Source organism: Melozone crissalis, unplaced genomic scaffold (assembly GCF_028551555.1).
Source record: "Melozone crissalis strain CALT ecotype California unplaced genomic scaffold, PUWL_Pcris_2 ptg000114l_1, whole genome shotgun sequence".
Lineage (NCBI taxonomy): Eukaryota > Metazoa > Chordata > Aves > Passeriformes > Passerellidae > Melozone > Melozone crissalis.
Window position 1 is genome coordinate 1 of NW_026535891.1, and position 275,024 is coordinate 275,024.

The 275,024-nt window shown below is 51.3% G+C and overlaps 17 protein-coding genes and 1 long non-coding RNA gene across 23 annotated transcripts in view; 10 read left to right on the forward strand and 8 right to left on the reverse strand.

The window, feature by feature from the left end:
• Positions 1-218: 218 nt before the first annotated feature.
• Positions 219-48,156, forward strand: LOC128948197 (GON-4-like protein). Its single transcript, XM_054292809.1, has 22 exons — positions 219-408; positions 2,335-2,436; positions 3,615-3,655; positions 6,245-6,348; positions 11,076-11,274; positions 14,316-14,402; positions 17,632-17,800; positions 20,147-20,291; positions 20,426-20,576; positions 24,424-24,540; positions 26,043-27,674; positions 29,290-29,536; positions 31,279-31,460; positions 36,025-36,222; positions 37,382-37,525; positions 38,199-38,342; positions 38,573-38,692; positions 40,538-40,657; positions 43,169-43,376; positions 44,989-45,592; positions 46,093-46,195; positions 47,513-48,156. The coding sequence occupies exons 1-22, from the start codon at positions 327-329 to the stop codon at positions 47,660-47,662; spliced, it is 5,049 nt and encodes a 1,682-aa protein (XP_054148784.1). The 5' UTR covers positions 219-326; the 3' UTR covers positions 47,663-48,156.
• On the reverse strand, positions 20,784-21,965 carry LOC128948167 (uncharacterized). Its single transcript, XR_008484093.1, has 3 exons — positions 21,729-21,965; positions 21,317-21,384; positions 20,784-20,884 (listed from the first exon to the last, which is right to left on the reverse strand). It is a non-coding gene; the product is annotated as an uncharacterized LOC128948167 (long non-coding RNA).
• Positions 48,157-48,240: 84 nt separating the features above from the next.
• On the reverse strand, positions 48,241-54,884 carry MSTO1 (misato mitochondrial distribution and morphology regulator 1). The gene is given in 14 exon segments (XM_054292773.1): positions 48,241-48,518; positions 51,077-51,195; positions 51,278-51,335; positions 51,420-51,660; positions 51,752-51,883; positions 52,408-52,560; positions 52,640-52,774; positions 52,863-52,980; positions 53,084-53,198; positions 53,828-53,876; positions 53,954-54,017; positions 54,219-54,273; positions 54,566-54,689; positions 54,777-54,884. Coding segments are annotated over 14 exon segments (1,668 nt in total). The 5' UTR covers positions 54,852-54,884; the 3' UTR covers positions 48,241-48,288.
• A 74-nt stretch (positions 54,885-54,958) lies between these two features.
• Positions 54,959-82,706, reverse strand: DAP3 (death associated protein 3). The gene is made up of 14 exons (XM_054292772.1): positions 82,654-82,706; positions 81,681-81,744; positions 80,586-80,631; positions 72,256-72,369; positions 67,777-67,878; positions 63,949-64,057; positions 63,003-63,095; positions 61,893-62,023; positions 61,677-61,757; positions 58,881-59,039; positions 57,317-57,376; positions 56,014-56,103; positions 55,160-55,277; positions 54,959-55,069 (listed from the first exon to the last, which is right to left on the reverse strand). Exons 3-14 carry the CDS (start codon positions 80,625-80,627, stop codon positions 54,984-54,986), a joined length of 1,185 nt encoding a protein of 394 aa, XP_054148747.1. The 5' UTR covers positions 80,628-80,631; positions 81,681-81,744; positions 82,654-82,706; the 3' UTR covers positions 54,959-54,983.
• Positions 82,707-85,370: 2,664 nt separating this feature from the next.
• On the forward strand, positions 85,371-160,544 carry ASH1L (ASH1 like histone lysine methyltransferase). 3 transcript variants are annotated; one of them, XM_054292769.1, is made up of 28 exons: positions 85,371-85,446; positions 98,991-99,519; positions 109,449-114,210; positions 121,416-121,517; positions 125,287-126,010; positions 127,735-127,914; positions 130,177-130,271; positions 133,699-133,772; positions 135,306-135,351; positions 135,586-135,694; positions 137,145-137,351; positions 138,975-139,121; positions 140,811-140,919; positions 141,091-141,252; positions 141,476-141,570; positions 142,046-142,200; positions 142,924-143,082; positions 143,502-143,556; positions 143,651-143,783; positions 146,379-146,627; positions 146,914-147,000; positions 147,790-147,880; positions 152,694-152,832; positions 153,982-154,154; positions 155,529-155,695; positions 156,725-156,765; positions 157,334-157,635; positions 158,409-160,544. In XM_054292769.1, exons 2-28 carry the CDS (start codon positions 99,100-99,102, stop codon positions 158,498-158,500), a joined length of 9,075 nt encoding a protein of 3,024 aa, XP_054148744.1. In that variant the 5' UTR covers positions 85,371-85,446; positions 98,991-99,099; the 3' UTR covers positions 158,501-160,544. The 3 variants fall into 3 exon arrangements, with proteins under 3 accessions (XP_054148744.1, XP_054148745.1, XP_054148746.1); XM_054292770.1 differs by having other exon boundaries at positions 142,924-143,076; XM_054292771.1 differs by lacking the exons at positions 146,379-146,627; positions 146,914-147,000; positions 147,790-147,880; ... (4 more) ...; positions 157,334-157,635; positions 158,409-160,544 and adding an exon at positions 145,049-145,113.
• A 3,782-nt stretch (positions 160,545-164,326) lies between these two features.
• On the reverse strand, positions 164,327-173,581 carry RUSC1 (RUN and SH3 domain containing 1). 2 transcript variants are annotated; one of them, XM_054292718.1, is made up of 10 exons: positions 173,524-173,581; positions 170,566-172,233; positions 169,909-170,013; positions 169,349-169,425; positions 169,066-169,240; positions 167,891-167,996; positions 167,758-167,804; positions 166,556-167,525; positions 165,907-166,038; positions 164,327-164,861 (listed from the first exon to the last, which is right to left on the reverse strand). In XM_054292718.1, the coding sequence occupies exons 2-10, from the start codon at positions 172,157-172,159 to the stop codon at positions 164,693-164,695; spliced, it is 3,375 nt and encodes a 1,124-aa protein (XP_054148693.1). In that variant the 5' UTR covers positions 172,160-172,233; positions 173,524-173,581; the 3' UTR covers positions 164,327-164,692. The 2 variants fall into 2 exon arrangements, with proteins under 2 accessions (XP_054148693.1, XP_054148694.1); XM_054292719.1 differs by lacking the exon at positions 173,524-173,581 and having other exon boundaries at positions 170,566-172,697.
• Positions 173,582-173,764: 183 nt separating this feature from the next.
• On the reverse strand, positions 173,765-181,768 carry FDPS (farnesyl diphosphate synthase). The gene is made up of 9 exons (XM_054292768.1): positions 181,562-181,768; positions 181,320-181,460; positions 180,397-180,477; positions 180,178-180,300; positions 177,897-177,985; positions 176,500-176,572; positions 175,596-175,673; positions 175,385-175,519; positions 173,765-174,035 (listed from the first exon to the last, which is right to left on the reverse strand). Exons 1-9 carry the CDS (start codon positions 181,700-181,702, stop codon positions 173,835-173,837), a joined length of 1,062 nt encoding a protein of 353 aa, XP_054148743.1. The 5' UTR covers positions 181,703-181,768; the 3' UTR covers positions 173,765-173,834.
• A 4,944-nt stretch (positions 181,769-186,712) lies between these two features.
• HCN3 (hyperpolarization activated cyclic nucleotide gated potassium channel 3) lies at positions 186,713-196,998 on the reverse strand. Its single transcript, XM_054292791.1, has 8 exons — positions 196,688-196,998; positions 193,895-194,324; positions 192,995-193,156; positions 192,178-192,396; positions 191,648-191,794; positions 190,526-190,766; positions 188,989-189,153; positions 186,713-188,458 (listed from the first exon to the last, which is right to left on the reverse strand). The coding sequence occupies exons 1-8, from the start codon at positions 196,996-196,998 to the stop codon at positions 187,350-187,352; spliced, it is 2,784 nt and encodes a 927-aa protein (XP_054148766.1). The 3' UTR covers positions 186,713-187,349.
• Positions 196,999-197,835: 837 nt separating this feature from the next.
• CLK2 (CDC like kinase 2) lies at positions 197,836-213,439 on the forward strand. 2 transcript variants are annotated; one of them, XM_054292733.1, is made up of 13 exons: positions 197,836-197,949; positions 201,462-201,631; positions 206,323-206,560; positions 208,166-208,262; positions 208,610-208,676; positions 209,245-209,361; positions 209,552-209,718; positions 210,109-210,203; positions 210,459-210,588; positions 211,211-211,293; positions 211,505-211,584; positions 211,727-211,817; positions 212,618-213,439. In XM_054292733.1, the coding sequence occupies exons 2-13, from the start codon at positions 201,462-201,464 to the stop codon at positions 212,798-212,800; spliced, it is 1,518 nt and encodes a 505-aa protein (XP_054148708.1). In that variant the 5' UTR covers positions 197,836-197,949; the 3' UTR covers positions 212,801-213,439. The 2 variants fall into 2 exon arrangements, with proteins under 2 accessions (XP_054148708.1, XP_054148709.1); XM_054292734.1 differs by having other exon boundaries at positions 208,169-208,262.
• Positions 213,440-215,185: 1,746 nt separating this feature from the next.
• On the forward strand, positions 215,186-217,847 carry SCAMP3 (secretory carrier membrane protein 3). Its single transcript, XM_054292735.1, has 8 exons — positions 215,186-215,340; positions 215,458-215,577; positions 215,654-215,774; positions 215,851-215,979; positions 216,116-216,275; positions 216,391-216,492; positions 216,574-216,691; positions 217,647-217,847. Exons 1-8 carry the CDS (start codon positions 215,224-215,226, stop codon positions 217,791-217,793), a joined length of 1,014 nt encoding a protein of 337 aa, XP_054148710.1. The 5' UTR covers positions 215,186-215,223; the 3' UTR covers positions 217,794-217,847.
• A 1,845-nt stretch (positions 217,848-219,692) lies between these two features.
• On the forward strand, positions 219,693-225,342 carry ENTREP3 (endosomal transmembrane epsin interactor 3). Of its 2 annotated transcripts, none has more exons than XM_054292741.1 (12): positions 219,693-219,912; positions 220,475-220,531; positions 220,651-220,761; positions 220,896-221,021; positions 221,117-221,224; positions 221,368-221,528; positions 221,626-221,725; positions 221,809-221,893; positions 221,970-222,551; positions 222,755-222,823; positions 223,566-223,816; positions 224,734-225,342. In XM_054292741.1, the coding sequence occupies exons 1-12, from the start codon at positions 219,694-219,696 to the stop codon at positions 224,902-224,904; spliced, it is 2,040 nt and encodes a 679-aa protein (XP_054148716.1). In that variant the 5' UTR covers position 219,693; the 3' UTR covers positions 224,905-225,342. The 2 variants fall into 2 exon arrangements, with proteins under 2 accessions (XP_054148716.1, XP_054148717.1); XM_054292742.1 differs by having other exon boundaries at positions 222,758-222,823.
• A 1,101-nt stretch (positions 225,343-226,443) lies between these two features.
• On the forward strand, positions 226,444-230,187 carry GBA1 (glucosylceramidase beta 1). The gene is made up of 9 exons (XM_054292740.1): positions 226,444-226,814; positions 226,889-227,035; positions 227,116-227,249; positions 227,330-227,502; positions 227,587-227,824; positions 227,929-228,153; positions 228,226-228,389; positions 228,509-228,634; positions 229,330-230,187. The coding sequence occupies exons 1-9, from the start codon at positions 226,664-226,666 to the stop codon at positions 229,430-229,432; spliced, it is 1,461 nt and encodes a 486-aa protein (XP_054148715.1). The 5' UTR covers positions 226,444-226,663; the 3' UTR covers positions 229,433-230,187.
• Positions 230,188-233,805: 3,618 nt separating this feature from the next.
• LOC128948161 (lysosomal acid glucosylceramidase-like) lies at positions 233,806-238,044 on the forward strand. The gene is made up of 9 exons (XM_054292764.1): positions 233,806-233,852; positions 234,029-234,220; positions 234,574-234,707; positions 235,044-235,216; positions 235,431-235,665; positions 236,316-236,540; positions 237,324-237,487; positions 237,565-237,690; positions 237,763-238,044. The coding sequence occupies exons 2-9, from the start codon at positions 234,043-234,045 to the stop codon at positions 237,866-237,868; spliced, it is 1,341 nt and encodes a 446-aa protein (XP_054148739.1). The 5' UTR covers positions 233,806-233,852; positions 234,029-234,042; the 3' UTR covers positions 237,869-238,044.
• Positions 238,045-242,009: 3,965 nt separating this feature from the next.
• On the forward strand, positions 242,010-244,682 carry LOC128948086 (lysosomal acid glucosylceramidase-like). Its single transcript, XM_054292681.1, has 10 exons — positions 242,010-242,076; positions 242,202-242,393; positions 242,467-242,613; positions 242,735-242,868; positions 243,235-243,407; positions 243,502-243,739; positions 243,811-244,035; positions 244,125-244,288; positions 244,368-244,493; positions 244,574-244,682. Exons 1-10 carry the CDS (start codon positions 242,010-242,012, stop codon positions 244,680-244,682), a joined length of 1,575 nt encoding a protein of 524 aa, XP_054148656.1.
• A 1,661-nt stretch (positions 244,683-246,343) lies between these two features.
• On the reverse strand, positions 246,344-249,792 carry MTX1 (metaxin 1). The gene is made up of 8 exons (XM_054292720.1): positions 249,641-249,792; positions 249,489-249,558; positions 248,327-248,406; positions 248,106-248,198; positions 247,651-247,833; positions 247,338-247,414; positions 246,935-247,089; positions 246,344-246,734 (listed from the first exon to the last, which is right to left on the reverse strand). Exons 1-8 carry the CDS (start codon positions 249,719-249,721, stop codon positions 246,508-246,510), a joined length of 966 nt encoding a protein of 321 aa, XP_054148695.1. The 5' UTR covers positions 249,722-249,792; the 3' UTR covers positions 246,344-246,507.
• Positions 249,793-251,019: 1,227 nt separating this feature from the next.
• THBS3 (thrombospondin 3) lies at positions 251,020-258,618 on the forward strand. The gene is made up of 23 exons (XM_054292721.1): positions 251,020-251,103; positions 251,806-252,012; positions 252,139-252,395; positions 252,487-252,589; positions 252,801-252,827; positions 253,080-253,162; positions 253,245-253,296; positions 253,381-253,529; positions 253,669-253,809; positions 253,967-254,044; positions 254,126-254,278; positions 254,380-254,490; positions 254,591-254,698; positions 254,922-255,081; positions 255,168-255,286; positions 255,395-255,447; positions 255,599-255,792; positions 255,866-256,044; positions 256,150-256,198; positions 256,359-256,555; positions 256,938-257,110; positions 258,244-258,383; positions 258,533-258,618. The coding sequence occupies exons 1-23, from the start codon at positions 251,025-251,027 to the stop codon at positions 258,589-258,591; spliced, it is 2,871 nt and encodes a 956-aa protein (XP_054148696.1). The 5' UTR covers positions 251,020-251,024; the 3' UTR covers positions 258,592-258,618.
• Positions 258,619-262,321: 3,703 nt separating this feature from the next.
• On the forward strand, positions 262,322-267,227 carry MUC1 (mucin 1, cell surface associated). Its single transcript, XM_054292783.1, has 7 exons — positions 262,322-262,367; positions 263,008-263,612; positions 263,867-263,940; positions 264,040-264,182; positions 264,438-264,556; positions 264,638-264,784; positions 266,960-267,227. The coding sequence occupies exons 1-7, from the start codon at positions 262,325-262,327 to the stop codon at positions 267,032-267,034; spliced, it is 1,206 nt and encodes a 401-aa protein (XP_054148758.1). The 5' UTR covers positions 262,322-262,324; the 3' UTR covers positions 267,035-267,227.
• Positions 267,228-270,271: 3,044 nt separating this feature from the next.
• Positions 270,272-275,024, reverse strand: part of TRIM46 (tripartite motif containing 46) — a 10,043-nt gene continuing 5,290 nt past the window's right edge. Inside the window, exons 7-10 of the mRNA XM_054292722.1 lie at positions 274,924-275,024; positions 272,456-272,755; positions 271,277-271,574; positions 270,272-270,943 (exon numbers count right to left, since the gene is read on the reverse strand). The exon at positions 274,924-275,024 is cut by the window's right edge and continues 21 nt beyond it. Coding sequence (XP_054148697.1) covers positions 270,568-270,943; positions 271,277-271,574; positions 272,456-272,755; positions 274,924-275,024 — 1,075 coding nt within the window. The 3' untranslated portion in view covers positions 270,272-270,567. The remainder of the gene's footprint in view (positions 270,944-271,276; positions 271,575-272,455; positions 272,756-274,923) is intronic.

Consider the following 275,024-nt stretch of genomic DNA (forward strand, 5'->3'; position numbering starts at 1 on the left):
TCTTTTTCCTGGGCTTTTCCTGGGACGTTCTGGGTTTTTTCCTGGGACGTTCTGGGTTTTTTCTAAGGAAGTTCTGGGGGGACTTTGTGGGCTTTTTCCTGGGACTTTGGGGTTTCTTTGGGGGAGAGTTTGTGTATTTTTTCTGGGACGTTCTGAGTTTTCTCTGGGACGTTCTGGGACATTAAACCCCAGGGATGTTTCGTCTGTGCCCGCAGCCCCTGGAGGACAGCCTGATTGCCTTCAGGACGCGCTCCAAGCGGCCGCTGAAGGACGTGCCCCTGGGGCAGCTGGAGGCCGAGCTGCGCGCGCCCGACATCACCCCCGACATGTACGAGCCCAGCACGGGCGACGACGAGGAGTGGGAGAGGTGGCTCAGGGGGCTCATGAACGACGACGTGGAGAACGAAGGTACCTGGGAGAGCTTGGGAGGGTCGCCGGTGTGACAAACGGCGTTAATTTGTGTTGAAATTGCCGCATCAGTCGTGTTTAAACACATTCTGAGATGGTGAAACCACCACTTCCCTGGGCAGGCAATTGCAGAACTTGGAACTTGGTGAGAGAGCTTGGTGAGAGAACTTGCTCAGAACTTGGCCAGAACTTGGCCAGAACTTGGCCAGAACTTGCCCAGAACTTGCTCAGAACTTGGGCAGAACTTGCCCAGAACTTGCTCAGAACTTGGGCAGAACTTGGCCAGAACTTGCTCATGAATGATGACATGGAGAACGAAGGTACCTGGGAGAGCTTGGGAGCGTCACTGGTGTGACAAACACCACGAATTTGTGTTAAAATCGCCACATCCAGGCTTAAATGCATTCAGGGTTGGTGGCTCTACCACCTCCAGTGGGCAGGCCATGGCAGAACTTGGAACTTGAGCAGAGCTTGAGTAGAGGTTGGTCAGAGCTTGGTCAAAACTTGAGCAGAGCATGAGCAGAACTTGGTGAGAACTTGGTGGGAACTTGGCGAGAATGTGGTGAGAACGTGGTGAGAACCACTTGGGCAGAACTGGGGCAGAACTTGGGCAGAACGTGAGCAGAACTTGGCCAGAACTTGGCCAGAACTTGAGCAGAACTTGCTCATGAATGATGACGTGGAGAATGAAGGTACCTGGGAGAGGTGGAGCTGGAGGGGTCACTGGTGTGAAAAGCACGATGAATTTGTGTTAAAATCGCCACACCCAGGCTTAAATACATTCAGGGATGGTGGCTCCACCACCTCCAGTGGGCAGGCCATTGCAGAAGTTGGTCGGAGCTTGATCAGAACTTGAGCAGAACTTGAGCAGAGCATGAGCAGAACTTGGTGGGAACTTGGTGGGAACTTGGTGCAAACTTATTTGGTGAGGACTTGGTGAGGACTTACTTGCTCAGAACTTGCTCAGAACTTGCTCAGAACTCGCTCAGGAACGGTGGCATGGAGAACGAAGGTACCTGGTAGAGGTGGACCTTGGGAGGGTCACTGGTGTGTAAAACACCATGAATGGCCATTGCAGAACTTGGAACTTGAGCAGAGCTTGAGTAGAGGTTGGTCAGAGCTTGGTCAGAGCTTGGTTGGAACTTGAGCAGAGCATGAGCAGAACTTCGTGAGAACTTGGGAAGGACTTGGTGAGAACTTGGTGAGAACTTACTTGGTCAGAACTTGGTCAGAACTTGGCCAGAACTTGGCCAGAATTTGGCCAGAACTTGAGCCGAACTTGCTCATGAATGATGACGTGGAGAACGAAGGTACCTGGGAGAGGTGGAGCTGGAGGGGTCACTGGTGTGACAAACACCATGAATTTGTGTTAAAATCGCCACATCCAGGCTTGTTTAAAAACATCAGGGATGGTGGCTCCACCACCTCCCTGGGCAGAGCTTGGTAGGAGCTTGGTTGGAGCTTGAGCAGAGCTTGGTGAGAACTTGGTCAGAACTTGAGCAGAACTCAGTTTGAGCTGTCAGGTTTGTTCTTGTTTCCATAAATACAAAATTCCTCTTTGTGACAGTGAATAAATAAAACTCCTGGCTTGGTGCTGGGGCAGGATGATGACAAAACCTGTTCAGAACCTGCTCAAAACCTGCTCAAAACCTGATTAAAACCTGCTCAAAACCTGATTAAAACCTGCTCAAAACCTGCACAAAACCTGATTAAATCTGTGTAAAACCTGTGTAAAACCTGCTCAAAACCTGCTCAAAACCTGATTAAAACCTGCTCAAAACCTGTTCAAAACCTGATTAAATCTGTGTAAAACCTGATTAAAACCTGCTCAAAACCTGTTCAAAACCTGCTCAAAACCTGCTCAAAACCTGCTCAAAACCTGATTAAAACCTGATTAAACCCTGATTAAAACCTGCTTTGTTGCAGATGAAGCTGATGATGATGATGACCCCGAGTACAATTTCCTGGAAGATCTGGATGAACCAGACACAGAGGATTTCAGGAATGACCGTGCTGTGAGAATCACCAGTGAGTTCCTCAGGAATTCCTTGGGAATTGTTTTGTGGCAAGGAATTTTTGTGGTGCAGGATATTAAATAAGGATTTATTTAATTAAAGAGCTTTTGGCTCTCTGGGATAGTGCTATGGGGGGGATCTGGGCTGAGCTGCTGTGCTCAGCACAACCTGAAAAACAAAATTTAGGTGAAGAACAAAATTTAGATGAAAAACAATATTTAGGTGACAATAAAACCTGAAATTAAGTGATAATAAATTCTGAAAGCTTCAGGCAGTTCAGATTTGAATGTTTGCCTTGTGTTTAAATTTAATTAGATTTTAAAGTCCTCGCAGACTTTAGTTTTATAAACATATCATTTTCTGGCTTTGCAAAAAGCCACACTTGCTTTAGGTCTTACTGCAGATTTACATAACTTTAAATGTAATAATGAATTATAAATATGCAATTGTATAAATATAAAATATATTTAGATGAGATGAAATATATAATATATAAAATATATAAAAATGTATAAAATATATAAAAATATATAATATATGTTATATATTATACATTATATATGGTATATTATACATTATATATTATATGTTATGTATTATATATTATATTATATATTATATATTATATATTGTATGTTATATATTATACATTATATATTGTATATTGTATATTGTATATTATACAATATATATTGTATATAATACCTTATATATTATATATTATGTATTATGTATTATATGTTATGTATTATGTATTACATATTATATATTACATATTATATATTATATATTATACATTATGTGTTATATATTATACGTTATATATTGTATATTATTGTATAATATTGGATATTATACATTATATATTGTATATTATGTATTATATATTATATATTATGTTTTATATATATATATATATATATATATATATATATATATAATATTATGAATATAAAATATGAGTTTTTATGTGATATTTTAAAATCCAGACAATCTCAGCTCAAGATTTTTTTAGGGCCCAGCATTAAAAAAGGAATTATCAGGGGCCTTTCTTTTTTTGGTCCTCTGTTTGTAGGAGGAGGATTTCCCTTTGTGAGAGCAATTCCTTTAATTTTGCTGATATTATGACAGGATTTGCTGAGTGTTTCTTGGAAAAGGCATCCTGATAATCCCTTTTCATTTTCCTTGCAGAAAAGGAGGTGAACGAGCTGATGGAGGAGCTGTTTGAGACAGTAAGTGACAATAAAGTGGCACAAATCAGGGCTGGCAGCTGGCACGTGGCACTGGAGGGTGCTGGGGCGTGCCAGGGGCTCTGCCCCTGCTGGGGCACGTTTGGCCTTGGCAAGGGAAGGTCTGCAGGGATTGCCACGAGTGAGGATGTGCAGGGATTTCCTGACGTGAAAGTCTGTAGGGATTTCCTAAATTGAAGATTTGTAGGGATTTCCTGAAGGGAAGATCTGCAGGGATTTCCTGGAGTGAAGATCTGTGAAGTGGAAATCTGCAGGGAATTCCTGAAGTGAAAGTCTGTGAAATGAAGGTCTGCGGGGATTTCCTGAAGATCTGCAAGGATTTCCTGAAGTGAAGATCTGGGGGGATTTCCTGAAGGGAAGATTTGCAGGGATTTCCTGGAGTGAAGGAAAGTCTACAGGGATTTCCTGGAGTGAAGATCTCTAGGGATTTCCTGAAGATCTGCAGGGATTTCCTGAAGGGAAGATCTGCAGGGATTTCGTGGAATGAAGATCTGTGAAGTGAAGATTTGTAGGAATTTCCTGAAGGGAAGATTTGCAGGGATTTTCTGAAGATCTGTAGGGATTTCCTGAAGTAAAGATCTGCAGGGATTTCCTAAAGGGAAGATCTGCAGGAATTTCCTGACGGTCTGTAGGGATTTCCTGGAGTGAAGATTTACAGGGATTTCCTGAAGTGAAAATTTGCAGGGATTTCCTGAAGTGAAGCTCTGTGAAATGAAGATCTGTAGGGATTTCCTGAAGTGAAAATCTGTAGGGATTCCCTAAAGTGAAGATTTGCAGGGATTTCCTGAGGGTCTGTAAGGATTTCCTGAAGGGAAGATTTGCAGGGATTTCCTGGAGGGAAGATCTGTGAAGTGAAAATCTGCAGGGATTTTCTGAAATGAAGATTTGCAGGGATTTCCTAAATTGAAGATTTGCAGGGGTTTCCTGAAGGGAAGATTTGCAGGGATTTCCTGAAGATCTGCAGGGATTTCCGAAAGTGAAGCTTTGTAGGGATTTCCTGGAGTGAAGGTCTGCGGAATGAAAATCTGCAGGGATTTCCTGAAGTGAAGATTTGTAGGGATTTCCTGGAGTGAAGGTCTGTAGGGATTTCCTGAAATGAAAATCTGCAGGGATTTCCTGAAGATCTGCAGGGATTTCCTGGAGTGAAGATCTGCAAGGATTTCCTAAAGTGAAAGTCTGTGAAATGAAAATCTGCAGGGATTTCCTGAAGTGAAGATTTGTAGGGATTTCCCGAAATGAAGTCTGTGGGGATTTCCTGAAGATCTGTAGGGATTTCCTAAAGTGAAGATTTGTAGGGATTTCCTGAAGGGAAGATTTGTGGGGATTTCCTGAAGGGAAGATTTACAGGGATTTCGTAAAGTGAAGATCTGCAGGGATTTCCTGGATTGAGGGTCTGTGAAGTGAAGATTTGTGGGGATTTCCTGAAGATCTGCAGGGATTTCCTAAAGTGAAGATTTGTAGAAATTTCCTGAAGGGAAGATCTGCAGGGATTTCCTGAAGTGAAGCTCTGTGAAATGAAGATTTGTAGGGATTTCCTGAAGGGGGAAGATCTGCAGGGATTTCCTGAAGGGAGAGTCTGTGAAGTGAAGATTTGCAGGGATTTCCTGAACTGAGGATCTGTAGTGATTTTCTAAAGTGAAGATCTCCAGAGATTTCCTGAAGGGAAGGTCTGCAGAGATTTCCTAAAGTGAAGATTTGTAGGGATTTCCTAAAGTGAAGCTCTGTGAAATGAAGATCTGCAGGGATTTCTTAAAGTGAGGATCTGCAGGGATTTCCTAAAGTGAAGATCTGTAGGGATTTCCTAAAGTGAAGATCTGTAGGGATTTCCTAAAGTGAAGATCTGTAGGGATTTCCTGAAGTGAAGATCTGTAAAGTGAAGGCCTTTAGGGATTTCCTGAAGTGAAGATCTGTAAAGTGAAGGCCCTTAGGGATTTCCTGAAGTGAAGATCTGTAAAATGAAGGCCCTTAGGGATTTCCTGAAGTGAAGATCTGTAAAATGAAGGCCTTTAGGGATTTCCTGAAGTGAAGATCTGTAAAGTGAAGGCCTTTAGGGATTTCCTGAAGTGAAGATCTGTAAAATGAAGGCCTTTAGGGATTTCCTGAAGTGAAGATCTGTAAAGTGAAGGCCTTTAGGGATTTCCTGAAGTGAAGATCTGTAAAATGAAGGCCTTTAGGGATTTCCTGAAGTGAAGATCTGTAAAATGAAGGCCCTTAGGGATTTCCTGAAGTGAAGATCTGTAAAATGAAGGCCCTTAGGGATTTCCTGAAGTGAAGATCTGTAAAATGAAGGCCTTTAGGGATTTCCTGAAGTGAAGATCTGTAAAGTGAAGGCCTTTAGGGATTTCCTGAAGTGAAGATCTGTAAAGTGAAGGCCTTTAGGGATTTCCTGAAGTGAAGATCTGTAAAATGAAGGCCTTTAGGGATTTCCTGAAGTGAAGATCTGTAAAGTGAAGGCCTTTAGGGATTTCCTGAAGGGAGGCTCTGTGCTGAGCAGACCATCATAAGCTTGATTATCCAAAGTTAAATCCCTTCCTTGAGCTCCCTCCTCTGAGCTGCTGCGTGTCTCTGCAGTTCCAGGGGGAGATGGGCTTCTCCAGCATGAAAGATGAGAGGCCAGAAGATGGAGATGCTGTTACAGAGTCCAGGCCAAATTTCAACACCCCCCAGGCCCTCAGGTAGGAGAATTTATTTATTTATTTCTGTCCCGATTTCCTCTGAGGGAAAGCCTCTGTGGCAGCCACCAAAGAGGAAAAGTGTCCTGGCAGCTCAGGGCGCTGTTCTGAAAGCTCTGAGCCGTTTTTCTTCATGGCAGTGTCCAGGCCCAGGCTGGACAAGGCTTGGATCAACGTGGGATGGTGGAAAATATCCTTGCTTTTGTGACTGGATGAGTTTTTGGGTCTGTTTTAACCCAAACCATTCCATTGCCCAAAAATCCCCTTGCGCCTAAACTGAGGGGGTGAGGAGCTGAAACTCCTGAGCTCCCCAATCTTTGGACATTTGGGATTAAATTCATTAAAACAAATTTCCCAGAGAAGCTGTGGCTGCCCCTGGATCCCTGGCAGTGTTGGACAGGGCTTGGAGCACCTGGGATGGTGGAAAATGTCCTTGCTCTTGGCACTGGATGAGTTTTTGGGTCTGTTTTAACCCAAACCATTCCATTGCCCAAAAATCCTCTTGTACCTAAACTGAGGAGGTGAGAAGCTGTAAACGGAGCTGGAACTCCTGAGCTAACTATGGATACTTGGATTAAACACATTAAATCAGATTTTCCAGGGAATCTATGGCTGTTTCTGGGAGTGCCCAAGGCCAGGTTGGACACTTTGGAGCACCCTGGGATGGTGGAAAATGTCCCTGCTCTTGGCACTGGATGAGTTTTAAATTCTGTTTTAACCCAAACCATTCCATGATCCTATGAGAACATTGCCCAAAAATCCCCTTGCACCTAAACTGGAGAGTGAGGAACTGAAACTCCTGAGCTCACCAATATTTGGACATTTGGGATTAAATCCATGAAATCAGATTTCCCAGAGAAGTTGTGGCTGCCCCTGGATCCCTGAAGTGCCCAGGGCCAGATTGGACAGGGCTGGGATGGTGGGAGGTGTCCCTGCCCATGGCACTGGATGAGTTTTAAGATTTATTTCAACCCAAACCATTCCATGGTTCAATGAGAACATTGCTCCCACCAAAAACCCTCTTGCACCCAAACTTGAGGAGATGAGGATCTAACTCCTGAACTCAGAAATCTTTGGGCATTTGGGATTAAATTCATTAACCAGATTTCCAGAGAAGCTGTTTTGTTCCTTTGGACACTTTGGGGCACCCTGGCACGGTGGAAAGTTTCCCTGCCACGGCAATGGGGGTGAAATGAGATGAAATTTCAGCTCCCTCCAACCCAAAGCACGGAATATTTCTGTGATTTCTCTCCAGATAACAATTCCATGTTGCAGCAGCTCAGGAGGAGCTGCGGGGTGGGGGCGGCTCCTCACGCATGGGGCAGAGCAGCTCGAGGCGCGGCTGGCTCTGTTTGGGAAAGGAGCCAGAGCGAAGGCTGGGGGGGCCGAGTGCCGGCCCTGGGCTGGGCAGTGCCACAGGGCCGGGCAGGGCAGAGCCAGCGACAGACTGCCAGGCACGGCCGGCTGCAAAGGGGAGGTTAGCCAGAGAAATGCAGAAACTCGATCTGTAGCATATGTGTTTGGAGTTATATCTAGATTTATATTTTATATTTATATTTTTATATTTATATTTATATTTATATTTTTATATTTATTTATACTTATATTTATACATTTATATATTAATATTTATATTTTAATAATTTTATATTTTATATTTATATTTATTTATATTTATATATTTATATATATTTATTTTTATAATTTTATATTTTATATTTATTTATATTTATATATTTATATATTTATATTTTTATATTTCTATATTTATATATTTATATTTATTTATACTTATATATTTATATATTTATATTTATATTTTTATAATTTTATATATTTATATTTATATTTATTTATATTTATATTTATATATTTTTATATATTAATTTTTATAATTTTATATTTTTATATTTATATATATTTATTTATATTTATATATATTTATATTTATATTTATATTTATATAATTTTATTTTTATTTATTTATATTTATTTATACTTATATTTATATATTTATATTTTTATAATTTTATAATTTTATATTTTTATACTTATATTTATTTATATTTATATTTATATATTTATATATTTATATATTTATATTTATATTTATATATTTTCATAATTTTATATTTATTTATATTTATATTTATATTTTATATTTATATATTTATATTTATATTTTAATAATTTTATATTTATATACTTATATATTTATATTTATATAATATATAAATATATTATTTAAATATATAAATATATATTTATATATTTTTATATTTACTATATATATATATATATATTTATATATATTTATATATACAATTTATATAATATATATTTATATATATAATTTATATAATATATATTATATTTATTTATAATGTATATATATATTTATATATAATATATGCACATTTTATACAATAATTTATGTATGTAAATATATAAATACTTATATATATTTTATATATATGCATAAATTATTTCTATCATATATAATATATATAAATATATTATTTTTGTATATACTTATATATATAATATATAAATATATATTTATATATATTCATATTTGTAATATATATATTTATATATACTTATAGATATAATTTATATAAAATACATTTCATATAATAATTTACATATGTAAATATATAAAAGTTTTTATATATTTGTTTATATAAATTATATATTATATATATAATATATAACAATATTTTATTTTATATATATTTATATATATTTATAATATATAAATATATATTTTTTGTATTTATATTTACAATATATAAATATATATTTTTTATATATCTATATATAATCTATATAAAATACATTCTATATAATAATTTATACATGAATATATAAATATATATATATTTATATATTATACATAAATTTTATATATATAATTTATATATTTATAATACATTAAATATTAATAGATATTATAATTAAATATATATTATATAATATTATAATGAAATATTAAATATTACTATAATAATGTTATAAATAATATAATGTTCTTTTAATAAATAGAAATAACAAAAATATAATAGCATCATTAAAATATTACCAAAATTGTTATAAAATATTTTTGAATATAGAATTATAACTAAATATTTAAAATACATAAATATTTAAATTTTTTAGTATTTTTGAATATTTTAAATTAATTTTTTAATCAAGTAGCAGGGTTTGCATCAGTTTTGGTCTTTCCGGACTCCTTCCAGCTGAAGTTATTGATTAGCACAGGGATGGCAAAACCGAACCCAGATAGAATAAAATATATCAACAATATTCTCAGTAAATAATATATTTAAATTTTTTAAAGTATGAATATTAAATATTTATATAAGTATTTAATATTTATATAAATATTCAATATAAAAAATTAAATATTCTTTAAAAATTAAGTACACTTATAAATAAGTATTTAACTTACATAAATAAATATATAACTTATATAAATAAATATAAACCTAAATTATAAATTCAATATACTTATAAAAAGTTAAATATACCTAACTAGTTTAAAGTTAATTCTATATTAAATATTATTATAATAATATTATGAAATATTATTATGGTGTTTTAATAAATATAAATAACAAAATATAATATTATTAGAATATTATGAGAATTGAGATAAAATATTTTTAATATAGAATTATGAGTAAATATTCAAAATACATAAATATTTAAATTTTTTAGTATTTTTGAATATTTTAAATTAATTTTTTAATCAAGTAGCAGGGTTTGAATCAGTTTTGGTCTTTCCGGAGTCCTTCCAGCTGAAGTTATTGATTAGCACAGGGATGGCAAAACCGAACCCAGATAGAATAAAATATATCAACAATATTCTCAGTAAATAATATTTTTAAATTTTTTAAAGTAAAAATATTAAATATTTATATAAGTATTTAATATTTATATAAATATTCAATATAAAAAATTAAATATTCTTTAAAAATTAAGTACACTTATAAATAAGTATTTAACTTACATAAATAAATATATAACTTATATAAATAAATATAAACCTAAATTATAAATTAAATATACTTATTAAAAAGTTAAACATACTTAACTATTTTAAAGTTAATTATATGTTAAATATTATAATAATATAAAATATTATTATGGTATTTTAATAAATATTAATAATAAAATATTTTAATATTATTAGCATATTATGAAAATTGATATAAAATATTTTAATATAGAATTATAAGTAAATATTCAATATACCTAAATATTTTAAATTTTTTAGTATTTTTGAATATTTTAAATTAATTTTTTAATCAATTAGCAGGGTTTGCATCAGTTTTGGTCTTTGTGGAGACCTTCCAGCTGGACTTCGTATAGAGATGGTAAAACCGAACCCAGATAGAATAAAATATATAATCAGTGATTATATATTTTAATTATATTTAATATATAATTTTATTTTTATATATATATATCTCTATATATATGTATATTTATATTTATATTTAATATATATTATATTTATATATATGAAATATCTATTTAAATATATATTTAATATTTAATTATATTTAATATATAATCAGTATATTTCTAAATAAATAAAAAAAAATCTATATATATATATTTTGTTTTATATATATATATAAATAAAATTCTAAGTAAACGTGAAGCATTATTGAATTAGGGATTTATTCCATTTAATTCCAGATTTCAATTTTGATTTCCATCAGATTTGAGGAGCCTCTGGCCAATCTGCTGAACAAGCAGCACCAGACGGTGAAGGAGCAGCTGGAGCAGCTGAGAATTAAAAAATCCTCAATCAAAGCCCCCCAAGAAAGCGAAAAATCCAAAAATCCAAATGAGAAACCCCAGCTCAGCCTGGTCCTGGACACTGCCCAGAGGAAGAGGCTGCAGCAGCAAATGCAGCAGGTACGAAATGTAACGGTTCTATTCTGGAAAAATCCCATTTTTCTCCATTTTTTACTATTTAACGGTATTATCGCAGCAGGTAAGAAATGTAACGGTTCTATTCTGGAAAAATCCCATTTTTATCCATTTTTTACTATTTAACGGTATTATTGCAGCAGGTAAGAAATGTAATGATTATATTCTGGAAAAATCCCATTTTTATCCATTTTTTTACTATTTAACGGTATTATTGCAGCAGGTAAGAAATGTAACGATTCTATTCTGGAAAAATCCCATTTTTATCCATTTTTTTACTATTTAACGGTATTATCGCAGCAGGTAAGAAATGTAACGATTCTATTCTGGAAAAATCCCATTTTTATCCATTTTTTACTATTTAACGGTATTATCGCAGCAGGTACGAAATGTAACGGTTCTATTCTGGAAAAATCCCATTTTTATCCATTTTTTACTATTTAACGGTATTATCGCAGCAGGTACGAAATGTAACGGTTCTATTCTGGAAAAATCCCATTTTTATCCATTTTTTACTATTTAACGGTATTATTGCAGCAGGTACGAAATGTAACGATTCTATTCTGGAAAAATCCCATTTTTATCCATTTTTTACTATTTAACGGTATTATTGCAGCAGGTAAGAAATGTAACGGTTCTATTCTGGAAAAATCCCATTTTTATCCATTTTTTTACTATTTAACGGTATTATCGCAGCAGGTACGAAATGTAACGATTCTATTCTGGAAAAATCCATTTTTATCCATTTTTTACTATTTAACGGTATTATTGCAGCAGGTACGAAATGTAACGGTTCTATTCTGGAAAAATCCCATTTTTATCCATTTTTTACTATTTAACGGTATTATTGCAGCAGGTACGAAATGTAACGGTTATATTCTGGAAAAATCCCATTTTTATCCATTTTTTACTATTTAACGGTATTATCGCAGCAGGTACGAAATGTAACGATTCTATTCTGGAAAAATCCCATTTTTATCCATTTTTTTACTATTTAACGGTATTATCGCAGCAGGTAAGAAATGTAACGGTTCTATTCTGGAAAAATCCCATTTTTATCCATTTTTTTACTATTTAACGGTATTATCGCAGCAGGTACGAAATGTAACGATTCTATTCTGGAAAAATCCCATTTTTATCCATTTTTTACTATTTAACGGTATTATTGCAGCAGGTACGAAATGTAACGGTTCTATTCTGGAAAAATCCCATTTTTATCCATTTTTTACTATTTAACGGTATTGCAGCAGGTACGAAATGTAACGATTCTATTCTGGAAAAATCCCATTTTTATCCATTTTTTACTATTTAACGGTATTATCGCAGCAGGTAAGAAATGTAACGGTTCTATTCTGGAAAAATCCCATTTTTATCCATTTTTTTACTATTTAACGGTATTATCGCAGCAGGTACGAAATGTAACGATTCTATTCTGGAAAAATCCCATTTTTATCCATTTTTTACTATTTAACGGTATTATTGCAGCAGGTACGAAATGTAACGGTTCTATTCTGGAAAAATCCCATTTTTATCCATTTTTTACTATTTAACGGTATTGCAGCAGGTACGAAATGTAACGATTCTATTCTGGAAAAATCCCATTTTTATCCATTTTTTACTATTTAACGGTATTATCGCAGCAGGTAAGAAATGTAACGATTCTATTCTGGAAAAATCCCATTTTTATCCATTTTTTACTATTTAACGGTATTATCGCAGCAGGTACGAAATGTAACGATTCTATTCTGGAAAAATCCCATTTTTATCCATTTTTTACTATTTAACGGTATTATTGCAGCAGGTACGAAATGTAACGGTTCTATTCTGGAAAAATCCCATTTTTATCCATTTTTTTACTATTTAACGGTATTATTGCAGCAGGTACGAAATGTAACGATTCTATTCTGGAAAAATCCCATTTTTATCCATTTTTTACTATTTAACGGTATTATCGCAGCAGGTAAGAAATGTAACGATTATGTTCTGGAAAAATCCCATTTTTATCCATTTTTTACTATTTAACGGTATTATCGCAGCAGGTACGAAATGTAACGATTCTATTCTGGAAAAATCCCATTTTTATCCATTTTTTACTATTTAACGGTATTATCGCAGCAGGTACGAAATGTAACGATTCTATTCTGGAAAAATCCCATTTTTATCCATTTTTTACTATTTAACGGTATTATCGCAGCAGGTACGAAATGTAACGATTCTATTCTGGAAAAATCCCATTTTTATCCATTTTTTACTATTTAACGGTATTATTGCAGCAGGTACGAAATGTAACGGTTCTATTCTGGAAAAATCCCATTTTTATCCATTTTTTTACTATTTAACGGTATTATTGCAGCAGGTACGAAATGTAACGATTCTATTCTGGAAAAATCCCATTTTTATCCATTTTTTACTATTTAACGGTATTATCGCAGCAGGTAAGAAATGTAACGATTATGTTCTGGAAAAATCCCATTTTTATCCATTTTTTACTATTTAACGGTATTATCGCAGCAGGTACGAAATGTAACGATTCTATTCTGGAAAAATCCCATTTTTATCCATTTTTTACTATTTAACGGTATTATCGCAGCAGGTACGAAATGTAACGATTCTATTCTGGAAAAATCCCATTTTTATCCATTTTTTTACTATTTAACGGTATTATTCTCGATCTAGTTTGGGTTATTTTTTGTGTCCTCCTGCCACCACACCAAATTCAGAAATGGGCAGTTCTAAAAGCTGAAATCTTTGCTGTTCAAGAAATAATTATGTGTTTTTATAGGAAAAAATTTAATTTCTGTATTGGCTGTGATGAGAATTTGGCACCAAAGCTGCGAAACGGCCCAAAAATTTCTGATATCTTCAAAATTTCTGTAATAAACTTTTAACATTTCCCCTCAGTTCTCTGTTGATTTTAAGGTTTTTTTGCAGAGATTTTTGCTGTGCTCAGGGGATATTTCTTGTGCCTTTGGGTTTGTGATAAAATTTTAAAAAAAAATCCAATTTTTCTGATTTTATTCCTCAAGCACGTTCAGCTCCTGACTCAAATCCATCTCCTGGCAAGTTTCAACCCTGCCCTGAGTTCAGAGGCCAGCACCACCCAGATGTTTTTGGTAAGAAATGTCCTAAAATCAGATTTCCAGAAATTCAAATTGTTCCTGGTCTCTGGGCAAACTTAGAAATATTAATTTATTTGTAATTAATTTACTTAGAAAGGTGAATTGTTTTATTTATCCCGTTAAACTGAGAATTAAGGGTTTGGATAGGAATCTTAATTTTCACTTTATTGGGATAAATATTGGGATGGATAATGGGATAAATATGGGAGTGGATAATCAATTTAATGGGATAAATACTGGAATGGATAATGGGATAAATATTGGAATGGATAATGGGTTTAATGGGATAAATATTGGAAAGGATAATCAATTTAATGGGATAAATATTGGAATGGATAATGGATTTAATGGAATAAATATTGGAATGGATAATGGGATAAATATTGGAATGGATAATCAATTTAATGGGATAAATATTGGAATGGATAATGGGATAAATATTGGATTGGATAATCAATTTAATGGGATAAATATTGGAATGTATAATGGGATAAATATTGGAATGGATAATGGGATAAATATTGGAATGGATAATCAATTTAATGGGATAAATATTGGAAAGGATAATCAATTTAATGGGATAAATATTGGAAAGGATAATGGATTTAATGGAATAAATATTGGAATGGATAATGGGATAAATATTGGAATGGATAATCAATTTAATGGGATAAATATTGGAATGGATAATCAATTTAATGGGATAAATATTGGTATTGATAATGGATTTATTGGGATAAATATTGGAATGAATAATCAATTTAATGGGATAAATATTGGAATGGATAATGGGATAAATATTGGAATGGATAATCAATTAAATGGGATAAATATTGGTATGGATAATCAATTTAATGGGATAAATATTGGTATTGATAATGGATTTAGTGGGATAAATATTGGAATGGATAATCAATTAAATGGGATAAATATTGGAATGGATAATGGATTTAGTGGGATAAATACTGGAATGAATAATAAATTTATGGATAATCAATGGATAATCAATTTATTGTTATTATTATTTCCCTGGATTTGTGATGCCCCAAATGAAGATTTATAATCAGATAGTAATACTACTACCACTACTACTACTACTACTACTACTACTACTACTACTACTAAATGTCATCATAATATCATGATAATATTGTAATATAATGTAATGTAATATAATGTAATGTAATGTAATGTAATGTGATATAATGTGATATAATATAATATAATAAATATAATATAATAATGTAAAATTAATAATAGTAATAATAATTTATATTATTATTATTATAGCACCAAATATTATTATTTCTATAAATAGTAGTATTATTATAATTACAACATCAATAATAATGTGATGTAATTTGATTTATAATCTGATTATTTATATCACATTTTTAATCTGATCATTTATAATTTACAGTCTGATTTTTTGCATGTTAATAATAATAATAATAACAATAACAATAATAATATCATAATAATATCATTATAATATCCGAATATAATATAATATAATATAATATAATATAATATAATATAATATAATATAACAATGTAAAATAATAATATTAATAGATAATAATGGTAATAATAATAATAATAATAATATAATAATGATAATAGACAATATGATTATTTATGGCACCAAATATTATTATTTATATAAATAATAGCATTATTATAATTGCAACATCAATAATATTGTAATGTAATTTGATTTGTAATCTGATTATTTATATCACATGTATAATCTGATAATTTATAATTTCCAGTCTGATTTTTTGCATGTTAATAATAACAACAACAACAACAACAACAACAACAACAATAATAATAATAATAATGATAATAATAATAATAATAATAACTTAATCATATCATTATATAATTATAATATTGAAATATAATATGATATGATATAATATAATATAATATTAATATAATATAATGTTATGTAATACAATATAATATTAATATAATATTATATAATGTGATATAATAATGTATAATAATAATAATAGATAATAATAGATAATAATAGAAAATAGATAATAATAGATAATAATGATAATAGACAACATGATTATTTATAGCACCAAATATTATTATTTTTATAAATAATAGTATTATTAATGTAACATAAATAATAATATAATGTAATTTGATTTATAATCTGAGTATTTGTCACATTTTTAATGTGATCATTTATAATTTAAAGTCTGATTTTTTGCATGTTAATAATAATAACAATAATAATGTCATTATAATATCATTATATCAATATAATATAATGTAGTATAGTATAGTATAATATAATATAATATAATATAATATAATATAATATAATATAATATATAATATGATGTAATGTGATATAATAACGTATAATAATAATGATAATAATAACAATAGATAATAATAGATAATAATAATAGATAATAATAGATAATAATGATAATAGAGAATATGATTATTTATAGCACCAAATATTATTATTTATCTAAATAATAGTATTATTATAATTACAACATGAATAATAATATAATGTAATTTGATTTATAATTTGAATATTTATATCCCATTTTATAATCTGATCATTTATAATTTCCAATCTGATTTTTTGCATGTTAATAATAACAATAACAATAATAATAATAATAATAATATATCATTATATTATTATATCATTATAACATCATAATATAATATAATATAATATAATATAATATAATATAATATAATATAATATTGTATAATGATAATAATGATAATAATAATAAATGATAATAGTGAATAATAATAATAATAGATAATAATAGATAATAATGATAATCGACAATATGATTATTTATAGCACCAAATATTATTTATATAAATAATCATATTAGTATAAATACAACATTAATAATAATATAATGTAATTTGATTTATAATCTGAATATTTATATCCCATTTTATAATCTGATCATTTATAATTTCCAATCTGTTTTTTGCATAATAATAATAATAATAATAATAATAATGATAATAACAACAATAATTTGTTTTATAATCTGTTTATTTAGAACCATAAATATTATTATTTCTGTAAATAATGGTATTATTATTATAATAGCAATAACGATATAATTGGATTTATAATCTGACCGTTTGTCTCCCATTTTGTGATGGGATCATTTCTAATTTCCGCTCCGCTTTGTGCCTGTGCGCGCCGCCCCCGCAGAGCGAGCTGGGCAGCTTTGCCTGCAGCTCCCGCCTGCACCGGGCGCCGCAGAACCCCCGCTTCCAGAGCGTGTTCCAGCCCTGCAACCTGCAGGGGGCGCTGCAGCTCCTGCACGACTTCCACGCGCGGGTGCCCGTGGAGTGCAGCCCCAGGAAGGCGGGCAAGAGCGGTAAGGGTGGGCTGTGCCCTCTGCTGAGCCACGGTTGGGGCAATTTAGAGTTCTTTTAAACAATTTTTGTTCTATTTTCAGTCTCAGGTGAAGGGTGAGACAATACAGATATCGTAACTCACAGCATCACGATCAGAAGTTAATTATTTCTTAATTACAATATACTAAAAGTGTTTATTTGTCTCTCGGCTTTAGCCACACCAAGTACCAGGTTATGAAGAAATATAAGTGAGGGGACAGGATTATGCCCTTTGCTGACCCTGATCTGGGGCAACTGAGGGGTGGTTTAAACAATTTTTATTCAATTTTCAGTCTTATATGAAGGGTGAGACAATACAGATATCTTAACTCACACCATCACAATCAGAAGTTCATTATTTCTTAATGACACCACCAATTTTCCACACCAATTTCCTATAAATCCATTTTCCACAGGGACAGGGTGAGGAAAGCCTGAGCAGGCTGTGAGGAAATAGAAGTGAGGGGGCACGGTGGGTTATTCCTTTTTCTGACCCTGATTTGAGGCAATTTAGAGTTCTTTTAAACAATTTTTATTCTATTTTCAGTCTCATGTGAAGGGTGAGACAATCCAGATATCATAACTCACAGCATCACAATCAGAAGTTAATTATTTCTTAATCATAATATACTAAAAGTGTTTCTTGATCTCTCAGCTTTAGCCACACCAAGTACCAGATTATGAAGAAATATAAGTGAGGGGACAGGATTATTCCCTTTTCTGACCCAGATTTGGGGCAATTTAGTGGTGTTTTAAACAGTTTTTATTCCATTTTCAGTCTCATGTAAAGAGTGAGATAATACAAATGTCATAACTCACAGCATCACAATCAGAAGTTAATTATTTCTTAATTACAATATACTAAAAGTGTTTATTTGTCTCTCAGCTTTAGCCACACTAAGTACCAGTTTATGAAGAAATATAAGTGAGGGGACAGGATTATGCCCTTTGCTGACCCCGATTTGGGGCAATTTAGCGGTGTTTTAAACAGTTTTTATTCTATTTTCAGTCTCAGGCTAAGAGTGAGACAATCCGGATATCATAACTCACACCATCACGATCAGAAGTTAGTTATTTCTTAATTACAATATACTAAAAGTGTTTATTTGTCTCTCGGCTTTAGCCACACCAAGTACCAGGTTATGAAGAAATATAAGTGAGGGGACAGGATTATGCCCTTTGCTGACCCCGATTTGGGGCAACTGAGGGGTGGTTTAAACTATTTTTGTTCTATTTTCAGTCTCATGTGAAGGGTGAGACAGTACTGATATCATAACTCACACCATCACAATCAGAAGTTAGTTATTTCTTAATGACACCACCAATTTTCCACACCAATTTCCTATAAGTCCATTTCCCTCAGGGACAGGGTGAGGAAAGCATGAGCAGGATGTGAGGAAATATAAGTGAGGGGACAGGATTATTCCCTTTTCTGACGCTGATTTGGGGCAATTTAGAGGTGTTTTAAACAGTTTTTATTCTATTTTCAGTCTCATGTGAAGAGTGAGATAATACAAATGTCATAACTCACACCATCACAGTCAGAAGTTAATTATTTCTTAATTACAATATATTAAAACTGTTTATTTATCTCTCAGCTTTAGCCACACCAAGTACCAGTTTATGAAGAAATATAAGTGAAGGGACAGGATTATGCCCTTTGCTGACACTGATTTGGGGCAATTTAGAGGTGTTTTAAACAGTTTTTATTCCATTTTCAGTCTCATGTAAAGAGTGAGATAATACAAATGTCATAACTCACAGCATTACAATCAGAAGTTAATTATTTCTTAATTACAATATTCTAAAAGTGTTTTTTGGCCTCCACACCAATTTCCTATAAATCCATTTTCCACAAGGACAGGGTTGGCAAAGCATGAGCAGGCTGTGAGGAAATATAAGTGAGGGGCAGGGTGGATTATTCCCTTTTCTGACCCAGATTTGGGGCAATTTAGAGTTCTTTTAAACAATTTTTATTCTATTTTCAGTCTCATGTGAAGGGTGAGACAATCTAGATATCATAAGTCACACCATCACAATCAGAAGTTAATTATTTCTTAATTACAATATACTAAAAGTGTTTCAGAGTGGCCACTTGGTCTTTGCCTTGCTACAGAGCAAAAGAAAAGATGGAAAGGGAAACAAATTTTACATTTTGCTGGTGTAAACATAAAGGGGAAAACTAGGAAATCTGCGAATTCTAAAAACCAAAAGGAATTATTTTTGCAGTGAAAGGAGTAAAAGAAACAGATTTTTCAAGGAGTGAGCAGTGAAAAACACCCATCCACACACCCCAAACTGCCCTTCCCTGTTCATTCTTTTCCCAGCAAACGAATTCTCGTGTTTGCCCAAGCAAGTGGCCTGGATTTTGGCAACCAGGAAAGTTTTCATGTACCCGGAGCTGCTGCCCATCTGTGCCTTGAGGGCAAACCCTCCCCGGGACAAGATCGTGTTCACCAAGGCAGAGGACAAGTGAGTGATTATCGCACAATTATTGCACAATTCTTGCACAAAACGGGTGGAAATGGGTTTGTTAAAGAGGATTTCAATCCTCGGGGAGAGCTGAGAGGTTTCTCATCCCTTCCCTTCCCTCTTTCCCTGTGCAGCCTGTTGGCTTTAGGGCTGAAACATTTCGAAGGGACGGATTTCCCCAAGCCTCTGATCAGCAAATACCTGCTGCCCACCAAAACTGCCCACCAGCTGGCAGTGAGGATCAAGAACCTGAACATGAACAGAGCCCCTGACAACATCATCAGGGTAAGGGCCACCTCCTGGGCTCTGTGCTCCAGGGGCTTCTTATTTAAAATGAATTATCATGTTTGGGGTAGCAGTGAGGATTTTACCTTTTGTTTCCATTAGATACTGATTGGACTCTTTAGAGAGTTTTAGTTTTAGAGACTCTTTAGTTTTACCAGGACTATCCAATCAGATAGTCCTGGTAAAACTCAGTGATCCTGGTTAAAAATTCATCCAGGTGAATTATTTCAAGAAAAAGTCATTCTTGTGGTGGCAGTGAGGATTTAATCTTTTATTTCCCTTAGCCACAAAATTAGATTAAACAACACCTGCATAAAACACCTGGGAACAAAACCAGATTAAACAACTCCTGCACAAAACCAGATTAAACAACACCTGCACAAAACAAAACCAGTTAAAACAAAATCTGCACAAAACCAGACAAAACAACACCTGCACAAAACCAAACCAGATAAAACACCCTTCCAGCAGCTGCTCTGTGCTCCAGGGGCTTCTTATTTCAAATAAAATGTCATCCTTGGGGTGGCAGTGAGGATTTAAACTTCTATTTCCCTTAGATACTGATTGGACTCTTTAGAGCTCAGATAGTCCTGGTAGAACTCAATAAATCTTGATGAAAAGTTGATCCAAGTGAGCTTTTGAGTAGCAAAATTGAAATAAAAGTGGTTTTTGCAGCCAACTGGGCAGTAATGCCGTGCCATAAACTAGTGGGGACAAAACCAGATAAAACAAAACAACACCTGCATAAAACAAAACCAGATAAAACAAAATCTGCACAAAACCAGATAAAACAGCTCCTGCCCACCAGCTGGCAGTGAGGATCAAGAACCTGAACATGAACAGAGCCCCTGACAACATCATCAGGGTAAGGGCACCTCCTGGGCTCCTTATTGCAAATAAAATGTCATCCTTGGGGCAGATGTGAGGATTTAACTTTTAAAATTGAGGATTATTTCCATTAGAATACTGATTGGACTCTTTAGAGCTCAGATAGTCCTGGTAAAACTCAGTGATCCTGGTTAAAAATTCATCCAGGTGAATTATTTCTAGGGCCTCTTATTTAACCAAAAGTCATCCTTGTGGTGGCAGTGAGTATTTAACCTTTTATTTCCCTTACCTACAAAACCAGATTTAACAACTCCTGCATAAAACCAGATTAAACAACTCCTGCACAAAACCAGATTAAAAAACACCTGCACAAAACCAAACCAGATAAAACACCCTTCCAGCAGCTGCTCTGTGCTCCAGGGGCTTCTTATTTCAAATAAAATGTCATCCTTGGGGTGGCAGTGAGGATTTAACCTTTTATTTCCCTTAGTCACAAAATCAGATTAAACAACTCCTGCACAAAACCAGATTAAACAACACCTGCACAAAACAAAAACACATAAACCAACACCTGTATAAAACAAAACCAAACCAGATAAAACAATACCTGCAGAAAACAAAAACACATAAAACAACACCTGCATAAAATCACATAAAACAACAGCTGCATAGAACAAAATCAGATAAAACAACACCTATATAAAACAACACATTCATAAAACAAAACCACATAAATCAACACCTGTATTAAACAGAAACAAGATAAACCAACACCTGCACAAAACCACATAAAACAAAAATGCATAAAACAACACCTGCATAAAAACACATAAAACAACACAAGATAAAACAGCACCTGCATAAAACAAAACCAGGTAAAACAACAGCTGCATAAAATGACATAAAACAACACCTGCATGAAACAAAACCACATAAAACACCTGTAAAACAAACAGATAAAACAAAACCAGATAAAACAAAACAACACCTGCATAAAACCACATAAAACAACACCAGATAAAACAACACCTGCATGAAACAAAAGCAGATAAAACAGAACAACACCTGCACAGCTGCCTGAATCTGTGAGAGCAGCCAGCACGGCACTGAGCTCCTGGTTATTATTTTTAATATTCCTGTGGGTAAAACCTTATTAAAAAATCCCTTCATTGACATGAACACCTGCAGAGAGCCCAGTCCTTCACCCCAGCAGTGTCACCTGAGCAGTGTCACCTGTGGCTGCAGTGTCACCTGAGCAGTGTCACCCGAGCAGTGTCACCTGTGTGGCAGCAGTGTCACCCGAGCAGTGTCACCTGTGTGCCTTTGTCACCCATGTGCCTTTGTCACATGTGTGGCTGCTGTGTCACCTGAGCAGTGTCACCTGAGCAGTGTCACCCATGTGGCTGCAGTGTCACCTGTGTGGCAGCAGTGTCACCTGTGTGCCTTTGTCACCTGTGGCTCAGTGTCACCTGTGTGCCTTTGTCACCTGTGTGGCTGCAGTGTCACCCCAGCAGTGTCACCCCAGCAGTGTCCCTGTGTGGCTGCAGTGTCACCTGTGTGGCTGCAGTGTCACCTGTGTGGCTGCAGTGTCACCCCAGCAGTGTCCCTGTGTGGCTGTGGCTGCAGTGCCACCTGTGGCTCAGTGTCACCTCTGTGGCTGCAGTGTCACCCCAGCAGTGTCACCTGTGGCTCAGTGTCACCTGTGTCCCTTTGTCACCTCTGTCCGTGTCCCCTCAGCACTACAAGAGGACCAAGCAGCTGCCGGTGCTGCTGCGGTGCTGTGAGGAGCTGCAGTGTCACCTGTGTGCCTTTGTCACCTGTGTGGCTGCAGCGTCACCCCAGCAGTGTCACCCCAGCAGTGTCCCTGTGTGGCTCAGTGTCACCCCAGCAGTGTCACCTGTGTGGCTGTGGCTGCAGTGTCACCTGTGGCTCAGTGTCACCTCTGTGGCTGCAGTGTCACCCCAGCAGTGTCACCTGGGCAGTGTCTCCTGTGTGGCAGCAGTGTCACCTGTGTGCCTTTGTCACCTGTGTGGCTGCAGTGTCACCCCAGCAGTGTCACCTGAGCAGTGTCACCCCAGCAGTGTCACCTGTGTGGCTGTGGCTGCAGTGTCACCTGTGGCTCAGTGTCACCTGTGTCCCTTTGTCTCCTGTGTGGCTGCAGTGTCACCTGAGCAGTGTCACCTGTGTGCCTTTGTCACCTGTGTGGCTGCAGTGTCACCCCAGCAGTGTCACCTGTGGCTCAGTGTCACCTGTGTCATCTGTGTCCCTTTGTTGCCTGTGTGGCTGCAGTGTCACCTGTGTCCCTTTGTCACCTGTGGCTCAGTGTCACCTGTGTCCCTTTGTCACCTGTGTGGCTCAGTGTCACCTGTGGCTCAGTGTCACCTGTGTCCCTTTGTCACCTGTGTCCGTGTCCCCTCAGCACTACAAGAGGACCAAGCAGCTGCCGGTGCTGCTGCGGTGCTGTGAGGAGCTGCAGTGTCACCTGTGTCCCTTTGTCACCTGTGTCCGTGTCCCCTCAGCACTACAAGAGGACCAAGCAGCTGCCGGTGCTGCTGCGGTGCTGTGAGGAGCTGCAGTGTCACCTGTGTCCCTTTGTCACCTGTGTCCGTGTCCCCTCAGCACTACAAGAGGACCAAGCAGCTGCCGGTGCTGCTGCGGTGCTGTGAGGAGCTGCAGTGTCACCTGTGTCCCTTTGTCACCTGTGTCCGTGTCCCCTCAGCACTACAAGAGGACCAAGCAGCTGCCGGTGCTGCTGCGGTGCTGTGAGGAGCTGCAGTGTCACCTGTGTCCCTTTGTCACCTGTGTCCGTGTCCCCTCAGCACTACAAGAGGACCAAGCAGCTGCCGGTGCTGCTGCGGTGCTGTGAGGAGCTGCAGTGTCACCTGTGTCCCTTTGTCACCTGTGTCCGTGTCCCCTCAGCACTACAAGAGGACCAAGCAGCTGCCGGTGCTGCTGCGGTGCTGTGAGGAGCTGCAGTGTCACCTGTGTCCCTTTGTCACCTGTGTCCGTGTCCCCTCAGCACTACAAGAGGACCAAGCAGCTGCCGGTGCTGCTGCGGTGCTGTGAGGAGCTGCCGCCGCACGAGTGGAAGGCGCCTGTGGAGCGGGAGGAGCAGCGCCTGCCCTTCTGGCTGAAGGTATTTCCTCGGGGGAGCTGGGCTTTGGGTCGGTTTTGGGGTTTTATTGGGTTTTGTGGGGATTTTTTGGGTTTTGTGGGGATTTTTTGGGTTTTGTGGGGATTTTTTTTCCCCTTGTGGATTCTCCTTTTGGATTTTTTCCTCATGGATTTTCCCCTTGTAGATTTTTCCCCTTGTGGATTTTCTCCTTTTGTGGATTTTTCCCCTTGTGGATTTTTTTCCTTGTGGTTTTTTTCCTTCTGTTTTTTTTTTTTTTCCCCTTGTGGATATTTTCCCTTGTGGATTTTCCTTTTGTGGATTTTTTCCTTGTGGATTTTCCGTTTGGATTTTCTCCTCTTGTGGATTTTCCTTTTGGATTTTTTCCTCATGGATTTTCCCCTTGTGGGTTTTCCCCTTTTGGATTTTTTCCTTCTGGATTTTCCTTTTGAGTTTTTTCCTTTTGTGGAATTTTCCGCTTGTGGATTTTTTTCCTTTTGGATTTTTCCCTTTTGTGGATTTTGCCCTTTTGTGGATTTTTTTCCTTTTGGATTTTTTCCTTTTATGGATTTTTTCCCTTTTCTGGATTTTTCCCTTGTGGATTTTCCCCTTATGGATTTTCCCCTTGTGGATTTCTTTTCCTTGTGGATTTTATTTTTTCCTTGTGGATTTTCCTTTTGGATTTTTTCCTTGTGGATTTTTTCCTTTTGTGGATTTTTTCCTTGTGGATTTTTCCCCTTGTGGATTTTCTCCTTATGGATTTTTTCCTTGTGGATTTTTTCCTTTTGTGGATTTTTTCCTTTTGTGGATTTTTTCCTCATGGATTTTCCCCTTGTGGATTTTTTCCTTGTGGATTTTTCCCCTTGTGGATTTTCTCCTTATGGATTTTTTCCTTTTGTGGAGTTTTTCCTTTTGTGGAGTTTTTCCTTCTGTTTTTTTCCCTTCTGTTTTTTTTCCTTATGGATTTTTTCCTTTTGAATTTTTTCCTTTTGTGGATTTTTTTTTCTGGTTTTCTTCCTTCTGGATTTTTTCCTTTTGTGGATTTTTTCCTTTTGGATTTTTCCTGGAGCCACAGACACCATTCCTATGAGTCAGGCAGTCAGGGAGCCCTGTCCCCAAGGCAACAACTGCACTCGAATGCCATAAAATCCATTTCTCTTCATCACCGCCTGTTCCACAGGGAACTTTCCTTCCCACAAAATCTGATTTTTACTAAAGCAACCTTTATAAAGCCAAAAAAAACTTCGTTTTTCCTCAGGATCTCAGTCTCCTAAAGGCTTTGCAGTGCAACTCATGAATTTAAAGTACTATTATGTCCTATTATGTTACTATTAAGTAACATGGAGTACTATTATGTTACTATTAAGTAACATGGAGTAGTAGAAAGGAAATAAATCCCGCTTGTAGAAGCAGGCAGAGGAAGCTCTGCCAGCTCGCAGAGTTGCCTTCTGTGCTGCTGTGTGAAGGTGAAAATACAGAAATAAATAATAAATAAAATAATTAAAATAAATCCTTGCTCCTTTCAGGCAAGCTTGCCCTCCATCCAGAGGGAACTGAAGCAGCTGGCAGAAGATGCCAAGGAGACGCCAGCTTCACCTGCTGGAGAATCTGCCCTGGTGGGGGCAGAGAAGGAAACTCCAGGCAGGGAATGTGATGAAAAATATCCTTTGCTGATGCCCAAGGGGCTCGTGCTCACCCTGAAACCTCTGGGAAACCGCTTCTCCAGGAGGCCCTGGAGGAGGCAGAGATGTGCAGCTCTGAAACCCGTGCTGATCCGGCCCAGCCCCTGCCTGCAGCCCAGCTCCAGCCCCCCGGGCCTGCAGAAAAACCAGAAATCGCCTCAGGCCGAGGCCGCCCCCAGCAGGGTCCGCGGCCGCGTCCCTCGGCCCATCCAGCCGGCCCCGCCACCCCTGAGGGTCCCGGCAGTGCTGGCGGCTGGGGATGCCTTGGAATTCCAGAATGTTCTGCCCGCTGGGCAGCCGAGCTCCAGGCAAGCCTTCCCAGGCGCTGTGGTGGCCTCGGAGCCGGGGGGTTCCCAGGCCAAGGTGATGCTGCCGGCCCCGGGCGCCGCGAGGGCGCGCAGGCCGTGCGTGAGGAAGGGCTACCAGAGGAAAAAAGGGCCCAAATCATCCCCGGCGATCAAAGCTCCCCCTGTGCTCCAGCCCTCCCCTGTCATCCTCACCGTCCCTGCCACCACGGTGAAGGTGCTCAACATTGGCAACGGCTGCAACGTCATCCAGCCCCTGAGCACGGCCGTGGGCCGCGCCGCGCAGGCCATCCCTGTCACCACCCTGCTGGTGAACCCCTCCACCTTCCCCTGCCCCCTCAACCAGCCCCTGGTGACCTCGTCCATCCCGTCCCTGATTGTGTCCCCCAGCCCTGTTGGGAGAGAAGGGGAGGAGAAGCTGACCCTGCTCCCTGCTCCAGGAGCTTTCCCTGCGGTGGAGCCCAAGGTGGAGCCCTCAGAGCTCTTTGTCCCTTGCTCCACTTTGTCCCCAAAGAAGGAGTGCGGCGCCAACCCTGCCCGTGGGGACACTCAGGACAAGGGGAAGAGCTGGGCAGTGGCAGAGGGAGATGGGAACACATCAGAGCCTTTGCCCGTGGTGGAGCTTTTGCCTCGCTTGGAAAATCCCGACGCACCGGCGGAAATCAAGTCTGAAGATTTAAGTGATGCTCCCAAAGAAGCCAGCCTGGCCCAAAAGAGGGAAATTTTATGTGCTGAAAGGAAGGAGGAGTTCATGCTGGGCCTTGGCCAGGAGCTGAGCATGGAGGCCGCCTGCTCCTGTGGGGACGAGCCCGAGAAGGAGCAGATCCCCTGTGAGGAGAAGGGAGAGGAGCCAGGCCAGGCTGGGCCCTGCCCTGCCCAGGGGGAGCAGCAGGGGGAGCCTGGGGGGGCTGCAGGGCCCCCGGGCACCGGGGACTCCCCGAGGAACCCCCAGTGCCCGGCTGAGAGGGAGGCAGGCTTCAGCAGCCCCCCAGGGGACTCCTCCAGCGTCGATGGGCTCTCCGTGGGGACACCGGCCGGCCCCGAGGCCGCAGGGGACAGGGAAGGGCAGGAGGAGGAGGAGGAAGATGATTTTGATGATTTTACGCAAGATGAGGATGAGGAAATGTCATCAGCCTCGGAGGAGTCGATTCTGTCGGTGCCGGAGCTGCAGGTAAAGATAAAACTTGAAAAGATAAAAGTTGAAAAGATAAAAGTTGGAAAGATAAAACTTGAAAGTCCCTAAAAAGGGGCAGTTGTGAGTGTCCTAAAACAGCCTGTGGAGTCAGGGATCCCACTGGGAACCCCGTTGGGAACCCCACTGGGGATCCCACTGGGAATTCCACTGAAATCCCAATTGAAATCCTACTGGGGATCCCACTGGAAATCCCATTGGAAATCCCACTGGGAATCCCACTGGGGATCTGGAAATCCCACGGGAAATCCTACTGGAGATCCCACTGGAAATTCTACTGGAAATCCCATTGAGGATCCCACTGGGGATCCCATTGGAAATCCCACTGAAAATCCCATTGGGGACCCCACTGAAATCCCAATGGAAACTCCGCTGGGAATCCCAGTGGGAATCTCACTGGAGATCTGGAAATCCCACTGAGGATCCCACTGGGAATCCTGCTGGGGATCCCACTGGGGATCTAGAAATCCAGCTGGGATCCCATTGGAAATCCCACTGGGGATCCCACTGGAGATCCCACTGGAAATCCTACTGGGGATCTGAGAATCCCACAGGGGATCCCACTGGGGATCTGGAAATCCCACTGGGAACCCAATGGAAATCCCAATGGAAATCCCACTGGGGATATAGAAATCCCACTGGGAATCCCACTGAGAATCCCTCTGAAATCCCACTGGAGATCCCACTGGAAATCCTACTGGGAATCCCACTGGGGATCTGGAAATCCCACTGGGATCCCATTAAAAATCCCACTGGGAACCCCAATGAAATCCCACTGGAAATCCTACTGGGGATCCCACTGATAATCCCACTGAAATCCCAATGGAGATCCCACTGGAAATCCCACTGGGGATTATTTCTAAGGAAATAATAATTTAAAAAATTATATTTTTTAACCAAATAAAATTTTAAAAATTATATTTTTGAGCCAAATGAAATTTTAAAAAATGGGATTTTTAAAATTATTATTTCTAAGGAAACAGTGAAAAAACTGATGTGGCTGGCAACAGAGAGATGTTTAAACCAAATAAAATTTTAAAATGGGATTTCTTAATTATTATTTCTAAGGAAATAATAATTTTAAAAATTCTATTTTTGAGCCAAATAACATTTTAAAAATTATATTATATTATGTTATGTTATGTTACGTTATGTTATATGTTATGTTACATTACGTTACATTACATTATATTATATTTTATTATATAATATCATATTATATTATATTATATTATATTATATTATATTGTATTGTATTATATTATATTATATTATATTATATTATATTATATCTGGCTGCAACAGAGAGACGTTTGAACCAAATAAAATTTTAAAATGGGATTTTTTTTATTATTATTTCTAAGGAAATAATAATTTAAAAAATTATATTTTTGAGCCAAATAAAATTTAAAAAATTATATTTTAAAAAATATTTTTAAATATCTATTTTAAAAATTATATATTTTTCTATTTTTTTAGTTTTAAAAAATGGGATTTTTAAATTATTATTCCTAAGGAAATAATGATTTAAAAAAATTATATTTTTAGGCCAAATAAAATTTAAAAATGGGATTTTTAAATTATTATTTCCAAGGAAACAATGGAAAAGCTGACCTGGCTGGCCACAGAGAGACGTCTGAGCCAAGAGGGAGATTCTGAAGAGGAGAATTCCCAGGAGGAGAACTCGGAGCCTGAGGAGGAGGAGGAGGAGGAAGGGGAGGGGATGGAGAGCTCCCACAAGGAGGATGAAACGTGTGGGGACCCCTCGGAGGAGCCCAAATCTGCTGCCACCACGGCCAAGGCGGCGTCCCCACAGGTGGAGACCCTCAGGAGGCCAGCAGGTGGGTGTGGGGACACAGGGGACTTTGGGGACAGCAGGTGGGTGTGGGGACACAGGGGACTTTGGGGACAGCAGGTGGGTGTGGGGACAGCAGGTGGGTGTGGGGACACAGGGGACTTTGGGGACAGCAGGTGGGTGTGGGGACACAGGGGACTTTGGGGACACAGGGGACTTTGGGGACAGCAGGTGGGTGTGGGGACACAGGGGACTTTGGGGACACAGGGGACTTTGGGGACAGCAGGTGGGTGTGGGGACACAGGGGACTTTGGGGACAGCAGGTGGGTGTGGGGACAGCAGGTGGGTGTGGGGACACAGGGGAGTTTGGGGACACAGGGGACTTTGGGGACACGGGGCAGTTTGGGGACAGCAGGGGAGTTTGGGGACACAGGGGAGTTTGGCACACAGGGGACTTTGGGGACACAGGGGAGTTTGGGGACACAGGGGAGTTTGGGGACAGCAGGTGGGTGTGGGGACACAGGGCAGTTTGGGGACACGGGGCAGTTTGGGGACAGCAGGGGAGTTTGGGGACAGCAGGGGGTGTGGGGACAGCAGGGGAGTTTGGGGACAGCAGGTGGGTGTGGGACACAGGGGAGTTTGGGGACACAGGGCAGTTTGGGGACACAGGGCAGTTTGGGGACACAGGGGACTTTGGGGACACAGGGGACTTTGGGGACAGCAGGGGAATTTGGGGACACAGGGGACTTTGGGGAAACGGGGCAGTTTGGGGACACAGGGGACTTTGGGGACAGCAGGTGGGTTGGGGACACAGGGCAGTTTGGGGACACAGGGGACTTTGGGGACACAGGGCAGTTTGGGGACAGCAGGTGGGTTTGGGGACACAGGGGAGTTTGGGGACACAGGGCAGTTTGGGGACAGCAGGTGGGTTTGGGGACACAGGGGACTTTGGGGACACAGGGGACTTTGGGGACACAGGGGAGTTTGGGGACAGCAGGTGGGTGTGGGGACACAGGGGACTTTGGGGACACGGGGCAGTTTGGGGACAGCAGGTGGGTTTGGGGACACGGGGCAGTTTGGGGACAGCAGGTGAGTTTTTTGGGGTTATTTTGGACAGCAGGTGAGGTCTGTGGGTATTTTCTTTTGGATACCAGCCGGTGACGTCTTGGGTGTTTTTTGGATGCCATCAGGTGGGTTATTTTGGGATTATTTGGATGCCAGCAGTGATTTCTTTGGGGTTTTGGGCTACCAGATGAGTGCTGTGGGGTTTGGGGACAGCAGTTGAGTTCTTTGGGGTTTTTTTGGATACCAGGTGAGTTCTGTGGGGTTTTATGGACAGCGGGTGAGTTCTTTGGGATTTTTGGATGCCAGCAGGTGAGTTTTGGACACCAGGTGAGTTTTTTGGGGTTTTTGGATGCCAACAGGTGAATCCCTTGGGGTTTGTTAGATGCCATCAGGTGGGTTATTTTGGGATTATTTGGATGCCAGCAGTGAGTTCTTTGGGGTTTTGGGACACCAGGTGAGTTCTGTGGGGTTTTATGGACAGCAGGTGAGTTCTGTGGGGTTTTATGGACAGCAGGTGAATTTTTTGGGTTATTTTGGACAGCAGGTGAGGTCTGCGGGTATTTTTTTTTTTTTTCGGATACCAGCAGGTGAGTTCTTTGGGGATACCAGCAGTGATTATACCCACACTTCCACTTGGGAAGTATATCTCTCCTCCCCTTCCAGGCAGCACAGAAAACGTATATTTTGCACAAATTTGACCATTTCTGTTGGAATCCTCCCCAGGAGAGGCCCTGAAGGCCCCGGGGAGGAGCAGGAGCTCCCTGAGGAGCAGGAGCAGGAGGGGCCGAGCTCGGGGCAGCAAGGACACGGCCAAGCTGCTGCTGCTCTACGACGAGGACATCCTGGACAGGGACCCCCTGAGGGAGCAGAAGGACCTGGCCTTCGCCCAGGCCTACCTCACCAGGGTAAGGCAGCCCAAAAACATCAGCAATTTGGGGTTTTCTGCCACAAAACGCCAAAAATTTGGGGTTTTTTACCACAAAATATCCCAAATTCGGGGTGTTCTGCCACAGAATATCAAAAGTTTGCCACAAAACGTCAGAAATTTGGGGTTTTTTTACCACAGAACGTCAGAAATTTGGAGTTTTTTATCACAAAATATCCCAAATTCGGGGTGTTCTGCCACAGAATATCAAAAATTTGCCATAAAACGTCAGAAATTTGGGATTTTTTACCACAGAACGTCAAAAATTTGGGGTTTTTTTACCACAGAACGTCAGAAATTTGCCACAGAACGTCAGAAATTTGGGATTTTTTACCACAGAACGTCAGGAATTTGGGGTGTTCTGTTGCAGTACATCAGGAATTTGGGGTTTTCTGCCACAAAACGCCAAAAATTTGGAGTTTTTTACCACAAAATATCCCAAATTCGGGGTGTTCTGCCACAGAATATCAAAAGTTTGCCACAAAACGTCAGAAATTTGGGGGTTTTTACCACAGAACGTCAGAAATTTGGAGTTTTTTATCACAAAATGTCCCAAATTCGGGGTGTTCTGCCACAGAATATCAAAAATTTGCCACAAAACGTCAGAAATTTGGGGTTTTTTACCACAAAATGCCAAAAATTTGGAGTTTTTTACCACAAAATATCCCAAATTCGGGATGTTCTGCCACAGAATATCAAAAATTTGCCACAAAACGTCAGAAATTTGGGGTTTTTTACCACAAAATGCCAAAAATTTGGAGTTTTTTACCACAAAATATCCCAAATTCGGGGTGTTCTGCCACAGAATATCAAAAGTTTGCCACAAAACGTCAGAAATTTGGGGTTTTTTTACCACAGAACGTCAGAAATTTGGAGTTTTTTATCACAAAATATCCCAAATTCGGGATGTTCTGCCACAGAATATCAAAAGTTTGCCACAAAACATCAGAAATTTGGGGTTTTTTACCACAGAACGTCAAAAATTTGGGGTTTTTTACCACAGAATGTCAGAAATTTGCCACAGAATGTCAGAAATTTGGGGTTTTCTGCCACAAAACATCAAAAATTTGGGTTTTTTTACCACAAAACGTCAGTAATTTGGGGTGTTCTGATGCAGAACATCAGCAATTTGGGGTTTTCTGATGCAGAATGTCAAAAATTTGGGGTTTTTTACCACAAAATATCCCAAATTTGGGGTGTTCTGCCACAGAATATCAAAAGTTTGCCACAAAACGTCAGAAATTTGGGGTTTTTTACCACAGAACGTCAGAAATTTGGAGTTTTTTATCACAAAATATCCCAAATTCGGGATGTTCTGCCACAGAATATCAAAAATTTGCCACAAAACGTCAGAAATTTGGGGTTTTTTACCACAGAACGTCAGAAATTTGCCACAGAACGTCAGAAATTTGGGATTTTTTACCACAGAACGTCAGGAATTTGGGTTTTTTTACCACAAAATATCCCAAATTTGGGGTTTTTCTGCCACAGAACGTCAGAAATTTGGGGGTTTCTGCCACAAAACGTCAAAGATTTGGGGTTTTTTACCACAAAACATCAGTAATTTGGGGTGTTCTGATGCAGTACATCAGGAATTTGGGGTTTTCTGCCACAAAACGTAAAAAATTTGGGGTTTTTTACCACAAAATATCCCAAATTCGGGGTGTTCTGCCACAGAATATCAAAAGTTTGCCACAAAACGTCAGAAATTTGGGGTTTTTTTACCACAGAACGTCAGAAATTTGGAGTTTTTTACCACAAAATATCCCAAATTCGGGGTGTTCTGCCACAGAATATCAAAAGTTTGCCACAAAACGTCAGAAATTTGGGGTTTTTTTACCACAGAACGTCAGAAATTTGGAGTTTTTTACCACAAAATATCCCAAATTCGGGGTGTTCTGCCACAGAATATCAAAAATTTGCCACAAAACGTCAGAAATTTGGGGTTTTTTACCACAGAACGTCAGAAATTTGCCACAGAACGTCAGAAATTTGGGATTTTTTACCACAGAACGTCAGAAATTTGGGATTTTTTACCACAGAACGTCAGGAATTTGGGTTTTTTTACCACAAAATATCCCAAATTTGGGGTTTTTCTGCCACAGAACGTCAGAAATTTGGGGGTTTCTGCCACAAAACGTCAAAGATTTGGGGTTTTTTACCACAAAACATCAGTAATTTGGGGTGTTCTGATGCAGTACATCAGGAATTTGGGGTTTTCTGCCACAAAACGTAAAAAATTTGGGGTTTTTTACCACAAAATATCCCAAATTCGGGATGTTCTGCCACAGAATATCAAAAGTTTGCCACAAAACGTCAGAAATTTGGGGTTTTTTTACCACAGAACATCAGAAATTTGGAGTTTTTTACCACAAAATATCCCAAATTCGGGGTGTTCTGCCACAGAATATCAAAAATTTGCCACAAAACGTCAGAAATTTGGGGTTTTTTACCACAGAACGTCAAAAATTTGGGGTTTTTTACCACAGAATATCCCAAATTCGGGGTGTTCTGCCACAGAATATCAAAAATTTGCCACAAAACATCAGAAATTTGGGGTTTTTTACCACAGAACGTCAAAAATTTGGGGTTTTTTACCACAGAATGTCAGAAATTTGCCACAGAATGTCAGAAATTTGGGGTTTTCTGCCACAAAACATCAAAAATTTGGGTTTTTTTACCACAAAACGTCAGTAACTTGGGGTGTTCTGATGCAGAACATCAGAAATTTGGGGTTTTCTGATGCAGAATGTCAAAAATTTGGGGTTTTTTACCACAAAATATCCCAAATTTGGGGTGTTCTGCCACAGAATATCAAAAGTTTGCCACAAAACATCAGAAATTTGGGGTTTTTTACCACAGAACGTCAGAAATTTGGGGTGTTCTGCCACAGAACATCAGAAATTTGGGGTTTTTTACCACAGAATGTCAGAAATTTGCCACAGGACATCAGAAATTTGGGGTTTTCTGCCACAAAACATCAAAAATTTGGGGTTTTTTACCACAAAACATCAGTAATTTGGGGCATTCTTATGCAGAACATCAGCAATTTGGGGTTTTCTGCCACAAAACGTCAAAAATTTGGGGTTTTTACCACAAAATATCCCAAATTCGGGGTGTTCTGCCACAGAATATCAAAAGTTTGCCACAAAACGTCAGAAATTTGGGGTTTTTTAACAAAGAATATCAGAAATTTGCCACAGAACATCAGAAATTTGGGGTTTTCTACAACAAAATGTCAGAAATTTGGGGTTTTTCTGATGCAGAACTTCAGAAATTTGGGGTTTTCTGCCACAGAATGTCAGAAATTTGGGGTTTTTTACCACAGAATGTCAGTGATTTGGGGTTTTCTGCCACAAGACATCAGAAATTTGGGGTTTTCTGCCTCAGAGCATCAAAAGTTTGGGGTTTTTTACCACAGAAAGTCAGAAATTTGGGGCTGTTCGGTCACAGAACATGAAAAATTTGGGGTGTCCTGCAACAAAACATCCGAAATTTGGGTTTTTCTGCCACAAAACCTCAGAAATTCGGGGTTTTCTGATGCAGGACATCAGAAATTTGGGGTTTTCTGATGCAGAACATCAAAAATTTGGGTTTTTTTACCACAGAAGATCAGAAATTTGGGGTGTTCTGCCACAAAACATCAGAAATTTGGGGTTTTCTGCCTCAGAACCTGAAAAATTTGGGTTTTTTTACCACAGAACATCAGAAATTTGGGGTTTTCTGATGCAGAACATCAGAAACTTGAGGCGTTCTGCCACAGAACTGCTGGGTCTGCCTGGGGTGGAGTTATTTGTTCCTACATGTGGTGCTTCACTTCCCAAAGTGTTCCTTTCTTGAGAGGAGGAGAGCAGCTCCTCCTCAAGCTCTGAGTTCTCTCCCTGGGAATTCTCTTCTTGGTTTGAACTTGGCTCTCTGTTGCAAGCCAAGTCAGTTTTTCCATTATCTCCTTAGAAATAACCAAAAAAATATACCATTTTTTTATTTTAATTTGGTTTGGTATCCGTCAGCAGCTTCCTCACAGCCAGTTTCACTGATCAGCACCTGCCCAGCTCAAGGATTTTGTTAAGGAACAGAACTCCAACCCCTCCAGAGCTGCTTAAAATTCTAAAATTAAATTTCAGCAGATTCCTGCTGTTGTTTTTCCTCCTCCTCCTCCTTTCTTAAGAGTGGGAGCTGGAACTGAAGGATTCAGGGGCTGAGGGTGCTCAATCCACAGCAGAAAATTCTGAATTTCTGACCTTCCCAGTCTGCACTGGGATGTGCAGCTTTGGTTCATGTTTAGGAAATCGCTTGGTTGCTTCAACAAAATTGCAAAATTATGTAAATTGTGAGTAGAGGAGATCAAATATTAATAGGTTAACAGAATTTAGGGAGAAATTCCTCCCTGGGAGGGTGGTGAGACCGTGGCAAGACTGGACAGAGCTTGGCGCGGTGCAAAGTGCCCACAACACGGCCTTGGAAGGATTTTTATCATCCCTCCCGCACAAATTACTCTGTGACCAGTTCATTTCTCCTCCTGGGTGTCCCCAATGCCCCCCCAGGTCCGTGAGACCCTGCAGCACATCCCAGGGAAATACGAGGATTTCCTGCGCGTCATCTACGAGTTCGAGATGGGCGCGGACAGGCGGACGGCCGTGGATCTGTACTGCACCCTGCAGAAGCTGCTGCGCGACTGGCCACAGCTGCTCACGGACTTTGCCGCTTTCCTCCTGCCCGAGCAGGCTCTGGAGTGCGGGCTGGTAGGTGGGGTGAGAGGAGGAGGTCGGGTTTGAGGCGATGGAAAAGTTTGTGGGAGTGGGAAGGTAAAGAATTCTTCCCAAGGCAAGGAGAAGCAGCAAAATTGGCAGTTTTGCCTTGCTGCAAATTTGCTTTTATGAATCAGAATTGGAAAGGTTTTGGTGGTTTTTATGAATCTCCTGCTCAGTGTGGCCGTGGAGGATCAGCCTTTCCCATTTGGCTGCAGATAGAGCAAGCAGTGATTCCCCTGTCTCCAAATCTCCCTTGCACTTTGCAGGTTGTAGGATTGAGGTTTCACCTCTTCCATCCTTCCTGAATTTCCCTGATTTATGTGCAAAGCCAAACTTTATAGCTCAGTGGAAGTTAGAGGCTGTAAACCACCAGAAAGAAAATCTTTTTGCACAATAATCTTTAGGCGGTGGTTCTGCAGACAGAGCAAAAAAGGTTTATAAACACCCTGGCTGTTTGAGCAACTAGGGATGCTATTATATTATAAATATAATATAATATAATATAATGTAATGTAATGTAATGTAATGTAATATATTATAATATAATATAATATAATATAATATAATATAATATAATATAATATAATATAATATAGTATAATATAATATAATATGCAGTTATACTGTAGATGATATAATTATTATATATATTATTATACATTATATAATCAATATAACATAGTATGACATGTAACTGTTATATATTTATACTTTATGATTTTATATGGCATTATATATAATATATAGAATTATATTATATTATATTATATTACATTACATTGCATTAATTACATTGCATTACATTACATTAATTACATTACATTATATTATGTATTACATTACATTACATTATATTACATTATATCATATTGTATCATAGTATCATATTATATTATATTATATTATATTATATTATTATTATATTATGTTATATTATATTATATTATATTATATTATATTATATTATATGGATGCTATTATATATATATGCTATCAATATTGTTGATTATTCCAAGTGGTGCCTTTTGTGAAAGGCATCAACACAATGGAAAGCAAACCCCAGGACAGGAATTTCATTTGTTGAAGTCCATTCCAGATGCTTGTCAATATGTGCTTGAACACGAGGGTGAATCTTCTTTCTCGTGGCCAGTTTGAGGAGCAGCAGGCCTTTGAGAAGAGCAGGAAGTTCCTCAGGCAGCTGGAGATCTGCTTTGCTGAGAACCCTGCCCACCACCAGAAGATCATCAAGGTGCTGCAGAGCTGCGCAGACTGCGTGCCCCAGGAGATCGCCGAGGTGGGCAGGGAGCCCCAAGCCTGGCCCTGAGCTCCTGGAGAGCAGGGCAGCTGGCCAGCACATCCTCCATTCGTGCTCAGATTCATGGATTGATCGATTGGTCACAAAGTGATTTGGGTTGGGGAGGAGCTTAGAGCCCATCTCATTCCACCCTGAAGGGCATTTCCCATCAATTGGTTTCTCCAGTTCTCTGTGTCATCTGCAGAGTCTGCCTGGGCTCACAGCTCAAATTCATGGATGGATGGATGACAAAATCATTTGGGTTGGGAAGGACCTTTAGAGCCCATCTCATTCCACCCCCAGGGACACTTCCCACCAGTTGGTTTCTCCAGTTCCCATCCAACCTGGCCTTGGATTTAAGGAGAATTGGACAGAAAACTCTCAGTCTGTGTTTCCTTTCTCCCACCTCCACCTTGCAGTTGAGACTTAGCAGAGTCTGTCTGGAATTCTGGAGGGATATTTCCAGGCTAATTTGACAATTCCCAGGCTAATTTGACAATTCCCCGGCTAATTTGACAGCTGGGTGGGGAGTGATCTCAGAACAGCCCGGAATTTGTTCCCTCCCCACCTTCCTCGCTGGCTCTGTGACGATCCCTGCTGCTCCCCTCGCTCTCAGCAGCACAGGGAGATGAGCTTGGGATGATCTTTCTGCATTTTTTCCCATTTTTTCCAGCTGAAGACCCAGATGTGGCAGCTGCTGAAGGGCCATGACCACCTGCAGGATGAGTTCTCAGTTTTCTTTGACCACCTCCGTCCCTCTGCCAGCCGCATGGGGGACTTTGAGGAGATCAACTGGACAGAGGAGAAGGAATATGAGGTGCTCCCAACCTTCTCCCCAAACCCAAAAAAATGATAAAAACAGAGATAAGAATCATATCTGAGCTGGAACAACTCAATTAGAGGGTGCAGTTCTAGAAGCGCTGAAGCAAAACCTTCAAATTTTGGAACAGCAAAAAAAAAAATTTTTTGTTTTCTGGGCGGGGAAAAACCAAAATTGGGAAATTGGGGTGAGCTGAGAGGAGCTGATGTGTGTTTGCTGTGCTGCAGTTCGATGGCTTTGAGGAGGTGTCTCTGCCTGATGTGGAGGAGGAGGAGGAGCCCCCCAAAATTCATGGGGCCAGCAGGAGCAAGAAGAGGAAGGAGATTGGAGGCCAACAGCACGACAAGGTGGGGCTGGGGCATCTCCTCTGAGTCAAATGAAATTGGGATTAAACTGGGATTAAATTGGGGCTGGGGTATTTCCTTGGTATTTCTCACTTTTGAGCAAATTAAAAATTTGGATTAAATTGGGATTGAATTGCGGCTGGGTCATCTCCCTGGTATTTCTCACCTTGGAGCAAATTAAAAATTTGGATTAAATTTGGATTAAATTGGGCCTGGAGTATTTCCTTGGTATTTCTCATCTGTGAACAAATTCAAAATTGGGATTAAATTTGGATTAAATTGAGTCTGGGTTATCTCTCTGGTATTTCTCATTTTTGAGCAAATGAAATTGGGGTTAAATTTGGATTAAATTGGGCCTGGGGTATTTCCTTGGTGTTTCTCACCTCTGAGCAAATTAAAAATTGGAATTAAATTTGGATTAAATTGGGCCTGGAGTATTTCCTTGGTATTTCTTACCTCTGAGCAAATTAAATTGGGATTAAATTTGGGTTAAATTGGGTCTGGGGCATCTCCCTGGTATTTCTCACCTCTGAGCAAATTAAATTTGGATTAAATTAGGCCTGGGCTATTTCCCTGTTATTTCTTATATGTGAGAAGATTAAATTGAGATTAAATTAGGATGAAATTGGGATTAAATTGGGGCTGGGGCATCTCCCTGGTGTTTCTCATCTCTGAGCAAATTGAATTGAGATTAAATTTGGATTAAATTTGGCCTGGGGTATTTCCTTGGTATTTCTCATCTGTGAGAAATATTAAATTGGGATTAAATTTGGATTAAATTGGGATTAAATTTGGATTAAATTGGGTTTGAATTGGGGCTGGGGCATCTCCCTGATATTTCTCATCTGTGAGGAAATTAAAAACTGGGATTAATTTTGGGCTGGGGCATCTCCCTGGTATTTCTCACCTCTGAGCAAATTAAATTGAGATTAAATTTGGATTAAATTGGGGCTGGGGTATTTCTCACCTGTGAGCAAATTGGGATTAAATTTGGGTTGAATTGGGCCTGGGGTATTTCCTTGGTATTTCTCACCTCTGAGTAGATTAAATTGGGATTAAACTGGGATTCATTTTGGGCTGGGGCATCTCCCTGGTATTTCTCACCTGTGAGCAAATTAAATTGGGATTAAATTTGGCCTGGGGTATTTCCTTGGTATTTCTCACCTCTGAGCAAATTAAATTTGGATTAAATTTGGGTTAAATTGGGATTAAATTGGGCCTGGGGTATTTCCTCTGTATTTCTAATCTTTGAGCAAATTAAATGGGATGAAATTGGGATTAAATTGGGCCTGGGCCATCTCCCTGGTATTTCTCACCTGTGAGCAAATTAAATTGGGATTAAATTTGGATTAAATTGGGCCTGGGGTATTTCCCTGCTATTTCTCGCCTCTGAGCAAATGAAATTTGGATGGAATTGGGGTTGGGTTGTGTTGCTGAGGGTGCGGCAGAGGCGGAGGAAGAGTTGATGGGGATGTTTCTGTCGAGCTTTGCTTTGCCAGCAGCACTTCAGCCCCCGTGTCCCCTGTCTGTCTGTCTGTCTGTGTCTGTCTGTCTGTCTGTGTCTGTCTGTCTGTCTGTCTGTGTCTGTCTGTCTCTGTCTGTGTCTGTCTGTCTGTGTCTGTCTGTCTGTCTGTGTCTGTCTGTGTCTGTCTGTCTGTGTCTGTCTGTCTGTCTGTGTCTGTCTGTGTCTGTCTGTCTCTGTCTGTCTGTGTCTGTCTGTCTGTGTCTGTCTGTCTGTGTCTGTCTGTCTGTGTCTGTCTGTCTCTGTCTGTGTCTGTCTCTGTCTGTGTCTGTCTGTCTGTGTCTGTCTGTCTGTCTGTGTCTGTCTGTCTGTCTGTCCGTCCACAGGAGGTGGAGTGGGTGGAGGGGCTGAAGGAGTGCTCCTGCCCCTGCTCCTGCCATGAGGGCAGCAGTGACCCCAAGCTCAAGAAGAGCAAGAGGAGGAGCTGCAGCCACTGTGGCAGCAAGGTCAGTGAGGGGTCCTGGGGGTCCTGGGGCCCCAAATCCCGGGGGAGGAGGGGAATCCATCCAAAAGTGACAAGAGTATCCATCCAGAGCTGAGGGGAGTCCTGGTGATCCTGGGGATGAGGAGGGGAATCCATCCAGAGATGACGAAGGGAATCCATCCAAAGGTGAAGGGGTCGTGGGGATCCTGGAGCCCCCAAATTCTGGGTGAGGAGGGGAATCCATCCAGAGGTGAGGAAGGGAATCCCAAATCCAGAGATGAGGGGAGTCCTGCTGATCCTTGAGCTTCCCAAATCCTGGGTGAGGAAGGGAATCCATCCAAAGGTGAGGGGAGGCCTGGGGATCATAGAGCCTCCCAAATCCTGGGGGAGAGGGGGAATCCATCCAGAGGTAAGGAAGGGAATCCCAAATCCAGAGGTGAGGGGATCCTGGAGCCCCCAAATCCTGGGTGAGGAAGGGAATCCATCCAGAGATGAGGAAGGGAATCCATCCTGAGGTGAGGAGAGTCCTGGTGATCCTCCTGTCCCCCAAATCCTGGGTGAGGATGGGAATCCATCCAAAAGTGGAGAAGGGAATCCATCTAAAGTTCAGGGGAGTCCTGGTGATCCTTGAGCCTCCCAAATCCTGGGGGAGGAAGGGAATCCATCTAAAAGTGACAATGGAATCCATCCAAAGCTGAGGGGGTTCTGCTGATCCTCGAGCTTCCCAAATCCTGGGGGAGGAGGGTAATCCATCCAGAGGTGAGGAAAGGAATCCATCCAAAGGTGAGGGGGGTCCTGGTGATCCTCCTGAGGATCCTGGGCCCCCCCAAATCCTGAGTGAGGAGGGGAATCCATCCAAAAGTGAGCAAGAGAATCCATCCAAAGCTGAGGGGATTCCTGGGGATCCTGGAGCCCCCAAATTCTGGGTGAGGAAGGGAATCCATCCAGAGGTGAGGGGGGTCCTGGGGATCCTCCTGGTGATCCTTGAGCTTCCAAAATCCTGGGGTGAGGAAGGGAATCCAACCAAAAGTGAGGAAGGGAATCCATCCAGAGGTGAGGAGAGTCCTGGTGATCCTCCTGGGGATCCTTCAGCCTCCCGAATTCTGGGTGAGGTGGGGAAGGGAATCCCAAATCCAGAGGTGAGCAGGGGAATCCCAAATCCAGTGGTGAGGGAGGGAATCCCAAATCCAGAGGTGAGCAGGGGAATCCCAAATCCAGAGGTGAGCAGGGGGGTCCATCCAGAGGTGCCTCCCTGCCTGCACCTCCCTGCCCTCTCCCATCTCTCTCCTCCTCACTTTCTGCTGCCCCTCCTGTTGCCTTCTGAAGCAAGGTAGGCGACTTGGTTCTGAGGAAACGGCACGGCAGCCTTCTCACTAGGGCCACTCGGGCCAATGACACACGCAGACATCAATGTGATGGACGGTCAAAAGGCGTTTATTGTCTAATCTCTTGGGTTTTTATAGTCTAAGGGGTCTCTACGTCAGCATGGGTCTGTCTTTACCATCTATGGTTAGTAAGAGGTGGACTGTTACTGGGTAGGGGATGGAAAGTTACTGGAATTTGGTTAGGAGGGTTACATTCTTATGTTAGTTTCTTATCTATGGGAAGCAGATGGTCTTATCTGAGGGGATCTGAGGGTCCTGGCTTTCTGTGACATCGCGAGATCTTCCGCAGTGCCTTTCCCTATCTACCACATCCTCCTTGCTCTGCTAAATGTCAATTTTGAATTTTGGTGTTCTGCTTGCTTAAGAAGAAGTTTATTGAGTGGAGGATGGTGGCATGGCCACTAAGAGAAAAGATTCATTACTACTACTACTACTGTTATTATTATTATTATTATTATTATTATTATTATTATTATTATTATTATCATCATCATCATCATTATCATTATTATCAATAGAATAACAATGGCAATAGTAGTAATGGTATTAATAACAATTATAATGATAATAACTATAATCATAAAAATTAATAAAAATAAAATAACAATGACAATAATGACAGTATTAATGACAATGATAATGATGATTATAATAAAAACAATAATAAAAATAAAATTACTATAGCAACAATAATGTATTAATAACAATAATAATTATATTTATAATTACAATAACAATAATTAATAAAAATAACAATGATATTAAAAACAGTGATAGCGATAATGATAATAAATTAATAAAAATAAAATAATAGCAATAATAATGGTATTAATAACAATTATAATGTAATTATAATAATAAGTTTAAAATGTAATAATAATTGTATTAATAACAGTGATAATGATGATGATAATAATAGTAATAATAATAATAATAGTAATAATTTTAAAATGTAATAATAATGGTATTAATGCTAATGACACTACTACTACTACTACTACTAATAATAATAATAATAATAATAATAAATTTCTAAATCAAGCACAATGCCAAAGGGAAGCCCCTGGCAGGAACAGCTGCCAGCACAGTCTGAGGTGTGCTTGGGAAGGACAGCCCTGTGGGTGACGGTGCCTCTGGTTGCTTTGCAGGTGTGTGAAGGCAAATTTTATAAAAACAAAGATTGCCAGGAGCTTCCTGCCAGCCTTGCCCAGAGGGAATCCAGTCCCCAGCCCGAGGGGAAGGAGCCTGGGATGCCCAGGGAGGCTGGAGAAGAAACCCTGGAGAGCAGAGAGGAGGCAGAGGAGCCCCAGGGCAGGACAAAGCCCGGCTCCAGGAGGGGGGAGTCGCTGTCCCCAGGTGTGTGCAGCTCCTGCCTGCTGCTGGCAGCTCTGGGACCCTCTGCTCATGGACCAGGGGAGGCTCAGGCACTGCTCTTTATTTATTTATATTTATATATTAAATATATATTACATTACAGTACTATATTACATTATGTTACATTACGTTACATTACATTGCATTGCATTGTATTGTATTGCATTACATTACATTGCATTACATTACATTACATTATATTACATTATATTATATTATATTATATTATATTATATTATATTATATTGTATTATATTATATTATATTATATTATATTATATTATATTATATTGTATGATATTATGCTATATTATATTATATTATATTATGCTATACTATAACACACTACAATATACTATAATGTACTAATATAATATACTAATATTATATTATATATATACAAATTATACTATACTATAATATACTAATAATATATGTACTAAATATATTATACTATAATATACTAATATGATATTATGTATATATATTATATTTCATTAACATAGTATACTATAATGTAACACACTACAATATACTATAATGTACTAATATAATATAATATAATATACATTATGTTATATTTCTATTATATATATGTTTCTATATAATATATATTTAAATATTATATATATACACACACACATATATATGTATATGTGATATATATTTTGAATGCACATTTATTGAGTATAATGAGAACTCCTAATCATTGTCTTTTCCCTTTTTTTTCACTTGTTCCTCCACTCTGGATGCTCTAAATTCAACAAACCCTTTCCTGCCTAGAGAATTTTCTGCCTTTTTTGCCCTTTTCACAATGATTGCTCCATTTATAGATATTTTATATATATATATATTTATATATATATATATATATATATATATATATATATATATATATATATATATATATATACATATATATATATATATATATATACATATATATATACATATATATATACATATATATATATACATATACGTATACAAAAATGCATATTTACTGAATATAATGAGAAGTCCTAATCATTGTCTTTTCACTTTGTTTTTCACTTGTTCCTCCACTCTGGATGTTTTAAGCTTAAAAAAAATCTTTCCTGCCTAGAGAATATTCTGCTCTTTTCACAATGATTACTCCATTTATAGATATATTATATATATCTATATCTATATATCTATCTATCTATCTATGTAAATATATATATATTTAACTATATATCTATATATCTGTATATATCTATATCTATATCTATATATATAGTATATATCTATATCTATATCTATATCTATATCTATATCTATATCTATCTATATCTCTATATCTATATCTATATATAAATATATAATATAAATGCATATTCACTGGAGGGTTTTGCTCTGGGCAAGGCACTTTTGAAATCTCCATCACTTCACCCAGCAGTTGGTTTCAGCAAGAAAATAGGCGCAGATTTTCTTTAAAGCAGAGCTGGAGTCACAGAGCTGCTCCCAAACTGTTCTCCTGCGCAGCATTAGGCTCTGTAAATAAAAATGTATTTAACAGTCAGGGAATGAAGTGTCCTTCCAGCTTGTGTGACCTTGTTTGTGTTTCTCACAGGATCCCAGCTGGAAGCAAGGCTGGCCCCCAGCAGGCCTTGTGCAAAGCCTGCCCCTGCTGATGCCCGGCTTCCAGAAGGTTCCAGGGCAGCTGTGGGCGCTGCCGAGGACAGAGACCCTGCTGCCAGTGACCCCAGATGGGCACAGCTACCGAAAGCTGCTCTGGAACTACCTCAGGAAACCAAAGGCTGCCCTGGCCCTGGGGCCCTGGAGCAGCCGGGGGGGGACACAGAGGGGCTGGGCAGGGACCTGTGGAGCCCAGGGCCCCATCCCTGCCCGCCCGAGGGGCTTCACTCTGGGCATGGGGGCTCTGCCCTCGCTCCCGAGGGTGGCACAGAACTCGAGGGAGCAGGAGGAGCTGAGGCCAAGCAGAGCAGCAGCTCAGGCTGCCCTGGCACACAGCACAGAGCTGCTCCTGAGGCCAGGCCAGGGCCAGGTGCCAGCAGCAGCTCCCCGGGGCAGCAGCAGCAGCGTCAGGAGGAGCCCAGGGCAGGAGCAGCGGCCCCAGGGCACAGGGAGGAGCAGCAGCGAGTGACAGAGGCCACCGTGTGTGCCAAGAACAGCAAAGTCAGCTCCACTGGGGAGAAGGTTGTGCTCTGGACCAGGTAATTCTGCCTCAGCTCCTCTTGCTGTGCCCCCTGTTTGCCTCCTGGGTCGTTTATTTTCAGTTTGTGTCCCTGATTTCTGACCCTTCCCTTTGCACATTGCTCAGTCCATGCTTGGCCCCATGAGCTGCTCCTGGCAGGGAGCACTTCAGACTGGAAAAAAAAAAACTTAAAACCTTTTCAAAAGGTTCCTCAAAAACCCTTAAAACCTCTCTTAAAATCTCCTTCAAAAATAAAGCCAGGGTAGCTTAGAGAAGGGTCCTGGGGTTGAGGGTGGCAGGAGGAGCCTTGTTAGGGATTGCTGAAATAGGAACTGAACTGGGAATTGAACTGGGATTGCTGAAATGGGAATTGAACTGGGATTGCTGAACTGGGATTGCTGAGCTGGGAACTGAACTGGGAATTTAAACTGAGCTGGGATTGCTGGGCTGGGATCAGAGCTGGGGTACTTGAGCCTCCCCCTGTTTTTGGGCTGCTCTCACAGGGGTTTTGCTCTGCAGGGAGGCTGACAGGGTCATCCTCACCACGTGCCAGGAGAAGGGAGCCCACCTGGACACCTTCCACGCCATCTCCCAGAAACTGGGCAACAAAACTGCCAGCGAGGTGAGGCTGCTGTGGGGCAGGGCTGGGACCCTCAGGGTGCCGTGGGGCAGGGCTGGGACCCTCAGGGTGCTGTGGGACAGGGCTGGGACCCTCAGGGTGCCGTGGGGCAGGGCTGGGACCCTCAGGCTGCTCTGGGGCAGGGCTGGGACCCTCAGGGTGCTGTGGGGCAGGGCTGGGACCCTCAGGGTGCCGTGGGGCAGGGCTGGGACCCTCAGGGTGCTGTGGGGCAGGGCTGGGACCCTCAGGCTGCTCTGGGGCAGGGCTGGGACCCTCAGGGTGCTGTGGGGCAGGGCTGGGACCCTCAGGGTGCCGTGGGGCAGGGCTGGGACCCTCAGGGTGCTGTGGGACAGGGCTGGGACCCTCAGGGTGCCGTGGGGCAGGGCTGGGACCCTCAGGCTGCTCTGGGGCAGGGCTGGGACCCTCAGGGTGCTGTGGGGCAGGGCTGGGACCCTCAGGGTGCCGTGGGGCAGGGCTGGGACCCTCAGGGTGCTGTGGGACAGGGCTGGGACCCTCAGGGTGCTGTGGGACAGGGCTGGGACCCTCAGGGTGCTCTGGGGCAGGGCTGGGACCCTCAGGGTGCTGTGGGGCAGGGCTGGGACCCTCAGGGTGCTGTGGGACAGGGCTGGGACCCTCAGGGTGCTGTGGGGCAGGGCTGGGACCCTCAGGGTGCTGTGGGACAGGGCTGGGACCCTCAGGGTGCTGTGGGGCAGGGCTGGGACCCTCAGGGTGCTGTGGGACAGGGCTGGGACCCTCAGGCTGCTCTGGGGCAGGGCTGGGACCCTCAGGGTGCTGTGGGACAGGGCTGGGACCCTCAGGGTGCTGTGGGGCAGGGCTGGGACCCTCAGGGTGCTCTGGGGCAGGGCTGGGACCCTCAGGGTGCTGTCCCATCACTCTCCCAAATTTCAGTTTGATGAAAAAATCATCTCAGTTGCAAATAAAAAAGTCAAAACCAAACCAAACTCTGTTTTAGTGGTGCCAAAAATCCTCTGTGCCCTGCTCCTTCTGCCAGGGTTAGCATTGATGTTTGAGCTGCACCTCTGGCACTGGAGTTGTTTCGGTGGCTGCTCCTCAGCTCCTCCCTCTGTACAAATCTGCTTTTGTCTCTGAATCCTCCCAAAGCGCCAGATTGCACCTGGAGAATGAAACTGTTCCTCCAGAGCAAACAAACCCCAGAGCTCTCCCATTTCTCCTCCTTTTTGCCTCAGTCTTGTGTGAAATGCCACTTGTGGTGTTGAATTTTGGTGGAAATTCCTGAAATTCCTGAAATTGCAGCTCCATGGAGCCCCCAGGTCACCCTGGCTCCCCTTTGCTCCCCAGGTGTCGCACAGGTTCAGGGAGCTGATGAGGCTCTTCCACACCTCCTGTGATGGCAGCTCTGAGGATGAGGAGGATGCCACCAGCACCAGCAACACCGACCAGCTGTCAGACAAAGACCTTCTGCTTTCTGAGGAGGAACCTGATGACTGAGGTGATCAAGCTACTGACTGCTCCAGAAAAAGGATTTATTTTTGCTGCTAGACAGGTGCTGTGGAAAAATGTTTGCACAGGTACTTGAGACAGCACCTTAATTTTTTTTTTTTTTTTTTTGGTTCAATTTCCAGCCTGTACCAAACCAAAGGCAGGAATTAAAATGAGAAAATTCTTTAGAGCTCACTCCCCTGGGGAGTTTCAGCAGTGGAATAACAGAACTTGTGGACACTGATCTGGCCTTGGGGCCTCTGCCCAGGAACTGTAAATATTGTACCCTGAAATGTCACTTTTCACGTGGCTTTTTCTAAGTTCTCCCCTCTTGTGCTGATTGTTTGTGAAATAGTTACAGTCTGAATTTTCTATTTATTGTGTGGGTTTATTTGAGCAGGCAGAGCAAATCCAATTTGCGCAGCTGAAAAAAAGAAAATAAACCCAACCAAAAAGCAACTTTTCTCCTTTGCCACACAGCTGTGAGTAGGTGGAAAGCTCCACCCAGAAGATTTTTTTTGGTAATAAAGTGAGAAGAAGGAACGGAAGATTTTTTTTGGTAATAAAATGAGATGGGCATCTCCAAAACCATTTCTTTATTGTGGGAGCCATCTCAAAGCCACTCCCAGTGTGGATTAGTCTGAATCTGCTTCATCCTGGCATCCATCAGCCGCAGACCCTGTCTCATAGCACTGGGCCAGGCTCCTGAGCTCCTCCAGGGCCTCCTGGACGTCGTCGAGCTCCAGCCCGGCCGTGCAGGAGCCGCCCCAGCGCCGCGGCCGCAGCTCCCGGCACAGCCCCGAGAGCAGCCCCAGCAGGGCAGGGCAGCTCTGCAGGGCTGCCAGCACGGGCATGCTGCCAACAGCTGCGGGGAGACGGGCACGGCGAGGGTTAAACAGCGCCAGGCATCGGGCACGGCGAGGGTTAAACAGCGCCAGGCATCGGGCACGGGGAGGGTTAAACAGCGCCAGACATCGGGCACAGTGAGGGTTAAACAGTGCCAGACATCGGGCACAGCAAGGGTTAAACAGCGCCAGACATGGGGCACAGCGAGGGTTAAACAGCGCCAGGCATCGGGAACAGTGAGGGTTAAACAGCGCCAGACATGGGGCACAGCGAGGGTTAAACAGCGCCAGGCATCGGGAACAGTGAGGGTTAAACAGTGCCAGACATCGGGCACAGCAAGGGGTAAACAGCGCCAGACATCGGGCACGGGGAGGGTTAAACAGCGCCAGGCATCGGGCACGGCGAGGGTTAAACAGCGCCAGGCATCGGGCACAGCAAGGGTTAAACAGTGCCAGACATCGGGAACAGCGAGGGTTAAACAGCGCCAGGCATCGGGCACAGCAAGGGTTAAACAGCGCCAGGCATCGGGCACAGCAAGGGTTAAACAGCGCCAGGCATCAGGCACAGCAAGGGTTAAACAGCGCCAGACATCGGGCACAGCAAGGGTTAAACAGTGCCAGACCCTCAGTCACCAGCCCAGCACAGCGAGGGTTAAACAGACATCAACCCCTCAGGCACAGCAAGGGTTAAACACCACCAGACATCAGCCACCACCCAGGCACGGCAAGGGTTAAACAGACATCTGGTTATTGATAATTTTGGCCATTAATAATCCTGGCTAATAGCTCTGGTTATTGATAATCCTGGTTATTGATAATTTTGTTATTGATAATCTTGGTTATTAATACTTTTATTAATCGATAATTTTGGTTATCAATAACCCTGGCTATTAATAATTTTGAATATTAATAATCCTGGTTATTAATAATTCTGGTTATTGATAATTGTGGTTATTAATAATTTTGGTTATTTGTAGGCCTGGTTATTGATAATCCTGGTTATTGATAACTGCGGTTATTGATAATTTTGGTTATTAATAGCATCAATAACCAGGTTATTTATAATGCTGGTTATTGATAATTTTTGTTATTGATAATCCTGGTTATTAATACTTCTATTAATTGATAATTTTGGTTATCAGTAACCCTGGTTATTAATAATTCTGGTTATTAATAACCCTGGTTATTGATAATTGTGGCTATTGACAATTTTGGTTATTAATAATTTTGGTTATTTATAAGCCTGGTTATTGATAATTGTGGTTATTGATAAATCCCAGTTATTGATAATTGCAGTTATTGATAATTTTTGTTATTAATAATATCAATAACCAGGTTATTTATAATCCTGGTTATTGATTATTTTTGTTATTGATAATCCTGGTTATTAATAATCTTGGTTATTGATAATCCTGGTCATTAATACTTTTATTAATTGATAATTTTGGTTATTAATAATCCTGGTTATTGATGATTTTGGTTACTGATAATTTTGGGTTGTCATTGATAATTCTGGGTTGTTATTGATAATTTGGGGTTGACATTGATAACTTTGCGTTGTCATTGATAACTTTGGGTTGTTATTGATAATTTAGGGTTGTGATTGATAATTGGGGGTTGTCATTGATAACTTTGGGTTGTCATTGATAACTTTGGGTTGTCATTGATAATTTGGGGTAGTTCTTGATAATTTTTCCCCCTGCCAGGCCCTGCTCTCTGGTTCTTGATAACTTTGGGTTATTATTGATAGCTTTGGGTTGTGATTGATAGCTTTGGGTTGTTATTGATAACTTTGGGTTGTTATTGATAACTTTGGGTTATTATTGATAGCTTTGGGTTGTTATTGATAACTTTGGGTTGTGATTGATAGCTTTGGGTTGTTATTGATAGCTTTGGGTTGTTATTGATAACTTTGGGTTGTGATTGATAGCTTTGGGTTGTTATTGATAGCTTTGGGTTGTTATTGATAGCTTTGGGTTGTGATTGATAGCTTTGGGTTGTTATTGATAACTTTGGGTTGTGATTGATAGCTTTGGGTTGTGATTGATAACTTTGGGTTGTGATTGATAGCTTTGGGTTGTTATTGATAGCTTTGGGTTGTTATTGATAACTTTGGGTTGTGATTGATAGCTTTGGGTTGTGATTGATAGCTTTGGGTTGTTATTGATAGCTTTGGGTTGTGATTGATAGCTTTGGGTTGTTATTGATAACTTTGGGTTGTGATTGATAGCTTTGGGTTGTTATTGATAACTTTGGGTTGTTATTGATAACTTTGGGTTGTGATTGATAGCTTTGGGTTGTTATTGATAACTTTGGGTTGTTATTGATAACTTTGGGTTGTGATTGATAGCTTTGGGTTGTGATTGATAGCTTTGGGTTGTGATTGATAACTTTGGGTTGTGATTGATAGCTTTGGGTTGTGATTGATAGCTTTGGGTTGTGATTGATAGCTTTGGGTTGTGATTGATAGCTTTGGGTTGTGATTGATAGCTTTGCGTTGTCGTTGATAACTTCCCCCCTGCCAGGCCCTGCTCCCTGTGCAGTTTCAGGGCTGTTTGTTTGTTCCTTTGTTCCTCACCTGCTGAGGCCGAGCCCCGGGCTCTGTCCTGGAGGAACCCCCGCGCGCTCAGCAGAGGAGAGAAGAACTGAGGGAAGGGAGCCTGGGTGTGGCAGGGCTGCTGCAGCACGAGGGCCGTGCTGTGGGGAGATCAATAAAGTCACCAGAGCCCCCCGAGTGTCCCCTGCGCTGATCCAGCTCCCCCTGAAGCCCCAAACCCACCTGAAGGCTCCAGGGAACCGGGAGTGCAGGTACTGCTGGAGCAGCTGCTCAGGGCTCTCTCTGTCCCTGCAAAGCAAACCCAGCATTTCCCAGCTCTTTTTTACCTGTTTTGCTCTAAAACCAGCAGCATCAGTCCCTGGACCGCTCCTCAGTGGATGTTCCCATCCCGCAGCAGGTGCAGCTCAGGTGCTGGGTTACCTGCTGCCTTCCTCCCGGCGCATCCCCCGCAGCACGGCACACTGAGCAAAGCAGGAGCTGAACTTCTCCTGCTCCTTGCAGGAGGACAGGAGCTGCCAGGGCACGTCCTGGTGGGCACCCAGCACGTCGGGCAGCGAGGAGCCAGCCAGGGCAGGCAGGGGCAGAGCTGCCCAGGCAGCCACAACCTGATTCGGGTGACAGAACAGAGGCTGGGACGCTCTCCTGGCACAGCCGGGGCCGTGCAGCACAGCTGGAAGGGCCCCTCCTCATCCTCACCTTCCTCCCAGAGAAGGTGAGCGAGTCAGCGAGGTGCAGCATGGAGGCCTGGGAGGAGCAGAGCCTGTAGGGAGCCGTGAGGGAGTCGAGGGCTGCAGCCAGAATGGCGCTGCTGTGGTAGCTCAGGGATGCCTGGGGAGGAGACAAGGCAGGAATCGCAGGACAGCTCAGTTTGTGTGTTTAAATTAAACCAGATTGTAAATCGTGCCTTTAGAAGAGGTGGGTTGTAAATTGTGCCTTTAAAAGAGGTGGTTTGCAGTTATTTCATGGTTGGGATAAGCAGCCAGGGTGGAACTGCAGCTCCAGCCCAGCTGTTGGTTAACAAATTCTTTGCTGCCACTTTTCTTATCTTTTTTGGCTCCTTAAAGCTGCAGTGAGGCTGGAGTTACTCCAAACATGGGGAATAACTGTAGTAAAGCCTTTTCCTCAGTGCCAGCACCCACCAGAAAGCACAAGGGCCAAGGAAATGTGTTAATATTTTCAAAAGCAGGAAGAAAATTACAGAAATGAAAAGTTGGCGGCTCAAAGTCCCAGTGAAAAAGAAGGAAAAGGTCTCTGCTGAGCAGAACAGCACCAAGAAAAAACCACCAAAATACAGAACTGCGGGAAACACTGAGAGAGGGGTGAAGCTGCAGGAGCTCAAGGCCAGCACTTACATTGTATTTTATGTATGGAAATGTCACAGGAGGTTCTGGCTTGAGTCCCAAGCTCCCATTGAGTGACAAAGGGCAGAAGAGAGAGCTGTGACGGGACAGGTGGGCAATGCCCAGGGCTGTGTTCATCAGTCTGTAAAAACTCTTCTGAGGGTCCTGGGGGGGGAAAAATCCAACAATTGGAACCAACAAGAACCTGCCAAAGCCAGGCTGGGCTCTCTCAGTGTTCACTCACTCCCACAGCACTCAGGACCGGAGTCAGGCCCCAGGTGAGGATCCCCTTGCGTGAATATTCATCGTGGAGCAGCTCTGTCACCTTGGCACCAACCCCAGAGAATCCATTGTGGAGGTCACAGAGCACCTGAAACCCCTGTGGGAAACCAGCAGCACCTCAGATTCTGCTTCAGCTTGAGCAGAAAGTTTCCTGGAAGCAAAGGGAGCTGGGACAAGGTGAGGACCTGGAGGTAATCACACTCCTCAACAAAGAAGTGCAGCCGATCTTCCAGCTCCTCCACACAGGCAGGGTCCTGCAGGAGGCTTTCACCTTGCCCAAAGCCTTCGAGACAGCCACAATCCCTGAGGGAAAAAGGGGTAAAGAGGGGTTATTTTATCCCTTTTATTCGCCCTTAAAGGCAAATCTCAGCCCTGTTTGGGTTCAGGAGCGAAGCCCTGGCCGTACCCATCGTGCAGGTACTGCCGGATCACGTGGAGACTCTTGGGGTGCAGGTTCACACTGAGGTAATCAGACCAGAGCCTGGTGGAGGGAGCGTCCTGGGACCCTGCAGGAGAGGAACCTGCAGGGGACAGAGGGGAGAGCAAAGGTGCTGGCAGCCCTGAGCATCCCCATGAATGTAAAATCAATTTTTTTACATGTTCTGAGCATCCCCTTTCTGCTCTGACCATCCCCTTTGAGCTCTGAGCCTCCCCTTTCTCCTCTGAGCATCCCCATGAATGTAAAATCAATTTTTTTAACGTGTTCCAAGCATCCCCTTTCTGCTCTGAGCGTTCTCTTTGAGCTCTGAACATCCCCTTTCTGCTCTAAGCATCCCCTTTGAGTTCTGAGCGTCCCCATGAATGTAAATTCAATTTTTTAACATGCTCTGAGCATCCCCATGAATGTAAAATCAGTTTTCTACCATGCTCTGAGCACCCCCTTTCCGTTCCTGACCATCCCTTTTCAGGTCTGACCATCCCCAAAATGCAAAAGCAATTTTTTAACTTACCCAGGGACGGTTTTTTAGCCCATCTGCTGGGCTGGAAAACCTGGATAAGTTTAAAAATTGGCTCAGCCCATCTGGCCCAGCTCTCCATAAGCCAAGCTCTGTTATCCCGCCGTTTTCCTTCTCCCACAGCAGGAACCAGGGAATTCTGATTTCTGCCTTTCTGGAGCCGATCCCAGAGAACGAACCCAGCCCGCACAAACCTGGCCCCGCAGCACCGGGGTTCCCCTTGGCGTCCCCGGCCGCGTCTCCCTGCGGGAACAATCCCGGCCCGGTTACCGGGCGCTCCGCCTCGGCCCCGGGCCGGGAGCGGTGCGGGCCCCGCTCACCCTGCGGCTCCCGGTGTCCCGCGGCGCGCGGCCCCGCTCCCGGTAATCGGCGACAGCGCCGTCCCTGCGACACAAAGCGGCGGCAGCTGCGGGACCCCGGCCCGGCCCGGCCCGCGCTCACCGGCGGCCCCGTCCCGTCCCGCATTCACCCGTTTAGCGGAGGCTCCGGTCCGGTCCCGTCCCGCACTCACCGGCGGCCCCGTCCCGTCCCGCACTCCCCAGCTCACCGGCGGCCCCGTCCCATCCCGTCCCACCCCGCACTCACCAGCTCACCGGCGGCTCCGTGTCCGCCCCGTCCGCTCTGAGCGCGCCCACGCCGCCTGCAAACAGAGCCCGGTCACGGCGGGGCCGCCCGGAGCCCGCATCCATCCCGGTGCCCGCATCCATCCCGGTGCCCGCATCCATCCCGCCCGGTGCCCGCATTCCCCCCGCTGCCCGCACCCACTCCGCCCGGTGCGCCGCATTCCTCCCAGTGCTCGCATCCATCCCGCCCGGTGCCCCATGCCACCCGGTGCCCGCATCCCGCCCGGTGCCCGCATCCATCCCGGTGCCCGCACCCATCCCGCCCGGTGCCCCGCATTCCTCCCGGTGCCCGCACCCCTCCCGCGGTACCTTTCAGCTCCAGCGCCACCAGCCGCGGCTCGGGGCTCTCGGTGCCGCCCGGGCCCCGCGCCAAGCGGAGCAGCGCGGCCGCGCGGAGCTCGGTGTGCTCGCTGGGGCTGCGCAGCGCGGCGGCCTGCGGGGAACGGCGGCGAGCGAGACGCGATCAGAGCGAGCCCGGGCCCGGCCCGACCCCCGGCCCGACCCCCGGCCCGTCCCGCACCTGCAGCCCCCACCAGTGCGCGCCCACGCAGCCCGAGTAGTGCCCGAGCTGCAGCGTGACCGCCTCCCCCGGCATCGCCCCGCAGGAACGGAACCGGGAGCGCGTCACGGGGCCCGCCCCGGACGGGCGGGGACGCCAGCGGGGGCGGGAACCGACACAGGACACGGACACGGAGACGGAGAGCGGGGGAACGGAGCCTTTATTGCGCTATAGGGGCCCCGCCAGCCGGTCCAGCTGCCGCGGGTTGGAGCCGCTGAGGAATTGCAGCTCCGCTTTGCCGTCCTCGGTGTGCGCTGCGAGGGAGAAAAACAGAAAAACTGAGCTGGAGGAGGGATGGAGGGATGGAGGAAACAACTCCGGATTTCCCCTCTCCCAGCACCGACCTTTCTCGTGCTGCAGCCACCTCCGCTCCAGGTAGTAGCCGTAGCAGCTCTCGAACTCCCTGGGGCTGTAGTTGGGGACCGGGATGGGCACAAAGGGGTCCAAGGCATCGAAACCCTCCTGGGAAGGGAGGTCAGGCACGGTCAGTGCTGGGGGGTGGCTGGGGACACGGCCCAGAGCTCAGCCGTGGAGTTTTGGGGGATCCAGAGTTGGGAGGGACCCACAGGGATCCCCCAGTCCTGGCCCTGAGACAGCCCAGCGATGCCATCCTGTGCCTGGCAGTGGTGTCCAAGTGCTCCTGGAGCTCTGGCAGAGCTCAGGCAGCCCTGGGGCTGTGCACATTCCCTTCAGGAGAAAAGCCTTTTCCTGCTCTCCATCCCAGTCCATCCAGATCCAACCTTTTCCTGCTCTCCAGCCCAACCCTCCCTGACACAGCTCCAGGCATTCCCTTGGGTCCTGTCCTGCTCACAGAAATCAGAGCTGCCCCTCTGGAGGAGCTGCAGGTCCCTGAGATCTCCTTTTGGTCTCTTCCAGCTGGACAGAAATGCCCTCAGATGCTCCTCATCCTCCAGTCCCTCCTTGGGACACCCTCAGCAGCCTCAGACCTTTCACAGATTGTGATGCCCAAACTGCCCCAGCCCAGGGCAGGGACAGTCCCTGCTTTGTCCCTGTGCCTGGCACACCCCAGGGCATTTTTGGCTCCCCTGGCACTCAGGGCACTGCTGACCCAAAGGTGTGTGTGACCCACCGACCCTCACCGGTGTCCCCTTGAACAGAACCAGCTCACCACGCAATTTTTTTGTTTGTTTCCCAATGTGAAGAGGGAAAAAAAGCCCCCAAAGAGGCCGTGACTGACCTTTCCCAGCAGCTCCTGGGGAGTGTAGGCTGAGCTGGGCTTGAAGAGAGAGCCGGTCTGGCTCAGGGTGGTCACAATGGCACCTCCACTCTGGAAAGCAGAGCAGAAATAAAAATCCTGTCAGCTGCAAACCCACTGCTGGCTTGGGATCTACCCCTGAGGCGTCTTTTTATGGCAGGATGGAGCTGCTGGAGCACGTCCAGAGCAGGGTTCCATGGTGGAGCCCCTGAGGAGAAGGAAAAGCTCCAGGGAGAGCTCAGAGCCTCTCCGGGGCTTGAAGGGGCTCCAGGAGAGCTGGAGAGGGACAGGGGACAAGGGATGGAGGGACAGGACAGGGGGAATGGTTTCACAGCAATAGGGCAGGGTTGGGTGGGATATCGGGATGGAATTGCTGGCTGGGAGGGTGGGCAGGCCCTGGCACAGGTGCCCAGAGCAGCTGGGGCTGCCCCTGCATCCCTGGCAGTGCCCAAGGCCGGGCTGGATGGGGCTGGGAGCACCTGGGACAGTGGGCAATGTCCCTGCCCATGGCAGGGGTGGCACTGGGTGGGCTTTAAAATCCCATTCTGGGACCTGGATTCTTCACAAATTCTGCAAGATTAACTTTTTATAATGCTCCAGACCACACTAACCAGGCTGCTCCATGTGAGCACAGGGAAAATGAATGTACAGCTCACGTTCCCAGAGCTGGTATTAAAACTTTTCTTACTTATTATGGGTTTTCTATGCCAACTAGTGAAATAATTTAAAATGGACTCTCCTACACAGCTTTAGTCGTTCTAGCTCTGGGGATTGAAAAAGCAGGAGGAGTTGATCTCCTACAGCAAAATGTTGAGAAAGCAGAAGTTCTCACTAGCTCAAAGCACTCACAACCCAAAGGGCTGGAGCTGTCAGACACCTCCAGCTCAGGGTCCCCCAGCAGAGCTTGCCAGGGGATCAGGAAATGCTGCTGCAGATCCCAGCTGTGCTCACTCTGCTCACAAACACTGCTGAGACACTGCAGCTCTCCCTCAGCACGGCTGCACTCGTGGCTTTGGGCTTGTGGCAGATTCATTGCTGGGATTGCATTGCTGGGGTGTCATTGTTGGGATTTCACTGCTGGGATTTAATTTCTGGGATTTCACAGCTGGGATTTCACTGCTGGGGTTTCGCTGCTGGGATTTCACTGCTGGGATTGCATTGTTGGGATTTCGCTGCTGGGGTTTCTCTGCTGGGATTTCACTGCTGGGGTTTCGCTGCTGGGGTTTCTCTGCTGGGATTTCATTGTTGGGATTTCTCTGCTGGAGAGGCAGAGCCTGGAACTCACCCAGTCGTTCCTCAGCATCTTGCGCAGGTTGTGCACGAGTGTCAGCTCCTCTGGAGAGACCTGGTGGAGATGTCTGCATCACTATTGCATTGCCAGCAGCTTCAAATTCCCCTCCCCTCCTTCCAGCCAGCCTGGAGGATCATTTCTATCCTTCAGGCACGTTTTTATCTTTGCTTTCCCTCAAAGCAAGCCTGAGTCATGCACTGAGCACCAGCCAGGCCCTGCCCCTCCAACAACACCCACCTGCACTTCTGCCTCAGGGAGAGACAGGGAAAACTCAGGAAAATTGTCTAAAGCACAATATGAACCTTTCAGGCCCCTCCAGAGCATGAACATTTTCAGGGATTGCCACAGAACTAAAATGAAACAGCTCCCCCCTGCAGCAGGAATCCCCCAGGGCAGAGCTCTGGGGGAATGATGCCTTAGGATTTTAGCTTTTATCATTTTAAAACATTATATATATATATATATATTTTAAAATATATATATAATGTTTTAAAATTATACATAAATTTTATATATATATATATAAACTATATATATAATTCTAAAAATTATATATATAATTCTAAAAATTATATATATACTTAAATATATATTTTTTTTTAAATATGTTTTAAAATTATATATAAATTATATATATTTAAAATATATATTTATAATTTTAAAATATTATATATATAAATTTATATTTTATAAATTTTATATATCTGTAATCCTGCAATTCTTTGGTGTATAACTCTAAATTCCATATACAGTGCTAGCTCCAGTTCTCCCATTTTGGGCAGACACAACAATTCCTCTCCAGGCCTGGCAATCAAGGACACGTCACTGTCTCAAGCCTTGAGAAATGTAAAATAAAAGTGAGTTGGGGGGAGCAAATTTGGGGTAAATTATTTCATTACCTGAAGCTGTAATTGAAAGATTAACCCCCAATGTGCAAATGAACCAAATTTCTAAAAGTGTGAAACCTGTGTTGTCCATTTTGTGTGCAGCCCCTGGGGCCTTTGTCTGCCCAAAATGTACCTGAAGGCCCCTCAATAAATAGAACTGCTTTTATTCTCTTAATTTTATCTGGCCTAAAGAAGAACAACTTTGCTCTAAAACTTCTATCTTGCTTCATATTTCTTTCTATATTCCAAAACCCCAAACTTTTAAGTTTTGTTTGTTTTTAGGTAACCCAAAAAGGCACCTGTGGAAGAGGTTTTACAGTGACTTGTGAGCCAGAGAAAAGTTTGAGAAGAGGATCCGTGTTTACCCCTGAAAGAATTTTCTACCAAGGCTGTTGGCACAGAAACCAAGAAAGAAAAAAGGAGAAATAATAGAAACCTGAAAGAATTTTCTACCAAGGCTGTTGACACAGAAACCAAGAGAGAAAGGAGGAGAAATAAGAGAAACTAGGAGCACTTTGAATCTCGTGAAGAATGAGTAAAGCGTCAACTTCCGAGTTATGTAAGAACGTATAAAAAGCATGCATGGCTAGAACAAAACCAGGTTCGAAGCCTTCTGAAAATTGATGTTTCTTGGCATTTTGAGCATCTCAGCCCCCCAGGCCCATCCTCACGGGGCTCTTGTCCTCCTTGCTCAGCGTGGTCCTGCCCCAGAGCGCGTTGGCGCCGTCCACGGCCACCAGGAGCGGGCGGGGGCCGCGCTGGCCCTGCAGCCTCAGCTCCCGCAGCAGCGCCCCCACGGCATCGCTGGCGCTGCGCACCCGCGCCAGGCCCTGCGGGGACACAAACGCGGGGACACGGACACGGCTCAGCTGCCTCTGTCCCGGGCTCTGTCATCTGTGAGAGACGGGACAGTTATCTTAATTGTTAACATTAACCCTATTCAACACCGTTAAAACAGGGACACACACACGGCTCAGCTGCCTCTGTCCCGGCTCTATCATCTGTGAGAGACGGGACAGTTATCTTAATTGTTAACATTAACCCTATTCAACACCGTTAAAACAGGGACACAAACACGGCTCAGCTGCCTCTGTCCCGGGCTCTGTCATCTGTGAGAGACGGGGCAGTTATCTTAAGTGTTAACATTAACCCTATTCAACACCGTTAAAACAGGGACACAAACACGGCTCAGCTGCCTCTGTCCCGGGCTCTGTTTGCCCTCTTTAGAGACAGGGCAGTTGTCTTCTCTTAATTGTTAACATTAACCCTATTCAACACTGTAAAAATCATGTGGGGCAGTTATCTGCTATTAATTGTTAACATTAACCCTATTCAACACCGTTGAAACAGGGAGACAAGGCACAGCTCAGCTGCCTCTGTCTTGTCTGTGCAGGGTTCTGTTTGTCATCTGTTAAGAGACAGGGCAGTTAGCTGCTGTAAATTGTTAAAATTAACACTGTTTAACACTGTAAAAATCACGTGGGGCAGTTATCTGCTATTAATTGTTAATATTAAGCCTATTCAACACCGTTAAAACAGGGAGACAAGGCACAGCTCAGCTGCTTCTGTCTTACGTTGGGTTCTGTTTGCCCTCTGTTAGAGACAGGGCAGTTATCGGCTCTTAATTGTTAAATTAACCCTATTCAACACTGTTAAAACCAGGTGGGGCAGTTAGCTGCTATTAGTTGTTAAAATTAACACTGTTTAACACTGTTATAACCAGGTGGGGAAGTTAGCTGCTGTTAATTGTTAATATTAACACTGTTAAAACTAGGTGGGGCAGTTGGCTGCTGTTAATTATAATTAACACTGTTTAATACTTTTAAAAACATGTAGGACAGTTAGCTGCTTTTCATTGTTAAAAATAACAATTGTTTAACACTGTTAAAACCAGGCGGGGAAGTTAGCTGCTGTTCATTGTTAATATTAACACTGTTAAAACTAGGTGGGGCAGTAGTCTGCTGTAAATTGTTAAAATTAACACTGTTAAAAACAGGTGCAGCAGTTATCTTCTGTAAATTGTTAAAATTAATACTGTTAAAACCAGGTGGGGCAGTTATCTTTTGTTCATTGTTAATGTTAATACTGTTTAATACTATTAAAACCGGGTGGGGCTGTTGCCTTCTCTTAATTGTGAATATTAACACTGTTTAACACTGTTAAAATCATGTGGGGCAGTTAGCTGCTGTTAATTAAAATTAACACTGTTTAACACTGTTAAAACTGTGTGGGGCAGTTAGCTGCCATTAATTAAAATTAACACTGTTAAAATTAGGTTGGGGCAGTTATCTTCTGTAAATTGTTAAAATTAACACTGTTTAACATTGTTTAAACCAGGTTGGGGCAGTTATCCGCTGTTAATTAAAATTAACACTGTTTAACACTGTTAAAACCATGTGGGGCAGCTAGCTACTATTAACTAAAATTAACACTGTTAAAACCAGGTTGGGGCAGTTGTCTGATGTTAATTGAAATTAACAGTTTAACACTGTTAAAACTGGGCTGGGCAGTTAGTTGCTGTTAACTGTTAAAATTAACACTGTTAAAGCCAGGTGGAGCAGTTATCTTCTGTAAATTGTTAAAATTAATACTGTTAAAACCAGGTAGAGCAGTTATCTGCTGTTAATTCCTAATATTAACACTGTTAAAACCAGGTTAGGGCAGTTATCTGCTGTAAATTGTTAGAATTATCACTGTTTAACACTGTTATAACCAGGTTGGGGCAGTTATCTGCTGTTAATTATAATTAACACTGTTTAACACTGTTAAAACCATATGGGGCAGTTATCTTCTGTAAATTGTTAAAATTAACACTGTTTAACACTGTTATAACCAGGTGGGGCAGTTATCTGCTGTTAATTATAATTAACACTGTGTTTAACACTGTTAAAACCATATGGGGCAGTTATCTTCTGTAAATTGTTAAAATTAACAGTTTAACACTGTTATAACCAGGCTGGGGCAGTTATCTGCTGTTAATTAAAATTAACAATGTTCAACACTGTTAAAACCATGTAGAGCAGTTCTCTGCTGTTAATTGTTAATATTAACACCGTTAAAATCAGGTGGGGCAGTTAGCTGCTATTAATTAAAATTAACACTGTTAAAACCATGTGGGGCAGTTGTCTGCTGTAAATAATTATAATAATTCAGAGGGAGAGGATTTCTTGCTAGGGGGTGACTTTTGGGCAGCCCCTCCAGGGGAAGACAAACTGAAAGTCCACAACCTCTCCCAGGAGCAGCTTGAGCATCAAAACACGGGAATTTCAAATTCTAACTTGGCCACCTACCCAAATTCTCTGTACAATTTTCTTTCCAGATCCACCACATCATCTTTTGTGCACAGGGAGACACCTCCTATTTCCCAGGACTCAGATTTTTAAGATTTTTAGGAGCAATCTGTGCCACAAAGTCGGGATGCTCTGGTCCAAGGTGAGGCCACACCAGCAGCAGAGTTTGCTCCTTACCTGCTCCACCACTTCCCTCAAAGGTCTGCCCTCCTCTGTGCTTTCTCTTTTGCCCCAAATGTATTTTTTTTGTGTTTTTATCTGTTGGGGAGGAAACAACGATGAGATTGGGGGTGACAGAGGCTGGATGGCAGAATGTGGGAGAAGCACCAGAGGGATCTCAAGTGCTTTTCCTGCACCAGCCCAGGGCAGGGGTTGGGGTCTGCAGCCACAAACCTCGTCCAGGAAACGTTCATTGGAGGTTTTGAAGTTCTTGAGCCACACAGAGGCCTGCAGAGGCTGATCCAGCCTGGCCTTCTTGTAGGAAGACTGAAAAAGCTCCTTGCAGTTCTTCACCCACAGATGAGCTGTCAGCAAAAAAAAAAAAAAAAAAATGTTGGTTTGGATTTTATTTTGGTTTTTTTTTTAGGAAAAATAATGGTAGGAGGTGGGGTGTTCGTGCAATGCTCTGTTTTATTTGGGGGTTTTGTGTTTTGTGTTTTATGAGCCTTTTCCACTATGGAAAAACAAGGACAGATTGTGGTGGGATATCCTAGAGCTCCCAAACAATGTCTTCCCATGCTCATCACAATGGAGAAAACCAAACTGGCCCAAAGTATGTGTGAGCAGGAGAAAATTACTAATTATGCTTTACTTTATTTGGGTTTTTTCGTGTTTTATGTTTTGTGTTTTATGAGCCTTTTCCACCACAGAAAAACAAGGGTAGATTGTGGTGGGATATCCTACAGCTCCCAAACAATCTCTTCCCATGCTCATTAAAAATGGAGAAAACCAAACTGGCCCAAAGGTGAGCAAGTGAAAATTACTAATTATGCTCTGATTTGGGGGTTTTTGTGTTTTATGAGCCTTTTCCACTATGGAAAAACAAGGATAGTTTTTGGTGGGATATCCTAGAGTTCCCAAACAATCTCTTCCCATGCTCATCAACAATGGAGAAAACCAAACTGGCCCAAAGGATGCGTGAGCAGGTGAAAATAACTAATTATACTCTTTTTAACTATATTTTTTACTCTATTTGGGGCTTTTTTTTGTGTTTTATGAGCCTTTTCCACTACAGAAAAACAAGGGTAGATTGTGCTGGGATATCCTACAACTCCAAAACAATGTCTTCCCATGCTCATTAACAATGGAGAAAACCAAACTGGCCTCAAGGACATGTGAGCAGGTGAAAATCACTAATTATGCTCTACTTTATTTGGGTTTTTTGTGTTTTATGAGCCTTTTCCACCACAGAAAAACAAGGATGGATTGTGCTGGGATATCCTAGAGCTGCTGAAGCAGCCTCTTTGGGTGTTTGGTGTGGTAGCAGAGCCCTGTTTTTCTCACCATCGGGGACGTGCACCACCAGCCAGCCCTGCCTGGAGCAGTAGTGAACCACGTGGCACAGGGTCATGGTCTTGCCTGTTCCCCTCTCACCATCTCCAGCAAGATCTGTCAAGGAAAGGCTCTGAAAAAACCACTTCAGTTTGTATTGGCTGTGATTCGTGCAGAAAGGGAGCTCAGAGCAAGGATTTCACCCAGCACACCCAGAGAGCTCCTTCTCCCTGTCCCCCACCCCACTGCCCTGTGTGCTGACCCTGTTTGAAGCTCTGTGTTAAAATGAAAGAGTTAAAATTGAAATTAGGGGTTAAAATTAAAGAGTTAAAATTGAAATTAGGGGTTAAAATGAAAGAGTTAAAATTAAAGTTAGGAGTTAAAATTAAAGACACCCAAGCTCTGAGCTCCCTGAAGTGCCCGGAGTCCCTGCACTGAGCACACACCACGTGGCACAGGAATGTACAAAAAACATGAATGCTGTAATAAAACCAGCTTTGGAGCCTTCTGAAAATGGAGTGTGCTGCTTTGTCTCTGTTTCAGCTACAACACAGCCAAATATTCCTGTAAATTCTGAAAATATTCCTGTAAGTTCTGAAAATATTCCTGTAAGTTCTGAAAATATTCCTGTAAATTCTGAAAATATTCCTGTAAGTTCTGAAAATATTCCTGTAAATTCTGAAAATATTCCTGTAAGTTCTGAAAATATTCCTGTAAGTTCTGAAAATATTTCTGTAAATTCTGAAAATATTCCTGTAAGTTCTGAAAATATTTCTGTAAGTTCTGAAAATATTTCTGTAAGTTCTGAAAATATTCCTGTAATTCATTTTGTGCTTGGATGTTAGACTGGAATGAAAGTCCCCACCTCCTGAGACCAGAGCAGCTCAGGCTCACAACCACCCTCCCCACTGCAGGAATTCCTTGTGTTTCTCCAGGTTCCACCCCAGGTGAAGGATACAGATCACGTATCTGACAGCAGGGTGGGCGAAGTTGGAGCCCTTGAGGTAGGTGAGGATCTCCAGCGCCGGCCTCCGCACCATCACCCGCGCCTCGTTGAAGGTCTGGATCTGAGGAGGGACATTGTCACCAAAGTGCCACCAGCTGTGCCAGCCCTGCTCCAAACCCGCCTGCAGGACCCCCAGCTGTTCTCCAGGTGGGGATTGAAGGCACCTGAGATGGTTGTTCATGGCCACACTCAGGTGTTTTATTATTATTTCTTACCTGTGTTACAGCCTCACAACCATGAGCTCTGCAGCCTTTCATTAGCCAGGCACAAAATGGTTAAATATCTCTTGTTACAAGGTCTTTTAAGACCAAACCATCCAATTAAGAAATGACACTTAGATTATTTCCCTTTTAACCCAAGAAGTGATCCCTCCAATACCACAATGCAGACTTTTCTGTCCAATTACAAACCATCACCCAAACCCATGAAGAAGAAGGAAGAAGAACAACCTGTCTCTGCCCTAAAACTTCCATCTTGCTTCACATTTATTTCTATATTCTAAAATCCCAAACTTTAGTTTTGTACTTAGTGATATTACACACTTCTAACCAACTACACACCTGTAATTTTAGTATTATTAATCAATTTTTGAAGCCTTCTTCACAGCTAGATTATTTCCCTTTTAATGACACCTGGATTATTTCCCTTTTAACCCAATAACTGATCTCTCCAAGCCCAAAATGCAGACTTTTCTGTCCAATTACAAAATGCCACCCAAACCCACGAAGAAGAAAGAAGGTGAAGAAGGTGAAGATGAAGGTAAAGAAGAACAACCTGTCTCTGCTCTAAAACTTCCATCTTGCTTCATATTTATTTCTGTATTCTAAACCCCCAAACTTTAGTTTCCTACTTTGTGATGTTACACACTTCTAACCAAATACACATCTGTAATTTTAGTATTATTAATCAATTTTTGAAGCCTTCTTCACAGCCTCGGGTCAAATGCAGTGTTCTCTTGTGGGTCTGTGCCAATTAAGAACTGACACCTGGATTATTTCCCTTTTAACCCAATAACTAGTCCTGTGAAGCCCACAATGTGGATTTTTCTGTCCAATTACAAAATGCCACCCAAACCCATGAAGAAGAAGGAAGAAGAAGGAAGAAGAAGGAAGAAGAACAACCTGTCTCTGCTCTAAAACTTCCATCTTGCTTCATATTTATTTCTATATTCTGAAACCCCAAACTTTAAGTCTTCTTCTACTTTGTGATATTACACAAAGTAAACTTCAATATCACAAAGTAAACGTCTAACCAACTGCACACCTGTAATTTTAGTATTATTAATCAATTTTTGAAGCCTTCTTCACAGCCTTGGGTCAAATGCAGTGTTCTCTTGTGGGTCTGTGCCAATTAAGAACTGACACCTAATTATTTCCCTTTTAACCCAATAACTAGTCCTGTGAAGCCCACAATGTGGATTTTTCTGTCCAATTACAAAACATCACCCAAACCCATGAAGAAGAAGGAAGAAGAAGGAAGAGGAAGGAAGAAGAACAACCTGTCTCTGCTCTAAAACTTCCATCTTGCTTCACATTTATTTCTATATTCTAAAATCCCAAACTTTAAGTTTCCTACTTTGTGATGTTACACACTTCTAACCAACTACACACCTGTAATTTTAGTATTAATAATCAATTTTGAAGCTTTCTTCACAGCCTCAGGTCAAATGCAGTGTTCTCTTGTGGGTCTGTGCCAATTAAGAACTGACACCTAGATTATTTTTCTGTTAACCCAATAATTAGTCCTTTGAAGCCCACAATGTGGATTTTTCTGTCCAATTACAAAATGCCACCCAAACCCATGAAGAAGAAAGAAGGTGAAGAAGAACAATTTTGCTCTAAAACTTCTATCTTGCTTCATATTTATTTCTGTATTCTAAACCCCCAAACTTTAAGTTTCCTACTTTGTTATATTACACACTTCTAACCAACTACACACCTGTAATTTTAGTATTATTAATCAATTTTTGAAGCCTTCTTCACAGCTAGATTATTTCCCTTTTAATGACATCTGGATTATTTCCCTTTTAACCCAATAACTGATCTCTCCAAGCCCACAATGCAGACTTTTCTGTCCAATTACAAAATGCCACCCAAACCCACGAAGAAGAAAGAAGGTGAAGAAGGTGAAGATGAAGGTAAAGAAGAACAACCTGTCTCTGCTCTAAAACTTCCATCTTGCTTCATATTTATTTCTGTATTCTAAACCCCCAAACTTTAGTTTCCTACTTTGTGATGTTACACACTTCTAACCAAATACACATCTGTAATTTTAGTATTATTAATCAATTTTTGAAGCCTTCTTCACAGCCTTGGGTCAAATGCAGTGTTCTCTTGTGGGTCTGTGCCAATTAAGAACTGACACCTGATTATTTCCCTTTTAACCCAATAACTAGTCCTGTGAAGCCCACAATGTGGATTTTTCTGTCCAATTACAAAATGCCACCCAAACCCATGAAGAAGAAGAAAGAAGAAGGAAGAAGAAGGAAGAAGAACAACCTGTCTCTGCTCTAAAACTTCCATCTTGCTTCATATTTATTTCTATATTCTGAAACCCCAAACTTTAAGTCTTCTTCTACTTTGTGATATTACACAAAGTAAACTTCAATATCACAAAGTAAACGTCTAACCAACTGCACACCTGTAATTTTAGTATTATTAATCAATTTTTGAAGCCTTCTTCACAGCCTTGGGTCAAATGCAGTGTTCTCTTGTGGGTCTGTGCCAATTAAGAACTGACACCTAATTATTTCCCTTTTAACCCAATAACTAGTCCTGTGAAGCCCACAATGTGGATTTTTCTGTCCAATTACAAAACATCACCCAAACCCATGAAGAAGAAGGAAGAGGAAGGAAGAAGAACAACCTGTCTCTGCTCTAAAACTTCCATCTTGCTTCATATTTATTTCTATATTCTAAAACCCCAAACTTTAAGTTTCCTACTTGGTGATGTTACACACTTCTAACCAACTACACACCTGTAATTTTAGTATTATTAATCAATTTTGAAGCCTTCTTCACAGCTAGATTATTTCCCTTTTAAGGACACCTGGATTATTTCCCTTTTAACCCAATAACTAGTCCTGTGAAGCTTGCAATGTGGACTTTTCTGTCCAATTACAAGACATCACCCAAACCCATGAAGAAGAAAGAAGAAGGTGAAGAAGAAGGTGAAGAAGAACAACTTTGCAGAGCCTGGCACAGCCCCATCTGCCTCACACAAATCAGAATTTTCTACCAAGGCTGTTGGCACAGAAACCAAGAAAGAAAGAAGGATAAATAAGAGAAACCTGCAATTATTCCAATAAGCATTTTGTTTGTCTTTGCTGACTAATGAGTAAATGCAAACTTCTGAGTTTTGTAAAAATGTATGAAAAGCATCCATGATGGAATAAAACCAGGTTTGAAACCTTCTGAAAATGGAGAGTGTTGCTTTGTAGAAAATATTTCTGTGGTTCATTTTGTGCTTGGATGTTAGAGATGAAAAACACTGGAACAAAAGTTGCCTGAGGTGGAACCCTCAAACTCTGCTGCCCTGGGTGTGGTTGACTCATCTCTTTTAGATGCTGAAAACAACAGTAAGGGCAAGGAATAACTGCTCTCCCTCATTCCAACAGGAAAACATCACAGACCTGGTTCTCCCCGCACAGAATCATGGAACTGGGCTGGGTGGGAGATCCTTGAAGATCATCACACCCCTGATCCCAGGTTGTTCCAAACCCCCTCCAGCCTGGCCCTGGGCACTTGCAGGGATGCAGGAATTGCCCCAGAGCTGCAATACCTGCTGCTGGAAACGATGGGGCAGCCCATGGGGGAACACAGCCTTCACCTCCTCCAGGGGGATGTTGTACAGGCGGCCCTCGTGCTGCTCCGTGTGCTTGGCCTGCAGGAGAAAAGGGCAGTTGGTAACCTGGAGAATGGGAATTGGTACCCTGGAAAATGGGATTTGGTACCCTGGAAAATGGGAATTGGCACCCTGGAAAATGGGAATGGGTACCCTGGAAAATGGGAATTGGCACCCTGGAAAATGGGATTTGGTACCCTGGAAAATGGGAATTGGCACCCTGGAAAATGGGAATTGGCATCGTGGAAAATGGGAATTGGTATTCTGGAAAAGGACAATTGGTATCCTGGAAAGTGGGAATTGGTACCCTGGAAAATGGGAATTGGCACCCTGGAAATGGCAATTGGCACCCTGGAAAATGGGAATGGGTACCCTGGAAAATGGGAATTGGTACCCTGGAAAAGGGCAATTGGCATCCTGGAAAATGGGAATTGGTACCCTGGAAAATGGGAATTGGCACCCTGGAAAATGGGAATTGGGACCCTGGAAAATGGGAATTGGCATCCTGGAAAATGGGAACTGGCACCCTGGAAAATGAGAATTGGTATTCTGGAAAAGGACAATTGGCATCCTGGAAAGTGGGAATTGGTACCCTGGGAGAGAAAATGGGAATTGGCACCCTGGAAAAGGCAATTGGCACCCTGGAAAATGGGAATGGGTACCCTGGAAAAGGGCAATTGGCATCATGGAAAATGGGAATTGGCATCCTGGAAAATGGGAATTGGTACCCTGGAAAATGGGAATTGGCACCCTGGAAAATGGACAATTGGTATCCTGGAAAGTGGGAATTGGTACCCTGGAAAATGGGAATTGGCACCCTGGAAAATGGGAATTGGTACCCTGGAAAATGGGAATTGGCACCCTGGGAGAGAAAATGGGAATTGGCATCCTGGAAAATGGCAATTGGAATCCTGGAAAAGAAAATGGGAATTGGCACCCTGGAAAAGGGCAATTGGCATCCTGGAAAAGGGGAATTTGCATCCTGGAAGAGAAAATGGCAATTGGGATTCTGAATGAGAAAATGGCAATTGGCATCCTGGCAGAGAAAATGGGAATTGGGATTCTGGAAAACGGGAATTGGAATCCTGGAAAAGAAAATGGCAATTGGCATCCTGGAAAATGGCAATTGGCATTCTGGGAGAGAAAACCTCAGGTGACACCTGCTGGCTGTAAGGACGTGTCATCTAAGGTGTCACCTGCTGGAGATGCCAAACTGGGGGTTCAATGGTCAGGAAATCTTTGGAACAGGGGGAAATGTTAAATCCTGGCTGTAAGGAAGTGTCACCTGCTGGAGATGCCAAATTGAGAGTTCATTAGTCAGGAAATCTTTGGAACAGAGGGGAAATGTTGAATCCTGGCTGTTCTAGAGGTGCCCTGCTGGAAGGAGGTGTCACAAACTTCTTTTTCCCAAGCTCATTTCAAACTGGATTTCCTGGAGTTCTGGACACAGCAGCTGTGGTTTTCCAGAAGAGCAGGACTCCATTTTCATTCTCAGCTTCATCCCTGACTTGCTGCATGATTTTGGGCAAATTCCTTCACTCTCCTGCACAATGTGGGTTTTTCATACTCATGTTTCCTCACTTGGAGCTTTGCTAATGGCAGGGTACACAGGCTTTGATGAAAAATGTGATTTTTAGTGGCTCTCTCAGCCCCATTTCAAGGGGACCGTGGGGTGCAGGAGCTGGGGTGCCCCAGCCAAAGCTTTGCACAGGTCCCAGTGGCAGAGCCAGTTGCCTGGCAACCCAAAAGGAGGCACAGGACAGAGGGGACAGTGGGGACAATGGGGACAATGGTGGCCATCTGGCCTGTGCTGTGCAATCCTCGGGGGTCACGTGTGAAATCATCTCCTGCTGCTGTTTCCATAGAGACCCCAGAGGAATCACAGAGGCTCCAATTACACAGCAGCACCTCCAAGCTCATTGCATTCACTCCCTGCCCTCCATTTTGTGCTCCAGACACACCCAGAGTGCGTGAGGCTGCAGCTGTGGTGCTGCAGAGCTGTGCTCGGGGCATCTGGGCTGTGCTTTTTATCTCTTTATCCCCTCCACAGCCAGCCCAGGTGTGGGATCTCAGCACATCAGCCCTGACGTAGCTGCCAGCAAAGGCCACCAGTCGGAACTCATAGAAGGCGTCCTGAGGAGGACAAGGAGGACACAGAGCCGTGAGCCACGCTGCCACAGCCACCACCCAGCCCTGTGGGATCTCAGCACATCAGCCCTGATGTGCAGAGTCACCGAGACAACCCTTGGGGGGCTCGGAGGTCCTGGAATGTTGCCAGAAGTGTCTGGTGGCTGGACTCTGACCCTGCACAGGAGACGACACCTGTGTGAGGATGGGAGGATCTCACGGGGATAAATGGTGAAGGGATAGGTTAATTATAGTGTGAAACACAGGGTTTAGAATTTCAGTACAGGGGGGTCTAGAGAAACAAGATGGAGGAATTGGGGCGTGTCCTGTCCTTCTTCTTCTTCTTCTTCTTGGCCTCCATCTTCTGTGGTGGTGGTGGCACTTTGGGATTGGCTCTTACTAAAAGTGCACTTGTCAATAGGGGTGAAAGGTATTGGGGAAAATAGGTAAATATCTTACACGTAGTTTTGGGTATAAAGATAAGTGACCGCCCCGAGGGCTCTCAGTGTGCTCATGGCCGACGTGCTGTGCGCACCTCTGTCGGGCCGGGAGAAAATCTTGTAGATAAAAACTAATAAACACTGAAGAGAGAGAAAAAACCTGAAGACTCTTCTCGTCCTTTGGAGCTGTCCCAAGGCCTCCCCGAGCCTTTCCAGGCCATCAAAAACAGCCAAGGACGGGACACCCAGGGAGGGTTTTCCAGGGAAGAATGAGCCTGGAGCTGAGACTGAAGGTGTCTGAGGAGAAGCTGAGCCCGTCCCAGCTGCTGCAACCTCATCTGAGCAGCTCTGGAGAGGGGATCAACCCCTGGCCCCAGGAGCTGTCAGGCTGCATCCTGAGCAGGGGACAGTGGCGGCAGGATGGCCCTGGTGGCACCCAGGGGACAGTGGTGGGTGGCAGGATGGTCCCAGGGCTGTGTGCAGGGACAGTGGTGCCAGGATGGCCCCAGTGGCTGCAGGATGGCCCTGGTGGCAGCCAGGGGACAGTGGTGGCAGGGCAGGATGGCCCCAGGGGACAGTGGTGGCAGGCAGGGGACAGTGGTGGCAGGGCAGGATGGCCCAGGGGACAGTGGTGGCAGGCAGGGGACAGTGGTGGCAGGGCAGGATGGCCCCTGCTGGCAGTCAGGGCTGGCTGTGGCAGGGACAGTGGTGGCAGGATGGGGAGAGTGGTGACCCCAGGGCACAGTGGTGGCAGGGCAGGACGGCCCCAGTGGTGGCAGGATGACTCCGGTGGCACCCAGGGCACACCGGTGGCACTCAGGGCACAGCGGTGGCACCCAGGGCACCCTGGTGGCAGGATGGGGACAGTGGTGGCAGGATGGGGACAGTGGTGACCCCAGGGCACAGCGGTGGCACCCAGGGCACACTGGTGGCACCCAGGGCACACGGTGGCACCCAGGGCACAGCGGTGGCACTCAGGGCACACGGTGGCACCCAGGGCACACTGGTGACCCCAGGGCACAGCGGTGGCACCCAGGGCACACGGTGGCACCCAGGGCACACTGGTGACCCCAGGGCACACTGGTGGCACTCAGGGCACACTGGTGGCACCCAGGGCACACTCGTGGCACCCAGGGCACAGCGGTGGCACCCAGGGCACACGGTGGCACCCAGGGCACAGCGGTGGCACTCAGGGCACACGGTGGCACCCAGGGCACACGGTGGCACCCAGGGCACAGCGGTGGCACCCAGGGCACACTCGTGGCACCCAGGGCACACGGTGGCACCCAGGGCACACTGGTGACCCCAGGGCACAGCGGTGGCACCCAGGGCACACGGTGGCACCCAGGGCACACTGGTGACCCCAGGGCACAGCGGTGGCACCCAGGGCACACGGTGGCACCCAGGGCACACTGGTGACCCCAGGGCACAGCGGTGGCACCCAGGGCACACTGGTGGCACTCAGGGCACACTGGTGGCACCCAGGGCACACTCGTGGCACCCAGGGCACAGCGGTGGCACCCAGGGCACACTCGTGGCACCCAGGGCACACACGGTGGCACCCAGGGCACACTGGTGGCACCCAGGGCACACTGGTGGCACTCAGGGCACACTGGTGGCACCCAGGGCACAGCGGTGGCACCCAGGGCACACGGTGGCACCCAGGGCACAGCGGTGGCACCCAGGGCACACTGGTGGCACTCAGGGCACACTGGTGGCACCCAGGGCACACTCGTGGCACCCAGGGCACAGCGGTGGCACCCAGGGCACACGGTGGCACCCAGGGCACAGCGGTGGCACCCAGGGCACACGGTGGCACCCAGGGCACACGGTGGCAGGCGTCACTCACCGGGTCGCTCTCGCTGGTGTGGAAGATCTCTCGGGGCGCCGCTGCTGGCACAGCCGGGCCGGGCACAGAGCTCAGGGCAGCCCTGGCCGCGGGCAGGGCACAGCCACGCTCACGCTGGGGACAGAGCGGTGACAAACATTAAAATGAACGATAGATGTGCTGTGTTGGAAAGTTATCCTGTATTCATTCCTTAAATGCAGTTTTAGGTTATAATGTTAAAATAGAAACGATGCTATAATGTTAAACATTATTAATTTTATGTTTACATAATTCATAAACATGTATTACGTTAAACATGTATTAATTTTCTTAAGGAATGTGTTAAATATAGTTTAGGTTATAACATAACCTGTAACTGTGCTGTAATGTTAAACATTATTATTTTTATGTTCACATGTATTATGTTTACATAATACATAAGCATGTGCTATGTTAAACATGTATTAATTTTCTTAAGGAATGTGTTAAATATAGTTTTAGATTATAACATAATCTAAAATTGGATTATAACAATGTTAAAATAGAAATGATGCTATAATGTTAAACATTATTAATTTTATGTTTACATAATACATAAACATCTATTAATTTTCTTAAGTAGTGTGTGAAATATAGTTTTAGGTTATAACAACGCTAAAATAGAAACCATAACCAAGGAATGTGTTAAATATAGTTTTAGTTTATAACAATGTTAAAATAGAAACTATGCTATAATGTAAAAATTATTAATTTTTATGTTTATATGTATAATGTTTACATAATTCATAAACATGTATTATGTTAAACGTGTATCAATTTTCTTAAGTAGTCTGTTAAATATAGTTTCAGGTTATAACATAATGTCAAAATACAAACTATGCTATAATGTTAACATTATTAATTTTTATGTTCATTTGTATTATGTTTATGTAATACATAAACATGTATTAATTTTCTTAAGTAGTGTGTGAAATATAGTTTTAGGTTATAACAATGTTAAAATAGAAACTATGCTATAATTAAACATTATATATATATATAATTATATATATTATATATAATATATCTTTATATATAATAAAACATATAATTATTATATATATATAAAATAATTAAACATTATTAATTTTTATGTTCCCGTGTATTATGTTTACATAATACATAAACATGTATTATTTTTTTAAGTAAAGTGTTAAATATAGTTTTAGTTTATAACAATGTTAAAATAGAAACAATGCTATAATGTTAAACAATATTAATTTTATGCTTACATAATACATAAACATGTATTATGTTAAACATGTATCAATTTTCTTAAGGAATGTGTTAAATATAGTTTCAGGTTATAACAATGTTAAAATAAAAACTGTGCTATAATGTTAAACATTAATTTTTATGGTTACATGTATTATGCTTACATAATACATAAACATGTATTAATTTTCTTAAGTAATGTGTTAAATATAGTTTTAGGTTATAACATAATCTAAAATTAGATTATAACAATGTTAAAATAGAAACTATGAAATAATGTTAAACATTAATAATTTTATGTTTATGTGTATTATATTAACATAATACATAAACATGTATTAATTTTCTTAAGTAATGTGTTAAATATAGTTTTACGTCATAACAATGTTAAAATAGAAACTATGCTATAATGTTAACATTATTAATTTTTATGTTCACATGTATTATGTTTACATAATACATAAACATGTATTATGTTAAACATGTTTAAATTTTCTTAAGGAATGTGTTAAATATAGTTTTAGTTTATAACATAATGTTAAAATAGAAACTGCTGTAATTTTAAACATTGTTAATTTTTATGTTCACGTGTATTACGTTTACATAATTCATAAACATGTATTATGCTAGACATGTATTAATTTTCTTAAGTAGTGTGTGAAATATAGTTTTAGGTTATAACAATGTTGAAATAGAAACTATGCTATGTTAAACATTAATAATTTTATGTTTATGTGTATCATATTTACTATGTTTATGTGTATTATATTTACATAACACATAAACATGTATTAATTTTCTTAAGAAATGTGTTAAATATAGTTTTGGATTATAACATAATCTAAAATTATATTATAATATAACGTTAAAATAGAAATGATGCTATAATGTTAAACATTATTAATTTTATGTTTACATAACACATAAACATGTATTATGTTAAACATGTACTAATTTTCTTAAGCAGTGTGTTAAATACAGTTTTAGGTTATAACATAATGTTAAAATAGAAACTGTGCTATAATGTTAAACATTAATAATTTTTATGTTCACAAACCCTGCACCTGATTTTTACCCAAAACACAAAATTTGAGGTTTTTCACCCAATTTACACAAAATTCCTTAAGATGCCACACGAAACCATGAAGGCCTCACTCCACACTGAGGAGTGGCAGCGCCCTGAAAATCCAGCCTGTCTAACAATCCATAATCACCTCAATTACCCAGGGATTAATTAGTGCAGCTCTGCCCACTATTTGATATTCCACCTCACTGAGCCAAACCCTGATTTTTACCCAAACCACAAAATCTGAGTTTTTTCACCCAATTTACACAAAATTCCTTAAGATGCCACAAGAAACCATGAAGGCCTCACTCCACACTGAGGAGTGGCAGCACCCTGAACATTCAGTCTAACAATCCATAATCACCTCAATTACCCAGGGATTAATTAGTGCAGCTCTGCCCACTATTTGATATTCCACCTCACTGAGCCAAACCCTGCACCTGAGTTTTACCCAAAACACAAAATTTGAGGAGTTTTTCACCCAATTTACACAAAATTCCTTAAGATCCCACACGAAACCATGAAGGCCTCACTCCACACTGAGGAGTGGCAGCATCCTGAACATTCAGTCTAACAATCCATAATCACCTCAATTACCCAGGGATTAATTAGTGCAGCTCTGCCCACTATTTGATATTCCACCTCACTGAACCAAACCCTGAGTTTTACCCAAAACACAAAATTTGAGGAGTTTTTCAACCAATTTACACAAAATTCCTTAAGATGCCACAAGAAACCATGAAGGCCTCACTCCACACTGAGGAGTGGCAGCACCCTGAAAATTCAGTCTAACAATCCATAATCAAATACCCAGGGATTAGTGCAGCTCTGCCCACTATCTGATATTTATAATCACACTCCCCACACTGATTTCCCTGCATCCAGACTCTGGCACGAGGACCCAGACGTGGCTGAGACACCAAACCAAGCCAGCTAAGCTGATTAATTCATTTTTTTTTTCCCCAGCCAGACTGCTGAAGCCTGCCTGCAAAGCCCAGCCAAAACAGGCGAGGCAGGACAAGCATTTTATTATGCTGTGCTGAAAGAAAACACAAACATTTGTCAATGATCTGCAAAGTGCATCCTCCAGACGGGCTCTGAGAGCCCCTCAGCAGCACTGACAGGGCTGAACAGAGGCAGCAGTTTCTGGTTTTGTGTGTGTGGCTGAGAGCAGCAGAATGCAGAGCTCAGAGCAGGGACAGCTGTGGCGTGCCACAGCTCTGCTGCCACCTCAGGGAGCCACTGCAAAGCCACCAGGGCTCCGGGGAAAGCGGGATCAGGCACATTCCAGATGCCTGAATCAGCATTTGGGCACTTGGCCTCCTGTTAGGGAAGGAATGAAACCAGCCTGGAGCCTCTGGGACAAACAGCTGCAAGTGCAAACAGGGAGATCACCCAGCACATCTTGTTCCCACGTTGCCCTTTTCCTCCTCAAATGCAAATGATCCTTTAGGACGGCTTATTTTAGTTGAAAATCCACGGAGGTGACAGTTTACAGCCTTGAGCAAGGCACAAAGATGCCAGTTTAATACATGAATAAATACAGAAGGCAACTCTTGCCACCTGATCACCCAGAAAATGCCAGCCCTGAGTTTGGAATATACCCTGAGTTTATAAATTAATATGACACCCTGAGTTTAGAGCACCGAGGTGCTTGGTCCCTCCTCCTGAACAAAAGCTCAGCATCCATCCCTGGGCTTTGGAATGCCAGGAACATCCACAGAGCTCTGCACAGCCATCCCTGAGCTTTGGAATGCCAGGAGCATCCACAGAGCTCCCCTGCAGCCCTGCACAGCCACCCCCAGCCCATCCCTGGGATTTGGAGCATCCACAGAGCCCTGAACAGCCACCCCCAGCACAAATCTGAGCTTTGGAATGTCAGGAACATCCACAGAGCCTTGCAGAGCCACCTTCAGCACACCCCTGAGCTTTGGAGCATCCACAGAGCCCTGAACAGCCACCCCCAGCACAAATCTGAGATTTGGAACACCAGGAACATCCACAGAGCCCTGCACAGCCATCCCTGGGCTTTGGAACACCAGGAACATCCACAGAGCCCTGCACAGCCATCCCTGGGCTTTGGAACACCAGGAACATCCACAGAGCTCTGCACAGCCATCCCTGAGCTTTGGAACACCAGGAACATCCACAGAGCCCTGCACAGCCATCCCTGAGCTTTGGAATGCCAGGAACATCCACAGAGCTCCCCTGCAGCCCTGCACAGCCATCCCCAGCACATTCCTGGGCTTTGGAACACCAGGAACATCCACAGAGCTCTGCACAGCCATCCCTGGGCTTTGGAATGCCAGGAACATCCGCAGGGCTCCCCTGCAGCCCTGCACAGCCACCCCCAGCCCATTCCCATCCCCACAGCCTCCCCAGCGCCGTTTTCCCGGAGCAGGGAGCGGATTTGGGGCTGAGTTTCCATCTGCCCAAGGGCAGGAGCCGCCTCTCCGGCATCCCTGAAATGGCAGCGAAACCATCACGTGGCGCCCGAGCTGAACCGGGAGCGCCGAGCCGGGAGGTGGAGCTGTTCCCGCACATTCCCGGGATCCCGGGATGTTCCCGCATCTTCCCGGGGTGTTCCTGCACCTTCCCGGGATGTTCCCGCATCTTCCCGAGCTGTTCCCGCATCTTCTGGGGATCCCGGGATGTTCCTGCACCTTCCCGGGATGTTCCCGCATCTTCCCGGGATCCCGGGCTGTTCCCGCATCTTCCCGGGATGTTCCTGCATCTTCCCGGGATCCCAGGATGTTCCTGCATCTTCCTGGGGTGTTCCCGCATCTTCCTGGGATCCCGGGCTGCTCCCACACGATCCACGGATCCCGGGCTGCTCCCGCATGTTCCGGGGAGTTCCCGCATGTTCCCGGTGTCCCCGGCTGTTCCCGCATCTTCCCGGGGATCCCGGGCTGTTCCCGCATGTCCCAGGGATCCCGGGCTCTGGGAATGCGAGGCTGGTTCCACTTGTCCCACAGATCCCGGGCTGTTCCTTCATGTTCCACGGATCCTGGGCTGGTCCCGCACGATCCAGGGATCCTGGGCTTGGGAATCCCGGGCTGTTCCCACATCTTCCAGGGATCTCCGGGAATGCCCGGCTGTTCCCGATGTCCCAGGGATCCTGAGCTCAGGAATGCCAGGCTGGTCCCACTTGTCCCACGGATCCTGGGCTCTTCCTTCACGTTCCACAGATCCTGGCCTGGTCCCACATCTTCCAGGGATCCCAGGCTGTTCCCGATGTCCCATGCATCCCGAGCTCTGGGAATGCCGGCCTAGTCCCACATCTCCCACAGATACTGGGCTGGTCCAGAACCTTCCAGGGATTCCAGACTCTTCCCTCACGTTCCAAGGACCCCGGGCTCTGGGAATGCCAGGCTGATCCCAATATCCCAGGGATACCGAGCTGTTCCCGATGTCCCACGGATCCCGGGCTCTGCGAATGCCGGGCTGCTCCTGCATCTTCCCGGGATGCTCCCGCATCTTCCAGGGATCCTGGGCTGCTCCTGCACTTTCCAGGGAGCCCGGGCTGGGGAATCCCGGGCTCTTCCTGCTTGTCCCACTGATCCCGGGCTGCTCCTGCATGATCAAAGGATCCGGGCTCCTCCCACATCTTCGGGGATCCCGGGCTTTGGGAATGCCGGGCTGGTCCCGATGCTCCAGGAATCCTGGGCTGCTCCCACACCTTCCCGGGGACCCCGGGCTGCTCCCTCATGTTCCACGGATCCCGGGTTGTTCCTGTATCTTCCAAGGATCCCGGGATGGTCCTGCATGATCCAGGGGTTCTGGGCTGGTCCCCCATGTTCCAAGGACCCTGGGCTGGGGAATGCCGGGCTGCTCCTGCACCTTCCAGGGATTCCAGGCTCTGGGAATTCCGGCTCTGGTCCCGCTTGTCCCATGGATCCCGGGTTCTTCCTTCACGTTCCATAGATTCTGGGCTGGTTCCTGCATCTTCCAGGGATCCCAGGCTGCTCCCACGTGTTCCAGGGGTCCCAGGCTGCTCCCACATGTTCCAGGGGTCCCGGGCTCGGGAATGCCGGGCTGGTCCCACTTGTCCCATGGATCCCGGGCTGTTCCCACATGTGCCAGGGATCCCAGGCTGTTCCTGATGTCCCAAGGATCCTGGGCTCTGGGAATCCTGGGCTGGTCCTGCATGATCCAGGGATCCCAAGCTCTGGGAATGCCGGGTTGGTCCCCCATGTTCCAGAGATCCTGGGCTGTCCCCACATCTTCCAGGGATCCCAGGCTGGTGTCCCCTGTCCCAAGGACCCCGGGGCTGGGGAATGCCGGGCTGCTCCCGCATGATCCAGGGATCCCAGGAATGCCGGGCTGGTCCCACTGGTCCCATGGATCTCAGGCTGGTCCTTCATCTTCCAGGGATCCCTGGCTGGTCCCAATGTCCCAGGGATCTCTGGGAATGCCGGGCTGTTCCCGATGTCCCACAGATCCTGGGCTGGTCCCGCATCTTCCAGGGATCCCTGGCTCAGGAATGCCGGGCTGGTCTCAATGTCCCAGGGATCCCAGGCTGGTCCTACATATCCCAGAGATCTCTGGGAATGCCGGGCCAGTCCCGCTTGTCCCATGGATCCTGGGCTGTTCCCTCATGTCCCATAGATCCCAGGCTGTTCCTGATGTCCCAAGGATCCTGGGCTCTGGGAATCCCGGGCTGGTCCCGCATGTTCCACCCCAGGCTGTTCCCACAGTCCCACAAATCCCGGGCTGTTCCTGCATTCCCAGAGATTCCAAGCTCTGGGAATGCTGGGCTGGTCCCCCATGTTCCAGAGATCCTGGACTGTCCCCACATCTTCCAGGGATCCCAGGCTGCTCCCCCATGTTCCAAGGACCCCTGAGCTGGGGAATGCCAGGCTGCTCCTGCATGATCCAGGGATCCCAGGCTGGAAATGCTGGGATCCCTGGAAATGAAATGCTGGGATCCCTGGAAATGAAATACTCAGGAAATGCTGGGCTGGTCCCACTTGTCCCATGGATCCCAGGCTGGTCCTGCATCTTCCAGGGATCCCAGACTGGTCCCAATGTCCCAGGGATCTCTGGGAATGCCGGGCTGGTCCCACTTGTCCCATGGATCCCGGGCTCTTCCTTCATGTTCCATGGATCCCAGGCTGGTCCTGCATCTTCCAGGGATCCCAGGCTGGGGAATCCCGGACTGTTCCTGCATGTCCCAGGAATCTCTGAGAATTCCAGGCTGTTCCTGATATTCTGGGGATCCCAGGCTGGGGAATCCCGGGCTGTTCCTGCATGTCCCAGGAATCTCTGGGTATCCCAGGCTGTTCCAAATGTCCCAGGAATTCTGGGCTCTTCCCAATGTCCCAGGAATTCTGGGCTGTTCCCACAGCCTGCCCAGGAAGGGAAGCACAGCACAGCCACAGCTGCAGCCACCTGGCTGTGCTGGAGGGGAAAAGCCTGGAAAAGGCAGCAGCAAACCACGCAGCTGGAGCTCTTCTCCATCAGGAAAAAATTCCAGGCCTGCTCCATGGGCTCCTGATGCTGTTTAGGGTTTAAGGAGGCTCTTGGACGGCACAGGGATGCTGTGAGCTGGGGCAGAGTGCATCACCACACCCACACAAAGCACTGAGCCATTTTTGGCTCAGAAAATGGAAAAAAAAATAAAAGGTTTTTGTCCCAGAGGCTGCCAGAGCTCCAGGGCATTGGGAGATCCCAGCACAGGGGGGATTGCAGGGCCAGCTGGGAATATCCCATAATTCTGTGATTTTTGGCAAAACCCTTCCCACAGCACCTGTGCAAGGCTGCTGGGTTGTTCCTCTGGACATCCCAGCCATGCAGAGCTGTGGAATCATCATTTTTCCTGAGAAACACCTGAATGGAAGGTGCAGGATCTCAGAACTGGCTCCAGCCAGGCTCTGCCTCCCAGACCCCTCAGGGAAACGTGGGAATGCTGGAGCTGCTTTTCCCTCAGCCCACAATGGGAATTCACTCATTTTCTATGCTGGAAATTGTCATTCCTGGCCACTGGAAATCAGAAATATTGGAAATAGCACCAGGCTCTTCCAGGGCTTACCTTCAGAGAATGGCACACGAGTCCTTTCAGGCTCCTCAGCATTTTCCTGAAGGAACAAAAGTGGATATTTTAGTTGGGTTTTTTTTTAATTTTATGATAATTGTGATAATATTCTGATTATTTTATGCTGAGACAGAACTGCTTGTGTTGAAAGACCTTCATGACAAAGCACAGAAATAATTCAGAGCAAGTGTCAGATGCTCTGCAGTAACACAGAGTGGTGAGCAGCACCACTTGCTTAGGAAAAACTATTAATAAAATGAAATATAATAATAAAAAATGAAAGAATAATAATAAAATGAAATAACAATAATAACAATAATAACAATAATAACAATAATAATAGCATGCCATTAAAATAAAAATTACAAATAGTTTGAAATTTTAAAAATTAAAATTAAAAAAAATTTAAAATAAATTTTAATTGAATAGTTTAACAGAGAATAATAGTTTAACGTTCTGCAATAACATAGACTGGTGATCAGCACCACTTGCTTAGGAAAAGCTATTAATAAAATGAAACAATAATAAAATGAAACAATAATAAAATATAATAATAATAATAATAATAATAATATAGCATGCCATTAAAATAAAAATTACAGATAGTTTTAAATTTTAAAAATTGACATTTTTAAAAATTTAAAATTAAATTTTAAATTTTTTAATGGAATAGTTTAACAGAGAATAAATAGTTTAATGCTCAGCAATAACACAGACTGGTGATCAGCACTGCTTGCTTAGGAAAAACTATTAAAAAAATGAAATAATAATAATAATAATAATGAAATAATAAAATAAAATAAAATAATAATAATAATAATAATAACAATAATAGTAATAATAATAATACATTTTAAATTTTATATTTTTTAAATTTGAAAATTAAATTTGAAAATTAAATTTGAAAATTTTTATGGAATAGCTTAACAGAAAATAAATAGTTTAATGGAAAATACAATCTTAATTTTTTTTAAACCCCCTTTTTTAGGGGCTTTTTCCCAGAACCTTCCAAGGAGAAAAACCTGATATTGCCTCTGATGCTTTGAGAGTTCTTGGGTGCAGTGATTTGGATCCAAAGGGAGAATAAATTACCTGAATTTTGCTCAGCAGGAGCTGCTGCCTCGGTGGAATTGGAGAGCAAACCAAGCTGGTTCACCTGCACAAAAGAACATTTGCACTGTTACTGCAGGGAGCAGGAAAACAACCCCGCAGGGCAGGCTGTGAACCCTCGAAATTTGAATTTTTATTCCTCCAGATCAAATAAACATGGGGAAAAAAAAGTAAAAACCCAGTCCTGCTATTTCAGCAGTGAGCAAAAAGGGAATTTTGGTGGTGCACAGCAAGGAGAAATCCTGCAGATCCCACTGAATTCACAGCAGTTTTAGCTGCAAAGAAAGCAGGGATAGAAAATCTTATTTCCCAGACACAGCCAGGAAAATTAAGGAGTCACGAAGCCTGAATTATATGAATACTTGATTTTTTTTAAATTTGATTTTTTAAATTTGATTCTTTTTTTAATTTGATTTTTTTTTTTTTAATTTGCTGCTGGCTCCTTTAAAACCCGCGCTTACTTTTGAGCAGTCTGACAGAATTCTGTCAAATTCTGACAGAATCCCTGAACGACCAGCGCAGCTCTGGGACTCAGTACCGGGGGGAGAGAACGGAAATCACGGCCCTGAGCGCACCGGGGCCGGGTTAGAACATCCCCGGTGCACCGGGAGAGCACCGGGAGCGCCACGCGTGGATTTCCGTGGGTTAACCACCAAAAATTACACACAATGCACCCCAAAGGTGCCTTTACAGGCACCAGAACGCCCCGTTTATCCCAGTTAAACAAAACCAACCGAGCGCGGTCCGGTCCCCCGGTGCCCCCCACGTGCTGCCCGCCGGGCTCCGCTCCCCATTCCCGGTCACACCGGGGGCCGGAGCGGCGCGGCCGTTCGGGTGCAGCCCCGGGGGGGGCGGGAGGGCGCGGCCGAGCCCCGAGGGAGCCCCGGTGTGACCGAAGCGCCCGCGGTGCCCTCACGGTGCCCTCACGGTGTCCCCGCGGTGTCCCCGCACTCACCGGGCCCGCCGGGGCCGCTCCCGCCGCGGTGACGGCGCCGCTACGGGAAGCGCTGAGGGACAAAAAAGGCGTGGTCACGAAGGGCGTGGTTACATGGGCGTGGTCAGGGGCGTGGTCTCGCTGTCGGGGTTTCTGAGGGAGCGCTGTTAATTGATTTAATTGATTTCGTCCCTCCGCGCCGCGTTCGGCGGGGACAGAGCGGGTTTGTGGGGAGGTTTGCAGGAATGGGGAAATGAAATCAGAGCGCCGGGATGGGGCGGATGGGAGGGAGCGCTGAGGGGCACATCTGGGGTCATCCTGTGTGAGGGCAGGGACATCCCAGGGCATAGAGTTGGGACCAGGTGGGTCTGGGGTACCCAGGCAGGGACACCCCAGGGCTCAGGGCTGCTCCAGGTGGGTCTGGGGTCCCCAAACAGGGCCACCCCAGGGCTCAGGGCTGCTCCAGGTGCCTCTGGGGTCCCCAAACAGGGACACCCCAGGGCTCAGGGCTGCTCCAGGTGGGTCTGGGGTCCCCAAACAGGGACACCCCAGGGCTCAGGGCTGCTCCAGGTGGGTCTGGGGTCCCCAAACAGGGACACCCCAGGGCTCAGGGCTGCTCCAGGTGGGTCTGGGGTCCCCAAACAGGGACACCCCAGGGCTCAGGGCTGCTCCAGGTGCCTCTGGGATCCCCAGGCACGGAGCCCCCACAGCCTCTCTGGGCTCTGCTCAGGGCTGGGCACTGCCCAGGGCAGCAGTTCTGCCTCCTGGGCAGGGGCAGCTCCTGGGCTCAGGCCCTGCCCGTGGCTCTGGGGCCATTGCCGGGCCTGGAGCAGAGCCTGGGGCTGCTCTGACCTCTGCGCACTGGGATGGACTGGGACAGACTGGGATAGACTGGGACAGACTGGGACAGACTGGGAGAGGCACAGGGACAGATAAGGAAACTCAGGTACATTCAGAGACACCCAGGGACACACCCAGGACACCTGAGGACAGCCAGGGACACTCACAGACAGGGACACCCAGAGACACCTGGGGACATCCAGGGGCACCCAGAGACACCCAGGGACACCTGGGAACACCCAGGGACAGACAGGAACACCCAGGGACATACAGGGACATTCAGGGACATCTGGGGACACCCAGAGACACCCAGGCACACCCAGGGCTGAGGTCCCTCTCCCTGGGGCTCCTCTCCTGGCTGAGCAGCCCCAGCTCCCTCAGCCTTTCCTGGGCAGGGACCCTCCAGGCCCTTCAGCACCTTTGTCACCCTGCAGGAGCTCCCTGTCCCTGCTGTGATGAGGGTGCCAGAGCTGGGCACAGCCCTGCAGAGGGTCAGCACTGCCTGCAGCACTCCCTGACCTGCTGGGAATGCTCTTCCTCACCCAGCCCAGGATTTTGTTGGCCTTCTTGGCCTCCAGGTCACAGTGCTGGCTCGGGGACAGGCTGTTTTTCATTTCTGAGGGGTCATCTGGGTCCTCAGGATTGAATTTTGCATGTGTAGTGCAGGAGCAATTTGTTGTTCATGGTTTCACTGCCAGGTTTTCAGGTATTGACAACTTAAATCTCTGCTTCTGCAAAGAATTCACATTTCTTTTTGCTGTTTAGTGCCAGGGATTTTTGTTCATTTGGATTTTATGTATATGTATACATATACATATACATACACATACACATATACATACACATATACATATTGCTTAATATGTATGCTTAAAAATATGTTTAAAAGTAAATTTTAAAATTAATTTCTCCTATTTCTGGCGGCAAATAAAACGCTATATAGCTGAATAAAACACTATTTCACTAAATAAAACACTATTTAGCAGCAATTACAAATGGCTGTAGAAATTCCCATCAGATATTGTGAGCATCGTTCCCAAAATATGAAGGATGTGGAATTGTTGGAGGAATTCTAGTGGGGACAACAACACAATTAAAAAGGCTGGGTGAGTTGGGAATATTCAACCTGGAGAAGAGCAGGATCTAAAAGGGGCTCCAGGAAGGTGGAGAAGGACTCTTCATCAGGATCTTTAGTGATAGAAAAAGGGTAATGGGTACAAATTGACAGAGGGAGAAGTGAGGTCACCTATTACGAAGAAATTCCTCCCTGTGAGGGTGGGGAGCCCTGGCAGAGGCTGCCCCCGGATCCCTGGAAGTGTCCAAGGCCGGGCTGGACAAGCCTTGAGTGATCTGGTCTGGTGGGAGATGTCTCTGCCCAGGGCAGGAAGGTTGTGCCTTAAATACCCTTCAAGGTCCATCCCAACCCCTGAAGATCCCACGATTCCACATTCACTCAAACGACCCAGAACCGGCAAGCGCGTGGGTGTGGCATTCAGGCAAAGATGGCTTTGGGGATGAAAAAACCACCTGCACCATTTTGGGGCAAAAATTCCCCTTTTCCTTCCCCTCCTTTTCCTTCCTCTCCTTTTCCTTTTTTTCCCTTTTCCGACCCCTTTTCCCGGTGGGCGTGACCTGAATAACGAGGGGCGTGGTTTAACACGTGTTTACATATTTTGGGGCGTGGTCAAGACGGGGCGTGGCCGCCGCGCCCTCTGCCCCGCGGGGGTGTGGCCGCGCTGGGGGCGTGGCCGGGCGCGGAGGGGGCGTGTCCGGCGGCGGGGGCGTGGCCGTGCGCTCGCTCGCGGCGGAGCAGGAGCCGCCGCCATTTTGGTTCCGCCGCCTCGCTCGGCTCAGGCCCCGCCGCGGCGGCCGCTCGGTCCCGGTCCCGCCCCGGCCCCGTCCGCGCCCGGGCGGCCGCGGGGATGCGGCGCGGAGCAGCCCGTGCTCGGCCCCGGCCGCGCTGCCGCTGACACGGTGAGGAGCGGGCGGGGACTGGGACCGCCTCAGGCCCGCGGCCCGGGGGGAGGGGAGGCGCGCTGGACTCCGCCGCGGGGCCGCCTCGCACCCCCCCCGCATCTCCCCGGTATCCCCCGCGCTCCGCAGCCCCGCTCCGGCCGCGGCGGCGGCCGCGGGGGATCCCCGCTGAGGGCGGGGGATCCCTGGGGGCGGCGGCGGGGGGGGATCCCCGGCAGGGCCCGGAGCGCGGCGTGGAAGCGGAGCGGGAGCGGCGCGGGGCGTCCCCGGCGGCCGGGGGCGGCCCGGGGAGTCCCCGCACCGGGAGGCGCCGGGAGGCACCGGGGAGCCCTGACAGGCACCGCGGCGAGGGGCGGGGGATCCCCGCTGGCGGCCGGGCCCGCTGACAGCGGCGGGGCTGCGGGAGCCGCGCTCGGCCGGGCCCGGCGGCTCCGGGGGCTCCGGGGGCAGCCCCGGGGGCCCCTCGTGGGTCCCGGTTCCCCGCGGAGCGGGGCCGTGCCCCGGGGCTGCGCATCCCCGAAGTTTCCCCGGGCACGGCGCGGTCCTGCCCCGAGTGACGGGCGGATCTCGCTGCCAAATATTGATGTGGTGGTTTTGGGTTTTTTGGGGTTTTTTTGGGATATCGGTTGGTTTGTTGGGTCAGTGCCTTGTAGACTTTGTGATCTTCCTTGTCCAAAATGCTGCTTCTGAAGTTTATTCCGTTTTATTTATCATTTCATTGCGATTTTAATCCTGTTTTAGCTTTATTGGCGGTGATTTGGGTTCAGGTGGTTGAGCCTTATCTTGGCATTTCCCATTAAAATCCAAAACGTGTTCCCATCCTTGTCCCTCTCTTCCTTGGTCTCTTGACTTCCTAACTCCTGCTTTGGCCCTTGGTTTGTGGTTCTGCACGCTGTTAATTGCGGAGCAGGGAGCTGGAAGCTGCCTGGAATGTGGGTTTCCATCCCATGGCCTGGGGACACGAATTCACTTTCTGTGTTGTCAGAGCCGCTGGGGAGAACTGGAGCTGCTGGGAGCAGGGACAGGACCTGTGGCTTTGCCCCTATCCCATCAAATGTCCTCAATTTTCATTTTCAGCACTTTTTTCCTGCTTTGTTTCAGCTGTCCTCCTTGCTAAATAATTCAAATTCCACCTGCACTTGTTTGGGGTGAATCCTGTGGTCATCCTGAGAACCTTGGGATCATCCCTGGAGCTGGTGGCAGCAGAGACAGAACCTGTGGCTTTGTCCCCATCCCATCAAATCTCCTCAATTTTCATTTTCAGCACTTTTTCCCTGCTTTCTTTCAGCTGTCCTCAACAGAACCTGTGGCTTTGTCTCCATCCCATCAAATCTCCTCAATTTTCATTTTCAGCACTTTTTCCCTGCTTTCTTTCAGCTATCCTTGACAGAACCTGTGGCTTTGCCCCCATCCCTTCAAATCTCAATTTTCATTTTCAGCCCCTTTTTCCTGCTTTGTTTCCCCTATCCTCCTTGCTAAGTATTTTAAATTCCACCTGCACCTGTTTTCCAGGGGTGTGGGGTGAATCCTGTGGTCACCTTGGGATCATCCCTGGTGCTGGTGGCAGCTCTGGGAGCAGGGACAGAACCTGTGGCTTTGCCCCCATCCCTTCAAATCTCAATTTTCATTTTCAGCACTTTTTCCCTGCTTTCTTTCAGCTATCCTTGACAGAACCTGTGGCTTTGCCCCCATCCCATCAAATCTCCTCAATTTTCATTTCCAGCCCCTTTTTCCCTGCTTTGTTTCAGCTGTCCTCCTTGCTAAATAATTCAAATTCCACCTGCACTTGTTTGGGGTGAATCCTGTGGTCATCCTGAGAACCTTGGGATCATCCCTGGTGCCTCTGTGGGAAGCAGGGAAGTTCTGGCAGCTGCTTGAGCATATGGGGAGAGCTGGGCTCTAAAATCATCATCTGTCTGCCTGCTTGAGTTCTTGAGGAGTGTTCTTACCCAAAGCTTTTCTCAGCTGGCTGAGAGTATAAAAGAGATGCTTTCCCTTTTCTTTTTTATCATTTGAAACAGTTCTAAGTCTGAAACATCTTGGTTTTAAAAGACAAAATTACCACAGTTTCTTTTTGGGCTCGAATTCATTGCTGCAGTCTCCTAAAAAGGTTTGAGTGATGATAACAACCAGTGACAAAATTTGAGTTACAATTTCCAGAAGAAGCTTTTTTTTTTTTTTTTGAAGTTGTTTTCAAAAGTTTAAAGTCTCCTGAAGGATATAAAAAGGATATAAAAAGGGATATAAAAAGGATATAAAAAGTTTTTTCCTTGGTGGAAGAGACAGATTGGTAAAAATGGCAGTGGCAGGACAAAAGTGGCAATAGCACATGGAGTCACTGAGTTAAAGTTATTTTAAAATAGGTGTTGTTTTCTATGGGATTGTTGGCTGGTTTAAAATTAAATTAATTTAATTTAATTGCTGTTGTGGCCACGTTCTCCCCCTCCAATGAGGCCTTGAGTCCCCTCTCCAGCTTGCAAAGGGAAAAAAAAGACTTTTTGTGACAAAATCTGTGTTTGTCCCTGGATTTGTGTCCCTTACCTGTGGCACAGGTGGCTTGGGAATAACCAAAGGATTTAAAAGGGAAGTTCTGGTTTAATAAAGATATAAAAGCAAGCTTTATATCCTTATTAAAGGATATAAAAAGCAAGTTTTTTCCTTGGTGGAAGAGACAGACAGATTGGTAAAAATGGCAGTGGCAGGACAAAAGTGGCAATAGCACATGGAGTCACTGAGTTAAAGTTATTTTAAAATAGGTGTTGTTGTCTGTGGGATTGTTGGCTGGTTTAAAATTAAATTAATTTAATTTAATTGCTGTTGTGGCCACGTTCTCCCCCTCCAATCTCCACCTTGCAAAGGGAAAAAAATCAGTCATGAGACTTTTTGTGATTGTTCTGAGAAAGCAAAAATCTGTGTTTGTCCCTGGATTTGTGTCCCTTACCTGTGGCACAGGTGGCTTGGGAATAACCAAAGGATTTAAAAGGGAAGTTCTGGTTTGTTGGGATCCTTATCTTTTACAGGATGGGTAGAAATAAATGGATTTTATCCAGAAAAAACCCCTGGGTGTGGAGACACCTCCTGTAGCAGCTGGGATCACATTTTAGGACAATTCCCAAACTGCTTTTCCCTCACTGATGCTGGCACTCTCAGCCTGAGGGTGGAGGAACTTTGCTCCACACAGATTTTTATGCAGATTTTAGCAATTTTGCCTTTATTTCCATATGAATAAGGAACCGACAGAGCCACCCTGCACCTCCAAATCCAGCCTTGTGATTGAACCTGAGGCCAGCTTAAAAATCAGGAGAAACTCTGAGATTTGCTTCCCAATTTTCCTCCCTTTGGAACATTTTTCCAGGGTGTTTTTGGATCCATCCTCTGCTTTTCTCCCCAAAAAATTCTGTGTCCTGTTCCAGGTGCTTTCCATGAGATTTCCTCTGCTCCTGTGCAATATTCCTCCTGACAGGACAGATCCCCTGGGATTTCTGTCTGTCAGAAATAAAAAACCCAGCAGTTTCTGATTGGGAAGTGGTTTATTTGTTACCTCCTGTCAGGAAAACTTTATTCCTGAGAGATGTTTTTATTTCTAAACATTTTCAGGATGCTTGTGCAGGTGCCTTGAGCTCCTGTTTCCCCTGTTCAGGGGTTGTGATGTAAATAAATAATTTAAAAGCTCATTCCACTTTTTATTTCACTTTTCTGAGTGTGGTTTGTCTTCTTTATCCAGAACAAGAAGACAAGGAATTTAAGAGGGGATAGGAACTTTATTCCTGAGAAATGTTTTCATTTCTAAACATTTTAAAGATGCTTGTGCAGGTGCCTTGAGCTCCTGTTTCCCCTTTTCAGGGATTGTAATGTAAAGAAATAATTTGAAAGGTTATTCCACTTTTTATTTCTCTTTTTTGAGTGTGGTTTTGTCTTCCTTAGCAAAGAAAGGAAGACAAGGAGTTTGAGAGGGGACAGGAACTTTATTCAGGTGCCTTGAGCTCCTGTTTCCCCTTTTCAGGAATTGTGATATAGATAAATATTTTAAGGGTTTATTCCACTTTTTATTTCTTTTTTTTTTGAGTGTGGTTTGTCTTCTTTATCCAGAACAAGAAGACAAGGAATTTGAGAGGGGACAGGAACTTTATTCCTGAGAAATGTTTTCATTCCTAAACATTTCCAGGATGCTTGTGCAGGTGCCTTGAGCTCCTGTTTCCCCTGTTCAGGGGTTGTGATGTAAATAAATAATTTAAAAGTTCATTCCACTTTTTATTTCTCTTTTTTTGAGTGTGGTTTGTCTTCTTTAACCAAAACAAGAGGACAAGGAATTTGAGATGGGAGAGGAACTTTATTCCTGAGAAATGTTTTCATCTCTAAACATTTCCAGGATGCTTGTGCAGGTGATCCAAGGGCTTTGAGCTCCTGTTTCTCCTATTCATGGATTGTGATGTAGATAAATACATTAGTCCACTTTTTTTGTCTCTTTTCTGAATGTGGTTTGTCTTCTTTAGCAAGGAAAAGGAGGAATTTGGGAGGGGAGAGGAACTTTATTCCTAAGAAATGTTTTCGTCTCTGAACATTTTCAGGATGCTTGTGCAGGTGCCTTGAGCTCCTGTTTCCCCTGTTCAGGAATTGTGATATAGATAAATATTTTAAGGGTTTATTCCACTTTTTATTTCCTTTTTTTTTTTGAGTGTGGTTTGTCTTCTTTATCCAGAACAAGAAGACAAGGAATTTGAGAGGGGACAGGAACTTTATTCCTGAGAAATGTTTTCAGCTTTAAACATTTCCAGGATGCTTGTGCAGGTGCCTTGAGCTCCTGTTTCCCCTTTTCAGGAATTGTGATATAGATAAATATTTTAAGGGTTTATTCCACTTTTTATTTCTCTTTTCTGAGTGTGGTTTGTCTTCTTTAGCAAAGAAAAGAAGACAAGAAATCTGAGAGGGGGCTGTGGGAGGCCACAGCGTCAGTAGTAATATTCTGAGATTTAGGAGCAATATTCTGGGATTTCTAACACTTAGCTCCGTTGGTTTTCATGTCCCTTGGAGCTGAAGCAATGAAAAGAGCCAAAAGAAAAATTTTCACCTTCCAAATATGCCTTGACAGTGAGATTTCATCAAGAGAAGCAGCAGAGGAATGAACAGAGGGGGAAATCTCAGTTCATTTTGCTGAGGGGTGTGGGGACACAAATCTGGGGTGTGGGATTTTGGTTTTGGGAAAGCAGAACAACAGATATGGGCAGAAAGGGTTTGGGATGTGATATCAAGGGAATAAAGATGAACTCCAGGAATTAAAACTGGAATTTTAAAGCAGGCATAAGGGAAATCATTAATGAGCAGCACTCAGCTCCAGTGGCACGTGTCGAAATGGATGTGGAAATGTTCCATAGGTGATTTTTTTGGGGGGAAGAACAATTTCAGGAGGGATTTGAGATCTGCAGGAGTTTGAGGTGATTTCCTTGGTGGCGAGGACGTGTCTGGTTTATGATTTGAGAGCCCTTGCAGGGATTTGGGACTGGGTGGTTTCCAATCAGCAAAAGTTTTGTCACCCTGAAATCCCATCTGTCACATTAAGGCTTTCTTCTGACCTAGAGATGGGCAAGTGAGAGATGTTTAAAAAACTTTTATTTTGTTTTCAGTCTCGTGTGAAGGGTGAGACAACATAGATGTTAAAGGTATAATCAGAAATTAACTATTTCTTAACTACAATACATTATCGTGGTTTAATCTGACAGCATGGATGAGGGATAATGCAGAGCAAGATTTGGAATATAAATGTTATAAATTAACTATTTCTTAACTACAGTATATTCTATTATTTATTCTGACACCATGGATGAGGGATAACTCAGAACAAGACTTGGAATATAAATGTTATAATTATAATCAGAATTTAACTATTTCTTAACTACAATATATTATCGTGATTTAATCTGACAGCATGGATGAGGGATAATGCAGAGCAAGACTTGGAATATAAATGTTATAATCAGAAATTAACTGTTTCTTAACTACAGTATATTATAGTGATTTAATCTGACACCATGGATGCGGGATAATTCAGAACAAGACTTGGAATATAATTATAATCCGAAATTAACTATTTCTTAACTACAATATATAATGGTGATTTAATCTGACGCCACCATGAGGGATAATTCAGAACAGGACTTGGAATATAAGTGTTATAAATTAACTATTTCTTAACTACAATATATTCTATTATTTAATCTGATACTTTGGGTGAGGGATAATTCAGAACAAGACTTGGAATATAAATGTTGTAGTTATAGTCAGTAATTAACTATTTCTTAACTACAGTTTTTTATAATGGTTTAATCTGACACCGTTGATGAGGGATAATTCAGAACAAGATTTGGAATATACATGTTATGGCTATAATCAGAAGTTAACTATTTCTTAACTACAGTATATTATAGTGGTTTAATCTGACACCATGAATGGTTGATAATTCAGAACAAGACTTGGATTATAATTATAATCAGAAATTAACTATTTCTTAACCACAATATATTACAATGGTTTAATCTGACACTTTGGATGAGGGATAACTCAGAACAAGACTTGGAATAGAAGTGTTATAATCAGAAATTAACTATTTCTTAACTACAGTATATTATAATGGTTTAATCTGACAGCATGGATGAGGGGTAACTCAGAACAAGACTTGGAATATACATGTTATAATTATAATCAGAAATTAACTATTTCTTAGCTACAATATATTATATGTTTTAATCTGACACTTTGGATGAGGGAGAATTCAGAGCAAGACTTGGAATATAAATGTTATAAATTAACTATTTCTTAACTGCAGTATATTCTATTATTTAATCTGACACCATGGATGAGGGATAACTCAGAACAAGACTTGGAATATAAATGTTATAATTATAATCAGAATTTAACTATTTCTTAACTACAATATATTATCGTGGTTTAATCTGACAGCATGGATGAGGGATAATGCAGAACAAGACTTGGAATGGAATTATAATCAGAATTTAACTATTTCTTAGCTACAATATATTATATGATTTAATCTGACACTGTGGATGAGGGATTACTCAGAACAAGACTTGGAATATAATTATAATCATAAATTAACTATTTTTTAACTACAATATATTATAATGGTTTAATCTGACAGCACCATGAGGGATAAGTCAAAACAAGATTTGGAATATAAATGTTATAATCATAAATTAACTATTTCTTAACTACTGTATATTCTATTATTTAGTCTGATACTTTGGGTGAGGGATAATTCAGAACAAGATGTGGAATATAGAGGTTATAAATATAATCAGAAATTAACTATTTCTTAACTACAATATATTATAATGGTTTAATCTGACAGCACCATGAGGGATAAGTCAAAACAAGATTTGGAATATAAATGTTATAATCATAAATTAACTATTTCTTAACTACTGTATATTCTATTATTTAGTCTGATACTTTGGGTGAGGGATAATTCAGAACAAGATGTGGAATATAGAGGTTATAAATATAATCAGAAATTAACTATTTCTTAACTACAATATATTATAATGGTTTAATCTGACAGCACCATGAGGGATAACTCAGAACAAGACTTAGAATATAATTATAATCAGAAGTTAACTATTTGTTAGCTACAATATATTATATGATTTAATCTGACACTTTGGATGAGGGATAATGCAGAGCAAGACTTGGAATATAAATGTTATAAATTAACTATTTCTTAACTGCAGTATATTCTATTATTTAATCTGACACCATGGATGAGGGATAACTCAGAACAAGACTTGGAATGGAATTATAATCAGAAATTAACTATTTCTTAACTACAATATATTATAGTGATTTAATCTGAAACCACCATGAGGGTTAATTCAGCACAGGGCTTGGAATATAAGTGTTATAAATTAACTATTTCTTAACTGCAATATATTATATTATTTAATCTGACACTTTGGATGAGGGATATTAGAACAAGACGTGGAATATAATTATAATCAGAAATTAACTATTTCTTGGCTACAATATATTATAATGGTTTAATCTGACACCACCATGAGGGATAACTCAGAACAAGACTTGGAATATAGATGTTAAAATTATAATCAGAGATTAACTGATTAGGACCTGGATTAGCATTTTGTTGAGAGTAATTAGTGGATAAATGAATGAGCTGCTCTGTGTTTGTGAGAGCCATCCCTTTGTTTTGGGATAGTTTCTGATCCTCTTGTGAGCTCCTTTCCTTTGCTCTTTCCCACTCTCATTTTGAGTTTCTGAAGGTCAGTGTGTGAGTCTAGCTGCTGGTTTTGTGTTTGAAGCTGATTAATTAATTTTATTTGGAAGGAAATATCTGGATTATTGGCATTGCTGTGCACTCCAGGCACTAGAGAAGGAAAGTTGTGTGAGCACAGATTAATTAATTTTATTTGTTAGGAAATGTCTGGATTATTGGCATTGCTCTGCACTCCAGGCACTAGAGAAGGAAAGTTGTGTGAGCACAGATTAATTAATTTTATTTGTTAGAAAATGTCTGGATTATTGGCATTGCTCTGCACTCCAGGCACTAGAGAAGGAAAGTTGTGTGAGCACAGATTAATTAATTTTATTTGTTAGGAAATATCTGGATTATTTGCCCTGCTCTGCACTGCAGGCACTAGAGAAGGAAAGTTGTGTGAGCACAGATTTGATGGCTTGTGGGGCTCCTTTTCTTTTTCTTGGACTTGAATAATACAAATTCAGGCTTTTGCTCTGAGTTATTTACCTGCTGGCCACTTTTCTTTGCACGTTGATGTGCATGAAAAAATCCGTTTTTAGTGACATGGTGAATCCTGTTGGACTGACATTGCCCTGGCTCACTTTCTGTGGCCATGTCACGCTGCTCTGCCCTTTTTTCCCTCCTTGTAAAATGGAGATTTTATCTAATTACCTCTGCTCTTATGAGTAATAATTGCAGGTTTGATTGCTGAGGATGTGTGGAGCTGGAAATCCAGAGCTGCAGCTGCAAACCCCGTGAATAATGTGCACAGAACACATGGAAATAAATTTATTTTCTCTGAGGACGTAGCCGGGGAAGCCTGGCTTTGTGACTGGCTGCATTTCTTGTGTCCCCACTAATCCTGGCATCTGTCCCCAACCTGTGTCCCCTGCAGCTGCCTTGGTGTCGCCTTTCACATTCCTGATCCTTTCTCCACCCCAAACCAGCTCCTTGCTGCTGCTTCCCCAGGTTTTGTCTGCCCAGGGTGCCAAAAATCCCAGAAAAGCGCTGAGACCTCGATCTGAAACTCCTTCTGAGCTCATGACATCTTCCCATGCCATTGCTCACAATTAATGACTTAATAAATGATTTAATGACTGTAGGGAAGGTGAGGACAGAAGATTCGGGCTGGTTTGGTGCCCTGTGATGCACTTTAGGTTTTTTCAGACCTGTTGCTGATCCATTTCATTTCAAAAACGATAAGCGTTGAAGGTATTTAAACATTTTCTCCTTAGAATGCCCTCACAACAAATAATTTTTCAGGAGCTTGCAAGGAGGATGGAGAGAGAATTTAGAAAGGTTTGGGGACGGGATGGAGGGAATTGCTTTGTGCTGAGACCCTGGCACAGGGTGCCCATCCCTGGAAGGGTTCCAGGCCTGGTTGGGCACGCTGGGCTGGTGGAAGGTGGCAGGGGTGGGATGAGGTGATCTTCAAAGCCCAAACAGTTCTGGGATTTTGGGATTTTTGATTTTTGTCTGCATGCTAAAATGTCAAGGAGCGCAGGTTTGGTTTGTTCTGTGGCAGGGAGGGCTCAGGGTCAGTGCTGCATGAGGGCCTGGGCATCCTCACAAATAATTTTTCAGGAGCTTGCAAGGAGGATGGAGAGAGAATTTAGAAAGGTTTGGGGACGGGATGGGGGGAATTGCTTTGTGCTGAGACCCTGGCACAGGGTGCCCATCCCTGGGAGGGTTCCAGGCCAGGTTGGGCACACTGGGCTGGTGGAAGGTGGCAGGGGTGGGATGAGGTGATCTTCAAAGCCCAAACAGTTCTGGGATTTTGGGATTTTTGATTTTTGTCTGCATGCTAAAATGTCAAGGAGCGCAGGTTTGGTTTGTTCTGTGGCAGGGAGGGCTCAGGGTCAGTGCTGCATGAGGGCCTGGGCATCCTCACAAATAATTTTTCAGGAGCTTGCAAGGAGGATGGAGAGAGAATTTAGAAAGGTTTGGGGACGGGATGGGGGGAATTGCTTTGTGCTGAGACCCTGGCACAGGGTGCCCATCCCTGGGAGGGTTCCAGGCCAGGTTGGGCACACTGGGCTGGTGGAAGGTGGCAGGGGTGGGATGAGGTGATCTTCAAAGCCCAAACAGTTCTGGGATTTTGGGATTTTTGATTTTTGTCTGCATGCTAAAATGCCAAGGAGCCAGGTTTGGTTTGTTCTGTGGCAGGGAGGGCTCAGGGTCTGGGCACCCTCACAACCTTAGAGCTGACTCCAATTTGCTGTAGTTAGGATGATTCCCTCTATTATTTTCTGCTAAATAAATCAATTTTATATTCCTACCAATGTCTGTGCTGGTGGAAGTGTGGCCTTCCCTCTTCCCCTGCCTCAGGAAGCACAATCTGTGCGAGTGTTTGGGGTTGGCATCTGTTCCCCCATTCCTTCTCCCTGAGCTGTGTTTGTAAACTGATGCCCACGTGGCTCAGGCTCAGCTTTCCTGGTGCAAAAGAATGAAATTATTTTCCTCCAGACAATTAATTAATTAATTACGTTCCTCAGATAATTAAATCCAGAATATTGCTGGGATTTGGGTGCTTTCTCCTGGCTTTCATTTGCCTGCAGCTCTCCCAGTGAATCCACAACCTGCAAGACCGGGACTAACCGGGCTCTGGTTATAAATAAAAAAAAATTAATTTGATGGTCAATATTAAAATCTGTAGCCATCATTTGAAATGTCACGTGGATAATTTGGGAATTATAATAATCACATACTTTTTATTTTTTATTATTTAAAAGAGTTTCACAGATAAATTGGGGTTTTGAAGGAGGTGAATGGAAGTGTTGGTGTCTTGGAACTTCAGCTGCTGTGCTTGTCTGAAGTACCATTGTTTGGGTTTATATATTATTATTTATATATTGGTTTTATATATTATATATAGGGTTTTTATATTATTATTTATATATTTGGGGTAGATAATATTTATATATTGGTTTTATATATTAGATATAGGGTTTATATATTATTATTTGTATATTTGAGGTAGATATTTATATATTGGTTTTATATATTATATAGGGTTTATATAGGCTTTATTTATATATTTGGGTTAGACATTATTTATATATTGGTTTTATATATTATATATAGGGTTTATATATTAGTATTTATATATTTGGGGTAGGTATTCTTTATATATTGGTTTTATATATTATGTATAGGGTTTATATATTATTGTTTATATATTTGGGGTAGATAATATTTATATATTGGTTTTATATATTATATATAGGGTTTATATATTATTATTTGTATATTTGGGGTAGGTATTCTTTATATATTGGTTTGGTATATTATATATAGGGTTTTTATATTATTATTTATATATTTGGGGTAGATATTATTTATATATTGGTTTTATATATTATATATAGGGTTTATATATTATTATTTGTATATTTGAGGTAGATATTTATATATTGGTTTTATATATTATATAGGGTTTATATAGGCTTTATTTATATATTTGGGTTAGACATTATTTATATATTGGTTTTATATATTATACATAGGGTTTATATATCATTATATATTTGAGGTTATTATTTATATATTGGTTTTATATATTATATATAGGGTTTATATATTATTATTTGTATATTTGGGGTAGGTATTCTTTATATATTGGTTTGGTATATTATATATAGGGTTTTTATATTATTATTTATATATTTGGGGTAGATAATATTTATATATTGGTTTTATATATTATATATAGGGTTTATATATTATTATTTGTATATTTGAGGTAGATATTTATATATTGGTTTTATATATTATATAGGGTTTATATAGGCTTTATTTATATATTTGGGTTAGACATTATTTATATATTGGTTTTATATTTTATATATAGGGTTTATATATTATTATTTATATATTTGGGGTAGGTATTCTTTATACATTGGTTTGGTATATTATATATAGGGTTTTTATATTATTGTTTATATATTTGGGTTAGACATTATTTATTGGTTTTATATATTATATATAGGGTTTATATATTATTATTTGTATATTTGAGGTAGATATTTATATATTGGTTTTATATATTATATAGGGTTTATATAGGCTTTATTTATATATTTGGGTTAGACATTATTTATATATTGGTTTTATATATTATATATAGGGCTTATATATTATTATATATTTGAGGTAGGTATTATTTATATATTGGTTTTATGTATTATATATAGGGTTTATATATTATTATTTATATATTTGGGGTAGGTATTCTTTATATATTGGTTTAGTATATTATGTATAGGGTTTATATATTATTGTTTATATATTTGGGGTAGATATTTATATATTGGTTGCATATATATTATTTATGTATTATATATTGGTTTTATGTATTATATATTGGTTTTAGGTATTATATATAGGCTTTATATATAATTATTTATATATAGGGGTTATATATTATATATAGGTTTAGATATTATTATTTATTTATTGGTGTTATGTGTTATTATCTTAATATTGGTTGTATATATTATTATATCTATTTGGGTTTATATCTATTATTTATATATTGGTTATATGTCTTATTTCTATATTGATTATATATCATTATTTATGTGTTTGTTCATATATTATTATTTACATATTGGTTTTATATTTTATTTCTGTATTAGTTTTATATATTATTTATATATTGGTTTAATATATTATTTATACATTGATTTTATATATTATTTATATATTATTTATATATTGGTTTTATATATTATATATATATTTGGTTTTATATATTATTATATATTGGTTTTATATATATTATTATATATATAAAATATATAATTTTGGGTATATATATTGGGTTAATATATTATTATATATTGGTTTATATATATTTATATATTGGTTTTATATATTATATATATTGGTTTTATATATAATATATATTGGTTTAATATGTTATTATATATTGGTTTTATATTTTATTTATATATTAGTTTTATATATTATTTATATTTTGATTTTATATATTATACATCGACTTTATATATTATATATTTTTGGTTTTATATATTATATATATTGGTTTTATGTATTATATATATTTGGTTTATATATTATATATATTTGGTTTATATATTATATATTGGTTTCGTATGTTATTATTATTATTATTATTATTATTATTATTATTATTATTATTTCTTCTGCATTGGTTTTATATTTTTATATTTATATTTTATATATTGTTCTTATTTAACATTAATTTTATTTCTGCTAGAAAATCCAAGTTTATGCTTTCTGTCTTTTCCTCCCCCAGAGTGAAAGATGCTGACTGCCCATAGCGGACCAGCTCTCCTGAGGAACAGATCTCTGTAAATCTTCCCTAAAACAAAAACCAGAAATCACCAGAAGGCAAATATTGTGTGATGGACCCTCGCAGTACTGCTATGTTAGGCTTGGGTGCTGATTCTGAAGGGTTTGCTGGCAAAAGCCCCTCCGTGGCAAACATCGGCACCTTGGTGGGCACAGGGGAAGCGGAGCTCGAGGGCTGCACCAAGGAGGAGGAGGAGGGGAGGAAGAAGAGCAGGGAGGGCGGCGCAGAGAGCGGCAAGAGCGGCGCTCTGGGCGATGCGCAGCAGCAGTTCTCCGTCAAGGAAACCAACTTCTCCGAGGGAAACCTCAAACTGAAGATTGGCCTGCAAGCCAAGAGGACAAAAAAGCCTCCCAAGAACCTGGAGAATTATGTCTGCAGGCCTGCCATAAAAACCAGCATCAAGCAGCCAAGGAGGGCTCCCAAGAGTGGGAAGATGACAGAGGAGAAGAACGAGCACTGTCCTTCAAAGCAAGTGAGTGGTGTGGCTCTGGGGTCGTTTGCAAGTCGTGGTACATTTAAACTTGGGTTTAAAAGCTTCCTCGTCTCTGCAGCGCTGTGTTCTGCTGCTTTTCTGTGTAACCTCTGCTACTGAGGTGGCTGGAGTTAGAAATGGTTTTATTTTGTGGCCATTAGGAGGAAAAAATGCTCTTTGACAGCGTGCCAATTCGTTGTTTGAACAGCAGTGAAAGATGATTCCCGTGTTCATTTCTGAAAAGTGCTGGGGAGATTTTCAGTCTCTTTTCTGTAACAAAGTGGAGAGGCTTGGATGTCTTGTCTCTCTTGAGATGGGGCTCTGGATGTGCTGTGCTTGAATTTCTATTTTTTCCTACCCGTTACCAGCACTTGTTTTGCTGTGTCTCACCTGTCACTGCTCAGGCAGGGGCTGAAAAGTAAAATAAACTTTTCCAAATGAATTAAAAACCAGCCTGGTGATAACTGCATGGAGAGATGTGCCAGGGCTTTTCCAAACAGCAGCAAGTAGCCCTGCCTTGAGGATTTTTCTGATCTCCATGATGTAATCAGAGCAGATAGGGAAAACAGGATAAATGGCAAGGATTACAAATATAATTGCAGAGATGCCAAATTTTTGAAGGGTTTGGTTACAGCCTGCTCTTTTTTCCCCATAAATATAAAAGTTGTGGTAATTAAGGTTAGAATATATCCGTGTGGTAGTGCCAGGGGAATCCAGGGAATCCCTGCACGTTGGAGTCCTTCCTTTGCAGGGATTTTCTGTGCAGGCTGTTCCTGCTCCAGAGCTTCCCAAGGCTGGAGCATTTCCATTTCTCCAGCCTGTGTCCTGTTCTCAGGGCTGCCTGCATCCATCAGTCCTGGCAGAGCCTGCCCAGGGGAGGAAAATTCCTCACCTTGTGCTGAGGTGGTGTGTGCCTGACATGCCCAGACCTTTTCCTGTGCCCTGCCATGCCCAGACCTCTTCCTGTCCCCTGGCATTCCTTTTTCCTTTCCCTGACATACCCAGACCTCTTCCTGTCCCCTGGCATTCCCTTTTCCTGTCCTCTGGCATACCCAAACCTTTTCCTTTTTCCTGGCATACCCAGATCTTTTCCTGTCCCTTGGCATTCCCTCTTCCTTTTCCCTGCTATACCCAAACCTTTTCCTTTCCCCTGCCATACCCAGACCCTTTTCCTTTCCCCTGCCATACCCACACCCTGTCCCCTGCCATACCCAGACCTTTTACTGTCCCCTGACATACCCAGACCCCTTCCTGTCCCCTGGCATTCCCTTTTCCTGTTCCCTGCCATACCCAAACCTTTTCCTGTCCCTGACATACTCAAACCTCTTCCTGTCCCCTAACATACCCAGACCTTTTTCCTGTCCCCTGGCATTCCCTTTTCCTGTCCCCTGACATACCCAGACCCTTTCCCCTGACACACCCAGTTATTTTCCTGTCCCCTGGCATACCCAGACCCTTTTCCTTTCCCCTGGCATTCCCTTTTCCTTTCCCCTGGCATACCCAGACCCTTTCCTGTCCCCTGACTTACTCAGACTTTTTTCCATTCCCCTGGCATTCCCTTTTCCTTTCCCCTGCCATACCCAGACCCTTTTCCCCTCCCCTGGCACACCCAAACCTTTTCCTGTCCCCTGACTTACCCAGACCCTTTCCCCTGGCACACTCAAACCCTTTCCCCTGCCACACCCAGATCTTTTTCTTTCCCCTGGCATACCCAGACTGGAATTGCCTTTGAGGAAGACCTTAAAGAGAAGGGAAATTTGGGGATGATCTCATTGTGCCCTTCCAATGCCAGGGAGAGAATTTTAACAAAGGCCTGGAGTGCCAGGACAGGGGGAATGGCTTTACCCTGCCAGAGGGCAGGGCTGGATGGGATTTTGGGAATTAGGAATTGTTCTCTGGGAGGGTGGGCAGGCCCTGGCACAGGTGTGGGTGCCCCTGGATCCCTGGGAGTGCCCAGGGCCAGATTGGACAGGGCTGGGATGGTGGGAGGTGTCCCTGCCATGGCACTGGATGAGTTTTTGGGTCTGTTTTAACCCAAACCATTCCATGGTTCTGTGAGAACATTGCCCAGAAATCCCCTTGCACCTAAACTTGGTGGGGGTGAGGATCTGAAACTCCTGAGCTCCCCAATCTTTGGATATTTGGGAATAAACACATTAAACAGATTTCCCAGAGCAGCTGTGGCTGCCCCTGGGTCCCTGAAGTGCCCAAGGCCAGGCTGGACAGGGCTGGGGTGTGGAAAGGGTCTCTGCCCATGGCACTGGAGGAGTTTTTGGGTCTATTTCAACCCAAACCATTCCATGGTTCTATGAGCACATCACCCAGAAGAATTCCCCCCACCAAAAATCCCCTTGCACCTAAACTGAAGGGGTGAGGAGCTGAAATTCCTGACCTCCCCAGTCTTTGGATGTTTGGGATTAAACACATGAAATCAGATTTCCCAGAGCTGCTGTGGCTGCCCCTGGATCCCTGAAGTGCCCAGGGTCAGATTGGACAGGGCTGGGATGGTGGGAAGGTGTCTGTCCATGGCACTGGATGAGTTTTTGGGTTTATTTTAACCCAAACCATTCCATGGTTCTATGAGCACATCACCCAGAGTTCCTCCCACCAAAAATCCCCTTGCACCTAAACTGAAGGGGTGAGGAGCTGAAACTCCTGAGCTCCCCAATCTTTGGATGCTGAGGATTAAATACATGAAAACAAATTTCCCAGAGAAGCTGTGGCTGCCCCTGGCAGTGCCCAGGGCCAGGCTGGACAGGGCTGGGATGGTGGAAGGTGTCCCTGCCATGGCACTGGAAGAATTTTAAAATCTATTTCAACCCAAACCATTCCATGGTTCTATGGGAACATTGCTCAGAATTCTCCCCACCCAAAAATCCCCTTGCACCTGAACTTGGGGGGTGAGGAGCTGAAACTTCTGAGCTCCCCAGTCTTTGGATGTTTGGGATTAAATTCATGAAAACAGATTTCCCAGAGCAGCTGTGGCTGCCCCTGGATCCCTGAAGTGCCCAAGGCCAGGTTGGACAGGGCTGGGATGGTGGAAGGGATTGGATGAATTTTAAGGTTTATTTTAACCCAAACCATTCCATGGTTCTGTGAGAACATTGCTCAGGAGAATTCCACCCACCAAAAATCCCCTTGCACCTAAACTGTGGGGTGAGGAGCTGAAATTCCTGAGCTAAATAATCTGGGAATAAACACATTAAACAGATTTCCCAGAGCAGCTGTGGCTGCCCCTGGATCCCTGGAAGTGTTTAAAGCCAGGTTGGACAGTTTGGAGCAGCCTGGGGTAGTGGAAAGTGTGGAATGAAATCTTTAAAATCCCCGTTAGCCCAAACCATTCTGGGATTCTGAGTAATTAATGATGTGCTTACAAAACAAGTGTGCTGGATGTGATGTGTGAGGGCTAAAATTGCCTTTTCCAGACTCTGCAGTGCTCTCACGTTGGGGTTTTCCTCCCTGCAAACAGAGGTGTTTGCATCCAGCCCATTGAACACAAAACTCTCAAGTGTTCATTGCATAACTTCACATTTTGGCAGCGGTTTTTATTTCACATTCTTCCATTTCAGAACAAGCTTACTATTTCTAATGATATTTCTAACTTTGGCTTGAAAACATCAGAAGAGTTGATGGCAGTTTGTTATTACGCTGATGATTTTCTTTTATTTTTTTTAACTTTTTCTTTCTTTTTTGGTTTTTTTTTTTGCCAAGACTGTTGCAATGAGTTGAGCATTGGAACACTCTGGAATATCCAAGCACTGATTTCTCTTGAGGTCTGAATTGAGGTGGCTCCTGCAGCTGAAAATCTCTTATTCAGGGGAGGTTTGATGTTGAATTCATGAGGTTTAGGATGGATATCAGGAAAAGGTTTTTACCCCACGGGTGCCAGAGTTCCAGGAGGGTTTGGGAAATGCTCCCAGGTTGGATTTTGGGGTGTCAGTGCAGGACTTGGACTGGCTGATCCCTGTGGGTCTCTCCCAGCTCAGGACATTCCATAATTCCCTGATTTTTCTCTCAAAAGGCACCACAGTGTCTGGAGATTTTCCCTTTGCAGCAAGAGATCGTGCCCTGGGAGTTTTTACCAGAGAAAATAATCAATATTTGAATTCTCATGGTGACAGCAGGGATTCTTCATCCCTGACATCTTTGTTTATACACCAGGATTTTTTATTTTTTTTTAGAGATGCATCCCATTTAAGATGGAAAGCAGAAAGGGAGGCAAATATTAGTGATGGTGTGGAATATTTTTGATGTGGTGGTGTTGATATCACCTCAGTTTTAGATTGCAGCTCCTCTCAGGGCTCTCACTGCTCTCCTGCATGCAGAGGATGCAGATTTGTTAAATTAAATTTACATTATTTCCAAGAGTTTCAATCCCTGACTCATGATAATCCCTCCACATCCTCTGCTCTCTCCTGGCTGGTTCTGAGGGGGTGTTTGAGGCTCTTTGCTCCCTGCTGCCATTTTGCACTTGGCATTGTTGGAAGTGACACCAAACAACGTCCTGCTGATGGCTGCAGTGGGACTGGAGGTGTCTGGGTGGAAATAAACGGGAATGATGGCTTTGAACCATCACTTGTTTGGAATAGAATACCCAAGGGTGGGGTTTTTTATCTTACATATATTATATATGTAATGTAATATATGTAACATAATATGCAATATACAATATGCAATATGCAATATACGATATGCAATATACAATATGCAATATACAATATGCAATACGCAATATATAATACGCAATATATAACATGCAATATACAATATACGATATACAATATGCGATATACAATATGCGATATACAATATGCAATATACAATATCTAATACGCAATATATAATACGCAATATATAATATGCAATATGCAATATACAATATGCAATATACTATATACAATATACAATATATAACATACAATATATAATATACAATATACGATATACAATATACAATGTATAATGCATAATATAAATATATAAAAATAAATATAAATAATTTTGTATAAATAAATTATATTTATATAGTCTATAAATATATATACATATAATATAATTAATATAATGTAATTAATATAATATAATATAATATAATATAATATGTTATATTATGTTATGTTATGTTATATTATAGAATCTTACATTATATTATAGAATCTTATATTATATTACAATATCATAATCATAAATATAAATAACTAACCATAATCATTGTAAATATAATATAATATAATATAATATAATATAATATAATATAGAATAATAATATAAATATATCAAATAAATATAAGTAATTTTGTATAAATAAATTATATTTATATAGTCAATAAATATATATACATATAATATAATTAATATAATATAATCAATTTAATATAATTTATATTATGTTATATTATATTATATTATAGAATCTTATATTATATTATAGAATCTTATATTACGATATCATAATCATAAATATAAATAACTATCCATAGTCATTATAAATATAATATAAAATAATATAATATATAATAATAATATAAATATATCAAATAAATATAATTAATTTTATATAAATAAATTATATTTATATAGTCTATAAATATATAGTATATAATTATAAGATAATTATATTATATATTATATTATAACATAATCATTATAAATATAAATAACTAACCATAATCAATATAAATATCAATATAATATAAAATAATATAGAATAATAACATAAATATATAAAAGATAAATATAAGTAATTTTATATAAATAAATTATATTTATATAGTCTATAAATATATACACATATAATATAATATAATATAATAATGTATTATATTACGATATCATAATCATAAATATAAATAACTAACCATAATCATTATAAATATAATATAAAATAATATACAACAATAACATAAAGATATAAAAAGATAAATATAAGTAATTTTGTATAAATAAATTATATTTATATAGTCTATAAATATATAATATATATTTATAATATAATTATATTGTATATTATATGGCAACATAATCCTCATAAATATAAATATAACTAACCATAATAATTATAAATATAATATAAAATAATATAATATACAATAATAATATCAATATATAAAAATAAATATGAGTAATTTTATACAAATAAACTGTATTTATACAGTATACAAATATAAAATATATATTTATAATATAATTATATTATATATTATATTATTACATAATCATTATAAATATAAATAACTAACCATAATCATTATAAATATCAATATAATATCAAATAATATAATATACAGTAATAATATAAAGACATAAAAACATAAATATAAGCAATTTTATATAAATAAATTATATTTACATAGTCTATAAATATGCTATATATAATATCATATCATATCATAAATAACTAACCATAATCATTATAAATATAAATAACTAACCATAATAATATAAATGTAAAATAAAATAATATATTATATAATAATAATAATAATACAAATATATAAAAGATAAATATAAGTAACTTTATATCAATAAATGGGAACAATTTTTGAACATTTCCAGGGATGGCAATTCCACATTTCCCTGGGCTGCCTCTTCCACTGCCTCACCACCCTTTCAGCAGAGACATTTTTCCTTATATATTTACAATTTGTCCTCCAGAAATGTGTAAACATTAAAAACAATAAATATTTTAACAAAATAATAATAATAATAATAATAATAATAATAATAATAATAATAATTTTTGTTATTTTTAAATAAATTATTTTATTACTGTTAATATTTATTTAAATTAATCAAATTTTAAAATTAATTTTACATAGACATAAAAATTAGTAAAGAGTTTCAAACAAAAAAAATGATTAAAAAGATGAAAAAATTGATTTATTTTCTTCTTGCGTAGCTCGAGAGTATTTCCTGCAGGATCTGGGATAAAAGTGGTTTGTTTTTGGTTAATTCCACAGAATTGTTGTTTTACTTTTAGAAAAGGCTAAAAAATAAAAACGTCTTAGAGGTGAAGAATAAACAGAATTTTTATTTGGGGGATTGCCACGACTACAGAACAATTGTTGTGATTTCTCAGAATGCTCCTTTGAATTCTGCTCTGAGCATTGGCCTGAAATACAACAGCCAAAACAATAATGGATAAATCTGTGTTAGTGCAGAAAAAATCCTTAAAAATCCTCATTGCTTGCCAGTGGCTCTCAAGAGAAATCCCAAACAACATTTTCCTGAACAGGCTGGGTCCTTTTAACTACATCAGGTGCTGGAAACCGAGGCTATTTTTTAATTTTTAATTTTTTTAGTTTATATTTTATTTTTATGTTTATATTTATATTTTAAATTTTATTTTATTTTTTAAATTTTTGAGTCTATATTTTATTTTTTAATTTTTACATTTTTATTTTTAATTTAATTTTATATTTTCATTTCTATTTTATTTTTACGTTTTTGAGTATATTTTATTAATTTTTTTATTTTGTACTTTTTGAGTTTTGTAACTTAAAATTTTGAGTATATTTTATTTTTTATTTCGTTTTTTATGCAACCTTCTCCGAAGGAAACATCTCAAAATATTTCTATTAAAAGTTACTGGATGAAATTTTGTTCTTCAAAATTTCCCTCCAAAATGTTTCTGTTAATCGTGCTGATTATTAAGTAGATTTATAGGGGAAAAAAATTTCCCAATGAGAATTTTGGGTTTAAAAATGACAGAGTTTTTTGACTTCTTGTCTGCCATCTCACTAGATGCTTCATGTTCTTTGAAATAATTCTCAGTGTGCTTGGAAAGCTCACTCACCCTTAGATGAGAAAACTTTCCAGGGCACACTCCTTCAGCTTTCAAAGGATCTGTGTTTGATGCTAAAATCTCGTTTTCAGAATCCTGGCATCTCGCTCAGATCAAAGCTGCTGTTTGGAAGGGTTTTGTTAGTTATGTATTTATTATCGAAGTGTCTTTTCGAACTTGCAAGGCCTTTGTTTGGAAATGGAGGCGAGCAGGGAAAAGCAGAGCCTGCCAAGAAGCGTTGGACACCCAGTGAGGGCACTGCAGAACCTGGCCCGGGGTTGGCACAGCACCAGGAGGAGCAGGAAAAAGAATAAATAATGTGGAATGTAAACACAGGCATGAGGAGCTGAATTCCCAAGTCAGTATTTAGGTGGTTTTTTTGAAGTCTGCTGAACAAAGGAGATTTTTCTTCCAAAGTTCCTGTCAGAATTTCAGGCTGGAGGAGGAGGAGGAGGAAGCTCTCTGAAGGCTTTAGCAGTCAGTAGTGACTCTCTGGCACTCAGAGCCTGCCCCAGGGAATTCCAGGAGCGTTGGATTGCAGGCTCAGGGCGGTGCCATGCTGACTCAGGGGTTTCCCTGTGAGTGCCAGGCCTGGAGGTGGGCACAGCGAACCCCCTGTGCCCTGGATTTGGGGTGCCGAGGCTCCCCCATTCCCCACACAGCTGCTTCTGCTCTCAGCAGTGTCCAGCTGGATCCAGGCTGCAAATTCCTGTTAAGTGCAGCTGTTTGGACAAATCCTTCATGATCAGCACCAAAATTTGCTGTTCAGAGGAATCCAGGCTGTTCCTTCCTTCAGCCTCCATAGGTACAGCTCTGGGATCAGGTGCTGCAAGCGCCTTTGCCTTACCAGTTTTTATGGCAGAGGGATGCAGAGCTGTGGCATTGGTGTCTTTCACTCCATATTTTGTGTTTGTTCTGAGAGGTCCCAGGAGATTGCAAATTGGGAATAAAATCACAGCATCACAGTGACTTTGGGCTGGGAGGGAGCTTAAAGCCCAGATTATTCCACAGCCCTGCCATGGCAGGGACACCTTGCACTGTGCCAGGCTGCTCCAAGCCATGCCCAGCCTGGCCTTGGGCACTGCCAGGGATCCAGGGGCATCCACAGCTGCTCTGGGCACCTGTGCCAGGGCCTGCCCACCCTCACAGGGAGGAATTTCTTCCAGATATCCAACCTAAATTTCCTCTCTGTCAGTTTGAAGCCATCCCAGTGCTCCAGTCCCTTCATCAATTTCATGGCTTCCTCTGGACCTGCTCCAACAGTCCCATGTCCTTCTGATGCTGGGGACATCAGAACCATGGGCAGAATTATCATATAATTATCATTATTTCCGTCCATTCCCAGCCCCTGCACTGCAGAGATGTGTGCAAAGAATGTCCTTCCAAAATAAAAGATGAATTTATTGACATCCTCTCAGTAAGATTTATCATGTGTTGCAGTTTTGATTTTAACCTTTACAGAATAAATTTCAAGTTTGGTGAGGTGTGAGCTGGAAATGAGTGTGAGTTTCAATTATTCCATTTGGGTGCATTATCACCCCCTTCTCCTTTATGCAAACAGAATAATTTGACTTATTTAATTTTGTTTATTTTTTTGATTGTCAGCGTTGGGCAGGGAGGAGCAGCTGCTGGTGCAGGGGCTGGGGGACAGTGCCAGCCCTGCCCTTCCAGGGCACTGCTCAGCTGCTGCTCAGCACCATGTGAGCTCTTCAAGTGCTCTCACGCTATAAATAGCCCAGCACTTTGTTGGTAGTGAGTTTTTATTAATAAACATCGACAGTATTTTTGGAGGATATTTTTAATAATCGGGGGACAGATTAAATGGTTTTTATTTCCGGACTGGGAGGGAGTTTGGGTTTTGTTAACATCAGCCATGCCTCAGCGTGTCCACCATTAAAACATTTTGGTTTAAATATGAATTATCAGTATTATTTGCTGAATGTGTTTATTTTATTATGCCATTATTTAAATTACTGATATTACTATTGTTTTGTTTAAAATTCATAGGATCATGAAGCCTCTGTTTATACAGTAACCCTGATACCAGAGCGAGTGTTAATCACCAAAACGTAAAAAAATACTGTGTTACTCAAAGTGATACTTTGTACCCTGTCCCTAAAGACTTTTTTTGTTTATTAACTCTTAGGACCCTTCCAAGTCTTACAAGAAAGCTGGAGAAGTTGCCCCAGTTGAGTTACACGTGGAAGAAGGTATCGAAGTAGAAACAACCCCTTTATCTAAGAAAGTTTCCCCATTGCATTCTGAAATGACAGATTATATCAAATCATCTCCTCCGACCCTTATCAGTAGCCATAACTCTGATTTAAAGGATAGAACAGAAATTAACGGAGCAACAACTGTCACAGAAAAATTGGCCCAACTTATTGCAACTTGTCCTCCTTCCAAGTCTTCCAAAACCAAGCAGAAGAAGCCTGGGAGTGGAAATGGAACTACATCTGGTCTGGTGAAAGACTCTGGGAAGAAGCTGCCAGGAGCTGTAAGTGCGAGTGGGTTGGTTAACAAAGATTTGGCGAAGAAGCTGCCAGGCTCTGGGATTGCTGTCGGCTTGGTGAACAAGGACTCAGGGAAGAAGCCACTGGGGATTGGCAGCGCAGCCATATTGGTGAACAAAGACTCTGGGAAGAAGCCCCAAGCAATCAGCCCCTTAATTGGATTGGTTAACAAGGACTCTGGGAAGAGGCCGCCAGGGATCAGCGCTCCAACAGGGTTAGTCCACAAGGATGCAGGAAAGAAGCAGCCAGTGACCAGCAGCTCTGCAGTTGGGTTGATCAGCAAAGATGTGGGGAGGAAACTCGCAGGGATCAGCACTCCAACTGCCCTGCCCAGCAAGGAGCCTCTCAAGAAGCCAGTAGGGATCAGCACTCCAGCAGGGTTGGTGAACAAGGATGCTGGGAAGAAGTTGTTGGGAATAAATAGTCCTACAGGTCTGCTTAGCAAGGATTCTGGAAGGAAGGTGCCAGGCCCTGGGAACAGCACAGCTCTGGTTAACAAAGACTCTGGGAGGAAGACACCAGGGATTGGCAGCCCCATGGGGCTGGTTAGCAAGGAGCCTGGCAGGAAGGTGCCAGGAATGAGCAGTGCTGTGGGATTGGTGAGCAAGGAGTGTGGGAAGAAGCCAGCAGGGATTGGCAGCCCGGCTGGTTTGGCTACCAAGGACTCTGGAAGTCTGAAAGCAGATTCCCTCGTGCCCTCCTCAGAGCCCTTTAAGCTTCCTTGCAATTCAAACCTCAGCAGCCTTGAAAGCCATGAGCCTGCGGATTTACTGAAGGAAAACACAACCAGCAAAACCTTTGAGAAGCACATTATGAGACAGAGCAAAGAAAGCATCTTGGACAAGTTTTCAATTCGGAAAGAAATCGCTGACGTAGGCAAGGAGATGTTCAATGAAGGAATGTGTGTTCCACAGGATGCCTACTCATCCGGTGAGAAAGGGATTTATGAAACATCAAAGCACGAGAAGCAGCCTCCAGTTTATTGCACTTCACCAGACTTCAGGACAGGAGGTGCCTCGGAGGTGTCGACAGCCAAGTCCCCGTTCAGCGCGGTGGGAGAGGGGAATCTCCCATCTCCTTCCCCCACTGTGTCTGTGCCCACCCTCAGCAGGAGCCTCTCCACAGCCTCCTCCCAGCTGGCATCCAACTCATTGCACTTAAGTTCCACGGCAGAGCTCCTGGAAGGCATTTCAGATCCCGTGGGCAAAACGCCCTTCTCCTCGGACAGCTCCCTGCTGAGCCTGAACAGGACATTGAACCACACCCTCAGCACTGATTTTAAAGGTGCTGAGAAGGATTTAAGTGATTCAAAAGCATCTTACGTGGAAACTTCGAGAACAAGTCCTCCCACAGGGAAGAAGCCCATTTTGGCAGCTGAGACAGGCATCCACGCTACTGTCACCCCTTCGGTTGTTAGTTTTACCAGCTTGTTTGGGAGCAAGCAGTTCCTCAAGATCGGTGCAATAGCTGCATCTGAGAAATCCTGCCAAGGAGCAAAAAACCTGAGCAGCACTCAGCAATCAAAGCCTTTAAAGAAAAGAAAAGGGAGGAAGCCACGATGGACTAAAGTGGTGTCGAGGAGCGCGTGCCGGCCTCCGAAGGGTCTGGAGCTAGAAAGGTCAGAGCTTTTTAAAAACATTTCATACAGTGCACTGTCGAGCAGTAATTTGGAGCAGGCCAAATTCCTGAAAAACATCGGATCATCCTCGTTTGTGGAGCATGAATTTGTCAAACATCAGTTGCCAAAGCTGAATGAAGCTAATGGACAGTCCCTGGCACTGCTGGCTGAGACTGACAAACAAACTCCAAAGTTCTACAGCTCTCACAAACAACCCTCCAGCTTGTGTATGTCGGATGATTTCTTACCTGACATTTACAAACCCAAGAGAGGAAGACCTAAATCCAAGGAAATGCCAGAGCTCGAAGGTCCCCCCAAAAGAACTCTTAAGATCCCAGCATCAAAAGTCTTCTCAGTGCAGTCAAAAGAAGAGCAAGAACCTCCGATTTTGCAGCCTGAAGTTGAAATTCCCTCGCTAAAACAAAGCTTATCAGGACAAGCTTTTCCTAAAAAGAGGGGGAGACCTAAAAGGCAGATCCGGTCATCAATAAAAATGAAACCGCCTATTCTGTCTGTGGCACCTTTTGTTGGAACAGAGAACTCGAGCAAGATGGGGCCTGAAAGTGAACAGCACCGACCCGGGGAGTTCTTTGAGAGGAAGGACCAGCTCCGAGGGCCAGAGGAAGTCCAAAGCCCCAGTATTTGTAGCATGAGTGATTTGGAAGTAGACTCAGACAGAAAAGTTGCCAAGAGAAATAATGGCCAGTTAATGAAAACAATTATTCGAAAAATAAATAAAATGAAAACTCTGAAGCGCAAGAAACTCCTGAACCAGATTCTGTCCAGTACAGTGGAACCAACTACCAAAGGGAAGATGCAATCCAAGCTCCACAACACCGTGTCAACTCTTGCTGCCACCTTCGGTTCAAAACTAGGCCAGCAAATCAACGTCAGCAAGAAAGGAACGATTTACATAGGAAAAAGGAGAGGGAGGAAACCTAAAGCCGTCCTGAACGGCCTTTTAGCCAGCAGCGCCGCCGGCCTGACAGTTCTGGAGAAATCTGCCCAGCAAGCTCCCGGCACGTCCCTAGGACAGGTCCTGCCCCACCTGCTGCCCTCGGCAGCGAACCCCTCGGAGATCCTGCCGTCCCCGGTGTGCTCGCAATCCTCGGCCGTGAGCGGGGGGCAGAGCCCCGTCAGCAGCGACGCCGGCTTCATCGAGCCCAGCCCGGTGCCCTACCTGCACCTGCACTCCCGGCAGGGCAGCGTGGTGCAGACGCTCGCCATGAAGAAAGCGGCCAAGGGCAGGAGGAGGCTGTCCCCACCCACGCTGCTGCCCAACTCGCCGTCGCACCTGAGCGAGCTGACGGCGCTCAAGGAGGCCACGCCGTCGCCCGTGAGCGAGTCGCACAGCGACGAGACCATCCCCAGCGACAGCGGCATCGGCACGGACAACAACAGCACCTCGGACCGCGCCGAGAAGTTCTGCGGGCAGAAGAAGAAGAGGCACTCGTTCGACCACGTGTCCCTCATGCCCAGCGAGACGTCCGCCGTGCTCGGCAGCCTGAAGGAGAAGCACAAGCACAAGTGCAAGCGCCGCAGCCACGATTACCTCAGCTACGACAAGATGAAGAGGCAGAAGAGAAAAAGGAAAAAGAAGTACCCTCAGCTCCGAGGGAGGCAGGACCCCGATTTCCTCGCTGAGCTAGAGGAGTTGATAAGTCGATTAAGTGAAATTAGGATAACCCACAGAAGTCACCATTTTATACCCCGGGATTTGCTGCCTACCATTTTTAGGATAAATTTCAATAGTTTCTACACCCACCCTACTTTTCCTTTAGATCCTTTGCACTACATTAGAAAACCTGACTTAAAGAAAAAGAGAGGCAGGCCTCCAAAAATGCGGGAAGCGATGGCAGAAATGCCTTTCATGCATAGCCTGAGCTTCCCCCTGTCCAGCACCGGGTTCTACCCCTCCTATGGCATGCCTTACTCCCCCTCTCCCCTGGCAGCTGCTCCCATAGGATTAGGTTATTATGGAAGGTACCCTCCAACCCTTTACCCTCCTCCACCCTCTCCTTCTTTCACCACCCCCCTACCCCCACCTTCCTACATGCATACAGGCCACCTGCTCCTCAACCCCACCAAATACCACAAGAAGAAGCATAAACTCTTGCGCCAGGAAGCTTTCCTCACCACGAGCAGGACTCCCCTGCTGTCCATGAGCACGTACCCCAGCGTCCCCCCCGAGATGGCCTACGGCTGGATGCTGGAACACAAGCACAGGCACCGCCACAAGCACCGGGAGCACCGCTCCTCCGAGCAGCCCCAGGTCTCCATGGACACCATCGCGGCCAACAGCTCCTCCAGAACGGTTCTGGAGTCCTTGAAGCGCTACAGGTTTGGCAAGGAGGCTGTTGGAGATAGGTACAAACACAAAGAGAAGCACAGGTGCCACATGGCTTGTCCTCACCTGTCGCCTTCCAAGGGTTTGCTCAGCAGAGATGAGCAGTGGGTCAGGAGAGAACCTTCGGAGCCCAGCTCCTTGGCGCTGGGATTGCAGACACCTCTGCAGATTGACTGCTCTGAAAATTCCCCAGCCCTGTCCCTGGGGGGATTCACTCCCAGCTCAGAGGCAGCCAGCAGCGATGAACACACGAACCTTTTCACAAGTGCAATAGGCAGCTGCAGAGTCAGCAACTCTGCCAGCACCAACGGACGGAAAAAGTTACCGGAGAGCCCCGGGCTGTTCGGCGGGCAGGACGCAGCGCTGAGCCGGCCCCTCCGCAAGGAGCCCGGGCCTTCCTCCCTGGAGAAGGCCCTGCAGCCCCTGGCAGGTAAGGGAGATCAGCTTTCCATGAGTTTTGCTGAGTTTTGTTGTACCAAACACGGCTGGAGCAGTGGCAGGTGAGGCTTTGGCACTGCAGCGATCGGTGCTTGGGTCCTGCCCCTGCCCTCACCAAGAGCTCTGTTCCATGAGGTTTTATGGGTCCTTTTGTACCAAACACATCTGGAGCAGTGGCAGGTGAGGTTTGGGCTCTGCAGGATCGTTCTGGGGTCCTGCTCTCACCAGGAGCTCTGTTCTGTGGGTTTTGCTGGGTTCTGTTGTACCAAACACGGCTGGAGCAGTGGCAGGTGAGGCTCTGGCTCTGCAGGATCGTTCTGGGGTCCAGCCCTGCCCCTGCCCTCCCCAAGAGCTCTGTTCCTGCAGTGTCAGCACAGGCTGACATGGGATTTCCCCCAGAGCCACCCACAGCACTCTGTCCCCCTCCCAACAAACTCCTCTTGCTTCCTTCCACGCTAAGGCTTTGCTTTCTCATGCAGAGGTCTTTGCTTTTTCCATACAATTTTGATTTTCTGGAGAAATGAGGGAAATTCTCACAATTTTTGGTACTTTCAAAGCCATGTGTGAAGTTTGGTTGGTTTGGTTCAGACCACCTGTTGCTGCTACTGTTGTGAGTAGTGTTTCCATTTAAGACATTGTTTCCTATTCCTTTTGTAACTCCATTTTGGTAATTTGACAATCTCTGCTGCAACAGAGCTTTCAATCCTTGCCTTGAGGCCTCTTGCAACACCTCAGAACAGCTGGGGTTGATGCTGGGGATGCCTGAGACCAAGCCTGGAAATTTTGGATTTATTCATAGTTGGGAAATGCATCTGACAGCCTCGAGCAAAACTGGAACAGGAGGAGCAGGAACAGGAGCTTGTCATTTGCATAATAGTGAGGAAAAGAAAAGAAAATAAAACCTGCAAAGGGCAAGTGCAGCTTGTGCTCCTCCTGCTTCCAGGGTGTGAAGGAAGCCTGAGCTGCTTCTCCCTTCCCTTCTTGCCGGCATTCTCCCTTGGAGTTTAAATCATTTTCCCAAAGCCGCTTGTGACTAATATTTCACAGAGCAAGAACTGAAAAAATCCCTCCTCACATTCCTGGCTCTCATCTTGCTCCTTCCCATGGGATTCTGATGCCTGCTGCCACCTCCTCTGCTCTGCCCACCTGTGTGTGGACAGGGATTTTCTCTTGATTTGGGGGCTTTGTGTTTCCCTTCTTTATTTTAAGCACAAATTCATATTTCTTTGTGCTGGTACTGAAATCACTTGAGGTGGTGAGTGGGGTGTGGAGAAGGCAGCAGAGCCATGAGATTGCTTCTCCTGCAGTGATGGAAAGAGAAGTTCCAGGTGCTGGGTCACTCAGAGGGTTAAATTTGGCTCTGAGGAGTGAATTGTGCAGCTCTGGGAATTGAGAGGGGTTTTCCTTTGGGGTGAGTGATCTCACCTGGGTTTGTGTGAGGAATAACCCAAGGAGGGGGAGAGCTTTTTGTGCAGGCTCTGCCTGCTCCCTGCCCTGGAACTTGGGGTGATTCCTCAGGCTGGGATGTGACTTCCAGACAGGGCATTCCCAGCTGGAACCTGGATATTTAGTGAGGTTGGCATTAGGCTCAGTGTCCAGCCCCACACCACTCAGAAAACTTAAACCACCTCTGGTACAAAGCCCCAGGAAAGGGAAATGCCACATTTGGGGGGTTTTAGATCCATGTCAGCTTGCATGTTGTGTTTGCGGTGGTTTGGTTTTAGCCACGGTGCCAAATGGTGATTCTGAATCCATGACCATGGATTAAAGATTAAAGGAAAGGCAGAGATGGAGGGAAAACCTCTGGTGCATCAAAGATTGTTTATTTATAAAAGCAGATGCAGTTTAGGTGTGTGGTGGTGTTGGATCAGAGACTTGGAATAAGCAGCCAGGGATCGGCATCAGGGAGCCCATCCAGAATGGATCTTTGGGATCCACAGGGAATGATTGTGATGCTTTATTCCAGAGGATTCCGTGTGGAAAATCTACCTCAGCTCCACCTTTTGAACAGAAACCTGGCCTAGCTGGTTGAACAAATTCTTTTTACCATATTGGCAGATACTTGCAGGGGTTTGCCCGTGTGTGAGTTGTGTTAGGAGAGGGTTGTGTTGGTTCTTTGTGCATTTCCCACGTCTCAGTTGTGTTATTAGAGTGTTGTGTTGGTTCTTTGTGTATTTTCCATGTCTCAGCTGTGTTAGCAGAGGATTCTGCTGGCTCTTTGTGCAGACAGGACTCCCAAGGAGGTCACAGTTTCCCAGGAGCTGAAGCACAGGTGGAATTTCCCACCTGAGGCTGTTGTGTGACCTTGGCACAGCCACAGTGGGGCAGCTCACGAGGCTCTGGGGTTTTTTGTAGGTTTTTTTGTCCGGGGCAGTTTTGCAGGACTGTGCTGCCTGTTCATGCTAAGCTGTTCCCGACCTTCTGCAGCTTCCCATCAGAGTTATTTTGGACAAGTGATGCCCTGTCTTAGGCCAGCCTTGCTGTGCTGCTTACAGCTCCTGTGGCTCGGGGTGTTGCACTTGCAGTCCTGGCAGGAGGAAAACGGGATCAGCCCAGGTCCAGGAGGAAAACGGGATCAGCCCAAGTGCAGGAGGCAGGCAGGGAGGAAAGGGGATCAGCTGCAGTCGGTTCTGCTTCTGTTCCTCTGCCAACACCGGGCCGGGTGTGAGGCTGCTCCTGCTCTGGCTGTCCCGGTCTGGATGAGGTGCCGGTGCCATTCCCGGGATAACCGGTGTCACCATGGGCTCCTGGGCTGACCCGGGCAGTCCCAGACCGTGTGTCAGTCCCTGCCCCAAAAAGTCCCTGTGTCAGTCCCTGACCGAGGGGTCCCTGTCCCGAGGGGTCCCGGTCCTTGTCCCGGTCCCTGTTCCGAGGGGTCTCTGTCCCTGTCCCGAGGGTTCCCGATCCCTGTGCCGGTTCCTCTCCCAGTCCCGGTCCCTGTGCCGATGGGTCCCTGTGCTGGTCCCTGTCCCAAGGAGTTCCTGTGCCGGTCCCGGTCCCAGTCCCGTTCCCGAGGGGTTTCCGCCGTTCCCGTTCCCGCCCGGTGCCGCGGGACCGGCGGGCAGCAGCGCCCCCTGGCGGCGCCGCCGCTCCTCTGCCGCGTCCCGCCGAGCCCGGTGGGGCGGGGGGAGCCGAACGGGGCCGGGGGGACGTGAACGGGACAGGAGGGACCTGAGCGGGACAGGGGGACCTGAACGGGGCAGGGGGGACTCGGACAGGCAGGGGGGACCCGAACGGACCGGGGCGACCTGAACGGGACTCGAGGGACCTGAACGGGCCGGGGGGACTGAGTGGGGCAGGGGGACCTGAACGGGCAGGGGGGACCCGAACGGGACAGGAGGGACCTGAACGGGACAGGAGGAACCTGAACGGGGCAGGGGGGACCCGAACTGGGTCGAGGGGAACCGAGCGGGCCAGAGGGATCTGAACGGGGCAGGGGGGACCTGAACGGGCAGGGGGGACTTGAACGGGGCAGGGGGGACCCGAACGGACCGGGGCGACCTGAACGGGACTCGAGGGACCTGAATGGGACAGGGGGACTCGAACGGGCCGGGGTGACCTGAGCAGGGCATGGGGGGACTCGAACGGGCCGGGGGAACCTGAATGGGACAGGGGGGTCCCAAACGGACCGAGGGGACCCAAACGGGCCGGGGGACTGAACGGCGCAGGGGGGACCGGACCACCGATGGTGACAGCCCCCAGGATGTGCCACCCCCTGCCAGCAGTGCCATCCCTGCCACCCCCAAACCCTTCCCCTTGTTTTTTCCCCTGTTATGAATTACAGTCCATTCCCCACTCAACTCCCGCTGTTTAATTTCTGTTTTCAATCCCAGCTCCCAGGGTGCTTGGTTAATGTAGATTTTTTAAATTCAGTGCATCTTGGAGTTCCTCAGGAGGAAAAGTCACCCTGGAATGACAGACCTGCTACAGCAGCTCCCTGAGCCCAGAGGGGTGGGTGGGCAGAGGGTCAGAATAAAGTGAAACTCATGGGTTGAGATAAGAACTCTTTAATAATTGAAATAAAATTATATATAATAATAATAACAGTAGTAATAATTGCCATGAAAAGGACAGAAATGAGGACCAAGAAGCACAAATTATGCTCTTGGACCTGAAATCTGGATTATTTGTCCTTGGTCCCAGCTAGAGCAGGAATTGTTTTGTCTCCCTGCTCTGTGAACAGAGCTCACCATCCACTGATATGAAACCCAGACCCACACACTAAAACAACACAGAGCCTGAAAAACATAAAAACTAAACCCTGAGGTATCAGTGGGATAAATTCAGCCTGTCCCAGCTGGAACCAGGACAGCTCTTCCCAGTGCTGAGCACCTGTGCAGTGCCCCAGCTTTGAGGAAGGGAGGGATATATGAAATAATCAATGATATACAAAAATATGGTATAATGATGAATATATAATACTCATTATTAATATAATTAATATATCAAAATATAGTATAGTAATGAATATTATATATTCATTAATTTGGTGGTACTATTATTATTATTATTATCATTATCATTATCATCATCATTATTATCATTATTATTATTTTGGTATTATTATTATACATAGTGTAGAGTACATATATTATCTATTGTATACTGTATATGTTATACATTATATACTATATATTATATAGTATGCATTATATACTATATATCATTGTATATTATATACTATTTTTAATACCAAAATAATGAATATGTAATATTCATTACTATACCATATTTTGAAGGAAAACAGCAGAAATCTGGTTTTTTGCATCCTGGATTTTATCTTCTAGATATTTTCAGGATAAGCACATTCTCCTCTTGCACTACCATGTGCGTTTTTGCTTATCTGGGGTTTTATACTGATCAGAGTTTTTAATATCTCAGCATTTTCATCATTGCAAAACCAGGTTTTTCTATGACATTTTCATGACTCCCACGGCCTTTGCTTTCAGGGAGTAATTGGGATTCTCTGAAAGTTGAAATTTTAGGAAAATAAAGCAGTTTACTGTAAGAAAAAGGGAAACAAATAGATCTTTACTTGTGTTCTTAGCAGAACTGCCATTCCCAGCCCTGTCCCTTCACCCTGCCGCAGTTGTGGGATTCCTGCATCTTTCTAAAATTGGTTTTAACTCAAGGAATGGTAATTGTGCTGCCTGGTGACATCACCCAAGGATTCAGCAAGTACCAGCAAGCCCTGGGAGCAGAGTGAAATGTGTTCTGCACTAAAATCCAGTGCTGCTCTGTGTGTAGATAATCATCATCATCATCATCCTCACAGGTTCAGGCCCCAGGGCTGTAACAGATTTGCCCTGATGGACTGGGGCAGGAATATTTGTGGGTTTTGTTGTGACAGAGTCTTGAAAAGGAAAAGCAACACAGCAAGGGAGAAATGGAAAGAATTTTAAAATTTTAGGGATTTTCTTTTTGGCTTTTCACCTTTGTGCAGTTCCTGGTGAGCAGTTCTGCCCAAGGAGGGGAAGGAAATGCTTTTCCAGAGTGAAAAACCACAATCAGCAGCACAAAGCCAGTCAGGGTTCCACCTCCTTCCCAGTGCCTGAATGGTGGGACAGTGGCTGAGAGCTGGATCAGTCACCCAGAGAGTTTGGGAGAGCTGGGATTGCTCATCCAGAGTTTGGGAGAGCTGGGATTGCTCATCCAGAGTTTGGGAGAGCTGGGATTGCTCACCCAGAGATTTTGGGAGAGCTGGGATTGCTCATCCAGAGTTTGGGAGAGCTGGGATTGCTCACCCAGAGAGTTTGGGAGAGCTGGGATTGCTCATCCAGAGTTTGGGAGAGCTGGGATTGCTCATCCAGAGATTTTGGGAGAGCTGGGATTGCTCACCCAGAGAGTTTGGGAGAGCTGGGATTGCTCATCCAGAGAGTTTGGGAGAGCTGGGATTGCTCACCCAGAGAGTTTGGGAGAGCTGGGATTGCTCATCCGGAAAGTTTGGGAGAGCTGGGATTGCTCATCCAGAGATTTTGGGAGAGCTGGGATTGCTCATCCAGAGAGTTTGGGAGAGCTGGGATTGCTCATCCAGAGTTTGGGAGAGCTGGGATTGCTCACCCAGAGAGTTTGGGAGAGCTGGGATTGCTCATCCAGAGTTTGGGAGAGCTGGGATTGCTCATCCAGAGTTTGGGAGAGCTGGGGTTGCTCATCCAGAGTTTGGGAGAGCTGGGATTGCTCACCCAGAGAGTTTGGGAGAGCTGGGATTGCTCATCCAGAGTTTGGGAGAGCTGGGGTTGCTCATCCAGAGTTTGGGAGAGCTGGGGTTGCTCATCCAAAGGATCTGGAAGAGCTGGGATTGTCAAGCCTGGAGCAGAGGATGCACAAAGGGAGCTCTTCCCAGTGTGTCCATGTTCCACTTGGGAGGGAGTGAAGAAAAAGGAGTGAAAATGTTCCTGCTGGTGCCCAGTATGAGGAGCCCACTGGAGTTCAGGGAATTCTGTTTGTGCAGAAGAAAACAGTGGTCACAGTGAGGGTGGGGGAATTGCAGATCAGGGAATCTGTGTCACTGGAGATGTGGAAAACACAACAGAACGTGGTGGCCCTGAGCAAGCTGACCCTGTTTAGAGCAGGGTGCTTGGTCTTGGTAATCTGCAGAGGTCTTCTCCAAACTCTTCTGAAAATCAAGGAGTTTGGATTCAGTTGAGAATAGGAATATGTGGGGGGTTTTTCTTTTCTTTTCTTTTCTTTTCTTTTCTTTTCTTTTCTTTTCTTTTCTTTTCTTTTCTTTTCTTTTCTTTTCTTTTCCTCTTTTTCCTTTTCCCCTTTCCTTTTTCCTTTCCTTTCCTTTCCTTTCCTTTCCTTTCCTTTCCTTTCCTTTCCTTTCCTTTCCTTTCCTTTCCTTTCCTTCCCTTCCCTTCCCTTCCCTTCCCCTTCCCCTTCCCCTTCCCCTTCCCCTTTCCCCTTTCTCCTTTCTCCTTTCCCCTTTCTCCTTTCTCCTTTCTCCTTTTTTTGCCTTTCTTTCCCTTTCTTTCCTTTCCTTTCCTCACTCACAACCTCATTCTGGTTGTTAATATTCCACGTCATTACTCGTGCCTTGTTTACCTCTGCACTTTCCTGTGTGCAATCCCTGCTTCGTGTTTCCTTTCCCTCCTCCCCCTGCATTCTGGGAGCTCACAGGTGTTCAGAGTAACCTGAATTTAAACCTTTACCCTGAAATGATGTTGTTTTTGTGCCTTTCCCTGCTCTGCCTTGCAGGCACTTTGCCCAGCCAGGAGAAGCCCTCGCAGAGGCAGTCGGAGAGCACAAACTGCAGCCCCTCCAGGAAGAGATCCATGTCAGAGAGCACTTCTTCTCCAGGCAAGTGCTGCCCAGGGACCTGGGCTTTGGGGCACCTGGGTGCTCAGAGCTGTGCTGAGACCCAGCATGGCTGGAGAACTTCAGCTCATGGAGATATTGAGGTTTTCCATTGGTATATTGGGACAGCATGGCTGGAGAACTTCACTCATGGTGAGCCTGAGTTTTCCCACTGATATTTTGGGACAGCATGGCTGGAGAACTTCAGCTCATGGAGATATTGAGGTTTTCCACTAATATTTTTGGGACATCATGGCTGTGAGAACTGCAGCTCATGGTGATCCTGAGTTTTCCCACTGATATTTTGGGACAGCATGGCTGGAGATCTTCAGCTCATGGAGATCCTGAGTTTTGGGACATCATGACTGGAGAACATCACTCATGGTGATCCTGAGTTTTTCCTCTGATATTTTGGGACATCATGGCTGTGAAAACTTCAGCTCATGGAGATATTGAGGTTTTCCTCTGATATCTTGGTACAGCTTGGCTGGAGAACTTCAGCTCATGGTGATCCTGAGGTTTTCCTCTGCATTTTGGGACAGCATGGCTGGAGAGCTTCAGCTCATGGGGATCCTGAGTTTTCCCAATGATATTTTGGGACATCATGGCTGGAGAACTTCAGCTCATGGAGATCCTGAGTTTTTCCTCTGATGTTTTGGGACATCATGGCTGGAGAACTTCACTCATGGTGATCCTGAGTTTTTCCTTGGATATTTTGGGACATCATGGCTGTGAAAACTTCAGCTCATTGAGGTTTTCCTCTGGTATCTTGGGACAGCGTGGCTGGAGAACTTCAGCTCATGGAGATCCTGAGTTTTCCTACTGATATTTTGGGACACCATGGCTGTGAGAACTTCAGCTCATGGAGATCCTGAGTTTTTTGGGACATCATGGCTGGAGAACTTCAGCTCATGGAGATATTGAGGTTTTCCACTAATATTTTTGAACATCATGGCTGTGAGAACTGCAGCTCATGGTGATCCTGAGTTTTTCTTCTGATATTCTGCAACATCATGGCTGGACAACTTCAGCTCATGGTGATCCTGAATTTTTTTCTGTGATATTTTGGGACATCATGGCTGGAGAACTTCAGCTCACAGTGATCCTGAGGTTTTGGCAGGGGGTGGAACAAGATGGTCTTGAAGGTTCCTTCCAACCCAAACCATTCTGTGATTCTGTAAAAATGCACTGAGCTCCCCTGGGAGCTCACATGTGAGAATTCTGGGTGGAACAAGATGGTTTTTAAGGTTCCTTCCAAAGCAAACCATTCTGTGATTCTGTAAAAATGGGAAGTGAGCACCTGGCACTTCAAATGGGAGAATCCTGGGTGGAACAAGATGGACTTTAAGGTCTGTTCCAACCCAGAATATTCTGGATTCTGCAAAAACGGGATGTGAGCTCCCCTGGGACCTCACATGTGAGAATCCTGGGTGGAACAAGATGGTTTTTAAGGTTCCTTACAATCCAAACCATTCTGGATTCTGTAAAAATGGGATGTGATCCCCCTGGGAGTGGACAGAAGAAAATCCAGCAGGTTGACCCATTTTGTAAGAAGCTCATTTGCAGAAACACTCTCATTACCAGAATTCAGACATTTCTCAGACTCCCAAACTGACTGCAAATATGTAATAAATCCCTGAGATTGGTACTTAGGACAAAGTTATGGTTTCCATCTAGGAAGGATGTGCCAAAAGTGCCATTTCCTCCCTGCTTTGAACAGATGTTTGCAGCAGATGCTCCATCCAGCCTGTGCTGCAGAAATCCTTTGCAGTGGGAATGAAATCTTCTTTTTCCTCTGTCTCAATCCCTTTTTTGCCCTTGCAAGGGGCAGCTGCAGTTGCTGTGACTGGGAACGGGAAGTGTTAAAGTGAGCAGAGCTTTGCGCAGGAGCACTGCAATCGCATCAATCACAAATTTATCAACTTCAAAGCCGCCGAGGTGCTGGTGCAGCTGAGCAGATCAGTCATTTTTGTGTTTTCTCTGCGTGTGGAATGTGTGAGGGTTCCAGGGGGTTGGTCAGGGAGGAGCTGCAGCTGTCCCAGCCCTCTGGAGCAGTTCCAGCAGCATTTCCAGGGGATGTGGAGCTGCCTGAGGCTCCCTGAGCAGGTGAGGAGCCCCAGCTCCATCTAAAGGCCAGGAGAAAACAAAGGGTAAATTATCTTTATTATTTCATCTGAATATACCCACTTAAAAAGCCTGCAAGAGCAGTGAAAATATTTGTTTCAGTACTTCCAACCTATAAAAAAAAAGAAAGATGAGTTTAAAAATAGATGTTACTCCATTTTTTATCAGGATGGAGTTTTTATGTGCACAGAGGGTTTTGTATTTTTAATATTGAATAGAAAGAAACTTGAGGACCGTGTGAACCCTCATTGCTTTTTGCTGTTAGAAATGAGGGATTGTGTGGGAATAAAGAGAAAATAATTGTATGTTAGAAGGGGTGATAGAAAATGTGACTGACTTGTGACACTGGATCCCTGTCCATATTCCAGAATCTCTTCAGGGAATGTTCTGGGCAGTCCCAGGACACAAATGCTGTCAGGTGATGCAGTTGTTGTGTTTTAGCTCCATGGTTTTGGTCCCATCCCCACTCTAATCCCTTCTTGGGCCACCTGAAAACAGAGGCCAGACAGAATTAGGAGAATAAAAAGTCGGTATATTTGTTGAAGGGTTTTCAGGTACATTTTGGGCACATGAATCCTGCTAAAAATAGATGATGGGTCACAGGTTTTCACACTTTTATAAGTTTGGGCCATTTCCATATTGGGGGTTAATGTTCCACTTGCAGCTTCAGGTAATGAAATAATTTACCCCAAATTTACTCCCCACTCACTTTTGTGTACATTTCTTGAGGCTTGAGGCAGTGAGGTGTCCTTGACTGCCAGGCCTGGAGAGGAATTGTTGTGTCTGCCCAACATGGGAAAACTGTAGCTAGCATTGTATATGGAGTTTAGAGTTATACACTAAGAATATTATTATTATTATTATTATTATTATTATTATTATTATTATTATTATTATTATTTGTATATAATACATAGTATAGAGTACATATATTATCTATTGTATACTGTATATGTTATACATTATACATTATATACTATATATTACATATTATGCATTATATACTATATATTATTATATATTATATACTATACATTATATACTATATATTATATATTATATATTATATGTTATATGTTATATGTTATATATCATATATTATATATCATATATCATATATCATGTATCATATGTATCGTATTAGATATATATTAGATATATTTTAGATATCTATTATTTTATATATTATTTATTATTATATTATATTATGTGGTGTCTTGTTATATATTTTAATATCATATATATTATATAGATTATATATTACAGATATGTATTTAAATACATATTTATATATAATGTATTTTGTATTATATAGATTATAGATATTATTATAGCTATCATTCTAGATATTATTATAGATATTATTGTATATATTATCATAGATTATATTATTATTGCTATTATTATTATTTAGGTTAATATATATTATATATTATTATATATAGTATATATAATAATATATATTGTTGGATATAATATATAATATATATTATATATATAATATTATATATAAAAAATATATAATATTATTATATTAGGATTACTGTATTGCTAGAGTTACACACCCAAGAATTGCAGCTTTACAACCACACGAAAACCACAACAATCAAACCCTGATTGACCAGCTGCAGGCCTGTGTGTGTTTCAGGGGTGGCAGTGCCAGCCCGGGCTGCCCGCCTGGCCCCGGCGGCCGAGGACTCGGTGGACGCGCTGCTGCAGCGCATGGCGCAGCAGGACGGGCCCCCCCCGCTGGACAAGGGCCTGGAGGGGGTCCTGGGCAGCCCCCCCTCGGCCAGCCCTGCCCGCAGCCACTCCCGGGAGCGAGCCCTGGGCAAGCAGGACGGGCTGGGCAGCGCCGGCGCGCCCGGCGCCGAGGGCATCTCCCTGCTGCAGGAGCGCCTGCCCGGCTCCTACTCGCCGCGGCACCTCAAGAGGAGCGTGGTGGAGGCCATGCAGAGGCAAGCGAGGAAAATGTGCAATTACAACAAAATCCTGGCCACAAAAAAAAATCTGGACCACGTCAACAAAATCCTGAAAGCCAAAAAGCTGCAGAGGCAGTCGAGGACGGGGAACAACTTCGTGAAGCGGCGGCCGGGGCGGCCGCGCAAGTACCCAATGCAGGCCGTGGTGTCCATGCAGGCCCTGCAGGCCGCCAGGATGGTCAGCCAGGAGCTGCAGGACAGGCAGCCCAGCAGCAGCCCCCTGCACCTGGGGCCGGACACCATCACGGACGTCATCGAGGCCGTGGTGCAGAGCGTCAGCCTCGACCCCGAGCACCGCAAGGGCTGGAAGAGGAAGCGGTGGCTGCCCGAGGAGCAGGCCAGGAAGAGGCACAAGTCTCTGCCTGAGGATGAGCAGGAGAGCAATAAGAGGTGATTCCCTTGCAGTTTTGTGCCTCAGTTGGGGTTAGAATGGTTCAGTCATTGAGGGGATCTTCTGTTTCATTTTGTGAAGTGCAGCGTTCGCGTTTTCTGGAAAAATCCCCTTGCCCAGGATTTTCCTCCTAGGAAGCTGAGAAGCCTCAGAGATAAAGGAAAACAATAATTATCTGATTTGCTTCTCCTGTGTTTTGCTGCTCTGGAATGTGTTTGGAGATTGTTTATCCAACAGGTGGTTGTTTCATTGGTTTCATGTGAATTGTTTTGACTCAAAGGCCAATCAGTGCCAAGCTGTGTCAGGACTCTGGAAGGAGCCACAAGTTTTCATTATTATCTTTTTCCATTATTATCTTTGCAGAAAGGTAAATATCCTTTCTGTATTCTTTAGTTTAGTTTAGTATTCTTTAATATAATACAATATCCTAAAATAATAAATTAGCCTTCTGAAAACTTGGAATCAGATTCATCATTTCTTCCTTCCATCATCTGGGGGAAATGGAAATACAATAATGAAGGAGTTCACTGTAGAGGGAACCAACTGTGGTCTATTCAGAGTTACTATTTGTGGCAGCAGGCCCCCAGCCAGGTAATAATTAGCATTGACACTGTGATGCAGAAGGCTGAACTATTATTTTATTCTTCTATACTATATTATAGTATATTTTAAAGAAACTTCTAATTTCTTCTGATACAGCTTTGATCTAATTTGCTAAGTAACCCAAACACTATTACTAATCTAATCCAGAAACTTCTCTTTGGTAAAGGAATCTCTTTGGCAAACAAATCTCCATAACACATTCTACATGTGTCTGGCAACAGGTGTGGCAAGTGATGATCAGAATTGTTGTAATTCTTTCTCTGAGCTTTCTCACAGCTTCCCCAGGAAAATGCCTGGGAAGGTCTGTGAGAGCTGCCACAAGCAGCATGTGAGCCCTGAGTGTGTTCAGGTCCTTCCTCAGGTACTGAAAACCCCCAGAAATGAGAATTTGAGGTGGTCTGAAAGGGTTGGTTCTGTACTTGTGTTGGTGAAGGATATATTTAGGGAGTTGGTAGCTGCTGAGGTGCCACAGATTGTTCCTTTATCCTGTGTGGAATGAGGATCCCTGAGGAGTTGTGTGTGCCATGGGATCTGCTCATGTGGGTCACAAACACTCCCAGGAGCACAGGATGTGAAATGAGATCAAGTGATGTACAGCTGATAAAGATTAAAGCTACAGCAGCAAGGAGGAGTTAAGGGGGGGCTAAAGGCACACCCCAAAAATCTCTTTATCTCATCATCTCACGCTCATCCCCAAATCCATCAAGAAACAAACTGTCAGGAGCTCTGCTCTCCAGAAATGGGAGCTGTGAGGGTGCTGGTTCAGGAATTGCTCTGTGGCTCTCCTGAAGGCTCAGGGCAGGGTTACCAGAGTGCAGAGCAGAGAGCAGGAGCTGCCTTCTGAGTTACTCAGCTGAGGCTCCAAGGATAAACATTAACAGTACAAACAACATTCTTTTTGTAATAATAATGTCACAAAAAGAATCATACTTTTCTTATGATTATACTTAACCCTCACTTGATCATGATCATTGAGTTGCATTTTTTTAAGCAGTTGAGTCACCCAGAAATCCAGAAACATGAACTTTTTCTGCTGACCAGATTTGAGAGAGGATTAATGAAATACTGTGAGATGATCTTAATGGGAAGGTGATTTTTTAATCTCTGCTTTTTCTTCCAGTTTCTCTGAGACAGCAGCTGAACCTCCCAGTCCCCATGAGGCCCTTGGGAAAGCACCTGAAGCTGAAACCCCTGAGCAGCCTTTGCCTCCTCTGACCCAGCGTGAGAAGAAAGCCCCTCGACCCCCAAAGAAGAAATACCAGAAGGCTGGGCTCTACTCTGATGTCTACAAAACCACAGAGTAAGTGAAACAGAGCAAAACTGCTCTCTGATCATCCAGGGAAAACTGTCTTTTTCACCTAGAGCCATAAAGAGCTGCCACTCGTGAGTAGATGAATTAAAACAATCAATTTAATTGAAGCCTGTGGAGAATGATGTGATGGTAATTGTGAGAACCTGACCCAGTGAGGATGTAAAATGTAACCCCAGTCAGAAAGCAGCCTCAAGCAGTCTGGAAGTGTTTCTGGTTATCAGTTTTGATGAAGATAAGAGATTTATTCAGGAGTGTGAGTGGTCCTGGCAGTGCAGGTGCTGGGAGGGCTGGATGTGTGCAGTTCTGAGCAGGATTTGAGCACAGTGTGCAGAGAAGGGGTCAGCAGGTTCCTGTTGTCATTGGCTGAGTGGTGACAAGTGCTCATCTTCTGTGTGAAAGAATTTCAGCTATGCACCCACTTCATTTCACAGCTCACTGAAGTTCATCTCTGTTTTCTCTGAGATGTTTAGGGTAGAAAAATCCAGCATTTCTTTATTTTTCCCACTGCTTGGTTTGCAGCCTGGTGTCCACTAGAATGTGAACACCTCCCTCTGTGCCTTCCCTTCCCTTCCCTTCCCTTCCCTTCCCTTCCCTTCCCTTCCCTTCCCTTTGTAGTCACACATTTTCTAAAGCCATGTGAACAAATCAGTTGAAGCCAGGAATTTGTGCTTCTGTTCCAATGTCATCTGACAGATTGAAAAGAGAGAAAATTTGGCACCTTCTCACAATGTCACAGAGCACTTTAAAATGTTTCAGAGACCACTGGGAAGCTGCCAGTGCAGTTTATCAGCTGCTCCTGCTGTGATCTCTGTCTGTAGTAAGAGAAGGAACCAGTGAAAGGGTCAAGACTCAGGAAGAAACAAAGATCTCAGTGTGAGCAAAGTGAGGCCACTTGAGTTTTATCTCTTTTAAAGAGATGTGCTCAAACTTTGCCACTTGGATGTTCTGGCACTGCTGCGCACAGTTCAAACCTCACAGTTTTATCTGTTGTCACAGAGGAGGAGCCGAGAGAGTCTTCTCCTTTTCTTCAATGTAAATATTTGGAACTTTGAGTGTTCCTAAGTTGGAAAGGACCCACAAAGATCATGGAGTGCACAGCCCCAACAGCCCCACCCTGCTGCCTGAGCTGCGTCCAAACCCTCCTGGGGCTGTGCCCATTCCCTGGGCAGTGCCAGCACCCTCTGGGGGATGAACCTTTCCCTGATAATCCATCCTCAACCTCCCTGGCCATTCCCTGGGGCGCTGTCGCTGTCACACAGAGCAGAGGTTGGAGCTGCTCCTCCTCTCTCTTCAGGGGAAGTCACAGATCACTCACAGAGGGTTGGTGTGTCTTCTCTCTGCCTGTTGCTCCACATGCTGAGTTCTTCCCTGCTCTGACTCTGGGTTTGGGCTGAGCTGCCACAGCTGCTCTGGGCCTCCCCACCCTCTCAGGGAAGAATTTCTTCCTAAGTACTTCCAGTTGTTGATATCTGTATCACAAAATTTGTTTTCAGCTTACATTTTGCCTTCACTGCTTAAACAATGATATCACATTTTTTTTATTGAGCCATCTTTATGTTACTTGTCCAGTTCTTAAAATAAATCCCTTAAAAAACTTCAGTAGGCTTCAATTTCATTTAATCTTTGGTCTGTTTAACATTTAGAAGTCTCCTTTGAATGTTGCAGGAGTGCAGTTCTAAATATAACCACATCAGATTCTATTTTCCGAGGTTTGTTGCTGGCCAGGAGGAGATGTTTATAAACACCAGATTGCAGAGCTGGCACCTGCCTGACCCCTACAACCATTCTAATTCCATTTTATTCCTTCAAAGGGATGTCTCATTGCTTTTTTAAGTCTGATTTCTGTTCTTTTTTCTGCCTTTTCTGATGAACAGCCTCCTGAAGGGCAGCAGATGAATGTTTGCTCTTAGGAGAGCAGGGCTGTGCATGTGTCACGGGTCCAGTTCCTCAGCAAAACCACCAGATACAAATCTGCTGCTCCTCTTTTATTTGTGTACCTTTAGTTATTACTTTTAGATCACATTTTAGGTCAGTGGTGTCCCATTGGGTGTTGCCTTAGGAGAAAAACCCCAAACTGTGGGAGGGCTGGGGTCAGTGTTTGACAGGAGAGCATTTCTTTGGTTATTTCTGTTACTCCTCCCTTGCCTGATGCTCCAGCCATCTGTGCCTTACCCAAAGCAGAAAATGCATTTTTGCAAGTGGCACATGATCCCCCTGGTGACGTTTTGGTTCTGTCCTTGTCCTCCACAGCCCCAAGAGCCGCCTGATCCAGCTGAAGAAGGAGAAGCTGGAATACACCCCAGGGGAGCACGAGCACGGGCTCTTCCCAGCCCCTATCCACGTTGGTGGGTACCTCAGCTGTATTTTCAGTGTTGGGACATAAATGTGGCACTGGGGGGGCTGCACAGCTTCTGCTTTTCTCTGGTTTTTATCCCTTGCCGGGTCACTCAAGGCTTTTGGCACATGAATTTTGCCAGCTCATCACCCCTGTGTTCGAGTTTATCTTGAGAGGCTTTTTTTTAGCTTAAAACATTGCTCTGGATTTTTTTGGGGTGTCAGAAAATACCATTCTGGTTGAAAACTTGCTTTGATAGCTTTGTCAGAAAATACCATTTTAGTTGAAAACTTGTTTTAAGTGTAATAGTCCTTGGATGAAATGCAGAGCAATATTCTCCACCTCAAAGTCAGTTATGACCATTTAAATCCCAAAAGCTGGAATGATAAATTCCCCCATGTCCCCATGCACTTCATGGTGTCTGTCTTTACACAGGGATAAAAGGGTGGAAGAATTAAAAGCTTTGCTGTTATCTTTGGTTTCATTTCATCCCCATGTTTAGGTCTTGGGTAGGGAAAAAATTGAGATTTAGGATTTTACAGGATCATGGAATGGTTTGAGTGGGAAGGGACCTTACAGATCATCTTATTCCACCCTGTTCCGTGGAATTCCAGAGCCCAGGTTGCTCCAAGCCCTGTGCCTGTCCCATAACCCAGGTCTGTCCCAGGCCCTCAGAGGGGATGGAGCTCAGGATGCCTCTCCTGGGGCAGGGGGGAGAGGCAGAGCTCCACTGTTCGCAGCTCAGGTTAAACCTGGTAGGATTGAGTAATTCCCTGATTCTCGGGTAATTGTTTCAGCTTTTCAAGTGCTGTGATTGTGTTGCTGCAAGTCCTGTCAGGCCCAGCAGGTTTGTGGAATTCAGGAATTTTGTCCCATCAAACACGAGCTGTCACTGCTTTGTCTGCTGTACCTGCACAGCAAGGTAGAGCAGCTGGGCAGATGTGTGTGAACCAGGAGCCACAGAACAGGTTTCAGAGCTGAAGGTGACAATTGGAATCCTTCAAGATGTGCCCTTGCTCAGCTCCTTTTTGAGTGGGTTCACGTAAAACCAGGTTCAGAAGGTTCCCAACCCACATTGTTGCAGCTCCAGGGGTTCCTGGGGATGGCTGAACCCCAGAGCAGTGAGCAGGGCTGGGGTCCTGCCCTGGGGACACTCAGGGAGGGCTGGGGGGACCTGCCCTGTGCTGAGGGCACGGTGCCAGGGCACCTGAAAGAGCCTTTTGTTTGGGCTGCTGAGGTCATGGAAGTGAAAGCAAATTCCCAGCAGATTTAGCTCTTTCCTGGAACCTGCTAGGGATGAATAAGGCATTGAAAATGGAAAGTAATTTAGGGGTAAATTGTAAGGAAAACATTACCATTTGTATTTTCCAGTGGTGAGGGTGTGCATGTGAATTCATATGAACCCACAGAGCATTGCTGGAGGAATATGAAGGCATTTGTGAACAGTTTAAAAAGCTGGGGGGAAAAACAATCAGCTTGGGCCTGACACCTCATCCTAAGCACTCTGCTCCCTGTGGTTTTGTGACACAGGATTGCAGCAAAATGATCAGAGAATGTTGAATCTTGGCTGGAGCTAAGCAGTGTCAGCCCTGGGGACTGGTGTGAATGATGTAATGGGTCTGTGTCCTTTAGGGGTGACAGGGAATGAAAGGATGGAGCCAAAATCTGCAGTGAAAGCAGGAACTCCTGTCTAAAACGAGTTCCAGTTATTGCTGAAAATACAGATCCCCTTGAAGCCTTGCCAAAAAATCTGGGAATGCATTTGCCAAGTCTGAATTCATTCTTAAATCTCTTCTGGTAAAGGTCACGGGAACAGGCTGGGAGACTCTTTTCAAAGCTGATTTGATTTCTTTGAGTACAATATTGTGATTTACCAGCCTGCATGGGCAGTGCGGGGCTTGTCCTGGGTGTTAAAGTGTTGGGCTGTGCACAGGAGAACTCAGGAGAAATGTCAGCTTGGTGGTCAGTCCTGTCAGGTGCTCTGGTCAGTTCTGTCAGGTGTTGTGGTCAGTCCTGATAAGTGTTGGGGTCAGCTGTGCCATGGGTCATGGTCAGTCCTGTCAGGTTCTGTGGTCAGTTCTGATCAGTCCTGATAAGTGTTGGGGTCAGTTGTTTCAGGTGCTGTGGTCAATCCTGTCTGGTGTTGTGGTCATTTCTGTCCAGGGTTGGCTGTGGTACTTTCACAGGACTGTGGTCAGTCCTGTCAGATGCTGTGGTCAGTGCTGTGGTCACTTGTTTCAGGTGTGGTCAGTGCTGTCCAGGGTTGTGGTCAGTTCTGTCTGGGGTTGGCTGTCTTACCCTCACAGGGTTGTGGTCAGTGCTGTAGTCAGTTGCTTCAGGAGTGGTCAGTTCTGCCCAGGGTTGTGGTCAGTCCTGTCAGATACTGTGGTCAGTGCTGTGGTCAATTGTTTCAGGTGTGGTCAGTGCTGTGGTCAGTTCTGTCTGGGGCTGTGGTCAGTGCTGTCCAGGGTTGGCTGTGATACTCTCACAAGGTTGTGGGCAGTTCTGTCAGGTGCTGTGGCCACTTGTTTCAGGTGTGGTCAGTGCTGTGGTCAGTGCTGTGGCCACTTGTTTCAGGTGCTGTGGTCAGTTGTTTCAGGTGTGGTCAGTCCTGTCAGGTGCTGGGGTCAGTGCTGTCCAGGGTTGTAGTCAGTTCTGTTTGGGCTTGGCTGTGGTACTCTCACAAGGTTGTGGTCAGTTCTGTCAGGTGCTGTGGTCAGTGCTGTGGTCACTTGTTTCAGGTGCTGTGGTCAGTTGTTTCAGGTGTGGTCAGTTCTGTGAGGTGTTGTGGTCAGTGCTGTGAGGTGTGGTCAGTGCTGTCCAGGGCTGTGGTCAGTTCTGTGAGGTGTTGTGGTCAGTGCTTTCCAGGGCTGTGGTCAGTTCTGTGAGGTGTTGTGGTCAGTGCTGTGAGGTGTGGTCAGTGCTGTCCAGGGCTGTGGTCAGTTCTGTGAGGTGTTGTGGTCACTGCTGTCCAGAGCTGTGGTCAGTTCTGTGAGGTGTTGTGGTCAGTTCTGTGAGGTGTTGTGGTCAGTGCTGTGAGGTGTTGTGGTCAGTTCTGTGAGGTGTTGTGGTCAGTGCTGTCCAGAGCTGTGGTCAGTGCTGTGAGGTGTTGTGGTCAGTGCTGTGAGGTGTTGTGGTCAGTGCTGTCCAGGGCTGTGGTCAGTTCTGTGAGGTGTTGTGGTCAGTGCTGTCCAGGATTGCCCGTGGCAGGATCTGACCCAGCTCCTTCCATCCCTCCCTGCCCGTGGAGGCCCCTCCTGACCAGTTCCCCATTCTGTGTCCTGAGGGGGTTCCCTGTGCCTGCCCTGACATCCAGAACATTCTCTGAGCCCTCTGCCCCTCTCCTTTGTGCCTGCAGCCCTGCCCAGGTGCGTGGCAGCAGCTCCCTGCCCTCAGGACGTGTGCTGTGCCCCTCACAAACCTTTCTGTGCTTTCAGGGAAGTACCTCAGACAAAAGAGAATCGACTTCCAGCTGCCTTACGACATCCTCTGGCAGTGGAAACACAACCAGGTAGGAGATAAGAGCTCAGATAAGAGCTCGCTGGGCTTGCCAGGAGTGGGATCAGAAGGAAACAGCAGCACTCAGGGAGATTCTGTTCACACATCCCAGCTGCGTGAGGGGAGAAGGGATTTGCATTTGTGTTTCACGGTGAAAATCCCCATTATTCCAGCTCCTGCAAAATAGCAACCCTGGGAGTTGGTGCTCTGACAAAAGTTATTAATTTGGCTGCAGACTTTTATTTTGGCAGTGCTGCTGTGTGTGGGGAGCTGGTTTCAGACACGCCTCGGGAGAATTGGGATGTACTGCCAGCAGCACTGAGAAATTTGAGGCCTTATTTTTCTTGGATCAATCCCAGCAGAGTGGAATTTATTTTTCACTTGCAAGCTGAAATTTTCATACTGAGGGAAGGAGAGAAGCTGTTTAACAGTCTCGTTCTTTTTTAAAGAGCTTTAAATATGTGCAGGATTAAAAATAGGATTTTTTTTTTTTTTTTTATTGCCTGGGACGTTTCCACCAAGTGATTTACCACAGGATTTAAGGGAGAATCTTCCCTCAGCTCTGTGGTGGGAAAGTGCTCTCAGATAAATCCAACACCCCTGGAATCTGATCCTCAACTCAGGGGCATTTCAGCCTAGGACACTTTCTTGCCATGTATTTACAATTGCCTGTCTCATCTGTTCAGTATTTTGTAAGTAATAAATACATGGAATTTGTTTCCCTGACATTTTCCAGCTCTCCCTGGAATATTGGAGGCCCTTGCAGAGGAATTTCTCTGTGCAGGGGTGTGGAGATGTCTGGGTTGTCCCTGTGGGCCACAAGGGTCACTGAGGGAAGGCTCTTAGTGCAGGAAATGTGTGTGAAACAGAGAATAGTTGGAAATTATTCCTCAAAGCTTGTTTGACAGGCTGGAATATATCTGAAATTATGAGTTGTGATGTAAATTTTCCTTTCCCTTCCCATCATCTCCATCTGCAGAGAAGATGAATCTGCATTTCTCATGGCTCCCCCTGTACTCACAGTTTTTAGAGAATCCCAGAATCCTTTAGATTGCAAAAAAACCCTTAAGATCATCGAGTCACTTTGATAAATCAGCACCTTGATTTTTTGTTTTCACTTTTTTAAGCATTGGCACATGGTGATTGCACCAAAGATGGTTTCTCCAAAGTAGAGGTATAAATAATATAATAAATTATTTATTTATAAATAAATATAAATAAATAAACAGGGCTCTTGTTCTAAGCCCTGTTCAGAGGAGCCTGTCCTCAGGACAGCTGTTTGCCTCATTGCTCTGGGCAGACAGAATAAATAATGTGGTGAACAAACTGCTCCACTGTCTCAGCAAGCCCAAATTCCCAAATTCCACTTATTCAGGTCCTTTTTGTGACCTATTTGTTAATGCAGTCTGAGCCTAGGGAAGAGAACACAGATTTTTAGTAATGATTACAGAACAGTTGCCTATGTACAGAGCATAATTTCCCTGATCCTTTTGAATAACAGATGCACTTATGCAATGTATTAAAATTGTCTTTCTCTTCCTTTCAGTTGTATAAAAAGCCAGATGTCCCACTTTATAAAAAAATCCGTTCCAGTAAGTAAAATCTTATTACTAAAATGTGATAACTGTGGAATTTTCATGTGATACCTTCCTTTCTGTCCTGCTCTTTGTACTACCAAAGACTCTTCCACCTGCTTTTTTTTTAAACTTTACTGATTGGAATGAAAATACTGTAGATAAACAGTCCTATTTTTTCACCTGAAAAGAATTCTTTTCCCTATTTAGGTTTGTTTTTTTCTTTTTTTTATTTATTTTTTTCCCCTCCAGATGTCTATGTGGATGTCAAACCTCTCTCTGGCTACGAGGCCACCACCTGCAATTGTAAGAAACCAGAGGATGACAGTGGGAAGGGCTGTGTGGAGGATTGTCTGAACAGGTTAGAAATGGATTATTTCTAAATATAATTTAGAGGGAAATTCTCAGTTGGAGCCCCCTGGGCTGTGTCCCCACCCTGGGCTGTGCCCAATGCTCTGGGGGGCTCAGAGTGCTCACCTGCCCTGGGTAAGGCCAAGGGGCAGTGCCAGGTCTGGTCCCTTGCCAGGGGCACAACCTGCAGGAGCTGCACCTGCACCAGGTGAGGCCCCAGCTCTGGAAGATCCCATTAAAATCTCAGTTTTGCCCTTTGAATAACAGTGAGAGCTGGGCAGGGAGTCACTTGTGAATTGCACCTTGAAAACAAGAAATATTTTAGTTCTTGAATAACATTTATTTATTTATTTATTTATTTATTATTGATTCATATATACATAATATATATAATACTGATTTTTTAGATTGATTTCATATTGATTTATTATTGACTTCTACATCAATATAGATTATTATATAAAAATTTTGTATATATTTGTAGTTATATTTATATAAAATGTATACTATTGTTATATATAATTGTAGCTATATAGTTATATATTCTTTATTTCTAATTTTTTAATATTTATATAAAATATGTATTTAGAATTATATAGAATTATGTTTTATATATTTATAAATTATTTTATATTTATATATAAATATCTATTTTGGTATAAATTATTTTATATTATATAGTTTATATAAATATGTATTTACAATTATATATATTATATATTTATATATTTTATATATAAAAGTATTTCATTTATTATTTATGTGATTTCTGTATTTATATCTTGATTTCATATATTGATTTATGATTTTATATATTATTTTCTTTTGTATCTAATAATATATACCACATTCTTATATTTATAATATAAATATAATTAGTTCATTATAGTAATTTTATTATGTTTATTTTCATTATGATAATTGTTGTTATATGCAATATAATATAATGCAATAGAATATAATAGAATAGAATAGAAATTTAATAAAATATAAATTTAATATAATATACATTTAATAGAATATAATATACATTTAATATAATATACATTTAATATAATATACACATTTAATATAATATATACATTTAATATCATATAATATGATATAATGTAATATAAAATAATGTAATGTAATATAATGTAATATAATGCAATATAATGCAATAGAATATAATGCAATAGAATAGAATAGAAATTTAATATAATATACATTTAATATAATATACATGTAATATACATGTAATATACATTTAATATACATTTAATATAATATAAATTTAATATAATGTAATATACATTTCATATATATTTACAGTATATTAATATAATAATACATAATAAGATATTTTAACTATTATCTTTATTCTCTTATTCTTATCTTTCCATTTATGATTTTACTTTATTTCCATGACAGATCCCAAAGTCCTGTTCCCCCCCTTGACCGTGTGCTGTGTGTTGCAGGATGATCTTTGCAGAGTGCTCCCCCAACACGTGTCCCTGCGGGGAGCAGTGCTGCAACCAGCGCATCCAGCGGCACGAGTGGGTGCAGTGCCTGGAGAGGTTCCGGGCTGAGGAGAAGGGCTGGGGCATCCGCACCAAGGAGCCCCTCAAGGCAGGACAGTTCATCATCGAGTACCTGGGAGAGGTTGTCAGCGAGCAGGAGTTCAGGTAGGGATATTTATTTGCTGCTTCAGCATGGAAGGTTGCTAAAAGCATGCATGGCTTTTAGGGACATTGAGAGTTAAACTCTGTGTAAATCCAGTGTAGAGATCCTTGCAATGAGTAACTTTTAACATTGGTACAAATTTTATGGCATTTAGTAGCAATTATAAATTCTACTCTAAGTCATGCATGTGTTGATTACATTTCTAATTCTAATCAATTCTAATTCTAAATTCTAATTGGTCACTCGGGCTGGAAAAAAGGGGAGGATGAGGGAGAAAGGAAGGTTTAGAATGCTGGGGGTTTTGGTTAACCAATTTTTTCCCAGTCCAGTATTGAGGGGTGATTGATTAGTGTTTGAAATGGATCATCTGCCCTATAAATGCAAAATGCGTTTAGCATGGAAGGCTCACAAATCACCTTTAAGGACATGGAGTGTTAAGCTCTGTGTAAATCCAGTGTAGACATCCTTGCAAGGAGTAACTTGTAACACTAATACATATTCTATGGCATTTAATAGTAATTATAAATTCTGCTCTTGGTCATGCATGTGTTGATTAGATTGGGAAATTCTAATTGATCGCTCGTGCTGGACCAAAGGTGAGGATGAGGGGGAAAGTTTAGAATTCTGGGGGTTTTGGTTAACTGAGTTTGTCCCAGTCCAGTATTGAGGGGTGAATAATGTTTAAAATGCCTCTTCTGCCCTATAAATGCAAAATGCGTTTAGCATGGAAGGCTCACAAATCACCTTTAGGGACATGGAGTGTTAAACACTGTGTAAATCCATTGTAAAGATCATTGGAATGAGTAACTTGTAACACTGGTACATATTTTATGGTATTTAGTAGGAATTATAAATTCTACTCTAGGTCATCCATGTGTTGATTAGAGTGGTTGGGATATCCTGAGGCTGGAACAAAAAGAAAGATGAGGGGGAAAAGGAAGGTTTAGAATGCTGAGGGTTTTGGCTAATCAAGTTTTTCCCAGTCCAGTATTGGTGGTTAATGTTTGAAATGAATCATCTGTCTCATCTGCCCTATAAATGCAAAATCCATTTAGCATGGAAGGCTCACAAATGACCTTTAGGGACGTGGAGAGTTAAACTCTGTGTAAATCCAATGTAGAGATCCTTGCAATGAGTAACTTGTAACATTGGTACATATTTTATGGTATTTAGTAGTAATTATAAATTCTGGCAATGCAGGGCAGCAGAAAGCTGCTCCTCTGGCAATGCAGTGCCCAAACGCTGCTGGGGTGTCCCAAACCTCAGATTGGATCCAGGTAGGAATGCTTGGCTCCTCCCCTGGGTGGAGCATCTCCCCATGGGATGCTGGAATTGGATCAGCCCTGCAGGGACACTCAGTGGCCCATGAACAGAAGATAGTTAATAATTAATGGCACATTAACAGGTAGATATCTCCTGGAGGGAGGATTGATTGTGGAAGAGATAAAGAGAACTGCCCAGTGAACAGAAAATAACTGCTCCACAGATAGGAACGGAAAAACACACACCCATTTCCTACCTAGGACAAAAACCCCCTGTGAAATGTGCTCTCACTGTGCTCTCACTGTGCCACTCCCTGTGAGGGACAAGCAGAGTGACAAGGTTCCCCCTGTGTGTCCCCACAGGAACAGGATGATTGAGCAGTACCACAACCACAGTGACCATTACTGCCTGAACCTGGACAGCGGCATGGTCATCGACAGCTACCGCATGGGCAACGAGGCGCGCTTCATCAACCACAGCTGCAACCCCAACTGTGAGATGCAGAAATGGTGAGCAAAGGGATTGTTGTGCTCCCTGCAAGGCCTGTGTACCCTGAGAGAGGGAGAACCACTTCAGCTGAGGCAGTCAGATCTGAAAATAGGGAGGGATGTTGTGGTATTCACATTCTCTGAACAGAGAGACACATAATTCTCTCTCCTGGGATTTTTCCTGGGGAAGGCAGTGAGAAATTTAGAGAAGAAAAGAAAACAATTCTTATCTCTACTTGCTGCTCTTGTTGTTTGGCAAATATGGAATATGTTATGGAGATTGTTTACTGAAAGTGATTTAATTAGACACCAGTGATGGTTGTTTGGATTGATTGGCCAATTGGGTCAAAGCTGTGTCATGACTGTCTCAGATGGGTTTTTCTTTAGTATCTTTTTAGTATAGTATCTCTTCAGTATAGTATCTCTTTAGTATAATATCTCTTCAGTATAGTATCTCTTTAGTATAGTATATCTTTAGTATAATATCTCTTTAGTGTAATATCTCTTTAGTATAATATCTCTTTAGTATAGTATCTTTCTCTTTAATACAATATAGTATTAGTGTAAGATAGTATAGCTTAATAAAGCATTTGTTCAGCCTCCTATCAATGGAATCAATGGAATCAGAGCTCATTATTCCCTACACTGAAGTCGCCCTGCATCAATAGGGAGTCAAAGCTGGAAATAATCCTTACAGGTGCTCATGTTGCTCAGAAGTTGAGTAGTGTTGGTGAGTGCTGGGTGCTTTGGAGACAGGATCCAAGTTTGCTGGCAGATCCAGCACTGCTGGCTGTCACACTGGGACGTTTCCCTCCCAGCATTACTGGTTATGCTGGGCTGTTTTCCTCCCAGTATTGCTGGTTTTCACACTCTTAATCTGCTGCAAAGGTTGAAGCCTGGGTAATGCTCTAAAATCACCTATCTGTATATAAACCTTTTGTTTTTGACAATTCAGATATTTTTTTTAAAGCAGGAAAAGAGGAAATTGTGGGATTCCAGCACAGCCTGTGTCATACCAGCACTTAGGAGGAAATACTGCTGAGGGATTTGTAGTGAGTGATTTGCAGGGGAAGGGCAGAAGAACAGGAGTCACTGAACATCAAAGTAGCTCGTGGTTCTCAGATAATTCTAGATTTAAGCAATAGCAAAGTTTTACATTTGAAAATCCAACTCAAAATAAAATGGTTGAAAAGACAGAGAAGATTCTGCCCTGCTCAGGTGAGACCCCTCCTGCAGAGCTGCTGGAGTGGCTCTGGAGGAGGCACCAAATTAATTAGAGAGAAGGAGCAGCTCTGCTGTGAGGAAAGGCTGAGAGAATTGGGATTGTTCAGCCTGGAGAAGCAGAGCTCCAAGTGACCTAATTGCGTCCTTCTAGTACCTGAAGGAGCTGCAGGAAAGATGGAGAGAGATCATTTACAAGGGCCTGGAGTGACAGGACAAGGGGCAATGTCTTCCCACTGCCAGCTTAGATAGAATATTGGGAAGGAAATATTTGTGAGGGTGAAGAGACCCTTGCATTACTACTCTTGTTAAATGTGGTGTTCTCTTTTTAGCTTTCAAAGTTTATTGTAAGAGATAAAGAAAAGAACTGCACAAGCATGAGCCAGGGCACAGCAGAGGTGTTGCTGCCTGTCTCTAGCACTGCCACTCTGTGCACAAAGATGATTTCATATTGAATTTTTGGGGTGTTTGATTGCATTTTCCCCTCAGGTCTGTGAATGGCGTGTATCGGATCGGGCTGTATGCGCTGAAGGACATGCCTGCTGGGACTGAGCTCACCTATGACTACAACTTCCACTCATTTAATGTTGAAAAACAGGTAAAAACCCCACTGTGAGACCTTGAAAAATCTCACTGAGGCCTAACAGTTCTGTGAAGTGTAAAAACAATAAAACCTATTGTGTTGTGTTAGGCAGAAAATGTTCATTTTAGTAGTGAGAGAGAATCTAGACCTTTGGGGTTTATTGGATTTTTTTCTTTTTCCTCAAAGCAACTCTGCAAATGTGGCTTTGACAAATGCAGAGGAATAATTGGGGGTAAAAGCCAACGCATGAATGGACTCTCAAGCAAAAGCAACCAGCCTGTGAGCACCCACAGAAGACCTGGGAGGTCGAAAGAGAAGAGGAAGTCAAAGCACAAACTAAAGAAGAGAGTAAGTAGCAAAGACAGAGTTTGGGTGGGTGAGGTTGATGGGAAATCAGTTTGTGCCACCAGACCAAAAATTGGTGGTTTTGTAAATTTTAAACTTGAAACAGAAACCCAAACTTTGAACAGAAATACAACAGAGTAATGCTGCAGGTTCTGTCTCTGCTTTGGCTGCTGTGCTGAGTTCTTGGCACAGTTTTTCCTGTCTATCAGAACAATCTGTTTTCCAGAGGGGCCACATCCCTGAGGAACCCAGTGAAAGTGTGAACGCCCCAACCAGGCTGACACCTCAGCTGCAGATGAAGCCCATGTCTAACAGGGAGAGGTAAGGGCTGATTTCAGGGGGATTTGCCTCAGAAATGGAGTGCTGTGCAAATACTGATGTGTTCCTGAAATTGCTGAGGATGCAGCTTTTAGTTCTCCTTTAGCAGCCAGGCTGGAATTCCTCTCCACTGAGCAGACACAGGTTACACCTCTGAATATCCAGCTTTTCCCTACATTAAAAAATGAATTTTCCAGTAAAAAGCATCTTTTAGTTCTCCTTTAGCAGCCAGACTAGAATTCGTCTCCACTGAGGAGAGAAGACACAGGTTGCACCTCTGAATATCCAGCTTTTCCCTACATTAAAAAATAAATTTTCCAGTAAAAAGCATCTTTTAGTTCTCCTTTAGCAGCCAGGCTGGAATTCCTCTCCACTGAGCGGACACAGGTTACACCTCTGAATATCCAGCTTTTCCCTAGATTAAAAAATGAATTTTCCAGTAAAAAGAGCTTCTTTAATAGCTCCCTAATCCCTGCAGGAATTTTGTGCTGAAGCACCATGTGTTCTTGGTCCGGAACTGGGAGAAGATCAGGCAGAAGCAGGAGGAGGTGAAGCACAGTGACAGCATGCACAGCTCGTCGCTGTACACGCGCTGGAACGGGATGTGCCGCGACGACGGCAACATCAAATCTGGTGAGGCCACTCAGCCACCCCGGCACACAAAGAGTTAAAACCTTTGTAAATCCATTCTTGGAATGAGTAACTTGCAACCTTGGTGTATATTTGTCTTGGTTTGCTAAGGAAGGCAGGAGCCTCCCATGAAATGGAAAATGTAAATCCGCTCCCTCTGAATTGCTACAGTTTTGGAATTAAGGGTCTCTCAGGCAAAGATATGGGAGCAGGAATTACAGTTCTTTACTAGGAAAAATAAAAACTGTAATAGTACAAAAAAAAAAAAAAAAAAAAGAAAAAGGAAAAAAACCAAAGCTGAGTCAGAACATGCACTGGCCAGCTGTGGCTCTGCTGCAGCAGGGATCCTGCACACGGGGGGAGTTTTCCTCTGCAGCTCCAGGGCTGCTGGAGATGGGCCTGGGATGCCTCTGGGAATGCAGTGGGCAAAGGCTGCTGGGGTGTCCCAAACCTCAGATTGGATCCAGGTAGGAATGCTTGGCTCCTCCCCCTGGGTGGAGCATCTCCCAATATTATAATGTGCCTCTATAACACATATCAGCTATTTCACTTATATCAGCTATTTCACTCCTATGTCTAAGTTTAATTAACGACAGAATTAAAAACCGTATCTTTACAACAAGGTTACTTTAACACCACACATATAAAATCCATTTTAATATTTACACAAAGCCGGTACTCTGAGGTGTCTCTGTGATGTGGAGTGACCCTGTGCTCCTCTCCCAGACGTGTTCATGACCCAGTTCTCGGCGCTGCAGACGTCGCGCTCGGTGCGGACGCGGCGCTTGGCGGCGGCTGAGGAGAACCTCGAGGTGGCTCGAGCCGCCCGCCTGGCCCAGATCTTCAAGGAGATATGTGACAGCATCATAGCCTACAAAGGTGAAGGTGATTCTCTTTAAAAATATCTCCGTGGGTATGTTTTCAAGCTCTGGGAATGGGCTGGGTGAATAGGAAATGCTAGAAAAATATGGGGTGTTAAATAACTCCTATTCTTTAAAATTTCTTCCTTTACCAATAATCACTTTGCTTTAGCCTCAACCGCCTGCTTTACCACCAGAATCTGCAGATGTTGCTGTCCTTTGAAATTGATTTTTCAAAATTCCAGAAGAAATCAGAAACTGTCATCCTTGTGCTAGCTGTACTGCAGGTACAGGCACCAACATGTAGAACTGCAGAAGCATTTCAATTCCCCGTGGCTCAGTTAACAGAAAAGCCTTTTTTTTAACCCAGATTGAATGTTGTTAGTTGCTTTTTCTTTAGAAGTTTCACTCCAGTGATGTCACCAAGCTCTGTTCCTGTTGCAGACTCCTCCAGGCAGGCGCTGGCAGCTCCTCTCCTGAACCTGCCCCCAAAGAAAAAGTAAGTGCTGCCTTCCCAGAGCTGCTTTCTCTGATGGATTTGCACAGTGGGAATTGCTGCTCAGCCTGACATTGTGCCAACATTCCTGTTGTAGAAATGCAGACTATTACGAAAAGATCTCTGACCCCTTGGACCTTGCCACGATTGAGAAGCAGATCCTGACTGGTTACTACAAAACTGTGGAAGCTTTTGATGGGGACATGCTGAAGGTCTTCAGGAATGCAGAGGTGAGGCTCTGTCTGGCCTGAAAGCTGCTGCACTGGCAGCAGGGGTGTGCCCTCATTTAATGCTCTTACAGGAATAAAAGAAGAAATTTATTCTGGAGGAAGAGAACTTGTGCTGATCCATTCCTGATGAGGGCTCAATAGCAAATCATGAACCTTTGACTGCCTTGGGTCACAGAGAAGGTCAAGGACACTCATGAATAGCTGATTTAAAGAAATTTCTCTTTCTTTTGGAAGGGATACCCTGTTTTTCAGTGCGAGGTGTCATGGAATCACAGAATGATGGAATGATTTGGGCTGGAAGAGACCTTAAAACTCAGCCCATTCCACCCCCTGCAATGTGCAGGGACACCTTCCCCTGTCCCAGGCTGCTCCAAGCTCTGTCCAACCTGGCCTGGAACCCTTCCAGGGATCCAGGGCAGCCACCCAGCTTCTCTGGGCACCTGTGCCAGGGCCTGCCCACCCTCACAGGGAATATATCCCATATATCCAACCTAAATTTTCCTTTTTCCAGTTTGAACCCATTCTCCCTTGTCCTATCACTCCAGTTCCTGATGAACAGTCCCTCTCCAGCTTCCCTGGAGCCCCTTCAGACCCTGCAATGGGCTCTGAGGTCTCCACACAACCTTCTCTTCTCCAGACTGAACATTGCCAGCTGTTCTAGCCTGACTTCAGTCCCCTCAGCAACTTTGTGGCCACCTCAAGCATTTCCATGTCCTTCTTACATTGTGGGTCCTGGAACTGCACACAGCACCTCAGGTGGAGTCTTAGGAGAGCAGAGCAGAGAGGAAAAATCCATTTCCTTGATCTGCTCCCCACGTTCCTTGGATGCAGCCCAGGACAGTGGTGGTTTCTGGGCTGGGAACACACAGGGCCAGGGCACGTTGAGTTTTTGGTCACCCATCACCCCAAATCCTCCTCCCAGGGCTGCTCTCAGTTCCTCCCTTGCTTGTGTCACATCCATGCACCTGCTGGCCAGTCAAGAGGGAGATGGAGACTTCACCCCAGGTTTGGAGCTGCAGCTGTAGGGAGAACACCTCCCAGGTGCTAAAGAGGAAATAAAGCATTTTTATGGGGGTTTTTTGTTGGTTTTTATAGAAATACTACGACAGGAAGTCCCCAGTGGGGCAGGCTGTGCAAGGCCTACTACAACACTCGCCAGAGTCAGGAGGGAGATGGAGAGGCCACCAGGCTTCCCAGGTGTGCACAGACAGGAGCTAAACAGGAAATAAAGCGCTTTCTGGGGGGTTTTTTGTTGATTTTTGTAGAAATACTAAAGCAGGAAGTCCCTGACGGGGCGGGATGTGTGTCGGCTGTGCAAGGCCTACTACAACACTGGCTAGAATCATGAGGGAGATGGAGAGGCTGCCCCAGGTTTGGGGCTGCATCTGTAGGGAGAACCCCTGCCAGGAGCTAAATAGAAAATAAAGCACTTTTTTGGGTTTTTTTGGTAATTTTTGCAGAAACACTATGGCAGGAAGTCCCCAACAGGGTGGGCTGCACTAGGCCTACTGCAACGCTGGCCAGAGTCATGAGGGAGATGGAGAGGCACCAGCCTCCCAGGTGTGCATGGAGAGCAGCTGAACAGGATAGGACGTGAAAATAAAGCTTCTTTTGGGTTTTTTTGTGATTTTTGCAGAAATACTATGGCAGGAAGTCCCCGATGGGGCAGGACGTGTGCTGGCTTCACAAGGCCTACTACAGTGCTGGCCAGAGTCATGAGGGAGATGGAGAGGCCACCAGGCTTCCCAAGTGTGCACAGACAGGAGCTAAACAGGACAGAACTTGGAAATAAAGCACTTTTTGGGTTTTTTTGTGATTTTTTCAGAAATACTACGGCAGGAAGTCCCCGATGGGGCGGGACGTGTGCCAGCTACGCAAGGCCTACTGGTACTCTGAGAGTAGCTTCATGAGGGAGATGGAGAGCTCACCCCAGCTTTGGAGCTGCAGTTGTAGGGAAAACCCCTCCCAGGCATGCATGGACAGGAGATAAACAGGAAATAAAGCTTCTTTTGGGTTTTTTGTTGGTTTTTTCAGAAATACTATGGCAGGAAGTCCCCGACGGGGCGGGACGTGTGCTGGCTGCGCAAGGCCTACTACAGTGCTGGCCAGGGTCAGGAGGGAGATGGAGAGGCCACCCCAGGTTTGGGGCTGCAACTGTGGAAAAAACCCTCCCAGGAGCTAAATAGGAAATAAAGCACTTTTTGGGTTTTTTTGAGATTTTTGCAGAAATACTATGGCAGGAAGTCCCCGATGGGGCAGGCCATGCAAGGCCTATTGCAACGCTGGCCAGAATCATGAGGGAGATGGAGAGGCCACCAGGCCTCCCAGGTGTACAGACAGGAGCTAAACAGGACAGGACACTTGGAAATAAAGCTTCTTTTGGGATTTTTTTGGATTTTTTTCAGAAATACTACGGCAGGAAGTCCCCGACGGGGCAGGACATGTGCCGCCTGCGCATGGCCTACTACAGTGCTGGCCAGAGTCATGAGGGAGATGGAGAGGCCACCAGGCCACTCAGGTGTACACAGACCGGAGCTAAACAGGACAGAACTTGGAAATAAAGCACTTTTTGGGTTTTTTTGTCATTTTTTTCAGAAATACTATGGCAGGAAGTCCCCGACGGGGCGGGACGTGTGCCGCCTGCGCAAGGCCTACTACAACGCGCGGCACGAGGCCTCGGCCCAGATCGACGAGATCGTGGGGGAGACGGCGAGCGAGGCCGACAGCAGCGAGACCTCGGTGTGTGACAAGGACAACGGGCACGAGAAGGACGAGGACGTCATCCGCTGCATCTGTGGCCTCTACAAGGATGAGGGGCTCATGATCCAGTGTGAAAAGTGCATGGTGGGTGTTGGGTGTTGCTGGGTTTTGGGTGTTCAGAGACACGAGCAGTGCTGGGCTGCTATGGGGCTTTTATTGCATGAATAAATCAATCTGGAAGGCAAAGACACTTCTGTTGCATGGAGGTCTTGTCTGTCTGCTGACATGGTGTGAAATAGTTGATAGAAAATCTTGAATTTCCTGTGTGAAGCTTATTTTTTTTGCTTTCCTTAATATTTGTTGAGAAAATGCAGTTTGCAGCTATAATCTGTGCTAGGACTTTGTGACTGAGCTGTACCTGTTTTTCCAGGTGTGGCAGCACTGTGACTGCATGGGTGTGAACTCAGATGTTGAACACTACCTGTGTGAGCAGTGTGAACCTCGAGCTGTGAACAGGGTAAAACAAAACTCTCCTTCCCATCACTCTTATAAATCTCCAGCAGCTCCTTAGGGGTTTAGTTTGTATTTGTGTTTTGAATTTGTATCTTTTGGGATTGGTGAAGCTTCCTTGACTTAGGTTCAGTTCCATGAGGGGTCAGTTTTTCTCTGGTTTTTTCTCAGTTTTTCTCTGTATATTTCCATAGGGTGGTGTGGGAATTGGAAAGATAGAAATATTCACAGACTCAAGGGGGTTTGATTTGTAGCCTTTGAAGAAGCCTAAATAAAAGCAAAATACACAAACATTGAACGGAAAAATCATAAATTTATGCTTTTATAGTTATAAGTAAGAATATTCTTTAGGTAAGAAAATATATATCTGTAATACATCCATATACACATATATATAAAAACATATATATAATACCTATAATATATATAATATATATGATATATATAATATACTGTATTAAATATATTTATAATGTATATTAAATAAGATGATAAAACATTTTGTAGTGTAGTAATAATGTAATTGTATAAAATAAGCTTAAAATTTAGATGTTATAATAAAAACTTATGTAATATCTTACATATTACATACATGTAATAGGACCTTTTTAGACAAAAATATCCACATTACAATGAAAAGAAATAAAAGTGATAAATCAAAAAAGCAAAATAAATTCTGTTAACATCAGCCTATTGGGTCAGAAAGTTATATAACACCTTATAATAAAAAAAACCCCTGTAACCAACTATTTCCTGTGTTATAAATCTCACAACTCCCTTTCTCTTTTCCCTGCAGGAGGTTCCCATGATCCCTCGGCCCCACTATGCCCAGCCTGGCTGTGTTTATTACATCTGCCTCTTGAGGGATGATCTGCTGCTGCGCCAAGGTGGGTGCTGCCTCTGGGGCCAGCAGAGTGCAGGGATCTCTGGCATCACCCTGGCAAAAATGCATTTGATTTTTCACAGGTGGAAGCTGCTACTTGTACCATTACTCTGTCACAAATACTTTCATTTTTCACAGGGGGAAGCTGCCACTTGTACCATTACTCTGTCAAAAATAATTTAATTTTTCACAAGTGGAAACTGCTACTTGTGCCATTACCTTCACAAAAATACTTTGATTTTTCCCAAGTGAAAGCTGCCACTTGTGCCATTACTCTATCAAAAATACTTTCATTTTTCACAAGTGGAAACTGCCACTTGTGCCATTACTCTGGCACAAACACTTCCATTTTTCACAAGTGGAAACTGCTACTTGTGGCAAAAATACTTTCATTTTTCACAAGTGGAAGCTGCCACTTGTGGCAAAAATACTTTTGGTTTTTCACAAGTGGAAGCTGCCACTTTGTAGCATTACTCTGTCAAAAATACTTTCATTTTTCCCAAGTGGAAGCTGCCACTTGTGGCAAAAATACTTCAATTTTTCACAAGTGGAAGCTGCCATTTGTGGCAAAAATACTTTTGATTTTTCACAAGGGGAAGTTGCCACTTGTGCCATTACTCTGGCAAAAATAATTTTATTTTTCATGAGTGGAAGCTGCCACTTGTGTCATTACTCTATCAAAAATACTTTCATTTTTCACAAGTGGAAGCTGCCATTTGTGGCAAAAATACTTTCATTTTTCACAAGTGGAAGCATTTCTCACAAGTGGAAGCTGACACTTGTAGCATTGCTCTGTCAAAAATACTTTCATTTTTTCCAAGTGGAAGCTGCCATTTGTGGCAAAAATACTTTTGATTTTTCACAAGGGGAAGCTGTCACTTGTGCCATTACCCTGTCAAAAATACTTTTATTTTTCCAAAAGGAAGCTGCCAGTTGTGGCAAAAATACTTTCATTTTTCACTAGTGGAAGCTGCCACTTGTGCCATTACCTTCACAAAAATACTTTCATTTTTTCCAAGTGGAAGCTGCTACTTTGTGGCATTACTCTGGCAAAAATAATTTTATTTTTCAAAGTGGAAGCTCCTACTTTGTGGCATTACCCTGTCCAAAATACTTTCATTTTTCACTGCTCTCTCTGCAGTGCTGGGAGTGACACACAGTCAGAATTCTCACAGGCTGTTGATGAAGAAATGTTAATTAGCACAGGGTTGTCCTGGCCAGGGGAGGATGATGCTGAGCCAACTGCTGGTAGTTAACATTTAAAAGTAAAGGCCAAGAAAGCTGTCAGACCTCCAGTATTTTAGTGCAGAATGGGCATTAAAACATCCAGTTCATTGCTTGTGCGTTCCCTAAAGCTTATCTCCTCTGGACTGTGCTCTGAATTCCTGAATCTCTCCAAGGCAGCTGCCACAGCCACACAATTCACCTCACTGATTATGTTTTTTTAATTTCATCCTACAGATAGAAGGTTAGAAAAAAACCCTTTATCATTATCAGGAAACTGCTCTTGAATGAGTGAAACCAGCTGATAAGTTTGCTAGAGGGGAATAGGAGAGCTTTCAGGAAAATGGGGAATTTAGAGAAAGGTCAAAAAGCAGCGTATTCATTGCCCCATCTGCAGGATTCTGGAATTTGCATTCAGTTCTCCTTGCTGGGTGTTGCTCTGCATTGTCTGTTCTGTCCAGAGTTCAGCCTTTGGGTTTCTCATGTCTTTTTTTACTTCAAGGGCTGTATCAGAACTTGGTTTTTACATTCTCTGTTGGAATGGATGATGTTTTATCAGGGGCTTGTGGCATCTTCCAGGTGTTCAGAGCATTAAGATCATTTCTGTCCCAAGTGTGTTAAATTTTCCTTGTGTGTCTCTGAGCTGATCTTGGTGGCCTTAATTAGAGAAATGCCCTTTCAAGAGAGAAATGTCCCTCTGTGGGACATTGCTGAGCTCTGTGTGCCATCAGCAGGGGACAGAGAGACCAAACTGCAGCTTCAGGGCACCTCTGCAGGCCCAGGGAGCAGATGAAGCAAATTCCACCACAAGGTGCTGGAACAGAACATGCAGCTCCAGCAGGGGAAGGGGAAATCCTTGGGCTTGTTGATTTTTCCACCCTGAGTCCTCAGGCAGAACCTTTACTGTGCTGTGGGTGTATCAGGCAGCTTGGCCTGTGGCAAAACCAGCTTTTTATTCCCTCTGGTGTCTACAGGGCCTCATAATTCCACATTCTGAGGCAAAAGCATGGCCTGCAGCCCCTCAGTGTGTGTGTGGGTTTATATTTTCCTGGGAATTGTGCATTGAGTGCCTGCCCAGGAGAAGCTGCACCCTGAACAGCAGTTCCAAGCTTGAGAGCTGATGTTTTGGAGGAACAAGACTGAAAATCAGATGTGTGAGAAAGACCAAATCCCTCTCAGAGGGATCTCAGGGATGGTTGCAGAACTTGTTTCTTAATTTTTTGGCAATTCTGCTGGGAGTTGTTGAGTGTTACCCCACTGCAAAAATTCCCTAATAGCTAAACTCAGGAGATGATGCAAATAAAACAGATCTGATCCATTCCATCCCATGGATATCCCATGGATATCCTATCTTGGGTAGAAATTGATAAACAGGGGTCAGAATGGATCCTGGAAAACCCACCTAGCCAGAAATTCTAACAGATCATCCCTGATGCACCAGCAACAAGTGCTGTGATTTTTCCTTGGAAACTTCATTTTTGAGGCAGAATATCAGTATAAACTGGAATTGAAATCAAGTTTCCTGATCTTTAGAGCAAGAGTCTACATCTCCTTCTGAATGTTCCTTTTTCAGTCAGGCACAGTAAATGCTGGGGTTGCTTTCTTCTCATGGGAGAGGTGAGGAAGAAAAGTTGAAAAAAGCTGGTTTAAAATGAGGTTTTAAATTGAAATGGTTTCATTTGCATTCTGCTTGGGGCCAGTAGCTCCTCTCAGTATGTTCCTTGTATTCTAAAAGTCTTTTAAGGAACCCACCTCTCCAATTTCTTTAAAAATTACCCTTAAAGTTGTAAAGGGAAGCTGTTGTTATCCCAGTTTTAGGTCAGATGGGAAGAAGACACCAAGCTCTGTGGTGCGGTCAAAATGCTGAAGGGAAGAGATGGATCCAGAGGGACTGGACAGGCTGGAGAGGTGGGACCATGTGAACATCATGGAATTTAGCTTGGATATATGGGAGAAATTTCTCTCTATGAGTCCTTAGGATCATCTTTTAAACTTAGACAAGATTGATAAATGAGATTATATGAATGAAAATATAATGTGCTTCACTTTAATCCTGGATCTGGTTATAGCAAAAATGGGGTGTGGATGACCCTGGGGCCATGTTGTGGTTCCCTGGCATTTTTTTCCAAGCCTGCTAATTAACAACACCAATATCCATGGAAGGCAAACAGCCATAACTACACATACACAAAAACAGGGGAAAAATAGGGAAAACAACTCCCAGGACTCATTGTAATTTAATGGAAACATGAGAAAAATGTTCTAGCTGAGTCAAAAGGGCAAAGGGAGTGTCAGAAATTGTTATGCACAAAATAGCAGAGGGATTGTGCCCTTCTGTAACCTCCTGGGGTGTCTGCCTGCCCTGCCTGCCCTGTGCTGCTCTGACATCCCACTACCTGTAAAAACAGGATAACGGAGATAATCTGATCTGGATCATCTTTTCTGTGCACAGAGTCTGCCCAGGTGATTTGGAGGGTGAATGATGAAGGTCTGTGAAATGTGGCTCAGGAAGGTGCAAGGATGCAGAAATTAGGGAGCAGACAGAAATTAGCTGGCAACAGTTAAACTCTAGGAAGGATTTTTTAACAAAATCATGACTAGACTGTGGCAAGCCTTGGAGAGGTCAGAGTATAAATGGTTCCAAAAAAGATTAGACAAATACTTGGAAGGAGGATTAATCCCCAAAGCCTTTGGCTCTGGAGGTCCATAAACAGAAAAGGCAGGGACAGCACAGGGAGGTTTTCCTTGGCTCTCTCCTCCTGAGCAGCTGCTGCTGCCAGCCAGAACATTCTGCTGTGTGACCTCTGCTCCTACCCAGGGGAGCTTTTATGGCTTGGGACCTCCCAGGTTTTGGTCATTTTGAGGTAAATAACAGAAGAAATGGAATCTCCTGCCAGCCCTGGAAGTGCTTAAGGGCAGGTGGGATGGAGCTCTGAGCAGCTTGGTCTGGTGGAAGATATCTCTGCACATGGCAGGGGGGTGGGTCTGGATGGTCCTTAAAATCCTTTCCAGCCCAGGTAATTTTGGGATTTCACAGGTCAGAGCAGAGAAATTAAGGAATTAATTCACTTACGGGACAAAATGAATAAATTTAAGCTTAGGGTTTGTCCTTAGGAAACGCTTTTTGATTGCCAGCAGTGCCAGTTTGTTCAGTCCTTTTTGCATTCTCTTTACCTTTCCTGAGCTCTGCATCTCATTGGAATTCTGCTGGAATAACCAAAGGCTTGGGGCTTCTCAGGACAGGATTTTCTTAATAGTAACCTCCTCCCTAAGTATCTTTTCTCTCACAGATTTATTGCAGCCATCACTAATTCCTACACCTTTTCCTGATCATGACTGTCATGTTTACATATCCTGTGGTGTGTCATGGTTTTGATCCCTTACAGGTTGCTGTTTTCAGTCTGGCATGGAAAGCTGTGGCTATTTTTTCTGTAAAGCTGCAGTGAAAAACATCTGAGTTCTCTTGGCAGCTCGTGCAGTGGGTTCATGTCATTCCTTACAACCCACCATTAGGCTGTGTTCATTTTAATGATTCTTCCCTGTGGTTCTCAGGCCAGGCTGCTCACAGGTGTGTCCTTTGTGCCCCTGGCCAGGTGACTGTGTGTACCTGATGAGGGACAGCCGCAGGACCCCCGACGGGCACCCGGTGCGGCAATCGTACCGGCTGCTGTCCCACATCAACCGCGACAAGCTCGACATCTTCCGCATCGAGAAGCTCTGGAAGAACGAGAAGTGAGTGCCAGGCAGCCTTGGAGTTTGAGCCATCCCACTGGCCTGCCTGCCAAAGAACAGGAATTGTGTGGCAGTCTCACCTTTAGTGTGCAGGAGTGAGCATGGTGCAGGTGCAGAGGTGGGGAATTCCCAACTGGAGCTGGTGCTCTGCACGGTGGAAACGTGAGGTTGGAGGTTTAATCAAAGGATCAGAGATAGAAATGGATGGGTTTCCTCAGTGTTGGAACAGATTGTGGGTGCAGTGACAACTGTGCTGTGCTGTGGATGCAGTGACAGCTGTGCTTTGGCCAGTCGCAGTCTGCTGTGCCCATGGAAACCACGCTGGAGTTGTGCTCCACAACTGCATGGTGCAAGTATGTGAGGTTGGAGGTTTAATCAAAAGAAAGAGAGCACAAGTGATGCCCAGTTTCTATCAAGAGATAGAAATGGATGGGTTTCCTCAGTGTTGGAGCAGATTGTGGGTGCAGTGACAACTGTGCTGTGCTGTGATCAGTCACAGTCTGCTGTGCCCATGGAAACCACACTGGAGTTGTGCTCCACAACTGCATGGTTGGAAGCACATGAGGTTGGAGGTTTAATCAAAAGATCAGAGACAGAAATGGATGGATCTCCTCAGTGTTGGAGCAGATTGTGGATGCAGTGACAGCTGTGCTGTGCCCATGGAAACCATACTGGAGTTGTTGTGCTCCACAACTGCATGGTGGAAGTATGTGAGGTTGGAGGCTTAATCAAAGGATCAGAGACAGAAATGGATGGATTTCCTCAGTGTTGGAACAGGCTGTAGGTGCAGTGACAGCTGTGCTGTGCCCATGGAAACCACGCTGGAGCTTGTGCTCCACAACTGCATGGTTGGAAACACTTGAGGTAGGAGGTTTAAGCAAAGGATCAGAGATAAAAATGGATGGATCTCCTCAGTGTTGGAGCAGATTGTGGGTGCAGTGACAGCTGTGCTGTGCCATGGCCACTCACTCTGCTGTGCCCGTGGAACCACTCTGGGAGGGTTTGCCCTCACTGCAGGCAGGCAGTGGAATATGGAATTTGTGTGACTCTGCTGTTGAAGTGCAAGAGAGGGAACTCAAAGCAAAGCAGGGGGATGGAGTGAGCTGTGTCCTGGGCTGATTGGTGTTTGTGTCCCCTCTGCACCCTCAGGGAGGAGCGCTTTGCCTTTGGCCACCACTATTTCCGTCCGCACGAAACGCACCATTCCCCGTCTCGCAAGTTCTACCACAACGAGCTCTTCCGGGTGCCCTTGTATGAAATCATCCCCTTGGAGGCCGTGGTGGGCACCTGCTGTGTGCTAGACCTCTACACCTACTGCAAAGGTGGGAATTAAACACATCCCTGAGCATTTGGGCACTGAGCTGTGTGGTTTAACCCCTGCTGGAAGCTCAGCATTGCCCAGACACTCCCTGGGATGGGAGGGAACTGGGAAAAGTTAAACCCAAGGGGTTGGGGTAAAAACAGTTTAATGGTTGAAATAAATTAAAATATTGTAGTAATAATAATGATAGCAGTAGTAGTAATGGAAAGGGAGGTTACAGAAAGAGAGAGAGGTGTCCAATATCTGAAGGGGCTAGAAGGAAGGTGGAGAGAGGCTTTTAATCATGACAGATTTAAATATATAGGTTTAAATATAGATTTAAAATTGTGTAATAGTAATTTATAGAGCTACAAATATATGAAAAATGTATAAAATGAAAAAATCTTTTTGTCATCACCCCAACTTTCCCATCCTTCTCCAAGCAGGAAATTGAAAACACTCTCAGTAAAGCTCCTGATCTTTACAGCAATCCTAGGCTTTCCTTCCTTGGGGAGTGTACTCTGGAGCAATAGGGAATTGTACTCTGGACAAGAGGGAATGGCTTCAACCTGAAAAAAGAGGCAATTTAGGTTGGATACACAGAGGAAATTCTTACCTGTCAGAGTGGGGAGGCCCTAGCACAGGTTGCACAAAGCTGTGGCTGCCCCTGGATCCCTGGCAGTGTCCAAGCCAGGCTGGATGGGATTTGGAGCAACCTGGAATAATGGAAGGTGTCCCTGCCCATGGCAAGGGGTGGAATGGGATGAGATTTAAGGTCCCTCCCAGCCCAAACCACTCCATGATTCTGTGAATAAACCCCAGGGAGCACAAGTGATGCACAAATTGGGGATCCCAGCCACCCCCACTGGGCTGGACACTCCTTGGTGTGGAACATCCTGGGGTCAGCAGGGCCAGCACAGGGACACTCCGTGGTGTGGAACACCCTGGGATGATCCTCCCCAGAGCAGGGGACCCTGGAGGGTGCTGGGCTGAGGGTGAGCACTGCTGGGCACCAGCCAACATCATCCTTACCCTCACCCAGGCACTGGGAGAAACCCACTCTGTTCTGGAAGCAAGGACATGCACTGGGGCTGTTCCTGCTGTCCAAAGGTTCTGGGGGGTGTTTGTGTGGCTCAGAGCTGGCCAAAAACTGAGGCTTTGCCCTGGGACAGGGATTCCTGTTTGAAGAGGGAAGAGAAAATGCTGTCAGTTGATATTTGTGTCTGTGAAAGTTTGGGAAGTGTTTGATCAGAGTATGCAGGTTCTCCCCTCAGAGTGACCCTGCTGTGGTTCTGAGAGAGAGAGCAAACAGGAACACTGTGACAGCTCACTCCCAGTGTGATAAACCACATTTCCCCCTCAGTCCATGACTGTTTTCTCCTTGTTCTGGTGCCAGGGAGGCCGAAGGGTGTGAAGGAGCAGGATGTTTACATCTGTGATTACCGCCTGGATAAATCTGCTCACCTCTTCTACAAGATCCACCGCAACCGCTACCCCGTGTGCACCAAGCCCTACGCCTTCGACCACTTCCCCAAGAAACTCACACCCAAGAGGGATTTCTCTGTGAGTGGCTCTGCTCTCAGCCTCCTCACCTGTTTGTGGGAGGCTGGATGGAGTTCTGGAAAGTTCCTGAGTGTTGATAAAAGAAGCTTGGTCAGGCAGAGGGAGCTGATGCTTTAGGTGGGGGTCAGGCTCCGCTCCCAAGGAACAACGGGCAGGAAAAGAGGAAAAGGCCTCAAGTTGTGCCATGGGAGGCTCAGGTTGGACATCAGGAGGAGTTTCTTCATGGAAAGGGTGGTCAGGCCTTGGCAGGGAGTTTGGAGTCCCCATCCAAACCTCCCTTCAAATCCAGAGTTTTGGGGTCCCCATCCAAACTTCCCTCCAAACCCAGCGAGTTTGGGGTCCCCATCCAAACCTCCCTCCAAAATCCAGGAAAGTTTGGAGTCCCCATCCAAACCCAGAGAGTTTTAGGGTCCCCATCCCTGGAGGTGCCCAAGGAACACCTGGAGGTGCCCCTCAGAGCTCTGGGCTGGGCACAAGGTGGGCATTGGGCACAGTTTGGACTGGATGCTCTGGGAGGGATTTTCCAACCTCAGTCATTCCAGATTCTGTGAGTATGCACAGCCTGGGGAAAAGCTGGCTGGAAAGGAAGCTTGGAAATAAAACTGAGTGTAACAGAGCCTGCAGTTGGGAGGCAGAGAGGTGCTCAAGGGATGGTGATGGTGAGCTCAGAGAGAGACTCAGAGGTAGCAAATCTGCAAACCTTCTGCAAGTGAGCTCTGCTCCTCCTGGAGCAGAGGTTTCTGTAGTGGCTTTGGAGAAGGTTCCAGATTCATGCTGTGCAGAAAGCAGAGATTATTTTTATCATGATGGTCTGTGGCTTGAAATTTGTTTAGAAGATGTGAAGAATCAGACAAGTTTGGCTCTAATTTATCTCATTACATGATTGTGCCTCCTCGTGTGAGGTCGCTTTGAGGTACACCAGCATTTCCAGAGTGTCCTGCATTGGCTTTCAGAGTATTTGACAGGGTAGCAGTTCCTTCCACTGTGATTTTGATTTGGTGTTGATCATAACCTTTATTGTTCTTGCAGCCTCATTATGTGCCAGACAACTACAAGAGGAACGGAGGCAGGTGAGTCTCCCCTCCCACATTGTTGAGAAGAGATGAAATAATAATGTTTGTTTGCTGTGCCCACTCTCCTCCTGCCCCTTTCCCCTGGGTGCTATGGAAATAAGAAGTTTAAATTATTTAAAGCTCTCTAAAACTTTCAGAGAGATAAAAGGGAACAAGTGAGGCAGGATAGGCATTAATAATAATGTACATCAGGAAAAGAAAGGAACCATTTGACAGTCAGGAAAAAGCAGCTGAGTGAGGAGATGCTCAAAACAGGAGGCTTCAGAGCCCAGATCTGGTAGAGCCTGCAAGAACATCCCACTAAGGGCTGGGCCAAAGTGGTTTTGGAGGTAAAATATTTTGGAACTGAAAATAAAAATCCATTTGGTTTTCAGAGCTGCGTTTGGTGCGATGCAGATAAAGCTGCTGGGTTTGGTGTGATGTAACATTGAGGGGTGTGAGTGCAGGGATGGAGGGAAGAAATTGAGCTCCAGAGATCCCCAGCCCATGGATGAGTCCTGGACTCGTTGAAAATTCTCCTTTCAGGTGAAAAACTTCTCTTTAAACCCCCTTTTTTTCCCGCAAGGTCATCCTGGAAATCGGATCGCTCGAAACCCCAGATGAAAGACATAAACCAAGAGGAGGATTCCCTGCCGCTGATGGAGGAGGTGCTGGGGGCCCCTGAGCAGGCTCCAGGGGAGCTGCCCAGCGCCGAGGAGCCCGACAAGGAGCCCGTGGCCAGCGAGGGCTGCGAGGCTGACAAGAAAGGGGACGAGAACCCCTCGGACACGAGGCCGCTCTGCAGCCCCGAGGAGCGGCGGCACCTCCAGAGGGAGCGGCTCAACCAGATCCTGCTCAACCTCCTAGAGAAAATCCCAGGGAAAAACGGTGAGGGTTTGCACAGCCCCTGGGTCTCCTGCAGCGCTGGGGTCGCTTGGCTGAGCTGTGTTGGTAAAATGGGTGGTTTTGTGTGAATTTCTTGCTGGCGGGCATTGGGAAAGTCAGTTTTCTTTGTAGCCACGTTTTCCTTTGCAACAGAAATCCACTAAATCCAAGTGAAATTTCTTACAACTATGACATTGTTTTGTATAATGTTTTTAATAATTTTTTGTCTAACATTTGTAATAACCTTTCCATAAACTAATTCCCCCCCCATCATTCCATATCTACAATAGATAAACTCAACAGACAGGCCAGGAAAGACTGAGAGGGGTTTGGAAAGTCTCTTTTAACCTTTCATGAGCTTTCCTTTGGTTCTGAGTACCTGCTGGAGGTGCTGTCTGAGCTGTGGGATGAGGGGACACTGGTGAATTGTGACCCTGCTTTTAAATTAAAAGCCAGAATGAGCCCTGTGCAGTGTGTCCAATGCCACACAGTCATGGACTGATGCTTCATTTGGGTTGGGAGGATTTCTGGTCCAGCCATGGCTCAGGGCTTGGGTCACTCAGCCCCTTGTCCAGGCATGGTTTGGATTCATCCTTGAAAGAACCAGGAATTTTGTGTTTGGGGAGCGATGGGAGGCAGCGCTCAGCGCTGTGCTCTGGGCATCACTCCCAGGTCGGATTCATGATCCTGGAGGGCTTTTCCCAGCTCAGTGATGCTGCAGTGACTGAGCTGGAGGGCAATTTGCCAAGTCTCTTTTGTGCTGTGCTCTGTTGCAGCCATCGATGTCACGTACCTGCTGGAGGAGGGCTCGGGACGGAAGCTGCGGCGCCGCACTCTGACCATCGCCGAGAGCAGCTTCAGGAAGTGACCCACGAGGGGCAGCCGAGCTCTGGGGTCTGGCTGGGCTGGGGGCAGAGCCCAGCCTGGGCGAGGAGAGAGGGCAGCAGCAGCAAACTGACAAAATACAAACAGTAGCACCTGGGGGGCCGGGCTGGCACGGTGCCCACCCTGCTCTGCAGTGCTCTTGGTGTGTGTGTTGGTGGGCGTGCCTTGTATTGATGTTAGGTACTGAGGAAACCTCGTGGTTTATTGTCCAGGATGGTCAAATTTAATTTATTTTTTGCTTGATATTCCCACTCAGAGGAGAAAAAAAAAAAACCGAAAAAAAAGAATTAAAAAAAAATAATAATAATAGGGAGGGCAGAGGAAAAAGGACTGAGTTACTCTGAGGAGGATGTTCCCCACGGTCACTGCTCACCTGGGATTGTACCAGCCACCCTCAGCACCGCCAGGGCAGGGAATCCAGGAATCCAGAGGGGAGAGAGGAAAGGCCCAGTGGCTTGAAAGGAAAAGCTGCCCTGAAGCTGTGGCCTCTGATTTGCACAAGTTCCAGAAGAGAGAAACGTCCCGAGCCGAGCACGAGGTTCGCCGTGGGACAGCTGAGCGCGCGTCCCTGTGCTCTGTGCCAAGGAGAAGCTTCCAGAAGCTCGGAGCAGGGCAGGAGGGCTGGGATGAGGCGCTTGCTGTGCGGGGGGAGGGGGTGGGGTGTGAGGTTTTTTTTCACTTTTTTTCTGCAGAGAAATTTTATAAAAGCGAAGTCAGCTCCTGACGCCACCATTGCTGTTGGTTTTTTTGATAAGCTGTGGTTTTCTCGTGTGTCTCGTGTGTTGTGCAAATAAAAATCCGTTAAAAGAAAAATAAGGAAAAAAAAAAAAACAAAGCAAAACTAAAAAACACCAAAAAAAAAAGCAAAAACCCCAAGGACCCTTTCACTCCGTGCCCTTCAGGCAGTATCCGAGCGAGTGTTTGTCGTGAGCTGTAGAATTTATCAACTGCTAACACTACCCTCGTGTGCTGGTGGACAGCCGAACGTCCGGGCAGCGCCACCCGCTGGCGATTGTCGCGATTGTCGCGATTGTCCCGCCAGCGCCGGCCCCCGGACGGTGGCTTTGCTTTCCTGTCTCAGACGTACACATGCATATCCAGTCCTGTTTTAGGTGTTCTTATAAGAAATCCGGTTTTTAATGTGCCAAGTTGTATATATCTGCTGCGTGGATGTAAAGCAATACCGTAGTTACATGTTCCTTTTTATGGACCAAGCTCGTCCTAATGTACATTCTTGTTATTATTATAATTATTTTACTCTTAGTGGAACATGACTCATTCCATTAACTTTTATGTGTTGATTTCAAAAGAGAAAACAAAACAAAACAAAACAAAAAAAAAACCACAAAAAAAAAAAAAAGAAAGGAAAAAAACCCTTTGAGAAAAAAAAATATTTTATTAAAAAAAAAAAAGAAATAAGAAAATAGTTTGGAATATTTTCTTACTGTAGAGAAGCACTGTACAGTACCAGGAGCCCTGAGTATAAAATACTCGTGCGTGTAGTAGGAATATCGCATGTCCAACCCCTCGAGTTGTCTCATTTAGTTTCAAACAGAAATCATTGTCTCAAATGGTGTTAAACACTAAAAAGTTTTTAAAAAAAAAAAAAAATAAAGTGCGTACAGAAGCGAGACACTAGCTCTGTCATTTTATCTTTCTTTTGTTGAAAGACTAAACAAAATGTTTTTTAGACAATCAAATGTTAGGTAAGTGCAAAGAATTGTTTTTTCTTACTGGTGTAGAAATTAATGACTTTTTTTATTTTTTTGGTTATTTTATAATACTGAGCAGACCCGTGTGTCCCCAGGATCGCCGCCGGAGCCAGGAAGCACTACGTTACTGCAAATAGAGCTGAACCTTAGTCTGCATGGGTGTAGGCTGTGTGATTGCTGAAAATAAATGCTGCTAATATATTTCCTTTTTACAAAGCATATCTAAATAGATCATTGTTTTGATGTTAATCTTTGTAAATTATGTATTACCAATTTTAACATTGGATGTAATTGCATAAAAAGCCTGCATCTCAATCCTGAGAGTCTAGTATTAAATGGAAAAAAAAAATCTTTTCCTAAAGGTTGGCTCGGGGGGTTTTCTTTGCTGAGCTGGGTGGGAGGGTGGATGGACAGGAGGACAGGAGGTGGATGGATGGACAGGATCCATCTGGGCAGGCTGGATCCGTGGGATCCATGGGATCCATGGGGTGAGGCTCAGCAGTGCTGGGTGCTGCCCTTGGGTCACAGCAACCCCACAGAACATTCCAGGCTCGGGGAAAAGGGGCTGGAAAGGCCCTGGGGGTGCTGGGGATGCAGCTGGACACGGGCCCAGCTGTGCCCAGCTGTGCCCAGCTGTGCAAGAGGCCAACGGCACCTGGCCTGGACCAGGGCAGTGCCCCCAGCCCCTCCTGCTGCCTCTGCTGAGGGACCTCAAACCCTGGGTCTGTTTTGGGTTCTTTATGACAAGAGATTGAGGGAGTGGAGAATCCCTGAGGGAGCTGGGAACGAATGGAGAATCCCTGAGGGAGCTGGGAAGGGAATGGAGAATTCCTGAGGGAGCTGGGAATTTCTGAAGGAGATGGAAATTGAATGGAGAATTCTTGAAGGACCTGGGAAGGGGTTGGAGAATCCCTGAGGGAGCTGAGGGGGCTCAGCCTGGAGCAAAGGAGGCTCAGGAGGACCTGAGCTCTGCACAGCTCCTGCCAGGAGGGCACAGCCGGGGAGGATTTGGGATCTTATCCCAGGGAACAGGGACAGGAGCAGAGGGAACGGCCTCAGGCTGAGGCTCAGGGTGGGCACAGCAGGAATTTCCCCATGGAAAGGGGGCTCAGGGATTGGAACTGCCCAGGGAGGGTCGGAGTGCCCATCCCTGGAGGTGTGCAAGGAACACCTGGAGGTGACACTGAGTGCTCTGGGCTGGGGACAGGTGGGGATTGGGCTGTCCTGGCTCATGAACACACCCCGGGAACCTGGGAACACCCCCTGGGATGGAAACCAACCCTGGAACACCCAGCTGGGATGGGAACCTGGGATCAACCACTGGGGGGGGAACCCAGGAACACCAACCACTGAGATGGGAACACGGGAACATCCCTTAGGATGGGAACCTGGGATCACCTACCTGGGATGGGAACCAACCTTGGAACACCCACTCGGAATGGGAACCCAGGAACACCCACCTGGAATGGGAACAAACTTGGGAACACCCACCTGGGATGGAAACCAACCCAGGAACACTCAGCAGGGATGGGAACCTGGGATCACCCCCCTGGAATGGGAACCAACCTGGGATCACCCCCTGGGATTGAGCCCCATCTGCCAGAGGTCTCAGAGGGTTCCGTGTGACCCCAGTGGCCCTGCAGGAGGGGTGGGGACAGCATGGTCACCGTGAGGGGCTCTGACCACGGCTGCCCCTGAGGCAAACTGGGCCAGGAGCCATTAAATCCACAGATTTGGTGCCCATTCCCAGGGGACAAACCCAAGGAGCCTCCTTGTCCTGCTCAGGCTGGGGACTGTCACCCCCAGGTGAATGCAGAGAGATCTCTCACCTGCAGGTCCCTCAGGGATGAAACAGCTTCTCACCCACACCCCTTCTGTGGAACCTGATTTTTCCTTTTCCCTTTATCTCGCTCTCTTTGACCATGAAAATGCCACGTTTGACCCCTGTGCTCCCTTTAAAGCCAAGGCTCGGAGGGCTGTTTATTTAATAAAGAAAATAAACAAATGGAAGTAGCACCTGGCCTCCTCCTTCTGGCATGACCTCGTTCCGAAAGCCCAGAGGCAGCTGTGGAAATCAATCAAGGCTCCTTGAGGCGAGCCAAGGAACATTCCAATCAGGACATCACGTCACTCGTCTGAGAATAAAAACCCCGGCGAGAGAAGTGGAAACGAGAGAAATGAGAGCAGAGTGAGAGGAGAGCGGCTTCACCCGGGGCTGACACAGCGAAAAGGGGAAATCGGGAGGGTGAAACGTGGCCATGGGAGGGACAGAGCCCCAAAACTGTCCCTGCTGCTGCCGTGGGGCCGCTCCCTGCTACGGCCACACCTTCCTTCCACCGGGGAGCCCAGCAGGAAATGCAGATTCTGGCCTGAAATCACAAGCGATGGCAAAACCACGAAGAACTCGGAGCCGTTTAGCCCCTACTTGCCATCCCCTGGGCTGTGAAAAGATCAGCTGAAGTTTTATAAATAACCAAAGCAGCGACCTGGGCTGTTCCCAGCCGCTTTTCCAGGGATATTCCTGGCTCGGGGAGGCTGCAGCCGCCTCTGCCACGCTGTGGAGGAGCTTGGGCATCTTCAGGGCACCTTTCCTGCTCTCCCTGCCTGGGGGTGCTGTGAGATGCAAAGCTGTGTTTCGTGTCAGGTACAAACAGGCGACGTGTGTACTTGTGATTGCAATGTGTGTGGACTCTGACAATGCGATAGTTGCGAATTCTAATAATAACTGAGGAAAATAAAGCACGGAAAAAGGCCTTTGAACCCATCTTTTGTTTGCAATTAACCCTGGTTAATTTAGGAGCATCGGAATTAAGGTGTTAAGGATGTTGCTTTTTGCTTGCTTTTAATCCATAAAGAGTTCTGCAATAATAACCTTTTGAAGTATAATTTTAGAATATTATTTGTATCCTTGAAACTATTGCTTTAGAATGTATATAAGGGAAATAAGCTTATCTCATGCCTTATTGAAGCAGAGAAAAACAGCCTGAGAAAGGAAGATGAACATCACCTCAAGGGTTGATGGTTTCGACCAAAGGGAAACTGGACCGCCACCATCTGGGATCCTCCTTTTGAGATACATCCTGAGAAACTAAGATCACAATAGTGTATAGAATCATGATGAAATAATTTGCAATAAAAATTGCTGATGAGTAAAAAAATTGGAATAGAAACTGCTGAAAGAGCTGATGAGTACCCCTATAAATACCTGTAACCCTCAATTTTCGGTGTGCAGTTGGAGGGAAAACTTCCCCCACTGTACCCAGCGCTGTGTTGCTCATACTTTATCATATTAATTAATAAATTGATTGCAGCTTGAATATTGACCTAGTCAAGCTTCTCATTCATAACAATGCTGAGCACCAGCACAGCCCCAGCATCTCCTCATCCCATCCCATTGCCCATTGCCACACGTGAGCCACAACCTTTATTTCCAGCTTTTTTTCCCTGCAGACCGAGCTCATTCCAGTGGTTATAATTATTTACAGAGTGCACGGCGGGGCACTGGAGGTGGCAGGACAGACAGACAGACGGATGGAGGTGACACGGGGCAGGGAGAGGAGCCGTCCCTGCCCTGGCATGAGGGTGGGCAGCTCACTCTTGCTGCTGCTTTGCTCCTGCTTGCTTTTGCTTCTGCTCATTAGCTAGTTCAGCTGAACAGCCCAAACTCCTTCCCGGACTGTTTCTCCTTTCCATTTTGGAACGAACTTGAACCTGCTCTGGGCTGGGACCTGGGAACGCCGAGGATTTGCACCTTGTGGCTGCAGCAGCTGCCCCAGCACAGGAGGGACTGGGAACGGAGCGACCACCCCCAGAGAGACTTTCTGAATTTGTCATCTTTGTCAGAGCGGTGTCACCTGGTATTGTTCATTCTGTGTGCTGGGGGTGCTGTGCCTGTTCAATGAACAGGATCTGTGTGCTGGGGGTGCTGTGCCTGTTCAATGAACAGGTTCTTTCCACTTCTCTCCGAGGAATCCTTCCCAAACCAGTTGTGGGGAGATGGACCCTGTGAGTTTGCTTTCTGGAGGGGCCCCCTCCCCTTTTTGGGCATTCTCTACCAAACTTGCCCGAAACCAGAACAAAATTTTGTGAGTCACAACCTTTATTTCCGGCTTTTTCCCGGCGGAACGAGCTCATTCCAGTGGTTACAATTATTTACAGAGTGCACGGCGGGGCACTGGAGGTGGCAGCGGTGGCAGGACAGACGGATGGACGGACGGATGGAGGTGACACGGGGCTGGGCAGCAGCTGAGAGACCCCCGAGCTGCCAAGGAGGGGCTGGGGGGACACGGTGGCACACGGTGACCTCATGCAGCAGTGACAGGCACAGGGCAGGGTGCCCTGGGAGCCGCCAGCCCCGGAGCTGGGGAAGCTCTGGAGGTGACAGGAGACACCCAGAGCTGGCACCGCTCCGGAGAGCTCGGCTGCTCCCTCAGGCCCCTTCCTCCTCCTCCTCCTCCTCCTCCTCACAAAATCAGGGACGTGTAACCAACGGGAACGAGGCCGGTGCTGTTGCCATGGCAGCAGCGGATCCAGTCTTCATCCACGGTGGAGAGAAGCTCCAGGATGTCCCCTTTGTGGAAGCTCAGGTGCCCATCAGCCGTGCCCGTGTGGTCACACAGTGCCCGGACTGCCCTGCGTCAAAAATGTCACCCCTGGGCCGCAAATGCCACCCCCTGTGCCACCAATGTCACCCCTGTGCCACCAATGTCACCCCTGTGCCATCAATGTCACTCCCTGTGCCACCAAGGTCACCCCTGTGCCATCAATGTCACCTCCTGTGCCATCAATGTCACCCTGGGCCACAAATGTCCCCCAAGGGTGTGGGGACATCAGAGATGGCCCAGAGGGTGTGGGGACATTGGGGTCAACGAGGATGAGGAAGAGGGAAGCACCAAACACCGTTTGGGGTGGCCACAAACCCACCCTGCCCACTTGGACAGAGCTGCTCCTACAGCTGCCATACGCTTGCCCCACACAAGGTGCCACAAATCCACAAAGCACACAAGAAAATGCCAAAAATTGTCCCCAAAACGTTTTGGAAAAGCAGCTGAGCCCAGGCGGGCAGAGGCTCAGGTTCCCCCAGAGCCCAGCAGGGGAAGGGGATCCTTGGGGGTGCAGCCATGGCTTTCCCTTTAGGGATGTGTGCGACCCCCTGAAAGCAGCCCCGGCTTTCCCCCAGCCAGAAAAGCCCTGCAGCCCTGCCCAGTGCCTCTCCCAGCTCTGCCCATCCCATCCCATCCCATCGATCCCATCAATCCCATCCCATCAATCCCATCCCATCCCAGCCCACCTCATCCCAGCTCGGCCCATCCCATCCCATCCCATCCCATCCCATCCCAGCCCTGCCCTCTCCCAGCCCATCCCATCCCATTGCTCCCATCCCATCCCATCCCATTGATCCCATCAATCCCATCCTATTGAACCCATCAATCCCATCCCATTGATCCCATTGATCCCATTGATCCCATCCCATCCCATCGATCCCATCCCATCCCATTGATCCCATCCCATCGATCCCATCAATCCCATCCCATCCCATCCCATTGTTCCCATCCCATCCCATTGATCCCATCAATCCCATCCCATCGATCTCATCCCATCCCATTGATCCCATCAATCCCATCCCATTGATCCCATCAATCCCATCCCATCCCACCCCACCCCATCCCAGCCTCACCTGCGCCCCGGGGCCAGGCCGGCCTCGCTCCTGCCCGGTTGCGGCTCCGGGCTGCGGCTCCTGCCCGGTGCCAGCCCCTTCACCACCCCGGCCAGGACACGGGGGCTGGGGGCCAGCCAGCGGGACGGCCTCCTGCCGGAGCAAAGGGAGCCACCAGCTCACCTGGGAGCCCTTCCTGCTGCTGATCTCAGGCTTATCTGCTGATCTGGGAGCTGATAAACAGCACTGAGCCTGCCCAGGAGCTCCTGCTGCTCCAAGGCGACGGCAGCAGCGCTTGGGACATGCACTAATGCCAGGGGAAACCCTACAAGATCCCCATGAAGCCACCACAGAAACCCTTCCTGAGCACACCTGAGCACACAGAAACCCCTCCTGAGCACACCTGGGCACACAGAAACCCCTCCTGAGCACACAGAAACCCTTCCTCAGCACACCTGAGCACACAGAAACCCCTCCTGAGCACACCTGGGCACACAGAAACCCCTCCTGAGCACACAGAAACCCTTCCTCAGCACACCTGAGCACACAGAAACCCCTCCTGAGCCCACCTGAGCACACAGAAACCCCTCCTGAGCACACCTGAGCACACAAAACCCCTCCCCAGCCCACACAAACCCTTCCCCCTGTGCCTGCCCAAGCTGGGTCTCACCTGGACCTGCCCGAGGCGGCGTCAGGGCTGCAGGGGAAGCTCCTCCTGCACGAGGGGCTGGTGGCTCCAAAGAGCCAGCCCAGCCAGCTGCCCCTGTCAGCCCCGGGAGGATCAGCCATCTCTGCCTGGCTCCTGCTGGCAGGAGGCTCTGCGGAAGCAGCCAGGAGGTTTTTTCCAGCAGTGGGATCATCCAGCTTGGTGAGCGCTCTGGTTCCAGTGGGCAAGAAGAGATCTTCAGGGGAGGAGCTCCCTGAGGTGTCAGTGCTGCTGCTGGGCTTTGGGTGAGAGGGTTCAGAGCCAGTTTTGGTCTGGAGGAGCTGCAGCTCCGTGGCTCTGGGCTCACTCAAGGAAATTTGGGGTTGCCCAGCCTGGCCCGGGCTGGGTTCCCCTGCCCGCAGCTTCGTCCACCAGACCGAGGGGGACTTTTCCTTGCTGGCAGCAGTGTAAACCCTGGAGCTCTGGCTCAGCTGGCCCCACCAGCCACTGAGGCCAGCCCCAGTGCCCCCCGTGCCCCCCGTGCCCTCCTGGCTCTCCGGGGGGGTGGCAGAGCCCAGCAAGGTGCGGCTGATCTGGTCGCCCCAGCGCAGCACCTGCTGCAGGGTTTGCTGCAGGGCAGCCCCCACCGGTGGGGCAGGCACCAACCCACCCATGGCGGCTTGGGAGCGGCCCCCTGTGCCCCCCACCCTGCCCAGGGCATCGGGGGGGGTCTCATCCTCCAGGCTGTCCCCAGCAGCACCGCTGTGCCCCCCCAGGGACCCCCGCACGGGGCTGGGGGACAGCGGGGACAGCAGGCGGCGGGACAAGGGCCGGACGTCCACGGAGAGGTGGTGGTGCTCAAAGAGCAAGTCCAGGTGGAAGGTCAGCACCGAGAGGGGCTGGATGAGCAGCAGGAGCTCGTCAGCAAGGTGGGGCAGAGGGCCTTGGCTCAGGGCAAAGAAGGCCGTGGGGGAGTAAAGCACGGAGATCACACCTGTGGGGACAGGGACAGGTGAGGCGGGGGCAGGATGGCCCCTGTGCTTGTCACATCCCCACCAAGGGCCAGCCAGGCTGTCCACGTCGCTCAGGGCACCCTCTGTGCTGAAGATGCACCATGGAAAACCATCCACGATGGGAAGTGGATGTATCCCAAGCCCAGAGTGGGATTTTCAGCCTGGCAGGTTGAGAGGGCTCAGGGAGGGAGCTCCTGGGCACCGTGCCCTTACCTGGGCTCTTCTGCAGGTGAGATATCCACAACTCCAGCTGTTTAATGCTAAACAAGACAAAGGGAACCCAAAAATTAGAGCCCCTGGGACAGCTCCAACCTGCCGTGGGGCTGGCAGGGTTAACACCACTCACTTCAGAAGGCCGAGGATGAAGGCGTGGAACTTCTGCCTGCTGCTGCTGAGAGGGGCCAGCCCGGCCACGTGCCAGCACAAGGAGTGCAGGGAGCGGCTGCTGGGGCCTGTGGGGTGCAGAGCACAGACACTCGGTGCCCGGGGCACAGACACTGCCCAGGGCACAGCAGCACTCAGTGCCAGGGCACAGACACTGCCCAGGGCACAGACACTGCCCAGGGCACAGACATTCACTGCCCAGGGCACAGACACTCAGTGCCCAGGGCACAGACACTGCCCAGGGCACAGACACACTGCCCAGGGCACAGACACTGCCCAGGGCACAGCAGCACTCAGTGCCCAGGGCACAGACACTGCCCAGGGCACAGACACTCAGTGCCCAGGGCACAGACATTCACTGCCCAGGGCACAGACACTCAGTGCCCAGGGCACAGACACTGCCCAGGGCACAGACACACTGCCCAGGGCACAGACACTGCCCAGGGCACAGACATTCACTGCCCAGGGCACAGACACTGCCCAGGGCACAGACACACTGCCCAGGGCACAGACACTGCCCAGGGCACAGACACTCAGTGCCCAGGGCACAGACACTGCCCAGGGCACAGACACACTGCCCAGGGCACAGACACTGCCCAGGGCACAGCAGCACTCAGTGCCCAGGGCACAGACACTGCCCAGGGCACAGACACACTGCCCAGGGCACAGACACTCAGTGCCCAGGGCACAGCAGCACTCAGTGCCCAGGGCACAGACACTGCCCAGGGCACAGACATTCACTGCCCAGGGCACAGACACACTGCCCAGGGCACAGACACTGCCCAGGGCACAGACACTCAGTGCCCAGGGCACAGACATTCACTGCCCAGGGCACAGACACTGCCCAGGGCACAGACACTCAGTGCCCAGGGCACAGACACTGCCCAGGGCACAGCAGCACTCAGTGCCCAGAGCACAGACACACTGCCCAGGGCATAGACAATGCCCAGGGGCACAGACACTGCCCAGGGCACAGCAGCACTCAGTGCCCAGAGCACAGACACACTGCCCAGGGCATAGACAATGCCCAGGGGCACAGACATTCACTGCCCAGGGCACAGACACTCACTCACCCCAGCTGGCCCATGGCACAGCAGCACCCCCGGCACCTGGAGACGCCCCCAGCCTCACCCTCACCTGTCTTCACCGAGGCTTCCACCACGCTCCAGGGGGAGTTTCTCCTCTGGCCTGTGATAACATCCTTCTGGAAAGGCTTCAGCCCGTCCTCCACCAAGGCGTAGAGAGCAGGGCACAGGGTGTGCAGCAGCAGGTAGCCCACGTCGGGGTTGAGCCGGCTGTCCCCCAGCTGGGCCTGGGGAGAGCAGGAACACGAGGAGATGGGAGGGAGGGGAAGGGCAGCACCCGACTCCGATTCCGCTAGGAGGGATGAGGGAATCCCAAAATCCTTCCCCGCTCTCACCCTCTGCACCAGGTTCCGTGCGGTGCTGAAGTGGGCGATGACCTTGTCCACAGCGGAGCTGACGGCGACCAGCAGCGCTGGGGACGAGGGAGAGGAGGAGAGAAAGAGAGAAGGAGGGAAGGGTCAGTCTGGAGGGACCCACTGGAGGGACCCGGACACCACCGGACCCTGCTGTGCGGGAACCGGGCACCCTCGGGGGGTTGCGGCGGTGCTGCAGCCGCGTTCTCCGGCCGGCCCGGATCACCTGCCGGGGGCGGGCAGGGCCGGGCGCGGTGCGGGCAGCGCTGCCGGTCCCTGCCCGCACTGTCCCCGCCGGCAGTGTCCCTGCGTGCCCTGCAGTGTCCCTGCCCCAGCCCAGCTCTGCCTGTCCCTGCCCGCAGTGTCCCTGTCGGCGCTGTCCCCGCCTGCAGTGTCCCTGCGCGCCTTCCGTTGTCCCTGTCCCAGCCCAGCCCTGCCGGCGCCCCGGACACCGACCCGCCCCAGGACGAGCCCCTCGCACCCTCCCGACCCCGCTGCCCCCTCCTCCCCTCCCGCCCCGTTCTGCGAGGATTTGCCCCAACCTTTCGCTTGCTCGCCATGCGGCCCCTCCGCTCTTCCCCCTCCGGGCCGGGCGGCTCCAGCGGCGGCTCCGGCGGCGGCTCCGGCGGGGAGCGGCTCGGGCCTGGCTGGAGACAGCGGGGCAGCGGGGTCAGGCGGGGCGGCGGCTGCGGCGCTGCCCGGCCCCGGGGGAGGCGGAGGAGGAGGAGCGGGGCCCGGCTCGCTCCGGCTCATGGGGCCAAGGGCGGCGGGGCCGGGCCGGGCCGGGAGGAGGAAGCGCTGGGAGCCGCGGGGCGGAGCGGCGGCACCGGGACGGCCCCGGCACGTCCTGGACTGCTCTGGGCCATGCGGGGGGAACCCCGGAGCTCGCCGTGCCCGGCCCGGAGCGCCCCCGGATCGCTCCCACCGCCCGGGGACCCGCACCCGGCCCCGCAAGCCCCGGGCAGGACCCCGGAAGGAGCCGGAGTCACCCCCAGAGTCGCCCCAGATTCACCCCCAAACACACACCCAGATTCACCCCCAGACTCACCCCAGACTCCTCCCAGAGTCACCCCCAGACTCACCCCAGACTCACCCCCGGACTCACCCCCAGACCCCCCCCCAGACTCACCCCCGGACTCACCCCCAGACCCCCCCCAGACTCATCTCCACACTCACCCCAGTCTCACTCCCACACTCACCCCCCGTGCGGGTCTCCTCTCCTCTCTGTGCCGCCCGTGGCACCGCGGGGTCCCCGCCGGGCCCCCCGAGCCCCCGGAGCGGGGCTGTCCCCATGCCCTTTTCCCCTGGGGGCAGCCGCCCCTTCTCCACATCCCTGGGCTGCCCCTCGGCGATGGGCTGCAGGCTGGGCCGGGCTCTCCTCCTCGTCTGGTGCCCGTCGCTGCCTGCCAGGCCCTGTGTCACCCCCAGGGACACGGGGGGCCCCCAGCCCGGGGCGGGCACCGGGGGCACCGGGGGGTGCTGGGCCGGCTCTGCCCGCGGGCCCTTGGGCTGCCGGGCGGCGCTGCGGGACCGCAGCTCCTTGAACGTGGTCACCTCTCTCTGCCTGGGGCCGGGGGGCCGGGCCGGCCCGTCCTGCTGCACCTGCGGCTGGGGCTGGGGCCGGGCCGGCTCCTGGCCCGCCGTGCCCGAGAGCAGCTCGCTGCCGGGGGGCAGCTCCGTGTCCGGCGAGAACACGATCAGCCAGTCACTGCGGTCAGCCCTGGCCTGGGCGGGCGCGGGCACAGCCGCGTTCCTCTTCCTCCTCTGGGCCAGCTCGTGGAAGGAGGTGATGGTCTTGGTGGCCGTGTCTCTGCAGAGCTCAGCCGGGCTGGCCTTGGGCTCTGGCCCGAGCTGCTGCTCCGCTCTGTGCGCGTTCAGCACCTGCAGCCGCCGCCGGGGCCGAGGGGGCACCGGGGGAGGGACCCCGCCGGGCCGGGGCCGCGGCTCCGGAGCGCTGCTCGGGACACCGGGATCCCTCCGTTCCGGCACGGGCGGCGGGGCTGCGGGCGCCGCATCGGGCTCGGGGAGGGGGTTGCAGTTGGGGTCGAGGTCGGTGCAGGTGCCGGTGGTCTCCGGTGCCGCTGTGCTGGGAGAGAGCTCCTCGCAGTGAGAATCGAGCGAGTTGATGCTGCAGAGGCTGTCTGGGCTCTTGCTGGCCACAGAGCTCTTGGTGGCTCTCGGGGGCACCGGGGAGTTGTGGTTGGCATCTCTCCCATGGCATGTCCTGTGCTGGCCAGCCAGAGATTCTCCATCAGCCAGAAGCTCTCCATCATCCAGAGGCTCTCCATCAGCCAGAGGCTTTCCATGCCAGGCATTTTCTGTGGGAATGACGTTCAGCTGCTTGTCAGGGGACTGGGACTCTGCTCTGGCGAACTCCTTGCAGTACACCGAGACCGGCGAGTCATCCAAGCTGAAATCCGAGCAGCTACTGACAGAGGAGGAGGAGGAGGAGGAGGAAGAAGCCAGATCACAAGGGGGATCACAAGGGGAAGCCGCCTCCTCCTCCTCCTCGTCTCCGCTGTGCAGGCAGGGGAAATCCTCAGGGTTCTGCAGCCCGAGCGTCTCCGGCTCCGGAGCGTGGGACTCGCAGCAGCGACATTTCACCGAGGGATTGTTGGAATTGGCATCCACCGGCTCCCGGTTCTCCGGGCACTGCGTGCAGCCCGTCTGCTCCCCCTGGCCCGTGGAGCCCTCCTGGAGCTCGGGGTGCCGGGAGAGGTGCAGCCCCAGGGAGATGTGCTGCAGGTGGATGTGGTTGAGGTTGCACAGGAGGCCTTTCTTTGGGGCCAGCATGGTGCTGCCTCGCTGGAAGTGCCCAGGGCTCCCAGGAAAGGCCAGCAGCTCCTCTCTTCACACCATCCAGCTCCCTGCAAGCACCAAACACGCTCCTGGTCAAGGAAAAACACGGCAGGACAAACCTGGAGAGAGGCACAGCCGGGGGAAGAGGGGCGGCAGTGACCTTGCAGCAGGGCCTGGCACAAGGGCTGGGGCTTAGAGAAGGGGACGTGCCCCCAGGGAGGGGCTGCCCCACAGCTTCCTGCCCGGTTTGGGGGCTCTGAAGGCAGCCCTGGTCCCTGGAGCACGGCCTGGGAACGATCCCAGGCAGCTCGGGCTGCCCCGGGGCTGGATTCCCTCCGGAGGGTCGGGAGCATCTCGGGGATGCCTCAAGGAGAAAACGCCCTTGGAGCCTCGTCAAGGCGGGGCGGGCAGGGGGGGCTCTGTCCTGCCTGGGGGCGGTGGCCCCAGAGGGGCTCAGGGACCAGGGCTTGGCCGGAACCGCGGCAGAACCGGCACCGCAGCACCGGGCCCGGCTTTACCGGGGAGGAGCCCCGGCCCCGGGCACCTGCTGGGGGCTCCGGGCAGGGAACGGCAGCAGGGAGTGCGGGAGGGCGGATCCGGGCATCTGCCAGCTCCGAACATCCCCTGGGCCCGAGCATTCCCCAGCTCCGAACATCCTCCAGCCCTGAGGATCCTCCGGCCCCAGCATCCTCCAGCTCCGAGCATCCTCCAGCCCCAGCAGCCCTCACCCCCAAGCATCCTCCAGCCCTGAGCATCCTCCGGCCCCGAGCATCCTCCGGTTCCGAGCATCCCCCGGTTCCGAGCATCCTCCAGCCCTAAACATCCTCCAGCTCCGAGTATCCTCCAGCCCTGAGCATCCCCCACCCCCAAGCATCGTCCAGCCCCAGCATCCCCCGGCTCCAAGCATCCTCCAGCCCTAAACATCCTCCAGCCCCAAACATCCTCCAGCGCTGAGCATCCTCCAGCCCCGAGCATCCCTCGAGCATCCCCCACCCCCGATCTCCTCCAGCCCCAGCATCCCCCGGCTCTGATCATCCCCCAGCCCCAAACATCCTCCAGGTCCGAGCATCCCCCAGCCCCAGCATCCCCCGGCTCTGATCATCCCCCAGCCCCAAACATCCTCCAACCCCGATCTCCTCCAGCCCCAGCATCTCCCGGCTCCAAGCATCCTCCAGCCCCGGCATCCCCCGAGCATCCTCCATCCCCCGAGCATCCTCCATCCCCGAGCATCCATCCCCCGGCCCCGGGGCGAGCACGGGCGGCCGGGCAGCAGGAGCGGCCCTGCTGGGCGCGGCCCTCCCCATCCCCCTGCAGCCCCCGCCCGGCTCCATCCCCTTCTTCCCCCGTCCCCCGCTCACCTCCTCGGCGCTGCGGCGGCGACTGCGGCTGCGGGAGCGAGGGAGGAGCCGCGGCCCCGCCGGGAGCCGCCCGGTCCCGCCCCATCACCGGCGGCGGCGGGGGCGGCGCTCCGGGCATCCCCGGTACCGGCATCCCCCTCCCTCCCTCCAGCCCCGTGCCCAGATAACAGCAAGCAGCGCGCCTACAATAATTTATATTTATTGACACAAATCAGATGGCTGAACCCCCATAAATCAGAGCACCCTCTCCAGCCCACCCCCGGCCCCTCCCAGGGCAGGGAGCAGCTCCAGCCCCCTGCCAGGCTCCTCCATCACTTCTGCCGCTTGTAAATCTTCTGTGCCAGGTCCAGGAAGATTTCGCGGGGCAGGCGCCGGGCGTGGCTCCCGATCAGCGCCTGCAGCCGCCCGTAGCTGCTCTCCTCGTACTCGCGGAACGCCGCCTGCATGCCCAGGGCATCGTAGAGCTCCTTCACCTTCGCCACCTTCTGGGGCTCCTTAGAGCCGTAATTTTCCTAAAAAACACCCCTGGAGTGAGTCAGGGTCATGGCAGCTCATGGGGCAGCGGCTTTGTTGTCTCTTCTCTCTTTGTTACTGTGATATTTTACGGAATATCTTTTTGATAGGATTTTTTTTCTCTCTCTTGGGAAAAAGAGAAAGCTGAGATGAGAAGGTTCGGAGGATAAAAAAAAAATACCAATATTATCTGATGGCTTCTCCCTGTGTTTTGCTGCTTTGGGATGTGGCTGGTGAATTTTTGATTGGTTCCATTGTGAATTGTTTTTATTCATGACCGATCCCAGCCCGGCTGTGTCAGACTCTCTGGTCTGTCAGAGTTTTGGGGGTTTTTTTTGGTTTTTTTTTCCTCTTTTTTTTTTTTTTTGTTTTGGTTTTTTTGGTGTTTTGTTGTTGTTGTTGTTTTTTAATTTTATTATTCTTTTTTTAGCCTTCTGATGTATTCCTTTATTGTTTAGTATAGTTTTAGTATATAATTTCTTTTAACATTAATATAATATAATATAATAATATATAATATATATTATATATATATTATATAATATATTATATATAATATAATATATATTATATTATACATATAATATAATATATAATATATATAATATATATAATATAGTATATTATATATATTATATATATAATATATTATATTATATATAATATATATATAATATATTATATATTATATAATATATAATATATATAATATAATGTAATGTAATATAATGTAATATTATGTAATGTAATGTAATGTAATGTAATATAATATAATATAATATATCAGCCTTCTAAGAATTATGGAGTCGGATTCACCTTTTCCCTCATCCTAGGACCCTCACAAACAACACCCCAACACTCTCTTCTTCCTTCTCACCCTCTTCCTCCCAGCCAGGTGACAGGCCCTGCCACTCCAGGTGCCCATTGTGGCACTCCAGGTGCCCATCCTGGCACTCCAGGTGCCCATTGAGGTATTCCAGGTGCCCATCCCGGCACTCCAGGTGCCCATCGTGGTATTCCAGGTGCCCATCCCGGCACTCCAGGTGCCCATTGTGGTATTCCAGGTGCCCATCGTGGTATTCCAGGTGCCCATCCCGGCACTCCAGGTGCCCATTGTGGTATTCCAGGTGCCCATCGTGGTATTCCAGGTGCCCATCCCGGCACTCCAGGTGCCCATTGTGGTATTCCAGGTGCCCATTGTGGTATTCCAGGTGCCCATCCCGGCACTGCAGGTGCCCATCGTGGCACTCCAGGTGCCCATTGTGGTATTCCAGGTGCCCATCCCGGCACTCCGGGTGCCCATCCCGGCACTGCACCCCCTCTGCCAGGTGTGTGCTGCCAGCCTTACCTCCAGGATCTGCCTCTGCTCTGGCGTTGCCCTCTGCAGACACTGCACCACCAGCCAGCTGCACTTGTTGTCCTGGATGTCGGTGCCAACCTTCCCCGTCAGGGCCGGGTCCCCGTAGCAGTCCAGGAAATCGTCCTGCGGGGCAGTGCCAGGCCCTGAGTGCCACGGGCAGCAGCTGGCAGGGACCCGGCGGGGCAGGGACGGCTCCTACCTGGATCTGGAAGAACTCGCCCATCTCCAGCAGGATGGCTTTGGCGTCCTCGTGCTCCTCCTTGCCGTCAATGCCCGCCTGGGGGAGGGAATAACAGGGATAGAAAACCTTCCAGGACCTGGGATAAAGCCTTGCAGGACCTGGGGATGAGTAAAGCCTTCCAGGACCTGGACTAAAGCAAAGCCTTCCAGGACCTGAGGATCAAATCCTCCAGCATCAGAGGATAAAGCCTTCCAGGACCTGGGAATAAAGTAAAGCCTTCCAGGACCTGGGGGATAAAGTAAAGCTTTCCAGGACCTGGAACTAAAGCCTTCCAGGACCTAGGCATAAAGTAAAGTCTTCCAGGACCTGGGAATAAAGCAAAGCCTTCCAGGACCTGGGGATTGAGTAAAGCCTTCCAGGACCTCGGGGATAGAGCCTGCCAGGACCTGGAGCTAAAGCAAAGCCTTCCAGGACCTGAGGATCAAACCCTCCAGCATCAGAGGATAAAGCCTTCCAGGACCTGGGAATAAAGCAAAGCCTTCCAGGACCTGGGGGATAAAGTAAAGCCTTCCAGGACCTGGGGATAAGATAAAGCCTTCCAGGACCTGGAAATACATAAAGCCTTCTAGGACCTGGATTAAAGTAAAGCCTTCCAGGACCTGGGGGATAGAGCCTTCCAGGACCTGGGGATAAGATAAAGCCTTCTAGGCCCTGGAGCTAAAGCCTTCCAGGACCTGGGGATAAAGCCTTCCAGTACCTGGAAATAAAGTAAAGCCTTCCAGGACCTGGGGATAAAGCAAAGCCTTCCAGGACCTGAGGATCAAACTCTCCAGCATCAGAGGATACAGCCTTCCAGGACCTGGGGATTGAGCCTTCCAGGACCTGTCCTGCTGGCAGCAGGGTGAGGCCCCAGCACACTCACCATGTACATGGCTGCAGCCACGGGCAGGTAGAAGGAGTAAAACGCTGTCTTGTACTTCACAATGGCCTTGTACCTGTGCCAGAGGAGCCAGGCTGAGCCCCAGAACCCCCAGTGCAGGGCAGGGACTGCAGGGCACCCCAAAAACCAGCCCCAGGCACCCCAAAAACCAGCCTCAGGCACCCCAAACCCAGCCCCAGGCACTCCAAACCCAGCCCCAGGGCCCCACTCTGCAGGGCACCCCAAAACCCAGCCCCAGGCACTCCAAACCCAGCCCCAGGGCCATCCCATGCAGGGCACCCCAAACCCAGCCCCAGGCACCCCAAACCCAGCCCCAGGGCCATCCCATGCAGGGCACCCCAAAACCCAGCCCCAGGCACCCCAAAACCCAGCCCCAGGGCCATCCCGTGTAGGGCGCTCCAAAAAACAGCTCCAGGGCCACCCTCTGCAGGGCATGGACTGAAGGGCACCCCAAAACCCAGCCCCAGGGCCACCCTCAGCAGGGTAGGGACTGAAAACCAGCTCCAGGCATCTCAAAAACCAACCCCAGGCTGAGTCTCTCCAGGGCATGGACTGCAGGGCACCCCAAAAACCAACCCCAGGGCCACCCTCAGCAGAGCAGGCACTGAAAACCAGCCCCAGGCACCCCAAACCCAGCCCCAGGGCCATCCCATGCAGGGCACCCCAAACCCAGCCCCAGGCACCCCAAACCCAGCCCCAGGGCCATCCCATGCAGGGCACCCCAAAAACCAGCCCTAGGCACCCCAAAAACCAACCCCAGGGCCACCCTCAGCAGAGCAGGGACTGAAAACCAGGCCCAGGCACCCCAAACCCAGCCCCAGGGCCATCCCGTGCAGGGCATCCCAAAAAACAGCTCTAGGGCCACTTTCTGCAGGGCATGGACTGCAGGGCACCCCAAAAACCAAACCCAGGGCCACCCTCAGCAGAGCAGGCACTGAAAACTAGCCCCAGGCACCCCAAAACCCGGCCCCAGGCACCCCAAAACCAGCCCCAGGGCCATCCCATGCAGGGCACCCCAAAAACCAGCCCCAGGCTCCCCAAAACCCAGCCCCAGGGCCATCCCATGCAGGGCACCCCAAAAACCAGCCCCAGGCTCCCCAAAACCCAGCCCCAGGGCCCCACTCTGCAGGGCACCCCAAAACCAACTCCAGGCACCCCAAACCCAGCCCCAGGCACCCCAAACCCAGTCCCAAGAACCCCAAAACCCAGCCCCAGGCACCCCAAACCCAGCCCCAGGGCCATCCCAGGCAGGGCACCCCAAAACCCAGCCCCAGGCACCCCAAACCCAGTCCCAAGAACCCCAAAACCCAGCTCCAGGCACCCCAAACCCAGCCCCAGGCTGAGCAGGGCAGGAAGGAACCAGGCTCTGCCCCCTGTACCTCTGCTCGCTGAACCTGCTCAGGTCCACCTGGGAAACTGGAGCAGTGATGAGGTCCAGAGCCTGCCCCAGCTCGGTCTGGTAGCCTGTCTGCAGAGGAGAGAAAGGATTTGCGGCCTCGTTTCAGCTTTTCAGTGTTTAAAGGGGTTGTAAAATCAGGGAGGAGGATGTTTTGTGTGGGGAGAACGAGATAAAGGGTGATGGTCGTGATATATCAGTGATATTGAGATTGGGAGGAGTTTCTGGCTGTGAGGGTGGGCAGGCCCTGGCATGGGGTGCCCAGAGGAGCTGTGGATGCCCCTGGATCCCTGGCAGTGCCCAAAGCCAGGTTGGGCAGGGCTTGGAGCAGCCTGGGACAGTGGGAGGTGTCCCCATGGCAGGAGGGTTGGAATTTGATGATCTTTAAGGTCCATTCCAACCCAAACCAGTCTGGGATTCCATGATTGATTCACACACAGCCCTCTATAGCAGGGAGGTGGAACTTGATGATCTTTAGGGTCCATTCCAACCCAAACCAGTCTGGGATTCCATGATTTATTCACACAGCCTTACATGGCAGGGGAGTGGAATTTGATGATCTTTAAGGTCCATTCCAACCCAAACCATTCTGGGATTTCATGATTGATTCACACACATCCCTCCATGGCATTGGGGTGGAATGGGATGACCTTGAAGGTTCATTCCAACCCAAACCAGTCTGGGATTCCATGATTGATTCACACACATCCCTCCATGGCAGGGAGGTGGAACTTGATGATCTTTAGGGTCCATTCCAACCCAAACCAGTCTGGGATTCCATGATTGATTCACACACAGCCCTCCATGGAAGTGGGGTGGAATGGGATGATTTTTGAGGTCCATTCCAACCCAAACCAGTCTGGGATTCCATGATTTATTCACACACAGCCCTCCATGGCATGGGGGTGGAATTTGATGATCTTTAAGGTTCCATCCAACCCAAACCAATGTGGGATTCCATGATTGAGTCACACACAGCCCTCCATGCAAGTGGGGTGGAATGGGATGATTTTTGACGTCCAACCCAGACCAGTCTGGGATTCCATGATTTATTTACACACAGCCCTCTATAGCAGGGAGGTGGAATTTGATTATCTTTAGGGTCCATTCCAACCCAAACCAATGTGGGATTCCATGATTGATTCACACACAGCCCTCTATAGCAGGGGAGTGGAACTGGAATTTGGTGATCTTTAAGGTCCCACCCAACCCAAACCAGTCTGGGATTCCATGATTTATTCACACAGCCTTACATGGCAGGGGAGTGGAATGGGATGATCTTTAGGGTCCATTCCAACTCAAAGCAGTCTGGGATTCCATGACTGATTCACACACAGCCCTCCATGGAAGTGGGGTGGAATGGGATGATTTTTGAGGTCCATTCCAACCCAGACCAGTCTGGGATTCCATGATTTATTCACACACAGCCCTCCAGGAGGGTCCCAACCCCACAGTGCAGAGCCCAAGCCCTGTTTCAGCTCCTCTTTGGGTCTAAAGGCAGGACATGTCTGTCACAGCCATATTTTATAAAAAATCCTTTCACTAAGATCTTTTCTCCTGAGAAGCTTCAGCTTCCTCATGTTTTGCTGCTTTGGAATGTGATTTAAAGAACTGTTTACCCAGCATGTGAATTGTTTTTAATTAATGACCAATGACAGCCCTCTGTGTCGAGGCTGTGAGCAGTCACAAGATTTTATTATCATTCCTTTCTCGTCCTTGCTGAAATCCTTTGTTCTATTCTTTTAGTATAGTTTTAATATCTTATTTTCTCTTAATATAATATATATTTATTTATATGTAATTTAGATATAAATATATAATTATATTTATATTATTTATATATTATATTATAATATATTACATATTATATTATAATTACTGCAAAATCTGCCATATTATATTATATATTATATATATCATATAATATTATATATCTTATATTTGATATAATATATATTATATAATATATATTATATATTATATTGGATATATTATATTATATTATAATATATTATATTATTATATATTAAATATAATATTATTAAACATTATATTATATATTTTTGTTTATATTACATAAATATATAATTTATATATATAAAAAATAATAAATCAGCCTTCTGAAACATGGAGTGAAGATTCTCTTCCCACATCCTGGGACCCTCAAACACCACCACACACGTCCAGGACACCCAGGAACACATCAGAAAACAGACCCAGACGCCAGGAAACCCCCAAGGAAGGGTTTGGGGAGCCAGGCTCACCTGCAGGAAGAGCTCCAGCAGGTGCAGGTAGAAGGGCTGCTGCCCACAGTACCTCCTCAGCAGCCTGTACACCGAGGACTCCAGCAGAAAAGCATCATTGATGGCATCCAGCCCGATCCCCTCCTGCAGCAGGGACACAGGGAGGTGTCCCAAAGGCTCCTGGTGATACCCCAGGGGACACCCCCAGCCCCGAGCAGGGCCCCCCTGAACCCCTCTCACCTTCTTGTACCAGCAGAGCTGCCCCCGGCGGGTCAGGGACGAGTCCATGATGTCGTCGGCCACCAGGAAAAAGGCTTGGAACTGCCAGAGGGTGGGTTAGGGATGGGGGAACCCCGGGGGTCCCATCCCCAGGGGGTCCCCATCCCCACTGGGGTCCCAATGCTCCAGAGGATCCCATTCCCCAGAGGGGGGGTCCCATATCCATGGAGATGCCATACCCAGGGGGGTCCCATCCCCATATCCAGAGGGGGGTCTCATCCCATGGGGGGGGGGAGGGTCCCATGCCCTAGGGAGGGTCCCATATCCAGAGGGGGGGTCCCACACCCAGGGTGTCCCCATCCCCATTGGGGTCCCATTCCCTCAGGGGGTCCCATATCCATGGAGATCCCATATCCAGGGGGGTCCCATCCCCATTGAGGGGGGCTCCCTTTCCCTTTTTGGGGGGGGGGGGATCCCATCCCCATTGGAGTCCCCATCCCAATTGTGGGGGGGTCCCATTCCCCGAGGGGGTCCCATCTCCTAGGGGTGGTCCCATGCCCAGAGGGGTCCCATTTTTGTTGGGGTCCCATCTCCCAGGGTGTTCCCACCCCCTGCCGGGGGAAGGGCCACCCCCAAAGGGTTCCATCCCTAGGGGGGCTCCATCCCCCGGGCGTCTCATCCCCATTGGGGTCCCCATCCCCATTGGGGTCCCCATCCCCCGGCAGGCCCCATCCCATGGGGGATCCCATCCCCATTGGGGTCCCCATCCCCACGGCGGGTCCCCATCCCCATGGGGGTCCCAATCCCCATTGGTGTCCCCATCCCCATGGCGGGGTCCCCATCCCCATGGCGGGGTCCCCATCCCCGTGGCGGGTCCCCATCCCCGTGGCGGGTCTCCATCCCCGTGGGAGGGTCCCCATCCCCATTGGGGTCCCGGTTCTCACCAGCTCGATGCACCAGCCCACGGCCAGGGCACGCCGGATGCTCTCCGGGTCCTGCCGCTCGGGCCCCGCCAGCCGCCGGTACGCGGCCACCACCGTGAGCCCCCGGTTGCACTTCCCGCCGGCCGCGTTGTACTCCAGCACCTGCGGGGCGCGGCCAGGTGAGCGGCCATGACCTGACCCACCCTCCATCCCCGGTCCCGCCGCTCCCCGGCCCGGTCCCGCCGCTCCCTCCCGGTTCTCACCTGCTTCAGCCGCGCCACGGCGTCTCCCACCTCCGGGTGTCCCAGCATGTCCTCTGTCAGGTCGCGGACGATCTGCGGGAAGAAGGCGGCGAACTCCTCGCGCTCGGCCGCTGCCCGCGCCCCGCTGTCGCCGCCGCTCATGGTGCCGGTTATCGGTGCCAGTTCACGCTGCCTGTTCGCGGTCCCGCCGCTGCCGCCCGTGGCCTCCACGGCACCTCTGGCCCCGCCCCCGCCCCGCCCCCCTCGCGGGGCACGCCGGGATGTGCAGTCCCGAGGAGAGGCCGCGGCCGCTTACAGCCATTGCGTTGGACTACAACTCCCAGAGTGCCCCGTGTTCGGAGGCGGGCCAGCGGGCACGCGGTTGGAGCAGCGTTCATTGGCCCGTTTCATCGCGCGAGGATGAGCCCAAGGCGGCTGAACCAATGGGAGCGCGGCGGGGGCGGGAGCGAGGCCGGTGATTGGTGGAGAGGCGGAATGGAGAGAGCGCCCGGCGTGGCGCGGGGGCGTGGCGGGGATTGAGGGCGCGGCTTGAGGGCGTGGCTCTAGGGCGTGGCTTTGGGGCGAGGCTTTAGGGCGGGGCTTTGGGGCGCGTTCGGTGACCGGGAGGGAAATGGGGGCGCGGACACCCAGACGGGGATGGGGTGCGCTGGAACTGGGGCAAAATGGGGGCGTGGGGGGCCACGCGGTCTGTGGGGTTGTAGGGCGGGTTTGGGGCGCTGTGCAGGTGTCAGCAGGCAGGCGTGGCATAACATGTGATTGTGGGGTGCAGCGTAGGTGTGGGGTGCAGCACAGGAGTGGCAAGCAGCGCAGGTGTGGGGTGCAATGCCGCTGACACGCTGTGAAGGTGTGGGTGCATCACAGTTATGGGGTGCAGAGCAGCTGCGGGGTGCAGTGCCGTTATAGGGTACAGAGCAGTTTTGGGGTGCAGAGCAGCTCTGGGGTGTGCTGCTGTGGGATACAGAGCAGTTTTAGGGTACAGAGCAGTTATGGGGTGCAGTGCCGTTATAGGGTACAGATCAGTTTTGGGGTACAGATCAGTTTTGGGGTGCAGAGCAGCTCTGGGGTGTGCTGTTATGGGGTACAGAGCAGTTTTGGGGTACAGAGCAGCTGTGGGGTGTGCTGTTATAGGGTACAGAGCAGTTTTGGGGTACAGAGCAGCTGTGGGGTACAGAGCAGCTGTGGGGTGTGCTGTTATAGGGTACAGAGCAGTTTTGGGGTGCAGAGCAGTTATGGGGTACAGAGCAGCTGTGGGGTGTGCTGTTATGGGGTACAGAGCAGTTTTGGGGTACAGAGCAGCTGTGGGGTGTGCTGTTATAGGGTACAGAGCAGTTTTGGGGTACAGAGCAGTTTTGGGGTGTGCTGCACACCGTGCAGGTGCCGCACAGGTACAGGTCACCTGCAGTACAGGTGTGGAGTGTGGGTTGCACCACAGACCCGCGTGTCCGGGGGAGCTCCCGGATTCTGGGGAGGGGTCCAGCTGCCCACGGACCCTCGATGGACACCGCAGGGTGACCCGGGCCGGGCACAGGCGGTGCCACCTCCCCGCTGCTGCCCGCAGCTCCTGCCTGGTCCCCGCCCCGCAGATTGGCCCCGAATCCCCTAATCCCGGCTCACCCGCGTTAATTAATCTCTGTATGGTGCCCTCTAATCCCCCTCCCGCCGCCACCGGGACGCGGGGGCTCGGGGCAGAGCCTCCGGTTCCGGGACGGGTGTCCTTGGGGAGCGGGAACCGGGGACGAACGAGGCTCTGCCCGCATCCCCGGGGCTCTGCGGGGCCCCCGTGTCCCGGGGGTTTGCCCTCAGCCCCGGGCGACCACCGTGACCCGGTGTCCCCGTGCCTCGGGGACAGCCCTGCCCACGGACACAAACCGAGTGTTGGAATGGGAATAGGACAAATGCTGGAATTCATTCCCCCCAAAAATTTCTCTTTTTTTGCCCTGCGCCCCCTTAATCAGGCTGGCTGCGGTGTAATCTGAAATAATCAAATTAGAGAGAAACCGTTAATCAGCGCTGAGCTCTTCGTGTGTCACGGAGCCTAATTCCTGCGGGGAGCGGGGAGGGGGCCGCCAGCACCGTCCTGCGAGCCGGGACTGCCCCGGTAACGGGGGGGTGAGGGTAAGGGATGCCCCGGTAAGGCGGGGCTGTCCCGGTATCGGGGGACTGAGAACAGGGGCTGGCCCGGTAACGGGGGGCTGAGAACAGGGGCTGGCCCCGGTAACGAGAGGGTGAGGGCAGGGACTGTCCCGGTAGCGAGTCCTGCGGGCCGGGGCTGCCCCGGTAACGGGAGGCTGAGAACCGGGCGTGCTCCGGTAACGAGGGGGTGAGGGCAGGGACTGTCCCGGTAAGGGGGTCTGAGGGCCGCGGCTGCCCCGGTAACGGGGGCTGCAGGCAATGGATGCCCCGGTAACGCGGGGCTGCGAGTAAGGGATGCCCCGGTAACGCGGGGTTGCGGGCAGTAGCTGCCCCGGTAACGGGGTCTGAGGGCAGGGGCTGCTCCAGTAACGGGGGCTGAGGGCAGGGGCTGCCCCGGTAACGGGGGCTGCAGGCAATGGATGCCCCGGTAACGCGGGGCTGCGAGTAAGGGATGCCCCGGTAATGGGGGCTGCGAGTAAGGGATGCCCCGGTAACGCGGGGCTGCGGGCAGGGGCTGCCCCGGTAACGAATCCTGAGGGCAGGGGCTGCCCCGGTAAGGCGAGGCTGTCCCAGTAACGAGTCCTGAGGGCAGGGGCTGCCCCGGTAACCGGGGACTGAGGGTAAGGGATGCCCCGCCCCGGTAACGGGGTCTGAGGGCCGCGGCTGGCCCGGTAACGGGGGCCTGCGGTGGGGAGACCGGGCAGGGCATAGCTGGGTGGCCACCGTGTCCTGTCCCCACCGTGTCCTGTCTGCCACCACCGTGTCCTGTCTGCCACCACCGTGTCCTGTCCCCACCGTGTCCTGCCACCACCGTGTCCTGCCCGGGGCCCGTGGCGGGTGACCGAGCGCGGCTGTGCCCCCAGAGCCGCCGCAGGTGCCGCAGTGCCCGCGGCTCGGCTGCCCCGGCCCACCTTGCGCTGTGTGACCTTCATTTAATCGCGTTAATGCCTCGAGTGCTGCGCTGCAATCAGGCGGGATCCAACCCACCCTTCCCCCCCCGCAGTAAAGGGACCGGAGATGGAAGGGGAAAATAACCAAAGATTAAACATTAATCTGCCCAGAGCCCAAAGGGACAGGGGTGGGTGGGAGGGGACATCTTGCCTTTGGGCTCCTGCCATGCCACCCTGGTCTGTGGGGTCGGGAGAGGCCCCTCGGTGCCTCCCGAGGGTTTCCTGGCTCTGCAGAAGGGCAGGGTTGGAGCTGGGGTGCTGCAGCATCCCCCTGTGCTGCGGGGTCGCAGGAGGTGCAGAAAGATTTTCCCCCCAGACCAGCTCAGAATCTCTCTTTATTATTTAAACCCATTATGTACAACGACCAAAAAAATAAAAAAAAAAAACCTGCTCTTAAATTTCTCTGCGAATATGAAAACTACAAGCTCTGTACATGGACTGCCGTGAGTGCAAGAGGGTCATGGTCTTTGGTGGCTAAACTCGCGCCCCCAGCCCCTGCAGCCTCCCCCGGGGTGGACACCGGGCCCCGAGGTGCCCGGGGCGGCGGTGCCAGGAGCGCTAAGACATCGAACATCACGGTGTGAACACAGCCCGGGGCATTCGGGACAGCGCGGCCCCGCTGCAGCTTCCCCGCCCGGAGGAGCGCGGGGATGGAGCGGGATGTGAGCAGGGCAGGGGGATTGAAATCCATGGAGAGAGAGAAAAAAAAGGCAGTGTAGGACATCCCCTGCCGGGATTCCTGCTGGGCTGGTGCTCCCAGAGCAGCCCCGCGCTCCGGAGTGCTCCCCACGCCCCGAAACACGAGGGTGGAGAACGGGATATCTCACTTCGGGAATTACCGAGGGGAACGAGACCTCGCCCGAAGACAAGCCACGGTTCCTGACTCCGGGAGAGGGAAGCAGCTGGCGCAGCGCGGTGGGGACGGAGGGGACACTACTCTAACCAGGACTGAACACGGCTGGCCCAAAGCGACGCTGGAAGCAGAGCTGGGCTGCTTGGCAGAGCCACGACTCGCACACACATTGCACACTACTGTCTCTGGGGAGGGGGGATTTGGGACATCTGTTGGATGGGGGGTGACCCCACGGCCCCACACGTCACCCAGGGATTGGCATCTCTTTGTGACAGCTCCTGTGGCACCGGTGAGTGGCATCTCCAGGGGACCTGGAAATGGGACTGCAGGGCAGGGCAGGGGAGCAGAGCCCGGGCTGGGCATCCTCCTGCAGCCACAGGCAGTGGGGGCCCTGCAGGTGACCCTCTGAGCATCCTCCTGGAGACACAGAAGGGTCCCCTTGGTCTGACCCTCTGAGCATCCTCCTGCAGCCACAAGAGGGTCACCCCAAATGATCTTCTGGACATCATCTCGGGGCCACAGAGGGTTCCCCTTGGACTGACCCTCTGAGCATCCTCCTAGAGCCACAGAAAGGTCATCCCAAATGATCTTCTGGACACCATCCCAGGGTCACAGAGGGTTCCCCTTGGACTGACCCTCTGAGCATCCTCCTAGAGCCACAGGAGGGTCACCCCAAATGATCTTCTGGACACCATCCCAGTGCCACAGAGGGTTCCCCTTGGACTGACCCTCTGAGCATCCTCCTGCAGCCACAGAAAGGTCATCCCAAATGATCTTCTGGACACCATCCCAGGGTCACAGAGGGTTCCCTTGGACTGACCCTCTGAGCATCCTCCTGGAGACACAGAAGGGTCCCCTTGGTCTGACCCTCTGAGCATCCTCCTGCAGCCACAGAAAGGTCATCCCAAATGATCTTCTGGACACCATCCCAGGGTCACAGAGGGTTCCCTTGGACTGACCCTCTGAGCATCTTCCTGAGGCCACAAAAGGTTCCCTTGGACTGACCCTCTGAGCATCCTCCTGGAGCTGCAGGCAGCAGAATCCCCCCCAGGCTGCCCCCGTGGGGGCACATGGAGGGGCAGTGCCCGGCTGTGGGGCAGAGCCCTGCCCAGCAGCACACCCCAACCTGGCTGGCACTCAGCACCTCTGAGGCAAAACGGTCCCACAAGCAGGGCAGAGGGACTGGGGGGCTGCTCCTCTGCCCCCCCAGCGCTGCCCCTTGGCACTCGTCACACCAGGGGAGCCCTGCCCAGGACCCCCAGGTGGTCCTGGCACTCTGGGAAGGGGGAGCGCTGCCCCTGGGCCCCCATGCCCCTGCCATGGGCTCCAGCCTCCTGCCTCCACCCTGGCAGAGGAACCAGGGGGTGCCTCTGCCTGCTCTCCCCGAAGGCAAAGGGGCTGGGCAGGGGCTGGGCAGAGCAGTCTGGGGACAGACGTGGGCATCGGGCAGCCCCTGCTGTGACAGAGGACAAGCTGGAGGAGCTGCCATCATCAGCCTGGCCCTGAGGACAGGCTGTGGGACACACGGCACAGAGCGTGGGGGGCCCAGCCCCCGAGGGGCAGTTTTGGGGAGCTGAGCTCCCCAGAGAGGCCAGAGTTCGGGCAATCTGACCTGCCCTATGCCTCCGGCAGGAGGGCAGAACTCACAGACGGTGATGAGCAAGGAGGGGCAGTCAGCAGAGCCCCCTCCTCATCCAGCCGGCCCCATGCCCATCCCTGCCGTGTCCCCGTGCCTGAAACAGCCCCTCCATGGCCCCGGCTGCTGCCTCTCACCTCATTTTCCCTCCGAGCCGGCGGGGCTGGCGCTCTGCTTCTCCCGGCTCCCTCCTGCCCGTGCGGCCGCCAACAGGACTCACATGTTGGACGGGAGTTTGGGCTTCGCCGTTTCCACCTCGGGGCTGAAGGCCACGGAGCCCTTGCGGGAGGGAGCGGCCGCCGGCCGGGACGCGGGGCCCGGGGACTGCGGCGTGGAGCGGCCGGGCTGAGGCAGCGACCCCGGGGGCTGCGAGTGCGCGGCCACCCCCGAGCACGGCTTGGCCAGCAGTCCGGCCACCGAGGGCGAGGATCTGCGGGCCAGGTTCCCCGCGGATTTCCTGCCCTGCTTCAAGGAGCTCCCGTCGGCTTGCTGCGCCACTTTGTTGGGAAGGGAAGGCTGCGAGGCAGAAAGGAGCCGGACATCCTGGGTGAGCCGCCCCACCGGCAGCCCCTGGATGCTCCTGTGCTTCACCAGCTGCTGGGGATGCATCAGGAGCGAGATGTGCGAGCCGGTGGCTCGGGACAGGCTGTAGTGCAGCGTTCTCCCCGGCGGCAGCGCCTGCTCGGAGCTGGGGGACGCAGCGCCCGCCGCTTGCTGCAGCAGCGAGGTGGACACCGAGGCGCCGCGGGAGCGGGAGAGCTGGGGCTGGGGGCCGCCCGGGGGCTGCTTGGGCCCCGCTGCCATCTCCGCCCTCTGCGCCGAGCGGGGAAGCGGCTGAGCCCCCGAGCTGGGTCTCTGGGCCCCGCCGCTCTCCAGGGGCTGGACCATGGGCGAGGAAGGCGAAGCGGCGGCCGGTGTCTGCAGGTGCGACGGAGCCCCGGAGGGCGAGCTGACCGACGAGGGCCGGGAGCCGCCCAGGCTGGGCTGGGAGCGGCGCACGGGCTTGGTGAGCAGCGTGGCCTCGGGAGAGAGCGGGCTGGAGATGGAGGAGGGCGGCAGGAAGATGTGAGCCTGCAGGCTGTGCTGGTGGGTCAGCGCGATGGCCACGTTGGTGGTGGCGGCCGCTGTCTGCAGGGGTGCGTGCACCAGGGGCTCCCAAATCACCGGCTTGCCGCTCAGCTCCCGGCCCATCGCCATCTGCTGCAGGTCCTGGATGTTGTGGGCCATGTCCTGGTCGTGCTTCACGATCTGCTGGATCATCTCGGTGTTCAGGGGCCCCGAGCTGTGCTCGGCTCGCTTGCGGAGCAGGATGGAGTTCTTCTTGCCTGGAGGGGAGGCAGGAGTGTCACCGACCCTGGGAGTGTGGGCTCTTGGGGACAGTGTGGAGGGCAGGGACAATAAAACCTCACCAGCTTTCCAGGGGAAGGAAGACCCTGGGAAGGGTCTAGATTAGAGCAGTGGAAGCAGCAGGGACAAAACAGGAGAGTCCTGACACCAAAGGAACTGGGGAATGGGATCCTGCTTGTCCTCCACAGGCAAGGAAGGGTGAGGACAAGCAGCTGGGTGTGGGGCCATGTGGGCCTGAGGGCCATGAGATATCATCACTCCAAACGCTGCAAGGACCATGCAGTGCACTTCCACTTCCCCAGGGAAGCCTGTCCTACGGCACTGCCTGGATCTTGCTGGGGGGGAAAGAGAAGGCAGGCTCCTTCCTCATGCTCCCCATCATCCTCATTGCTGGGACCCACGGGGTTGGGGCACTCATCCCAGCTCTGGGATTCCACACCTATGTGGATCCTGGGGGTGGCTGCAGAGGCGGCTGTGCTGAGCCCAGGGGGTCCCTCCTCCTCCTCACCTATGCGGTCCAGGCGGTCCATGGCCACGGTCTCAAAGGCTCTCCTCATCATGGGGTACTCCTCCAGCACCTCGTTGAAGTTGTCCACGGCCAGGGAGTAGAGGCGGCAGTAGGTGTCGGCTCTGACGCTGGCCGTGCGCCTGCCCCGCGTCAGCAGGCAGATCTCTGCAGGGGCACGGGGCTGCCCTCAGGGTGACACAAACACCCAGACACCCCCAGCACTGCCCAGCCCCCCAGCACCCTGCACAGAGCACGGTTCAGACCCTGCAGCCTCTCTCCTTGGCCAGGCATTTCCCTCCCTCTCCAGGCCATGGAGACACCCCCAGGTGTGGCTGCTGTGATGGCCTGGCCTCTTTCCCTCCCAGAGCTGTGCCTGCATCCTATAAACTGGCTCAGATGTTCTGCTCTAACCTCCTCTCCTCCCTGGCCAGCTGTGGATGCTCCCCCTGCCCCAGCCAGACAGAACTGGGGTGAAAACTTTGGCACTTTAACTGGATGCCAAGACTTTGGCACTGGGCAAGAGGAGAAGGGCTGGCAGAAACCTCATGGATGCCCCAGCTTCTGCTCCAGGACAGAAACATCAGGGATGCCCAGGGCAGAAACATCAGGGATGCCCCTGGCAGAAACATCAGGGATGCCCCAGCTTCTGCTCCAGGGCAGAAACATCAGGGATGCTCGGGCAGAAACATCAGGGATGCCCCAGCTTCTGCTCCAGGGCAGAAACATCAGGGATGCTCGGGCAGAAACATCAGGGATGCCCCAGCTTCTGCTCCAGGGCAGAAACATCAGGGATGCTCGGGCAGCAACATCAGGGATGCCCCAGCTTCTGCTCCAGGGCAGAAACATCAGGGATGCTCGGGCAGAAACATCAGGGATGCCCCAGCTTCTGCTCCAGGGCAGAAACATCAGGGATGCTCGGGCAGAAACATCAGGGATGCCCCAGCTTCTGCTCCAGGGCAGAAACATCAGGGATGCTCGGGCAGAAACATCAGGGATGCTCCAGCTTCTGCTCCAGGGCAGAAACATCAGGGATGCTCGGGCAGAAACATCAGGGATGCCCCAGCTTCTGCTCCAGGGCAGAAACATCAGGGATGCTCGGGCAGAAACATCAGGGATGCCCCAGCTTCTGCTCCAGGGCAGAAACATCAGGGATGCTCGGGCAGCAACATCAGGGATGCCCCAGCTTCTGCTCCAGGGCAGAAACATCAGGGATGCTCGGGCAGAAACATCAGGGATGCCCCAGCTTCTGCTCCAGGGCAGAAACATCAGGGATGCTCGGGCAGAAACATCAGGGATGCCCCAGCTTCTGCTCCAGGGCAGAAACATCAGGGATGCTCGGGCAGAAACATCAGGGATGCCCCAGCTTTTCCTCCCAGGCAGAAACATCAGGGATGCCCCAGCTTTTCCTCCCAGGCAGAAACATCAGGGATGCCCCAGCTTTTCCTCCCAGGCAGAAACATCAGGGATGCCCCAGCTTTTCCTCCCAGGCACTTTTTGGCCCCTACTCTGTCCACCAGCTCCCCCAGCCCAGCCTCACCCCCAAAGTAGGAGCCATCAGACAGCTTGGTCTCCTTGTTGCCCTTGGTGAGGATGCTGACCACGCCGTGCTGGATGAAGTACATCTTTTTGCCCACGGTGCCCTCGCGGATGATGAAGTCGCCAGGCTGGAAGACCTCGAAGCGCAGCTTGGTCAGCATGGCTGTCACAAAGTTGGGGTCGGCGTTGGCAAACAGGGGCATGTTGGCCACCAGGTTGCGGCAGTTGAAGTTGATGATTTCCTGTGGGGTGAGGATGAGGAGCAGATCAGCGGGTGTGTGGCCACATTTCACAGAGAAAAAACAAGGCACAGTTCTCCCCAAGAATATTTCTGGGTTTCACATTCTCTGAACCTCAGAGCGAGGAAAAACAATTATTATCTTGCTTTCTGCGCCTGTGTTTGTGCAAAAGTAGAATGCAATATGAAAATTGGTTACCCAAAGTGGTGGTGTTTTGTTTCCTTGGCCTATCAGGGCCAAATGTGTTCATATGTCAGCACTGTTGGCTGAGAGCCATGAGATTTTAAGCAGTTGTGTACAAAGTTGAGTATTTGGCAAATTCAGTTTAGATGTAATGTAATATAGTAAAATATAGTAAAATATAATATAGTAAAATATAGTATAGTAAAATATAATACAATATAATATAATATAATATAATATAATATAATATAATGTAATGTAATGTAATATAATATAATATAATATAATAATTAAATTTTTGATATTATAGAGTCCTTCTCATAATTTCTCCCCACACGGGGGTCATCCTGTTTCGATAAGTGGGGAGTTGAGTACTTGGCAAATTCAGTTTAGACGTAATGTAATATGATATAATATAGTAAAATATAGCATAATATAGTAAAGTAAAATAAAATAAAATAAAATAAAATAAAATAAAATAAAATAATTAATTATCCTTCCGATATTATAGAGTCCTTCTCATCATTTCTCCCCACACGGGGGTCATCCTCTTTTGATAAGTGGGGACATCACCGAGCCTGGCCCCTGCCAGCACGAGCCTCTGCCCTCCATATCACAGCACAGGAGTGCTGCCCTCACCTCTTTGAGGGGCTCACTGAGCTCCCCGAGGATGTTCTCCTCATCAAACCCGTTGCCCTCACCTCTTTGAGGGGCTCACTGAGCTCCCCCAGGATGTTCTCCTCATCAAACATCTTGCCCTGGTAGCGGTGCTCGTAGTACTCGTGGATGCGCTGGCGCGTGTCCCCGGGCAGCTTGTGGAATGACATGTACTGCTCCACTTGCTTGTACTGCGGGGACAAGGGGAGGCACACAGGGCTCAGCTGGCACCACCTGCATGGCAGCGTGGTGTGTCCCTTCCCCTCAGTGGTGTAGATACACACACCCCTGCTCCAGGGCCCTGACACAAAGAGGGTGAAGGACAGGAGAGGATGCACGGGGCAGAGGGCAGGGTGGGGCCACACTGAAGTGACCCCCCAGTATGGACACCAATATGGTCCCACTCTCAATGGGCAGCCCAAACTCCATCTGCAACAACCCCAGCGAGAGTGGCAAGGCCAAAGATCCCAACCTCCGGCATCAGAAGGGCACAACAGCTGCGCTGAGCTGGTTCTGGAGCTGTGCCAGGACCCTTTCCCCAGCACCCAGGCCCTCCCTCCCTGATCCCACTGACCTTCTCCTGGTACTGGCGGCGGGACGAGTCCAGCGACTGGATGAGGGCGGTGGCGTGGCCGATGAACATGGCGTAGCAGGTGGCCCCCACGATCATGCTGAGCATGGTGAGCCACACGTCGGTCATGCCCTCGGGCGCCTGCTGCCCGTAGCCGATGCACAGCATGTGGCTCATGGCCTTGAACAGGGCGTGCGAGTACTGCTTGCCCCACGAGTCGTTCTGCAGGTGGGGGACAGCGCTGCTGAGGGGTTTGGTGGAAGGTGTTGTGCAGCTGAACCCCCCCAGTCCCACCTCCCTGAGCTGGGGAGTCCAGAAACCAAGGTTCCTCCAGGGCCAAAGAGATGAGTTCTCCTCCATCAGGAGGACTGTGAAATCTTAAACAGGCACCAGACCCTCTCTGGGGAGGAGGCAGGAGCCCCAGTGTCCTGATCCCTCCCCAAGGGATGAATTCTTCTCCATGAAGAGGACTGTGAAGCCCTAATCAGGCACCAGCCCTGCTCTGGGGAGGAGACAGGAGCTCCACTGTCCTGTTCCCTCCCCAAGGGATGAGTTCTTCTCCATCAAGAGGATTTTGAAGCCCTAAAAAGTCACCCTGCACCTCTGGGGAGGAGGCAGGAGCCCCAGTGTCCTGTTCCCTGACTCCATCAAGCTGGGCTGAGATGGGAAGGTGATGCACAGGTCCCCTCTGCCCCATCTCACTGCTGTGACCACGGGGACAATGCTCACCAGCACATCTCCCAGCAGCTCCAGCCTTGGGGTGGGAGACAGGGAGCCAAATCCTCTCCCCACCAGGAACCACCCCAGCCTGGGCGCTCACCACCATGTGGTTCTTGGAGACCCAGCAGTCCTCAGGGAAGTCCTGCAGCATGGGCACCAGGAACTGGAGGCAGCCGTCCCAGTGGCACAGCAGCAGCATCATCCCGATGAGGTTGAAGATCCTCACCACGGCGCTGGCCAGGTCGTACGTCATGTGGAAGATCTGGAGAACACGCAGGGGCACAGCTGCAGAGGAACTCCCAGAACAGCCTTTAGAGCCCTCTGCCCTCCAGCTGGGTGTTGCAGTGTGTTATAATAGCCTCTTTTAAACTTCCGGGTCCCTTCCCAGGTGCGCCTATACCTCTCTCCCTTCCCCCTTGCCCCCATGCTGAGTGAGTCCTGTCAATCAGGTTTAACATTCCAGCAAGGCGTCGTGTGGTTGGCCAAGTTCAAAAGATGCCCCTATGCCCAGAGGTCATTGGCCTGTCTGGGTGTCATCCCCCCCTGAGACCCTGCCCCTCTCACCTGGTTGGTGACTCACCTGTCCCCTCCCCTCCCCCTGCCCCGGGAGCTTAAAAAGGCGATCAGGCCATGCGGTCGCCATTCTGTTGGAGCAGCTGCCTACATTCAGACCTCTGTAACCATGGTATAAAGCTCTGGATATTAAACCCTCCAGCAGAATCCATCTCCTTTCCTCCTCACCATTTGCCTGAAGCCTTCCTCCTGAGGTAAACAGAGTTCCTACCAAGCCTGGACTTGTTTCAGTGCCCAGCTGCAATCTCCAGCAAGCCAAAGGTGTCTCTGGGGTGATTACACCACAGCTGCTGCCTTTGGCCCAGCAGCGAGGGTCAGACTGGCCCAGGCACAATCTAACTGGTAATATTGGGATTCCTATTCCAATAGCTGGGCACCCCCAGCCTGGCCTGGGACCCCGAGCAGGAGGCCCCCAAGGGGTTCTCACCTCCTCCCACTGGTGGATGTAGCGGATGAGGCGCGAGAGGCGCAGCAGGCGCAGCAGGCTGAGGATCTTGGTGAAGCGCACGATGCGCAGCGCCCGCGCCGTCTTGTAGACGTCGGAGTCCACCTGGGTCTCCAGGTCAACAATGAGGAAAATGTAGTCAACAGGGATGGAGGAGATGAAGTCCACCAGGAACCAGCTCTTCAAGTACTTCATCTTGATGGTGTGAGGGTCGAGGATGATCTCCGTGTTGTCCTCCACCACGATGCCCGTCCGGAAGTTCAGCACCAGGTCAGCCAAGAAGAAAGTGTCCGACAGCACGTTGAAAACGATCCAGGGAGGGGTGTTCTCATCCTTGAAGAAGGTGATGCCCACGGGCAGGATGATCAAATTCCCCACCATCAGGAGCAGCATGATGAGGTCCCAGTAAAACCTGCGGGGAATGCAGGAGTGGGACAGGCAGGACACAGTTAGACAATTAACCCAGGATCAAAGTTAGGGTCTGACAGAGTGCAGAGAGGCAGGTGCTGAGCAGACACACACACACACACGTGCCTGCCCACACGCATGACTAACACCCTGGGACAGATGTGAGCAGAATTGGGGTGCAGAAATCACCCTGTGTGGGAATGGGGGGGTGCAGGAGCTTGGCTGTCTCTCTCTCTGCTGCAGGGCAGTGCATGCCCACCCATGCCCCCACCCCAAAGCTGCCACGTGCCCCATGGAGAGCTCAGAGAGGATGTGGGCTTTGCTCCCCTGAGGCTCCTTGTCATCCGCCGTCTCCCTGCCACCACCCGAGTTGGCTTAGCAGGATTTGGGATAAGCTTTGCTGGTTATGCAAACGGAGAGCCGAGCTCCTGGGGCAGCACAAAAGGATCAGGGAGGCTGCTGTGGTGAGCCAGGCAGCAGCCAAGCAAGGAGAGACCATGCTGGCACCAGGGGAAGGTTGGGAGGAGGGTCCAGCCCTACAGGAGGTGCCACATGCACAGGGCAGGATGAAGGCACTCCTCATCCACCTCCTTTGACTGGGAGTTTGGCAGGGAGGGAAAGGCAAGAGATGCTGGCAGCAGCTGGGTATGTCAGGACACCCAGCAGCCCTGTTCACATGCAAATGCCACCGGGATGTTTTCATGCTTCACACAGACACATCACGACTTTCTCCACCAGATTTGTCACTCCTGGGATCCCCCATCAGAGCCCTCACGGGCCCTTGGGAAAGCAAGCCCAGCTTTAGGTGTCCCCAGGCATCCCCTGTTAGTCCCAGCCCTGGCCGTGGGTGTAGGCTCAGATCTCCAAAGGTGATTTCAGGGCAGCTCTCGGTGCCCAGCGAATCCAAACCAGATTTTGCAGGTGGCAGAAGCCTCTGGGGATTTCCGACCCTGCATCCATGGTGGGACACGGATACCGGGATCTCTGCAGCTGGGGAAGGGGAAGGGGAAGGGGAAAGGAAAGGGAAGGGGAAGGGGAAAGAAGGGGAAGGGGAAAGGAGATCGTGGTGCAGTGAGAGGCTCCTTCAGAGACACCACCAGAGCCTGAGGGGAGTAGGGGGAGGCACCCTCTCCTCAAGGAGCCACCCCAAGGTCAGATCCAGAAACCACCCCAGGGTCAGGAGCCTCTCCCAAATAACACCTTCCTGCCAGTGGCCAGGATTTGCTGGGCCAGGGAAGGAAATGAGGCAGAAAGGGCCTGACCCAGCCGAGGAATCTCCTCCTGAACCTCCATGCTGTGCCCTGAGAAGCCGAGCAGGGAAGCTGCCTGTCCCTGCAGCTGCCCAAGCCTGCCTGGAGCTCCCGCTTCAGATTTAGGCTTAAGCTCTTTAGGACAGGCCTTGTCCTTCACTGAGTGTCACACTGAGCACTCGAGGCCCTGATCTCCATGGCCTTTATGTATCTCCCTAATGTGATAAACACCGGAGTAATCCCTCTGTCTGTCTACCTGCCAGCTCCCCTCACGGCTCTGCTTGCAGAAACTGCTCCTGCCGAGCTCCAGGCTCACAAACTTTGGGATGCTTTCCCTGGAAAAGAGGCTCTCAGGGCTGGGTGTCACGCTGGGGTGGTGCAAGGGACCCGGTGAGCGGTGAGGGGGGATGGCTACAGGTGCCAGGGACCCACAGTGGGCGCTGGCTGTGCTCTCCAGGCTGGGGACATCATCCATGTCACAGCTTGCTGCGGGAGATGACTGCCTGGCAGCTCCGTTCCCCGCGGAGAAAGCCCACCCTATATGACTCAACATCCCCGTGACACCCAGTTCCTCCCACATCATCCATCCCGGAGCTCCCGCTGTGATCCCGGTGACACCGAGAGCCGGGCCCGGCTCCTCGCTGGGTGACCGGCCCCGCTCCAGCCGCGGGGAGCCGCGTTCCGGGGGGATGAAGGCTCCGGATCGAATTAAAAACAGCATCGAAAAGGGCGAGGGGGAGCTCTAAGGGCAGGCAAAGCCCAGCATCCCCCGCCGCCGCCTCCGCACGCCCGGGGCCGGGTCAGCGGAGCCCCGCGGCTCGGTGGAGCGGGGCTGCCCCGGGCACCGGGAGCACCGGGAGCCCGCGGGAGCCGGGCAGGACGAAGCCGTCCGTGCGGGCGGGATAATCCCGGACGGGAAGGGGCTGTGGCAGCGCGGCCCCGGGCTCCGGCGGTGGCAGCCGCCTCCCCGGGCCGGTGCGGAGCCCCGGCTACCGGCACTTGTTGCCCCTACGGTGGCGGGAGGCAGGGCCGCGCTCAGCACCACGGACAGCGGCGGCGGGTACCGGAGCCGGGATGGGGCTCGGCGCCGGTGCCGGGGCGGGGGTCGCGGTCCCACCTGAAGTCGCTGTAGGGATGGATAATCCAGGCGCCCGCCGACTTCACCCGTTGCCGCTCGATCTCCACGGCCCGGTGGCTGCCGAACATGCGCAGCGAGAACTTGTTCACGGCGGGCTGCAGCATCGCCCCGAGCTGCCGCTGCACGAAGGTGCCCGCCGCCGCCGCCTCGCCCTCCGCCACGATCTGCTCCGTCGCCGCCGGCGAGGCCGGGGCCGCGCCCGACGCCCCCGCGGGCGCCCCCGCCGCCTCCCCGTCCAGCACCGGCGGCTTCTCCCGCGGCTCGGGGCTCCGCCGCGGCGCCGCCTCCATCCCGCCGCCGCCGCCTCGCCTCACGTTTCCTTCAAACGCCCTTGCCCGGGCGCCCTGCCCGCCGCCCCGCCGCACATGCCCGGCCCCGGGCGGGCGGGCGCTCGCTCGCCGCCCGCGGCCACTCGCTCACCGAGCGCTCACGGAGCTCCGCCGGCGCCCGCCTGTTGCGCACGCTCCGGCGCGGGCGCGGCGGCCGCCGGCAGCCGGGAAGCGCCGGTGGCACCGGAGCGGCGGCGCGGGGAGCGGCGAGGCCCGGGAGGCACCGGAGCGGCGGCGGCGGCGGGACCCCGCGGCGGGCGGGGCGGGGCGGGGCTGGCGGGCGGGGCCTCGGGAAGGAGAACGCGCCCCCCGGTACGGCCCCGGTACCGCCGGAGGGAACGGAGAGGGGCGGGGCTTCAAGGAGAGAGGGGCGGGGCTAGACACAAGGGGCGTGGTCACTGTCGGGTAGCCCAGCCCATCACAGGCATCAGGGCGAGGCGGGGGCGTGGCTTGGTGAGATGTGGGCGGTGCTCCAGGAGGCGATAGGCGGGATTATCATCACAGACCACGCCCATATCTTCACCCCGCCCCTCGGCACGGTCCCGCCGCCGTCAGGAGGGAGAGGCGTGGCTTCGCAGAGGAGGTGGGCGGGGCAATCTACCCCGGCCCCGCCCCTCGGCCTCGCCCAGCCCGCGCCGCCGGGTCCGAAAAGGGGGCGTGGCTTAAAGAGCGATCCGTGCGGAACCGGTCCCGCCCCATGCCTCTAACCCCGCCCACCGGCCCCACCTGCTGTGACGCAGCTGCGCGCGCCTACGTGCGTGCGTACGTGATCGCGTCCGTGCGTGCGCGGCCCCGCGGGCTGGCAGGACCCGGATCGGCGGCGGCGGCAGGAGCTGGAGCGGGGCCCGGGGGCCCACGGCCGCCATCACGGATTTCCTGTGGGACAAGCGCACCGGGCTGGCTGCGAGGACGGTGCGTGACGGCGCGGCGCGGTGCGGGGCCCCGCGGGCCGGGGCGGGGTGGGTAGGCCGCGGCCGGTGAGGGCGGCACGGGGCGGGCCCGGTTTGTCGTTCCCGGCGGGGCCGCGGTGGGAATCGGCGGCCTGGGTGTCCCCGTGAGGGCGGCGGGGCCGGATGGCCCGGAGGGACCGGCTCGGGGCCTCCCCGCCGAGGCCGCCCCGCCCTCCGCCCATCTCTCCCGGTGTCCCGGTGCTTCCGGGCCTGCATGGCGGAGGCCCCGCCCGGCGCGGCCGCCATCACCGTCCCCAAAGCGGTTCCAGCCCCGCTGCGGAACGCAGCCCCGGTGCTCGTTCCATGGAACCGGGGCTTGGCGGGCCGCCAGCGCCGCCTTCGCGCTCCCTTCAGTTTGCGGCTGGAAACCGGGGGGAGCCCCGGGCAAAGCCCCCCGTGCGGGCGGTACCGGGCCCGTACCCCCGATCACCCCGCGCCGCCGGGGCCGGTTCGGCCTGTCCGAGCCCTGGCGGTGATGTCAGCGCTGGGCGGGGACGGGGACGCAGCCGGGGGCATTTTGGATGGGGGAATTTGGCACAGATTGCCCGGAGGAGCTGTGGCTGCCCCATCCCTGCGGTGTTCAATGCCGGCTTGGAGCAGCCTGGGCCGGTGGAAGGTGGCCCTGCACATGGCAGGGGGTGGGACTGAGGGAGCTTGAAGGTCCCACCCAGTGAACGTTCCATGGTTCCACGAATTGTGCTTGGAACCAAAATGCGTGCGGGGAATGGTTGAGAGCTATGGGGCATGGTCTGAGGGGCTGCACCCGCTGTGCCATCTCACCTCGGGGTTTCCTTGGCTCCAGCCCCTCCAGAGGAGCAGAATTGAGACCCCCTGAGGGTCTGTTGGTGTCCTTTGGATCCCCTTGGCTCCATCCTCTCATGTTCCCCCACAGGGACAGAGCTGAGACCCCCTGAGGGTCTACAGAGCTCTCTTGGTGCCCTTTGGATCCCCTTGGCTCCAGCCCCTCCAGAAGGGCAGAGCTGAGGGTCTGCAGGGCTCTGTTGGTGTCCTTTGGATCCCCTTGGCTCCATCCTCTCATGTTCCCCCAGAGGGACAGAACTGAGGGTCCTCAGGGCTCTCTTGGTGTCCTTTGGATCCCCTTGGCTCCAGCCTCTCCAGAGGGGCAGAACTGAGGGTTTTCAGGGCTCTCTTGGTGTAGCTGAGACCCCCTGAGGGTTTTCAGGGCTCTCTTGGTGTAGCTGAGACCCCCTGAGGGTTTTCAGGGCTCTCTTGGTGCCCTTTGGGAAGGGGAGGCTTTGCTGCTGCTGGTTCTCCATGGACAGAGGGGTGTGTGTCACCAATCCCCTGAGCTGGGAGGGATCCACAGGCATCAGCACGTCCTGATGTCCTTCCCCAGGACACCCCAACAATCCCAGCCTGTGCATCCCTGGGAGCATTGTCCAAGCTCTCCTGGAGCTCTGGCAGCCCTGGGGAGCCTGAGCAGTGCCCAGGGGGAAAAACCTTTTCCTGTATTCATCCTAAACCTTGCTGACAGAGCCCCAGCCATTCCCTGGGGTGCTGTCACTGTCACACAGAGCACAGACCAGAGCTGTCCCTCCTGGGGAAGCTGCAGCCCCCTGAGATCTCCCCTCAGTCCCAGCTGAACAGCCCCAACACCCCCAGACCCTTCCCCACCCTTGTCCCAGTGCAGATGTCCCTTGGCAGGAAACCTGAGCATCTCTGAGGAGCTGCTCTGGGCATCCATTGCTGGATTTTGCCTTTTTCTGACCCAGAGATGGGGCAGCTGAGAGGCATTTTAACAACTTTTATTCTATTCTGAGCTTCGTGTGAAGGATGACACAATACAGATGTTATAATTCATGCCATCACAATCAGAAATGAACTATTTCTTAATTACAACACAGTAGAATATTTTTTGGGCTTATTTAGCCACACAATGCTGTAAATACCGTAAAGCAAATAATTTAAAATTACCCCTCATGGGTCTCACTCCAATGCATCTTTCATAGTTCTTTTTCTCCAAAGTATCCAGTCTTATTTGCAAGGCCAACTTTTGAAACTTCTGTCAGGCTTTGAGGATTTTCTATAAATCCATTTCTCACCTTGCCCAGGGGCTCTGGTGACATCCAGAGCTTCATTTCACCTTCCTTGGTGCTGCTTCCCTCCTTCCTGAGCAGCTTAAAGAGAAATGGTCCAAAAGCTGTTCCTGGAGCTGTGGGCAGTAGAGATGGGTGTGAGGAAAGGGTACAAACCTGGGAATGAGAACCAGGTGTTTTTTTGGGGAAAGAAAACGGGGCAAGATGACCATGGGTGGTCTCACCCTGTCCCGTGGGGCTCTGGGGTCTCTCAGAGTTTGCTCTCCTCTCTCAGGTCCCCTGGCACACTCACACACGTTGGATTGCTGTCCCATGCAGCTGTTAATGCTGCCCTGCTGTCCCCACGGGTGTCACAGGGTCCCTGCTGTCCCCAGAGATTCCTGCAGTCCCCATGGGGGCCTCACAGCAGAGAGGGAGTCCCCACTGTCCCCATGAAGTCCTCACAGGGTCCCTGCTGTGCCCACGGGTGTCACAGGGTCCCTGCTGTCCCCACAGATCCCTGCTGTCCCCACGGGAGCCTCACAGGGTCCTTGCTGTCCCCATGGGTTCCTCACTATCTCTGCTGTCCCCATGGGGGTCTCACAGTGTCCCTGACATCCTCACAGGGTCCCTGCTGTCCCCACAGATCCCTGCTGTCCCCACGGGTGCCTCACAGGGTGCCCCATTGTCCCTGCTGTCCCCACGGGGTCCCTGCTGTCCTCACAGATGCCTCACAGGGTCTCTGCTGACCTCACAGGGTTCTTGCTGTCCTCACAGTGTCTGTGCCATCCCCACACGTCCCTGCTGTCCCCATGGGGGCATCACTGTCCCTGCTGTCCCCACACGTGCCTCACGGGGTCCCTGCCATCCTTGTGGGGTCATTGCTGTCCCCACAGGTGCCTCACTGTCCCTGCTGTCCCCATGAGTGTCTCACAGGGTCCTTGCTGTCCCCATGTGTGCCTCACAGTCCGTACTGTCCCCACGGGTCCCTGACTGTCCCTGCTGTCCCCACGGGGTCCCTGCTGTCCCTACAGGTGCCTGACTGTCCCTGCTGTTCCCACGGGTCCCTGACAGTCCCTGCTGTCCCCGTGGGGTCCCTGACTGTCCCTGCTGTCCCCACAGATGCTGCACTCCCGAAGGTACCGCTCGTCGGAGCGCAGCAGCCGCGGCAGTTAGCACGGGGTCCCTGCTGTCCCCACGGTCCCTGAGTGTCCCTGCTGTCCCCATAGGGTCTCTGACTGTCCATGACTGTCCCTCCTGTCCCCATGGGTCCCTGAGTGTCCCCGCTGTCCCCACAGATGCCGCACTCCCGAAGGTACCGCTCGTCGGAGCGCAGCAGCTGCGGCAGTTACCACGGGGTCCCTGACTGTCCCCAGGGTGTCCCTGCTGTCCCCCCACTGTCCCCACGGGTTCCTGAGTGTCCCCGCTGTCCCCACAGATGCCGCACTCCCGAAGGTACCGCTCGTCGGAGCGCAGCAGCCGCGGCAGTTACCACGAGCGCTACCGGAGCCGCAAGCACAAGCGGCGGCGGACGCGGTCCCGGTCCAGCAGCAGCGAGCGGGACCGGCGGCACCGGCGGGAGGACAGCTACCACGTCCGATCCCGGAGGTGAGAGGGGCTCTCGGCTGCCCTCCTGCACGGGGTGACACGGGGGCTGGGCTGGGAGGGACCTCTGGGGTCACCCAGGGCTCAGGGACACGGCCAGGTGGGTTTGGGATGGCTCCGGAGAGGGAGGTGCCGTGCTCGGCCTGGGCTGCTGTGCCAACAACTTCCTGTCACTGGGCACCACTGGAAAAATGTCTGGCACCTGCCTTGGAGATACTGATGTGGGATGTTCTTAAAGAGGGAGGTGCCATGCTCAGCCTGGCCAGTTGTGCCAGTGCTCTGTGCCAACAACCTCCCATCACTGGGCACCACTGAAAAGTGTCTGGCACCATCCTGGCACCTGCCTTGGAGATACTGATGTGGAATTCTTCAGAGAGGGAGGTGCCATGCTTGCCCTGGGCAGCTGTGCCAGTGCTCTGCCACCCTCTGTTGGGAACAACTTCCTGTCACTGGGCACCACTGGAAAAATGTCTGGCATCTGCCTTGGAGATATTGATGTGGGATGTCCTTAAAGAGGGAGGTGCCATTCTTGGCCTGAGCAGCTGTGCCAGTGCTCTGCCACCCTCTGTGCCAACAAATTCCCGTCACTGGGCACCACTGAAAAGTGTCTGGCAGCGTCCTGGCACCTGCATTGGAGATCCTGATGTGGAATTCTTCAGAGAGGGAGGTGCCATGCTTGGCCTGGGCAGCTGTGCCAGTGCTCTGCCACCCTCTGTGGGACTAAATTCTTCCTTGTGTTGAAGTAGAGTGTGCTTTAGTTTATGGTTTTGCTGCCCATCCTGTCACTGGGCACCCCTGCAAAGAGTCTGGCATCATCCTGGCACCTGCCTTGGATATACTGGTGTGGGATGTCCTCAGAGAGGGAAATCCCATGCTTGCCCTGGGCAGCGGTGCCAGAGCTCTGCAACCCTCTGTGCCAACAGCTTCCTGTCACTGGGCACCACTGAAAAGTGTCTGGCACCATCCTGGCACCTGCATTGGAGATCCTGATGTGGGATTCTTCAGAGAGGGAGGTGCCATGCTTGCCCTGGGCAGCTGTGCCAGTGCTCTGCCACCCTCTGTGCCAACAACTTCTTCCTTGTATTGAGGTAGAACGTGGTGTGTTTTAGTTCATGGTTTTGCTGCCCATCCTGTCGCTGGGCACCCCTGCAAAGAGTCTGGCACCATCCTGGCACCTGCCTTGGAGATATTGATGTGCAATAATGAGATTTCCTCTCAGTGATCTCCAGACTAACGAGGCCCATCTCCCTCAGTCTCTGCTCATTAAGGGAGATGCTGCAGTCCCTTAATCATGGCCGAGTCATCCATTCTCAGCCAGGTTCCACGTCACCTGGGCTGCTCTGAGCTGTCACAGCCTGGCCAGTGCTTGTCGCCAAAGCCCCTCACTCCCCTCTTAGGGAAACTTCCCTGTCTGGCACCCAGAGCCCCTCTGGCAGTGCCACTGCACCCCCTGGGCTGGGACTGAGCCCCTTCACAGCAGCGCCTTCAGTGACCCAATGTTTGCCCTGTTTGACTCCCTACACACCCCACGCTCCCAGTCAGACCAGTTTCCTGACTGGCTCAGCCCTGGTTTCTCACAGCAGATTCTCAGACATCTCAATCCTTAAAAATCTTAGTGCAATAACAAAGAAACAGCTCCAGCTGGTGCCTTCAAGGAGGGATCCTGAACAAAGGACCCTCTGAGCTTTTATCCCTTCACAGTTTCAGTACAGGAAGATCTGGGGTCCCTCAGTGTCCCTCACCTGGCTGGGACACTGATCCCTGTCCCCTTGTTATGCCAAGGGTTGGCAGCTCCTGGCTTCTTGCCTTGGGCTCCCTCAAAGCACTGCAAAAGTTTTGGTGTTCCAAACATAACAAGGACGTGGAACTGTTGGAACAGGTCCAGAGGAGGCTGGGAAGTTGTTAAGAGGATTGGAACACCTTCCTCATGGAGAAGGGCTGAGAGAATTGGAGCTGAGAGAGTTTTCCAGCCTGGAGAAGAGAAGGCTGTGAAAGAATTTGGGCTGGAGGAGAGAAGGTTGTGAGAGAATTGTAACTAGGAGACTTTTCCAGGCTGGAGAAGAGAAGGCTGTGGAGAATTTGGGCTTGGGAGCATTTTCCAGCCTGCAGAAGAGAAGGTTGTGAGAGAATTTGGGCTGGGAACATTTCAAGCCTGCAGAAGAGAAGGTTGTGAGATAATTGGGACTGGGAGAGTTTTCCAGGCTGGAGAAGAGAAGGCTGTGAGAGAATTGGGGCTGGAGAAGAGAAGGTTGTGAGAGAGTTTAGGTCGGGAGGGTTTTCCAGCTTAGAGGAGAGAAGGTTGTGGAGAATTTGGGCTGGGAGAGTTTCTAGCCTGGGGAAAAGAAGGTTGTGAGAGAATTGGGACTGGACGAGTTTCTAGCCTGGAGAAGAGAAGGTTGTGGAGAATTTGGACTGGAAGAGTGTTCCAGGCTGGAGGAGAGAAGGTTGTGAGAGAATTGGGGCTGGGAGAGTTTCTAGCCTGGGGAAAAGAAGGTTGTGAGAGAATTTGGGCTGGGAGCATTTTCCAGCCTGGAGAAGAGAAGGTTGTGGAGAATTGGGGCTAGAGAAGAGAAGGTTGTGAGAGAATTGGGGCAGGTAGAGTTTTCCAGGCTGGAGAGGAGAAGGTTGTGAGAGAATTTAGGCTGGGAGAGTTTCTAGCCTGGGGAAGAGAAGGTTGTGGAGAATTTGGGCTGTGAGTTTCTAGCTTAAAGAAGAGAAGGTTGTGAGAGAATTGGGACTGGGAGAGTTTTCCAGCTGGAGAAGAGAAGGTTGTGAGAGAATTTGGGGCTGGAGAAGAGAAGGTTGTGGAGAATTTAGGCTGGAAGTGTTTCTAGCCTAAAGAAGAGAAGGCTGTGAGAGAATTTGGGCTGAGAGAGTTTCTAGCTTAAAGAAGAGAAGGTTGTGGAGCATTTGGGCTGGGAGAATTTTCCAGCTGGAGAAGAGAAGGTTGTGTGAAGACCTCCCAGCCCCTTCCAGTGTTAAAAGGGGCCTACAAGGAAGCTGGAGAGGGACCCTCCATGAGGAACTGTGGTGACAGGACAAGGAGTAATGGGTACAAATGGAAAGAGAGAGAATTTAGGCTCGACATGAGGAAGATCTTCCCTGTGAGGGTGGTGAGACACTGGCACACAGGTCGGATGGGACTGCCCCAACCCTGTCAGTGTTCAAGGCCAGTTTGGACAAGGCAATGATGATCTTCAAGTCCACTCCAACCCCTCAACATTCCCCAGTGTAGGAACGTGCTCCCTGTGATGGAGTGACCAAATTCTTCTTTGTCTGCTTAAAAAAAGCAAAAAGCCCAGAAGTTTCTCTCCTCAATTTGGTACAAAGACACCTCATAGGACCTTTGGGACTTCACCTCGGACCTGGGGCTGCTCAATTGGACAGAGGCCAAGAGGTCCAGCCTAGGTAATTTGTTGGACAGTAATTCACTAGAAAAAGAAGAGAACAAAGGAGATAATCCCTTTTGTGGGGTGTTTCAGCAGGAGCAAGGACCTCTTTCCCCCAGCTCAGTTTTTCTCTGTAAGAGCTTTGTTATTTTGCCTTTCATTAAACCTTTTTCCAGCACTACCACAGAACCCATCCTGCTAGTTTTTTGCCATTTGGGGTAGCTGGGCTATCTCAGGTGGGATGGGTTCTTCTGAGAGCAAAAATCGAGCCAGGGACAGTTTTTCTCTGTAAGAGCTTTGTTATTTTCCCTTTTACTAAACCTTTTTCCATTTCCAGCACTACCTCAGAACCCATCCTGCTAATTTTTTGCCATTTGGGGTAGCTGGGCTCTTTCAGGTGGGATGGGTTCCTCTGAGAGCAAAAATCGAGCCAGGGGCAAGTGGTTTTTCTCTGTAAGAGCTTCTTTATTTTGCTTTTTATTAAACCTTTTCCCAGCGCTACCACAGAACCCATCCTGCTAATTTTTTTGCCATTTGGGGTAGCAGAGCTATCTGAGGTGGGATGGGTTCCTCTGAGAGCAAAAATCGAGCCAGGGACAGTTTTTCTCTGTAAGAGCTTTGTTGTTTTGCCTTTTATTAAACCTTTTTCCATTTCCAGCACTACCTTGGAAGCCACCCTGCTAGTTTTTTGCCATTTGGGGTAGCTGGGCTGTCTCGGGTGTCCTGGGTTCCTCTGAGAGCAAAAATCAAGCCAGGGGCACGAGATTTTTCTCTGTAAGAGTTTTGTAATTTCGCCTTTCATGAAACCTTTATCCAACACTACCTCAGAGCCCACCCTGCTACTTTTATACCATTTGGGATATCTCAGAGCTATCTCAGGTTGTTCTGGATCCCTCTTAGAAGGACTAACCTCTCCCATCTCCCCATCCCCGTGCCCAGCTACGACGACCACTCTGGCTTAGTTTTTCTCTGTAAGAGCTTTGTTGTTTTGCCTTTTATTAACCCTTTTTCCATTTCCAACACTACCTCAGAATCCATCCTGCTAGTTTTTTGCCATTTGGGGTAACTGGGCTATCTCAGGTGTGCTGGGTTCCTCTGAGAGCAAGAACAGACAGAACCAGGGACAAGCGGTTTCTCTCTGTAAGAGCTTCTTTATTTCGCCTTTCATTAAACCTTTTCCCAACACTACCTCAGAGCCCACCCTGCTACTTTTATACCATTTGGGATATCTCAGAGCTATCTCAGGTTGTTCTGGATCCCTCTCAGAGGGACTAACCCCTCCCGTCTCCCCATCCCCGTGCCCAGCTACGACGACCACTCGGCAGACCGCAGGGCCTACGACCGCCGTTACTGTGACAGCTACCGGCGCAACGACTACAGCCGCGAGCGGGGCGACGCCTACTACGAGCCCGAGTACCGGCAGCATTCCTACGAGTACCGGCGCTCCCGGGACCGCGAGGGCAGCTACCGCAGCTGCAAAAGCAGCCGGCGTAAGCACAGGCGGAGGCGGCGCCGCAGCCGGTCCTTTAGCCGCTCCTCATCGGTGAGTATCCTGCTGTGCCGCGCCTGCCCTGTAACCTTGCTCTCTCTCTCCCAGGTGCTGAGCTGGGTAAGTAGGAAAAATTCACTTTCTAAGTGCTCTGTCGGAGTCAGATTGAGCTTTGTGTGTGTGTGTTATTTGGAGGAGTTTTGGTGCGGAGCGTTGTTGTTGCTCGCGTCCCTGCGCGCCGCGGTTGGCGCTGCCCGGTGCCAGCTGGGCACGGGTGGCTCAGGTCCTCTCTCAGTGGGAGGACAGGAGTGCCCAGCGAGGCTGGCGGGTCCCCAGGGTGGTGCTGCATCTCCTCCCATTCAGTGATGCTCATGGAGGAGCCCCAGCCAGGCAGGGTTTGTGCAAGGCTGGAAGAGCCAGCGCTCAGCTGGTCCCGGTCCCAGAGAGCCTGGGACAGGTGGCTGCCCCTGTGGTCCCTGTTTCGGGCCCTGGCTCTGAGCAGGATCCTCCTGGCTGGGCCCAGCTGATGTGGGCTTTGTGGAGGAGCAAAGCTTTTGGAGCACTCAGCTCAGGTGGAGGCAGAACCATCCCAGGCTCTTCCCGGAAGCATCCCTGGCTTTCTCTTCTTGTCTGTTCTGCTGTTCACCTTCCACTTCTGTTAGACCCCAGACACATTCTCTGCTCTGTGTGTGGAGCTCTCAGTGTTGTCTGGTCTGTTCTGGCTCTGTGTCCAGGGAGGGGATTGGGGGCTGGATTTGGGTCCCAAGTCTGCTGGCTGGTTGCTCCCAAGTATGGGGATACTTAGCTGAGGAACCGAAGGCAGGAATTTTCTCTTCTCCAGCATAAACCTCTTATCTGCCTCATCCCAGGGCTGTCCCAGTTCCCTGTTGGGTTCTGCTTCTCTTCTGGAAGTTAGTCCTTCCAGGATCAGCTTCTTTGGGGGAGGGTCTAGGAAGAAGTGTCCATCTTTCCCCAGGCAGTCACTGGGAACTTTCCATTTTGGATGGATCATTGTATCTAAAGCTGCTTTTCTGAAATCTCGGAGTTCATCTTCCCCTGAGTGTCGGGGCTGGGGGAAGCTGTGTGGGAGGTTATTGGAGTGGGATAGGGGTGCCTGTGGGGGCAGCCTGGGCTTGTGCAGGACCTGCCAGCCAGCACCTGCCTCCTGCTGCCCCTGCTCTGCGGCGTGCTCAGGCAGTCCCCAGGACCCGAAGGCCGGTGCTGTTCCTCTCTGAGCCCCCGTGGGAGCAAGAACAGCCAGCCCTTTCCATGCCCCTCAGCTCCCTCACTCTGACAGCTCTGCTGTCACACTGGTTCGGGTTGGGGCTGTTTGTAGGTTCTTTTTTTTCTTATTTTTTTCTTTTTTTTTTTTTCCTTTTTCTTTTTTTTTTCTTTTTTTTTTTTTTTTTGCTACAACGAAAAGCAAACTGTTTTTTTCTTTTCTGAGCTAGTGTGTTGTATCTTGACATGTTCCCTTGCAATATCCCTATCGTTATATATTCCTCTGTGCCGTATGAATTGGCTGGGAATCTCCTCCTGCAACCCCTCCTCAAACAACCATGTGAATTTCCAAACCAACCAATGCGTGACGCTGGCTGCTGCTGCGCTGGTTTGAAAATCTGATTGGTGAATGATGAATTCCCTGTCTGCCTGGGCCAGCAGCGGAGTCGACAGAGCAGCAGAAGGGCCAAGAGTGTGGAGGACGACGACGAGGGGCATCTGATCTATCGCGTCGGCGACTGGCTACAAGAAAGATGTACAGCCAAATCGTAACATAATTTAGCTCTCTAGTTAAGCTCCCATCGCAGTCGCAGATCTGTCTTATCTTTCTGTTTCATTTTATTTTCATTGTTTATTAAAGAGAAACCCTCTCCTTTTCCTTCCCCTTTTGTTAAAGCTACGTTTATATTGTGTATTGTTACTGAAGTGCCAGGGAAATTAGGGCAGCTGCCTTGTGCAGCCGGTGTCAGCCTTCCGCTGCTCCGGTCTCTCCAGCTGTGTGCAGGTTAGGTGTTGCAATGCATTCTCCTCTGCCCTGTGTATCGCTGCAGCCAGGTCCTGCTCCCTCTCTCAGCTCTTTCCCTCTCCTTCTCTCCCTCCCAGATGAGATTATCAGCACCCTGGGGGAAGGGACCTTCGGCCGAGTGGTGCAGTGCATGGATCACCGGAGGTATGTGGGGAAAGGGGAGACCGCAGCTGGGGATGAAAATCATTCTCTGGTTTCCAATATCCTCTGCTGCTCCAGGCTCTCACCCTCTTTGTGTTGCGCATGTGCTGGGGGAAGCTTCAGGGCTGTTTTGTAGGGAGGGAAAAGGAGACTTTGGTGAACACCCCTTAATAATAACCTGCTTGGGCAAGGGAGGCTGGTCAGAAGATCCCTTTCACAGGGCACAGCTTCTTTTACCAGCCCTTGTGCTTTCTTCTTGTTTCTCCCACAGGGTTGTTTTGTAGGGAGGGAAAGGGACACCTTTGGTGGACACCCTTTAATAATAATGTGCTTGAGCAAGGGAGGCTGGTCAGAAGGTCCCTTTCACAGGGCACAGCACCTCGTACCTGCTCAGGGCTCACCTTTCTTCCTGTTTCTCCCATAGGGTTGTTTTGTAGGGAGGGAAAGGGACACCTTTGGTGGACACACCTGCTTGAGCAAGGGAGGCAGGCCAGAAGGTTCCTTTCACAAGGCACAGCTTCTTTTACCTGCTCAGGGCTCACCTGGTGCTTTCTTCCTGTTTCTCCCACAGGGGTGGTGCACGCGTTGCTCTGAAAATCATTAAAAACGTGGAGAAATACAAAGAGGCTGCTCGACTGGAAATCAACGTGCTGGAGAAAATCAACGAGAAGGATCCTGAGAACACAAAGTGAGTGTGTGCTCTTGGTGTTCAGCAGGAAGGGCTGGTCTCAGGGCTGGGGTGGAACGGGTGCTGGGTGTTGTGCGGTTGAAGGTGATCCTGGATAGTTTTGGAAGCACCTTGGCTTGCTGTGAGGTACAGACCGAGCAGGGAAAGGAGGAGCCTGCAGAGCTGTTCCCAACTGGAATGTTTCTGTCAGTCTCTGTGTCAGGATGTTTGACTGGTTTGACTACCACGGCCACATGTGCATCTCCTTCGAGCTGCTGGGGCTCAGCACCTTTGATTTCCTGAAGGATAACAACTACCTGCCTTACCCCATCCACCAAGTACGGCACATGGCCTTCCAGGTGTGCCAGGCTGTGAAGTGTAAGTGTTCCCTGCTGCTCTGCTGTGCTTTGGGCTCACCTGGGGAGCTGAGTAGGTTGCACTTCTGCAACTGGTGGCCCAGAGTAACAAGTTTTTGCTGTGGTTCTGAGCTTGAGCCTTCCTGCCCCTCTGGGAATGAATCCTCTTCATTTTCTGGTGCTTGTGGGCTGGCAGTAGCTCAGAGCACTCCAGCATCCACCTCCCTGCACCTTCTGGCGATCAATACAATAAATCTTTGTGCTTCTGGTGAAGCATCATGGCCTGGGCTTTGCCTGGCTGTTCACACCCAGGTTGAAATGTGGCTTAAACTGGTGCCAGTGATGGCTTTTGGGGGGGGTGCAGCCTTGTTCTGCTTCTCTCCCCTCACCCAAACTCTCTTTTCTCCCTCAGTTCTGCATGACAATAAACTCACCCACACTGACCTCAAGCCAGAGAACATCCTCTTTGTGAACTCTGACTACGAGCTCTCCTACAACCTGGAAAAGGTAACACATAACACACAGCCTCACTTGGCTCTCCTCTTGGTGTCCCTGAGGGGTCAGACACAGCCCCAGGGGATGTGGGCTCCCTGCACTCCTTGTGGGCTTTGCATGACCTGCCAGGCAGTGCTGAGTGAGCCATGGCTGTGCTGGGAGCTGCGTTGGGGCTGCCAAAGCTTTCCCCTCCCGTGGTGCCCTCAGCTGGGTAAGGCAGGGTTTGGAGGGGCTGCCACGTGATGGATCCCATTGTCCCCCCTGCAGAAACGGGACGAGAGGAGCGTGAAGAGCACGGCCATCAGGGTGGTGGACTTTGGCAGTGCCACCTTTGACCACGAGCATCACAGCACCATCGTGTCCACCAGGCACTACCGAGCCCCTGAAGTCATCCTGGGTAAGGTGCCCCTGGGTCTCTGCCCCTTGTACCCCGCTGGGATGGGGAGTGTTGGGCATCCACATCATTCAGGAACATTCTGGGTTTGCCCTGGGAGATGGGAAGTTGATTTAACAGCTCTGCAGTGCTGTTTCCTGGGACCTCCATGGTTACAGCCCTGTTATTGTTCTGGGTTTGTTCCCCCTGGAGAAAAGGAGGTTCAGGGGGATCCTCTCACTCTCCACAACTTCCTCATGGGGGTTTGGGCTCTGCTCCCAGGGAGCAAGGAGAAATGGCCTCAAGTTGTGCCAGGGTTGGACATCAGGAGGAATTTCTTCCTGGAAAGGGTGGTCAGGCATTGGAAGGGGCTGCCCAGGGAGGTTTGGAGTCCCCATTCCTGGAGGTGTCCAAAGAATGGCTCGATGTGGCACTCAGTGTCCTGGACTGGGATTGGTCACAGGTTGGAGTTGGTGATTCCATGATCCACCATCAGCTGGCCAGTGTATTGCCAGCAGAGCACCAGGAGCCTGGCTGGAATAGGATGTTATTTATTTTTTTATTAGTTACTTATTTTTAAAAGAAATAAGGATTTGGACTCTTGTGTTGTAACTGGATCATTTATTTAAACAACATTGTTTTTCAGAGCTCGGCTGGAGCCAGCCCTGTGATGTGTGGAGTATTGGCTGCATCATCTTTGAGTATTATGTGGGTTTCACCCTTTTCCAGGTGAGAACTGTGTGGTGTGGGTACTTCCCAGCTGGTGAGAGGATGCTGGCTGCTTCCCTGAGACTGATTGGGGTCCCTCCATCCCTGCAGTCCTGTGGAGACACCCAGGGTGTTGGCCAGGATGGGGTTTCTGGGTGGGGGAACACCCAGGGCTGAAGGCAGAACCACTGGAATCTATTCCATGCCTTCCCTTTCCATTTCTCCCTCCCAGACACACGACAACCGGGAGCACCTGGCCATGATGGAGAGGATTTTGGGGCCAATTCCTTCTCGAATGGTCCGCAAGACAAGGTGAGCAAAGCCAGCCCTCGTGCTCCACGGGCAGTGCTTCACCCTGGGTGAAATGCCACTTTGGAGCCACCCAGCTGTGTCCCACTGGGGCTGGCACCTTGCTGCTGCTGCTGTGTAACCTGCTGTCCCTTTACTCTGACAGGAAACAGAAATATTTCTACCACGGCCGCCTGGACTGGGACGAGAACACCTCAGCTGGACGCTACGTTCGGGAGAACTGCAAACCACTGCGGGTGAGGCAGCTTGGCCCCTCCTCAGCTCCTCCCTCTGGGCAAGCCTGGAGTTTGACATGGCTTTTTGACTGCTTGGGTTAATCTATCTAAAAAAGAGCTATAGGATTTTCACCTTGTCTGATAGTAGTATGAGCATTTATATGGGTGTACTAGCTGGCTCAACGGCTCAGCTGGCTCAACATATGGGTGTACTAGCTGGCTCAACGGAAAACAAAGTTTTTCTAGCAGCATCTTTAATATCTGTTAATACAGGCTGAGGCAATTTTGCTGCTTGATTTTCTGGTCTTGCTAATTGGGTAACATCTATATCCTCATAAGCAGTATTTGCACATCTTTCAACCAATTTATCAAGAAGCTTTTTTCATTTTAATTCCCATAAAAGATATTGTGAATTGGTTAAAATCAGGGAAGCCACATTTCGACAATCAGCAGGGACTAAGTCATAAGAATTAAAAATACTTCATTTATTATTTTAAAGTATTATTTAATACTTTAAAAAACCACATTATTAAGATAAGGAGAACTCAGTCTGGCCAGCAGAAAGGTGGTTGAAGGGATCCTTGGCTGTCCCAGCAATAGGAAACTGCAGCAGTGTGAGTTTAATGTGAAGTGGAGGACAAGGAGAGCATGGAAAGTTCAGGAAGTTCCCAGGGAAGGGAGGGTGTGTGACAATCTGTCAGTTGTGGACAGAGAGGAGTTCAGAGCTCAGCTCCAGGCTGAGAGATGGTGTGAACAAACCAGGGAACATCAGGATGGGGGGGTGTAGCCTCCCTGAGCCTCACCTTCCCCTCCACCTGCAGCGATACCTGACCTCGGAGGCTGAGGACCATCACCGCCTGTTCGACCTCATCGAGAGCATGCTGGAGTACGAGCCCTCCAAGCGTGTCACCCTGGCTGAGGCCCTCAAGCACCCCTTCTTTGACATGCTGGGCATGGAGCCCAGCACAAAAATGTGGGACTCGAGCCGGGACATCAGCCGGTGACGCCACAGGTGCCAGCCAGCCCTCGGATTCTAGCCCCCGTGGAGGCCTGTGTGATTTCTATTCAGACACTTGGTGCTTTTTTTTTTATATATATATATATATAAACATGAGATGAACTTCCTGGACACGTTTGTAAAGCTGTTAATATGTGAGATACTGTAAATAGCCCAGATTCTCTGTCGGCCTAGGAGCACCACGGGCCTGACCTGCTGTTGCTGCTGCTGTTCTTGTGAGGTGAGGGGGGTCTGTGTGTCCGTGCTGTAAATACCTCTTGTCCTGTGTTGCTTTGTCTCCTGTTCCTGCCCCTCCTCGGTGTAAATACTCCAGGACTCGCAGCTCTGTGTAGCTTATCTGTTTCCTTGTAAGTTATGGAACTGGTGGGACTGCATGGGAATTATTTTTTGGATCAATGTCATAGCCCATCCCCACACCAGAGTTTTATAAGAATTTTGTACAGTCTTTGTGAAAAATAAATATGAAGTGAATAAAGCACCTGGTCTGGGTTTGGCCTGACAGCTGCTGACCCTGGGGTTGTTCTGTTGTGCCCTGTGGGGGGAAGGAGAGGGGTGAAAGGAGCTTTGTGGTCCAGCTGTATCCACCTGCACTGAGTAGGAGCTGCTTTTGGCCCTCAGAGCTGCAGCTGGACCTGAGTAGATGCTGTTTTGTGGGGCAGAAAACCAGGGACTGGCTTTTTCATGATGCCCTGGGTCCAGTGTTGGGGTGGGAGGCAGAGAAGGGACGGGGGGGTTCTCTTACCTGAAGGAACCTCTCAGGCTTTCTAGGGCTGACAGGAGCCCACATCCAGCTGTCCTGCACCCACCCCAGGGCTGGCTGTGTCTTTTGGACTCTTCCCAGCTCTGCAGGGAGGCTGGGCCTTGGTTTGGGCTGTTCCCTGGGTGTTTTCTGGGCTGTGTCACAGCTGATGGCAGGGGCAGAGCCTCGCTGGGGTGTGGGTGACAGATGTGCTCTGCTGTGGCACCATCAGGCTGTGCCCATGCAGAGAGGAAAGGAAATGTCTGGTTTCACCTGGAGTGAGTGTGGGGAGCCTCAGGATGTCACTGAGCCATCTCTGGGCTTGTGACAGTCTCAGGAAGGGTGGCACTGAGCCATCTCCATGGGCCTGTGAGAGCCTCAGGAAGGTGACACTGAGCCATCTCCATGGGCTTGTGACCCTCCCTGCCTCCTGTCCCACTGCCCCTGTGCCCAGCCCCACACTGAAGCTGGAGGACAATTAAATTATCTGATTCATACCTTAACTTCGAAGAAAATACCAAAGTCATGCTGGTGTCCAAACCCCAAATCCACAGCTTCCACCTCTGCCAGGAGCAGCTCCAGCTTTGGGCTGAGGTGGGAGCTCAGCTGTGGGGTTCAGATGTCACTCTCAGTCTGTGCAGAGTGTTTTTAGCAGTTTGCTGAGCACGGGGAGGGGACAGGGCGGGGACAGTGCGTGTCCTGCTCCCGGGATGCTGACAGGACCTGGGATGGGCTCAGTGTGCAGTCACGGGCAGCTGGATGGGAAGGATTTGGAGATTCCTATAAATAACAGCGCCAGGAGACGCAGGAGGAATTCCCCGAGTGCTCGTCGTGCCCGAGGCCCTGGCTGGCTGTGGTGACAGCTGCTGGAGCGACAACGCCTGGGGGGACGGGGGGGCTGTGTGGGCAGCAGGTGAACGGTACCGGTACCGGGGCTGCCCGGTAAGAGCAGGGAGCAGGACCGGGGGTGGGGACACGCAGGAGGAGCCGCTGTCCCGGCAGGTCCGGCTGGGCGGGGACCCGGAACCGTGAGGGCACCGGGGCGTGATGGGTACTGGATACCGGGACACCGGGGAGTGATGTGCGATGGATACCGGGACACCGGAGGGTGATGGATACTGGGACATCGGGGGCGATGGGCACCGGGACACCGGGGAGTGATGGGCAATGGATACCGGGACACCGGAGAGTGATGGGCGATGGATACCAGGACACCGGGAGGCGATGGAGGATGGATAATGGGACATGGGGGGTGATGGGTAATGGATACCGGGACACCGGGGGGTGACGGGTGATGGATACCGGGACACCGGGGGGCGATGGGTACTGGATACCGGGACACCGGGGGGCGATGGGTACTGGATACCGGGACACCGGGGGTGACGGGGTCCCGTCCCGGCCGCCCCTCTCGGGGGTACCCGCAGGAAGGGCGGCCCCGGGGTTGGGGTGGGTACGAGCGCGCCGCACGTGACCCCCGGACACGTGGCCGCGTCACGCGCGCGCCCCGCCCGGCGCGGCTCCGGCGCGTGCGCAGCGGCCCCCTGCGGCGGGGGTCTCCCCGATGACGTCACGGCGCGGCGGGACCAATCAGAGGCGGGCAGGGGCGGGGCCTGGCGGCGGCGGCGGCGCCGGTCCCGCGGGTCCAGCGCGCTCCCGGTCCCGGTCCGGCCATGGCCCAGCGCGGCGGCCCCGCGGTGCTCCCGGACAACCCCTTCCAGGACCCCGCGGCGCTGCAGGCCCGGCCCGGCGCTGTGCTGGATGGCTATAACCCCTTCGAGAGCGACGCGGTGAGCGCCGGGGCCTGCCCGGGCACCGGGGCCTGCCCCGGTACCGGATCTTCTTCCCGGCCACCGGAGCCCTCCCCGCTACCGGCGCGGTCTCACCTCTCTCCTCTTCCCCTGCAGCCACCGCCGCCCTTCCAGACCCCTTCGGTAGCGCCGCCGCCCCCGGTACCGGCGGCCGCGCAGCCCCCGCGGAAGGCGAGTCCTACCGAGCCCCGCAACTATGGCTCCTACGGCTCGCAGGTACGGGGGGAGGCGCCGCCGGGCCGGGACGCGGGCACCGGCGGGAGCCCAAGGTTCGTGTCCCCCCTCTCCGCAGGCCTCGGCCGCCGCCGCCACGGCGGAGCTGCTGAAGCGGCAGGAGGAGCTCAACCGGAAAGCGGAGGAGCTGGACCGGCGGGAGCGGGAGCTGCAGAACGCGGCCCTCGGCGGTGCCCAGAGTGAGTGGCGGGGCTGGGCAGGGCTGGGACCCCCCTGGAGCCCTCCTGGCTCCTCCTCATCCTCTTCCCTCCGCAGCGAGGCTCAACAACTGGCCCCCGCTGCCGTCCTTCTGCCCGGTGAAGCCGTGCTTCTACCAGGACATCCCCGTGGAGATCCCGGCTGACTTCCAGAAGACAGTGACAACCATGTACTACCTCTGGATGGGTGAGTCTCCAGCAGAGCCTGGCAGCAGCTGGAAGGATGAATTTGGGTGCTGCTGCTCTGGGGAATTGGGATGAACAGGTGGTTGTGGAGGTTGGGGGAGCCTGGATGGGCTCCTGAGCTCTGTCCTGTCCCTCAGCCAGCACCATTGCTCTGTTCATGAACTTCCTGTCCTCGCTCGCCTGGTTCTGCGTGGATCCCACGTCCGGCTCTGGGTTTGGCCTCTCCATCCTATGGGCTCTGCTCTACACGCCCTGTTCCTTTGTCTGCTGGTACCGGCCCATGTACAAAGCCTTCAGGTGTGTCCCGAGCCCTGGGCACCTGCAGGATGGGCTCTTCCACCCCGAGCTCCCTGTTCTCCTGCTTTAAGGAAGGTTTGGGAGCTTCCTCACCTTACTCATTTCTTCCTCCCAGGAGCGACAGTTCCTTCAACTTCTTTGTCTTCTTCTTCGTCTTCTTTGCCCAGAACGTGATGTATGTGCTGCAGGCCATCGGCATCCCAAACTGGGGATTCAGGTGGGTCGTGTGCTGACCCTGCAAAGGTGGGAGATGGGTGGGGAGGAGGGAGCCTGGGGGCCACAGCCTCTTGTTTTGCAGTGGCTGGATCCTGAGCCTGATAGCGCTGCGGACTAACAAGGCCGTGGCCGTGATGATGATCCTGGTGTCCTTGTCCTTCACGGCCGTAGCTGTGCTGGGCATCATCATGCTGAAAAAGGTGGGTTGGGACCAAAGCCTGCAGCCTGAGCCATCCCCATCCCTTTTTGGGGGAAGTTTGGGCCATCACAGCTCTGTGTACTTAGGACCTGCAGCCTGAGCCATCCCTTTGGGGAGCTTTGGGCCATCACAGCTCTGTTAAACTGGTGCCTGTGGCCTGAGCGATCCCTCATCCCTTTTGGGGAGCTTTGGGCCATCACACCTCTGTTTTCTGGGGGTCTGCAGCCAGAGCCATCCCTCATCCCTTTTGGGTGAGGTTTAGGCCATCACCACTCTATTTAACTGGGGCCTGCAGCCAGAGCTATCCCTTTTGGGGAGGTTTGGGCCATCACAGCTCTGTTTAACTGGGGCCTGCAGCCAGAGCCATCCCTTTTGAGGGAGGTTTGGGTCATCACCACTATTTACCAGGACCTGCAGCCAGAGCCATCCCTCATCCCTTTTGGGCGAAGTTTGGGCCATCACAACTCTGTGTACTTAGGACTTGCAGCCTGAGCCATCCCTTTGGGGAAGTTTGGACCATCACAGCTGTGTTAAACTGGGGCCTGTAGCCTGAGCCATCCCTCATCCCTTTTGGGCAAGGTTTAGGCCGTCACCACTCTATTTAACTGGGGACTGCAGCCAGAGCTATCCCTTTGGGGAAGTTTGGGCCATCACAGCTCTGTTTCCCAGGGCCTGCAGCCAGAGCCATCCTTTTGGGGAGGTTTAGGCCATCACCACTCTATTTACCAGGACCTGCAGCCTGAGCCATCCCTCATCCCTTCTGGGGAAGTTTGGGCCATCACAGCTGTGTTAAACTGGGCCCTGCAGCCAGAGCCATCCCTTTGGGGAGCTTTGGGCCATCACAACTTTGTTTACTCAGGACCTGCAGTTCGAACCATCCTTTTGGGGAAGTTTAGGCCATCACAGCTCTGTTTCCCTGAGCCTGCAGCCCTGACCCCGTTCCCTGCTGCCCCCAGATCCACTCCCTGTACCGCCGCACTGGTGCCAGCTTCCAGAAGGCGCAGGAGGAGTTTGCCGCCGGCGTTTTCTCCAACCAGGCCGTGCGCACGGCCGCGGCCAACGCCGCCGCGGGCGCGGCCACCAACGCCTTCCGTGCCCCGTAGCCTGCGGGCTCTGCCCCTCCCGGCGCCCCGGGGCTCCTCCCGAGGAAGAGGAAACCCGAGTCGCACTTTCACTGGATCCCCCATCGGCTCTCAGAGGCTGCCTCATCCCAGCTTGGAAGTGCTGGTGCCTGAATCGTCTGCTGCTCTTAACCCCCTTTTTCCTCACGGACAGAGGCTGTTGTGGTTTGTGCTGGTCCCCTCCCCTCAGCAGATTGGGGGGAGCAGGGTGGGGAGCCCTGAGCCGTCGTCCTCCCTCCCAGCAGCAGCTGCTGGGGGCAGGAGCCTCCCCAGATGGCTGCAATGCTGCTTCCAGGGACTGGAACGGTCACTTGCCTTCCTTGTGCTCTCCTGTTTCCCCACCTGGTGATGACACTTGTGCTCCTTTAGGGTGTGGGAGGGTCCCCTGCCCCCCCGTGTGCCCAGGGGACCCCCATGCTCTGCCAAGAACGTCATCCCCCTCTTCCTCCTGGGGCTTGCTCCAGTGGGATGAGGATGGGGCTGGTGCTTTCCCCAGGCTGTCTCGTCCTTTTGTCCTGTCCCTTTCCCCATCCTCTCCCTCTCTTCCGGCCCAGGGATGAGGAGAGCAGGGCAGGGACAGGCAGAGCTCGGGCTGCTGCTGCTTGTGGGGATCCTGCCTTTAGCCCGTGTGGAGCCCAAAGCCAGGCTGGGTGCCGAGGAGCAGCCCTGGCGTTTACATGGCACCCCTTTGCCTCCAGGGAGGGCTGAACAGCTCCTGCAGCCCCCTCCCCACCCGCTTCGAGGACTGTGGCCCCCTTGCTGCCCCCAGCACCCTCCAGCCAAGGCCTTCGGGGGCTGAGCCAGCCCCGGTGTGCAGCCCCTCGCCCCCCTTACCTGCCCTCTGTCCCCTGCCCTGGTGTCCCTGGGGGTCCCCAGGACAGGTCTCACGCATTCTGCTTCAGTCCATCTCCTCTCGGATGCTCCGGGGCTGGCGAGAGGCTTTGTGCCTTCAGCCGTGGGGGCCGGTGCCCTCCCGGTCCCGCTGGAACCGGGGCTCCTCCGGGCGTCCCCGCCTCCTCCGCTGCTCCCCGTGTGCTGTTCCCGCCCGCTCCCGGTTTATTTAAGGAATAAATGAAGGTTCACTCTCTTCCTTCGCCATCTCCGTGCGCCTCCCGGGGAGCTGGGGGGCAGCAGCGGGGCCGCTGCCCGTGGCCGGTGTGGGTGGACTACAGCTCCCGTCGTGCCGCGCGGTCGCTGTGGGCGGACTACAGCTCCCGTCGTGCCTCACGGGGGCGGCCCCGGCGCGGGCGCGACCCAGCCCCGCCGGCCTGTGTGGGACCGGCCCCGCCGCTCCTGGCGCTCCAGCTGCGGCCCCGGGCGCTCCCCGGCGATGCTCGGCCGCAGCCTCCCGCCGCTCCGGCGTCCCCGCCCGCCGCTCCGTACGGCGCCGGGGCTGCGGGGCGCGGGGCGGACGGACCGCCGGTAGCCGCCCGCCGCCCTTACCGGTACCGGGAGCCGGCTCTGCGCCCGCCGCCGCCAGCGGAGGATGCTCCGGTCCGGAGCGCGGCTCCCGCCTGCAGGCGCTGCCCCGGGGGCCGCGTCCCGGGCGGCGGCTCTCGGTCCCCGCGGGGCGGGATGATCTCCCGGCGGGGACCCCGCTCTGCACCGACGGCCAGGGAGGCGGCGGCGGTCCCGGGGCCGCGCTCCGTGCCCGGTTCTAGGGGGTTCTAGGCTGGTTCCGTTCCGCGTGGCCGTGGGCGCTGCCCGAGCCCCCCCGCCCGGGGCAGGGAAGAGCCGCCGTCAGCATCCTCCGGCAAGGCCGAAAGGTGGAGCCCGGCCCGTTCCCGCAGAGCGGCTGCTCCCGCTGCCCGCGGTCCTGGCGCGGTGCCGCCGGCTGCCCCGGGGCTCCGGGGCCGGCCCCGAGCCGCCGCCCGCCGCGGCCATGCCCTCCCCCAGCGACTCGAACCGCTCCCTGACCGGCCGCAGCTCCCGCAGCCTCACCCACCTCCGCCTCCAGCGCGCCTGGCTGCAGGTCCTGCTCGTCCTGGGGCTCGTGCAAGCCGTGCTGGGCGTCCTCATCGTCACCTTCAGCCTGGTGGCGGCCACCATCACTCCCTCCACCAAAATCCGGCACTCCTGCCCGTCCTGGGCCGGCTTCTCGGTGAGTACGGGGCCGAGGGGGCTGCGCGGCTCCCCCGGGGGCCGAACCGGCCGCCGGTCCCAGGGGAGGGCAGCCCCGGTGCTCCCCCACCCTCTGCCCGTGCCTGCCGCGGTGCATTGTGGGAGAATCCCAAGGGCTCCCCCAGGGTGACTCTGAGGGATGGGGACCCCCGAGGGGTGTGGGGGAATGTCTGGGGTCCGCAGGGAGGGGTGTGGGGTCACCACGGTGACCGCAGGGCAGGGGCAGGGTTGCGATGGGGGCTCTGCTCTGGCTGCCGGGTATTGGGGTGGGGGCAGCACCCGGGCTCCCCCGTGGTGACCCTGCAGCACGGCTGCTGGCCTGGGTTTGCTGCCCAGCCAGAGCAGCCCGCAGTCCCCAGGCCCTGAATCAGCAGTTTCTCCCATCTCGTGGCGCCAGGGCTGCTCTTACAGCCCCACTGCTCCCGTGCTGGCTCCAGGCCTGCGGGGACCAGGGGGCTCTGCCCGTGGGCAGGAGCTGCTCTGGCCCCTCTGCCTGTCAGAGCCTTCTCCCTGTGCTCACCCCGGGCCTTGTGCACCTGCAGCTGGCACTGTCCGGGCTGGTCGGCATCGTCTCCTGGAAGCGGCCGCTCACCCTGGTGGTAGGTGTTGGGGGGACACCCTTCCGCAGGCGGGGCAGCCCAGGATGGGGAGACCGAGCATGCCTCGGGTGCTCCGCCGGCTCCCTGCGCCGCCGGCAGCCCCTCTCCTCCTGCTGCAGATCGCCTTCTTCACGCTGCTCTCGGTGCTGGGCGTCATGCTGAGCCTCGCCGGCTCCATCCTGTCGTGCCAGAACGCGCAGCTGGTGAAGACCCTGGAGGCCTGCGAGAGGGTGAGGCTGAGCAGGGACCCCCGGGCTCATGCCTGGCTTGTGGGGGGCTCTGCGGAGCTGGTGGGGACGCGCTGGTGGCTCTCAGGGGGATCGCACGGCATCCAGAGCTTCCTCGCAGTGTTTCTTGTCGCCAGGAGAGGGACACGTGTGTCTGCTGCCAGGCCCGCTCGGAGCCCCCGCCCGCCTCCTGCAGCCACCAGAGCGAGCAGCTCACCATGTTCCCCAACGCCAACTGCCGGAGCATCCGTGTGGCGCTCAAGGTGGAGGAGCTGGGGGATGCAAGGGCTCCCTGGGAAGCGGCCGCAGCCCCGGCCATGGCTCTGCGGGCTCTGCAGCTCACCCCACTGCTCCCCAGGATCTCCTCTTCAGTGTCTGTGGCTTGACCATCTTCTCCACCATCATCTGCATGCTCTCTGCTGTCGTGTGCTGCATCCAGATCTTCTCCCTTGACATCGTCCACGTGGTGAGTCCCAGGCTGGGGTGGTCCCTGGGGTGCCAGGGCAGGACCTGGACCCAGCCAGGTGCAGATTAAAGCCCAGGAGGCACATCCCTTGCTGGATCTCAGCCCAGGAGGTCCCAGCTCTCCCCTGTCCCCTCTCCCTGCAGCTGGTTCCACAGCGCTCGAGCTCTGTGACATTGGAATGCACGTCCCCACCTGACACCTTCCTGCAGAGCATGATGGACTTCGAGGAGTTTGTGCCCCCAGTGCCACCACCCCCCTACTACCCACCTGAGTACACCTGCAGCTCCGAGACGGATGCACAGAGGTACCACTGGGAGCAAGGCTGCTAGGACAGGACGGTCTGTGTGTCCCCAGGCTGGGCTTGTCCCACCCAGAGTGGCTTTTCTGCTTTGCCTCCACAGCATCACCTACAACGGCTCCATGGACAGCCCCGTGCCCCTCTACCCAACCGATTTCCCCCCATCCTACGAGACTGTGATGGGGCTGCGGGGAGACAGCCAGGTGGGGGCTGTGGGGCCGTGGGCAGGGCAGGCTGGGCAGGCTGGGCTCCAGCTCAGCTGAGCCCTGTGCCTGCTGCCCCACAGGCCACCCTGTTCGACTCGCAGCTGACAGAGGGCTCCCACGCCTGCACCTGTGACCGTGTCCCCTCCATCGTGCTCAGCGGGGAAGGTGAGTGCTGCTCCCAGGATGATGGCAGGGCCGGCTCCGGCAGCTCCTCAGCCATGCCCATCCTCTCCCCTCGCAGTCTCCATGGACAGCGGCTCCCTGATCATGTCGGAGATCATGGACATCCCCGGGGACAGCAGCCCCTCGGAGGACTCGTGCCTGCTGGAGCTGCAGGGCTCCATGCGCTCCGTGGATTACGTCCTGTTCCGCTCCATCCAGCGCAGCCGCGCCGATTACTGCCTGAGCGTGGACTGCGTGCAGTGCAGCCACCACGCCCGCAGCCCCACGCTGGCCCTGCAGGGCCCCTTCGAGGAGATGCCCCAGCCCCGAGTGCGGGGCGAGCGCTCCTATTCGTGCTCCACCGCCGAGCCCGGCCCCGACGGCGGCGGCGTGCTGGTGGGGGGAGCCGTGACCCACAGCTGCAACCGGCTGGTGGGGCCGGTGCGCTGTGCCGGACCCTGCTTCCCCGAGGTGCGCCTCAAGGACAAGGGCTCCTCGCTGCAGGGACGCGGGGGTGGCCGCCACACGGACACCGCCACCGCCGGCCGCCCCCGGCGCAACAGCGAGACCTCGTGCCCTTCGTCCCCGGCCCCGGGGATGGCCCCGCGCCCGCTGCTGAGGTCGCACAGTGACCCCGGTGTCCCCATGGCCGGCCGTGCTGGTAGGTGACAATGACATCCGGGATGGGATGGGAGTGTGGCAGCGTCTGTGCGGTGCGGCCGGGATGTGCCGCAGGGTTTGGCTGTGCGGCCGGGTTGGATTAGAGCCAGTCTGGGATGGAACGGGGGGAGCAGGGGTGCTGGAGGGTTCTGCTGCCTGGGGTGTGCACACCTGCCCAGGCCTGAGGGCTCTCTCTGCTCCCAGCAGATTTCAGGGAAGTTCTTTATACCAAAGCACTGGAGGACACCGTGTCCGACTCCTCCGCTGATACAGGTCAGGGCACTGGGGTGTACTGGGAGGGAAATGGGGCATGGGGGGTGGCTGAAGCCCTCTGGGGATTGAACTCACCCTGTTGGGGCTGGGACAATGGGGACCAGTGGTGGGACTGCTCCTGCTGGCTGGGGATGGGACACAGCAGGACCCCAGGGCTCTGAGGATAGGTCTGATGGGAGCAGCATCCTGGGGTGTGACAGTGGGGACAGGTCCATCAGAGCAGTGTCCTGTGCCTGTCACAGCAATGTCCTGAGTCTGACAAAGGGGACAGGTCCATCAGAGCAGTGTCCCAGGTCTGACAGTGGGGATGGATCCATCAGAGCAGTGTCCTGGGTCTGTTGATGCAATGTCCCAGGTCTGCTGGTGGGGATGGATCCATCAGAGCAGTGTCCTGTGCCTGTCAGAGCAATGTCCTGAGTCTGACAAAGGGGACAGGTCCATCAGAGCAGTGTCCCAGGTCTGATGATGAGGACAGGACTGTCAGAGGAGTGTCCTGTGTCTGTTGACAAGGACAGGACTGTCAAAGCAGTGTCCCAGGTCTGATGGTGGGAATGGATCCATCAGAGCAGTGTCCTGGGTCTGACAATGGGGACAGGTCCATCAGGGCAGTGTCCTGGGTCTGTCAGAGGAATGTCCTGGGTCTGACAGTGAGGACAGGACTGTCAGAGCAGTGTCCCTGGTCCGATGACAAGGACAGGCCTGCCAGAGCAGTGTCCCGAGTGTGACAGCACCCTCCCCACAGGGCTGTGCTCCGAGGCCTGCCTGCTCCACCGCTCCCACTGTGACTCCCCGCCGCTGCTCCGGGCTGGCTCGGTGGGGAAGAACAAGCTGCCACCCTCCAAGAAGGTGCCACAGCAGCTGTCCAAGACGGCCACCCGCTCCCTGGGGGACCTCAAGGGCTACCGGGGCACCCGTGGGCTGGTGGCCAGGTTCCTGCAGAGACCCAAGCGCAGCGTGGAGGTGTCTGGGCACAGCTTCCACGGGCACAAACAGGTGGGTTCTGGAAGCTGCAAGGGATGGGCAACTCCTCCTTCCCATCCACGCTCTCCCTCCCTTCTCTCCCATCAACACCTCCCCTGCTGCATCCCCGTTGTGTGGGCACCCTGGCTGCAGGCAGAGCGTTCTTCCTGCAGCACCATCCTTGCCCAGCCCTTCCTGGGGGGCAGCTCCTTTTCCTTGATCCCCACTGGAGCCACAGGTGGGAAAATCATCCCTGTTGCAATGGCTTTGGCTTTGCCCCTGAGTCACTGCACCCGGAGGCAGCTGCTGGGACATCCCCACAGCTCAGCTTTACGGGAGTCCTTGCGCAGCCTGGGAGGCCTCGACGGGAACCAACCTGTCCCAAATGCCAGTGTGGGCGCGTGATGCACGCCTCTGCCATCCCTGTCACCTCTGTCCTCCTGCCCCGTGTGCTGCCTGGCCATGCTGGGGTGGGGGGGATTGAGCACAGGGGGGATTGAGCACAGGGGGGTGAGCACGGGAGGGTGGCACAGGCAAGGGTGTCATGGGCAGGGGTACCATGGGCACTGGTGTCATGGGCAGGGGTCCATGGGCAGAGGTGCCACGGGCAGGGGTGTCACGGGCAGGGGTGTCAGGGCTAGGGGTGCCATGGGCAAGGGTAGCACAGGCAGAGCTGCCACGGGCAGGGGGGCCATGGGCAGGGGTCCACGGACAAGGGTGCCATGGGAAAGGGTATCACAGGAAGGGGTACCACGGGCAGGGGTACACAGGCAGGGGTGCCATGGGAAGGAGTGTCACGGGCAGGGTACCACGGGCAGGGGTACCACAGGCAGGAGTGCCATGGGCAGCGGTGTTACGGGCAGGGTATCATGGGCAGGGGTGTCACGGGCAGGGGGTACCACGGGCAGGCTGCCATCCCTGTGGCTGCAGCCCATCCCCATGCCCAGCAGGTTCCCTGGAGTGCCTGGCCGGGTGCAGAGCGGCCCCACGAAGGGATCCACCTGCAGAGCTGCGGGGACCTGAGCTCCACGTCGTCCCTGCGGCGGCTCCTGTCCTCGCGCCGCCTGGAGCGCGGCCGCCCGCGGAGCCTCAGCGGGGCCTGCAAGGAGAGCGCGCTCTGAGGGCACGGCCTGGCACGGACCCTCCGCCCTGGGGAGGGAATCCCGCTCTGGGCTCAGCCCTGGACATTGCTCGGACATTGCTGCTGCTGCCCTGGTGGGGCTGGGCCCTGCCCTGCTGCCCCGGGGGTTCGGCTGAGCCCCTTCCCCGAGCAGGGCTGGGGTTTGGGGCTGGTCCCCTGGGGTGTCTGTGGGGAGCCAGGACAGCTGTGCCTGTCCCCATCTGCCTGTCTGGGATGGTTATGCCTGTTCCTTGTCCTGTTCCTTCTTCTGGGCATGCCTGTCCCTTGCCCTGTCCCTTGTGCCAGCTGTGCCTATTCCCTGGGATGGCCACGCCTGTCCCCTGCCCTGTCCCATGTTGTGGCTGTGCCTGACGCACGCACTGGCCATCCCCTGTCCCCTGTGCCAGCCGTGCCTGTAGCATGGTATGGCCATGTCTGTCCCCTGTGCCAGCTGTGCCTGTAGCCTGGCATGGCCATGTCTGTCCCCTGTGCCAGCCATGCCTGTAGCCTGGCATGGCCGTGTCTGTCCCCTGCCCTGGCCATGCCGTCCCTTAGGCTGGCTATGCTGGCTTGATCCCCGGTCCCTTGTGCCAGCCATGCCTGTCCCCTGTCCCCTCCACTGGCCGTGCCTGTCTTATGCCTTGTTCTTTTGGCTGACCATGCTGGCTTCATCCTCGGTCCCCTGTGCCAGCCGTGCCTGTCCTCCAGGACGACCTTGCCTGTCCCCTGCCCTGTCCCTTGTGCTGGCCCGGTCCCTGGCCTCCTGTGCCAGCGTACCCCGGAACTGCCACGCCTGTCCCTTGCTCTGTCCCCTGTCTCCAGGCCCTCCGCCCCGTTCGGTGCCGGTGCCGGTGCTGGCCGTGCCCGTTCCTCCCCGCCCGGCTGCGCCCGGGCCGCGCCGCGGGGCCGGTCCCGCGACCGCTGCCCCTCGCTAGAGACCGAATAAAGGTGGTCGCCGCCGCCCACGGCGCCGGTGTCACGGGGCGGGCGGGGCCCAACGGGGCGGGGCGGGCGGTCAGCTGACCGGTCACGGGGTGCAGGCTCCCGGTTTCCCGGTAGCGGCTCCGCGGGACAGGGCGACCGGTGTCGTCGAGGCCTGGGGAGGCAGCGGGGACCGAAACCGGGACCGAACCCGGCACCTGCACCGGGACCGGGACCGGGACCGGGACTGGGACTGGCTGCTCTTCTCGGGGAGGGACCGGGGGGAAGCGACCCCGTTCCCACGCGGTTCTCCCGGTTGGCGGGGGAAGGGCCGGGGCCAGGCCCGCCCAGAGTCGGTGCCGCTCCTGCACCGGGTGTGGGCGGGACGAGCTGCCCGGGCGCCCTTAAAGGCAAGGCCGGCGGCGGAGCCGGTGCAGCCGGGCCGGCTCCGAGCGCACCGGGAGCGGCGGGGCCATGGGGGCGGTCGGTGCCCTGTGCTGGCGGCTGCTGCCGGTGCTGCTGGCCGTGCACCGGGCCGCAGGTGAGCGAGGGGGACCCGGGGTACGCGGTGGGTCCGGGAATGGGGGTCTCGGGGCGGACCGGAATGGGACGGGAGGAGCTGGGACTACCTTTGGAGTCCGTGGCCGGGGATGCCCGGGAGGTGTCCGGGGGTCCGTGGGCAGCGCGGTGCTCGGTGCTGGCGAGGTGCCGGGATGTGGAGCACGGGGGGCAGTGGTGTCACCCCCGGGGCAGGGACACGTCCCTGAGGCTGCCCCCGCCACCCTCCGTGCCCCCCAGGCGCCCGGCCCTGCAGCCCCAAGTACTTCGGCCGTGATGCCATGGTCTGCGTCTGCAATGCCACCTACTGTGACACGCTGGACCCCCTGGTCCTGCCAGCCCACGGCTACTACGTCAAATACGAGAGCAGCAAGGCCGGGAAGAGGCTGGAGCGGAGCGAGGGGAAATTCCAGCACAAACTCTGCGCCCCAGGTACTGCCGCGGACGGCAGGGATGGGATGGACCCTGCAGCAACCCGCCGTCATGCTGGGCTCCCCTCCCTGCAGATGTCGTCCTCAGGCTGGACACGACGCAGCGCTTCCAGAGGGTGAAGGGTTTTGGTGGCTCCATCACCGACGCGGCCGCCATCAACATCTTGTCCCTGGCGGAGAGAGCCCAGGATCACCTGCTGCGCTCCTACTTCTCTGAGGAGGGTAGGACGTGGGGGACACAGGTGGGATGGTGGCAGGGAGCGTGGACATCATGGACACCTCGTGTCCCGCTGTGCTGGCAGGGCTGGAGTACAACCTCATCCGGCTCCCCATGGCCAGCTGTGACTTCTCCCTCCATGCCTACACCTACGATGACGTCCCCTACGACTACGAGCTCGCCCATTTTGCCCTGAGGGACGAGGACACCAAGCTGAAGGCGAGCGGTGGGAGGGAGCAGGGAGGGGATGGAGGGTCACAGGGGCTGAGCTGAGCTGGCCCCTCCACCTCCTCCTGCAGATCCCCCTCCTTCACCGAGCCTCGGCCATGAGCAAGCGGCCGCTGTCGCTGTACGCCAGCCCCTGGACCTCCCCCACCTGGCTGAAGACCAGCGAGTCCTACGTGGGGAAGGGGACACTGAAGGGGCAGGCAGGGGACAAGTACCACAAGACCTGGGCCAACTACTTTGTACGGTGAGGAGCTGCTGGGAGATACCTGGGGGTCTCTCAGTGGTGGCACTGGGCACTCCTCATGGCTCACCTCTTCCTCCACGCCAGGTTCCTGGATGAATACGCCAAGCACAATGTGACATTCTGGGCAGTGACAGCAGAGAATGAGCCCACGGCCGGGCTGATCAACAACTACCCCTTCCAGTGCCTGGGTTTCACAGCTGAGCAGCAGAGAGACTTCATTGCTCGGGACCTGGGCCCAGCACTGGCCAACAGCTCCCACCGCCACGTCCAGCTCATCATCCTGGATGACAACCGGCTCCACCTCCCGCACTGGGCCAGAGTGGTGAGTGTGGTGACCCTGGGAAGAGCCCCTGTCCTTGTGGGGGGCTTGAGTGCTCTGTCTGTGGAGCCTCTGTTCCCCGTGGGATTGACTCTTTTCCTTGCCAGGTCCTGGAGGACGAGCAGGCAGCTCGCTACGTCCATGGCATCGGCATCCACTGGTACCTGGACTTCATCGGCCCCATACAGGACACAGTGCTGCCCACTCATGAGCTCTTCCCTGACTACTTTATCCTGGCCACGGAGGCGTGCATCGGGGCCCACTTCTGGGAGAGGGATGTGATTCTGGGCTGCTGGGAGCGGGGGAACCAGTACAGCCACAGCATCCTGACGGTGAGGCCCCTGCGTGCTGGGCTCTGGGAGGGTTGGTGGTGCTGGGCAGGCATCTGAGCTGTGCTGTTGCAGAATCTGAACCACTTTGTGGCCGGCTGGACTGACTGGAATCTGGCCCTGGATCTGGAGGGGGGCCCTAACTGGGTCAAGAACTATGTGGACAGTCCCATCATCGTGGACAGCAGTGAAGGCATCTTCTACAAACAGCCCATGTTCTACCACATGGGGCACTTCAGGTGGGTTGGAGCCCACAACATGTGCTAAGCTGCCTTGTCCTGAGAGAAGCAAGGTAAATTTGGCTCCAGAGGAGCTCTCCTGGGGTCTCCCTGAGGTTGTTTCTCGTTTGTCTGTTCAGTAAATTCATCCCCGAGGGCTCCCAGCGCGTGGGGCTCGTCGCCTCCAGAGAGTCCAAGAAGACAGCGCTGGAGTACACGGCTTTCCTGCGCCCCGACGGGGCTGTGGTTGTGGTGGTTCTGAACCGGTGGGTGATGCAGCCTGGCCCCCCTGTGTGGGACCCTTGTCCTGCCAGCCCCGTGTGGGACTCCTGTCCTGCTACCCCTGTGTGTGACTCCTGTCCCATCAGCCCTGTGGGGGACCCCAGTCCTGCCAGCCCCTGTCCCGTTAGCTGTATGTGGGACCCCTGTCCTGTTAGCCCTATGTGGGACACCCATGCTGCCACCCCTATGTGAGACCCCCATCCTGGAACCCCCTTGTGGGACCCCAGTCCTGCCACCCTTGTGTGGGACCCCTGTCCCATCAGCCTTGTCTGGGACCCCCATCCTGCCACCCCTGTATGGGACCCCCGTCCTGCCAGCCCCATGTGGGACCCCCATCCTGCCAGCCCCATGTGGGACCCCCGTCCCATCAGCCCTGTGTGGGACCCCCATCTTGCCACCCCTGTATGGGACCCCAGTCCTCCCACCCCTGTGTGTGACCCTCGTCCTGCCACCCCTATGCTGGACCCCTGTCCTGCCACCCCTGTGTGTGACTCCTGTCCCATCAGCCTTGTGTGGAACCCTCATCGTGCCAGCCTCGTGTGTGACCCCTGTCGTGCAACCCCTGTGTGGGACCCCCGTCCTGCCAGCCCTGTGTGTGACCCCCATCCTGCCACCCCTGTGTGGGACCCCACCCCTCTGGGCCCTGTGCAGGTGTGACCGCCCTGCTGTCACCCCACAGGTCCCCGCAGGACATCACCTTTGGGCTGGCGGACACCGTGGGCCTCCTGGCGGCCGTGGCTCCGGCCAACTCCATCCAGACCTACGTGTGGCAGCGGCAGTGACGGGGCCGAGGCGCCGGGGGCCGGACGTGCAGCCCCAGCTGCCCGCGGGCTCGGGCCGGGGCAGCGTCCCCAGGGCTGTGACAGAGCCAGAACGGGCCAGGCCGGGGACGCTGAGCGTGTGTAGGAGGGCCGGGGGCACGGTGCCCCTCAGGGTGGAGACCCCACAGGCTGTGAGCGCTGTGTTCTGCTGTTCCGACATTAAACACGGATGCTGCCTTGATGTGTGCGGCTGGAAGGGAAAGCTCCGGGTCCCTCCCCCGCTCCTGGGCACCGTGGCTGGGTGCCGCCCCGGCGTGGAGCCTGCTGGAGCCTGGCGAGCAGCACAGAGCAGCTGGAGCGTCGTGGGCACTCCCTCTCCCTGCCCAGCCCCTGCCCCTCTGCCCACCTCAGACCCTGCTGAGATGCTCCAGGCACGACTCTGTCCCAGCTCTGAGCATGCACTGCCCGGCTGGGGCTGAGCAGAGCCCAGCTGTGCTCCTGCTGCTGTTGGGGACAGGTTTGAGGAGCTAGCAGGTGGCTCGGGAGTCATCCTGAATGCTCTGGGTGCTGCATCAGGAGCAGGCACAAAGCACTTGGACACCCACCCTCCATGGAAGGGCTGAGCAGGGATTGCAGCCAAGCCTCAGCTTTCTGTGCTTTCCCTGCCACTCTGGAGCCACCTGCAGCCTGAGGTCAGGCCAGGGGCTCTGTGGGTCACATCTCCTCCAGACCAAGGTCCTGAGGTCAGGGCTGGAGGCAGAACCAGCTCCAGGAGCATGGCAACGTGGGGGGCTCAGGGTCCCAGCCAGCTCTCCTGGGGCTTTTCTGGGGCAGTGAGGCTGCCCAGGCCGCAGCAGCCCTGCCTGGAACTGCTGTTCCCCATGGGGACTGATCCGAGGTGTCCCCACTGTGGAGAGGAAACTGGGGGTGCACCAGGGGCTCAGGGTCCCAGGCAGCTCTGGCTGAGGTCAGGGCAGTGCCAGCTGCTCCTGGGGCTTTTTCAAGACAGGGAGGCTGAGCCCCAGCTGCTCCTGGTGATTTTCTGGGACAGGGAGGCTGCCCAGGCTGCAGCAGCCCTGCCTGGAGCCTGCTGTTCCCCATGGGGACTGATCTGAGGGATCCCCAATGTGGTGAGGAAACTGGGGGTGCGCCAGGGTCTCAGGGTCCCAGCCAGCTCTGGCTGAGCCCCAGCTGCTCCTGGAGCTTTTCTGGGGCAGAGAGGCTGCCCAGCCCTGCCTGGAGCCTGCTGTTCCCCATAAGGGACTGATCTGAGGGATCCCCACCATGGTGAGGAAACTGGGGGTGCACCCGGAGCTCAGCACCCACCACAGATCTGGGGTGCCTGGAGCAAGCGGGGGCAGGAGCGGGAGTGGGTGCAGAGTGTGGGCGCACCCAGGAAGGAGGGAGGGAGCTGGCAGGGTGTGAGAGCAGGAGATTAGGGCAGGGAGGTCATAATTTCAGGGCGGTGGGGTTCCGTGCGGGTGGGATGTGCCCAGGGGCGCTGTCAGGACTGACAGCCGCGATACTGCGTGGGCTGAGCGCAGCCCAGGCGTGGCCGCTGAGTGACAGTGTCACCCTGGCACACTGGCACGCCACGGAGCCACGGCGATGCTGCTCGTGGGACCTCCGGGAGCTGCCGCCAGAGTCCTGCGAGAGCGGCCTGCTCCTGCCCCGAGGCTGTTTGTGTTTGTCCACAAGAGGGAAATGTTTCTCCAGGATCACGCGGCGAGCCCCATCCCCATCGCCCCGCTGCCAGCATCCCTCTCCCGGTGCAGGGCCGCTCCCCCGCCTGTTCCTCGCTTACCTGCCCCGCTGCTCACGGCTGTGGCCGGATGCTGAATCACCCCGGTCCACGTGTCCCGGTCCCTGCGCTCGGCTCGGTGCTCAAGGACCGACTGGCTCCGGGATAAACGCAGCGGGGGCGAATCCTCCGACGTCGCTGGGCTTGGCTCTGCTCATTAATTCTTGTGCAAAGCCTTGGCTCGTGTGGGGCTCGCGGTGGTTGGGGGATGCTGGGGTCCCACCTAGAGCCTGTGGTTGCCCTGGGGATTGTCCCCACGTGCTCTGGGCTGGGGTCTCGCTGTTGGGAAGGAGTTGCGGTGATGCCACACTGAGGCTCTTTGGCATAAATATCAACAAAATCGTGATCCCCTGAAAGGTGACTCAGCCCAGCTCCGTGTCCCTGTGTCCCCATCCACACTGGCCTGGCTTAGAGACAAAATTCACCCTCTGGCTCTTCTGAGGACAAAATTCACCCTCTGGCTCCTCTGAGGACAAAATTCACCCTCTGTCTCCTCTGGTGGCTCCTTTGGTCCCACCTCCTTGAACAAGCCCACCTGAGCACTGCAAAGGGTGCTCACACCGTGCCACGAGGCCCCTGCGACCCCCAGGAGCTCCCCCTATTTGGAGATGGGCCACAAGAAGCAGTTTTGGGGGCTTGGTGGGGCTGCCTGGCATCTGCTGTGCCAGCAGCTCCATGCGAGGCGTTGCCCGGCCCCTGGGTCTCACTTTTCCTGCTCAGCAGGGCGCTCTTATCAGCTGCTGTTGATAAGGATGAGCCTCAGCAGCCTCCGCAGTGTTTTGCTTCCAGGAGCTGTGGGACCTGAGCCAGCTGGGGGGCTGTGGGTGATGGGGGGCAGGAAGAACTGGAGCTTGGAATGGGAAGGGGTGAGCAGGGGCATCCTGGATGGCTGGAAGTGAGCTCCAAGGTGGCTGATTGCCTTAGGAGCTATTAATCCCTCCCCAAAATTGGGGCTCATTAGCCTGGGTGTAGCAGTCTGGTCACGCCTTAATCACACTTGGGAGGTGGGAGAGCCACAGTGCAGCGGGACAGGGACAGGAGCTCCCTCCTGGGGCACCTGTTTGCCCCGTGAGATGTCACCGGGGGCTGCCTGGCCCCATCTGCCCCGGCCCCAGAGCCTCCAGGTGTCTCATGGCTCAGCTCCCAGCAGAGGGCTGGAACTGTGGCAGGGCCCATGGCAGGGCAAGGCTGGTGCTAGGAGGAAATTTGATGAATTGATTTGCCCCAGAGCTGTATCTGATATGCCAGAAGTGGAGAAAATTACTCACAAAGTGCTGCTCCACCCATGGAGGGAAAGCTAACGGAGCAGTTTAACCCTGTGCAGGGCAGCCCTGAGCTGATTGATGCTCCAGGCTGGGAGCTGTGCCTGGGAGCTGTGGTCACTCTCCATTCCCACACCAGCTCTGTGTGGGGATGCTGAGAATGTCCCCACAGTGAGGGGGAACATCCTGGGTGGTGGCACCAGGCAGGCTCTGTGTGCCCAGGTGAGCTGGCCCAGTTCAGCCTTGGCTCGCTGGGCTGGAGGGTGACTCGTGGAGGAGCAGGGAGTGCTACAGGAGCACCAGAGCTGGGCTCTGCTCCTGGTGTTGGGACAGCAGGGTCCCCTTTGAGGGTCTAACTGCTGTTGGCAGCTGGAGTGCAGCCCCGCTTGCCCAGGAGCTGGGGTATTGCCTGCTTGCTGTCACTGCTGTCACTGCTGTCACTGTGTCACTGCTGTCACCTTCCCCAGCACATGCCAAGTTGGGGAGAGTGATGCCAAAGGCTTGGGCAGGCAATGGCAACAGCCCCAGCTCCCATGTGGCCACCCCTGCTGTGCCCCTGCGCTGCCCTGAGCTGTGCAGCCACATTCACTGACCTTACCCAGGTGTCCTGGACCCTCCTGCACGGCCCTGTGGCTCCTGGGGGACAGTGGGGACAGCAGGGTGGCAGTCAGGGATAAGTGGGTGTCCTGCTGGAGGTGCCCAGCAGGACAGACAGCTGTGCCATCAACCTGCCCTTGGCTTTGCTGGGCTCTCAGGGTGATGATCCAGACCTGCCTGACAAAATAATCAGTTCTTCCTTCAGTGGGGTCTCTGTGACCCTTCCCTGTGCTGGCTGGACCTTTCACTGAGGCCCAGCTGCCAGCACCATGTCCCTGTCCCTCCTTGCCGTGGCAGCGGAGGGCCAAGGGGACCCGGCGAGCCCGTGATCGGCGGTCCTCGCCCGAGGGCAGGTACGGGCCGGGAGCGGAGCAAGGAGGAGCTGTGGGGGTGGGAGAGGGTGTGCTGCGGAGGGAGGTCTCCGAGCAGCTCCCTGTAAAGGCCAGGTGGGGAGGCTGCAGCTGCTGAGGAGGAGGAGGAGGTCTGGCGGCAGCGCAGGTCGGGAGCAGCCGGGGTGAAGGCGGGCGGGCTCCGGGCAGGGATGGACGCTCCCCGAGCGACATCAGGGGGGTTGGGGGGGATGCAGGGTGTGACAGGAGCTCCGTGGGGTTGGGGAGATGGGGCTGATCCCTCCATCCCCCTGCCGTGCCTGAGGGTGTCCCCGCCGCAGGTGCTGCTCCCCGGGACCTTCCAGAGCTCGGGCAACGCGGAGGGGCCATGAGGGCTCTCGGCATCCTGGGCTGGCTGTTCCTGCTGCTGCTGCCAGTGTCTCAGGTGCCAGGTGAGCGTGGGGACATCGCGGGGGTGGCAGCGGGGCTTGGGCACGCTGGGGCAGCGCGGGGCTGAGTGCCGGGGAGGTGCCCGGGATGCCAAGCGCGGGGACAGCGACATCTCCCCGGAGCAGACGGGGACACGTCCCTGAGCTGGCAGCCACCCGCACCCTCCCGTGCCTCGCAGGTGCCCGACCCTGCATGCCCAAGGATTTTGGGCACGGCTCGCCGGTCTGTGTCTGCGATGCCACCTACTGTGACACGCTGGACCCCCTGGTCGTGCCAGCCCCCGGCTCCTACGTCAAATACGAGAGCAGCAAGGCCGGGAAGAGGCTGGAGCGGAGCGAGGGGAAATTCCAGAGCAGAATGAGCACCCGAGGTAGCGCCGCTGGTGGGTGTTGGTGCCACCGCGGGTCCCCGGGCAGCAGGGACCGAGCCGGGCTCTTCCCGCAGGGCTGCTGCTGACGCTCAACATCTCCACGCTGTACCAGCACGTGAAGGGCTTCGGCGGCTCCCTCTCGGATGCTGCTGCCATGAACATCCTGAAGCTGTCCCAGCCGGCCCAGGACAACCTGCTGCGCTCCTACTTCTCCCAGAGCGGTGAGCAGTGAGGGCACGGCGGTGGGAGCAGATCCTGGGGTCACCAGAGATGGCTGTGCCTGTCCCCGCTGCAGGGACATCGTCACCTGGACGCCTGCTCCGGTGCCGCTTGACTCTTTTCCTGCTCCTTAGGGATCGAGTACAACCTCATCCGGGTGCCCATGGCGTGCAGCGACTTCTCCGTGCGCCCCTACAGCTACGATGATGTCCCCATGGACTACGAGCTGAAGCACTTCAGGCTGGCGGACGAGGACGTGGAGATGAAGGTGGGAGGCTGAAGCTGCTGCCATCAGCACCTTGTCCCCTCTCGCGCCGGAGCTCCTGCGTGTGCTGGGACCCCCAGGACCAGGTGCTGCTGTCCCTACACGCCGTGGCAGGGTGCATGGGGACAGCCTGTGGGAGCTGGCACCTCCGCCGGGGCACGTCCTGGCTCATCCCACCTGGCACTGGCAGGGTGAGGAGCCAGGGTGCTGTGCCGGGGGGGTGGTGCTTGCCGGCTGCCAGTCCCTGCTGAGGTCCCTTGAGTTCTCCCATGCTTTGGGCTCTGTGGTTTTGGGGAGCTGCAGCTGGAGCTGACCCCGTCCCTCTGCCCCATCCCACAGATTCCCCTCCTGCGCCGAGCTTTGGCCATGAGCAAGCGGCCGCTGCTGCTGTTTGCCAGCCCCTGGACCGCCCCAGCCTGGATGAAGAGCAACGGGGACGTCCGTGGGAAGGGGACTCTGAAGGGGAAGGCCGGGGACAAGTACCACAAGACCTGGGCCAACTACTTCATCAAGTACCGTCTGTGGAACCAGCATGGGATGGACAGCGGGAGGATCGGGGAGTGGGGTGGGGTCGGGGGGGCAGCCCAGCTGATTCTGCCCCCGCTTCTCCACACCAGGTTCATCAAGTGCCGTCTGTGGAACCAGCTTGGGATGGACAGAGGGAGGATGAGGGAGTGGGGTGCGGTGAGGGGGCAGCACAGCTGATTCTGCCCCTTCCTTCTCCAGGTTCCTGGATGAATATGCAAAACGCAACGTGACTTTCTGGGCGGTGACGGCCCAGAACGAGCCGCTGGCGGGGCTCTTCACGCCCCCCCAGGCCCCCACCATCGCCTTCACTGCCGCCCAGCAGCGGGATTTCATCGCGCAGGACCTGGGCCCCGCGCTGGCCCGCAGTTCCCACCGCACACGGCTCCTGATGCTCGACGACCAGCGCATCCACCTGCCGCACTGGGCCAAAGTGGTGAAGAGCAGCTCCCCTTCCTTCCCCTCCGCCTCGCTGCCCAGCCCCAGGCTCTTTGGGAGATGGAGCCGTGGCCTCTCCCAGCCCTAGAGAGAGTGGGAGCAAACCGGGTCTGCCGGAGCGGCCGCCTCCGCCTGTGCCCGGCGGGAGTGAGGACAGGAGGTGGCACCCACACCCTGGATCCCCGGATCCTGCCGGTGCTGCTGGGCACCAGCACCTTTTCTGGGCAGAGTTTTGGCTGGTTTGGTTTCTCCCCATGATGCTGTTTGGGGATATTGCTTTAAACAAGGAGAGATAAAGTAAAATGTGCTCCTGCCCCAGCCTCAAGCCAGGCAGTGTGTTCCTCCTTTCCCTCCATGGCTGCAGGGCTGGACCACCCCAGGGGGGTGTGGAGGGAGGACAAGGCAGAAGTGGGGGCAAGGGGCCCACTGAGGGGCAAACCTGTGCCCACCCCCTTAGCACTGCACCCAGCAAGGTGCCAAAGCCATGCTGGGGCACCAAATCCATGCTAGGGTGCAGTGCTGCAGGGTGTGGCACCCATGGGAGGGGACAAGAGGTGACCTTGAGAGACCACATGGAGTGCATGAGTCCATCCCTACAGGCTTCAGGCATGGGTAGCCTGGGTGTGAGGCATCTCCTTTGCTCCCCAGGTGCTGGGAAATGCCACAGCTGCCCGTTACGTGGCTGGCCTGGCCGTCCACTGGTACCTGGATGCCATCGTCCCACCTGCCTGGAGCCTGGAGGCCACCCACAAGCTCTTCCCTGACCATTTCCTCCTCTACACTGAAGCCTGCACTGGCTTCTTCATGTTCCGCTTCGCTGTGTCCCTGGGGTGCTGGGAGAGAGGAGACCACTACAGCTACAGCATCCTGACGGTACTGCCCTCACTCTGCCCTCACACAGGCCTCACACGGCCCTCACACAGGCCTCACTCTGCTCTTACACAGCCCTCACAGGGCCCTCACAGTGCCCTCACACAGCCCTTACAGTGCCCTCACAGTGCCCTCACTCTGCTCTTACACAGCCCTCACTCTGCCCTCACAGTACCCTCACTCTGCCCTCACAGTACCCTCACCCTGCCCTCACTTGGCCCTCACTCTGCTCTCACAGGGCCCTCACACAGCCCTTACAGTGCCCTTACACAGCCCTCACACTTCCCTCACTCTACCCTCACACCGCCCTCACACAGGCATCACACGGCCCTCACAGTGCCCTCACACAGCCCTCACAGGGCCCTCACAGGGCCCTCACACAGCCCTTACAGTGCCCTCACTCTGCCCTCACACCGCCCTTACAGTGCCCTCACACAGCCCTCACAGGGCCCTCACACTGCCCTCACACTACTCTCACAGTGCCCTCACAGTGCCCTCACACAGCCCTCACACAGCCCTCACACCACTCTCACAGTGCCCTCACAGGGCCCTCACACAGCCCTCACAGTGCCCTCACTCTGCCCTCACACCGCCCTTACAGTGCTCTCTCACAGCCCTCACTCTGCTCTCACACAGCCCTCACAGGGCCCTCACTCTGCCCTCACACCACTCTCACAGTACCCTTACACCACCCTCACACCGCCCTCTCAGAGCCCTCACTCTGCCCTCACACCCCCAACCCAGGTCTGGGGGGACCTCCACTCAGCCTCTTCCCTGCTTCTCCAGGTAATGAACCACTTTGTGTCCGGTTGGACCGACTGGAACCTGGCCCTGGACCTGGGTGGAGGCCCCAACTGGGTCAAGAACTTTGTGGACAGCCCCATCATCGTGGATGGCAGCAAGGATGTTTTCTACAAGCAGCCCATGTTCTACCACATGGGGCACTTCAGGTGGGTCAGGGGGGCTCAGGTGCAACCACCAGCCCCAGAGCAGGGGCAGAACCCCTCTGCTGGTCCTCTCCCCACAGCAAGTTCATCCCCGAGGGCTCCCGGCGTGTGGGGCTGCACAGCAGCCGCCGCTGCCTCCTGTGCCAGCTGGAGCACGTGGCCGTCCTGCGCCCTGACGGTGCCCTCGTCCTGGTGGTCCTCAACAGGTCAGCCCAGGCAGGGATGAGGGTGGTGCTCAGCCCCAGCCGTGCCTGCTCAGCCTCTCTCTTTCTCCCCAGGTTTGGCCGGGATGTGCCCTTTGGAATCCGGGACCCTGCCATGGGCTTCATTGAGACTGTGGCTCCAGCTCACTCCATCCAGACCTACCTGTGGCGCCAGCAGTGACAGCCAGGGGACTGCTGGGGAACTCTGGGGGTCAACTCTTCCTCCACCCTTTCCAGCATCCCTCAAGGGTGGAAGAAGAAGATGGGAGTGCACGAGGGGGTTCTGTGTGCTCCTGGCACCGGGACCTGCTGCTCCCCATCCTCCCCATCCTCCCGGCACTTCCCATCCCCCTGGAAGTTCCCTCAGCGCCGTCTCCTGGAGCACACTTCCACACGTGGCCCCCTTGAAACCTTCGCGTGTGCGGCGGGCGCCAAGTAAAGCCATGACGCGCTCCCTCCGGAATGCGCCGTTGTTCCCGTCAGTGTTTCCTCCGTGCGCTCGGAAATCGCTCGGTTTTCCTCGCCGGGGCCAGGGCTGCCCCGGGGGCTCCTGCCCCCGTGGCCTGCGGGTGGCTCCTTGTTTATCCCTGCAGCTGGAGCCTCAGCTGCTGCCAGCCCTTGATTCGCTCCATATGTGCTGTTGGTTTTCCCCAGCCTACTTTTTTTTGGGGGGGGAATTTAAAAAAAAAAAAAAAATCCAAATGTCAGACGCTGTCGGAAAGGCAGAGTAAATGATATCAGTGTGCCCTTCCATCAAACCTTATGGACGAATTAAGTTGGTGCCACCTCTCCAGGGTGGCCTGTGGACAGAGTCCTCTCTATTCTGGCTGTGGCCAACCCAGGCCGCAGCCCGCAGTGACCTCCCCGTCCTGTTTGCTTTCCCTAAATACCAGTTACAGTATTCCCTGTGCCTTTGGCAACGTTACCAGCACCTTTGAAGTGCAGGAATGAGAAAGCCAGAGCTCTCCTTGGCCAATGCCCCTGTGTGAGAACCACGGAACTGCTGAGGTTGGGGAAAATGAAAAACCCAGAGGCTTTACAGCTGGTTTATTGGAGTGTGGTGTGAAGGTGGCACCGGGCTCCGTCCCAGCCCTGTTCCTGGAGCACACCAGCCTGTCCTGTGCTTTTATCCATGTTCCTGGGGAGTGCTGGCCCCAACGGCAGCTGGGTCTGGCTGCCTGTGCTTAGAATCATAGAATGGAGTCATGGAATCCTTGAGGTTGGAAAAGACCTCGAAGATCCTCAATTCCAACCCAAGTTCCCCCAGCGCTGCCAAGGCCAGCCCTAAATCACGTCCCCAAGTGCTCCTTACACATTTGTTAAATCCCTCCAGGGATGGCAACTCCACCACTGCCCCAGGCAGCTGATGCCGGGGCTGCACAGTCCTGTCCATGAAGAAATTTTCTTTAATATTCAACCTAAACCTCTCCTGGGAAATGCCACAGCTCTCCTGATGCAACTTGAGGCCTTTTCCTCTTGTCCTCTCCCTGTTCCCTGGCAGCAAAGCCTGACCCCCACGTGGCTGTCCCCCTGTCAGGGAATTGTGCAGAGCCAGAAGGTCCTACCTGAGCCTCCTTTTCTCCAGAATTAACCCCTCCAGCTCCTCTTGGAGCTGCAGATTCCTCCTCAGCTCCATCCCCTTCTCTTAACATGCTCCAGACCCCTCCTCAGTTCCATCCCCTTCTCAGATCATGCTCCAGACCCCTCCTCAGCTCCATCCCCTTCTCAGGACATGCTCCAGACCCCTCCTCAGCTCCATCCCCTTCCCTGGACATGCTCCAGCCCTCATGAGGGGCACAGAACTGACCCCAAGGATCTGAGGTGTGACCTCATCAGTACCCAGGTCCTGCTGCCACACCATTCCTGACGCTTTGGGAATGTCCCCTTCCCAAGGTGACGGCCCACATGGAGCCCTCACCCCTCGGTGTTCAGCAGTGCCCAGGGGTCAAACCTGCAGGGAAAGGCTTTAGCCCAGCCCCGCTGGACTGGCTCGCTGCTCCTGCCTGTTTGGAACCACAGCAGGATGGTTGAGAGGGGCGGGGTGAGGCTGAAGAACCACCCCCATCATCCTCACTGCCTGCTAGGGGATCCCTTCTCCGGGGGCAGCAGGGCCTTGGGTGGGAGGTGTGTTGGGGAGCTGTTTTCTTCATGGAATGGGACTGTTGGGGTACATTCCTTGAGCTTTATTTGCAGCATCACCCTCATGACATGGCTGAGACAACAGGAAGGTAAAGCTCATGTACAGCCAGTAGCAGCTGAAGAGTTCTTTGTTACAGAGCGCTTGAAAAACTTTCTAGCCAAGAGCACATTGCTAAAGCTCACAGACAATTGTTTTAGCCAATAACGAAAAGTACTAAAAATACTAAAAGTACTAAGAGTACTCGTTAACATTTTCTACTTTCAGACTTTGCAGCTGCTCTGTTCTTTCTGTTTCTACAGCCTGCATTTCAAGCTTTCAAATCATCTCACCTTTGCTATTTCCCACAGGGGGCTGTGACCCTGGTTCCTGGCTGGGGATGTGACACTGAGTGAGGGACGGTGGTCCCTGGGTGGGGGTCTCTTCCTGGCCACCCCCACCAGCTGCCCAAGGGGACCCCGAGGAGCTGCCACTCCCCCTCCCCGTGCCTCTGCCCGCCTCCTGTTTCTCCTGCGGAGCAGATGCCTGTAATTAGGAAGGATCCCAAATTAGATGGTGTGGAGCCCAGACTTGTTTTGCCGATGATAAACCGCTGCTGCCGGCTCCACCCAGCCCGCTGTGGTGTGGGGCTCCGGCCTGTGGGGCACGGCGGGGGCGAGGGGATTTGAGGGGCAGACCCCGCTCTGTGCCCACCCCAGGAGGGGTCGGGAGTCCCTGCCATGAGTGGCTGCTGCCTCTGTCCGTGCCAGTAAAGGTCCTGGAGCAGCCACAAATGGGACACAGGTCATGGTGGTGGCACCGGTGGCACAAAGCCCAAGTGCTGCCAAGAGCAGGGTGGGCACAGCCTGCCCTGTCTGGGGTGTCCCAGGGACACAGAGCTGCTCTTCCCAAGGGGAGCAGGGCAGGCCTGGCTGTGAGGGGTGATGGAGGCACTTGGGGGGCTGGTGAGCATCCTCCCCTCCCCAGCTTCCCTCTGGCCACTGGAACAGGTTTCAGGAGAGCTTTGCAAATGCTGCGGTGTGTGGAAAGCTCGCCGGAGCCAGGTTGCAAAATCATCCCCAGGCTCCTCTTCAAACACCGAGTCCCATGAGCTGTCCCATTCCAAACTCACCTTTCCTGCTCCTCCAGAAGCGTCCCCTCCCACCGGGCTCAGCTGGGACACGGGACCTGCCACTGCTGCCACAGAGACGCAGCAGCAAGAGGTTTGGAGGCAGGTGAGTCCCCTGGGCCCGAGGTGGGAATGGGGACAGAGATGGGCATCAGGATGGGCATGGGACAGCCCCGGGCAGCAGGACAGTGCTGAGGCTGTGCCCTGGCCAAGCTGGGCATCATTCCCAGGCAGGAGTGGGAGGCAGTGGAGGTGGGACAGCTGCCTGGCCCCGCTCCACATCCCACAGGAGCTACAAGAGGGCACCATCCCACCCTGGCAGAGGCCCCCAGGTGTCCTCAGTCTGGCACCTGGGTCCCAAGGCTTGGAGGTGGCTCCTCCTGTGCTCTCATTGAGACACTCCTTGCCCAGCAGCACGGGAAGGACAGGACAGGGTGTGAGCACCTGAAAGAAGAGGAGAATGTGGGACCCTCCGTGCCAGGGGCTGGAGCCCCAAACCACTCTGGCTGGACAAGCTCCAGCTTCCAGACCTGTGGGATTGGGAGCGTGGAGCTGTTTGCTCCTGGGCATGGCTCGGGGGGCACTGGGGATACATGGGGTGATGCAGCATGGCATGACATGGCATGGCATGGCATGGCATGGCATGGCACAGCTGTGGAACGGGTGAGGAGGAGAAGGAGTGGGAGGGAGTTGATGGGAGTGAACAAAGTTGCTGGGTACAGCCAGCGTGGGCAGCTAGGAGCAGCAGGCTCACACCTGGGGGCTGCCCACACCTGGGGGGCTGCGCCCACACCTGGGGGGCTCCACCCCCACCTGGGACATGGCCAGAACTGTTGGTGGGCTCTGGAGGGATGGGAGGGAAGGTGGCCTCTGGGCTGGAGCAGTGGGCAGAGGGCAGGACAGGCTTAGCCCTGGCGTGGGGGGTTCAAAGGGTCCCCTGGGCAGGGGGATGATGCTGGGGCTCTCGCTGTGTCCCTGTGTGTGGCTGGGCCAGGCTGAGCAGCTCTGGGTGCTGACACCTTGCCCTGCTCCCAGCGTCTCCATCGGCATCGTCGGAGCCACTGCAGCAGAGGTGCCATGGGGCCAGGCTGTGCCAGTGTCCTGGGCTGGCTCCTGCTGGCACAGGCAGCCCTGCAGGTCACAGGTACGTGCTGGCACGTGTCCCTGGGCTTTGGAGGGTGGCGGATTTGGAGTCTGTTGTGGGTCAAAGGGATGAGCTGGGCTCCTGCCACAGCCCTCAGTGCCCACTCGCTCTTTCCTCTGCTGCAGGTGGCCGTCCCTGTGATGCCAAGGATTTTGGGCACGGCTCGCTGGTCTGTGCCTGCAGTGCCACGTACTGTGACACTCTGGACCCCCTGGTCCTGCCAGCCCCTGGCTCCTACATCAAATATGAGAGCAGCAAGGCTGGCAAGAGGCTGGAGCGGAGTGAGGGGAGCTTCCAGCACAATGCCAAGAGCCCAGGTACCACCCTGGGCTGTGGGAGGGTCTGTCCTCTCACAGGTGTCAGGGATGGTGACACTGTGTGTCCCCACAGATTTCCACCTCACCCTGGACACCACACAGAGGTACCAGAAGGTGAAGGGCTTTGGTGGCTCCATCACTGACGCAGCTGCCATCAACATCCAGTCCCTGTCCAAGGCTGCCCAGAACCACCTGATCCGCTCCTACTTCTCTGAGGAAGGTGAGCCCAGGGCAGCAAAGCTGTTGGGGTCTGGCAGCTGAGATTTGTTCTGGGGGGCTGGGGGATCTGGAACCCCAAAATGCAACTTGAGGATGCCCATCACCACCTGCCCTGTCCTCAGGCATTGAGTACAACCTGGTGCGTGTGCCCATGGCCAGCACTGACTTCTCCGTCCGCCTGTACACCTACGCCGACGCCGAGGGCGACTTCGAGCTGAAGCACTTCAACCTGACCGAGGAGGACACGCACATGAAGGTGAGTCCTGCAGGAAGGGTCTGAGGGACTGGGGCTGCTGCCTGGGTGGGATGAGATGGGATGGGATGGGATGGGATGGGATGGGATGGGATCAATGGGAGGGGGTGGGATGGGACAGAATGGACAGGGGATGAAAGGCACATCCTGCTGATTAGGAGGGAGAGGACTCATCCTTCCAGCTGGGTGGGAGAAGGGATGGGATGGGATGGGATGGGATGGGATGGGACGGGATGGGATGGGATGGGATCCATGGGATGGGATGGGGAAAGGGAACACCTTCCCACCTCTGGGGAGGGAGGTGACTCCTCCTGCTGTCCAGCACTGGGACAGACCCAGAGATCTCTGTGCCATCCCACTTCTCCCTAGATCCCCATCCTGCAAGCAGCGCAGGCAGTGGCCAAGCAGCCGCTGTCTCTATACGCCAGCCCTTGGACCTCCCCGGTGTGGATGAAGACGAATGGAGCAATGACAGGGAGGGGAACACTGAAGGGCAGCCCTGGGGACAAGTACCACCAGGCCTGGGCCAAGTACTTTATCCGGTGAGGGGCCACGGGAGTGTGGTGGGTGCCAGGGATGCCATACCTGGAGCTGGCACAGGTGTGACGGGGCCATTCACCTTCTACCCCACGCCAGGTTCCTGGATGAATATGCCAAGCACAACCTGACCTTCTGGGCAGTGACAGCAGGGAACGAGCCCACGGCTGGTGAGATTGTCTTCTACCCCTTCCAGTGCCTGGGCTTCTCCCCTGAGCACCAGAGGGATTTCATTGCCCAGGACCTGGGCCCGGCGCTGGCCAACAGCTCCCACCGCCACGTCCAGCTCATCATCCTGGATGACCAGAGGGTGATGCTGCCCTACTGGGCCGAGGTGGTGAGTGCCCACAGCAGCTGTCCCAGCAGATCTCCCAGCCCTGGGCACTGGTGACACTTTTCTCCATCCAGGTTCTCAAAGATCCTGTGGCTGCCAGCTACATCAGCGGCATCGGCATCCACTGGTACCTGGATTTTCTGGCACCCATCGACCTGACGCTCTCCATCACCCATCACCTCTTCCCAGACTATTTCCTCCTCTCCACGGAGGCCTCCACAGGCTCCTACTTCTGGGAGCCCAGGGTGGTCCTGGGTGGCTGGGAGCGTGGGAGCAAGTACAGCCACAGCATCCTGTCGGTAGGGCCTGGTGGCAGCTGGGGACACACTGGCCATCCTGGCCAGCCCCTGGGCTTGCCTGTGGCTCAGGACCACCTCCTGCCTTGCAGAACCTCAACAACTACGTGACGGGCTGGACCGACTGGAACCTGGCCCTGGACATGGAGGGAGGCCCCAACTGGAGCAAGAACTACGTGGACAGCCCCGTCATCGTGGACAGCAGCAAGGATGTCTTCTACAAGCAGCCCATGTTCTACCACCTGGGGCACTTCAGGTGGGTCGGGGGGCCACAGGCTGCTGGCCCCAGGTACCACATCCTAAGTACCACACTCTGACCCTGCCTGTCCCCACAGCAAGTTCATCCCTGAGGGCTCCCAGCGGGTGGGACTGGCTGTCTCCAAGAAGTGCCACCGGTGTGACCTGGAGCACTCTGCCTTCCTGCGCCCCGACGGCGCCGTTGTGCTGGTGGTCCTGAACCGGTGAGTGGCTCTGTTCTGATCCCTGCTAAAAGGCCCCACTGACCCCACTGAGCCCCCATCCCCTCTGGCTTTCCCCACAGCTCGCCCACGGACGTGTCCTTTGGGATCTCTGACCCGCACGTGGGCTTCATCGAGGCCGTGGCTCCCAGCGACTCCATCCAGACGTTCCTCTGGAAGCAGCCAGCCTAGCCTGGCACGGGAGGGAGGTGCCAGAGCCAGGAACACGCTGCTGGTGGCAGCTTGGAGACAAGACTCCAATGGGGCTGGGGCTGCAGCACACTCCCTGCAGCCCCCCGCGCCCCAGAGGACCTGTATGACCCTAGGGCTGCAACGCCTGTGCTTTTCTAGATGTTTCATAAAATCAACAGGTTTTCTACAAACTTGCATGAGCCCCTGATCTCCCCTTGGTGCCAGCTCTGTGGGCAGGACTATGCCAGGGCCCAGAGGAGGCAGATTTGAGGTTCCTGGGGCGTCCCATAGGGTTGGTGCTGCAGGGAGCTGTCCCCCTAAGGGGTGGCATCTCTCTCCTGTCTTCCACTGCAGGGAGGGAAGGGCCCAGAGCTGCAGTCAGGACACGCAGCCGGGATTTAGAGCAGAGCTCTGGCGTCGGCAGCCCCAGCTTCTCCCCAGCCAGAGCTGTGCTTTCTCCTCCTGCTGGAGCAGCCATCAGCCCCTGCAGCTAATGGGAACCGGGAGCACGGGGCACATAGTTCCTGAGTGACGTTAGAGGGGTTTGCACTGACTCACCCCCTCCCAGTGGGGCCCCTCGAACTGGGCCAGTGTGGGGGAGGCTCCGCAGCTGGCCCAGCACCGTGGCTCTGCTCCAGCCCAGCGTGGGGGCCCCTGGCTACTGCGCCCGGCTAGGGGGGGCACAGGAGCGCAGCCTGGGGACGTTCAGCCGCCGCAGCAGCAGCAGGGCTGGGATGCCGCTGATGGGGGGCACAGCAGCGCAGCCTGGGGACGTTCAGCCGCCGCAGCAGCAGCAGGGCTGGGATGCCGCTGATGGGGGGCACAGCAGCGCAGCCTGGGGACGTTCAGCCGCCGCAGCAGCAGCAGGGCTGGGATGCCGCTGATGGGGGGCACAGCAGTGCAGCTTGGGGACGTTCAGCCGCCGCAGCAGCAGCAGGGCTGGGACGCCGCTGGCGACTGCCAAACAAGCGAGGGCTGTGTGCCGGCCTGGCCCCGCGCCGCCTTTCCATCCGTGCATCGTAAACCGGAGCCGCAGAGCAGCCAGCAGCGGCACCGGCCCCACGCCCGGTGGGACCGCGGGGGCAGACGGAGCCCAGGTGGCCGCCCCCGACCCCGCTCGCAGCCCGAGCGATGCGCTCCCAGCTGTGCCAGCTGCGGGAGCTCCCCGGCGCTGGCAGGCGTGCTGGAATGCAAACAGATGTCAGCGCTGGAGGGATCCCGGCTGCTGGAGCGGGGCTCCGGGTGTCCCGCTGGCAGCGGGGAGTGCTCCTGGGCTGGGGACGTGTCCTGACGAGCAGCCTCGGCTGCCCTTGGCTCTGGTTTTGTGTCTCGGCTGTGCTGCCGGGCTGGCAGCAGCGTGGAGGGGGAGGTATCAGCCCTGCAGAGCTGCTGTCTGCACTGCCCTGAGCGCTGCCACAGGGGAATGATGCAGGGGAAATGTGGGGCTCAGCCCCAGAGCTGTTGGAGAAGGGACAGGGACACTGCTCAGATGCCACAGATGCTTTTAGATCCCCCCTCTGGGACCCCTGCAAGACCCAAAGCTGGAGCAAGGGGCAGAACTACAGCCAGAACACATTGGTGCCTGCTGCAAAACTCCAGCCTGGGCAAATGGGGAAACTGGGAAGGGCCTTGGGGGTGCTGGGAGTACGAGAGGGTGCAGGTGGAGAGAGGGAGGTTTATTGGTGAGGCAGCGAGGCTCCCACGGAGAGGGCTGTGGTTCCTGGTGGCGGGACACAGAGCAGAGCAGCGATGCTGCCAGGCTTCCATAGAGTAAAAACAGTCAGTTCCAGGGGCTGGGAAGGAACAGTCACACAGCTCTTCCTCCTCACTCCTCCTCCTCCTCTTCCTCCTCCTCCATGGCGATGGGCTGCCGGCCGGCCGGCCCCACGCTGCCGCGCTGGATGGAGACGATGCCGCTGAGGAAGGCGTAGCCCAGCATGGCCGCCAGCCCCACCAGCACTGACAGCAGCTGCTTGCGCCGTTTGTGGGGGTCCTCCTCTGCCTCAGTGCTGTCCGTGCCTGCAGCCCGAGGGGCAGCGCTCAGGGGGTCACCTGGAGGGGGGCAGAGCAGGGGTGTGGGTGGGAAGGGTCACCCTGGAGGGGCAGAGATGGGGTGTGGGTGGGAAGGGTCACCCTGGAGGGGGGCAGAGCAGGGGTGTGGGTGGGAAGGGTCACCCTGAGAGGGTGGGGATGCACCTGGGGGGGACAGGTCACCCCCACAGCCGCAGGGTGAGGTGGGGGATGGCTCTCACCTCCGTCCCAGGGGAAGTAAAGGCTGAGGATGGAGGTGCAGTAGTTGCACAGGTTCTGCAGGGACTTCAGGTGCTGCTGCAGTTTCCCGTTGGGCAGCTTCGCCTTCAGGAGCGGCGCCAGGCGGCTGAAGACCAAGGCGTCGAGGGAGGCCGGCCTGGGGCACAGAGAGCCCTGTCTGGGCCACTGTCCCCACCCAAAGCCACCCAGAGCCACCAGGCACTGCCAGCCCCAGCTCCCCCAGGGGACAGCACGTGGCTCTCCCTCCTTGGGACAGTGTTTTGTCCCCTGTGAGCCTGTTCTCCCCTCAAAGTGGCTGCAGGTCCCCTGCAGACCACGGGGCCTCAGCCCTGCTGGGGTGTGGGGGCTCTCAGGCCCCTTCCCCTCCCCCCTTTGGCCACCTACGAGTCTCCAAAGAAAAACTTCTGGGAGCCGAGGCGCTGGGAGAGGAGTGTCAGGCATTCCCGAGCTTCCCGGTAGAGCTGCAGGAGGAGGACAGAGGGTTGTCACCTGCCCAGGTACCACCACAGTGCTCAGGGGAGAAGGAGGGGGGAACCCACGCCCCAGTTTGGATTTTTTCAGAGCCAATCTTAAAGATGCAAAGCTTATTTCTGGGCTAAACATACAAATGGGGATACGAGCGTCATGAAATCACCCCAGGACAGCCTCACAGGGATTTCCCTGTGAGGACCCACTGTGCCCAGACCCCATCCCTCACCTCCTTCTCCAGCTTCTCCTCATCCTCCATGTAGTCATCCCCCCAGATGAGCTGCAGCCGCTGCAGGTGCCGCTTGTGCATGGCGTTGGGCAGGAAGAAGTTGAGGGGGAAGGGGATGGTTTCCGCATACCACTTCCGCGTGTGCTCCACGTAGTTCTTGGCATCCACCCAGAAAGTGTGGATCTGTGGTGGAGAACAATCCACAGCCTGGCCACGGCAGAGCTGCTGGCACACCAGAGCCCCTGCCTGGCACAGCCACCCCGGAGAGCACGAGGGGCTGCAGGAGCATTGGGGTTAAGGGCAGACCCCAGCCTGGGCTGCACAATCCACGGCTGCCACCCCCAAACTCCTACCCCAGGATGCTGCTGCTGGCAGCTGGGCACACCCAAGCCTGCTTGCTCAGCTCCAGAGAGCAAAGCCCATCCCCAGCAAGCCCTCCTTCCCTGCAGCCTCACCAGTACTGGCAGCAGCTTCTCCTCCAGCAGGGACACGAAGGCCAGCGTGTCCGCGCTCTGCGTGGCTGACAGGTCGTAGTCAGCGTTGTATTTCTGCAGAGAAAACGCCAATTTAATCCCATGGGATAACCCAAATCCCATCCATGGGGGACACAACCTCCTCCCTGAGGGGCTCCAGCACCCAGCAGCCCAGGGCAGGGCAGCCCCAAGCCCCTCTGTACCTGTTTCCTGAGGTGGGTTATGATCTGCTGAGGTTTGGAGATGGTGCCCTCGTCCCGTGTCCTCAGCGCAGGCAGGTGCCCTGTGGGCAGGGTGAATCAGAGGAAGCTGCAGCCACCGTGCCCTGGGCAGGGGAGGGGTGCAGGGGGCTGCAATGGGGGGATGGACCCCCATGCCTGGATGAGGGGCACGAGGCAGTGCAGGGGTGTAGGGTGAGGTGGGGACAGAGCAGCGCAGGGGAGGGGGTCGAAGCTGTGTGATGGGAAATGGGGAATGTTCCAGGACAAGGGGGTGTGGTTAGGATGGACGGGGGGTGCAATGGGGCATAAGAGCACAGTGATGCATGGGGGAACAGAAAAAAGGGGGGTGAAATGACGGTGTTCAATGGGACAGGAGTCACAATGGGATGAGGGGGTGCAATGGGACAGGGGATGTGGTGGGGCATGAGGGTGCAATAGGGCAAGAGGGGGTGTGATGGGACAGGGGTGGGGATGAGAAGATGGGCGTGTGAGGGGATAGAGGGGAATGCAATGGTGGGGGGACACACAACGGGGCACAATAAAATGAGAGGGTGCAGTCAGGGGCATGGGACATGAGGCATGCTATGGGGTGGGAGGGTGTGATGGGACAAGGGGTGCAATGAGATGATAATGGTGGTAACAGGACGGGGTGTGATGAGCTACAGGTGGTGCAATAGGGTAGGACGGTGCCACGTGGGGAGGAGAGGCCATGGGGCAAGAGAGGTGCAGTGGGATAAAGGGGTGTAATAAGGCAGGGGCTCAGTGGTGTGGGGCCACAGGACATGAGGGATGCTATGGGGTGGGAGGGGGTGATGCGACAAGGGGTGCAATGAGATGGTGGTTGTGGTAACGGGACAGGGGGTGTGATGAGGTACAGGGGGTGCAATAGGGTAGGACAGTGCCACGTGGGGAGGAGAGGCCATGGGGCAAGAGAGGTGCAGTGGGATAAAGGGTGCAATAGGGCAGGGGGTCAGCAGTGTGGGGCCAGGGATAAGGAGGGATAAGACGGGCTGGGAGGGTGTAATGGGGTGGGGAGCGTAACACGTGCAGGGTGCAGGGGTGAGGACTGGGGGACCGGGATCACGGGGCTGCCATGGGGTGGGGGTCCCGGTGCTGGTGCCGGTATCCTCGGCAGGGCCCTTACCGGAGGGGCTCCTCCAGGGGCTGGTGACCCGGTGCACCTTCAGCGGCGCCCCCGTGAACCGCGCGTAGGTCTGCGGAGGGACGGACGGAGCGATAGAGCGGGGCTCGGCCCGCGGGACCCCGGCCCACCCCCGCGCCGGCCCCGGCGCTCACCAGCACAGCCAGGCAGTCGGGATCCACCGAGGGCAGCCCCCAGCCCCCGGCCCAGCAGAACAGCTCCATGGGCGCCGCCATCTTCCGCCGACCCGGAACCGGACGGGCGGCCCCGCCCGCCCCTGCCGCGGGGCGGCACCGAGCGGGGGTCCGTGATGGAGCGGAGCCGAGCGGGGTCCGGGCTGGGAATGGTGGGGTGGGGTCTGCAGGGTCCTTGGGGCAGAAGCCGCGTCCCCACCGCACCGCACGGCTCAGCTCCGCTCAGCTCAGCTCCACTCTGCTCGGCCCCGCACCGTGTCACAGCCCTGCCGTGTCCCGCACCGTGTCACAGCCCTGCCGTGTCCCGCATCTTTCTGCATTGCCCCGCACCGCTCAGCTCCACGCTGCTCAGCCCCGCACAGTCCTGCCGTACCCCGCCTGTCGCCGCACGGCTCAGCTCAGCTCCACACTGCTCACCCTGCTGTGCTCCGCGCCGTGTCACAGTTCCCCTGTGTTGTCCTGCATCTCTCTGCACATAGCCCCGCACCACCCTGCTCCGTTCTGCTCAACCCACAATCTCCCCGCATGGCCCCACATTGCCTCGCACGGCTCAGCCCAGCTCCATCCTGCTCACGCTTCTCGGTCCCGCCTCGCACACTCCTGCTGTGCCCCGCACGGCTCAGCCCAGCTCCGCGCCGCTCACCCTGCTCGCCCCGCACCCTCCCGCAGCTCTGCACGGGCAGCAGCCGGGCCCGGAGCCCGCTGGCAGCGGCGGAGGGAAAACGCCCCGTGTGCGGCTCGGGAGCACCCCCCTCCATGGCCCGCACTCCTCGTTACGCGGGGTCGCTGGCGCGGAGCCGGCCCGGGGGCGCGGGGCCGGGGCAGCCCCGGGGCCGGGCTCGGCCGGTTGTTATGGTACCGGGGGAAACAGCTGTAAACACGGCCGGGACGCCTCGGGCCGCCCGCCCGCCTTGGCCGGAGCTCCGCGGGAGCGGCTCCGCGGCCCGAGCATCCCCCGGCGGTACCGAGCGGCCCCGAGGGGCTCTGCCGGTCGGCGGCGTGGGGCACCCCGGTACAAGCGGTCCCGCGGCCGGTCCCGCTCTCCCGGGCCGGGATGCTCCGGCGCTGCTGGGGCGGCCCCAGCCCCCCCGCCTGACCTCCCGGTGAACCGGCGCTGTGAACGGGGGGACCGGCAGTGCCGCGGGGGTCCCCGAAGCCCCGCGCCCAGTGCGCCGCGCCGGCACGGTGACCCCCTCCGGGGCCGGAGCCGCGGCCGGTGGCCCGCCGGTGTCCCCGGGATGCGCCCGGTGATTGACGGCTCTTTGTTTCCTCCTCGCCGGCCCCGCCGGCCCCTCCCCCGTGCGCCACCCCGCCCCGCCGCGCTCCGCTCCGCACCGGCGGCACCATGGGGGCACCGGGGAGCCCCGCGCTCCTGGCGCTGCTCCTGCTGGGCGCCGCCGCCGCGGCGCGGCAGGAGCTGCAAGGTACCGGAGGGGCTCGGGGCGGCGGCGGGGCGGCCCCGAAGGGGCGGCGGGACGGGCGGCACTCGGGGGTCGGCGGCGGCAGACCCCGTCACACGGCCGCTGACAGCGGCTCTGCTCGCCCCGGGGGAGCTGCGGGCACCGGGGACGCTGGAACGTTCGCCCCGGGGCTCTGGGTGGCCGCCGGCTCCGGTGCAGGCTCGGGGCCGCGGGGCAGTGCGAAGCGGGGGCTGACCCCGGCGCCGCAGCCCCTCTCGGACTGCCCCGGTGCGTCTGCACGGAGCAGGAGGGCACCCGTGCGGCAGCGGCACCGAGCTGTCCGCGCTCCCCCCTGAGCGCCCCGAGCCGGTACCGGAGCCCTGAGCGTTCCTCCGGTGTCTCCCGGTCCGGCCATCCCTTACCGGGGCTGGCCCGCGGGGAGCTCCGCGGAGCGGGATGCATGGAAGCCCCAAGAGCGGGGCGGGCACCGGGCCGGGACTCTGCCGGTACCGCCGGCGCGGGGGCTCCGCGGGTCCCGTTAGGAGGCGCGGCCGGTCCTGGAGCGCCACCGCGCGGGGGCGGCGCCGGAGCCCCCCGGGCTTCCCCGGTCCCCCCAGAGCCCGGCGGTCCAGGGACACCCCCCCCCCCCACCCCTGCTGTGACCGCACCGGGCACCGGAGCTGCGGCTGCCGGCGCAGTGGCCACCCCGGTGCTCGTGTCCCGCAGTCATCGACCTGCTGCTGGTGAGCGAGGCTCGGCAGATGGCCAGCGTGGCCCACAAGATCCGCATGGAGCTCCTGACTGTCAACGACGTGTACCTCCTGTCCACCTTCCGCCTGCCCCCCAAGCAGGGCGGGACCCTCTTCGGCCTCTACTCCAAGAAGGACAACACGCGATGGCTGGAGGTGTCCGTGGTGGGGAAGATTAACAAAGGTGGGTGGCGATGGCCTGGGACGGATGGGGCTGAGCTCCTGCAGGGAAGAACAACGGGCACACGCCGCTGCCAGGGTGCTGCCGGTGCCGGGGGGGAGCTGACGGCCCCTTCCCGCTGCCCTGCAGTCCTGGTGAGGTACCTGCGGGAGGACAACAAGGTGCACTCGGTCAACCTGCAGCACGCGCACGTGGCGGACGGGCAGAGCCACTCTGTCATCGTGCGCCTGAGCGGGCTGCGCAGGGACACGCTCAGCGTGGAGCTCTACGTGGACTGCAAGCAGATGGACTCCAGCGTGGGGCTGCCCGAGCTCTCCGAGATCCCCCTGGCCGAGGTGGAGTCTATCGAGGTGCGCACAGGGGTCAGGGCTTACCAGAGGATGCAGGTGAGTGCCTGGGGGGTTGAGAGCCTGGCTAATGCATGCCTGGGGATGGGCAGAGCTCTCCATGCTGATTGCGTCTCCCCACACACATCAGGGGTTTGTAGAGTCCATGAAGCTGATCCTGGGAGGGTCCATGAGCCGTGTAGGGGCCCTGAGTGAGTGCCCTTTCCAAGGAGATGAGTCCATCCACAGTGCAGGTAATGGCTTGGGGGCTTTTGAGGTCGTGTGTGTGGGCTGTGGCACAAGGAAGTGGGGGGTGACAGCACAGAGGGATGTTCCTGTCTCTCCTCGCCCAGTGTCCCCACACAGGTGGGAGCTGCAGTGCTGCACATGTGCTGACCAGGAGTGAGGTGACGCTGCTGGGGTGTGACAGCAGCATTTGGTAATGCCTCCTCTCTCTCCTTGCAGTGACGAGTGTGCTGGCCTCCGTCCTGGGTAAGTCCCTGCTCTGCTTCCCTCGTTGACTGGTGTGAGGTGTTTGGGGCTCCACGGAGGCAGAAATCCCTGCACAGCCTGTGCCAGTGCCCCATGTGGGATCAGAGGGTGTGGGGTGTGCTACAGGGAAATGTGCCCTGTCTGAGCACAGGCTGTCAGGTGCCTCATCCTCCCAGCTCAATGCCAATGGGCAGAGCAGTCCTGGCCCACAGCACTGTGCTGGGATTGACCTTTCCTTTCTGCTGCTGGCAGGTGAGCAGACCAAGGCACTTGTCACGCAGCTGACCCTCTTCAACCGGCTCCTGACCGAGCTGCGGGAAGACATCAGGGACCAGGTGGGACTGAGGGGGTGCTGACACTCCCTGGGCTGGGTTTTCCCAGCGCCCTCCTGATGCTCCGTGCTCTGCTGCCTTGCAGGTGAAGGAGATGTCTCTGATCCGCAACACCATCATGGAGTGCCAGGTCTGCGGTGAGTGCTGGCGAGGCCCTGCTCCCACCTCGGGGGGCAAAGAGCCCCCCTGTGTCACCCTTCACCTGCCTCTCCTCTCCTCAGGCTTCCACGAGCACCGCTCCCGCTGCAACCCCAACCCCTGTTTCAGCGGCGTGGACTGCATGGAGACGTACGAGTACCCCGGGTACCGCTGCGGGCCCTGCCCGCCGGGGCTGGAGGGCAACGGCACCCACTGTGCTGACATCGAGGAGGTGGGCATTGGGCTGGCACTGCCAGGGCTCTACGCGCAGGGGATGCTTCCTCTGGGAATGCCCTGGGATGCCCTGGGGCAGCTGCCACCCTGCAGGATGCTGTGCCAAGGATGAAGCCGGTGTCTCTCTGCTGTTGCAGTGTGCCCATGCCAACCCCTGCTTCCCCGGCTCCAAGTGCATCAACACAGCCCCGGGGTTCCGCTGCGAGCCCTGCCCCCGGGGCTATCGGGGCAACACCGTGTCTGGCGTGGGGGTGGACTATGCCAGGGCCAGCAAGCAGGTGAGTGCAGGGCCATGGGGCTGTGGGGTCCCTGTGGGATCTCTGGAGTGCAGGGCAGCATGGATGATGTTGGAGACATCTTCCCGTGGGTAGGAATGGGCAGAGCCACCCACAGGGAAAAGCCCCCAGGTGATCATTTCTCCCACATTACTCACAGGTTTGCACAGATATTGATGAATGCAACGATGGCAACAATGGTGGCTGCGACCCCAACTCCATCTGCACCAACACTCAGGTGAGCAGCGCTGTCCCGCTCCCTCCCTTGCTGCTGGCGCCGCTCAGCTCCCTCATCCCAGCCCTGCCCTCTCTCCCCCAGGGCTCCTACAAGTGTGGGCCCTGCAAGTCGGGCTTTGTGGGCAACCAAACGTCTGGCTGCGTGCCCCAGAGGTCCTGCAGCACTCCCACCTCCAACCCCTGCGACATCAACGGCTTCTGCCTGTTTGAGAGGAACGGGGAGATCTCCTGTGCTGTGAGCAGGGGACAGGGGCAGGAGGAGGGTGTTGGGGGTACAGAATGGCAGCATTGGTACTGCCAGGGCATTTCCTAGCCCCTGATCTCTTTTTTATTCAGTGCAACGTGGGCTGGGCTGGCAATGGCAACGTGTGTGGGCCAGACACAGACCTGGATGGGTACCCGGACGAGCCCCTGCCCTGCATCGACAACAACAAGCACTGCAAGCAGGTGGGCTCCTGCAGGGGAGGCCCAGGGGGTGCAGATCCACAGCAGGGCTGTGCTCCACACCTCATCTCCTCCCTGTGCCTAATGCTGGCTGTGCCTGCAGGACAACTGCCGCCTGACGCCAAATTCTGGCCAGGAGGATGCTGACAACGACGGCATCGGGGACCAGTGTGATGACGATGCTGATGGTGATGGTGTCAAGAACGTGGAGGTGGCTGTGCTGGATGGGTGGCCATGGCAGTGGCTTGAGGAGGGCTTCTTGTTTTGGCTCAGTTCTGAGTCCCTCAAGATGCTTCTCCCGGGGAGCAGCAGGCTGGTGGTTTGGGGATGGTCTCAGGGTGCTGGGGATGTCTGTCTGCCCTGACCACTGTGGGACTGTGGCCTCTTGTCTGCCCACCACTGCAGTGCCAACATCCCCATCCTCTTCTCCACAGGACAACTGCCGGCTCTTCCCCAACAAGGACCAGCAGAACTCGGACACTGACTCCTTTGGGGATGCCTGTGACAACTGCCCCAACGTGCCCAACAACGACCAGCGGGACACGGACAGCAACGGCGAGGGGGATGCTTGTGACAATGACATTGATGGGGACGGTGAGCTGCTCTTGGCTTGGCCTGGCTGTGCCAGGGGGGCAGGGTATCCTGTGGGGGAGAGCATCCACTCAGCACCATCCTTGCAGGGATACCCAACATGCTGGATAACTGCCCCAAGGTGCCCAACCCTCTGCAGACCGATCGGGACGAGGACGGTGTTGGGGATGCCTGTGACAGTTGCCCTGAAATGAGCAACCCCACTCAGGTATGGCTGGGGCCAGGCTGGGCCTGGGATGATTGGGGCCTGGCTCAGTGGGGCCTCCTCTTCCTCGCCCCAGGATGTGCACTGAACTAGGGCTCCGCTCTCCTCCAGACAGATATGGACAGTGACCTGGTAGGAGACATCTGTGACACCAATGAGGACAGGTGGGGATGGCACTGCTGTGGGGTGACCTCCCAGTTGTGCCCCTGGGGGGCAGAACTGGGCTCCTGGTTCAGGGACCTGTCAGGAGGGACAATGGGGTCTTTGGGGAGATCCCCACTTTTGTCATTGCTCTGACCTCGTTCTTGCTCCCAGTGATGGAGATGGACATCAGGACACCAAGGACAACTGCGCTGAGATCCCCAACAGCTCCCAGCTGGACTCGGACAACGACGGGCTGGGGGATGACTGTGACAACGACGATGACAACGATGGCATCCCGGACTATGTGGCACCTGGCCCAGACAACTGCCGCCTCATTCCCAACCCCAACCAGAAGGACTCAGACGGTGAGCATGGGGTGGGCTGGAGGAGATGGACCTGCCTGCGCTCAGCCCAGCCCTGACTGAGCGCTGTCCCCAGGGAATGGCGTGGGTGACGTCTGCGAGGAGGACTTTGACAACGACACGGTGGTGGACCAGCTGGACGTGTGCCCCGAGAGCGCCGAGGTGACGCTGACCGACTTCCGCGCCTACCAGACCGTCATCCTCGACCCCGAGGGGGACGCCCAGATCGACCCCAACTGGGTTGTGCTCAACCAGGTGTGGGTGCTGCGCCCCGTGTTTCTGGGGGCTGCGCTGCAGGGTGGGGGCTCAGGGCACTGGGAGGTCACCAGGGGTGTCCCTCACCCAGCTGTCCCCTCACAGGGCATGGAGATCGTGCAGACCATGAACAGTGACCCGGGTTTGGCTGTGGGTAAGATATATTCACCCACCCAAGGCTCTGGGGGCAGCCCCCCCTTACTCCCACCGTGCACGGGACTAAGGGCTGGTTCTTTGCCCCACAGATGAGGGGTGAAGGGTGGGTGGGCTCTCCGTGGGGAGAGAGGGCTCCCCACAGCGTTTCCTGCCTGTAGGTTACACAGCCTTCAACGGGGTGGACTTCGAGGGCACCTTCCACGTCAACACCATCACCGACGATGACTACGCCGGCTTCATCTTCAGCTACCAGGACAGCGCCAGCTTCTACGTGGTGATGTGGAAACAGACGGAGCAGACTTACTGGCAGGCCACCCCCTTCCGGGCTGTGGCCGAGCCGGGGCTGCAGCTCAAGGTGGGTGGTGGTCACAGAATCACAGAAATTCTAGGTTGGAAGAGACCTTTAAGATCATTGAGTCCAACCCATGTTCTAACACCTCAACTAGATCATGGCACCAAGTGCCACATCCAGTCTTTTTTTAAACTCTTCGAGGGATGGTGACTCTACCACCTCCCTGGGTAGATGATTCCAGTATTTGACCACTCTTTCTGTAAAATACTTCCTCCTTAATTCTAGTATCTCCCTTGGCGCAGCTTGAGACTGTGTCCTCTTGTTCTGTCTGTTGTTGCCCGGAGAAAGAGACCGACCCCCAGCTCACCACAGCCACCCTTCAGGAAGGGCTGGGTCAGGTCAGGCCCCCTTTTGAGCCCCCCCTGAAGCCCCCATGCACCTGCAGGCGGTGAAATCCTCGACGGGCCCCGGGGAGCACCTGCGCAATGCTCTGTGGCACACGGGCCACACGCCCGACCACGTCCGCCTGCTCTGGAAGGACCCGCGGAACGTGGGCTGGAGGGACAAGACGTCCTACCGCTGGCAGCTGGCACACAGGCCCCAGGTGGGCTACATCAGGTAAGCAGGGGGGGCGTGGGGACCACTGGGGAGGGGGCTGTGACACCACGGTGCACCCCCAGTGCGGGGGAAGTCACTGGGGAGAAACCAGCCCTAGAGTGAACCAGCCCTGATGATAACCACGAGTTAGGGTCCTGTGGATCCCCCTCAGGGGTAGGAGGATGTCCTTGAGGAGGTGTTGTGCCTCCTGGGACCACCCTAGTGAGGGGATGCTGGCCATGGGGGGATCCAGCCCTGTGGGACCATCACAGAGGGGGGATTTTGGCCATGGGGGGATCCAGCCCCTGAGACCACCAAAGTGTGGAGATGCCAGCCATGGGGGGATCCAGCTCTGTGGGACCACCTTAGTGAAGGGATGCTGGCCATGGGGTGATCCAGCTCTGTAGGACCACTGCAGTGTGGGGATGCTGGCCATGGGGGGATCCAACCCTGTGGGACCACCTTAGTGAGGAGATGCTGGCCATGGGAGGATCCAGCTCTGTGGGATCACCTTAGTGAGGGGATGCTGGCCATGGGGGGATCTAGCCCTGCGGGACCACCACAGTGTGGCGATGCTGGCCATGGGGGGATCCAGCCCCTGAGACCACCGCACTGGGGGGATTTTGGCCATGGGGAGGGTTCCTGCCCGGTGGGGCCGCAGCCGCGTTTCTCCTTTAAGGCTCCCGCCGGGGCGGCCGCGGCGGGGGGGCTCCGCCGCCGGGCCCTCCGCCCCCCGGGCCCCCGGGGCCATTGTCCCGTCGCCATGGCGACCCCGCCGGCGCCTTTCACATGCAAAGCGCCCGACAAAGGCGGCGGGGCCGGGCCGGGGGCGGCGCGGGGGGCTTCAGCCCGGCCACGGCGGGGGGCCCCGGCCCGAGCATCCAGCCGCTCCGGTGCCCCAGCCGCTCCGGTGCCCCCGGCCCAGTCTCCCGCAGGATGCCCAGGCTCCAGCCCGGTGCCACCGTCCCCGGGCCGGGATGCCCTGGGCCCGGTGCTGCTCGTGGAGGGGTCCCAGTGGGATCCGGGTGCTGGCCCCGATGGCGTCTCAGTGGGATCCCGGTGTTTGCCGGTCGGGTACCGGTGGAATCCCGGAGCTGGCCCCGGCGGGGTCCCGGTGAGGGCCCGCTGAGCGGTCGGGCCCCGTTCCCCGGCAGGGTCCGTCTGTACGAGGGCCCGCAGCTGGTAGCCGACTCCGGTGTGATCATCGACACCACGATGCGCGGGGGCCGGCTGGGGGTCTTCTGCTTCTCCCAGGAGAACATCATCTGGTCCAACCTGCAGTACCGCTGCAACGGTGAGCAGGACCCCCCGGGACCCCCGCCCCGGCCCGGCGGCCGAGCGTCCCCTCCGGTGCCCCCGCGGCGGGCTCAGCCCTGGCCCGGGGGCTTTACCGGGGCTCGCCGCCCTCGGCGGCTCCTGACGCCCCCCGCGCTGCTCCCACAGACACGATCCCCGCCGACTTCGAGCCCTTCCGCCGGTTCCTGCTGGAGGGACGCGAGTGACCGCGCCCGGCACGGGCCTCCCCCGCCAGCGGCACCGGTGGCGCTCCGGGCTCCCGCCAGCAGCGGCACCCGGGCGCGCACCGGGCCCCGCCGCTCCTCCCGGCCGGGCCCCGTTCCCGGCCCCCCGCGGACTTTGCACTGCCAGTACCGGGGCCCCGCAGTGCCGGGGCTCCCGCCACGCCTGCCCCGGGCGCTCCGGTCCTTGCCCCACGCCTGGCCATAAAGTTTTGAGTGTTTTCTACCCTGCGCGCCCGCTCCTTTGGGGGTTCCCACGGGTCCCCCCCGCCCCCCGTGCTCTCGGTTCCGTCCCGCGCCGTCCTCCCGGTGGTCGCGGGGTTGGGTCAGCGCCCGGCCGGTCCCACCGGCGCAGCCCGCGGCGGCGGGAGGCCGGGACGAGTGCAATATTGGTGGGCGAGAGCACAACACTGCACCGCATCCCGGCCCTCCCGCCGCCCCGGAGGGAGCGGAGCCGCCGCCGCCGCCGCCCGGGCCGCTCCGTGGGAACTGCGCGGCGCGCACCGCGGCTCGGCGGCAGGGACCGGTCGCCACGGCGACGGCTGTCCCGGCAACGCGGCGGAATGTGCCCCCACCCCCCCCATCCCGCCCGCCCCGGCACCGGCCCGGCCCCCCCGCCCCGCGGCGGCGGCGGCGGCGACAATGGGCGCGGCGACACCGGGCCCCTCTTAAAAGGGCAACGCGGGGTTGCCCTCCGGTGTTGGGTACGGGAGTGGGGCCGGGGCCTGTGCCCGGGGCCGCGGAGGGAGCGCAGCTGGCTCTCCCCGGGAGTACCGGGACAGGTGAAATCACCGCTGGCTGCTGAGCGCCTCCTCCCGCGCCCCCGAGCTGCGAGGGGCGCCGCGGTTTCCGTTCCTGTTCCGGTCCTTCTTCTGCTCCCTCTCTGCTCCCGGTCCGGTACCGTTCCCGGTTCCATTCCCGGTGCGGTCCCGCTCCGCTCCTGCTCTATCTCCTGCTCCCTTTCCTAGTCCCGCTCCCGTTTCGCTCCACTATCGGTCTCACTCCCGTTCTGCTTTACTGCAGTCGACTCCCGATGCCGCTCCCGGTCTGTTCCCAGCAGCGGTTCCGCTCTCATTCCAGTCCCAGTCCCTGTCTCGCTCCCGGTCTCACTCTAGTGGAGTAACCTTTCCCCTCCCGGTTCTGGTCCCGGTTCTGGTCCCGGTGCGCGGCGGGAGCGTCATGCGGGGCTGTGTCCGCCAGGGGGCGCCGCAGGTTCGGGGCCACCGGCCCGGGGCGGGGACGGGGAGAGCCGAGACCACCGGGCCGGGACACACGGACACACCGGACCCGGACACACGGACACACTGGGCACGGACAGACTGGACAGAGGGCACGGACACACGGACACACCGGGCACGGACACACGGACACACCGGGCATGGACACACGGACACACTGGGCACGGACAGACTGGACACAGGGCACGGACACACGGACACACTGGGCACGGACAGGCTGGGCACAGGGGATCTACTGAGCATGGACACACGGACACACTGGGCACGGACAGGGTGAACACATGGGATTTACCGGGCACGGACACACGGGACACACCGGGCATGGACAGGGTTGACACACGGGATCCACTGGGCATTGATAGGCTGGACACAGGGATTCCACCAGGGATGGACAGGCTGCACACGCGGGATCCACCGAACACGGACAGGGTGGACATAGGGGACACACTGGGCACAGACAGGCTGGACACGGGGGATCCACTGGGCACGGACAGGCTGGACACACTGGGCACAGACAGGCTGGACACAGGGAATCCACTGGCATGGACAGGCTGGACACACTAGGCACAGACAGGCTGGACACGGGGGATCCACTGGGCATGGACAGGGTGGACACACTGGGCCCACCAGACAGGGTGGGCGTGGGCACATGTGACCCATTGGACATCGTGAGGTTGGGCACGCAGAATCCATTGGGCAGGGTGGGGTTGGGCGGATAAAACCCACAAGGAACACATGGAACCCATGGGGTGGTGGGCACACAGGACCCACCAGACATGGGCAGGGTGGGCACATGGAACCCACTGGGCATGGATTGGGTGGACACATGGGACTGACTGGGCAGACAGAATGGACACATGGAACCCACTGGACATGGACAAGGTGGACACAGGAAACCCCCTGAGCATGGACAGGGTGGGCACATGGAACGCACTGGTCATGGACAGGGTGGATGTACAGACCCACAAGACAAGGTGGACGCACAGACCCACTGGGCATGGTCAGGGTGGGCACATGGAACCCACTGGGCATGGTCAGGGTGGGCACATGGAACCCACTGGGCATGGACAGGGTGGGCTAATGGCCCCTGCTCCCAGGGCTGGTGGGTGAGAGCAGTTGCTGGGACACTTCTGCCCTTCAGCCCCCCACATAGTGTGTCCTCTGTGGGGTCTGCAGGATGAAAACTGCAGCCCTCACCCTGGGGGGATGGCTGGCTCAGTGAAAAACCCCCCCAGAGCTGCGTGGGGAGGGGGATTAGGGCTGGAGCAGAGGGCAGCAGGGTCAGCATCACAGCACGGGGAGAGCCTTTCCCGTGGTGAGGCCTTTTGGGAAGGAAATGTTTGCCCAGAGGTGCTGCCTGCATCCTGCCTGCAGCTGCCTGCACGTGGCCTGGCTTGCCCAGGCTGTGGCTGCTGTGGGGGGAGCAGAGTGGTGCTGAATTCCACCCCACCTGCACATCCATCCCTTGCCCTCAATCACTGCAGCATGGAGAGTCCCCCCTCTCTGCTCCCCTTCTCAGCACCACTTCAGAACCCTTTGGCATGGCCGTGGTGGCACTTTGGCCTCACACGAGGCTGGCCAGGAGCCAAATGTGGGGATCCCAACCATGACCTCCCCAGGAACCGGGACCCTCACAGGAATCAGCACCTTGCTGAGAGATTGAGGCTCTCCCAGGGATCAGGAACTTCTGCAGAGTGAGACCAGTAGCTTTTGATGCCCATCCGTGCCAGGAGCCCATGTCACCTGCGCCCAGGCACGGGCGGTGCCCGTTACCTGTGAGGTGGGGCGCTGGCACCTGGCATCACCCGTGTCCTGGCTGGGGATGGGGGTTTGTGCCTGCCGGGGGGGGGCCTAGCGCTTGGAGGGACCTTACTGGGAGGCGCTGGGATGTGGTGGGGCCCTGGGCTGTACCTGCGTAATCGTTTCGGGGGGGTCACCGCTGCTTATTTGAGTGTAGGGCGAGGCGATGACCAGCCGCTAATGATTAACCCTGGGCTGAGCCGGAGGATGAGGCCCCCCCTGCGCGAGGGGCTGGGGGGCTCCGTGTGCCCCCCGTGCCCCCCGCCAGGTCGGTAGCTCAGCGTGGGCAGCCCGGCAGATGCTGCTCCACCCCTGCCCCGGGATGCCCGGCTGCTGTCCCGTCCTGTGCCCACCGGGGCTGTGCCCACCCGTGGCACGGGGACGCTGCCAGCGGCATCTCCAGAGCCAGGGAAGCGTGAAGGACCCAACCTGGGGGGCTGATGCTGCGGGTGCCCCATGGGCGCCGTGGCACCCCTGTGCCAAGCGGGGCAGAACGACCCCCCCTGCCTGGAGCCGGCGGCGGGGCGGGGCCTCCCCACCTGCTCCAGGTGCTCTATAAAGCTCAGGCCGCTGCCGAGCTGCCAGTTCCGGATCCCTGGAGTGAGGGGTGTGCCACCGGCTAACGGGAGAGCAGCCGCTGCCGAGCCCCGAGAGGCGCCGGCACCCCCTGGACGAGCCCCATGGCGCTCCCTGTCCTTCTGCTGCTGCTGGTGCTGGGCACAGGTGAGGGGCTGGGCACAGGTGAGGGGCAGGGGGAGCAGAGTGGGATCCCTATCAAAGTGGGGACTGGGGGATGCTGGCACCAGCGGCATCCTGGCGCCCTGTTCTGGCTCTGGCGTGCAGCACCCCGGGGCTGGTCGTGCCCAGGTGTGTTGGTACCTGGGGGCTCAGGGCACGGCCCCTCTGCCGTGTCCACAGCTCGGCCAAGGGCTGGGCTGTGCTGGGACCAGCCGGAGCAGGCTGTGCCCGGGGCTGGCGGGCTGGAATGCAGGTGTGTCCCGCTGAGCACCCAGACCCCGCTGGGAACCTGCCCGAGAGCTGCCCGTGCTGGCCCCCAGCCAGGCCAGGCAGGTCTGGAGGGCACGAGGGCGCCCAGCCTGTCACCCTCAGCAAGGGGGTCTTTGTTGGGTGGCATGCCAGGGTTTGCAGGGCTGGGCATGGCGCTGGTGTCAGTGCCCAGCCAGCTGCACCTGGACCCTTGGTGGTGCCACAAGTGCCCGATCTTGGGGTGTTGCTGCAGGTCTCGTTTGCCTCGTGGGTGCTGGGGGTTGTGGTGCTGCCCACAGTGCCCAGCTGATGAGGTGTTTTGGGTGAAACCTTCCCCGAGTGGGCTGCAGGTGTTGACTCCAGGGGTTTCCTCCAGGTACCCGTGCCATGACCACCGAGACAACCATGGAGATGGAAACCACCGAAACGACCACCGTGGAGATGACCACGGAAAGCACCGCCAGCACCTGGCTGCCAAATATATTCCCCAAAAGCACACGGGCCAGCCGGCCCCAAACCCCTGTCTTCCCCTACGCCACTGCGTCCCCTGGCAAAAACACCACGAACCTCCAGTTTGGCAACCACTCCACCAGCAATGCCACATCCAATGGCACTGTGGTGCCTGTCCCCAGCAGCCCAGCCATGCCCCATGCCAATGCCACCTCAAACAGCAGCAGCTGGGCACCCCATCTTGGCACCAACGGCAGCTCTGCTGCTCCCACCACCATGCACGGCAGCACCAAAGGCAACGGGAGCACCAGTGCTCAGGTCTTTCCCACCCAGATAACGTCTGAGAGCAGCACAGCTCCCACCCAGGGTGGTCCCAACCCCAGCAAAACCTCAGCCCAGCTGCCTGGTCCTGCCCAGCTGCTCGTCCGTGTCCCGCTGTCCTTCCGTATCATCAACAGGAGCTTCAACGAGAGCCTGCGTGACCCAGCATCAGAGGATTACAGGAGCCTGAGCCGCACTGTCCTGACCATGGTGAGTCCCAGCCCCACCAGCAGAGGCTCTGGGCTGTGCTGGGAAGGAGCCAGCTCAATTTGGGGCAGAGGTTGTGCTGGGAAGGAGCCCCCTCAATTTGGGGCAGAGGTTGTGCTGGGAAGGACCCCCCTCAATTTGGGGCTTTCCATGGAAGCATCCATTCTGCCAGTTCTGCATGGAGACAGGAAAGTGGGGTGTCTGTGTCTGTGTCTATGTCTTGGGGAGGTGGCCATGACCTCAATGCTTCCTTCCAGTTCCAACACGTCTTTGGCTGCCCGGGCTGCATGGGCACGCAGACCTACACCGGGTGCAGCGAGCTGCAGTACAGGTGAGCAGCAGCAGCGCCACTGAGGTGTGCTGCAGTGTATCCCCCTGGTTTGTACCCCCTCAGGGGGCAGTCTGGGTGCTGATGTCTCCTCCCATGCAGCCAAGGCTCGGTGCAGGTCCAGTCCACCCTCGTGTTTGGGAATGGAAGCGATGCCGTCACTGCCGACGCTGCTGAGCAGCGCCTGAGGAAGAGCCTGGACCAGAACGGCTTCATCATGGGCCTGCAGCTGGACAGCATCCAGAGTGAGAGGCTGGGGAGGGGCGGGGATGGAGCCTGGGGGAAGCTTGGGGGGCTCCAGAAGCATTGCCCTGTCCTGGTTGAGGCTTGCTTGGTGCTGTGATGGGCTTGGGGCTTGCAGAGGGTGGGGCACATTCCCAGTGCCTGTGTCAGGCAGGATCCCACTCAGCAGGGCTCAGACCCTGTGTCCTGTCCCAGGGACCTCTCAGGGCTCTGTCCCAGCTCTGCCTGTGGTGCACACACAGCTCTGCTCCTTTCAGGCTCTGCAGCAGTGATATCCCCAGCTCCAGCGCCCATGATCCCGGACTGGGCCATCGCTCTGTTGGTCCTGGTCAGCATCCTGCTGCTCTTCACCATCTTCACCTGTCTCCTCCTGATGGTGAGGCCCCACCCCACCCCTCACCTGCACCCCACCCCTGTCCCCACACCAGCCAAGCCCTGACCCCTGTCTCTCCCCAAGTCCACCTGCACCTGCCGCCGCAAGAGCCGAGGGAAGCTGGACCTGCTCAGCCAGAAGGATTCCTACCACCCCATGGCTGAGTACCTGCAGTACCAGAGCCACGGGCGCTACGTGTCCCCCAACAGCAAACCCAACCCCTACAGCCAGGTGAGAGCCAGGGCCCCACACCTGGGGGCTCCCAGGGAGCAGGGGTGAATCCCTGGGTTAGTGGGAGATGATGGCAGGGCAGGGACGGGGATGGCAGGGACAGAGATGGCAGGGACGGGACAGGGATGGCAGGGCAGGGATGGAGGTGGCAGGGCAGGGATGGAGATGGCAGGGATGGGGATGGCAGGGACAGGGACGGGGATGGCAGGGACAGAGATGGCAGGGACGGAGATGGCAGGAACGGGGATGAGGATGGCAGGGACAGAGATGGCTGGGACAGGGATGGCAGGGCAGGGACGGAGATGGCAGGGACAGAGATGGCTGGGACAGGGATGGCAGGGCAGGAGTGGAGATGGCGGGGAGGGACAGAGATGGCAGGACAGGGACAGTGATGGCAGGGACTGAGATGGCAGGGCAGGGACAGGGATGGCAGGGCAGGGACAGGGATGGCAGGGATAGGGATGGCAGGGACGGAGATGGCAGGGCAGGGACGGAGATGGCAGGACAGGGACAGTGATGGCAGGGACTGAGATGGCAGGGCAGGGACAGGGATGGCAGGGATGGGGATGGCAGGGACGGAGATGGCAGGGCAGGGACGGAGATGGCTGGGCAGGGACGGAGATGGCTGGGACGGGGATGGCGGGGCAGCGACGGGTGTACAGGGAGCTCGTCCCTCACCAGCCCCGCCGGGAGGTGAGTGTAACATTCACGCCTGGCTGGAGCAGCAGCCAGCGCGGGCAGACCCGGCCCGGCTCCGGGGAGCTCCCCCGACCTTGGGCAGCCTCTCCCCGTGCCCGGCATCAGGGGGCTCGCTGCCTGCCCACCCTGCCCCTTCTCCGGCCCTGCTGCGTCCCTCAGCTCTGCCGCGGGTGGAAGCAGCGCTGGGGCACTGCAGAGCTGATGGAGGGGTTGCTGAGGAGGTGATTCCCGCAGCCAGCATCCCTCATCCCGCACCGGCAGCTCCCAAACTGGAGCCGGCGCTGCTGCTGTGCTGCCGGGAGCCACAGATGGCTCTGCCAGGCCTTGGTGGGCACGGGGGGCCGCCCTGTGCTCCCCCCAGGCGGGGCCGTGTCCAGCTGCTCCGGCTCCCTGAGAGCAGCTCACCCTGAGCAAATACCAGGGGCCTGGGTAAATATTTACCCTCGCACTCGCCGGGCCGGCTTATCGTGCGGGAACACGGCCGGGGCCGCCGCGGCTCCTCCTGCGCACGGGGAGCGGCGGCCCGGGGTGTCCCTGGGGGCCCGGGGTGCCCGCAGTGCCCATGGATGGGGGTCTCAGGTGCCCGCAGTGCCCATGGATGGGGGCCCGGGGTGCCCGCAGTGCCCATGGATGGGGGTCTCAGGTGCCCGCAGTGCCCATGGATGGGGGCCCGGGGTGCCCGCAGTGCCCATGGATGGGGGTCCCAGGTGCCCGCAGTGCCCATGGATGGGGGCTCAGGGTGCCCACAGTGCCCATGGTTGGAGGCTCAGGGTGCCACAGTGCCCATGGATAGGGGCAGCAGCCCATCACGATGGGAGGATGCGATTTTTGCATGCCCGCAGTGGGCATGGAGAGGCTGCAGGTCCTCCTGTGCCTACCACAATGGGAGGATGCAAATTTTGCTTGTCCATAATGGGCATGGAGGGAGTGCAGGTCTTCCTGTGCCCACCACAGTGGGAGGATGCGATCTTTAGTTGCCCACAGTGGGCATGTAGAGGGTGCAGATCTTCCTGTGCCCACCATGGTGGGAGGCTTGCCCATAGTGGGCATGGAGTGGGTGCAGATCTTTCTGTGCCCACCACAGTGGGAGAATGCGATTTTTGGTTGCCCACAGTGGCTGTGGAGAGGGTGCAGATCTTCCTATGCCCACCATAGTGGAAGGATGCGATTTTTCCTTGCCCATAGTGGGCATGGGAGGGTGCAGGTCCTTCTGTGCCCACCACAGTGGGAGGATGCAATTCTTAGTTGCCCACAGTGGGCATGTAGGGAGTGCAGGTCTTCCTGTGCCCACCATGGTGGGAGGCTTGCCCATAGTGGGCATGGAGTGGGTGCAGATCTTCCTGTGCCCACCACAGTGGGAGAATGCAATTTTTGCTTGCCCACAGTTGGCACGGAGAGGGTGCAGGTCCTTCTGTGCTGCCCTAGGATGGGGGCTCAGCCCAGCCCTGACACCCCCTCACCTTTCCTGCCCCGAAGGTGGCCGGCGGCAGCACCACGAGGTCCGGCACCTTCACCTACACCAACCCCACCGCCGGCTCCGACAACCTGTGAAGGGCTGGCTGGAAGCAGCGCGGCTGCCGAGGGGAGGGGGCAGCCCCAGAGAGCCGCCCCCCACTCCCGGGAGGGCAGCACCGGCCCCGGGCGCATCCCCCGGTGCTGCTCGGCCGTGGGCAGCGGGAGCCGGACGGTTCTGGAGCAGCCGGATTCGCGCACATGACAGAACTGCACGAGCGGAGATGGGAGAGGGAGGATCCCGCACACAGCCCACGGTCCCCGCACTCGCTTGGCTTTGCAACCCTGCTCCGTGCCAGGAGGACGGGGCTCGGGCTCCCCCTGCGATTCAACGGCTCTTTTTGTGGTGTTATTTGATATAAATATCTCTGTTTGCGGGGTGTTGGTGCCGGGCTTGGCTCGGCGGGGTGGCAGCTCCTGGGCTGGGGTGTATTTATCACGGTTCAAATAAAAGGATGGGGGGCAGCCGTGTGCCAGGGGGGCTTCTCTGGGACAGGGCTGGCGCCCGCCGAGGTGTGGCCTGGGCTTGGGTGGTGGCTCTTGTTTGCCATTCCAGGCAATGCTGGACTTGCTGCTGGGGGTGTCACCGTGTCACCCCCTCTGGATGTCACCCATCCTGCCAGACCCTGTCCCTCTCACCCCTCCTGGCAGTTTCTGCTCACGGCTTACCGTGTCTGGTTTGACATGCCCGCTTTCCCCGTGGCTGCACAGGCGGAATGTTCAGCTGCACGTGCGTCCCTGGCTGCCTGCAGCGTGTCCTGCTCCCCTCCCCTGTGAGCCCAGGCTCTTCCAAACCCTCACTGAGCCCCAAAAAGGCTCTGGGGGATGCTGCAAGAAGAGGCTGCGTGGCAGCAGCAGGGCACAAACCTTGGGAGCAGCCATCCCTGGCGGCCCCCTGGCAGCTCCAGTTTGAGCTGGGCCCCGTTCCTGGGCACTGGGAGTGTTTTGGCAACAGCTGAAAAGGCAGAAAAACAAGGAAAGCAACCCTTGCCCAAAGAAAAGCCCGTGTGGTGGCAGGCACGGCGCCAGGGCTTGGCTGGGTGGGAGCAGCCCCAGGAGCAGCACTGGGCAGCTGATGGAGCCCTCGGCCACAGAATGTGGGCTCTGGGTGGGGCCCGTGGCTGTGCCAGGTGCCCAGGAAACCTGGCACGTGCTGGCAGCTATCAGAGCTGGGCTGGAGTGCAGCCAAGGGGTCGCTGAGAACAGGGGGCTCCCTGAGACTGCTGGGGGGTGCATTGATGGGGGTCTGGCACAGTGGAGCACCCCCCAGCCCCAGATCCTTTCTGCCAGCTGGATACGGGGTTGTGTGCTTAGCACAGAGCCCCAAAGGGGATGGGGTGTGCCTGGCACGGCTGCTTCCCCCCTCAGCCCCACCCAGGCCTGGGCAGGGCCCCAGGGATCAGAACAGGGCCCTGATTTGAAGGGCTGGGCCCTACAAAGAGTTGCCTGTTCACAGAGAGCTCAGCCCTGTGGCCCCTTCCCCTTCCAGCTTAGGGGCTGGGAGCTCCAGGGACAGGCACCCACCCACCTGTGGCCCCTCCAGCTGCCATGCAGAGTACCCAGGTGTGGGGGTCCAGCTCCAATACCCATCTGAGAAGGTGCCTCAGCACCCAGCAGCCCCCCAGGCTGTTCTGGCTGCCCACGGGACTCCCCAGCAATGCCGAAGGAGTTTATCTGGGCCCAGTGGAGAGCTGTCCCCTCCAGGAGCCCCCTGTGATGGGTGGCAGTGACCACGTGGCCAGGCAGAGCATGGGCAGCACCTGACACGTCAGCGCTGCCCGGGCTGGGCACGGTTGGCACCTGCTGGCCACGGCCCAAAGGACAGCCCAGCCCCATGGCCCCGGGCCCGTGCACGCCTCGGGACACGTGCTGCTGGACAGCCTGCTCCCATGGGCCCATGGCCAGCCCAGCACCACTGCCCTGAGAGCCCGGAGCCCTGAGAGCCCATAGCCCTGAGACACTACAACCCTGCAGCCCCACAGCCCTGTGACCCCACAGCCCTGTGACACTACAGCCCTGCTACCCCATAGCCCTGAGACCCCATAGTCCTGAAACCCCACAGCCCTGCATCCCCACAGCCCTGCATCCCCACAGCTCTGAGACCCCATAGCCCTGTGACTCCACAGCCCTGAGACCCCACAACTCTGTGATCCCATAGCCCTGTGATCCCACAGCCCTACTATCCCACAGTCCTGTGCCACTACAACCTTGCTACCCCACAGCCCTGTGACCCAATAGTCCCATGACCCCACATCCCTGCAACCCCACAGCCCTGAGACCCCACAGCCCTGCAGTCCCACAGCCCTGTGACCCAGCAGCCCTGAGACCCCATAGCCCTGAGATCCCATAGCCCTGAGACCCCACAGCCCAGAGACCCCATAGTCCTGAGATCCCGCAGCCCTGAGACCCCATAGTCCTGAGACCCCACAGCCCTGTGACCCCATAGCCCTGAGACCCCACAGCCCGGAGACCCCATAGTCCTGAGATCCCACAGCCCAGAGACCCCATAGCTCTGAGACCCCACAGCCCTGAGACCCCACAACCCAATGACCGCAGAGCTCCATGACCCCACCACAGCCCTGCAACCTCACAGCCCCATGACCCTACAGCCCTGTGACCCCCCAGCCAACCCAGACCCAAGGTCCTCATGTCCCTTGTCACCCTGCCCCCATGCACACTCCAGCCCCACAGATAGCTCGGTCCCATGGCCACCCCTGTGCCAGGGAGGCTTTGGACGAGTCTGGCATTGCAGTTTATTGTAGGAAACCATGAAAATACAGCGTTTGTTGTAACAGAACCCAGGAGAAATGACAGCAGCTCGGACAGAGCCCGGCGTGGGGCTGCTGGCACAGCCCCCATGGCTGTGCTGGGGCTCCCTGGCAGGTCAGATCCAGACCCTGCAGGCCCAGCCCACCCCGGCCATGGGTTGGGCACCCAGAGGTGTAATGGGAGCCAAGCGTGGCCCTGAGGCCACGTGCAGGGCTGGCCAGGCACGTTGCTCCCCAAGGACAGGGCAGAGCAGGCGGCAGGCACCGGGGTGCTCGGCAGCCCACGGGAGGGACCCCACGCTGGCTGCGTGCAGGGGCTGTGCCTGGCTGCAGCCGGATGATCCACGTTGAAAATGAGCCATTTTACAAAACATCTTCACACCTTGTTCCAGCCCAGCCTCCCCCCACCTCCCTCTCCCCCACCCCAGCTGCCTCCCCCACCCCAACCAGCACCCAGCTTCTCCCCTGCACTGTCACCCCACTGTCACCTTCCACCCCCCTCCCTGCGCAGCCCCGTCCCCCTCCCTGACCCCTCTCTAGGGCTGACCCTCTGCCAGCCCTGCCCACAGCCCCAGCCCAGAGCAGCCTGGGGCTGAGCTGGAGCCAGGGGCAGGCAGACAGGGTGAGGAGGGGACGGCAAAGCTGTCCCCGTCCCCCCCATCCCACAAAACAAACACCTGGCCTGTCCCCGGTGGCGGCACGGCCGGGGCCACCCCTGCTCTGCTCTGCTCTGCTCCCTGGCCACTTGTGTCCCCCTGGTGCTCGCAGGGTGCCCGGGGGCCATGTGGGGACCGCGGGCGTGGCTCAGTCCAGCTTGGCAAAGTTCCCAATGGTCACTTTCCTCTCCTGCTTGTTGGCCACCAGCTCCTGCAGGTGCAGGGCCCCCCCTCCGATGAAGCAGAAGGCGGGGCAGACGGGCCCCGAGCAGTCCACGCCACACTCCCAGAGCTCGCGGAAGGACACGGCGTCGTAGAAGCTCACCTTGCCCTGCTCGTAGTCCAGGCAGATGCCAATGCGCGGGGGCAGGGGCACGGTGCAGCCGTTGGGGTCGCGGGACGTGAGGGCCGAGCCGTGGGACAGCAGGATCTTGCCCATGCCGATGGTGAGGAAGGCGTAGGGAGGAGGCGCCTCCACCGTTGTGTCCTCTGCCCCGCTGTCGTGGCCACTGTCGGGGTCATACCTGTGCAGGGGGCACAGATGAGTCCTCCCACGGGACAGGCTGGAGATCCCCCCACACCTCCACGGACTGGCATCCACCCAGGAGGGCCCTGCCCCACCTGTGGCCCCTCCATCTGCCATGCAGAGTACCCAGGTGGGGGGATCCAGCTCCCATATCCACTCTGAGAAGGTGCCTCAGCACCCAGCAGCCCCCCTGGGTGGATTGGCCACTCATGGGATTCCCCAGCAATGCTGAAGGAGTTTATTCTGGCCCCAGTGGAAAGCTGTCCCCTCTGGGAGCCCCCTGACACCCAGCTGGGGAGGCAGGAACAAACCCTGCACCTCCCATGCTCACCTGGGGCTCACCACGTCCTGCGGCACCTGGAACCACTCCTGCAGCTTGCTCTCCAGCCCCACGCCCACCTTGACCAGGTAGGAGCTGGGGTCCACACAGCAGGCCCAGTAGCTCTTGCCCTGGGTGATGGCCACGTCGCCGATGACCAGGTCGATGGACAGGTGGCAACTGGTCATGAGGCGCTCGGCGGCGAAGAGCATGGGGATGCCGGGCACGCTGCGCACCGCACGCTGGTCCTTGCTGATGGCCAGCCGGTCCCGGTTGAAGCCCCAGCGGTTGTCCAGGAAGAAGTTGAGGACTGTGGGGAGCAAAGAGGAAAAAGGTGAGCAGCACAGCACAGCGGGGCGCCCCGCGTTGATCCAAGCACCCATGTGTGGTAATCACATATCCTCTGAACAGAGAGAGACGTAGTTCTCCCAGGATTTTCCTGGGAAGCTGTGAGAAAGCTCAGAGAAAGAATTAAAACAATTATGATCTCAATTTCTGCACCTAGCAGCCAATCTGTTTGTCAAAGATGTTTACAAGAAGTGGCTGTCCCTTCTTGGCCAACAGGTGAGAGAAGATTCCTAAAGGCCAATCAGGTCTTAGGTCTACCTTTGTTTCTATAAGAACTGTAGATTTATAATAACAAAGTGCCTTTCATGCCTTCTGATGATGGAGTGTCTCCATATCACCTTCGTCTGTCCCTGATACCCCTGCAGTGACAAGGTGATCCTGACGTGATCCCGTCCCCTCTCACCTGGGGCGGGCAGGTGACACCACTTTGGTGACAGTTGGTGACCCCGACGTGATCCCGTCCCCTCTCACCTGGGGTGAGCGGGTGACACCCCTTTGGTAACAATTGGTGACCCCAACGTGATCCCATCCCCGCTCACCTGGGGCGGGTGAGCGACACCCCTTTGGTGACAATTGGTGGTCCCGATGTGACCTCATCCCCTCTCACCTGGGGTGGGCGGGCAATACCCCTGCAGTTACAATTGGTGACCCTGATGTGATCCCATCCCCTCTCACCCGGGGTGGGTGGGCAATACCCCTTTGGTGACAATTGGTGACAATCCCATCCCCCTCTTACCTGGAGCAGTGACAAGTGGTGACCCCGACGTGATCCCATCCTATCTCACCTGGGGCGGGCAGGTGATACCCCTCTGGTGACCCCAACGTGATCCCATCCCCGCTCACCTGGGGCGGGCGGCGTGTGCAGGTAGATGTCCTCGCTGTAGTCCCCAAAACCCGCCTTGTTGTAGCCCTTCACCCGGAGCACGTAGACGCTGTCGGTGTCCAGGTACTCGACGAGGGCGCAGGTGCCCCTGACCTCCTCCCGCCGCTGCCACAGCTTCAGCCCCTTGGCCTTGGCGTCGGTCTTGCGGAACTCCACGGTGTAGTGCCAGGCGGGCGGCGAGTGCTGCGGCAGCCGCCAGCACAGGAAGATCTGGTCGTAGGTGTAGGTGCGCTGCGTGTCGATGACGGGGGCCTCAGGCGCTGCGGGGAGAGGCGGCAGCGGGCGTCAGGCAGCATCCCTCACCCCGCGGGCAGGGAGGCGGCCGGACGCAGGGAGGGGGCATTCCGGGATTCCGGACGGACGGACGGACGGACGCACAACCAGCGGAGTCTAAAGGGGTCTGACTGCGGAGGACCGTGTGTCGGCACCGGAGGAGAGCGAGAGTCGGGGAGACAGAGGAGCTGCTGCTGTGGGGCTCCAGGGACCAGACAGGCCGAGTGCAAGTCAGGAGGGAGGAGAGAGAGAGAGAGAAAGAGAGAAAACGGAGGCAGCAGGAGAGGAGGAGGAAGAGGAGATGGGGATGGGGATGGGGATGGAGGGTGGTAGAAGGTACTGGCAGGAACAGAGGCAGGGCGGGGAGGGGAGATGAAGGGTGGCAGGTGGGAGAGGGGTAAGGAAAGGATGGGAATGGGGCAAGGAAGAGAAAGGAAACAGGATGAGGAGGGAGGTAGAAATGGGGCAAGGAGAGGGATGGAAATAGGAGAGGAAGAGGACAGAAATGGGGTGAGAGTAGGATGGAAATACAGAGAGAAGGAGAATGGAAATGGGGCAACAATGGGGCAAGGACAAGGTGGGAAAGGGATGCAGAAAGGGAAAGAAATGGGGTGAGCAGGATGGAATTGGGGTGAGGAGGCAGATGGGAATGGGACAAGGGGGAAAGAAATGGGATGAGGAGAGGGGTGGAAATAGAATGAGGAAGAAAAGGGAAATGGGGTGAAAGCGGGAGAGAAATGGGGTGCAGATGGGAAAATAAATGGGAGAGGAATCTGGACATAAATGGGGTGAAGGGGGGACAAATACGAGGCAAGAAAGGGAATGGAAATGGGACAAGAGAGGGAAGAAAATGGAACAAGGAGAGGGGTGGAAATGGAGCAAGGAGAGAATGAAAATGGAGTGTGGAAAAGGATGGAAATGGGGTGAGACTGGGGTGGAAATGGGGTGAGACTAGGATGGAAATGGAGAGTGGGGGAATGGAAACAGGATGAGAAGAAAGTGGGAAAAGGGCAAGGATGGGGTTGAAACGGGGCAAGGGAGAGTGGAAATGGGATGAGGAGGGAGCAGAAAACTGGATGATGAATGGGACAGAAGTGAGGTGAGGATGTGGACAGAAGTGGGGTGAGAGCTGAACAGAAATGGAGCAGGGAAGGGGATGGAAATAGGGCGAGAGAGGGCAGAAATGGGGCAAGGAAGGGAATGGAAATGGAGCAAGGAGGGGGACAGAAATGGGGCGCGAGGGGGATAGAAATGGGGTGAGAGGGGGCGGAAACGGGGCAAAGAAGATGGAAAGGGAGCAAGAAGAGGGACAGAAATGGGGCGCGAGGGGGACGGAAATGGGGTGAGGATGGGGATGGAAATGGGGTGAGGAAGGGGATGGAAATGGAGCAAGGGGTGGGACAGAAATGGGGCGCGAGGGGGATGGAAATGGGGTGAGGATGGGGCAGAAATGGGGTGAGGAAGGGGATGGAAATGGGGCAAGGAGTGGGACAGAAATGGGGCGCGAGGGGGATGCAAATGGGGTGAGGATGGGGATGGAAATGTGGCGAGAGGGGGCGGGAGGGCAGGAGGAGGGCGGCAGATGGAGGAGGCAGAGCCACCGGCTGCCAGTGCCGGCGGGCAGGACGGGGATGGAGGGGATGGAGGATGGTGGCGGAGCGGGGCCAGGGACGGGAGCAGGATGGAGGGATGGCAAGAGAGAGCGGGGCGGCTCTGGGGCAGGGGTGTGACTTGCCTCAGTTACTTCGGTGACGCCTCGGCAGCGGCCGCAGCCTATAAACAAAGAGAGGTAGAAGCAGGTCTGAAACGTGTCGCCAGCGGGTCTGGCAGGGCCACGCGGCTCCTGCCCTGCGGGAAGCGCCTGCCCGGCAGCGGGGGCAGCTCCGTACTCACCCCGCGGCGCTGCTGCTGCCCTCACCTGGCACCACGGCCCTGCCTGCCTGCCCCTGGCCCCGGCGCCCTGGCACAGGGCAGGGCAGGGGTATCTCTGGGGGCTGCTGGGGCGGGGGCTGTCCCTGACGGGGAGGGGGCACCGGCAGATCCGCGAGCAGCCGTGGCTGAGCTGCAGCTCCGAGGCGGGCAGCGACCCGCTCTGCCCGCAGGGGCTGTGCCTGGGCACGGGGCACAGCCGGTGCCCGGGTCCCGGTGCCTTTACCTCGGATGAAGGCCAGGTCAGTGAGCAACTTCAGCTCCCTGCTGACATCCAGCTGGAAGTGGCTGAAGGAGGCGTTGGCTGCAGGACGGAAGCTCTGCAGC

What these genes read in the sequence shown, in the direction of transcription:
- HCN3 (XM_054292791.1), bottom strand. Translation starts at nt 196,998, where the DNA reads ATGGAGGCGGCGCCGCGGCGGAGCCCCGAGCCGCGGGAGAAGCCGCCG. An exon ending in TCAGTGAGCCCCTCAAAGAG is followed by an intron (nt 190,767 to 191,647) that starts GTGAGGGCAACG and finishes CTCACCCCACAG; the next exon opens with GAAATCATCAACTTCAACTG. An exon ending in TGATGGCTCCTACTTTGGGG is followed by an intron (nt 189,154 to 190,525) that starts GTGAGGCTGGGC and finishes GTGCCCCTGCAG; the next exon opens with AGATCTGCCTGCTGACGCGG.
- MUC1 (XM_054292783.1), top strand. Translation starts at nt 262,325, where the DNA reads ATGGCGCTCCCTGTCCTTCTGCTGCTGCTGGTGCTGGGCACAG. An exon ending in GCTGCTGGTGCTGGGCACAG is followed by an intron (nt 262,368 to 263,007) that starts GTGAGGGGCTGG and finishes GGTTTCCTCCAG; the next exon opens with GTACCCGTGCCATGACCACC. An exon ending in GCAGCTGGACAGCATCCAGA is followed by an intron (nt 264,183 to 264,437) that starts GTGAGAGGCTGG and finishes TGCTCCTTTCAG; the next exon opens with GCTCTGCAGCAGTGATATCC.
- MTX1 (XM_054292720.1), bottom strand. Translation starts at nt 249,721, where the DNA reads ATGGCGGCGCCCATGGAGCTGTTCTGCTGGGCCGGGGGCTGGGGGCTG. An exon ending in CCGACTGCCTGGCTGTGCTG is followed by an intron (nt 249,559 to 249,640) that starts GTGAGCGCCGGG and finishes GTCCCTCCGCAG; the next exon opens with ACCTACGCGCGGTTCACGGG. An exon ending in AGGAGAAGCTGGAGAAGGAG is followed by an intron (nt 247,415 to 247,650) that starts GTGAGGGATGGG and finishes CTCCTCCTGCAG; the next exon opens with CTCTACCGGGAAGCTCGGGA.
- THBS3 (XM_054292721.1), top strand. Translation starts at nt 251,025, where the DNA reads ATGGGGGCACCGGGGAGCCCCGCGCTCCTGGCGCTGCTCCTGCTGGGC. An exon ending in GGCGCGGCAGGAGCTGCAAG is followed by an intron (nt 251,104 to 251,805) that starts GTACCGGAGGGG and finishes CGTGTCCCGCAG; the next exon opens with TCATCGACCTGCTGCTGGTG. An exon ending in TGAGTCCATCCACAGTGCAG is followed by an intron (nt 252,590 to 252,800) that starts GTAATGGCTTGG and finishes CTCTCCTTGCAG; the next exon opens with TGACGAGTGTGCTGGCCTCC.
- GBA1 (XM_054292740.1), top strand. Translation starts at nt 226,664, where the DNA reads ATGGTCTGCGTCTGCAATGCCACCTACTGTGACACGCTGGACCCCCTG. An exon ending in TCCCGCACTGGGCCAGAGTG is followed by an intron (nt 227,825 to 227,928) that starts GTGAGTGTGGTG and finishes TTTCCTTGCCAG; the next exon opens with GTCCTGGAGGACGAGCAGGC. An exon ending in GTTGTGGTGGTTCTGAACCG is followed by an intron (nt 228,635 to 229,329) that starts GTGGGTGATGCA and finishes GTCACCCCACAG; the next exon opens with GTCCCCGCAGGACATCACCT.
- LOC128948197 (XM_054292809.1), top strand. Translation starts at nt 327, where the DNA reads ATGTACGAGCCCAGCACGGGCGACGACGAGGAGTGGGAGAGGTGGCTC. An exon ending in CCGTGCTGTGAGAATCACCA is followed by an intron (nt 2,437 to 3,614) that starts GTGAGTTCCTCA and finishes TTTTCCTTGCAG; the next exon opens with AAAAGGAGGTGAACGAGCTG. An exon ending in TGCCCCAGGAGATCGCCGAG is followed by an intron (nt 37,526 to 38,198) that starts GTGGGCAGGGAG and finishes CATTTTTTCCAG; the next exon opens with CTGAAGACCCAGATGTGGCA.
- CLK2 (XM_054292733.1), top strand. Translation starts at nt 201,462, where the DNA reads ATGCCGCACTCCCGAAGGTACCGCTCGTCGGAGCGCAGCAGCCGCGGC. An exon ending in GGTGTGCCAGGCTGTGAAGT is followed by an intron (nt 209,719 to 210,108) that starts GTAAGTGTTCCC and finishes TTTCTCCCTCAG; the next exon opens with TTCTGCATGACAATAAACTC. An exon ending in AGAACTGCAAACCACTGCGG is followed by an intron (nt 211,818 to 212,617) that starts GTGAGGCAGCTT and finishes CTCCACCTGCAG; the next exon opens with CGATACCTGACCTCGGAGGC.
- FDPS (XM_054292768.1), bottom strand. Translation starts at nt 181,702, where the DNA reads ATGAGCGGCGGCGACAGCGGGGCGCGGGCAGCGGCCGAGCGCGAGGAG. An exon ending in TGGGCTGGTGCATCGAGCTG is followed by an intron (nt 180,478 to 181,319) that starts GTGAGAACCGGG and finishes ACCCTCTGGCAG; the next exon opens with TTCCAAGCCTTTTTCCTGGT. An exon ending in AGCAGAGGCAGATCCTGGAG is followed by an intron (nt 174,036 to 175,384) that starts GTAAGGCTGGCA and finishes GGTGTTTTTTAG; the next exon opens with GAAAATTACGGCTCTAAGGA.
- ENTREP3 (XM_054292741.1), top strand. Translation starts at nt 219,694, where the DNA reads ATGCCCTCCCCCAGCGACTCGAACCGCTCCCTGACCGGCCGCAGCTCC. An exon ending in GCATCCGTGTGGCGCTCAAG is followed by an intron (nt 221,022 to 221,116) that starts GTGGAGGAGCTG and finishes ACTGCTCCCCAG; the next exon opens with GATCTCCTCTTCAGTGTCTG. An exon ending in TCCGAGACGGATGCACAGAG is followed by an intron (nt 221,529 to 221,625) that starts GTACCACTGGGA and finishes TTGCCTCCACAG; the next exon opens with CATCACCTACAACGGCTCCA.
- SCAMP3 (XM_054292735.1), top strand. Translation starts at nt 215,224, where the DNA reads ATGGCCCAGCGCGGCGGCCCCGCGGTGCTCCCGGACAACCCCTTCCAG. An exon ending in ATGGCTCCTACGGCTCGCAG is followed by an intron (nt 215,578 to 215,653) that starts GTACGGGGGGAG and finishes CCCTCTCCGCAG; the next exon opens with GCCTCGGCCGCCGCCGCCAC. An exon ending in ATCCCAAACTGGGGATTCAG is followed by an intron (nt 216,493 to 216,573) that starts GTGGGTCGTGTG and finishes CTTGTTTTGCAG; the next exon opens with TGGCTGGATCCTGAGCCTGA.
- DAP3 (XM_054292772.1), bottom strand. Translation starts at nt 80,627, where the DNA reads ATGCTGAGGAGCCTGAAAGGACTCGTGTGCCATTCTCTGAAG. An exon ending in TGAGGGAAGTGGTGGAGCAG is followed by an intron (nt 59,040 to 61,676) that starts GTAAGGAGCAAA and finishes GTGTCCCCGCAG; the next exon opens with GGCCTGGCGCGGGTGCGCAG. An exon ending in CCCAGGAGCTGCTGGGAAAG is followed by an intron (nt 55,278 to 56,013) that starts GTCAGTCACGGC and finishes CTCCCTTCCCAG; the next exon opens with GAGGGTTTCGATGCCTTGGA.
- ASH1L (XM_054292769.1), top strand. Translation starts at nt 99,100, where the DNA reads ATGGACCCTCGCAGTACTGCTATGTTAGGCTTGGGTGCTGATTCTGAA. An exon ending in CGACGGCAACATCAAATCTG is followed by an intron (nt 142,201 to 142,923) that starts GTGAGGCCACTC and finishes CTCCTCTCCCAG; the next exon opens with ACGTGTTCATGACCCAGTTC. An exon ending in TGATCTGCTGCTGCGCCAAG is followed by an intron (nt 147,881 to 152,693) that starts GTGGGTGCTGCC and finishes GCCCCTGGCCAG; the next exon opens with GTGACTGTGTGTACCTGATG.
- LOC128948161 (XM_054292764.1), top strand. Translation starts at nt 234,043, where the DNA reads ATGCCCAAGGATTTTGGGCACGGCTCGCCGGTCTGTGTCTGCGATGCC. An exon ending in GAGCAGAATGAGCACCCGAG is followed by an intron (nt 234,221 to 234,573) that starts GTAGCGCCGCTG and finishes CCTGCTCCTTAG; the next exon opens with GGATCGAGTACAACCTCATC. An exon ending in TGGGCCAACTACTTCATCAA is followed by an intron (nt 235,217 to 235,430) that starts GTACCGTCTGTG and finishes TTCCTTCTCCAG; the next exon opens with GTTCCTGGATGAATATGCAA.
- LOC128948086 (XM_054292681.1), top strand. Translation starts at nt 242,010, where the DNA reads ATGGGGCCAGGCTGTGCCAGTGTCCTGGGCTGGCTCCTGCTGGCACAG. An exon ending in AGGAGGACACGCACATGAAG is followed by an intron (nt 242,869 to 243,234) that starts GTGAGTCCTGCA and finishes ACTTCTCCCTAG; the next exon opens with ATCCCCATCCTGCAAGCAGC. An exon ending in TGCCCTACTGGGCCGAGGTG is followed by an intron (nt 243,740 to 243,810) that starts GTGAGTGCCCAC and finishes TTCTCCATCCAG; the next exon opens with GTTCTCAAAGATCCTGTGGC.
- RUSC1 (XM_054292718.1), bottom strand. Translation starts at nt 172,159, where the DNA reads ATGCTGGCCCCAAAGAAAGGCCTCCTGTGCAACCTCAACCACATCCAC. An exon ending in AGAGGAGACCCGCACGGGGG is followed by an intron (nt 170,014 to 170,565) that starts GTGAGTGTGGGA and finishes CGCTGTCTCCAG; the next exon opens with CCAGGCCCGAGCCGCTCCCC. An exon ending in CACGGAACCTGGTGCAGAGG is followed by an intron (nt 169,241 to 169,348) that starts GTGAGAGCGGGG and finishes TGCTCTCCCCAG; the next exon opens with GCCCAGCTGGGGGACAGCCG.